This window comes from Rhipicephalus microplus, chromosome 10, assembly GCF_043290135.1.
Source record: "Rhipicephalus microplus isolate Deutch F79 chromosome 10, USDA_Rmic, whole genome shotgun sequence".
NCBI lineage: Eukaryota > Metazoa > Arthropoda > Arachnida > Ixodida > Ixodidae > Rhipicephalus > Rhipicephalus microplus.
In genome coordinates, this window is record NC_134709.1 from 8,094,125 (window position 1) to 8,380,897 (window position 286,773).

Genomic DNA, 286,773 nt, shown 5'->3' on the forward strand with positions numbered 1-286,773 from the left:
ATGTGCTCTTACCCTGGAAGTTTCCTTCCAGAAAAACCAGGGAGACACTCAATTGTCCTTTTCTATCACACTGCTCTTTCGGCGCAAGCAAAGCTAAACATAGCTTGCGAGTCATGGGGTTGCGAAAATTGACAAATGAACCTCGTGGCACACTTCTTTCGTAGACGACATACTTAGAGCATGTTGCAAAGCATAACTAGATAAACATTCCGCCACATAAGCAAAAGTAAAACACACAATCACAACTAAAAATGCCTTAAATCCCTTATTAATCAGCGCATGAAGTTAACAAGCACGGGCGAATTGTTCAAGATGCTTTGTTCAATCACAGCTACTCAATGTGTTTTTTCAACAAGCGGCCATGGTTCAACGCATGTACAGTAAACTCCCGTTAAGACAAACTCTTAAGACTAACACGGGAGTATTTGTTTGGTTTCTCATAGACTCCATGCAAAAAAAAAATCTGCTTCAGACAAAACCGCGTAACAGGCTTTTTGTAACAGACCAACAATGAAGGGGATTCTGCACAATGAATAATGTCTTGGTGGGGGCATTCAGGTGAACAAGAGAAAGCAAAAAAACTGCCTGGCGCAAGGACTCAGAGCAAATAGAAAGAAAATTACGACGTTGACAGAGAAAGCGAGATAAGCAGAAAAGAAAGGTCAGCGCCTAAAGCTGGTATCTCCCGCACCCCTAGCCTGTAGGTGGAGAAAGGGCCGGCTCTATCAGCAAAGAAAGCAACAAAAAGTGATCCTTTTGTATTCTCCTCGTGTTCTTCAGTTCCCCAACAGGAGTACAGTAGGGAATAGAAGAACACAAGAGCTTGGCTAGAGGGGAAAATGCAAGGGAAGGGGGACAAAAAAAAGCCAAATGAAAGTGAAAATTAGAACTGTAAAGAAGAAAATGCATCGTTGGCAAGCAACATCGCCACCGCTTCTGTACTGGGTGGTGGGCTTCTCTCGCTCGGCTCATGCTGATCATCGCCGGCATCTGCTTGACCGTTGCTCTTTCTCGATCGTGTTTTATCGTAGGACCACCGTCGCAACAATCGCCAATAAACAACTTTTCAATTGGTGGAGGGTGCTGACATTCCCCATCGCCTGAACCTGGGTGCTGCCATTCGCCGTCGCCTAAACCTGGAGCTGCGCAACCGAACCCTACCTCCCATCATGGCTACCAACAACGCGCACCCTGGCTCTTCCACTCCATCCCCCAGCAACCCCGGCGTTCTTCATTTGCGAGAGCCCAAGGTCTTTAGCGGAGCTGATGAGACCGACGTGGAAGACTGGTTCGCTAACTACAAACTGGTGAGCGCAAACAACAAGTGGGATGACGCGGACAAGTTGACTAACATCATCTTTTACCTCACTGACGTGGCCGAAATGTGGTATAACAACCACAAAAACAACATTACGACGTGGTCCATCTTCAAAACGTCGTTTGCTGACGTTTTCGGCCGACCCGCTGTCCGCAAGTCCAGAGCCGAACAACGCTTGCGGACTCGCGCACAGAAGCCATCTGAATCGTTCACCAGTTACATCGAAGACATTATTGGTCTTTGCAATCGTGTGAACACCGCCATGCCCGAGTCGGAGAAGATTCAACACATCCTCAAAAGGATAAATGACGGCGCATTTCAGATGCTCCTGGCACGCAATGCTGCCACAGTTGCTGAACTTGTGACTTTATGTCAAAGTTTCGGTCGAGGAAGCAGCGCGCCCCAACTCAGCCATTTTCCTCACACACTGACTCACTATCTAGTCTTTCTTCTGTTCCTGATTACTCAACAACTCTGCAAGAGATCGAAGACTTTGTGCGTGAAGAAGTAGATCGGCAGCTATCGTTGATTCCTTTCACGCAGCAGCCGCCGTCCTCTCGTCTGCCCTCCCCACTCCGCGACGTTATTGCCGAAGAGATAGCTCAGGCTGTTCCCGTCGCTGCCCACCAGCAGCCTGTGACCATGCCTGTTCCCCATGCGCCGGCTATGCAGCCCGTGGCCGGGCCTCTTACTTATGTCCAGGTGGTATGCAGCAGACTCCGCCAGTAGCATTTGTCCCCCATGTCTGCACCTCTTTCGACACCTTGAGCCGCACCACGAGTCAGCCATTCCTGGCGCACTGCTGACAATCAACCAATCTGATACGCCTGCGGTACTCCAGGACACGTGGCACGATATTGTCGTCGTCGCTTCCAATCGCAACACAACGCTACTTGGTCGTTACCGTATGACCCGCAGCCCACGCATTTACCTGCTCCCTACCCCTCACCGCAGTATGGCTACACTAACCTTGCCGTGTCTCAGTCACCCCAGCCCCCATCTCCGACTCACTCTCCCCGCTCGCCGTCTCCTTGCAGGCGATCTCTGTCCCCAATGAGTCCCCGACCCACTTCCCCTAACCGGGAAAACTGAACGCCGGAGTTCCAGAGGCAAGAACTGCGCCAACGTCGAAATGCCCAAGTCCTCGCACTTCACCTGCTAACGTCGTCGCCATATCTGTCGATGGTGTTTCTACCTTTGCCCTCATCGACACAGGTGCTGCCGTTTCTGTTATAGCCGCCCAGATCTGCCGCTCCCTATGCAAAGTGACCACGCCGCTCTCTGGACTATCGCTTCGTACGGCTAGCGCACAACCAGTTCGACCTCTCGGCACCTGTACAGCCCGCATATTCATCCAAGGCTCTATGTACATTGTCGAGTTCATCGTCCTTTCGGTGTGCTGGCATGACGTTTTCTTCGGGTGGGACTTCCTGTCGCATCATCATGCCGTCATCGACTGCGCACACGCTGAAGTTCAATTTTCGCACCTGCCTGACGAACCTTTGCATGAAACTTTTGAGCGGTCCCCGAAACTCGTCGTGCGTGAAGACACTGAAATTCCGCCAGCCTCTCTTGCCGTTGTCCCTGTTTGCTGCGATGACCATAACAATGCTACAGTAATGTTTACACCTTCCGACATCTTCATGAGCCGCAGAGCCGTTTCCTTGCTTTTCGCTACACTTGACGTCACTGCTGGCTGAAGCAATATTTTCGTCCACAACAACCTTTCTGCACCGCTTACGCTACTTTCCGGTGAATGTCTCGGTCGAGTGGAGTACCTCAATTCCTCTTTATTCCTTAACATGCCAGACGAATCGTGCAGTAGTGCCTCGACCAAACTTCATGCCCTTTCCCCACTGGAATGCTCGTTGAGTGACACCTTCTCGAGTTCTGTCGCCGACACCTTAAGTGCCCATGAACGCGCCGAGCTTCTTAATCTCCTTTAGCACTTCGCGAATTCATTCGACGTTTCTCAGCCACAATTGGGTCGAACTTCCATAGTGCACCACTACATTGACACCAGTTCACACCAGCCATTGCATCAAAGACCATACCGTGTCTCTGCTGCAGAACGTCACGTCATCAACGACCAGGTCGAAGAGATGCTACGCCGTCGCGTCATTCAACCATCGCACAGTCCTTGGGCATCTCCTGTCGTTCTAGTTCGAAAGAAGGATGGATCAATTCGATTTTGCGTCGACTACCGGCGATTAAACAAGGTGACGCGGAAAGACGTCTATTTATTACCGCGCATCGACGACGTCCTTGACAGCCTCCAAGGAGCCGAATTCTTCTCCTCCTTAGACTTACGATCAGGATACTAAAAGGTTCTTATGGCAGAAGCTGATCGCCAGAAAACTGCGTTCATTACACCAGATGGCCTGTGCGACTTTAACGTAATGCCATTTGGGCTTTGTAATGCTCCTGCCACGTTTGAACGACTCATGGACAACACACTGCGTGGACTGAAGTGGTCTGTGTGTCTATGCTACCTCGACGACATTGTCGTTTTCTCTCCCGATTTTCCTACACATCTGCTTCGGCTCCAACTGGTTCTGACGTGTTTAACCAACGCTGGGCTCCAACTGAACCTTAAAAAGTGTCGCTTCGCCGCGCGAGAGCTGTCCATCTTGGGACAAATTATGTCCAAGCATGGTGTTCTACCCGACCCTGCAAAACTGCGAGCAGTCGCTGAGTTCCCGAAACCTACTACACTGAAAGAATTACGCAGTTTTGTTGGACTATGCTCGTACTTCTGGCGCTTCGTGCGAAATTTTGCGTCGATCATGTCACCACCGACCAACCTCCTACGCGGTGACGCAGACCTTTCATCCTGGTCTCCTGACTGCGACGTTGCGTTTGCCACGCTCCGTAGTCTGCTAACATCTCCTCCAATTCTTCGGCATTTCGACCCAACAGCTGCAACGGAAGTTCACACAGGCGCTAGCGGGGTTGGTCTTGGTGCTGTCCTCGCCCAACGCAAGCCGGGCTACTCCGAATAGGTCGTCGCTTATGCGAGTCGCACGCTTACTAAAGCTGAGGCCAATTACAGCGTCACTGAAAAGGAGTGCTTTGCGCTAGTGTGGGCGCTTCGCAAGTTCCGCCCTTATTTGTACGGTCACCCATTCAACCTGGTAACTGACCACCATGCACTTTGTTGGCTCGCCACATTGAAGGATCTTTCTGGCCGCCTAGCTCGGTGGGCACTGCAAATCCAGGAGTACGACATTCACGTCATCTATCGCAGCGGACGCAAGCATTCTGACGCCGACGCCCTGTCGCGTTCGCCTTTACCTCCCGACTCGGCCTGCGGAACCACTGGTACCAACTCCGTCGCATCTCTCGACCTCGACTCCTTTGCCAGTGAACAACACAAGGACCCGTGGATCGCTTCCCTTTTTGACTGTCTCGCTGGTTCGTCAACCACTGCGGTACCACGATCTCTCCGACGTCAAGCTGCTCATTTCGCCATACGTGATCGGCTGCTACACCGATGCAACTACGCCCCTGAAGGTCGTAAGTGGCTTTTGGTTGTCCCGCGCAGCTTGCGATCACAAATCTGCGCCTTCTTTCACGACGATCCCCAATGTGGTCATGCCGGAGTTTTCAAAACTTACGAACGCATTCGCCATCGCTTTTACTGGCGCAGAATGTATAATTTTGTTACAAAATTTGTTATGGGCTGCCCTGACTACCAACGCCGCAAGTCCCCCGCCTTTTCACTCGTCCGGTGCGCTTCAACCACTTCCGTGCCCTGCCAAACCTTTCGATCGGATCGGAATTGATCTCTATGGCCCTCTACCGACAACATCAGATGAAAATCAGTGGATCATAGTCGCTGTGGACCATTTAACACGCTACGCTGAGACCGCCGCCCTTCTAAGTGCCATAGCGCGGGACGTAGCATCCTTCGTCCTTCATCGCTTCATACTATGACATGGTGCACCTCGAGAACTACTAAGTGACCGAGGTCGAGCTTTCCTATCAGAAGTCGTCACGTCTCTGCTTTCTGAATGCCATGTTGTTCATCGCAAGACCACGGCATACCACCCGCAGACTAACGGGCTCACGGATAGATTTAACCGCACCCTTGGAGATATGCTCGCGATGTATGTGACATCCGATCATACTAACTGGGATCGCATTCTTCCATTCATCACGTTCGCATACAACACCGCGGCACAGTCTACTACTGGATTTTCACCTTTCTTTCTTCTTTATGGACGCGAACCATCCCACACCATCGACACTCTCCTTCCATATCGTTCTGATGCATCCGAATGCCCATCTGTGTCCGAAGCTGCCCAAAATGCGGAAGAGTGCCGTGAACTCGCACGCACATTTACATCGCAAGAACAGCAGCGCCAGAAAGAAAACAACGCCGACTCTTCACAGAGCCACAGCTATTCCCCGGGATCACTTGTATGGCTGGCTGTTCCTTACCAAACCCCCGGCCTTTCCTCAAAACTCGTTCCAAAGTACGAGGGACTATACCGCGTTTTGGAGCAAACCTCGCCGGTGAATTTTCTTATTGAACCACTTTCCCCATCTGACGACATGCGCCGGCAAGGACGTGACATCGTCCACGTCGCCCGCCTTAAGCCATATTATAGCCCTCTGGCTCCAGACTCTTAGGTCCCCTGGATGGCTCTTTTTCGGCGGGGGCAAACTGTAAAGAAGAAAACACATCGTTGGCAAGCAACATCGCCACCGCTTGGGTACTGGGTGCTGGGCTTCTCTCGCTCGGCTCGTGCCGATCATCGCCGGCATCTGCTTGACCATTGCTCTTTCCCGATAGTGTTTCATCGTAGGACCACCGACGCAACAGTCGCCAATAAACCCCTTTACAAAACAAAGATTGTCTGTACATAATAATCACACGAAATAGAAGCCACATATGTGGCACTTTCACTACCATCAGAGGAGTCAGATGCACTGTCATCGCCGTCACACATTGGCACCTCAGCATATGCTGTGGTCAGTTTGCGTTGCTTTGTATAAAGCCTGTGCACGTTATATCTGTTTGCAGTGAAATGCAGCAAATTGTGATGTGTCATTTTCATTATGAAAGTGCACGACAGAGGAAGGTAATTTTGCACACTAAATATAGCTGCATTGTGTTTTTTTTTTTTTGTGCCTGATGCTTGTGATGGTGAGTAGCATAAACGGCATCTCCTGCTGCATGTCGTTCAGGAAAAGTTACTGTAGGCTGAAAATAAGAAGACATTCAAACCTCAAAGAAAAGCTTGCAGACCTTCATAAGCAACTTGGCATATATAGCTTTGTCAAGCAAGCGGTATGCAATGGAGGTATATTCAAAAGTCAATGGAGGTATATTCAATGGAGGTATATTCAATGGCCAAGAGCAAGAAGAAATAAAATTCTAATAGAGAGAGAAGGTGCCAGGAAAAGTTCTTTTGCCAAGTGGAGAACTTTTTCTCCTATGACTCGTTCTGCCTGCACAGCCAACCTCCACAGCTGATCAAAGCCCCAATAAATCTACTCAGTTTCGATAAAGTGTTCGAGCGCAGTGCTAGATGGCTGTCGCACCTTGCAGCTAAATCCACGTGCTGCGGCGCAGTATGGCGCTCTAAACGAGTTCTGTGCAACAGAGTTGCTTCGATGCAAAAAAACAAGTTTGGTACCCAATGGCAAAGCTAAGGTGCATTCATGCAGGCTAAGTAGTAGATGTGATGGAGTGGCTTTAGGCAAAGCTGTTTCACCCCTTTATCTATCTCGAATTGTCACTCAAGGACAAAGTTTACATTTTTTTTTTCCAGAACCAACAATGTCGACACTGAAACTTCTATGAAACAAGGTTTCTAACGTGCCCCGCCGCGGTGGTCTAGTGGCTAAGGTACTCGGCTGCTTACCAGCAAATCGCGGGTTCGATTCCTGGCTGCGGTGGCTGCATTTCCAATGGAGGCGGAAATGTTGTAGGCCCGTGTACTCAGATTTGGGTGCACGCTAAAGAACCCCAGGTGGTCAAAATTTCTGGAGCCCTCCACTACGGCGTCTCTCATAATCAAATGGTGGTTTTGGGACGTTAAACCCCACAAATCAATCATCAATCAATCAATCAAGGTTTCTAACGTGACTGCATTAAAATGCAGATGCAAACTGGGTTTATTAGGGTGTACGAACCAAGGTGGCAGGGTGGCGGTGCCACGAGATCTAGGAGCTCCCTGAAGGAAAAGGGGGAAGGTGAGCACAACTACGGCTTCCACCACTTCTCCATCCTAAAAGTATGATCTTTATATTTTACAACATTTATTGTTGTCTTTTAATGAAACATTTATGTGCAAGCACATACTACGGTGATTAAATGTGCCATGTAGTCTGCCAATGACTAGAATGTAAACAAGTTCAGAAATCTTTTTGAACGTGAACCTTCCAGATCACCTTAAAAAAATGAGAACATCACCACAAAAAAACCATTGCAGCCAGGAAAGTGCTGTACTACACCAAATAGTTCCTCTACTCTGCAGATACTGGCTAAACAATTCTCAAAATCTTACAATGCAAGCTATGCTTAAGAAAAAAACTGCATGCTTTACTTTTGCAAAATTCTGACACCAATTCTTCAGTTAATCTTTCCGAGCGGGTTTGCAGACATTCACTCGATAACAGCTGTACTAATTTGTTTTTGGCTGAAACCTTCAACTGAACAAACTTTCTCACTGAGCACAAAATAAATTCAGTAAGCAGTATGATCAGATGAGCTGGCTACATACATCAGAGCCATTGATAAACAGAGTAGATCACATCCAGCATGAACATCTCATTAGCATTTGAGCTAGTAAAACTAGAACACTTTTTGATCTCCATAAGGTAAGTCCACTATATGGCATCTAATCATGGTGTCTACAGATGACATAATTCTCCAAATTGCATATTAATGGGACATTGAGGAGAAATAATGGCTTGGTTCAGAATTATAAACTACACTCTGCGAACTCTAATGCCATAATTTTGACCGCCATAAGTTCATTAGGAGATTATTAGGCGAAAAAATCAAGGTTAAAATTTCACTGAATGTCACGGCAAAATATTCGCATGTGACATCACAAATTTCATAATGCGTTTTTTGTATTTTTGTGACATTAGCTCGATGAAATTTTCAGAGACTTTAAGTGCTAGTTCTACGGCTCTCACAGAAGACAATGCACATTTTTATTGAGTAGAAGCTATGAAGGACCCAATAGATTACCCCAAAGTTTACTATTTCATGGTGTTTCGTGCAGGAATCTCACAAAGCCTCCACCCACAATTTTTTTTTCGAGAGTTTGCTTGCATATTAAGAGTCATGTCGCAGTAAATGTGGTGTTTTTGGTGTTGTAAAATTGCACTTTACTAATGCGCAAAAAATCATTTAGCACTTTAGTGTCCCTTTAAGCATCGGGTTATAGGAGTTTCTGAAAACTAACTAGGAGTTTTCTTTGGATGTGGACTACCCTATGCATTCACACGAGATGATGCTACAAGTACCATAGAAAAACTGATTTGATTGATTTGTGGGGTTTAACGTCCCAAAACCACGATATGATTATGAGAGACGCCGTGGTGAAGGTCTCCGGAAATTTAGACCACCTGAAGTTCTTTAACGTGCACCCAAATCTGAGCACACGGGCCTACAACATTTCCGCCTCCATTGAAAATGCAGCCACCGCAGCCGGGACTCAATCCAGCGAAATGTGGGTCAGCAACCTTAGCCACTAGACCACCGCAGCGGGGCTACCATAAAAAAGCAGAAAATCAGAACCGACCAATAAAAGTCGAACCAAGAACTAGAGAATGCACCTTGCACAATATAATCAACTTTTACGCAAGTTAGTCAAATCTGAAGCTGAGCCAAAGTCAACTATTTAGAGATCATGCTTCATCCACGCAAGGTCATCTACACAAAGCAATAGAACGACCATAAGGTGCAAATAGGTAGCAAGGAATTAAAAAAAAAAAGTACATAACAGTACTTCATATTTATGTGCAACAGATAATAAACGCAGCTGCCATATTTAAAATCGGTTTATTCAGACTCTGCTTCCTGCATCAATGCAATATGTACATAACGTACTAAAGGCGTCTGACACAGTTAGGCACCGACTGAAATTTACAGTGCATTGTTCAAAGAAACAAACTTTCAGACTTTCATAAAACAATGTCAAATGCCTGTTTGCCATTAAGGACACGTCATTAAAAATATAATAATAATAATAATAATAATAATAATAATAATAATAAAATAACCCACAGATTTTGACAAACTACAAACAGCCATTTGACTACAACAATAACATGCTGCTAAATTTATTGTGCTGGTTATAGTAAAATAATAAAATAAAAACTAAACTTACAAGAACAATGTGTCCCTAAAGAATAAAGAAAAACTAAGAACATTAAAAATTACTTAACTTTACCCGCTGTCAAATGAACATGTTGTAAACGTAAAGTGTCATAAATGTAAAATATATGTCGTAAACATTAAGATAAGTCATAAACATCAAATATAAAAAGCAAGCAGTGCTTATATACAGCACGAAATACTACTACAACACAATAAAAGTTCAATACAAAAAAAGAGTGCAATGGGCACATGGAAAAAAATATACGCAAAACTCTCACAACATTGATATCTTGGCAACGGCCAGTTTTAATATACTGCCACGTGAATGCGCAATATAAAATGTGTTCTTCTGGCAAAGCGAACACAACAATAAGCTATAAAACAAGTAAAATTACAAGAAAAGCTTGTATAAACATTTTCTAAATGCTGCTAATACAACAGTTGCAATTCCATTATGTACAACACTGAACCACATTACTCAGTTGACTAGCTGAAACAAGAGGACGGAGGACACCGGACATTATTTACAAGGAGTCGTCGCCACTTGAAGACATCGCTTCATCATCTGCCTATAAAGAAAAAGCGTACGATAAAGCAAACAAAAACAAGTAAACAAAGAAATAACTAAGTGCAATGTTGAACATAACAGGCAGCACACGTCAAGATAGAGATCCTCAACCAAAGTTATAAATAGGCTAGAAAGATATTGCCTACTAATCCAGGAGCCTCCTTGTAAACTAATCAATTTTAAAGTATTTCCTAAAGAAAGAAAACACTGGGGTTGGAAGCTATAAAAACAAAAAGGCAGAAAAACCGGCTTAAGTTTCTATATAGTACTGTGAAACCTCATTAATACGTACCTGCCAGGAATGGTGGCATAACTATGCACTAAACGTGCTACGCATTAACCACCAGCTGCAAATTTGCATCTCCGGATGAGTACCATCGCCGCCAAAAAAGGAATAAATCTAGTACCGCAAAAAATATTGCCCAAAGTGCACCACAAAGCAATTTCTTCATTTCTGCCGAAGTGCAGAAAAGAGTGTCACTCCCGCCCAACCGTGCGATAGCACGTGGTGGGGACGCCAAAGACCATTTAGAGGCCACTGGGGGGTCCAGGATACGTAGCGTGGTACGGCAACAAGATGGACATATTTGGCTTCCCGTGATACTCGTTCCGTGATGTGCTTGCAAGCAAAAGCTTTTTTTTTTTCTCTCTTTTCAATGCATCACAGTCGCAGAGGGTCAAATCGTCTATTGGCTAATTGTGTGCAGTGCTTTTCCTAGTTGACGCACGCCAAGTCTATTGATCCACTTGCCGTAGAAAAAGCCCACTCTGCTTCAGACCGAGCACAGATGCGGCGAGAGCCTGTTGGGCTAACGCGGTCATGACGAGCTTTATGCAAGTGATGCGCACATCTCGATGCTTCAGCAAACCTGGCAGCGAACGCAGGCGCTTTCGGGCTGTCACTCATCGTAAGTGTGCAGTATGAATAAAATAGTGCTACGCTTGCTATACTGTGCGCATGTTAGCGCCAATACAGCATGGTTTCTTGGTGCCTGCCACCAGCAACGCGAAACTCCACAACAGCGAGCTGCTTGGGTTTCTGCAAAGCGTTGCGTGCTTGAACACGGTCCCCCATAACGAAGCAGCAGCGATTGGCAGCCCAGCGCGTTCACGTAGCCCCCTGTTGAAAGTGTGCAGTAGGCTTAATTAAATGGCGCTATGCCACACGCTTTCCCTAGCCGGCAATAAGTCATACCGGCACGTTTGTCAGTATGACATACTACTTTCATGAGATGAAAATGAGCAAGGTTTCTTGATGCGACTAGAAATCCCACTAAAGAAAATACGCCCTCCTTATATTTCATCTGTGCCAAGCTCCAAGAGTTTTATGATGTTTAGTTGCCCCCCATGTGAGCAAAGAGCTACAAATTTGTGCTGTCAAGCAAGACAACCCCCGCATTCCTTCGAGTTTAAAGGTGTGCTCATCAAGGAATTCGCAAAAAGTGGGACCAGAATGAATGACAATTATTGGCATAAAGTAAGACACTGATTTTCCAAAGGAATATACATTCTGCAATGCCTGGATTATATTGTAAATTAAAAAAAAACAGATGTCGGAGCGCTACTGCTCCAGATTAAACTGCAATTAAGAAAACAAAAATACAGCAATGCATAATACGCAATTGTTGTAACTACCACATGAAAATGTGGTACAGCACACTGCTAAGCACCTTCTTACACTAAAACTGTGTGCTAGGATAAACCACACCAGCCGAGACATTGTAAACCGAACATTTTCAAAGTGTACAATGCAACTTTTACACACTGGAAAAATTTGTGCACAGTAGTACTGCAGGCCACCCTAGGTGCAGTTATGTGCATTGTCGAGTTTCACGTGCTCAGCCAGGGTGGCTGGTTCAACTTAAGCAAAAGCCAGTGGTGCATACATCAAGAATTCTTGAAAAAGAATAGTGTGCGAGTCCAAGACGTACGAAACAATTCTAGGGCTACAAATAAATGCAGCAAACCTCATGTGCATGGCCAGAGGGAAGGGGTCGGGGATGTCATGATGCTAAATGGCTCAGCACCAGTACACCACAGATATCTAGTGAAGTACTTCGCAGCTGCTACTGAATGATTAAAACGTATAGTAAAATGCAAAAATGTTTCAGGCAGTACCAAACGCGACAGCCAGAGCAATCGTCAACAGTAGCTGTCCAGAAGGAAGAGTCATGCTGGGGGAAAAAAAAAAGAACACCTGGTTCTGTGCCTCTTGATGCAGGTGTTTTAAGGCAACGCACACTTGTGCACTGACACACTGAATACACTTCACACGACAACATACACTGCTTTCCCTGACATGGTGCAAAAATTCTTTTGGCATAGAAAAGCTGCTTTACGGATTTTGAAACATGTCCACTGGAAGAAAGTACATAATCTATACCTTCAAGAAAAGGCAAAACAGCAGGGCAGTGACAAAAGTGCTGTCAGTTATGCACCTGCTACAAACACCACACTACTTACTGGGAAAAGTTTCTTGACCGTTGCATCATTCGCACTGAGATTGAAAGGCACTGGCTTGATGGCAGAGTAAAGCCTGAAATGGACACAGTTCGCGAATGCCATGATTTTTCCAAGTATGGCAGATACAGATGCAAAAATTCGCGAACAAAAATCCTTTTTTTCAGTTTCATATGTGTTAGTGCCTACGAGTGCTTTTTAAGGAAAGCTAATGAGAAAAAGGGCAGACAACTTAGCCTGGAGGGCATCCAATTAACTATGTACCCTGCAGCATAGTTTATTGACAGACTAACTATACAGTGCACTAAGTGCATTTTGTGTCTCACTATGCCATTTTCGTGCGTAGCTGTCAAGAAGTCTCAAACCCTCACTTGTCAAAGCAGTGTTTTGATACCTAGTACAAACTCCAAATTCAGGCACGGAGAATGCATGGCAAATAGCCATGGTTAATGAAAGAGGTAAAGTAGGGCACTGGAAGGTCTACTTAAATCCAGAAGTCTATACTCTGTGCCATAAACCATGAAGTGTTTGAATGATCTGGAAAATGTAAAGTGTTCTGTCGCGAATACATTCCAGCATTGTCTCCCCATCAAAATACATAGTACTAAGAGCTAATGTGTGCCGATGTTGCATGCTTAGGTTTGTTCGATTAGAGAATTTCAGGCGCGAAGTGAATTTGAAGCGAATAGTTATCTTAGTCGAATAATTTTGAATCGAATTCGAATAGTGTATATCACACGTTATAAAGGAAAATGGGCATATTTGTCATGATGCAACTAGCCTGCACAATATATATATATTTCAAAATTGAAACAAGACCTGTGAAAATGCCATTTTTTCGGTTCAAAGAAACTCAATAATTGCAGGATTTGACTTTTAGTAAAATGCAAGTGATAACCTGAAAATATGTTATGCTTTAATATTTGCTATAATTAGAGAATATAAGCCGGTATAACAAGCTTCTGAACGTCAAAAATGGTGAATCAATGTGATGGTAAAATGTTAAATTTAACCTTAAAGTGGGGCTTTGCGGCAATGCACATTTCCAATACTATAATGTTTTTGCGGCTTAGCAGCTCTCCACTGCAATGAAACCACCTTCACAGGAGTTAGGAGCGGACTAATAGACACCTATTCGTTCATTTCGAATACTTCAAAATTTTCAATAACAAATTTGAATTGAAGCGAATTCGAATACTGTAATATTCATTCAAATATTCGCACAAGTCTGATGCTTAGCATTTTATAGAACATGAATGCACCTACAGACACACACACACTTCCTGCCAAACATGCATTTTACAAACAGTTATTGGCGTAGGACATGGCAAGCAGTGGACATGTACCACCAAAAGGAGTCTAGTGACAACAAAAGCAATTCTTGCTAAAAGCAAAACTTTTTGCAAGCAACCTATTTTAATTTGGACAATATTTTAAAAAAGCTCAAATTTATAAGCTTTATAGAAAATCTGAGAAAGCGGGCAAGTCTATATAGTGCGGCTGCATCTGAAAACTTGGCGAGTCACAGTCAATACGTGTGAATGGCCTTTGAAATGTTACTCTCCAACTTGGCCGGCACAAAGGATTGGCTTTGTTATGCTGAACCTGCGGCGGTAACCTAAACAATAGCTTCGAGTTCAGTCTCTGGAGGTTTTTTTTTTCCATTATTTAATACATGCAGCAGTCCGTAAACCAAGCAGGAGAGGCGAAGAAAGGGAACATGACCAGAGACACCCTTCTGCCCTATATACTGAGAAAAATGTGACATTATTTTTAGGTTTGCTTGTCCCTTGCTGCCAATGTCCCACAGAGTTGACATCCACCCAAGCACATTGAAATGCCACTGTGCTGACGGTGCACTTGTACCCATTTCAACTATTTTAATGGCAGATACCTGGCAGCCGCTGCAATGCTTCACCATTCCACCGGGCTGTAGTGGGACAAGGTGCGCCCAGAGACCTTTGAAGATCTTCAACTTTAGGGACGAGTACATAACCAAGCATATGGCTAGAACGCACCTCTACTTGTTGGGAAAAGGCTGGTGGTTAACGAAGATCCATGAGCAATAGAAGCGGGTGCTCTGAAAATTCACTACCTATGCCGTTTTACCCAACACTGTGAGGATATTTAAACGCCTGCAGGATTGAATTGCTCCTCTTCTTTAAATTGTAGTAGAAAACTATGCCAATGGGAGCATTTTGAGCTAACAACAACAACAAAAAAAATGCTAGGCCTGCGCGTAAGGCGCAGAACAGTCACAGCGAAAGCTAGAAGAGCAGCCTTGCAGAGCCTTTTCAAGCATTCATTGGGTAACTACTGCAAGCACACAAGCTTGATACCCACTACTGCATTATTATTACAAATTTTTTGGTAGTATGCCGGCATTTGCTATGCTATTTTTCGCCATTCTTCTGAGAATTGTGGTATCCACTAAACACTTGCAAGGAATTTTGTGCCAATTGTTCATGCAGCGGCTGACAACGATGAAGAATTATGGCTGAAGTGGGTATGCGCCACAGTTAATAGGGGAACAAGAACAAGCTTTTGTAATGGGTTGGAGCTTTGGATGACCCACTCGTTACGCTATTCGCATTGTGCGACGACTGGTTGCTCTTTCGCTGTTTTCAAACCTTTTGTAAGTCATATTAACGTGATTGCTTTCCCAACATCAAGCCTGCCTAGCGCAAGTTGTGACAAGTCACAAGCACCGGTGTAGCTCAGTGGTAAAATACTGAGCTGGCACCCAACGCACCCGGGTTTGAGCCCTACTATGTCATTGGTGCTAGGTTCTTCCTTTTCTAATTTCGCCATCGGTGGCGGCGGCGAACAACTTTACAGTGGGGCGTGATCCGAGCTGTGATCTCATAACCGCTTTCACTGTAAAATGAAGCTCACCAACCTTGCACGCCGAGACATGAATAAGGCTGTTGGTGTGCTGCGCAATCGGGGGTCACTCCTATGCCTAAGAGGCCTGGGTGTCGACCTGTTGGAGGAAGAATAATACATTGTAGTAGCCCATGCACATCTAGAAAAAAAAAATCAGGCAATTTTCTGCACCATTCTGCCTCTGAAGATATGCTTGGCTACCCACGATTTTTGAAGAAAAATAAACGTGCACAGCCTAGGACTGCGAGAGATGACGAGGAAGTTGGAAATAACAAGGGCAAGATGGCTCAGTGTCAGATTTCTAGCATTAACACAGTTTTCTTACAAGCTTCACCATCAAAATTCTATGTTGTAGAAATCGGGACAAGTACCTCTCCACCTTAACATGCATTCAGCTATCAGAGGTCTATAACAGCTAGTCCCCAATTTTCAGAACTTCACCCATGTCACTGCCATGCTCTACGGCATTTTGCATACCTTGATGAACAGTGACCTGCTCTACACACAGCATGGCCTATGAAACTCCATTTTTTACTTAAAGGGGCCGTGCAACACTTTTTCAGCACTGTCAAAAAAATGCTACTTATCTATAATATAGGCTCATGAAAGTATGCAAGCCAAATCTATCGCAGAACGCGACCTAGAATCTACAAATAATTCACAAAATGTGCTAGAAACTGTTCCCTCTTCTCTAGACATACGATAGCATAAACCACCACGGTGTAAAAAAATAATTTAGGTGAGCACACTCTGCCCCACAGCGTGTCAGATAATGTTCAGCGCTTTCAGCCCCTCTAGGCGCCCTCGTTACAGCGCCCCCAACACAACTGTGGCTGGCGTATGTACTATAAACGATGGGCTGCATGTGTAGAGTCTATAACGGCGTTGCGTATGCCAGAACACCGTGGGGACAACTCCAGCGTTCACCACATGTGGCGTTTTTCAGTCGCAAAAAACTCAGCATTTGTTTCTAGCTTTAATTGCTGGCACATGCGGCGAGATTTGAAGAATACAATAAAAAAGAAAAATGGAGTGCGAGTCTTCCACATAGTACACGGACCCTTTAGGCTCCCCTCGTTGCAGTGCTTTGCATTTGTGCCACTATATTGTGGCCGACGCATGTACCAAAGCAGAATTTTTATCTGGACCCGGTCTCCGTCGCAGGAGGCAGAGACTGCAAAAACTGTGCAAAAAAGAGACGAGAACACAGAAGGCACACGCACAAGCGTAGACTAGTAAATGAAATTTTATTGAAGGAAACACAAGTATAACTAGCAAAAAAGTGTATTAGATAATCTATCTCTATATGGTGCAATGCGATTGAAGATTTCGTGACACACGTGTCGCCATACTTGTGAATATAAAAGCCGCAGCAACTTCTTTCGCTGTCCTATCTCTGTGCCGGGACAATACCTTTGTTTTGCGAAGTAAAGGGTTGCACTTGCAATGTCTGAAATGTAGGCACAGATTCAACGAAGGCTGGGCCCTTAGCAATGCTCTGTGATCCATTACACGGTCATTCAAACACCTCCCGGTTTGCCCGATATAGCATTTACAACATTGATGCGATTGCAAGTGTCACCCTTTAGCTGCAGTTAGCATGGACACCTCCAGATGCTACCACATACCTATGCGTTGAAAGACACGTGGCAGCATCTTCTTGCTTCCTTCTCATCTGTGGCAACTACGTGACACATATTCTTGCTCCCTTGTCATCCCCCTTTTCCCTTCATAGCCTTCAGCACGCTCACTGGAGTAACAGGAGAGAAAATGCTTTGCGCATGCAATAAAGCCTTGCAGTACCTTTCGTACTTGACGATTTCAAAAGTTTTTTTGTGGCAGTCTATTAAAGAGGCAAGCTCTTTTAATGATGCCATAAGATGATTACTTGAAAACATGCAGCAGCGTCCCTTTAAGTAGACGATTAGGTAACCTTCATTTGCACCAGAAATTACACTACCACCTTCCCCTAGTCTTTCAGTTACCATACATTCCATATTCTGCCCATCCCCCATCCAAACCCTTTGTGTCATAAAGTGATCCTGTACATTAAAAATAAAGCTTCGGCACATTTCCTGCATCTTCAATATCGCCAGAAGTGTGCAGCCACAAAACAGATCAATGCTTTCCAAAATAATGAATATGGGATTATTGGCACCTGGACTGCCTATTTTGATTTATTGACATGTGGGGTTTAACGTCCCAAAACCAATACTATATGACTATGAGATATGCCGTAGTGGAGGACTCTGGAAATTTCAACCACCTAGGGTTCTTTAATGTGCACCCAAATCTGAGCACACGGGCCTACAGCATTTTTGCCTCCATCGAAAATGCAGCTGCCGCAGCCGGGACTCAGTCTTACGACCTGTGGGTCGGTAGTAGAGTACCTTAGCCACCAGACCACCGCGGCGGAGAGACTGCTTATTTTAAACACCTGAGGCGTTGTTCTACTGGTGAAACATAACCTTGACTTATTGGAATTTTGCAGCTTTCCATGGCAACTAGGACTGAGATTTCGAACAAACCTTTTAGGCGAGTACTCTCCTTGGCCCAAGTTGCTTTCGAATCCACTGAAGTGTAATTCCGAGATGTCTTGGTCTTCAAGTGCATATTCAAGTGCATAATTAAAAGAAGAGTCTGCACGTGTTTCATCTGACAGGGAGAAAAAAAATTGTCATACCTAAATTGATTTTGACAATGCATAAACAGTACCCATAATGACAACACACAATGCCTGCAACTATTAAACTGAAAAGTTTAAATCTGAGACTCTCTAATTCACTTATATAGATTCCTGAAACTTGGATTGATTTAGCTTCTTCATGCACAAAATATGCGCTGAACCATGAGTATTTTAAGAGTCATTAGAACTAAACTGAATGGCAACATGTTACAACTTGCATCCTAGAGTGCACGATGGTCAGATTAATCGTACGTAGTCACTGGGTGGTGCAGATTAATCTGAAGCCCTGTACTAGGGGGTCTCGCATAAGAGTGCCCTTTTTGAGATTCTGTTAACATGGACAGCACCAATGCTTGCTAGGGTTCATATTAGCCATGGTTAGATCCAATAAAATCAGTAACTTTGCAATTAGAATAGCTGTGCCAACAAAATTAGAGCATTTGGTAAGACAAAATAGTCCCAGTTTTAGCAAAGCATTTTAAGTTCTATACACAACCCAGAAATGCAGCTTCGGTAACAATAGAATGTTAAAATAACCTGAGACTGTTTAGAACTTGTCCAGGATAAACCCTTGAGCTTAAAATATTATTGGTGGGTAAATTTCCCCCGTTAATTTCCCTGAGGGGTTACGGCTTTTTGAATCGCTATAAGAGCTACACTGCCTAGCCGTAATTGAAAAGATATGATAAATGTAGCACTTTTCTGGCTAAGGTAACAAGGTCAGGACAAAGCAATTACTATCACCAAACCAGCCATGACGAGTAATTCGCGAAGCGGCGGTGCATCATGGGATAAATGCAACGCTGTAGCCAAGCAGACAAGCACTAAGCACTGACCATCTGAAAAGTGGCAGCCTTTGAGGACCGACGTCGAAGAGGAGGCACTAGAATGGGAGGATATGATGAAACTCTTGAGGCAAGATACTGGAACCTTCCAGGCAGATTGAAGGAATGACTGCATCCAGAATAAGGTCAGCAGCAGCAGGTCCTGGACACAGGCGATCTAAAGAGCAGGAAGTTGGACGAAAATGTTAGAACATGTCCACAGTCGAGAGCTTTGAGAATTGAAAGGCTCATATTTCTGAAAAGCAAATTAGTGCTCGAATGCAGGAATGAGCCGAGACTAATCACCTACCACAAAGATTTGAGCGAGCACTTGCCATCTTCGCATTTTCACGACATTCCAGGAGAGCCCTCCTCCCTCCTGCCCCCACACCATTCATGCACCACATCCAATCGGCTGGCTTGAATCCCATCCCACACCGTTCAGCAGCCAGATCTCTGCGCATTAAATTTGCTCTTGAATTTCGAATCGGCAGCGAATTTCATCTCAACCCTGTCAAGCCACGGCACTTTCCTTGAAGGGACACTTAAGTCAAATAACAATTTACGTCAGAGTGAAAGCTCAATGTATGACAACATCTGAAACGAAAATATTATCAACAACAGTGCCCTACTTACTGAGAAATTAAGGTGAATTCACAAGAACACATGCGCTGCAGTAGGAAATTCTCAAAATTATCCTGGTGATATCAGTTGTACCGCTCACAATTAATCACTAACTAGTAATCGAACCAGAGGCACTAAATGACCTTCAGTGCATCAAGAGGCACAAGAAAATTCTGCTTGATCGTTTCTGCTTGATTCATGAAAAAAAAACAACCGCTGGACATTACTATAGGGAATGGCGCGAGTGGTTCAAAAATTAAATTTTCGCGTAATTACAAGCGGGGCACAGTTGTGCCAAAAAACGTCTGCAATCTTGGAACCAATGGTGGGAAATTGATCAATGGCCGTTCTTACTGCTGCGGCTCCCACTGCTTTTGATCTGCTGCTAATAGCGCAGTAAAGCCGGGCAACGTTGTGTACGGCAACAGTGACGTCAGTCGGTCCGGTCGGTCCGCTTCTTGAGGCAGGTAATTTGCAGTGCGCTAACCCGATGCGGACCACTAAACGTAGTTTTATTTCAAAATAGGTCTTTCCTTGGCACAAAAGTAATACTACAAGGTTTCTGGGCCGCCGTTTCAACAATCAACGTCGACTTAATAGTTGCCTTTAGTGTCCCATTATTGACTAATACTGTTTGTATAAAGTAAATGTGACTGTTTTCTGACCCTCGAAAGTCAGTTTCATGATTTTCTTGATTAATGTGAAAAATTGGGAACATTGGTATACAACTGCAAAAGACTGCAGCAGAAAAAAAAAAAAAAGACAGCACTTGTCCTCCTTCATTCACGTGCGAGTGTTTTTATTTCAGCTGCGTGAATAGCAAAATTTTTGCTGTGAAGCGAATTCAAATATTACAGTGTGAGTGCCAACTGAATCCAACATTTTTGGAATATTACTAGAATATCTTTTAAATAAAAGTAATATTGCAGAAAAAGTTTGAGAGGGTTCATAAGCATTTTATGAGACAGCAACATGAAAGTTCTTTTTGTTAAGTTGATGAAACCCTGGTGGGATGGTGTTTCATAGTTGTTTATTAAAAGGCCACTCACCAGGCCCAATACCGAATTTTAGTTAGACAGAGGAAGTTGTTGGGTGTGCGATGAGGAACATTTTGCCAGAAAAATTTTTCGAATCGGTTGACGACAAGTGGAGAAAAGTTTTTTGAAGCGGTGCAAAACGAGGATGAGAGGAGGCGAGCTTGAAACTCTTGCCATTCTTCCGCGTAGCCTTGGCAAGCCAAATCTCTTCCCCACCCTCTCCAGCATCTAACCATGAGGTGACGTGCGCATGACGTGCCTAAACAAGTCCAACCCCCCAGCACACGAGCAGCGTTGCTGTGTTGACCAGCGTTATTTTGTGGTCTTCTGCCTGTTTCTGCGGGATGGTTTAAAACGCAGGCTCAGACGCGGTAGATGAGAAAAATAAGTGCGCGAACACGTAGGAGCGTTTTACGGCGGTCGTCTGCTCGATACGCTGACCGCGGGGACATGAACGCATGCGAAACGCTGGCACATTAGCCCCGCAACTCGTAGCATTTCATGAGAAAAAATAAAAGAAAAATGCGTGCAATTTTTTGTGTCTCATTATTTATTTCAAGTTTTATTAATATCTCAAAGCAACAAATACATAAACTGCGCATGTTGTCTTAAATAATTTTTGCTATGTCACGTGGTATGCTATTGACGTCAGGGCAGAGTTGTCTACTTAGAGGATCAACGTAACTGCATTGCCGTGTACGTAGGGCCATTGATACGCCACGTCATGTCCTCATTTTCTCGGCGTACGCTGGCAGAAGGAAGGGGGAGCAGCGTTCATCTTGAAATTTGACCCATTTCCGCAACGCGTATCGTTGCAAGTTTTGGCAGACGTGATCATGAACACCTCATCTATGCATTGTACTTGTCAGCTCATAATTGTCAAACCTGGTGAGTGGCCCTTTAAAGAAAGAGGCAATGCAGAGGCTGAATCATATTTATGTACATGATTTCGTGCAACATAAGTGTTGTCGGCAACACTTTACAAGTCAAAGAACAAGACGCTCTTTCCTCAGCCTCTTCTCCGCTTTCAACTTCTGCGGAAGCCCCACTGATGCGGTGAACAAGGTTATGCTCTCTTTGAGTACAGGGTTCCAAATCTATCTCGGATGTCAATATACAAGAATATCTGCAAATTATGATGCTAAAAATCTTTGGCGTCCCATTTTTCCACTTTCCTGTCTAAATTTAATGTCCGAAATAGCAATAATTGAGCACCCACTTCTGCCACATCTGTAATCTCCATGTTGGATTCTGCGTTACTTTTTTTTTTTTAAGTCAATACATTTGCCACCACTGCAGCGACTGAAAAAAAAAAAAAAAAAACTTTGCCGCAACACAAAAATGTAACGTGGTAAAGCATTTAAAAACCAGGAAGGGCTATTTTAGTATAATGTTGCCTTTATTTGTCTTTGGAAAATTCGGATAGTTCGAATAGCGATAATTCCATTAAAAATTGAATCAAATATCAAACGCTATTAGAAAATTATTCTAATTTCGAATAATCGCGCACCCTTAGTTTTTATTTTTTTTTCTACACTGCCATTTTTTCTTTTTTTTTTGCATTTGTTGGACTCATCAGAAAAGCCTCATCTCTCTGTTGGGCAGCCAAAGAAAGTGTTTATAGTAGCATGCCCTGTCACCATTATGTTACAAAAAAGACAGAGGCCTAGACCTGCTTTCATAGGGCGCACAGCTTTATATCAAAATTGATGGGGTTTTAAGTGCCAAAATTACAATACAATTATGAGGCATTTTGACCACTTCGGGTTCTTTTAACGTGCGCCTAAATCTAAGGACACTGGCCTCAAGCATTTCCGAGGCAGAGTTTCGATCAGGCCACCTTCTTTATGAGGTAGAAGAATGGAAACACGGAAAATGCTCACAGCTCTCCTTCGCGTCACATAGAGCCTTCGCCAAAAGTGCACCCTGCGGATTTCGGGAAGGGCCAGCAGCTGGTCTGCAGTGATCCGCCGTTTTGGGTCAGGCTGCATCATTTGTGGGATTACATTGCGCAGCTGGGGAGAGAGACCTGCAAAGGCATAAATTCACATTCTTCAACAAAAACAAGAGAAAGGTTAACAAGGAAGCAATGGGGGCTAGTTGGTACCCATTCATGCCTGTGATCAACCGCACAGTAAGGAAAAAAACTGTGTGGTCTCTGGTTCCTTTTTTTTTTCTTACCCTGCAGCGCACCACAAGCACGAAGAGAAAGGTTGAATTGAAAAAAGCACACACAGAGAAGTACATACGCTGAGCAATGTAGTGGGGCAGAGTTCCCGATCTCAGAGCATGCCAGTTTCCACCTCGACTGGGTAGCTCTAGGTCGCACGCCAGCTCAAGTGCTGTAATGCCAAGACTGAAAAAAGCAGACAAGAGTATTTGCCTGTATGAAGTGTACTGAAAAATCAGTAGGGGTGCACGAATATTCGAAAACCTTAAGTTTTCGCAATTCGATTTGATTTGCACTGGAATTTTACTATTCAAACTTCCCAAAAACAAATGCAGCCAACGTCCAATTAAAAGCGACCCCTTCAATCTTTATTATACTACACCTGAACACGATTTTGCTTTGCAGCAAAGCTGCCTTTCAAGCTCTTCTATCGTTGTAAGTTTATTGACTAGAATCAGAAAATGCTGGTTCCAACATGGAGATGATAGATGTGGCAGAAGTTGGGTTCACTCAATGCTGTCTTGGACCTGAAATTTTAGCAGTAAGACCGAAGAATCGGGCGCTAAAAATTTTTAGCATCTAAAATTTCAGATCCTGTTCTATGCTGACGACTAAGAGGCAAATTTGGAACTCTAACTTGAAGAGAGCAGACCCTTATCCCTCGCATCAGTTGAGTTTACACAGAAGTTCAAAAAGGGGGAGACACTGAGAAAATAGAATCTCCGCCTTTCAGATGTAGTGTAGTCAGCAACACCTTGGTTGCACCAAATCACGTGCTAATACCATTTGGCCTCTACATTGTCTCAATGTAGATAAGACAACTATGAAATAGCCCCCGCCAGTGCTTTATCAACCTAGCAAAAAGAAACACTTGCATGTAGCTATATCGCATAAGAATATGCTTAAGGGTCCTCTCCAACCCTCTCTCCCCTTCTCCCACCAATTTTGCTTTGAATTATTGTAAAATTTCTGGAAGTGTTTAAGAAATATTAAAAAAAAATTCAACTTGATTAACACTAATATTCTCATTTGCTTCACAACCAAAATTTTGCTAATCACATAGCTCAAACATTTTCTTTATGCAATTATACTGCTTTCTTATTTTAAGAGTCTACAGTCACCACAATTGTGAAATAAAAACATGCAAGTGAGTCAATGCTACCTGAAGATGTCTGCTGCCTTGGTAAAATCGCCCCCCATCAGCTCTGGAGCTAGGTAGCATGGGTCACCCTCAAGGGGATCGGAGGAGTCGTCCTGCAAGAACCGGCACGGGTTGAAAACAGGCTCACACTGTTTCCGAGAGTCCAGAGAAATTTCAAAACATCAACCAGATGACCAAATATAATGCCAAATTTGAGTCTACTCTTCAATTCAGTTAAATGTAGGCAGAAGAAATGCACGAGCCTTTGTAGCTGGTACAGTAAAGCGTCAAAAATTTGAATTAGATTATTTCAAAATTCTGCTTAATTTGAAATATTTCATCAGTCCAATATTTTGAAATGTAAAAATGAGCAGATAATTTGAAGCGGCAGTCAGCACCAGTCCATCTAATTCGAAAACTCTGGGTGCAGTGTGCCAATCGCCGATCACTATTTCGCCTTGAATCCGTGAAAACGACGGCCCTTAAGAGCCCCTAGGCAATGTATTGTAGTGATAATAATGAGCGGCAGCTGAAGCACCCCAGCCTAGATACTTCTAGTGGAAAAAAAAAAAAATTTTAAAAGGATTTCGTAAAATGTGCACCTGCGAAAAACAAGAGATGCTTCACTGCAATACAGTGATGACCCACGGGCAGCATGTCGCATGCTTCTCGCAACGTCAGCGCGTCATGATTTACCCATTCTTTTTGGAATAGTAAAGAACTTATTAAAATAGAGCTCGGCAGAATTCGAAATGCATACGAACCTTCAATCGCCAGTTTCCCAAGAAATTTGAGTCATTTCAATGCATGCAAAGTTCTTGCCTGCAACGCCTACTTTGAAAACTAAGTTCGGAGGTATCAATAATATATATATATTGTTGTAACTGAAGCGTAACCTTTATCAGTTTTTGGCTCAGTTATAGTCAAAGCATTTATCTATAGTTTCACTTACCTTGTTTCCCTTTCTCTCTTTACTTTGAGTCTTTATATTGCAACGTACACTGCAGATAAACGCCCACTCTACCAGCTTGTCAGCTTGTATCTACTTGGCTTGTGCCAACGCACAGGGATCGACGGACGACGTAACACATACACACAAACACACAAACACACACACACACACACACTATATATATATATATATATATATATATATATATATATATATATATATATATATTTTTTCCAGCCAAAACACATCACGAATTCCCTCTTACACTGGCGATTAATAAATTCCTTAATTCACCGGAAAAAAAAAGGCGAATGGTCGCATCATAATGCATTGACGCAGCGAGAAGCAGACAATATGCTGCCCGCGTGTCACTACTGTGTTGCAGTGAAGATGTCTTGTGTTCTCTGCAGGTGGTGCACATTTCATTTTCATGACAGCATTTTTTTTTTCTCGGTGGCAGCAACAAGGCCCATCGTTCACTCTTGTTTGTTGAAAAATTATGACCAGTTATTGCTAGAAAACATAACCCTTGGAGCTGCAAACTAGCAAACGACGAGGCCTGATTAATACTTTGAATAGTTCGAACTTCCTTGCATCCCACTTTTTGTATGTTCTGTTATTTCGAAAACACGCTTACTCGAAGCTTTCTCGCAGCCCTAGTGACTTCGAAATAATAAGATTTTACTGCATAAAGATTGCCATAGCATTCATTTTAGTTTCATACATAGCTGCAAAAGTATTTTTACCATCTCTGCTTATTTTTTAGTGTGCCAATTTAAGATATGGCAGATTATTATTTTTTTTCAAGAGTAATTATTTAGAAACTCAAAAAATATGTTCTTCCACAATATCTTTGGAAGAGGGCTAAGCATTTACTACAATATGATGGTGCAATAAATATTTAAATGGAGCAATAGCATGAATGATCTCAGTCCAGGGTGTTACATGATTGAATAAATGCACCAAAAGGAGTTGCATTGAATCCAAATTTTGAAGAACTCATAGTAAAACCAATCTCGAATCTCTAGATTGTGAGATTTTCTGTAATACTATTTGTTGATTTTAAGCCCACAGAAATCCAGTAGCCCAAGTTTCTGAGAAAAATGAAATGATTTTGATAGAATAGTTACGGGTAGAGATGTCGCTACTCTTAAACGGACATTGTGAAAGATGCTCCAAAAACATGAATTTTTTGTTAATTTCAAAAGCCTGCTTTTAGGCATAGTGATTGGTGGTGTCAAAAGAACACATCCAAATTCCCTTTCATATGTTGAAGGTGGCTAGCCAATGTTTAATTAAAACAGTGACTAGACGGCCCAATCGAGCAAACAGATTTTTTATGCTAAACTAAGAAAAAGAGCAAATAAACATGAAACACGGAGGCTGCAAAGCTAAGAGCAAAGAGACATGAAAGATGCCAGGGAAAATGTTTGGCTTCAAACAACAGTGTCTCGGCACTAGCTTGCACTCACAACGAACCTGCTTGAGGTCAAGGACTAGACCAAAGTCGCCGAGCTTGTAGTAGCCTTCTCTGGAGATGAAGATGTTTTCAGGCTTGATGTCCAGATGGACCAGGTGGTGGTCATGGAGGTGCTTCACACCCTACAACAATACAACATGCATGGCTTAACTTGCTGCTTCATCATCATACACGGCACACACCGAGCTGTAGGTCACCAAATACAACGGTGGTTCACTCTAGACTACATGGCTTCCTCGCAATAATGTGAATGCAGAGGATAAGAATATGCTAGACTATTTAGACAGCCCCACAGCATTGTTCTTGCATAATAATCTGTTTACTCAAGTCAATAAATGGTCACGATTGCACTATACAGATAAATGTCCTGTAGTTATAAGCTGTAATGAGACCTCCGGTGCATGATGAAACGAATCAAGACAAACAACAAAGGCAGCATGTATAACGCACAATAAAAGAAGTGACAAAAGAAACAATGACTGTAGACATTAAACAAGTACTATAGGGCTGCGAATTAATAGCAAAATCTAGAGAATGACATTTTACAACACCAATACAAAAACATGTGAAACAAGCAGAACTTAATGAAACTAAAAAAAATGAAAGGCTGAACACTATATAACGATAAAAATGTCTTTCAGGAGCCCGAAAAAATGGTCGAAGTTTTGTTTGAAACCAACAAGCTTTTTGATATTTTACCGTACACCAGAATGCCACCGGGAATTCAACCTCCAACCTGTGAGTAAAATAACATGCCAGCAAGTCGTTGCTGTGGGTAAAAACCCGGAATGCCCTTTCACATGTCATCGTAACAGGGAAGTGGTGCACAACTGTGGATAACAAAAGTATCGAACATAATGCCTATTACAAGAAAAAAAAATGAGCAGACAAGCAGAGGAAAAAAAAAGATATATAGGTTAGCTAGAAGAGGAAAAAGGGTAGCACAGACTAAAATCACTTTTATGGAAACCCACAAGGTGAAGAAAAGTTCATGAAAAGGGGGGAAAAAAACATTGACCAGTTTGTAGCACAAAGTCCCCCAAAAAAAGTTGCCAATAAATTCATTCTACACCTGAGAAGACCATCCTACCATCAAAGGATCACGAGGAAAGGGTGAATAAATTGACAGCGAAAAGTAAAGTGACGGATACTGAATAGAGCAATGCCTATGCACATCAACTGTACATTTGGGTGTAGGAAACTTTTTTAGGGCTTCAAACAGACCCATATGTCAGGAATATGAAAACAATAACTTCATGCAAAAGTGATGGCTGTTTACATGATCAGTAGTCATCGAAGTTCGACCTTCAGGCAAAATACATTGGCTTTCACACTATATTGCCACGTTCCATTTCCCGAGTTTTGTTATCGTCCCAAAACACTACACAATTCTCAGCGCAAACCGCGCCTGCAGTTTTCAAGAAGCTTCCAGACTGTAGTAAATCATTTTGATAGGATCACACCTACTCTGCGAACTGTACAGATTATTCTGGAACCTACGCCACCGCCAGCAATAATGCTAGAACATTCGACGGCAAGAGTATAAATGCCGACGCGCTTCTCCGCTAGTTGATCGACGGCCGACGCTCCGTTCACTGCTATCTGTGCAAAACTGCTACTGTAATCGAACTTTCCGTTTACCGGGCACAGGTTCGCCCAAATAAACAGTTAAATCCCAACATAAAGTCTCCTGTCTTCGGCCACGTCACGACCCCGTGACATCTGGTGGAGGTGCTGCTTCATTCATGTACCGGACGCCCCCGGTCAAGCCGTGAACCCAGCCCACGTCGCGGAGAAGACACCGACGCACACCAGGAGCAGCGAACAAGCCGCCGACAGCAAGGGCTACTACCGGAGTACGGGCTTCTACAAGACAAGGCGCGGAAGACCAAGGCCATGACCGCTACTGCAGCGACAATGACAGCCGCAGCGTCTCAACCCACGATGGTCATGCATCAACCCAGTGAACCACCAATTTTCCATAGGTCATCGTTCGAAGACCCGGAGTCCTGGCTAGAAACATACGATCGTGTGGTCGCCCTCAACCACCGGGACCATGATGAAAAGCTCCGTCGTGTGTTCTTCTATTTGGAAGACACCGCAAGGACCTGGCTCGAAAATCTGGAATCCACGCTTCGAACGCGGGATGTTTTCTGCGGCACATTCCTGCAAATGTTCACGAGCGTTGCTCGCAAAGATAGGGCCGCTGCTTTATTAGAGACCCGGGTTCAGCTACCAAAATAAAATGTCGCCATTTTCACAGAAGAAATGACCCGCCTATTCGGTCACGCTGACCCAGACATGCCTGAGGAGAAAAAAGTTTGTTTCCTCATGCGAGGGGTCGAACAGGAGCTCTTCGCGGGACTGATGAGAAATCCACCGAACACCATCCAAGAATTTGCAGCCGAAGCGACCACTATCGAAAAGACCCTAGACATGCGCACCAGACAGTATAATCGCCGCCTGACTCCAGAATGCACTGCTGCTCAAGCCAGTAACTCCGAAGACCTGCGTGAAACGATCCGAGCGATCGTGCGGGAATAGCTGCGCAAGCTGTTGCCTTCGGCGCAGCCTCAAGTGGATTCGATCGTCGACATTGTGCGAGAAGAAGATCGGCAATCGCCTCGAATTCCCCAAGCACCACTGCCCGAGCCAGAAGTTATGAGCTACGCCGCTGCAGTGTGCCACGACGCTCCTCCCCGTCAACGCCAAAACGCCACCCCATCGCACTTCCTTCGACAGACGCCACCGCCGCCACCACTCCCGTCATACCGTTCGCCAGCGGCCCAGCGCAGTGCGCCGAGGAACACTGACATCTGGTGCACCTCTGACCACCGCCCGCTCTGCTACCGCTGCGGTGAGGCCGGACACACATACTGCCGTTGCCAGTACCGACAGATGGGACTGCGTGGCTTCGCCGTCAATGCACCGCGTCCCCAGCCAGGAGAACGGCCACGTGACATTGCTGACTACCTGACAGGAACTCAGTGGACACCAAGAAGCCCTTCGCGTTCGCCGTCGCCCGGCCGCCGCGCGCCACTGCACCACCAGCAGTACTCTGGCCCAACACGGAGCCGGTCTCTTAGCCCGTATCCGGGAAACTAAGGGCAGCAACCGATGGAGGTGCGGTTGCTGTGCGACGAACTACCGGAGATCCTCCGACGACAACGCCGCCGCGACGGAGCTTTCCGAACACAACGCCAACCAGGCAAAGCCCTGACGGCGAAACCTCACTTACCGAAGCTGACCTGACGACGCAACATGGAAGCAGCGGAACAAGCTGACGCAGCCGTGACCCGACGCCACGCCCTAACTGTAATGCAAGACGGCGAACTAGCGACCTCGACGTTCTTATCGACGGCCACAGTGTGACCGCTCTCGTTGATACTGGTGCCGACTACTCCGTCATCAGTGGGTCGTTCGCCGCGAAGTTAACGAAAGTTAGGACAGCTTGGGAAGGCCCTGAAATCTGCAGCCAGAAGTCATCTCGTAACTCCTGCAGGAATCTGCACAGCGAGAGTCACCATTAACGGCCGTATTTATCCTACAGACTTTGTAGTCCTACAGCGTTGCTCGAGAGATGTCATCCTTGGCATGGACTTCTTATGCCTCCATGGTGCTGTCATCAACCTAACAACAAAGTCGATAACGTTACCCACAGAAGAAGCACTACCGCTGCGCACGCCGTCAGGAAACCATGCCTTGAATGTGCTGGAAGAACAAGTCACCATTCCGCCTCGCTCAAGCATCATTATTTCAGTCGATGCTCCTAAATCACCTGACTTGGAAGGCGTCGTTGAAGGCAGTCAGCATCTGTTGGTTACTCGAAATATTTGCGTCGCAAGAAGAATTGCAGAGCTGCGGGGAGACAAAGCAACGGTTATGCTCACGATTTTCAGCAATGAGTACAAACATGTGAACATAGGAACAATGGTCGCATACATCAAAGAAATTGTAGAAGCCACCAGTGCTTTCGCTCTCGTCGATTCTGCGGAACCTGCTCAGAGGAACCAAGCCGCTCCCATAGCTTTCGATGTCAATCCCAGACTTCCGAACCATAAGCAAAAACGGCTCAAGGCCCTGCTCCTGCAATACGAAGATTGCTTTTCGTCGTCATCGAAAATTCGGCAGACCCCAATCACGAAACATCGCATCATAACTGAAGAAAATGCCAGACCACTCCGTCAGAGTCCGTACAGGGTTTCGACGCGAGAATGTGACGCCATGAAGAGACAAGTTGATGAAATGCTGCGGGATGACATTATCTAGCCGTCCAAGAGTCCATGGGCATCCCCCGTGGTGTTAGTGAAGAAAAAAGATGGGACCCTACGTTTCTGCGCCGATTATCGCTGCCTGAACAAAATCACAAGAAAGGACGTGTATCCTCTCCCACGAATAGACGACGCACTTGATCGGCTCCATAACGCCAAGTACTTTTTGTCAATGGACCTCAAGACTGGCTATTGGCAAATTGAGGTCAACGAAAGAGACCGAGAGAAGACGGCGTTTATAACACCGGACGGCCTCTTCGAGTTTAAGGTGATGCCCTTCGGTCTTTGCTCAGTGCCTGCAACTTTTCAACGCGTTATGGATACAGTACTGGCAGGATTGAAGTGGCAGACTTGCCTTATGTACTTGGATGACGACGTCGTGTTTTCCTCGAGTTTCGACGAGCATCTTCGGCGCCTTGAAGCTGTACTTCAAGCCATCAAGACGTCCGGACTCACACTGAAGCCAGAAAAGTGCAGATTTGCGTACGAGGAGCTCTTGTTTCTGGGGCACGTTATTAGCAAGTCTGGAGTTTGTCCCGATCCACGGAAAACAGCCGCCATCGCCGACTTCCCGCCGCCCACTGACAAGAAGGCGGTGCGCCGATTTCTGAGCCTGTGCACCTATTATAGGCGCTTCGTGAAAAACTTCGCCCGCATCGCCGATCCTCTCACTAACCTTACCAAGGCCGACGTGGAATTCAAGTGGGAAATGCCGCAGGAACACGCTTTCCAGGAGCTTAAACAGCGCCTCCGTTACTTGCCCATTTCGACAAATCCGCCGAGACAGAAATACACACTGACGCAAGCAGCGTAGGTCTTGGCGCCGTTCTTGTGCAGAGGGCTGACGGACTTGAAAGGGTTATTAGTTATGCCAGCCAATCGCTATCCAAAGCAGAAGCCAATTATTCCACAACAAAAAAGGAGTGCCTCCCTATCATCTGGGCTACGTCGAAATTTCGCCCCTACCTCTATGGGAGGCCCTTCGAAATTGTGAGCGACCACCACGCCTTGTGTTGACTAGCCACCGTGAAGGACCCTTCAGGTTGCCTCGCACGATGGAGCCCGAGACTTCAAGAATATGACATTACTGTCATTTACAAGTCCGGCAAGAAACACTCCGATGCCGACTGTCTCTCTCGTGCGCCTGTCGACCAACCACCAACCGACGACCCGGATGACGACTACTTCTTGGGAACGATAACTACCGACGACTTCGCTGAACGACAGCGGGCCGACCCGGAACTTAAGGCCCTAATAGAATACCTCGAAGGCAGGACCGCCGAAGTCCCGAAGGTATTTAAGCGCGCACTTGCGTTGTTCTTCCTGTGAAACGGTCTTCTACAAAAAAAAAACTTTTCACCGCTTCGAGCTAAGTACCTCCTTGTGGTGCCTTCAGCTTTGCGACCAGAACTCCTGAAGGCCCTGCGCGACGATCCGACGGCAGGGCACCTTTGTGTTTCTCGCACGCTCGCAAGGATACAAGAAAGGTACTACTGGCCACGTCTTACCACCGACGTCACTCGTTATGTGAGGACATGCCGGGACTGTCAGCGACGCTAGGCACCGCCGACAAGGCCAGCGAGACTTCTGCAGCCAATTGAACCACCTTCCCGACCTTTCCAGCAGATTGGTATGGACCTACTGGGGCCGTTCCCGACGTCGACTTTCGGAAACAAGTGGATCGTGGTAGTTACCGACTACCTCACCCGCTACGCCGAGACAAAAGCCCTGCCAAAAGGCAGTGCATCCGAGGTAGCTAAGTTCTTTGTCGAAAATATCGTCCTACGTCACGGCGCCCCGGAGGTCCTTATCACCGACAGAGGAACGGCATTCACTGCCGACTTAACTCAAGCGATCTTGGCATACAGCCAAACAAACCACCGCCGGACGACAGCGTACCACCCACAGACCAACGGCCTCACCAAGCGGCTTAACAAGACGATCGCCGACATGCTGTCAATGTACGTCGATGTCGAACACAAGACGTGAGACGCCATTTTCCCGTATGTGACCTTCGCATACAACACAGAGGTGCAGGAGACGACGCAGATATCTCCATACGAATCTATGGAAGGAGCCCGGCAACGACGCTCGATGCCATGTTAGCCAACGTCACCGACGAAGAAAACCTCGATGTGAGTGAGTACCTTCAACGCGCCGAACAAGCCCGACAACTCGCACGTCTCCATATCAAGAATCAACAGACGACCGACAGCCTCCGTTACAATCTTCGTCGACGCTTCGTGGAATACCAGCCCGGTGAACGTGTTTGGGTGTAGACGCCGATACGCCGACGTGGACTAAGTAAAAAGCTTCTGCGACGGTACTTCGGACTGTACAGGATGGTTCGACGTCTCGGCCCACTTGATTACGAGGTTGTCCCCGACGGCATCACGAACTCTCAACGACCCCGATCGCGACCTGAAGTCGTCCATGTCGCACGCCTCAAGCCGTTTCATGCGCATTGACAAAATTAAACAGTGTTTTTTGTATTATTATTGTATCGTAATTTATTCATTGTACTTTCTTGCATTATTGTTGTACCTTCATCTTTAGTTAAAGCATCGGGACGATGCCTTTTTCAGAGGGGGGCAATGCCACGTTCCATTTCCCAAGTTTTGTTATCGTCCCAAAACACTACACAATTCTCAGCGCAAACCACACCTGAAGTTTTCGAGAAGCTTCCGGACTGTAGTAGATCACTTCGATAAGATCACGCCTACTCTGCGAAGTATACAGATTATTCTGGAACCTACTCCACCGCCAGCGATAACGCTAGAACATTCGGCGGCAAGAGTATAAATGCCGACGCGCTTCGCCGCTTGTCAGTAGTTGATCGACGGCCGACGCTCCGTTCACTGCTATCTGTGCAAGACTGCTACTGTAATCGAACTTTCCCTTTGACGGACACAGGTTCGCCCAAATAAACAGTTAAATCCCAACATAAAGTCTCCTGTCTTCGGCCACGTCACGACCCCGTGACAATATACAGGCAACTACACGTGAGCACCAACTGAAATGCTGGTGCTCATTTCATTTTTAGACTGCATACAATATTTTTTACTACACTCAAACCTCAATATTTCATTCCTCAGATATAACAAAATATTAGTTATAACAAAGTAAATGAAAAATAGTCTTGCAGTAAATATAGTGTTAGAAGTAAATTTTTATAACGAATTTATGGATATAACAAACTTATTTTGGTGTAAGATGCAACTTTGTTACAATGAGGTTTAAGTACTGGAAATTTATAACAATCGAAAACATTCCAGAGGGGTGGCATGCATCCAGGCATTGCTTGCACTCAGTCGGTGGTTCTCAAATGGGGGTCTGCGAAGCCATTTCTATGATCCGCAAAACCCTCACCTGCTTTTTTTTTTGTGTGACGCGTATTGATGAACTGTCCAAAATGAAGTGATGAGGCCCGTTTGTTTGATGTCTTTCGTAGCAATAAAAGGCACCTGTTTCACGCTTCAGTAGGGTTAATTCACTTTAGTATACATACGTACTCCCCCCTCCCTCCCCTCCGCTGCAAGGGATCCGCCATTACTTCCACCAGTCCACAAGGGGTCCCCGACACATCCATGGCTGAGAACCACTGCACTAAGTAGCAATAAGCACTGACAGCTTTGACCAATACAACCTAGCTGCAGGGGAAAAAATACATACTGAATCTCCTGTAAGAGTTGTATAAGTTATCAGTAAGCATATAGCTTTGTTGTAGGAAATTCTATGGTCTTCCCTGGAATGTTTATTCTGGACAGCATTGAATTGCCACTTATCTAGCATTCAGCAACAGCATGAACAGGCTAATATGATCATGATCAGTGAAACACGAGTTTGGCAATACATTTTTTACAGTGTCGAAATTGCCCTACAAGAACAGAAACACGTTTCGGCTTTATATGTTGCCATAAAGATAGCTTTGCTCTCGTCCTCCGAAAACTATTTCTACGTCTTCATGTAGAAATCTTCACCTTTTATTATTTGCTTTTTATTTTCTTTTAATGCAGCTACAATGCATTTATTTGGTTCAGCTAGTCAAATTCTGCAACTCCGTGAGTGTGGGCCAGCAGACAAGACACTTGCCTTTCAAGTGGGTGGCACTGCATTCGGAACCTGGCACCGCTAAATAAGTTGCTCTTTCTATAAATTTATTTCTTTGTTTAACGCGACAGAGAAGCAGACAGAACCCCCCTTGCCTTATTTACAAATGTTTACGCACCCAACGAAAAAAGCTTTGTAATATGTAGCGATGTAGTAACGTTAACGTTAAAGTAAAGGCGGTTCCTGGTGCACCTCTTCTGGGTCTTCTTTGATGATGATGTTGCATGACTCTACAACAAGATATCCACTAGCCTGTACTGAAACCCTCATTCACTTAGGAGAGAAACAAGATAAAGTATTGACGAATCTAGGACGTGAAAGCGTAGCGTACCAGCAGCAAGTCGACAAGCAACTCCAAAACAAACTGCTCCGACAGGTCGTGATGCTTCTCAGCATAGGCAGCCAGGCTGCACTCACACAGCTCTGTCAGAATGTACAGCCGATGGTCTTCCTCCCACGCCTTGACGAAGCGCACACAGTGTGGGTGAGGTGGCAGCAGCTCGTGCTTGGCAACCTCCTGCAACTTGAGCCGACGATCACGATGGCCCCGAAACTGGCGACTGGCCACCTTTACAGCATACCATCGGCCATCGTCCAAGGATCGCACTTTGTAAACCTGCAAACATGGAGCGACAGTTCATATCGAGCAAAAGCCTGGGCTTGTCTGAACATGCAAATTATGAGGTTAAAATAAAAAATAAGAGAGACTGCTACAATGACACCGACAAAAAAAGTGCCAACTTACAACAGGCATAATAAAAAGTGATCCCTCTGCTCTTTGGCACAACTGTTTGAATCATCATCATCATCAGCTTGACTACATCCACTGCAGGACAAATACCTCTCCCATGTTCCGCCAGTTAACTCGGTCCTGTGCTTGCTGCTGCCAATTTATACCCGCAAACTTCTTAATCTCATCTGCCCACCCATCTGTCTTCCCCTAACCCGCTTGCCTTGTCTGGCAATCCAGTTAGTTACCCTTAATCACCAGCGGTTATCCTGTCTACGCGCTACATGCCCGGCCCATGTCCATTTCCTCTTCTTGATTTCAGCTATGATATCCTTAACCCCCGTTTGTACCCTAATCCACTCTGCTCTCTTCTCGTCTCTTAAGGTTACACCTACCATTTTTCTTTCCGTTGCTCACTGCGTCGTCCTCAATTTAAGCTGAACCCTCTTTGTAAGTCTCCAGGTTTCTGCTCTGTGGCTAAGTACCGGCAAGATACAGCTGTTATATATCTTCCTCTTGAGGGATAATGGAAATCCACCTGTCATAATTTAAGAGTGCTTACCAAATGTGCTCCACCCCATTCTTATTCTTCTAGTTACTTCAATCTCGTGGTTTAACTCGTGGTTAGGGCAGTTATTACCTGCCCTAAGTAGACATTGTCTTTTATAACTTGAAGTGCGCTATTACCTATCTTCAAGCGCTGCTCCCTTTCGAGGTTGTTGTACAATACTTTCGTTTTTTGCAGATTTATTTTAAGACCCACCTTTCTGCTCTCCTTTGCCTAACTCCATAATCATGAGCTGCAATTCGTCCCCTGAGTTACTCAGCAATGCAAAGTCATCGGCGAAGCGTAGGTTACTAAGGTACTCTCCATTAACTCTTATCCCTAACTGTACCATTAAAAAGAGCGTAAGGCAGAGGGACACAATCTCCCCAATGCTATTTACCGCGTGCTTACAGGAGGTTTTCAGAGGCCTAGATTGGGAACTGTTTGAATGCCCAAGAACAAATATCAGTCGCCAAGCTTTTGATAGAGAAAACTTGAGTGGAACAGTGGCTGAAACAAAAAATAAAGGTAAATACACGACAGAATGGTCAACTTGAATTATGACTGTGTGGGGAGCTTCTTTTCAAACATGTTTAAAGGTCCGTGTTCACAAACCTTCCTCAACTCAAAAGTCGACCCCAAGGGATCATTCAGGACTGTTTCGCTTTGCAATTCCTGCAACGCCAAACATCTCAAGGATCCTTTGAGGTCACGTTCCGAGTCGAGGAGCATTTCTTTATGTGAGCCAAATAAATTTTTTTGGAACTTGGTAAAAGCATTCAGTTTTCTCTGAACATGCTTCTAAACAGCATGCAAACAAATGTGTCAGACCCAATTTCATCTTGTCCACCGTCTTAAAAACTTCTCATTGCCTCCTTTCCTTTGGCACAGTGAAGAACACCTGCGTCAGCAAACTACAGATGGCAGCTGCATCTAGGAAACTGCTAAAACTATGAAAACTGTGCGATACTGGGATAAGGGGGGGGGGGGATGTCAAACATCTCAAAGGAGGCACAAAAAGAGCCAATGGATTTCCCTGAATGAAGCGAGAGTTAAAATGAAGAAAAAAGCATTGACAGATTATCTGCAGAAAAATAAGAGACAGGAAAATTTTAAATAGAATCAAAGTGGCAAGAGAGAATTCTACAAAAGCAACCAAATGAAGGAAGGGTGCGGTACATTGCTAAAATAAAGCTAAAACACTTGGCACTGGTAATGATTTCTGGCCCCGTCTGAAAAAGCCGACAGGATGAGAAGAGTTCAGATCAGGAAGTAAATGGGTCAAAATTGAGCAAGTTTGAGAACATAAGAAAAACATTTCTATTCTTTAAGAGTGTATTATGAAGACTAGAAAAAAGTCACAGTTTCAGCACATGGCCGAAGCAATGAATGCAATAGCAACACATTGGGCTCTTATGCGAAGCGCAGCCAGGAAATTCAGGAACCATACGAAGTGTAGTGAATATGGTCGATTGTGCTTGAGACAGTAATACAGTAACTACAGTATCTGAACACATGCTGTAGTCAATAACTGACAACGCGACATCCGACAGGAGGCAAAGTCCAAGTCTGGCATCGAGAAACACGACAAGCCACTGGTTTTTACATCGAGGCACACTCAAACCTCGACATAACGAACCCAGATATAAAGAAATATTGGTTATAACAAAGTAAATAAAGAATAGTCTTGCAATTATACACTGTTAGGAATATACCTTTATAACAAATTTTCAAATATAACAAACTTACTTTTGTAATTGTTATAATGAGGTTTGAGTGCACATAAACGTTGAAATCTACAGAGACTATCACCAGCACATCCTGAAGGCACACCACACAGAAGTGGTTCAGCAAAAAGTTCATGATGTCAGTCCGCAAAGTTACTGGTGAGATGTACACTTTTGAAAGGACTAAGCCGTGCCATGTTTTAATGGCGCAAGTGTGGTCACAAGTTATCTGGGGCAGCGAGTAGAGTTTTTACATCTAAAGTGATAGTGGCGGTGCACATTTCGATGGTAACCGAACTCACAAGCACGACAGGATCAGCAACTTCCCAAATACTTCTGAACTTTATGTGAGCAACTTACCCTGTAGCTTCAGAGTGAAAGTGGAGCCAGACACATTTTGGAATGCCCCCTTCATCCAACTGTATGTGCTTCAGTGGCCCACCCCTCCACTGATCAAGCGATAAAACACTTACAATGCTTAGGAAAAGCATGTATATTTTGTCCAAACAAAGTACTACATACCTTGTCCACGAATGTTTCTTTCAAGTCCAGTGACAGTAAGCCAGTGGCAAATATGTATATACATAGCTCGCCATTAGCGAGATGGACAGTATGAGTGGCTTGGCCTAGTTGGTTAATGCAGTGCACTGAGGAGCGAGAGGTCGCTGGTTTGGATTATCGATGGGTGGCTTAGAATATTTGCTTCCAATTTATTTTTTTTCTTTGAGGCTTTTATATATATATATATACTACGCTTACACATATCGGCGACATGGCAGCAATGACGAAAAAATCAGCCAAGAGCGTCCATATAACTGCTATCACAATACATACAAGAATACACACCACTCCAAAAGAGCCTTCTCCCAATTTCTGGTCCACTTGGAAACACTGGTACAAGTAGGAGGTGGGAGAGTTCTTGTTATAGTGCCGGCTTCTGAAAGCTGTCCAACGACATGACAGTCAAGTATAACTGATGGCTTGCGAATAAGCAGAATGTCAAACAAAACAAGCATAGTTGTTTTTTTTTGTCACATACTAAACCTCAGCCTTCAAAGGCTGTACCAGGCTTGCCTAGTGAAGCCAACACCAGCGTTTTACATTGTCAGGCAATGAAATACAGACTGCGACAAGGGAAGTCTGCCATTGCTTGAAACAGTTGTTGAGGAGGCATATGTCCGCAAGCTCCAAAGGTCTGAGAAATATTTCAGTCTGAGCTCTATGTGCATAGCTTTTTTTTCCTCTTTAATTTTTTTAGACAGGGTGGGGGTAAAAGAGGTGCAAGTAAGGAATAAAAATTTATAATAAATTATAGAGAAAAAAAGAGCAGTTCTGCAATGGCCTTGATATGTGACTAAATAGGAAACAGTCTGGGCAAGTAGCCACCTAATCCACGAAATAACACCCATCTTGACCCTGGCTCACCAGCATTATTTTTAAAAACCAGAAAAACAAGTAGCAGACACTTGTACAATGTGTCTGTACATTTTTTAGCACTTAATAGACACTTTTAGTCCATAAGCTTAGAGTCATGTCTCAGATCCATGTCAAGGCACTTCCGATAGCTTTAGCCTGCAGTACCTTTTATGTTTGGCAAGCTGTCTACTGAGTGAACTGTTTTTCTACCAAGCTGGGTACTGTTGCTGAAGAGACACAAAAAGCTTCCAGAACACATAAATCACTGTGGATTTTCGGGTGAGTTGGTTAAATACACGAAAAGGCGTTGCAGTGCTAGCAGATGCTGATGAGGAAAACTAGTGGGGCCCGGTTCTCGTCCCGTTGAGTCTTGCTCGTCTGTGCCATATAGCCAGGACAAAACCACATCTGCAGCTCCATGCATAACAGTTCACAAACAAGGCTCAAAGGATACAGGATTCCGAACCACTAAAGCTGACCGACTGAGCGTGCCGAGGTAGGTCCAAAAAATAGCTTGTTCTGTTCACAGATGACACTGGCGGCGGTCGTAGCTGCTGTCTTCGTCGAGCTTGGCTCTCCTGTAGGGAGTTTCGACAAAAAAGAGAGCAGGTGAACTACTTTAAAATCTTAAGAAAGAGCTCCTTCTCTAGGAAGTGCCCCCTCCATTTTTTTGGGGAAAGGGGGGGGATTTGAAATGCACCCTCCTTCAATTTCCACCATTTCATTGTTTTTATTCATCAAATGAGGATTAATAAAAACAGTGAATACATGCTTTTTCAATGAATCACTTAATTAGAAGCATAGTTGTACATATTGTTACGGTGCGATGGATGCCTTTATTTACAGGAGATGATCAATGCGAGAGTCCAGGGATCTGGCCGATCACCGCTCGTGCCAACCTCGTTCTCCTCTTCTTCCACGCGCATCCTCAGTATCGTAGCAATTCCCCCTTTGCAGACGATGCCCACCGGGCGAGTTAGGCTTCGTTGCGATGATGATAGCGTTTTAAACGGGCAACATGAACGATGTTGGTCTTGCTTGAGCGGCGGCCAGTTGACAACAGCTGAGATATCACGTACGTGACATCACTTAGACGTTCCAAGACAACAAACGGACCGGTGTAGTTGGCCAGAAACTTTTGGCAGAGGCCGCGCTTGCGAAGCGGCGTCCAAAGCCACACCAAATCCCCTTTCTCAAACCATACGTGCCGGTGACTTCTGTCGTAACGGTTTTTGGAGCGTTTCTGTGAGACGAAAGTTCGAAGACAGGCGATGCGCCGGGCCTCTTCTGCGCGGCAAATGGTTTCGGCGAGAGTAGGTTGATCAGTCTCGGAAAAAGGAAGAATAGTGTCAAGAGCTGTGCGGGGTTGGCGTGCGTAGAGCAGATAAAATGGACTGTATCTCGTTGTTTCGTGCTGTGCAGTGTTGTAGGCGAAAGTTATAAATGGCAAAATCGCGTCCCATGTTTTGTGTCCAGAATCAACATACAAGGAAATCATGTTGACGAGAGTCCTATTTGTTCGTTCCGTCAAACCATTAGCCTGCGGGTGATACGGGGTAGTGTGACGAAAATGGCATGAAGCAAGACGAAGGAGGTCTTCAACTACATCGGCAACAAATTGCCGCCCGCGATCACTGATGATGACACGGGGGGATCCATGGCGTAATATAACGTGTGACAGCATGAACTGTGAAACTTGAGTGGCCGTTGCCGCAGGAATCGCCGCAGTTTCGGCGTAACGTGTGAGGTGGTCAACGCCCACAATAATCCATCGGTTTCCGTTCGTTGATCGCGGAAAAGGGCCGAGCAGGTCGACACCTACGACGTCAAATGGTGAACTCGGGGGTGCTATGGGATGAAGTAGTCCGGCTGGCGGAGTTGTAGGACGCTTGTGGCGTTGACATTGCTCACAGCTCGCAACGTATGCAGTCACACTTTTACGCATCTTCGGCCAGAAGAAGCGTTCTTGCGTGCGATAAAATGTCCTAGAAAAACCTATATGGCCAGATGTTGGGTCGTCGTGCATTGCTCGAAGTACGTGTTGTCGAAGACTTGTAGGCACAACTAGAAGTAGGCGAGGGCCTACGCCGGAATAATTCTTTTTGTAAAGAACGCCATCCTTTACGACGAAACCACATTGACCGTTCGTTCCGGAAATAAAGAAAGAAGCGAGACTGTTGTCATTGCGTTGCTCTGCTCGAAAAGTTGTTAGGTCGGGGAACGGAGTATCCACTACAGCCAAATATTCATCAAAGTTGTCAGCGTCACACTCGGTTGTCGGAAGGGGAAGTCGTGAAAGGCAATCAGCGTCGGCATGACGACGACCGCTCTTGTAGCAGACCTCAAAGTCGTGTTCTTGCAATCGTAATGCCCAACGAGCAAGACGACCAGATGGGTCCCGTAGTCCAGTGAGCCAACATAAAGAATGGTGGTCCGTGACCATCGAGAATCGGCGTCCATAGATATAAGGGCGAAACTTGTGCACGGCGAATATGACCGCGAGACATTCCTGCTCTGTCACAGTATAGTTTCGCTCCGGCTTACTTAAACAGCGACTGGCATAGGCAACGACGTGTTCAGCAGCTCCATGGCGTTGTACCAAGACGGCGCCAATACCTACACCACTGGCGTCGGTATGAACTTCTGTGGCAGCAGATGGGTCATAGTGGCGAAGTACGGGCCCTGACGTAAGAGCAAACTTGAGTTGCGAAAAAGACGACTCGCATTCCGCTGACCACCGAAAAGGTGCGTTTTTGTTGAGTAGGGACGTCAAAGGGTAAGCGAGGTCGGCGAACCTGGGCACGAAGCGACGGAAGTACGAGCATAGGCCCAAAAAGCTTCGCAACTCTCGTACCGACTGAGGTTGTTTGAAGCTGCTGACTGCTGCGACTTTCTGGGGATCGGGTCGAACGCCATGCTTGTCCACCAGGTGACCGAGAACGAGAGTCTCACGGCTGCCAAAGTGACACTTCTTAGAGTTCAGGGTGAGCTTAGCTCTCTCAAGGCAGGTGAGAACAATGTCTAGACGATGGTTGTGTTCATCGAATGTACGGCCAAATATTATAATGTCATCCAGGTAGCAAAGACAAACTTCCCACTTTAGTCCACGTAACACAGAGTCCAAGAAGCGCTCAAACGTGGCTGGAGCGTTGCATAGGCCAAACGGCATTACACTGAATTCAAATAGACCATCTGGGGTTATGAAGGCCGTTTTCTCTTTGTCATTCGGGTGCATGGGTATTTGCCAATAACCAGATCTCAAATCCACGGATGAGAAGTACGATGCCGAATGTAAACAATCGATGACATCATCAATCCTGGGAAGCGGGTAGACATCCTTTTTAGTAACAGAGTTGAGCCTTCTGTAATCCACGCAGAATCGCCATGTACCATCTTTTTTTCGGACAAGAATCACAGGGGCAGCCCAAGGACTACACGACTCTTGGATAACCCTTTTTTTTAACATCTCTTCTACCTGTTGAGTAATGACCTTGCGCTCCGCAGATGAGACACGGTATGGTTTCTGTCGGATAGGGTGAGCGGATCCTGTGTCAATCCCATGGCGAGTACGCCACTCGGGTACACTTATTTGCTCTTCTTTCTGCGCAAAGTCAAATATAGTAGCGTGCTTCGCAAGGACTTCGACCAAAGCTTGACGTTTTTCTGCTGATAGCGACTTGTTTACCATACTCAGAAAGTTGGCTTCTGTATGGTACGTTGCACAAATAGGATCTACTCTCTCGTCACTTAAAGATGCAATGAAACTGGTCGCATTTTGCTCGAAGCGGGCGAGTCGCATTCCGCCGGGTAGCATAACAGGTTCATTTGAATAGTTCGACACCCATAAGGCCGATCGCTTATCACTGATCGACAGAACACAATGTGGAATGAGCACATTTTTCTTGGCGCAATGAAGAGGAATGGGCTCCACAAGAACATCAAACTTTCCGGCGTCCGAGGCAGAGGCGTCAACGCGTACGGTCTTCATCGAGTTGGGCGGCAAGACAACATCCTCAATGACAGTGATAGATCCTTGACAGCACCTAGGATCGTCAGTAAATGCCGATAGCATAATCTCGCCAGCACCGCAATCTACAGGAGCCCCGCACTCGCGTAGAAAATCGATGCCCAAGATGATGTCATGGGTGGAGCTGGTCAGGACGGCGAATTCAGCCTCGAAGACTTTGTCACCCAAAGTGACACTAACAACACACACACCGATCGGACACAATGTCTCCCCGCTCACTGCACGAAATGATGCACAACTGTCCCAGCGAAACATCACTTTATGTCCTAGCCGCAATTTGAAGTTAAGACTCATCACTGAAACAGCTGCTCCAGTATCTATCAAAGCCATCGTAGGAAGTCCATCAATAAGCACGGGGACCCTATTTTGAGTCATAAAAACGGGTGGAGGCATAGGCGGATGTAGTGACAAATGTTCGGCGACCTCACCTCCATTGGCCGCACCACCTAGTTTCCCGGAGGCGGGGAGGTGACGCGTCGACCAGGAGATGGGGAACGGAACCGGCGTGTTGTGGGGGGGCGTCAAGCTTCGCACGGAGGAAGGCGAGTCGTTGCGTAAATTCTGGTGGAAATTGCGTCCTGCATGTGTATCACTGTGGGTGTTTGCTGGAAGCCGTCCCCAACGTACGCGTCCCGCATTGAACGCATACCACCGCGCCAGCGGTTTTGTCGAGAAGAAGGTGATGGTCCCTCGTAGTAGCGTTGCTGGGGGCGACGCCTTTGACCACAGAATCGAGCCACATGTCCACGGAAACCGCAGTTATAGCACACAGGGGCCTCACGCACGTCGCCAAACCTTCCACGAGGCGCCATGTGCCCATGATCGTCCCACGAAGACACCATTGTAGGTGGTTGGCGGGAGGCGTTCTGGAAACCACGGCGATGATGTAAGTTGTCGGTTGGGGGCGCTGGTGCTCTTGATTGGGGCACATCATATAGCGTGGCATCAACGGCAGCACACATTGCGTCGTATGGCGGGGAGGTGTTGATAGCAGGTGCTCTCGGCGGGTTGACAGCATCACGTCGTCCAAGTTCTTCGCGTACGATTTGCCTGATAATTGAGGCAAGATCACAGGGGGATGTTGGAGGGACGTCGACACTTGCAACGGTGGTGACGTTGGCAAGTCTACCAAATTTGGGAGTGATGCGCCTAGCCTTCAGTGTCTCAAACGTGCGGCAGTGTTGTATTACGTCCGCTACAGACGCCAAGGTGTCCTTGCCGATGAGGAAATTGTAGACATCCTCAGCAACCCCTTTGAGAAGATGCCCTACCTTGTCATCTTCTTTCATGCGTGGGTCTACAGACTTGCACAATTTCAGGATCTCTTCGATGTACGTTGTGCATGTTTCACCGGGGACTTGAGCACGCTGCATCAAAGTTTGCTCAGCGCGCTTCTTCTTCATCAATGGGTCCCCGAAGCAGCTCGCTATTTCTTTCTCAAACGCTTCCCAGGTCATTATTGTTTCTTCGTGGTTTTCAAACCACACCAACGCCGTCCCTTGAAGAAACAATCCGACGTTGGACAACCGGGAGGCCGCATCCCAACAGTTGTATTTACTCACACGGTTGAAGTGTTTCAGCCATTCGTCGACGTCTCCTCTGACCCTCCCTGAGAAGCTTCGTGGTACCATGTGCCGGGGCCACGCAGCGCCAGACGAAGAGTGCGTGGTGTCGCCGTCAGCAATCGGATCCATAGAGAGCGGTGGTAGACCAGCCAGTCGGCGGCTTCGGCGTAGTTCTTGAGGTAGCGCTTCCGTGATCGTTGGCCTTGGATCGCTCCGCTGTACCCAGCACCTCCACCAATCTTGTTACGGTGCGATGGATGCCTTTATTTACAGGAGATGATCAATGCGAGAGTCCAGGGATCTGGCCGATCACCGCTCGTGCCAACCTCGTTCTCCTCTTCTTCCACGCGCATCCTCAGTATCGTAGCAATATATTTGCATGTTGCAAAACATACTTTTTTGTATAGCCCCGCCACGGTGGTCTAGTGGCTAAGGTACTCGGCTGCTGACCCACAGGGCGCGGGTTCGAATCCCGGCTGCGGCGGCTGCATTTCCGATGGAGGCAGAAATGTTGTAGGCCCGTGTGCTCAGATTTGGGTGCACGTTAAAGAACCCCAGGTGGTCTAAATTTCCGGAGCCCTCCACTACGGCGTCTCTCATAATCATAGAGTGGTTTTGGGACGTTAAACCCCAGATATCAATCAATCAATATGCCATGTATTAGAAGAGATGTCTTCTAAGATCAAAGCTGCAAAGTGTTGGTAGATTGTTGGGGCACTCCTTTGCAGCACAAACTCGACGCAAGGAGAAAGGAATAAAGACACACACTACGCCTTGCCTTCATGCCTTTGTTCCTCTGTCCTTGTGTCGAGTTTGTGCTGCAAATGAGCGCGTTCTAAGAGATGCCTTTTAAGAGATGCTATCTATTCTCTGAAAAATAAAAAAAAATGTTAAGAAATAAAGTGTAGCAAGTCCTACCTACAAGACCTACAAGTGAAAGACAAAAGACAATCAAAGCAGCGCTATTTTTACTTCTCCAAGACTAACCTCTTAGAAAAAGAGAAAGAAGGAATGAAAAGTGGACTAATTATAACACCCTATTTTGGAGCACAGCAGTTGAGCAGTTCCATTGAAAATCGCGATTCCTTGTAATGGAATACACTAAAACAGAGCCCAGATATGGCTTCCTTTTCTGCAGAGTTGCCAGCAACATCTTGATTGAATTATTACACAGTGCTCTATTTTTTCAGATGCTTTTAGGAAAGTGGTGCACAATGACTAGTTTATAGGGCTGCCAACTTTAGCCTAAAAAAGAGGCACTACAAGGGTGGCGGTAATTACGAGACACTCAGGCAAGAACAGTAGATGCCATGTTGAGTCTCTGGCATGCAGTACCATAGAAAGTAATATAGCTTTCCTTGAGAGAAGTAAACTTGATGTACATGTTGATAAACAACACGAGATAACCTAGGCTGACTGTGGTATAAAAATACCCATGATTGGAGTGACACTTGTACTAAAGGTAAGCAGGCTTTTTGTTAATGTCCGAAATGTGCTGAACTGAAAAGGAACCACATACTCTGTTCATAGAAAGCTGTTATTTGAGTGAATACATAGGCCAGTAAATTGCCACAAAAATATTTGATATTAATATAAGCATGCACACACAATAATATGCTGTATTCTAACACACGCTACACTTGAAGAGAATCAAAAGGAGGCTGACTAATAGCACGACTGTTTTTTTGGCGGCTGAAGATAGATCAGCCTGACGACCCTCACTGCAGGACAAAGGCTTGACTACACCCACTTCAAGACAAAGGTGTCTCTCACATTCCACCAATCAACCCAGTCTTGTGCTTTCTGCTGCCCTGTTGCACCTGCAGACTTTTAAATATCATCTGCCCACCCAGCATTCCTTCTCCCCCTCATGCCTTTTCTAGGAATCCAGTCAGTTACCCTTAAGAAAAAATATGAGCCGAAAAAAAAATGCAAGTTTTTCCAGAATTACATATTATTCGTTTTTATTTGCTTTGACAAGTTTAGTTCCTCTACTTTTACAACAAAAAACTGAAGATCGTAATTAATCTCGAAGTATGTTAAAATGTATATATATATATATATATATATATATATATATATATATATATATATATATATATATATATAAGTACTTTGAGCACACCTACACATTGTACAGGATGTGGAAGTAGTTGGCAAGATCCGATGCAGCGAGACCATGCAGGTCTCAATTTCCCCTAGACATGAAGGAACGGCAGAAACTGATATGCGAGAAGCAAATTAATGAGCTGGCGCTGAGAAAGAAAGTACAGAAATTCAGAGTTTCAATTTAGAATACACACGGATTTACCCAAGGACCCCAATGTTAGCATTGAAGCAATGAATAATAATCTGACTAGAATCATTAACGAGTGTACAGCAAAAATTGGGGGTATGGTCATTCGACGCGACACTGGCAAGCTATCCCGAGAGACGAAAAACATCATTAAATGTCAAACCATGAACGCCTCAAATGCAACAGACAAAATAGAGCTGGCAGAGCTTTGAAAGTCAATAAGCTAAAAGTGGCCGACATAAAGAAGCAAAACACTGAGAAAATTTAGCGTGCTGTAAAGATCAGAAGATGCCTAAAAGCTGTGAAGACAAAACTGTGCATAGCCAAAAATTGGATGTGTGCATTAACCCCTAGCGGTCCAAAAATTTTACCCACTTTCCGGCTCTACTGGTCCGAAACTACTAGCCACTTTCTGGCGCCGCGAAGAAAAACACAAACTGTCGAAGAAAAAGTCACGAGATGTTTGTTTTTGTTACTGCATTCTGCAGGAAACTCTTTTACTGATGTTTGGGCAGCGTATGATACTCCTCAAAGCATTCTCCTGGGTGCACATCAGGGTTGTTACTGCGGATTTTGCAGAAAAACAGAGGTGTCTCCACCTCCCTCGTTGTCACATCTGCTGAACCACTGTCTGATAGAGGCAAGTACTCTCTTCCTCGCTAAAGTCATCCTCTCTTTCACTAAAAGCACCACTGTAAATTGCATGTAGTGAAAATGTGGCCACACTTTTCAGTGAATCGCGTGCAATTGCATACGCTCTAGGCTCTGTGCTAAATATAGTGCTGCACCATAGTGTAAAAAAAAAAGTAAACCCCAACAAATTAAGCTTGCTCATTCCTCAAGAGATGGCACGTCATGTTTTTAAAAATGCATACGACTTTCAGTGAGAAAATTACGAAATTTAAACCGCGAACACCCATGTCGGATAGTGCCCAACAGCCGACCGCTAAGGCCGTGTTGCAATGTCAGGCGCCCGACAACAGACCACAAAAGGTTAAGGGATGAGGAAGGCTAGCTAAGATAATTGAGGTAGTAGAGGAATTCTAAAGAGATCAGTACAGCAGCCAAGACAATCAAGATGATAATGTAAGAAGCAGTAATAACCCAGATGAATCAGACATGCCACCCGTAATGACTGGTGAATTAAAGGAAGCCCTAGAGGGAATGCAAAGAGGCAAAGCTGCTGGTGAAGATCAGGTAACAATAGACAGCAGAGAGATTGTGTTAAAAAAACTGGCCACCCTGTATATGAAGTGTCTCTTAATGGAAAGGGTACCAGAATCTTGGAAGGATGCAAACACCATCTTAATCCATAAAAAAGGGGACATTAAGGATTTGAAAAAATTAGAGGCCAATCAGCTTATTGTCTGTTCTCTACAAACTATTTACAAAAGCAATTGCTAATAGAATCATGGCGACATTGGAGTTCAATTTACCAAAAAACCAAGCAGGATTTTGTACAGGCTACTTAACAATTGATCATATTAATACTTTAAACGAGACAATAGAGAAATGTGCAGAGTACAATAATGACAAGGCTTTTGATACGCTGGAGAAATCAGCAGTCATGCAGGCACTGTGGAATCAGGGAATCGACGTAGCCTATATAAACATACTGGAAGAAATGAAAACTAGTTTTACGTGAACTGGCACTTATAAAATGACCATAACAGGCAACTAAAAATGCTTCCAAGCGACTGAAATTAAATTTAAAAACAAAATGTAAATATGGTCGTAGGTCGACAGAACTCATGGAGCTCACTCATGAAATATATTGTGCGTTTAGGACTCACTCGTACTCAGAGTCACGAAAATTTTCTTCAGCGGGACTTGCTCGGACTAAAAGTCACCAAAACATTTGTCTGAGTGAGTCGAGTCACGAGTCTGTCAGCCTGAAATTAGCTTTTTCGACCGTGGTGTCAATGCTTTTTAACACCAATATCTCACGCAATCTGTGCTCTTCTTGGCGTTGTTTGATATATTATCGTATACAACGAGTTCTGAGTGCTTCCAAACTAGTGCGGTAATTTTTCTTGTAGGAGATGACATCATAAAATAAAATAACCAAGAAATTGCCTGGAAGATTTGGTGGGAAGAGATTTAGACACTTCCCTACGTAACTCATGCCTCTGATTAATAAATATAGAAACGATGTACGAACGTCACTGCTTTGAATACCTGTAAGTAGACGTGAGTATAAACGTGAATCCATGTAAGGCTGATAGCAATGCTGAAGATAAGTAGATAGCACCTTAGGTCAGTAAAATAAAGTTACTCACTCAGACTCACTCAAGAAATATATTCGGACTCAGACTCACACTCACAGACGGCTCAATCCGAGTTTGAGTGAGCTCGCCGACCTATAAACATCGGGTTGTGTGCTCGAGCCATATTTTTTTACGGATTTTCTCGTTCCAAGCAGTTGTCCCACAGCGTCGGTTTCACCACCGGCAAGTAAAGACGGTCGCCGCCCCCCTGAAGATTTTTTTTTTGCTTGATCTTGTTGTGCATACATACTAAAAAAAAGTTGAAGCACAACACAATAAAGGAGAGTACAATGAAGTCAAAGAGGCGAAATGACGCTAGTTCACAGCTTAGACAAATATGATTGCACCAATGGCAAAGTTCGTTTCAGAAACCTGTCAAGCAGAAGTGCACACAGCAGGTCGGCGTTTCTTAGCGCATGAACCAACTACGTGTGACATCTTGTACTGCATTCGTCAGTGTTGCCGTGCTTAAAGCGACTAAGCTGAATTTACCGAAAAAAAAAAAAAATCGCCGTGCATGAGGGTCGACACAGATTCGACACTTGCACGAGCAATAGAAGTGCGGCTGCGAGACGTTGTAGGCCGACAATTAGATTATGCGCGTGAGATCGAAGGAGCTGAGAATACAAATAATGACACTGCATACCTTTTTCGTTAACAGCGGCCGCGAGTCATCGAAATGCACAGGATCCGGTGTCGGCAAATCACTCATTGCAACGCTCAGGCTGCCACGACGCTGAAACGCCGTACGACTACGCTATGCAGCAGAAATCGAAGAAGTGGAGCCTACAAGCTTCACTGCGCGTGTGGTCTCAGTTCGAACGTTCGTCCACATGCTCACACACTCGTTCATATAAGCAGACCTTGGAAACTACGGTTTACGGTCTACGAGCTCAGTGGCTGTGGCGCGATCATCAATAGGCTGCAATTGGATTGGTACAAGCATACTGGGTGAGAAAATGTCTGCCGCGATAAACGGAGGTCAGTGCCATAAACAGCATATATGACTTCACAAATTATTTGCGCAATTTTTTTCATTGTGTTTTTTAGGTACTATAAAATTTATGATGTTTTTTAGTTTGTCAATTGAGCCTCTAAAGAATGTTCATATCCAAATCGAGGCGCTTGGAAAGCTGTTGGTTGGTGGGCTTGGGCTGCCAGAAAGTTGCTGGTGACGTTCCTAAGCGCGGTGTTTGTAAACACCGTGTAAAAAGCAATGCTGCACTTTTGAATTGCGGAAAATGAATTCCAGCGTAGTCGTGCTCGCGCTTTTCTCTCGTTTCGTGATGTTTCTTCTTCAGGTAGGTTTCGCCTTGTCTTCGGATCGCAAAATCGACAATCGTGTTCTGAAAGAATGCGCGAGTGAGACCTCGCTAAACGCTTTTTAGTGGCGTTTTAGAGCCACGCGGGAGCTAGACGACCGACTTAAGACTGTGAATTGCAAAATAACCAGTTTACTTCGGTTCGGGCTTCTTTTTGAAGCAAAAGGTAGCATTCATGCTGTGTTGGCTGTTCCAAGTTTGCAGATGCACATGTACGTTTTCATTGATTGGACAATCGGCTTTATCATCAGAAATCAGCGCAGACATGGGGGAGGGCACGAAAGTAAACAGAGAGAAGAGGTGCCTCTCATCGCTGGTCTGATTGTTGAGGATGCGCCACCAGCTAGCCCAGTCACACACGAACTTCGCTTCTATCGTCGGCAGACATTTTTCGTTCAGGCATTTTCCGCCAAGTACCGAAGAAGGTTGTGTTTAACGAAGATAAAACGAGCCTTTACATTCCACTCGTTTCATTTGTTTTAACACAGGTTATACAAGCTCACCAAGATATTTCTTTGTGGCGTCCAGAGTACCATCTATTGCGACAGTTCGCGCGTGCGATTGACGTTTCGCTTTGGCTAGCGTTATAAATTTCGCGCCACAAAAACAAGCAAATTAAACGACGCGTCCTCTTCTTAATCTTACTAGATTGCCTTCAACTGGGCCGTGCCTGACCACAACGCGGACGCTTTCCGGTCGCCCTGGCCTCTGAGCCGGGACCTGGGGGACCGCCTCGTCTCGTGGCTCTTCGGCGGCCTGACGCGCTGGGACAGTCAGTACTTCTTGCATATCGCCGAGCACGGCTACACGTACGAGCAGACGCTGGCTTTTTTCCCGCTGTACCCGTGGCTCGTCCGCCAGACCGCCGACGGCCTAGTCGACCCTCTCACCAATGCCTGTCTGTCACGCCACAGCGTGCTCGTCCTCAGCGGCGCTCTCGTTAACGTCTCATTCTTTGCCGTCGCCGCCGTGGCGCTGCACCGCCTGACCCATCAGCTCTTCTCCAAGGAACACGCCGACGAGGCAGTCCTCTTGTTCTGTTTCAACCCAGCGTCCATCTTTTTCAGCGCCTGTTATAGCGAATCCGTGTTCGCAGCCATCAGCTTCTTGGGCATGCTGTTGCTCGAGCAGAACAGGCCGAATCTGGCGACGTTTTTCTTCTGCCTGGGCGGCCTTGTTCGGTCTAACGGGTTCCTGTCTGCCGGATTCCTGCTGTATTCTGGTTTAGTCTGTGGCTTGACACCAGTTAGATCCGTGTTCCGGGCATCATTCTGTATCCTGCCATTCCTTCTGTTCCAATGTTACGCATGGTCACTGTTTTGCATACCTGACTACTCTCAGCGATTCTCTCATGCAGTGCTGAATCAGGCAGCTGAGTCGGGGTTCCGGCTGGCCGGGCGTAATGCTTCCAAGTGGTGTTCGAATCTTCTCCCTTTCTCCTATGGATACATCCAGTCACACTACTGGGATGTCGGTTTTCTAATGTATTATCACCTGAAGCAGATGCCCAATTTCATTCTTGCATTGCCGGTCGTCATAGCCATCCTACATTCCTCGGTCTCTGCTCTAAAACGATGCAGTGACAGCCGACACATTCCATATCTTTTGCATGTTGTTGGTTTCCTTATGATCACAGTTCTCTTTGCAAATGTTCAAGTGGTGACACGGCTGATTGCTGCCTCAAGCCCAGTGTTGTATTGGACGACATTTCTCGGTTCCAACCAAGTTGAGAAAAAGTCTCGCTCTGTTGTCTGGGCAGACGTTGCAGTGAACTTGTGGCAGAGTGATATCCATTCTAAGCGCATTGTCACCTATTTTTTGGGTTATGCAGTATTGGGAACGGCCTTGCATGTCAATTTTTTACCATGGACGTAACTAAGTTAATTTGTATCACCCGCCAAGAATTGGGATAACTTTTATGTCAAGATATGTTTATATCCAAAATGCCAAAAATTGCATCTTCATGTGCTTTTGTGTGGCTAGTCCTATGTGACATTTCATTATTTAGGGCTCCGTCTTTTCATAGTTTATTATTCTTCAAGTTAGCAGTGTGTTTTTGTGAAGTTTGTATTGTGGCAGAAATTTGGTGTTTAGCAAAGCTTATTTCTCTTAAGTACCTAATTCTCCAAAATTTGGAGTGTAATTTTTCATTATTTTCAATACTCCACTATCCTAAATAGAATTATGTCTGAACATGAAAACATCAGAACTCAAGAAGTGTACTTTAGTTGTCTGAAAGGTTTGAATGTGCACACACACAAGCACAAATATGTGAATGAAGAACACCTATGCTTGTGTGTATTACAACCTTGAAGCTTGTTATCATAGAACGCATATTTGACGAGGTCTCTGTATTTGGTGTCACTATGTGCATTTCCATTGCCGTCTCTTGCTCCGTGTTAGATAAGCCCTTTGTTAAATGTGCGTGGGTGCGATCTGCAAGGTACGGTTTACGTGAGGTAAAGTTTATATCGGCCAAAACAATGACTGTATCGGTGACCGCTTAGAGCATGTTCTTTAAAGAACTGGACAAGGTCATATTGGCCAATAAATTCTGAACATTTTGCCTGTGAAAGTTAACCGGATCTTTACAGATTTATCTTAAAACACGGAGCCCTATGTATAATCAAGGTCAACTTTGCTGATAAGGCAAACACATCTAACTACGATGCTTGGCACTACAAGATGTACTCAGCATATCGAGTTCTGCGGGAATATGCAAGGTGTAATATGTTCAATGAATGGCAAGATATCCCTTTTACTTATAGGTTACTGACACTTGTAGTATCAAGATAGCATCGTTGGTTTGGCATAGCGCTGGATAAATAGATGAGGACAGAAAAGAGGCTTTACACATACGAGCTCTTCTCCATCCTGATCTCCTGCCCTGCGATGTAATTAATGTGTCAAATCAGTTTTGCAGAATCTTGAGGGGCAAAGTAAGCGATCTGTCACTCAAAGGAGGAGGTATGTAATCGGAGGGAGACACACAGTATTTGTGAAGGCTTGTCTGGAAGTCAAGATGCGAGAATAACTGCAGAATGGGCAGAGGCCCCATTGTTTCTATGGAACGAGTACAAAACAATCACCGGACGAGTTGGATTGGATTGAAACTTAAGCGCTTGAGACTGGAAATTTTAATTTGCGTCTGTCAAACGTCATTCCTGTGCCGATAATTTGGGAAAATTACCAATCATCACTGAACGCCTCTTCAAATTGCGACACCACCTAGTGTTTACTCAATACACGAGAATAAATTTATTGTGTCATCGCGCTATTCAGTTTCTCAAGTTTTGAAAAACAATGTCTGTCAATATAGATGTTCAGCTATAACATTTCTGTATTCCTTCATGCATGAAAGCATATCTGAATTTTCTCAGCTCGCCTTTTGGCTGTTGGCTCCCTGTCGTTTCGTCACTTCTCTGTTCTGTGATAGAAAGCTTGCAATATGCACCCTGCTAGGATGATTAAAGATTATGAAAAAGAAAGGCTGTTCACCTGAATGTTTGTCAAATGATTCTATTAAAGATTACTCTTTTAGATTGTCTTTCTGTGATGCCATCATTTGTGCCAATTCTAACTGAAGCTCATTGTTGACATATTAAGAGATGTCACCTGACAAGGTGTAGCGACTCGACGTCAGGAACTTGCACGTTGCTTGGTCGAGCAACAAACTTATTTCAATGGAATTTAATAGCTATTGATGTTCGCTGTTCTTCGTTTGATCAACAGCCTGCCACACATGGCATTTTTACCTCTCTGACCACATATTCTCTTGTGTGTGTATTACATTAAGACACATAGTTTATTATGCAGCCTGTATAAATGAGGTGCATTGTTCTTGCTTTGCAGCCATTTTTGGGAATTCAGCAAACTGTCCTTGATTTCAGTATATCTTGTTTGTATAACAGTACAGTGGTTTCCAGCTTGTCCGTTTTTATCGCAGCAGTATTTTCCAGGTCTTATTTTATGTGTTCTGTGTGTGTATATAAAGAAAGGGGGAATTATGATGAAATAATGATTACTTATACACAAGCGGACTGTAGTGAACATTGCATGTTCTTTATGCCAAAAGGCTCACTGGAGCTGAAGAACATTCTAGTCATCGCCTTTCGGTTGCTGGTATAGCCAGGACAAATCAGTGATGGCAATTGTCTCCATATGTAGTTGCAAATAAATTATTTCATAGGGTGTTGTGTGTTATGTTGTATGGGAAAGCCAACACACACACACATATATACACAAATAATAGATTGTGAACACACACACACATATATACACAAATAATAGATTGTGTTTATTCCTGAAGCAGTGTAGTAGCGGGTACGTGGCTTTAGAATAAAATTTCCCCATGACAATAGTAGCCCTGGACACACTAGCGGTATAGATATAGTACACCAACATGACAAAAGTTCTCGAGTTTGGGAGTATAAAAACTAAATTGAATGTGAGCTTCAATAACCATAGCTGATCCGACCTCACGCATTTGCCGTGCCTTCGATGACGTGCTTCGTGCAGGACCTGCGAGCTGCGCCGCGAATAAATTTGTGACAATCGACACAGTAAGCATGTTGTCACAATCTGGCTGGTCTGGGTAAGCTTTATAATAGCACTGATCGCAAGAATTTTTGGGCACTTTAAAAGCAACCAATAACAGCTCTTAATAGAAAATAATAATGCCGTTAACTTTTGTGGTTTAGCGTACCAAAACGACTTGATTTTCAGGCATACTGTAGTGTGCAGGAACTCTAGATTAACTTCTACCACCTGTGTTTTCTTTAATGTGCACTTAAATATGATGCAAGTACATATAGCATTCTGTCTCACGTGGGGCCATCGGGGCGAGGAGCAACACCCAAAGTTTTGCAGCAGGTCAGTCAACACAACTCGGTCTTTCTTTGGCTTCATACAGTTGGTTTGGCAAAAACCGACCCCTCCATCTATTATTCTTCCTTCTTACAAAATGCGTTCAGTGTACTCCACACTGATTTTCCTCAAGATATACGCAACCGTTACGTTGTGCCAATATAAAATATTTGGAGAAAACAGGTCACTAACCTGTTTTTCAACAATGCGTTTACCTGGCCAGACTGCCGAACTCTCGACTCGCTTTAAATTGCGACCAGTACAGATGATGGAGGAGGTTGCATCATACTCCTATTGTCATACTGTCATCCTGGGATAGGAGGTTCACAATGTTGAAACGAATATCTCAATTTTGATCTCATGCACAATTCGTTTTGCACTTCAACAAGGCAATGCAAGAGGTGATAATAGTATACATGTATGCAGGCATCAGCCTCCACCTGAAGTTTATAGGTAGAAAAAGGCAACATTGTTCAGAATAGAGCCTGTTGCCTTAGTGACATGATGGCACATATCACAGTGTCAGAACCACTATATGATTATTAAGCTTTGTCTCAGTGGAAGAGTCCAGAATAATTTTGCCCAGCTGGGATTCATCTAAATCTTTAAATACACAAACATTTTTACATTTTGCTTTCATTGAAATGCCCGCACTGTGATTGAGAATCGAACAAATATTCTCAAGCGCAGCAGTGCAAAATCTTAAACCTTTTGCTACTATTGACAAGAATAGCTGTCATGAGATTCGTACCAAAGTGACCAATCATGCATCATTAACGAAAATTGGTCTAACATAGAACCCAAGACTACATTCGTTATGCACTTGGAACGAACTCAGATATAATAAAATATCAGTTATAATGAAGTAAATGAAATATAGTCTTGCAATAGATATATTGTTAGGAATAAACCTTCAAAACAAATTTTTGGATATAACAAACTTATTTTCGTGTAAGAGGAAACTTTGTTATAATGAGGTTTGAGGGTACTTGCGTTTCTCGATGCTGGATGCCCACACTTGTCCATGTTTGGCCATTAGTGTCCCGGCTTTCATTTTATTGCCAACTTTCATTGTATCACCATGCGGTGAAGCTGACTTTGAGTCAATTTAATTTTTTAAATCATTGGCGAAACAGAAGAAACCCGATTTAATTGAAAGAACGATACTATTTTATAGATAAAAGTAAAATCTCCACAAATTATACAAAAAAATTTGGGGGGTTACTTAGGCGTGTTTTTCTTAATGAAAAGGTTAACTGCTAATTTACCCCAGTGGGTATAATGCCACGTTCATCTTTCATCCAGATGCAAATAAGCAAATGCACAGGACAGCAAAAAATGCTTTTATAAATTTCTATAATGCTCTAAACTGACACAACATAACGGCTACCTATGGCTATTCACACGCGGCTTGTGGAAGAACAGTGTGGAACAAGGTGAACACATTTCGTACAAAGGAAGGGGAATAGATTGAGAAGCCGGTTTTTTGGCGAACCAACTGTATGAAGCCAATAAGTTATGTGCACTTCTCAAGTTTAAATGTGCAATTCATGAGATAAAGAAAAAATTAAGTGTATAAAGAAATAACTCTGCTATGAAATGAGTGAATCTGTAAGTGCACCTGGCAAAAAAAGAATGTTACGGCCGCAAGTAGCACTGGCTGACATTTCCAGGGTTACACAACCAGGCGTAATTAAGAGAGTGGACAGGGGCACAGCTGCCACCATGACAGAATATTCAACATGCAGTGTGTAGGTCTGGTCCCCAGCAGCATTAAGTTGTTTTTTTCATCATGTACTTCAGTTCGTCCTTCTTCTCTCTCTTAATTACATAAATTAGGAACTATTGCAAATAATGCCCCTTATGCTTTATTAAGCTTAATTATTTGTTGGTGTTGTATGGTTGCACTGGATATGTCTTGATGGCATTTTACATTATCCACCAGAGGCAGACGCAATTTCACTGCCCAACAGTGTAATGTTGGGTCTCAGTTACGGTCTCAGACGGAGGCTAAAATCTGTCTTAGTAAATGGCAGCTGTAAGACTTCTTTTGCAGGTGGTAAACAATTTAGGAGAAGAACATTGATCTCGAATGATGCAAGAGCCCTTTAAATGTTCAAGGGTTTTTCTAGCACTAACTATAGATCGAAGGACACGGTACAGCAGACAGAAAAAAAAAAAAAAAAACCTTTGTGGCAGGAGCCATCAGCTCAGTCGAGGGGATGCTCATCACATGCCTCAGTTTTCATCGTAGGCAGTAACAAGAAAAACTGCACAAGAAATGTCTGCAAAAAAAAACTTTTATTACTTCTTTTCGTCATGACATGACACATCCATACCATAAAAATTAAAAAAATAATAATAAAAACAGCAAATCAACATTTCTTGCAGGCTTCCACGCACACATCTTTATACAGTTTTCTCCCCAGGCACACACCGCAGCAAGCATATCACACTTTCAATAAAATGAGAGGAAAAAAAACAGCATTTAAAGACTCATATTTTTTTTTTCCAGAAGAATATTGAGAAAGTTAAAAAGAAATATGCCGTACACGCGGGAGAGAGCCTGGGGCAGCACCGCGGCACGAGCTTTGACGATCCTGGCGTGTTTTAACAAGATACAGCACATACTGACCTGTGAAAAGTGACTTGGACGCACAAAAAATACACACCGAAGAACAGCTGTACAATGACGACGGCATACATACACACGAACCATCTGCTTACAATTTGTACAGGGTGGGAATGGAGGAAAAAAACTACAAAAACAAACAAAAATTACACCTTAAAAGCTGCAGTACACGGCGCTGAAAGCATAAATTATTTCCCTCTCACGCGACTCTGCTTTTCCTATTCGCACTGCGGCGGTTGTCGCCCCTCCGCGATTGAGGTAAAGTGCGCCCACTTCCTTCGTCTCGAAAACATCCCCGAAAATATTCCATCCCGCAGAAGACTTTTTATTGCTTTTCCAATGAAAGCAATCAATACAAACAGCGCGGTTAGCTGGGCACCCAGACCTCTTCAACTTCACTAGCAGGTGCATTAATGCTCTGCTTCCCCCCCCTCGGAAAATAAAAAAAAGAAAGAAAAACTGTGAATGCCACCTATCAATTGTGTACGTATGGTGTGGCAGATAACGTCACGTTAGTTAAAAGACGATGGGGAGACAAAGAAGTACTTGAAGAGGCGGAAAAAAAGCACCTTGGTGAGAAATCTAGATTTGGCACACGGCTGCTAAAGACACACTGCGAACAAAAGCGCGACGTCGCACGGCTCAACTCTATTGCTGGAGTAGTTGGACGACGCATCTCTCTCTCTTTTTTTTATTTGTTGTGCGGTGACGCTACCCTGTTGCTTGATGTAAAAAAACACAAAAGCAAAAGAAAGTATGTTAACTGGAGATCAAAGGGGCAGGCGGGAGGTAAGAATTAAGATGACGACGCGGAATTATTCCCATACTTTGCAAGAAGGGCCCATGCATGATGATTGGCTGGTAACAATGAAAAGAGGACATCATAGACTTTGACAGAAAGCTGCCGTATACAAAGCATGCTTCTCAATTTCATCTGTAAAAAGTGAAGGCTAATCTAACCAACAGAGTCAGGTGCCCCCCCATTTTTTTTTTCAGTAAAAAATAAAAATGTTAAATGAGCTATTTGTTGAGCTGCAACAGTACCAATGTTGCAAAAAGCAGGCCACCTTGCAAGAGCACCCAACATGGTGCCTGCTGTCAGACCCGCAATAACCGATCATTTGCCCACAGTCACTGGTGCATGCTGCAAGCAACATAAAGCACTGAAGCCTTGCAAAGCACAGCAACTGAATATCAGAGAAGGAGGCAAACATTGTGCACTTCCACAAATTATGCCATGGCATGAGGAACAGCACCCAACACTTCAAACTCTTTGAGTGCACGAATTTCTGAGTCTGAACGCTGCTTCTGTGCTGAATGTGCTACACAAAAAATGAGGAACATGAAGTAATGTCTTTGAATGTAGTACAATTGCCTAATGTTCAATAAGACGCTAACCAAGCTAGCCAAAAAAGCAACACTTGAATGTTCCTGACAGAGTACAGTAAAAAGAGCAACTAAAGATCTGTCCTGCCTAACTGCTGCGTACACAATTCAATGAAGACGAGATCAGCCCCCCCCCCCCCCATTTGTAAACTAGTTATGTTATAGGCAACAGGAGGGTTAACACTGTATTGCATTATAGTTGAGAGTTTCCCACGATATCACCTAGACAGAAATGCGATGAAACTGCCCATGAATTTTTTAGTGCAGCCCATGCACGGGTGCGAAGAGGCAAGGAAGTTTGGCGGAGCGTAACTTGGCCGAAACTTCTCCATTTGTTCCATAAAGGAAGCTCTCTTGGTGTAAGGCAACAAAAGCAACATTTGCTTTTTTAAAGTAGCACAATCTGCACTGCTTGCTCATACAGAACACTTTGATGAATTTAAATGAAAGCACTCAATCAAAGTTAGCTGGAAGCAAGTGCTTAACTTTTGATATTATTTACAAATTCTTTGACAAACAGGTGGTACTGTTTGATACTTGACAAGTGCCAAGCCATCGCTTTTCCTTCCAGGCAGGTGTTAAGGGCAACTCTATTGTGCTAGGACAGCAGGTACACAAAGACACAACAAAGATTTTTAAGAGATGTCGAGAACATTCGAAGAATGGGCAAGAACCACACTACCGGGCAAAGATGTGGTGTTGTAGGGATGGGATGAGCTCTCTCCCATTTTGAGCATTTTCTTTGCATGTGCGGGTCATTATTTAGGATGAGCCATGAAAACGGTGCCCGCTTCCGATCATTCATTCACAATCAGTTTGTCTTTTTCAACCTCCCACTTCTTTCCCTGCTACCCTACGAAAGGAAACTAAATGCGAGTTACAAAATCACGCATCGCATTGGGCAACAATGATGACAGGAAATGAGCCATGCACGGTGGGACATTGTGTGAATGCTGTTTAAAGAGAGAATGACGCAGCTGAAAGGAAGTGCAGCCTGTGTACCTAGTAGCTTATGAATTTTTGTCACAGCACACCAATTCACACCTACAAGGAGCGCAAATGTCAGATTCATCTGCCTATTTTCTGCTTATGCAACTAATCGTTACTGATGCGGAATTTGAGTGATACTTATTGCTTTCCAAGCAGGTATCTTGTATGAACACTCCCAGGGATACCTCGCATGATTTTATAGGACTAGCAGAACTTGCACTTACAACTTCAGATGGCAACTTGCCTGGCACTGAGCCAGGAACATCATCACTTGTACTCAACGTTGCATACGGTGAGTCGCACGAGACTTCCCACATGAGGAAATACCTTTCTTTTTACCATTAAATTTGTCAATGTGTGCCATACTAACCTGGACTGGAAAGGGCAGGCACCTGAGTTCTGCTTGCAGCATGTTCAGTAAGCCACAACATACGTTTCTTTGCTCACTGCAGTTTTTTTTTAGTTAAAGTGTGCGAACTTGATCATGGCAAAAAAGCGCAATACAACAAATATGAGGAAGACCAAACAGGACTTGCGCTGAAATACACCACCGCTAGTGCTGTTTGGTCTATCTCACCCTTTTTGTATCGCGGTCTTCCACTATGCATTTCTTTTTACATTTGATTCTAGTCCATTGTCCATTTTTACTTATTTCCACTTTCCGCATGTGAGAAGAAAACTGCATAAGGCAAAATTCGAAACCTTTCTTCAAACGTTAGGCATGAAAGATAAGCAGAAAAATAATCTAATGATCATAAAGCTAAAAATGCAATTGCAGAAACAAGTGAGAAGAAGGTTGCTCATTAAACGCCTCGACTATGATATGAGAATTTCACAGCGCGACTACCTATGAAAACTTTCAATGATTGCTGAAAGAGCAACTGTACTTGTGGTAATAAGCTAGTAACCTCTGAATGTACCCTCTACAATCCCTCTGCACAAGGTACTGCAAATAGGTGATGACTGTAATGTGTTATTTTAAAACGTATGTGTCAACATCTGTTATACTTGTTGAATTTGAATCTGGTGTCCCCTCATTCGAAAGCACAATGAAATTTGTATCCTTTGTTCCACTTCACCTGAGCAAATGTATGGATGGAGGGACCTTAGTCAAGCAGAGGTAATCTGCCTTTAGTCCCTTCAACCTAGACAATCATTGTTTTTGTCTGAATAAACAGTGAATGAATAAATGGTACAATGCATATGAAGGTTAATGAAACTTTATAATTTGTAACATTCAGACTACTGCACAAGTGAAATGCTTTTAATGACAGCCTTACCAGGTGCACAAGATCCAAGGCTGCACATCCTTCCAGTCACACTTTATGGGAAATACCGTGGGAATGATGGTGAGAGGAAAGATATACAGTGAAAGAGAGGGCGGCAAAGTGTGTTATCAACGCAGCTGCAGTCGTATACGGCGAGGCTTCTATGCCTCGTCAGGCCATGACAAAAGCTTTGTTACCCCTCCCCTTCCCCCTTTTCTTTCTTTACAAACTCCATGGACGGGATCTCACTTGTGAGGAACACAGAACAACTTCCTTTTCAAAAATAACCTAGCAAAAAAGTCAACACTCGTCAGTGACTTATAAGGTAGGGAAATGGTGTACTATTTATAAAAATAATAAAAAGGATAAAATAAAAATAACACAAAACACCACAGTGAAGACGACTTTTCTTTTTCATGATAAATAACTTAGCTTTATGGCTGACGCGATGAGTGACGTATCTTGTATTTTCGCCCTTTTTTTTTCTTCTTTTGTTCCTCATTCTCCTCTAAGTTGCACTATAAAATTGAGCAGAAAAATCACTCCCCTTCGAATTTTTCATGGACAAAGCAAAACCCAAATACAGTTAAACCTGCTTATAACGAACCTCTATATAATTAATTACTCTATATAACGAAGTTTTTCTATTTGCCGTTGCACTATAAAAGCACATGTATTTGTGACTTCTATGTAACAAAGTAACAGCGAGAGACATCCTTGACATAAAGAATTTCGTCCTTGGACAATCTAGAAATTTTCCCCCGGATTTTCTCATTTTAGTAGAAGCATCTTCCGTGGCTGCCCCTCCGCCGAAGAAGCGCGAAGCGGTGGTGGGCCGCTCGTGAACCCGGCAAGTCTCAGGGGGGCCTGTGCCCCACGAGCCGTCGTTCTTGTCACCGCGGGCACATGCGCGGATGTGCCTACCCTTCCTTTCTCCCCCCCCCCCCCCCAAAAGGCCACGCTTTTAGTTAGCTAGCGTCACATCTGTGAAGCCGCGTTGCATATACATAGGGTGCATTACCGAATTGTTTTCCGCAATATCCGTGTTGTGTGCTTTTTGTTTTCAGTGCCGTGCGCGCGTGCATAGTTTGCACCCATGGTGTGGCCTCCGACGACGTTCAGCTTTGCTTTTTTTTTTTTTTGTCACTAGCCAGGAGATATCAGATTTAGCAGTGATGGAAACTCTCCCGAGACCAGGCTAACAATGATGGATCTTCGGAGGTCAACTCATCACGCGCTTCAGTCTTGCGCCGCAACGCGAGTTCGCGGAATCGTAGCCTTTGAGATTAGCTCAGGTAACAAAATGTAATGTTATACGAAGTACAACTGGCAGCCAACTCTTCTAGATTTGATATTGCAGAACTCCAACTAAACGTTCGTGTAAGAAAAAATGGCTACTCCAAGAAGTGCTTTTTTCACACAGTCACTTCGCATTGAAAGTGCACTGACGCTTGCCGAGATAGCACAAGTGTCAGCAATTGTGACCATGCCCTTAAAATCAAAGTTTACCTTTGCTACACGAGCGACCCCCCCCCCCCCCCTTCCCGTGGGTTTTTTCATGCTCGTTCAAGACAACTGGTTTTCTTTCTCTTTGAGAATTCAACGGCAGTTCTAACAAGTAGGAAGATGTTATTTTATTCGCCCTACAGGTGATAGAGATGGCCTGGCTGATTTGATCACTGCTTCAACAGCTCTCGTGCGCTCTCACCCGCTTGTAATTGTTACAATGCGTGGGGGCATGTTATCAATTCGGACTTGTTACGGAACATGGCGGCGACGGCAAAAAGCAGCCGAGAGTGTCCATATAATTGCTATCACAATAACGCAGTTTCTTTACCGCTAAACAATTAATTTGGGTTGGCTTTCCCTTCAGTTCCGGCTTTGTAAAATTGTGCGTTTATTTTTCGAATTTTCAAATCGAACCTGCATTTAACGAAATCCTTTTTATAACGAATTTCTCAAGAAATTTGTAAATATCATTATATCCAGGTTTAACTGTAGTAAGGCGGCATGGAGCAGGGGCAGAATAAATGAAAAGAGCTTGTGCTTGTGTAAAAAAAGATAGTGACGCGGAGGTTCTTTGGGAACAACAATAATACAGTGGAAAAAAAAAAAGTTGTGCGTAGGAGACTTGAGCGCAGAAATAGTTCCCTTGCTCGTTCTAAACGTAACGCCTGGTTGGCACTGAAAGAAACAAGCAGCACACTTGTCTTCCATGTGGGACAGGCTTATGCTACCACAAACATGGCACACCATAAACACATTTGTTGAGTCAGCGGGTGAGGTATAGAAAAAAGAAAAAAATTTAAAAAGAACAAGCTGCCTTATGTGAAGCAACAGAAGCAGCCATCAAGAATGTCTGTGTCCCTCCGCAGTGGCCCATGGTATCTAGCTGCGATAGCACACAACCATAAAAGAAAGATAACCTCGCAAGTGCAACAGGGCCATCGGCTTGACCATTACGATTTCCCACTCTAGGCCAAGCTGCCAAAAGGCTAGCTATGTAAAAGAAGTTCAGCATCCCTTGTCAAAATTGCCTTCAATTTAAGCATCTTCCCCCCTCTTTATTTATATATATATATATATATATATATATATATATATATATATATATATATATATATATATATATTCTTTCCATCAGTCTTGCAAAACAAGAAAACAAAATCAGTGAGGAGCGTGGCACCAGGAACAACTGCCAACAAAACGAGAAAAAACAACAACCAGTGAGGGGCCCCATCAACACCAAAGCCACTGAGAAAAGGGGGGCTAAAACACTAATGATCTCGAAAAAAGATGGCACGGACATCTGAGTGCTGGTTGCTCCTCAGCACGACTGCTTCAAGAGCAGCACAATTCACCGAAATCACATCGGTCCTACCAAGATGAAGCCATGTGCCTCCTTGGCGGCGACACCAAAGAAACGTGATGTGAGGGCGGGGGGGCTCCGCTGGCTACATCGGGCCTTGTTGAGCAAAAGAAAGTCGGCTCTGGTCAGGCACACAGACAAGAGGCTATCAAAGTTGTCCTTTGGAGCCTGAGCACTCCCTGTCCCACAGTGTCCATAGCTCCCTCGTGGTGCCTCCATACTGTGCAACTCGCCCAACCTGTGTCACACATATGAGAAATGGAGTCACGCACCAATGACTCAAGCTTTGGAAACACACAACTGCTGAGAAAGATGGTGCACGAGAGAGAGGGGGGTCACAAATTTCCTTCCTTCCCCGAGAGGCGGAGCAGGGAAGCGGTAGAGTCACTTTGGGCCAAAGAACCCCGCGGCAGCCGCTGTCGCGCCCGACGGTCCAGACGTTGTTGCACCCTGGCTGCGGGTGTTAGTGGCGTAAAGCTGCTGCTGAAAGTTGTGAAACTGCACCGCATAGTTGGGGTCGGCTGTTGTGGGTCCATAGAAGGGGCCCTGCTTGTAACTGAATGCCTGCCCCACAGTCGGAGGCAGCGGCTGCGACACTACGTCACCACCAGCGCCACCTCCGGGAGATGCCGGCCGCAGTCCCTTGCCGCCCTGAAACATAGCATTGACAGGCATCCCTCCATGCTGAGGACCATTGGGGCCCCCGCCATATGCGTCCATTGGGGGTAACCCGCGTGCTCCTGCATAGGCCCCAGGTCCACTGGGCCCACCTCGCATCATCATGACGGGACCCGTCCTCTGGGGTGGTCCTGATGGTGGGAAGTACTGTAGGTTCTGCGTGGGCACCTTTGTGTCGAGGTTGGTTAGCGGCGTTGTGAAACGCTGGAGGAAATCCAAGCTCGGTGCTCGGTGCGGCGGTGCTGCCACTGGGTTCTGAGGTCGTGCGGGGAGGTACTGGATCGTGTTGGGGGCACCAAGTTTCACTTGCACATTGGCTCCACCTCCGAAGGAAGCAGACGCTGCTGCTGCAGCAGCAGCTGCAGCAGAGTTCGCAGAGCCACGACCCCGTGCACGAGGTCCAGGTGAGTTGCGGGCGGGGGCCATCGTAGGATACGGTGCTGCAGCAGCCGTGGCAGCTCCCCTTCCGTGAGACATCATGGGTCCACCGCCGCCCATAAACTGTGCCGAAGCTGGTTCGAGAGGCACCAAGCAGCCAGGACTTCCACGATGGGGTCCGTTAAGTGGGTCTGCTGGCACATCTCCTTTGCCGCTGCCATCAAAAGGGGGCGTCATCTTCTGCAGGCTCTGGATGTGGGGCGAGTGGGGAACATCACCGACATAGCCGCTGCCGGGCCTCGGGAAGCCCGCAGCGCCCATCATCGGCTCGCCAAAATCGCGTGCCCCCGTTGTTGGCCCCGCCTGGGAAGCCCCAGGAAATGCAGCCCCCTGATGCGGCGGCATGGCACCCGTAGCAAAGCCCTGGTGGTGTGCTGCAGGGTAGCGGCCCTGGTGCGACGGGTCCGTCGTGTCTGGCTCGGGCCCTACACCAACCCTGCACCGGGGGTCCATGTAGCCAAAGCCGGGTGCTTCGTGCGGTGCTCCTCCTGGGAATCGCGTGTCATAAGGGGGACTCGTTGCAAAGCGTGGACCCCCTGTACCATCCGACATGGCCGGGCCCATGCGAGGAGCGGCACCTTCCATGCCAGAGGAACACGAAGAGTGGTAAGATCCCTGGGAATTCTCAGAGGCCAGACTGGGGCCCATGTCCAGAGGCGGGATTCTGGAATGAATGCAAGCCCATGTCACACAAAGGTTCACTCGTGATATACAAATCTTGCTATTCTAAACTGCACTGAACCAAAACAATGCATGCAAACAAGCACTGGGTCTATATTAATTAACATAGATGGTTTTCCATACTGGAATAGAAACTTGCAATTTCGCCAGTGTGCAAACTAATACAAGTGTGCACGGCTGGATGCCAGGTCTGAGTAAAGTTTCCGTGCCCGTGACCCATTTGCACCTTGCATCGTGAGGTTGTATATGAAAAATCAGACTGTGATGCATCATATGTTTGACCATGCATAAAATCAAACCACATGTCACGTGTAGGCTTGTGCAAATAGTGAATTTTAGGTTTGGAGTGACTAGTGATCTTGGGCAAATAATGTTGAATTGAATTCGAATGGTATCTGTGATATATATATAAAAAAGGGAATATTTATCATGACCTAAAGAACCTGTGCAATAATTCTTAAAACTTAAAATAGGGCCTCTATGCAAATGCCATTTTTTCTTTTTTTCGTTCGAGGTTAGTCGAAACAGTTGTGAGTAGTAGCAGGATTAGACTTTTGGTGGGATAGAAGTCGTAGCCGGTAAAATACGTAAAACTTTAAAACTTATATACTTACAGCATAAAAGCCATCATAACAGGCTTTTAACGTTAATGAAGTGATGAACTGATTTGGGGGTAATATGTGTAAATCCATCTAAGGAATGGATTTACTAAAGAAGCTTATTGCCTCATGAATTCATCGCTGCAAAAATTTTTAGAATCTGTCCAGTACGAGCGTGGAAAATTTCTGTCGTACACTGCAGTTGCTACAAGTGCAGCCTCCCGCGGCAGTCCCAGTAATGACCCGAGCGCGCCATGCTCAAATCAACCAGTGGCTGATGCAATGGCTGTGACGAGTGACTTTTGTGCCGGCTTGTGGCATCATTTTCTGACAGAAGAAAGCAATTTTTAGCAGTCTTTGAGAATTTATTGTGAATGGCACGTTGAGCGATGTGCTCTAATATTTGCCTCGCTTGTTGCACCTTGACCACCGATCGGCAGCGTTTTCTGACCATGCTCAAAAAGTGTTGCAGGGCCCCTTTAAATTTGAAGAAAGGCTTCGCGGCAGGGCAGATTTCCCTTGGATAGGTACTCTTGCGGCTTAGCACTCCTACACTGCAGTGAAACCACCTTTACAAGCGATTACATGTGGACTGCGAATACAGTTAAACCTGAATATAACGAAATTGATAAATTCCCGCGAAAATTCTTTATAAAGAGGATGTTGTTATATGCAGGTTCGGCACGAAAATTTGGAAAATAAAAGCGCAAATTAAACAAATGGGGGGACTGAAGGCAGAGCTAACCAAACCACTCATTTCACAGTTAAAAACTGCATTAAAATCGCGATAGCCATTATATGGACACTCTCAGCGGGCTTTTGCCGTCGCCGCCATGTTCCGTAACAAGTGCAAATTGATAACATGCCCCCGCGCATACTAACTTTCAGGAGCAAGTAAAAGCGCGCGAGCGCTGCTGAAGCAGAGATAAAATGAGTCAGCCCATCCCTATCGCCTGGAAAGTGCATTATATCTCTCGTGTGTTACAACTGCCGTCGAATGCTCAAACAGAAAGTAAACCACCCGTCTTGAACGAGCCCAAAACAACGTGGGGAGGGCGAGGGGAAGAGAAATCGCACAAGCAGAAATAATGAATGATTTCAAGAGCGCTCAGGATCGCTGGCGTGCTTGCTATCTCGGCGAGTATCAGTGCAGTTTTAACGCGAAAAAACTGTGTGAAAAGAGCACTTCTTCTTGGAGCGGCCGTATTTGCTCACACTAGCGTTTCTTAGGAGTTCCGCGATATCGGATACAGAAGAGTTGGCTGCCAGCCTTACTTCTTATCACATTACAATTTTTCGCTATTACGTTCATTGCATTGCGTTCAACGCCCCGTCGTGTTGCCAGAGCTAATCGGCTAATCGCGAAAGCTACCAGCCTGCAAACTCGCGGCGCGGCTCATAGCGAAAGTGCGTGACGAGTCGACCTCCAAAGATCCGTCGTCACCGCGGTTTCGGAGAGTTTCCATCAGCACTTAATCTGACATTCCCTACGTGGTGAAGACACGGTTGTCCGAAATTTTAAAAAGTCAGAATTTCGCCGCAAGGGTGAAGAAACGCCGCATGGGTGAAGAAATGAATGCATTAACAGCAATTCTTGGAATGTAACACTGAGAGTGACAAGCAGATTGCAACATGCAGCGCGCTGTTCACGCACAAATGACATAGGAAAACAACGTACGCAGGACAAGATGAAACTAACAACGCTTACCACTCGACACTTAATGCGCTGTTCAAACAAAAACGAGGCAGGAAACGTAATAACAGGTACAGATATGAGTGCGAACTAACAAGTGCCCCAGTTGTTACTTCGGTGTGTTTGAAAAGCACACTCTTTTCACAAACGACGCCTGTCCAGCGAGCGAAGTGACCCTCGTGCGCCTGGCAACTGAACTCAATCGTTCCCCCGTCAAAGTCGGAAGCACGCGATTCTCCCCATCGAAGGATAAGCGCGCACACAAGCATGTACTGCCCCACCCACCTCCCTATTCGCAGGGGAAAGTACACGTGCGAGATAAGCGCACCTTGGGGCATCGTGACAAGCTTGGCGCCAAGCACGGGCAGCTTTTTCTTTTTAAAAACGATAGTCTTTCTTGGGGACTTTCCACGCAAAAACTTTGGTCTGTCTGCCTGTACATTTGTCTGTTTCTCCACCGTTACCGCGAACCGGGTACTCTAAACAGCACCAGCCGATACCCCAAACGGCCGACCCCATCCACAGTGCCCACCATTGTTGCTCAAGAATCATCGTTCATACGTGTGCGATTGTCAATTAAAAAGCAATTAATGTGCATATCTGAGGCACCATAACAACACATATATATTCTGCATGTTCGTCTTTTACTCGAAAAGGCATAAATAAGTAATTCTAAGGACCGTAGCGCTTACCACCCTGCGCTGACCATGTAACGCTTGCACGGAAAAGCGAGACGACACGGTGGTGGCACTTACCCATCGCCTTGCATTCTACACTTTATCACCTCTGAGATGGGTGTGCACGCCCATCTCAGGGCCATGCGCTTTGTTTTCCAAAAAGAACTGCCAGATGGCACTCATGTCTCACGTGTGATGTGACTTGATGCGCTCGTTCGCCTTCGCTGCACGCTCGAGGCACTCTAACAGGTACTCTAACAGCGCTTTGGGAATACCATTCACCGATTTTCTTGCGCAGAACATCAAATAAATGTTTTGTTCACTCTCTCCACACGCAAGACTATCGTCTTTCGACGACATTCGCAGATTACATGCAGATACGGGGCCAATTTTTTCCCCCCCTTTGTTGAGTTTTGATATATATAGATACGTGAATGGCGACGGCGGAGGCAGAAAGCCAGCCGAGCCTGTCCTACACATAATTGCTATCGCAATAAAATGAAAAAGCAAAACTGAACATCGTTGGGGGGGCCACATCATGCGCACGCAGTGAAACTATGCACGCGCGCACAGCGTTGGAAATGAAGAGCGAACGACACGAACACAGTCACGGATATTGCGGAAAATTAATCAGTAAAGCGCCCTCCATATGCAGCGCGGCCCTATAAATGTGACGCTAACTAAAAGTGCGTCACTGTCAATGTGCAAAAGTAGTTTTTTTTTATGTTGGTTTGGAGTGCAGGGGGCACACTTGAGCATGCGATGGCGAGAACAGCGGCAAAGCTGGATCGTGGTGCGCAGGGCCACCTGCCCTCCGGACGCGGCCCGCGTGCTCGCCGCCGACGCTTTGCACTTCATTGGTGGCAAGGCAGCCGCGGAAGTTGGAAGATGCATGCTTGAACCGAAATGCCAAAATACGGAGCGAAATTCCTCGATTTTCCTAGGGGGAAATTAGTTATATCAAGGTTGTCTCCCACTGTTACTTGGTTACATAGAGGTCTCAAATACATGTGCTTCTATGGAGCGACAGCGGGAAATAAAAAAACTTCGCTATATCGAGGAATTCGTTATATGGAGGTTCGTTATAAGCAGGTTTCACTGTACTTCGAAGTTTTCAGTATTTTAAACTTGAATCGAAGCAAACTTGATTACTCTACTATTCATTTGAATATTCGAAGCATTCGAATATACGAAATATTTAGTCACGTGTTTAAAGCTGCCCTTTACCGATTTAGCAGCGCACTCTTGCACAAACCATACAATTTGATGTAAACCCACTTTATGGCAAACTTGCTTATCCACTCACTCTGATGTGTGTCCGAGGCTTTGCAGCATGCCCTGTTGCTGGGACATCACCCCCTGTGTCGCTGCCGTTGGCCCCATGGGGTTCTGGCCCATGGGGTTCCCCCCATGAGGGGGTCCCCCCTGCGCGCTTAGGGAGCCGTCGGGCACCCCCAGGTTGGCCTGCTTCTGGATAGTAAGCTCCTGGCTCTCCAAGGAACCCAGGTACTGGATCTGCTGTGGCGAGGGAACTGGCATCAGGCCGGGCTCGCCTTTGATACCACCAGGATGACCTAGCGTAGCCCCACCTGCAAAGGAGAAGGCAAGCAGAAGTAATAACTTTGGCCATCAGTATTTGTATAATGTTTTTGAACAGCGTGGAAGCTACAAGCTCCTAACAATTTCAACTGTTTTAGTGCCTACTGCACACAATACAAGAAAATGTTTGTTATCTTGTACGTGCACCATACTTCTGCCTATCAGTTTCTACAATATTATAATTAAAACACTGGCTGCAGTGCACATGCTCCGAAAGAGCCTGTTTTTTTTCTTTCACACCCAATTAAGTGTACGCATGCATTCAAGAGTGTCCACAAGTTCAACAGCATCAAATACGAAAATACGAGAAACATGCGCACAGCGCACCAGTAATGAGCTATAAACTGAGCTTCGTTTGGAAGCTACAAGCTCCTAACACTTTCAATTGTTTCAGTGCCTACTGCACACAATACAAAAAAAAATGTTTGTTATCTTGTACGTGCACCATACTTCTGCCTATCAGTTTCTACAATATTATAATTAAAACACTGGCTGCAGTGCACATGCTCCGAAAGAGCCTGTTTTTTTTCTTTCACACCCAATTAAGTGTACGCATGCATTCAAGAGTGTCCACAAGTTCAACAGCATCAAATACGAAGATACGAGAAACATGCTTACAGCGCACCAGCAATGAGCTATAAACTGAGCTTCGTTTGATGCCTATCACTGACAAGGGGCCACTTACATGAACGTAGCAAACAAAGACAAAAGACATGACTCCTACCTTTTTAAATCAATGCGGCAATAAAGCCAAAACACAGACACACGTGGCACGTCACTGAATCATGTTGAAAGCACAAATCTTATCACTGTCCAAATAGGTTAATCGGCAAAATTGTCAGCATCCCCCGCCTTCATATTTCATGCTAGTTAACTTGCACATGTCACAACAACTTGCCTAAATCAAAGCATTTTTTAAGAAATTGTTTCTATCACTTCAAAGGAAACAACGTCGTGGGTATGCAATAGGAACACCACCCACACTGTTACTATTGCTGTTCTTTAGGGATGAGTGAATATTCGAGTGAATATTAAAGTGAATTTGAACAAATATTCCAGTATTCAAAATGAACACACTGACACACATATGAACACAAGTGACCCAAAATGATTAGGTGGTTTCATAGTATAGCAGCATCTTGCTGTAGTAAGGCTGCTCTCACACAGCATCCAACATCTTTAGAAGCAAGGAAAGTGTAACCTTTCTCGTTTTCTTCATTAGTCACAATACTAATATTAATGAGAACAGATAATAATACGAGGAAAGTATAGGGGATGCTATCAGAAGTAATTGTAACATAAATGTGAAGAAAGAAAAGTGGATGAAAAATGCGCCCTCCTTTCCCCCGGACCACCCTTCAAACCAAAAACAAAGAAAAAAGAAAACTACTTGGCAGTGCCACACTTTAAGTTAGTCTCATATATGTGGGGCCGCAATATGGAGGCGCTTTAGCGAATAAGTTTCCGCGGTATCCGTGTCGTTCGCTCCTTGTTTTCGACTCTGTGCAGGCGTGCATGGTGTGGCCCCTCTGATGACGTTCAGCTTTTGTTTCTTTCTTTCTTTTCTTTTTTTTTAATGCGCACAACTTTGTCCCCACTGCTCATGGGGTCGTCAGATTAGATGCTGATGAAAACCCTCCAAGACAACGGTGACGACAGATCTTCAGAAGTTGACTTGTCACGCGCTTCCTTCTTGTGCCACGCCATGAGTTTGCAGGCTCACAGCCTTTGTGATTAACCGATTAGCTCTGGCAACAACACGATGGCTCGTTGAACGCAATGCAATGAATGCAATAGCAAAAAAATTGTAAATTTAAATGAACTAAAACTGGCAGCCAACTCTTTTGGATCCGATATTGTGGAACTCCTACAAAACGCTAGTATGAGCAAATACGACCGCTTCAGGGAGAAGTGCTCTTTTCACTCAGTCTCTTCATGTTCAAAGCGCACTGACCTTTGCGAGATAACACACGCACCAGCGATCGGGACCACCTTAAAATCACGGGTTTCCCTTTTTTTTTTTCCTGTTCGAGCATTCGACGGCAGTTCTGACACGCAGGGGATGTTATCTTGTGCGCCTTCCAGGTGATCGAGACGGACCGACTCATTTGATCTCTGCTTCATCAGTGCTCGCACGCTTCTGCCTGCTCATGAAACTTACGATGCACAGGGGCATGTTATCAATTTAAACTTGTTACGGAAAATGGCAGCGAGGGCAAAAACCCACTGAGAATGTCATATAACTGCATTTCCGATGGAGGCGGAAATGTTATAGGCCCGTGTGCTCAGATTTGGGTGCGCCTTAAAGAACCCCAGGTGGTCGAAATTTCCGGAGCCCTCCACTTTGGTGTCTCATAATCATATGGTGGTTTTGGGACGTTAAACCCCACATATCAATGAATCAATGTCATATAATTGCTATTGCAATAATAACATTGTGTTTTACCGCTGAATAAGTGTTGTAAGTGAGCTTTGTCTTCAGTCCCTCTTTCGTTTAATTTGTGCATTTATTTTACGAATTTTCCTACCAAAGCAGCAATAACAAAATCTCCTTTATAGCAAATGTTTCTGGGAATTTATCGATTTGATTATATCCAGGGTGAACTGTATAACCAGGGTTCTTAATACAGTCTAGCCCACATATAACGGCCCCACTTAAAACGCACAATATCTATGTGACCGTGAAAATATACATTGGTTCAGTGGCACAAAATCGCACTTACAACGAACGTCTTTGAGCGTCACTGATCGGTTACAGCGAACAAAGTCAGCGGTCTGCCCACTTCCCGGGAAACCAATTTCGACCACCGATCAGGCAACGGCGAGGTGCCCATACATTCTTATTGTTAAACTCCAACCCTGCCTCCGCGCCCCTCTAGTTGCCGCTCTCCCCGACCGCTTTTCGTTACGCACCCCTCCGCCCTGTCCCCCTGCTACTCTGGGCACCCCGCATCGCCAGACGAGGCTCGTGTTTTCACACTGCCACTGACCTTTCGAAGACCAGACGGCCATTTACCCTGTTTTTGATCGCTGGTACTGTCGTAGGCGTCGCCAGCCTGGAGTGACCAGACCATTTGCCAACATTGTCGGCCATAGACTGTATCCGATAGTCTGCGTCTAGTGCACGTGTGTACGCTATTCCACCGACTCTGATAATTTGCTATTCGTTTCGTGTTTAGGCATTGTTCTCGCTCACTTTGCACTTAACACAGCATGCCTTCCGCGCGGGTGCGGAAGCGCGAAAACGGCTGTCCACTTGTGCGGAACGAATCGCGAAATATCAAAGTTCGTGAGGCTACGCAAACCTGCCGGCGCAACGAAAAGATTTTTTTGACCATGGCCGCCGATTCCACCGTCACGCTGGCTCGAGTTAGTTTCGTTTTCTGACTGGATACGAGCCCAGAGCTGTTCCACGCATTCTGGCATGTGTGTTGCGTGTGCGCGAATTGCTCGCTTTTGGTGTGCGTACGTATTCATGATGGTCGACGGGAGGACTAGCACACTTTTTCCTACCGCTCAACAAAATGTCGAAAGTGTGACCGCTTGGCTTGAGCGTAATCCGCACGTTAGGTGCCGTGTTGCGGAGTGCTTGCTCATAACTGTTGACTCGTTTTCTGACTGGATATGAGCCCAGAGCTGTTCCACGCATTCTGGCATGTGTGTCGCGTGTGCGCGAATTGCTCGCTTTTGGTGTACGTACGTATTCATGATGGCCGACGGGAGGACTAGCACGCTTTTTCCTACCGCTCAACAAAATGTCGAAAGTGTGACCGCTTGGCTTGAGCGTAATCCGCACGTTAGGTGCCGTGTTGCGGAGTGCTTGATCATAACTGTTGACCACCTGGCTTCAGGCCCGATGGCGAGCCTGAAGCTTCTGAACTGCGGCAGCGATTTGTGGCCGCGTGTCGTCGACTCTGACCTGAGGTGGGACATCTGTTGCGATAGTTTAATTACAGCCGATGATGATGCCGACACTGCGATACTGTGCACGGATTGGGGCATTTTGAATGAAGTACGTGGCGAGAGTGGTTTGGAGGAATCGGATTGCGAGAACGATGAAACTTTGGAGCCAGTGCCTCATGCAGCTTATGCCACAGGCCTCGGCAAACGAGCACCCTGCCGCTTTAAATGAACTCGAGACCGCCCTTATCGCTTCTGTTCTTCAAAATACATGCATCACGGACTTTTTGGGGTAAAAAAAGTTTGTGTTTTCACTTGCAACTTTTTTAAAAAGCTGTGTTTCATTTGCTACGAACTTCGGGATACAGCGAACGGATTCCGCGTCACGCTCAGGTTAGTTATAAGCGGGCTCGAATGTACATTATTTTTATAAATATTTTGTGAAGATCAAATCGATTCGTTGTAAAATGCGGGTATTGCAAAACTAGGGGACGTATAATTGAAGTTCCACTGTATCTACGTCAAAGAACTGACGCAGATGTGTATATTTGTCCACTACACAGTCTAATCTGCGAGTAAAAAGCTTTAGTTTGTTTCTAGACTTCCAAACATTTGTGGAACCATTGTTTTCTGCGGTCGCGCCGTATTGTTTACACAGCCCACATGGTGTTTGGCTAGCCTAGTGCGTGGTCGTGCGATCGTGTGAAGTGTGCTCTGCAACGCTAAGCCTAGGTGCTTCGACGCTCGTCAGCAAACTCCTTTGTTCACATCCTGAGGATTTCGCTTGCCTGCGATGGCCCCCACTCCGCCTTCGTCGTCCTCGCCCATGGCATCGAAGCGTGGAAAACAGTACGTCGGTTAACGATGGAGAAGAAAGCTGCCATTATTAAGTTAGTGAAGAGTGGCCGATCGCAGGCTGATGTGAGCAAGGAGTTACGGGAGCAAGTTAACGGCTCTTTTCAGAGCCACCCCACTGATGCTTTGGCAGAGTTCTGGAAGTCTAGTACTTCGACCTTGAGCCTCTTGATCTGAGAAATATCAATGAAATGGTGCGTTTTTTGCTTGCATTGAGAAATATTAGCAAAATGGTGCGTTTTTTTGCTTGCATTAAAAATTATCAGTAAAATAATGCGTTTTTTTTTTTGCTTGCACTCATTTTTTTGGACTGCCCGAATTTTCGGACGGTTTTTTGCTCCCTAGAGGGTTCGAAAAATCGGCAGTTGACTGTACTTTTTAACTACGGGCAGTACCAGCGCACAAACCCACGGGACGAAGAGAAGAGACACAAACAAGCGCTTTTTACTTTTTAGGTTGTACTTGTGGCTGATATTGTACATATGACAACTCGTTTCTATCAGTGCAATGCAACACTCAAATTGTGTTCGAATTTTCTTGTCACCACTCGCTTAACACCTTCATAACTACAAGATTTTCGGATTTGAAATATTGGTAAATTAACTTCGACCATCTGAAAGTCTTTCACTCTGTACCTGAGTATTGTGGGGGTGCTATCACCCCCTATAAAGTTGTTTGTGCCTTGTGGTGCACACGTGTCCCGTCGGTAAGTTGCATTTGGGTTTAACAACTATCGAGCGGTAGGTGGCGCTGTGCTCACACGTGATCTTCGCCATCATTATCATCATCATCATGATTTATTTATTTATTTGATCTATATTTACATATACTGCCATCGCATTGCGAGACATTGCAGGGGTGGGTACAAAATATGTTAGGAAATCAGGCATAACATAAAACAAATTATCATACAAAATGAATGCTAAACTGCATAAATTAACAAGTACATAAAAAAGAAAGTTATACAAATGCACGTATAACAAATCAACACTGCATGAATTAACACTTGTTTGATGGTAAAAAAAGGCACCAATATACAAAAAGCACAGCACTCATTTAGAACTCCAGAGGCACATGCTGATGAATGCTTTCTGCAAACTGTGCGGGAGGTAATTGATGAAGTGCGCTGTCTAGACCATTCCAGATTTCGACTGTAGATAGGAAAAATGAGTATCTAAAACTATTTACACATGGGCGAAATGAGACAAAACTAAGAGGGTGATAGCTACGAGTAGGGCACTTCATAAATGACACCGGTGCCGCGATTTCCAATGATTCATGTACAGTCTTACGTAGAGTGACAAGCGGTTCTAATGTGTATCGGTGTGCTAATGTTTCAAGCGATAAATTATGCGACGTGCGATGAATGAGAAAAGTGGGGATCGTATCTGCTGTACGGTCAACTGCCGATTTTTCGGACCTTCTAGGGAGCGAAAAACTATCCGAAAATTCGGGCAGTCCCAAAAAATGAATGCAAGCAACAAAAAAACACATTATTTTACTGGTAATTTTTAATGCAAGCAAAAAAACGCACCATTTTGCTAATATTTCTCAATGCAAGTAAAAAACGCACCATTTCATTGATATTTCTCAGATCAAGAGGGTCAAGGTCAATGTACTAGACTTCCAGAACTCTGCCAAAGCATCAGTGGGGTGGCTCTGAAAAGAGCCGTTAACTTGCTCCCGTAACTCCTTGCTCACGTCAGCCTGCGATCGGCCACTCTTCACTAACTTAATAATGGCGGCTTTCTTCTCAATCGTTAACCGACAGTACTGTTTTCCACGCTTCGATGCCATGGGCGAGGACGACGAAGGCGGAGTGGGGGCCATCGCAGACAAGCAAAATCCTCAGGATGTGAACAAAGGAGTTTGCTGACGAGCGTCGAAGCACCTAGGCTTAGCTTTACAGAACACACTTCACACATCCTCACAACCACGCACTAGGCTAGCCAAACACCATGTGGGCTGTGTAAACAAAACGGCGCGACCGCAGGCGACGGTGCCTCATGTACTCCGGAGGTGGCGCTGGCATACATTCAAGATAACCAGCGTGGCCAGACCAAATCGGTGTGTGACGGTTAGTTCTAGTTCGAAGTGGTGAAACGCTTCGTGAAAGCGCTGTGCGGGAAGCCAGAGTGGCACGCACGAGCACAAGCGTTAAAGCGAAAGGAACTTTATTGGCGCCAAAAAATTTGCGGGAGGATAGTTTCGATTGTCAGCGAAGCACCCTTACACGATAAACATGGCCAGTGTTAGGAATCTCGGAGGCCGTGTGTGTTTCTCCGCTAACGATCAACGAGTCCAAGCAACAGATGCCGCCACAGAAGACCGGTGCACTCATTTATTTGATCGTAATCACGTGTGACGCAGTTGTGGTGGTTTCCACTGGAGGTCAGTGGTGGTTTCCGTCCTTCCGTCAAGTCAAAAAGTCCGGAAGTTTGGACTCCTGGGGGTTCGAGCGTCCGAAATTTCAGACTTCCTTATACATTGATTCTATGGGGCTTGTGGCAATGATGCGAAGATGTCCAAATTATCGGGCATGTCCAAAAATTCGGGTGTCCGAAAAATCGGCAATTGGCTGTATATGAACCTTAGGCTTTCCTTTGCAAAGATTCTAACTTTGCTACGTCACAAGCGAAGTATAGTGATGAGACAACCAACGCGTACTCCAAAATTAGCCTGATTACGGTTTTATATGTAGCTAATTTATGGTTCCTAGTAGCATCCCTCAATGTACGATTTAAGTAAAATAATTTACAAAGGATTCGAGTGAATGCGGTCTATATGTTTCTGCCATTTCAAGTTATGTGTGAAAGTCATCCCAAGGTATTTAAACTCATCTATGTGTGTAATGTTAGTTCCACCATAACTGTAATGATAGTGTAACGGCTTAACCTTATTGGTGAAGGTCACAGAGACTGTCTTTGCCAGGTTAGCAGATAGTTGCCAGGAATCACTCCAAGTACAGAACCTAGAAAAAACCTCATTTAAAACAAACTGGTCAACACTTGTGAAAATTACAGAATATTGAATGCAGTCATCTGCATAGGCATGAAGTTTAACTGGGGTATTTTGAATTACCTTCAAGTCATTAATATAGATGACTAATAAAAGCGGTCTCAATACATAGCCTTGCGGGACGCCGGATTAGACTTCGATGGTGCTGGACTTGGCTTTGTTAAGGGGAGACGCGGGTCGAAAAGCTCGGCGTGCGAGAGGCAGCTGGAAAGCGCAAAGGACTTTCGGCATTCCTCGAACTGTGCTGTCAAAATTCTGATTGCCCTGAATCTGCACTTTCGTTCACGCACACGTCGAGACGTACTGCTTCGGCCGGGGACCAAGGAACAAGTGCTCGTTTTGACAGCGGCAGCTCGTGTGACAGCTTTGCTGTAAACGTGAAAGCAGTTCTGGCAGCACGCGCTATAGGTGCAGGCCACGACCAACTTTCACGATTTTGTGCGATTCTCGGTCTTCCGAGCCCGATGCATCACAAGACATTCAACGGCATTTGCAAGAAGCTCCATGGTGCGGCGATGACGGCAGTGAGCAAAAACTTGCACCAGGCACGAAACATCACGAAGGACGCAGTCGGCGGCAGAGATGTGCCAGTCATGTTTGATGGCACCTGGCAGAAAAGAGGTCATAAAAGCCACAATGGAGTGGGCACAGTCGTGTCCCTGGACACGGGGCTCTGCCTCGATTTTGAAGTTCTTTCGAACTACTGCCATGCTTGCAGTATACACAGGGACCTTGGGGAGGATGAAGAGATATGGCGAGCTTTTCATCTTCCAGTTTGCCAAAAAAACACTGACTGCTCATCCCATGCAATGGAACCTGCGGCAACTGTCAATATATGGCAGAGGACCTTGTCTTATGAAACTCCACTGCGATTCACCAGCTTCCTAAGTGATGGTGACAGCAAGGCCTACACTGCAGTCTGCGAGGCAAATGTATACTGTGACACCCCCATTGACAAAGAAGAGTGCACGAACCACGTTGCAAAGCGCTTGGGAACTGCCCTACGGAAATTGGCAACGCCACTGCCACGAGGCGAAAAACTGAAAGATGCGACAATAATAAAACTACAAACATATTACAAGATCGCCATCACGAGCAACAAGGACAGTGTCCGAAATATGTACACTGCCATATGGGCATCGTATTTTCATTGCTGCTCCAGTGATGGTGCCAGTAGCCACAACTTTTGCCCCGCGGGACCAAATTCGTGGTGCAAGCACAAGCGTGCCGAAGCACTGGGGGAGCCTGCACCACGCCACACCCCACTGTTGACGCAGGCTCAAGGATTGGCAATTATGCCTATCTACAAGCGCCTTACAGAGGAAAAACTCCTTATTCGGTGCCTTCATGGCAAGACACAGAATGCAGCCGAATCGCTGAACAGCAAGATATGGCTGCTATGTCCAAAAACAAAGTTCGCCTCCAGAACAACTGTGGAGACAGCCACCGCTCTTGCTGTACTCTGGTACAACAAAGGCCACAGGGGCTTTGAAGAAGTGCTCGAAGGCATTGGAATTCTCCCCTCACAAGATCTGGCCACACATGGTGACCACTGTGACGTCATGCGCATCAGGAAGATGAACCTGAAGCAAACTGCAGAAGCGAGGGCACACCGTCGCAACACAGCGAAGAGAGCTCGTGTTGAGGACACTGACCGCAAGAGCCGTGAAGGACCAAGCTATGGTGCAGGGGACTTCTAGACCCTTGCAGTGCATTCAAGGCAAGGTACTTTTCATTGTGCCCCAATTTGATGCAAAAAGAATGATTTCCTAATAAATGCCAACTTTGCGAACTTTCAAACTTGTTTTTCTCATTTTCATTTTTTCTGACAGTTTCACGTTTTCCGGGCAGCCTTTTAGAAACTTATATTCATTGTATAGTAACGAAACTTGGCACACATATTCTTCAACACATGCAGAATGCAAATATCTACTCTAAATTGCAATGCCTACCAGCATTAGTTGTGAAAATATTAGCTTATTGTTTCAAGGGAGTTTGAAAATAATAAGTCATTTAATACAATTTTTTTTTTCTTGGTTCCAATATTTCTGTGACATATCTATATAGATATTTGCACTTTTCAATCTACCAAGAGTCAAATAAGATCAGACACAGTGCTTTTACTGAAAGTTTAGTACATAAAAGAGTGCCCGCAAAAAATGTAACTTTTTGCTATTGTTTATGGCATAACTCAATAATTATAGCAGCTACACAAAAAATGATTGAATATTTGAAATCTGCATGAAAAACTATACTAATAACAAACTTTTCAAGTCTCTATTACTAGAAATAAAAAAAAAAACTTTTTCGAGGAGCGTCTCCCCTTAAAAGAAACATACTGATGTTTACGAAGCAGTTATTCCGTGATCTAGAAAATCAGTGCATCAATTTTTATTACCTCACAAAGCTTGAAAAGAAGTTTTCTGTGACAGACAGAGTCAAAAGCTTTGGCATAATCTATAAATATAGCATCCAGCTGACCTTGATTATGAAGTACCAAAGCAATGTCATTCGAAAACTGCCGTGACTGTCGAGTAGCTCGGTTGAAAACCATGCTGGCAGGACAAGATCACATCATGCTCAGTTAAGTACTTAGAAATGTGTTTGTGTACAATGTGATCCAGTAATTTACATGTGGTAGATAAAAATGGAATTGGCCTGTAGTTAGAAATTATTTGCTTGTTATTGGACTTAAAGACTGGGATGATATTAGTGGCCTTCCATATCCAAGGAATGGTAGACGCCTCAAGTAGCAAGCATTCCACTCAGAGTAACGTTTAAGAAAAATGTTAGGAATGTTGTCAGGACTACCGCTTTTGGTTGTGTTAACATTCAACAAAAAGTTATGTACACCTGTCAGGGAGTGCTGGGAGGGCGGGAGGGTTAAAAGGGTGGAGTGGAGTCATCGTCATCAACGAAAACAGATTGAACGCCTCAGAAATGCAGGAAGGCTCAGGGGTTCCATCCATGAAGATGACGAAGTACTAGAGTCTTTAGGATTGATTGTTTTGCAGAACCACGAGGGATTATATTTGAGAACAGATGATAGGGTGACGTTATAGTAGAAATGTCTCGCCTTATACATTTTGGCTTTTAGTGTGGTCTTTAGTGAGCTTAAAAGACTAACTAAGGAATGGTCTTTGTAACAGCATTTATGAACAAGCTTAACACGGCGCAGCAGGTGAATGATTTCCCCATTGCACTAAGGATGTCGTCCGTTGCACTTCACACATTTCATTTTTGGTTAGCGCGGTAGCACCAGCAGTGACACCAGGCGGCAAGGCTAGGTGGTGGCACAGGAGACATGAATGGCTCTCTCTGTCGCGTTGCGGCTGGCGTAATTACCAGTCTACTTTCGGGGTCCCGCGGGATACAGCGTCCGTGGGCCGTCTCCCCTGGGTCCCTAGCAGTGAGTAAAACATCGGCGACACCGCCTTCGTGTTACCTTGTATTTGTTCTAGTGTTGATCAAAAGTAGTTGAATAAATGTTGTTTGGTTTAGTTTGACTGTGTCTGCTGAGTCCATTCACTTCGAGAGCATGTCTCATTTCGAGACCCCACAGCATTTAGAAATTTCTGCTTTTAACCCCATGAGAAATGCAACACCCTAACCCCATCATGTCAACGCCACTCAGTCAAAATTAGAAGCAGAAACATTATACCATTGAAATCTTAAATACATAAGTAGGGCAGAAACTTGTTCATGGCATTCTGTCTCACACTAATTGTAAAGCATACATAATTTTTCTCACTCACCCGTTGATGCAGATGTATTGATGCCAGTGACAAACTCTGGCTGATCTTGCGTGAGTGGAGTGGCTGACCGCTTCCGTGAGCTTCCTGCCGACGACGGGCTGGGCACGGCACTGCCCCCACCGGGTGTGGTAGGTGTGTGAGGTCCCCCACGACAGGGCTTGGGCGAGCTCAATGGTGTCGTCTGCACACTGCCGGGGCTGGGGTTGGCCAACCGACCACCACCAACAGGATGTGAGAATTGTCGGGCACCAGGGTCGGTCGCTGGAGATGCTGTGCCAAGACGAGGGGACGGCGACGTCGGTGGGTGGGGACTGGGTGCCATGGGACCCCTCGCACCGTACGGTGGCGGTGGCCCCTGTTGGAGACGTGGACTTGCGCCAGATGCGGGACTCCTCGGTGGTGGCGGGACGGTGCCTGGACTCCCACTGCCGCCTGCCCCGCTTGCCCCGTAGTTTGGTGGGCTGGACCCCGAGGACCCGCGAACTGACGGCGAGAATGGCTGGAGGGCTGGACTGCCGCAGGGTGCGGATCCCGGAAACTGACTTCCGCCTGCGCCACACTGGGCAGGAGGCCGACCGCCGAAGGAGCTTGCAGCTGTCTGCTGCTGCTGGGCTACTGCACCGGGACTGAACACCATGCCGGGGCTGGCACCGGGCGCAGAAGGAAAACTAGATGATGGGCCAGCTGGACTGGCTCCCGGCGCACCAGGGAACCCCGAAGGCGTCGGTGGATTTGAGAAGGAACCAGGAGAATTAAAGCCGGCACATGAACTGGGCCTGTTGCCCGTAGAGCTGGCCACAGGACCCGTGGTACCATTATTGAAGTTTGGGTTGGGGCAGGATCCTGGCCGCGTAATGTAGCCACTGGGCGAGCCGGAGGCCGAGAACTCGCTGCCGCACGCTGGGAAGAGCCCCTGTGGTTGATTGGTGGCAGCAGCCCCCTTACGGCGTCGATCCTCGAGGTATGGCTTTTGGGCCGTCATGCCACCTTGCTGCTGCTGGGCTTGCCAGTCAGCCGGCGGATGGCCCATCATGGCTCCCTGGGGCCCTGCACAACAGCATGCCTGGTTTCCAGAGGCTGAAGACGTGATCCAGTCTTCACGCTTCACTGTCGCTGGCTTCTGGTGGATGTTTCTTTGTAGCAATCCGAGGTTCTGCCCGTCTGGTTGAGATGAAACATTTTCTCTTTTTTTTCTTTTTCTTTTTTGTTGGGAACAAGGCTCCTGCGTGGGAGCTGAAACACCATTTAAGCCTTTGTTTTGCTACCGAAGTTTTCTGTCAACCTTTCTATCAGCCACCCGCTTTGAGGCAGGCAGCTTTTAAAAGACATTATATATAACTTTCACTAACTCACAAACAAAACACTACAAAACTTCAAATTTTTCACACACTGTTGCCAGACCTTTCAGTTACACACTAAGCCTGAAAAGACTGTGCTGGTAAAGGCACGACTAAAATGCAAGCCATTTATTTCAGAATGAACAGAACCATGAATGTCTAGACATTACTCTTCTGGGCATAATCTGCAATGTCTCACAAGCTTTTGTTCAGACAGACGGGGCAGAGGGTTAGCGTCACTGGATTCCTTGAATAAATGAAGTAGTCATTCTCATTCAATTGAGTAAAATATGAGGAACGAATTCTCCATAGATTGTTCGGAACATAAACGAAATATTCATTAAATAAATTGTTATGGGATAAACAAAATGAACATTACACTCAAAATAAAGCCCAGTAAACCGTGCCAGTGCTTGTCTCATCCATTCTTTGTGGTCCATCCTGATTTCCACTGAAGTTCTCACCTTGAAAGCCCCAGTAGTTACACAAGCAGCTCAGCAGAGTTTAATGATCTCACACTCATCACAAAAACACTTTCATTACCATGCAATCAAACTCCATTATAATTGGTGCACATCGGTAGCTAGAAGCGGTTGCGCGACCATTTGCGACTGGCGACCAAAAAGCGACTGATGTTGACACTGGCAGAGGCTGAACGCGAGCGACCAGAAGTCGCAAAACCGGAGGGTCATTTCTGGATTTCATTATCAGCGAGAACTCTGGAGACCGGCACCGATCAACTGATCGCCACCAGCAGTGTGAGCGGAGCGAATCAAGCGCTCCGCATTTATTGTTTTCGTCCGTTCTCGCACAGCGTTCTGAGCAGCGTCAAGGAGTTCGACTAAAGGAAAGAACAAGAGACTGTGATGGCGCTGATGCACTTTGCCATGGTGTCAGCGCTGGCACAAAAGCCTCCAAATAAAAAAAGCCGGTGATGGGTGTGACCGACCCTTGGCTCGCGAGAGTTGGCCGGCCATGCAAGCCGCCTACCTCGTTAGCTGCGCTGAGACGACAAGGAGTATTTCCGAAAGTAGTGCATATTTAGAAGCGCTCCTTGAATACAACTTGACATGCCACAGCCTTCAATGCAGCACAAACGCATCTCGAATGCTAATTAGGCGATACCAAGGCATGAAGCACAAACGCGTTCCAAGCGCACTGCATTGAAGGTGGTGGCAAGTCAAGTTCAAGACAAAAAATGATTCTGAATACGGGGGAAGATAGTGCACAATCCATTTTCTCTTTATTTTGACAGTGTTTAGCTCCTTGCGAAGGCCGCCACGTAAATTAGACACTTTGCTCGAGCTGCTGCGCCCCGCCATCTCCAAGCCAAGTACTTTGCGGTGGCCATGGTGCCCCATACTCAGAGGAACCCAACCATTTGTACCTGGCGGCAAGAGGCCAGCGCAATAAAAAAAACAAAGAACAATGAGCCTCGATAGAAAGAAATGCTGGCATTACTTCTGGGCATCGCTGATTGGTTCCAGCAGCTTTGCGACTGCAGTCCCGCGACTGAAAAGCCGATCAGGAAGCGACTACCCAAAGCAGTCGCTTTGTGACCATTTGTGACTGTTCGCGACCAGTTGCTAATGGTCGCGCGACTGGTGCTAGTCGCCAGTGTGCACCGACCATTACAATGAAACTGCATTGACAACAGAAATACTAGATGTGTGCAAACACTGAATAGTATGTATTGAATTGGATATTAAATCTGGTCAAAAACGGCAAAATTTTGGTGCGAATTGAGTAGAATACTTTCAGAATATTTCTCGAATATTTTTGAAATACAGTCAACTCTTGTTAATTCAAACTCGAAGGAACCTCTGAATATTGTTTGAATTATCAGAAATTCTCAGATAGATGACTCTGGGTGAGGTGACACCACACATTATGATAAGGCATTGAATTTAACACATTAAAAAATTTTTAAATGTCTTTAAACCCTAACTACACGCAGTGAACGGAAAGCAGATCTGCAAAGTCCATAAGTTTATTGGCCATTTACTGCTGATCAGACCTTTTAAAGGAATCATGAATTTCTAACTGCTTCATTTCTATAGGTATGTGTCTTCAGCACAATGCTCTCCATATCAGTTGAGAAGCATCACAGTTTACCATGCGTGTACTTCGTTCTAAACATTTGTTTACTTGCAAAGCCTTTTTTTCTTGAAGACCTCAGGTACTTATTTTTTAGTTTTAGACTGTTAGGATAATATAAGCACACAAATTTTTAAATAGTAGTGGGAATACAAATGATATTTTCTGGTATGGACCTGCAAAAAGTATCAATTCACAGAATGATGGAGTTTGAATAAAAAAGGCTTTTAAATACATATGCCCAACCAAAAAATTTAATTTTGTTTGAATGACCCAAAAGTATCAATTATCTGTTTGAATTATCACAAGTCTGCTGTACTTCGAAGTGAAATTGCAACACATTAAAACAATTTTTAAATGTATTTAAACCCTAACTACGCGCAGTGAACAGAAAGCAGATCTGCAAAGTCCATAAGTTTATTGGCCATTTACTGCTGATCAGACCTTTTAAAGAAATCATGAATTTCTAACTGCTTCATTTCTATAGGTATGTGCCTTCAGCACAAAGCTCTCCATATCAGTTGAGAAGCATCACAGTTTACCATGCGTGTACTTCGTTCCAAACATTTGTTTACTTGCAAAGCCTTTTTTTCTTGAAGACCTCAGGTGCTTATTTTTTAGTTGTAGACTGTTAGGATTATATAAGCACACAAATTTTTAAATAGTGGTGGGAACACAAATGATATTTTCTGGTATAAACCTGCAAAAAGTATCAATTCACAGAATGATGGAGTTTGAATGAAAAGGCTTTTAAATACATATGGCCAACCAAAAAATTTAAGTTTGATTGAATGACCCAAAAATATCAATTATCAGTTTGAATTATCACAAGTCTACTGTACTTCGAAGTGAAATTGCAGGAAAAAAAGTTGAAGAGGGTTCCTAAGAATACTCCTTGAGATAGCAAGATTAAAATGCTTCTTTTGACTAGGTTGATGAAATGCTTGTGAGGCAGTGTTTGATAGTTGCTTCATTTATGTACTGTATTTATGTACATGATTTGGTGCAACCAAAATGTTACTAACAAAACTTTACTCAGGATAGGCAAAAATGCTATTTCCACACCGTATTCCCCCTTTTCAACTTCTGTAGAAGCCCAACTAATCTGGCGGACAAGGGTGCCTTCCCTTTTAGTCCGGAGTACCAAATCTGCCTCGTTGACTTCAATACAAAACAGCATCTATAATCCTCGTCCATTTTTTTCAGAAAATCTTTCTGCCGAAATTTCAAATCCAAAACGACAATAACTGAACCCCCTGCTGTGCACACATCTATCATCTCTACGTAGAAACCAGCGCTTTCTTGAGCCAATAAATTAATGACCGTAGCTGACACTGAAAGGCACCTGTGCCTAAATATGAGAATGTGATGGAGTGAAGCATAATTCAAAATCTGAAGGGGTCATTGCAAATCGAATTTTGAGTATACTTGTCTTTGGGAAGTTGAAATAGTTAGAATAGTAAAATCCCAAGGCAAATTGAATAGAATAGCAAACACTATTATAAAGATATTCTGAATTTGAAATATTTGCACACCTCTACCTGATATTAGAAAAAAAAATCACTTCACTACTTCAAAATTTTGTTCCAGAAACATCAGCCTTCATTTGCTTTGGAAACTACTCTCTCTATAAGTGACAAGCCAGTAAAATGGTTTCAAGAACTCAAAAATCAAGGGCTAGATGTGTAGTACAGTCTAGTCTTATCACAGTAACACCTCGATGCTACAGGGCGGGTGGAAAGCTGCGACCTATAAAAGGGGCCCTGTGAAACTTTTTTAGCCAGGTCAGGAGGCACTGTTGATTGGTAGGCAACACTCGTGGGAACATGCGAGCCAAACATAGCACAGCAGGCTAATTTAAAATTAATTCTCAAAGACAGAAAATTGTTCACTCTTCAATCTATAAATAATGCCGTATATACAAATACCTGCACTACATACCCGACCTTACTGCCAATGGCTGATTTGAGCATCATGCATAGTTGCCGCTATCGCTATGGGAGGCCGCCATGTGCTTGCGCGTGTACTCAGGGTCACAATGAGTGTAAGTGGCGTGTTCGAAGCATAACAAAAAAAAAAAAAATAGGAAAGTGCTCAAGGTCACGATGCATGCGTGACGGGGCTTTCCCTGGGCCATCGCTCTCTGCTTAACTTCCAGCATGCTCGTGAGGACGAGAGAAAAGAGAAAACAATTACAGCATGCTACTAATATCTGTAATAACCCTGTTGCAAGGTCACCACCAAACTTTTTAAAGGAACACTAAAGGCTATTATTGGGTCAACCCTGACTGTTGCAGTAGTGGTCGAGAAACCTCGTAATGCTACTTTTATGCCAAGAGGGTGCTTATTTTGAAATAAAGTTACCTTTTAGTGGTTCGCATCGGATTAAGGCACTTCATATCACCTGCCTGAAAGCAGTCTGTTTGACTTCACTATTGGCCTGCCCGACGTTCCCCACCTTTACTGCGTGGCCTAGTAGCACAAGCAGCAGCAGAGTGAAAGTAGCGGGAGCCACAGCAGCAACAACTAGTGAACGATTTTCCGCCTGCTTGGTTCAACCAGGCCCCACTAGATGACACCGCCTGTCCAGCCTCACCAGGCGAAAACAGAAATTTTGAACCAGTCGTGCCATTTCTCATAGTGCGTTCCGTTCCCAAATTGGAATTAGAATTATCTACAACCTAGGAAGTACCTAGCCAATCTTAATAAAACAAAAAGTATCTTGTTTCTTACAGTTAGAAAATCGTTATGCTTTGCTGAATTCAATGTAAGCAATACTATTATTCACCTTGTTTTGTTTTTTATTTCAAACATGAAAATTTTTATGCCGAGGTCCACCATGGCTCCGCTGACGTACTTCCGCCACAGAAGTGACGTTGCAAAGTATACACCAAGGAATTGAAAAGGAAAAAGCCAAAAGGCTAACATTCGTTGCATGGAATCGAACCATAAACCTCTCGATTCTGATTGCCCGACCGGCGCTACTCACTTCGCCAAGGAGCTTACGTTGCCAAGAGTGCTAACCGCAAGCCATTTATATACATCATACACTGTTTAGCAGTCGTCAGAACTTCTAAATTTTAGCATGTTTTCATTATCAGTGGCTTTCATTATTAGTATTGGGCGCGCTCTAAAGGTCGTCGCCTCCACAAAGCATGGTCTCTCCTGAGTGCGCGCGCTCATCAGACTCGTACTTCGGAAGAAGACAAAATTCACTTTGCACGCGGCCGCGTTTATGAACGGAGCACGCTGCTGATACATGACTAGGAAAGAAGTGCGGCAGTTGTTCGCGCTTGTCTTGTGTACAGTTGCAGACCGAAAAAAAGTCCGAAAAATTTGTTTTTGTCAAAATATATTGACTATTGTATCAGGCAGGCTTAAAAAAGTCCATGATTTCTGTTTTGCCTCATACTACGCTTGGAAGCAATTTGATTCGCCCGTATTTGTGCCAAGGTGACATAGTCACCATAAATGTTTGACAAAAGCATCACCGCGGTGGCAATCTCTGCCGCCATCATCTGAGCCGCTCTCAAGCTGCGGCACAACCTGGCTAAGAATTTCTTCGTCTGTGGGCTCCGCGCACGAAACAATGTCATCGACCACACGAGCAAAGTCCTTTAATGTCATCGCGGCAGGCACATCCACTCCACCACTGCGCAGGTTGCGCATTAGGTCATCCCCGCCATCGGTGCCGTCTGGGTCGCCTACGTCCAAGTCATCCGCCTCGGGCTCTTCACAAGCAACAAACCCGGCATACCTAAAGCAATGTACAATAGTGTCTGCTCTCACCGTCTTCCAAGCTTCGGCCAACATATGGACAGCGGCCAGAATGTCGACCTTGTAGACCTTCCCATTGTCAAGGCACAAGATGGTGCGGCTGAGCAAGGCGGGCACAGTAGTGTGCCTTGATATTTCGGATGATGCCTTGATCCATTGGCTGGAGCACGCTTGTGGTGTTGGGCGATAAAAATTCTAGCTGTATGACCTCGAAGTTCGGTACACTACCGTGTGCGCCACAGTTGACAACAAAAATATCCCTTTCCTGCCTTGCCGCACAAGCTTGCGGTCAAGTTTGCGTAGGTATTTTTTAAATAAACACTGCGTGATCCATGCCTTGGAGTTACTGTTGTAGTCCACAGGGAGGGTCTTCACCGCCTTGAAACACCTAGCATTTCTCGCCTTCCCGATTACAAAAAGAGTCAGTTTTTCTGTACCGATGGCGTAGGCACCTACCATTACTGTTAAGCGCTCCTTGCTAAGCTTCCCGCCGAAGCACGATTCTTCCGAAAATGCTAGCGTAAGGTCCGGGAGCATCTTAAAAAAAAGCCCTGTCTCATCGCAGTTGAAGATGTTCGAAGAAGCGTATTCTTTAAGCAAAAATCACAACTTCGCGACACAGTAATCGGACACAAGAGTCTGGTTGACCACTCCGTTTTCAGCGCTAACTTTCTTTAACAGAATTCCACACCTCTTTTTGAAGCCACGAAACCATCCGTCAGTGAATTTAAAATCCTCAATGCCCGTTTCGAGTGCGAACGAGTCGACTTTCTCCTTCAACAATCTCCCGACAGAGGCAGGTTCTTTGCCAACACTCTTTCTAACCACAACTGCAGAGTATCCTCAAGGGCCGGATGTAAGCCTTTGCTGTCGTTTTTCTGGCTTTTGTAGTATGAATTCTGAAACGCTGTCAAAATCTTCATTGAAATTTGGACATAGCCGAATACCGTTTGCTTCGATGAGTTCCCCAAGCACATCGAACCACCAAATTTGCCAGCAGGTTTTCAGCGTAAGAAAAAGGAATGTGGACGAAATGTAAAGTATCGTGACACTTGACCAATCTCAGCTTGCATATGAATGTGGCCAGTTGTTTGACAATGGTGCAGGGAATAATATACAAATTCGAGGGCTTATGTGATTAGAGTTCTTTTACGGCCTATCAGATGTGCGTCCAAAAGTTGATCTGCGATAGCTGCATTCGTTTCGGAAAAGTGCATTTCATCCTTCTTATTCGTGACGCCAAAATGAATCTTGGCGAAAGAAGAACCGGAAACAGGGAGTGCACTGCTCACCAAGCTCCAACCAACCAGCGATGGCTGAAGTAGACAGTCCCGAAGATGAACTCATCAAAAATAGCTCCTGAGGAATAGCATGACTGCTTTTCAGTTTTGCTTGTAACTAAACAGTCATCTTTGATTACAGATTAAAAAGGCACGAGTCCTCAGCTGTACATTCGAACATTCGTGGAGTCAGAACTCCTGAAGTGCAAAATCTAATGTGAACGAGTTTTGTTAACTCATTCAATTAAACCATAATCATGATCATTATCGTCAGGCAGACTATGCCCACTGCAGGGCAAAGGCATCTCCTACATTTAACCAATCAACCCAGTTTAGCGCTTGCTGTGGCCCCATTATACAGAGAACCTCATTGATTCAAACTCAATTATTTCAAGATCTCACTTAATTCAAACTATTTCCACGGTCCCGTATTTTGCAATATAAGTTTGAGCAATAATTTGAAGCGGAAGTCAGCACCAGTTCATTTAATCAGAAAGCTCCAGTTTAGTTTGCCAATCACAGATTCCGATTTCGCCGCATATCCACGGAAACAACAGTCCTTAAGAGCCACTAGGCAATGTATTGTAGTGATACCAATGAGTGGCAGCTGGAGCACCCCAGCCTCACTATTTCCAGCAAAAAAAAAATAACATTATCAAAAAAAAAAACACAGGGGGGGGGGGGGGGGGGGTCGTGATCAACTGAAATGTGCACCTGCGAAAAATAAGATATGCTTCACTGCATCATGGTAGTGACGCGCAGGCAGCATGTAGCATGCTTTATGCAACGTCAATGCATCATGATTTACCACTTCTTTCTGGGAATATAACGAAAGTAATAAAGAACAGTGCGGCAGAATTTGCAATGTGTGCAAAATTCGAAGTACCAGTTACTCCAGCAACTTGTACACTTGCACTGCTGGCGGAGTTCTGGCCTGCAACACCAACTTCGAAAACTTGGTTCGAAAGCTTCAGTGATCATGTTTTCCAGCCGAAACACATAGAGAATTTCGTCACGCTGTCCATTGTTAAATTCTTTATTCTACCAGAAAGAATAGGCAAATGGTCGCATAATGAAGTGCTGACGCAGTGAGGACATGCTGCGTGTGTGTCATTACTGTGTTGCAGTGAAGATGTCTTGTTTTTTGCAGGTACGCATTGCAGTTGATCTTATGTCCCCCTCTTCTGGTGACAGCAGAGAGTCCCAGCTTCCCCCCTGTTTGTCGCAAAATTGTAACCAGGTATTGCTGGAAAACATAACCCTTGGTGCCACAAACTAGCCGGCACAGCAAACGGCCAGCCCCTATAAATGCGAATAATTTCAAGTTCCTTGCATCCCACTTTCTGTATGTTTGGCTGATTCGAAAAACCTGCTCCATTTAAAAATTTTTTCATGGTCCCAGTGACTTTGAATTAATGAGGTTTTCAGCAAACATCTTGATCTCATCTGGCCACCCCACTTCCTGCTTCTCCCTCAGAGAGGTGCCTTCTCCCTCACACACAGTGCTGATATGGAGGCAGGGTATCGCAAAGCAGTGACTTTTGCATTATTCGATGCCATTCTTATCACCCATCACTCGCAGCTAGCTGATTTTGTTGATAATGCAGACGAACAGCCGCTCTGATTAGTTACCACACTGGCCAAGCGCAAACATAATGATAAGCATCGGTATCAGAAAAGGCATCATTCCGCGGTTGCACCCAGAAGCTACGAGAAGGAAACCACGAACTATGAACCGAGCGACTGAGCTTTAGCTTCGGACAGTCTGCGGCTAAAAAAAAAGCCAGCAGGGCAGTCTCATTGCCATCGCTACCGAGCAATGCGGGCGCCCATGCTTGCTGAACAGCGGTGGTTTCTGGTGGTGCCAACTGGTTTTAGACTTCGTTGACGCATTTTCAGGCTCTGAAAATGCATCGAAATGTAAAAGATTGGGTTTACTGCATGCATAGCAATAAGTATCTGAGCCTGGAATTGGGTCGTAAAATTTTGTTGAAGCGGGGCGACCGAAGAAAAAGTGTTTGTTGTGGAGACAATATTTATGCATTGACTCCTATGAGCTGCTGACGGGGAATCACGAATTTTCGTTCGTTGGAGCGGAGTTCGACTGTATCAGTTTCCCCGGGTGATGACAAATGAAGGACATTATCCATAAGTGCCCGTCGCTGTAAACATAATCTCATCTTTCATGCGACAAGAGGACATGAGCCATGCAATGTAACTTTCTGCTAAGCCTTACCTGGACCGAAGTGTTGCTGCTGCTGCGGCTGTGACTGCTGCTGCATTTGCGGAGGCATGCCAGCACCTTCATGCTGGTGGTCCCCACAGTGCCCAAACTGGTCGGGGCCCCTAGGGCGGGGGGGCACCCCACCCCCCTGTGGCTGCTGGGGAGCCCCAGTCTGCTGCTGCTGCTGCTGGCCAGGGGGGCCTGTAGCGTTGCCCATGACTTGCTGGTCTGGGAAGAGCAGCTTCTGCATCTTACGGATCATCGCTAGCTGCTCTTCACGATGCTGCCTCTGCTGGGGTGTCAAGTTTTCGTCCGGCACTTTGACTCCTGTGAGACAAATCCGGCTTAACACTGTTAGTCCAGTGGCCAAGATGTCATAGGCATAGTCAGACTTTTTGATAAGGCATAGTCAGACTTTTTCTCAATGTGTGCTGGCGCCAGCCTTAGATGTAACAAGAGACCCTAAAAACATATTATATAGATAGTGTAAGGAATGTAGCCCCCTCCTTCCTTTATTTCTTTCTTTTCATAATATTCAAATTGTATCTCTGAATCAGGGCGAATTTTTCAGCAACAAAAAAGCCTCTTTTCTGGAAAATCCATCTAGACTTGGTGCTACAAATGTGTGGTTATTCATTTCCGTACAACCTTTCTGCCACTAAGCAGGATCTTGTATAACTTATTGCAGCATAAGGAGCAGCCCTTGCACAGTACCAAACTTATCGGTCTGCTCTCTTTTTCCAACTCAAGAGTGCAAAATACTTCATTATCCTTCATGCGTGCCCAACAAAAGAAAAAAAATAATAGTAGTTCTATTCGTACTCACGAATATAGCACACTTAGCAATTCTAGTTCGTTCTCAACAAGACCAAAATGGCGCCGATCGAGCGCGTAGTTCCCGCGTATCGTAGAGCCGAAACCTGCGCTATTCGCCCTCAATTTAAAGGGCAGGATGCCCGTTTTCGGTTTTTTAAAGTTGAATAACGATAAAAGTTGATGGTATTCGGCTATGAAATTTTGTAAATAGGTGCGCAATGATGTCGGGAACGCGAAAAGAAGGTCCACGAAAACTCGATTTTTTGGCTGATTTTCGGTCCCGAAGTGCCGCGTTCCCCTTTAAGCACACCTTCAGGGTTCATCCATGACACTCGAAAACTCGTTTTATTCTAACACTTGTCACAATCACTCCTGATAACACTGTGCACAAAACGACACATTAAGCATCCACAAACATGCAAGCAACAAACATATGAATTTCCTCCAAATTCGCACAGTGGGCATGATTTTATTGGCAGATAATTTTTTTTTTCAATTTTGGGCTGTCAACCAGAGAGGTTGACCTTACATGGGCTCAGCCATTGCACGAGTTTGTGTGAATTGCATGTACGTATTAGATGAATTGCAGTTTTGCTAGATGTCAAAAAGAAAGGAGGCTAAAAACACAAGTAATGCCAGCTTGCTCAAGTTCAAGCTGTTTCCTTAAGCTTTTTTATAACTATAACAAATTTTTTTCTGTATTTCTTTCTGGTATGGCTCACTTTAGTTATTGGGAAAAAAGCGTCGCACTAACTAAAATACAGAAGTCGCCTTTAACGTTACTGCCAAATAATTGTATTTTCTGGGAGCATATCGAGTTGCTTTCATTTTCGCAATTGCAAGCGTAGGAGCTGAGAAATCATACTATGGGGGAATGTATCAATGAGGTTCTACTGCCATTTTCCTTTTTTCAAGCTCAAGTTACCCAATGATGACACAAATTGTCTGCAGTGTAATGCGACAGCGTGTTGAAAAGGCGAATGGAAAAAAGAAACAGGCAAACCAACCAACGTTTACCGAAGCAGGGATGTCTCAGGCCAGAGTTAGCAATTGGACAAGGGAACTTGTTTTCTTTGAGGAAGGCTGGTGTTGGCAAAAACAAGCTGAAGCATCTCCTTTCTGCTCGCTGTCTGTTGTGGCAGCTGACAGTGGGCAGCAAGGGTCACCAATTAAGTGGAGCACATTCGGGCTCACTCAAGCTCAGACTCACCAAAATCTTCCAACCCAGACTCACTCGAACTCTGAGTCACTTGAATTTTTTTTTCTCAACTGGGCTCACTTATTCAGACGTGTATGAGAATGAGTGCGCTGACTGATCAGTGATATTGCCAACGTCTGGTAGGTACTGCTGCTCACCCGCATTCATCTGAGCCGGATTGCCACCACAACCGGGTCCTCCCATGCCAGGGTAGGCCCCTCCGCTTGCGGGAAAGCAGCCACCGTTGGGTGGTCCGCAGCCCTGAGGATGATGGCCCTGCTGGGGCCCTCGGTTGCTGGCCGGCGACGGGCCCCGCTGCGGCGCTATGCCTGCGGGGCCGTAGGGGCCGGCCCCCCAAGATTCCTGAGGCTGCCAGGCAGCTCCTCCGGGATGGGTAGGTCCACACGCGTGAGGAGGGCCGCAGAACCCGGGGCCGAATGTCTGGGGGACCTTCATGGCCCCACCACCGGGAGTCGGTCCCATGGGGCCCCCCGGCATACCCTGGGCGCCTCGCTGCTTCATTTGGGCTAGAGTGTTGAGCCAGGCAGCCGGGTTCTGTTTGCTGAACTGCTGGATCTTGAGGGGGTGTTTCTGTAGAGCACGCAACGATATACTTGTTTAGGATGCTGCGGAGAGCAAAAGTAATCAAAAAGTCTCGTGGCCACAACAACTGCTGACTTGGCGTGCTGGTAAGGTAAAAACAAAACCAGCACACTACTCGGAGTGTTTGAGGTACACAACAGAGGAGGAGGAAATGTAAATAATTGACACCTTGTCCTTCTGCCTGTTTGTCTTTCTGCTGTGCACTTCATTTACTTTGATTAGCATGTGCCAACGATACAATGCACAACTAGTAAAGCAGGCTCCATCAAATTTAAAAGTATGTAGAGCTGTGCAAATAGCAGACTTTTGAGTGAATTCAGATAATTTTACAATACTTCACAAATATTTTTAAAATACTTCAAGGTGAAATTAGAGAAGAAACATTTCAGTGTTTTATAATATAATTTAGAATATGCTCAGGGATCATAAGCATATTCTAAATCACAATATAAAATAATTATAGCTGCACCATGGTGCAGCTGGGCACCACCACATTGGGCTCTTTAGAAAGAGCATTTCTCCATCTTCAAATTTCCCACTTCAGTTGAAGGAGAAAAGTTTTTTCAGAAACAACTTCTCAAATAATTTTTCCTTCAGAAATATTCCAGTACAAAAAAGCAAATTTCTTAAGTTCGCTTTGAGGCCTTCGAATGGTCACGACCACCTGGTTGCTTCAGCATGCCTTGCATTCGGTTCAACTCTAACTCCAGGAGTGTTGTCTGTTATTTGCGCTTTGCGAGGTCCCGGCTGTTTACAGTACTTAGTGACGCATTCACACTGGTTCTGTGTAGATAGGTCGGCAATCATTTGGAGTATAATTACACTTTAGTTTGGCACTTGAAAGCGGAACTTCAATAATCAAGTTAAAATAGCAAGCCATGCTTGTCATGAACGTCGCACAGGTGCATCTTTTACTCATGCGATTCGTAGTTAGAGATTTTGGTTATCGGCCCTTTGAACCTTCCGAATTAAGACCGTCTGAGAAAACGCTTTTTACTTGCGATCGAGCAGGACATACTTTGAAATGTCGGGCACCGCAGCCATGCACACTGCAACCCAGCTTACTACTGAGTGTCGTGGCTAGGCCTAACTCCACTCACAGCACTGGTGCACGAGACGAATCCGAACTTTAGATACAAGAACATCAAGCTAGCGGGCTGCATACGAAAACAAAAAAGCCGCAACGTGCTTCGTTGCAAGCAACACATTGCATTCCCTGTTGACTCCTCGTAACCGCAGATGAACATTTTAGGCGTCGGCAATGGACCCACTGGCCAAGCTCAGAGCACCGGTGGAAGCAACTAGCAGTTTTGCATGTTGACTCTGGAGAGGCTAACATCCCCTGTGAGGTTGTTTGCGCCTCAAGGCGCACGTGTCTCGCGCAAAAGCTGCATTTAGGGGCCACAATTATTGAGCGGTAGGTGGCGTTGTGCTTGTGAGCGTTTATCGCCACCACCATCATCATGGTTAGAAAACGTCAGCGCAAGGGGCGAGGCCTGGCGGCAAGCCTTGGTGGCGGCGAGCGAGAAATAAGCTGGTCTTTTTCTCTGGTGGCGTTTGGCCCGAACGGTTGTCTCTCGCAGTGGGACCCCAGTGTACGGCACCACGGGCCAATCGTTGGGGGGCCCTTGTGGTGAGTCAGGCATTAGCGACACTGTTTTGTTTGTCATGTCGTTGAAAGCTGTGTATTATTGTGTAAGGTAGTTCAGCGTGTGAACCACAATTGATGTTATAATAATTCGCTGAATCGTCGTTCTAAAAGTAGTTAAATAAATGTGTGTTATTTGCGTCGTCCCTGTAGTATCGTAAGGGCGAAGGATAAGACGATGCATGGCCAGAACAAGAAGGAACAATCTTTATTCACGAGGCTGCTGTCTTGGTTTTAATACCCTGGCCCGAGGCCGGAGTATGCGCCGTGGCGAGGGGTGGAGGCACGTGTTATCAGTATGTTCTTCGGCGCGTGCACCTGATAATCTACGATATATCACTTCCTCCCCTCTGAGCTAGAACCTATCCGGCGGCTTGCGGGCACGGGTGGAGCGTCGGAGTGGGAGTGGTTCTGCCGTGGACCTTGGACTTGCTGGTCGGAGTGGGAGTGGTTCTGCCGTGGACCTTGGACTTGCTGGCTCGATGCCACCGCCAGACGCTTCCTCACCAGGCTCGGACAGACCGGCCTGGAGGGCTTCGCTGCTAGTTGACTGGATGCCGCTGGGTGAGAGTGGCAATTGCTCCATGGCAATTGGCGTTTCGCACGGTTCTTCCTTAACCGGTGTCGACGAGTCGCGTGGTCGTACTTGATCGACGTGTCTACGTTGCACCCCCCTTGGCGTGTTAACGGTTAACAATCGCTTGCCTTCGACTTTTGTCACGGTTCCGGGTAGCCACCTTTGACCTAGCTGACTGTACTGTCGACTCCACACCTCCCTTCCTGGTGCAAACTCTTTCTTTCCAGAGTTCGGAACTCCGTTGACGGTAGCCTCCCTCTTCGCCCCGTCTTCCTCTGCCAGGTAGGTGCTCAGGCGGGTCCGTGGTTGGAATCCAAAAAGCCTTTCCGCGGGCGACTGCTCCTCTCGGGTCGGTGTGGTCCTGTAACGCAACAAAAATTTGGCAAGCCGACTTTGCAGCGTTCCCACCCGATTTTTCTTCAGGCCCTCCTTGATGGTGCGTACTGCCCGTTCCGCCAAACCGTTGGATTGCGGGTAGTATGGGGCCGTCGTTACGTGGCGCACCCCATTTTCCCGGAAGAACCGCGCTGTCTCTGCACTGGTGAATTGCGGACCATTATCCGACACGACAGTCCGTGGTATGCCAAATCGCGCGAAAATGCACCTAAGTGTGTCTACCGTAGTCGCTGCTGTCGCCGTCTTCAAGGGCACTGCTTCGATCCACTTAGTATCGGCGTCGACGAGAACGAAGATCATATGCCCTTCCACGGGACCAGCAAAATCCACGTGTAGGCGGTACCACCGTCTGTTGTTCTTTGGCCAGTTTGCCGGGACCTGCGCTGGGGGCATGGGCAAACACTGCACGCATTGGGGACACCGTTTTGCAAGCATTTCAATTTCACCGTCTAGCCCTGGGTACCAGAAAATTGAGCGCGCGAGGTTCTTCATTGCCGTCATGCCTGGGTGCGTATCGTGCAACTCTTTCAAAACAAATTGCCGGGCAGCTTTAGGCAGAACCACACGGTGGCCCCAGTAGAGTATCCCGTTACTCACGGCCAATTCATGCCTCCGTGAAAAATACGGTTGGTACTGCTGTTCCTCTGAACCGAGACGCCTTGGCCAGCCTTGCAAGATCCAAGTCTTCACTTGCTGAAGTACGTCATCTTTGCTGGTGTGGTCTGAAATACTCTGCGCAGACAAAACAAAATCATCCATAGCCTACGCATACAGGACATATTCGGCTAGTTCATTTTCCCAGCCCTTATCGCGAACTGGTAATGGCAACCGGCTTAGAGCGTCGGCATTTGCATTTAGCTCTCCTTTTCTGTATTCCAAGTCGTATTGATAAGCTGCTAAGAGCAGCGCCCAACGTTGAATGCGGGCCGCTGCCATTTGCGGAATGGGTTTATCTGGACTTAGCAAACCAGTCAGAGGCTTGTGATCGGTGACCAGAGTGAACTTGTTGCCAAACAAATAATCTCGAAATTTTACAACGCCGAAGACAAGCGCTAGTGCCTCCTTTTCCAATTGTGAATAATTACGTTCCGCCGACGTTAGAGTTCTCGAGCGGAACGCTATGGGATGATCCACTCCTTGTATGCGGTGCGACAAAACTGCGCCTATACCCTCGGCCGACGCATCACACTCAAGCCGCAAGGGTCTTTGGGGGTCGTAATGCACAAGAAAGTTCGCCCTTCTCATGGCGCGCTTGGTTTCTTGGAATGCTGTTCTCTGTGCGGGCCCCCAACACCACAGTGCTCCTTTAGACAAGAGTCGGTGTAACGGGGCCAAAGTGGACGACAAGTTTGGTAGAAATTTGGAATAGTATGTGACCAGTCCTAAGAATGATTTAAGCTGGCTTACCGAAGTCGGTGGTGGTGCCGCTAGCACTGCTTCCAAATTGTCCTGCAGTGGGTGGAGGCCTTTTGCATCGATTCGGTGCCCTAGAAATACCACTTCTTTGTCCCGGAAGTGGCACTTCTCCTTGTTCAGTGTTAGGCCGTTCGCCCGAAGTCGTTCGAACACTTGCCGCAGTATCGTTGTGTCATACTCTTTTTCTGCTACAATAATGTCGTCCAGGTACACTTTCACCCCTGGTATACCCTGCAGCACGGCTTCTATGCGCCGCTGAAACAGCGCAGGCGCTGAGGCAATGCCAAAAGCCAAGCGGTTGTAGCAGAAGAGGCCTTTGTGTGTATTCAACACAGTTATCTTCTTAGCATCATCATCCAGGGGAAGCTGGTTGAATGCGTTTCGTAAGTCGAGTGTGCTGAACACTTCGCCTCCTGATAGCGCCGCAAAGATGTCGTCAATTTTCGGAAGCGGGTACTGCTCTGTTCTTGTCGCTGGATTAACTGTTAGATTATCAGGCGCGTGCACCTGATAATCTACGATATATCACTTCCTCCCCTCTGAGCTAGAACCTATCCGGAGCATGCGCCGTGGCGAGGGGTGGAGGCACGTGTTATCGGTATGTTCTTCGGCGCGTGCACCTGATAATCTACGATATATCAGTCCCGACCGCGTCTTCCGTGTCTGTTCACTCCGAAGAGCATGGTGTTCTCTCACAACGAGACCCCACAGCTCATAAAACGCATGACCAAGCATGCTGCATGTTAATTTTCCGCTAGTATAAACTGTTACATCTCCCCCCTGAAGTTTGAATAGTTCAAACAGTAAAACATTGGTATGAACAGAGTCACTTAGCAAAAGGTATTAGAAAAATATTTGAAAATTGGAATATTCGCACAACCATAAAAACATCCTAAATCCATTCAGAACAGCATATTCACCTCAAGGATACGCTTAGTTCCTGGCTGTGCACAGTGGAATGCAATGATGCTGGGGCATTGTCCAGTCAGCACAGCCTCGGCCGCCTGATTTGCCAGGCCTGTCGTGAAAACAAAGATCTGGCTCTGCTGCTGCATGTACTGTGCTTCCAAACCGCCACCACCAACACCTGCACCACCCTGCGGAGGCATGGGGCAGCCTGCCCCACCAGGGGGCATTGATGACCCCGATGGCGGCCTGTGGAGCCCTGAAGTGCCCATGTTGCCACCATGGGGTAACACCTGCGTAGTACAAGAACCAATGACTTATTGAAAATATTCAAAAAATGAGCCTGTCCCCCATTTACTTGATTGTATCGAAGCATTTCTTTTTCAAATTTTTGCCACCACTTGAAGCTGAGCCTCAACAATCAAATACTTGTAAGAAAAATGTCACAACACATACAATTTTAACCGAGACCTTCTGTTTCAGAATGCTTGTTGGCAACTAGCGCACATGCATCCTAGTTAAATATATCGCAAGCCGAAACGTTTTTCTTTGTTCGGGCATACTTCCAGTGTGTGCCAATCGTTTCACTGGTGACTTCTATGGGTGAATAAGTCTTCATATCAATGAATCTATAGTTCCTGAGGAACAAGGGAAAGTGGAACCAAAGATGATGTCATATAGTGGTGATAAAAAGTTCTGCCTTTCTTTCAACCCTTAATGAAGCAAATGTTGCTGTTCAAGAAATGTGCTTTTGCAGCTGTATGAACATGCAAACAGACTTGGATATACAGTCGAACCCGTTTATAACGAACTCGAAAGTGCCACGATAAATGGTCATTATATCAGCAGTTCATTGTATATAAAGCCGCCCATAAAAACGGCCACATAGTGGCCAAAACGTTTTTTTTGTGCATATTTTTTATTAACAAGTGCGAACAAACCCTCCGCTGACAAGCTAAGCCTTTTCGCGTGTTAAACGACGCCCGTTTGCAATGCACTCACGCCGTTTGACTGAATCGCGATCTCCTGACGTTCAACCAGTCACCCCTGGCTAGTTGCGTGTAGAATGTCCCTTACCCTAGCTACTCTCGCCGTCACATGCCAGTTCGCTTGCAGTCCAATGTATGCGCGTGTTTGTGCGTTCTTCGCGCATGTTTCACTCGGGATTGTGCTAGGTCGCGGCGGGTATCATGTTCGATTTTCGCGAGCAACGTGCGCAAGCGGCCTCGTATGACGCGGCGGCGGCGAACTTGCGAACGACACCATGAGAGGCTTGTACCACCAGCGCTCCGCCGAGCAGTTATCTGCAGATGATTGTGATAAGCTCACCGGCAGTGAGTCAAAATGGCACGTTCATTGCCACCGGCCACCTCGCTATCGCTCTTTTTTATGCTTATTCGTTAAGGCATCACCACGACCGCGGGTAAGTTGTTATCATTAATCGACCGGTCTTTACTGTTACACAGGCTTTAGAATGGTGAAAAATGACCAAAAGGTCAATTTTTCGAATTTGTATACGCTAGGCTTGTGCAAATTTAAAGAACAGTTGAGTATTCGAATTCTCTTCGATTCGAATTCAAATTATCGAAAGTATTCGCAATGAACGAATAGATGTATATTAGTCGGCATGTTACCATCTGTAAAGATGGTTTCACTGCACTGTAGGGGTGCTAAGCCATGAAAGCACCTATTCAAGAAAATTCGCTTTGCCACAAAGCCCTCCTTTAAATTTAAAGGGGCCCTGCAACACTTACTGAACATGGTCAGAAAACGCTGTCAATCGGTAGTCGAGGCTACCGAGAACACGCAAGGCAAATATTCTAGGGCAGCACGAGGCCTGTAATAAATTTTCATAATAAATTTACAAAGCTAAAGATTGCTTTCTTCCCCCGGCAGATAACACTACAAACTCAAAAATCACTTGTCACAGTCAAGAAGGAATATACGGCTCTGGTCACAACCATTGGCTGATTTGAGCACGGCGCGCTCCTCGTTACCAGGGCCGCCACTTGTCCACGAGTATGTGCGCAATCGCATTGAAAAGCTGTGTATTCAAAGAAAAAAAAAAGGTGCTCAAGGTCACGAGGTGCATGTGACGTATTTTCTTTCGCCATGCCATTCTTCCCTGCTTAGCCTTCAGCTATTTCGTCGAGACTAGAAGAGAGAATGCAAGCGGGCAACAAATTTTTGGATCTCCGCTCGTACTGAACTGATTCTAGAAACTTTGCGGCAGTAAATTTGTGAGGCAACAAGCATGTTTACTGGCTTTACGACTACTTGAAAAAGTGTTGCAAGGCCCTTTTAAAGGAACATGTTGACCTCAAATCGATTCTTCATTTTATTAAGCTTGTTATGATGGCTTATATGATCCAAGTATAATAAATTTTAAAATGTTAAATATCTTACAGGTTATCACTGGCATATAAATTTTAAAATGTTAAATATCTTACAGGTTATCACTGGCATCCTACCGAAACTACTACTCATGGTTGTTTCAATTTCCTTTGAACGAAAAAAAAAAGGCATTTGCATAGAGCTTATAATTCAATTCAAATGAAGTATTGTGCAGGTTAGTTAGGTCATGATAAATATTCCCTTAATTTTTTATCTCATACATATAATTTGAATTCGATTCGAAATGATTCAGTCAAACTCGCAATTCGCTTTGAACCTAAAACTCACTATTCGCACAAGCCTACTATACGCACGTGTTCTGAAATTGTGGACGCTAAATTCGATCAATAATTGGGTTCAAATTTGTTATAAAGTCGCTATGGGAGTAGCGAAATACCCCGCGGAAGGTAAAATTTGTTCGAACTTCCTGTGCACGCCGCTGGCAAATCAGTCGGCCGATCGCCGCCATCTTAAGCTCGTTTTGAAGCTGATTTCTTTGCGCACATTTTGCCGCCCTTCAAAATAGTGTCACATGAAAAGAACGGCTGCTCTCGCCCCTTTTCTGAAGCCCCCTTCCTGATCACTCATTGGCCAGAGTGCGTGCGCGCCAGGCGAGCCCCCCGTCTCTCTTCCCATTGGCTTATGCGACCAACGGGGCTGCGATTTTTTGTTTTTTTTCCTGGTTGTTGTTTGTCGGCCGCTGACTGCCGTCTCCCGCGTGTGTCCGTACGCTTCCCGCTCGTGCTACGCGATCGATGCAACAACTTCAAGTCTTTTTGCCGGCATGACTGGTGGCGCTCGTCTAAAAAGGAAGATGTGCCAAGCACATGGCAAAAAACGAAGGCGTCCGTAAAATGCGCCGTAGAAGAAAGCAGACAATGTGGTGGTGTCTCATGGTGGTGTCGAAGATTTAAGCCTCGCAAGAAACTTTCACGCAACAAAAGTGATTGCTTCTCACATTTATGGCTTCTTGCATTCGAAGGAATTGTTAGTTTATCGTCCGCGGTCGTAGATGTTGAAAACAGCGTCGGAAAAGTTTGCCGTGCGAAAGCTGACCGGCCATTTTCTATGCTGCCTCCTAAATATTTTTTAAAATTTTTATCCCCCTCTCTTCCGGTCTGCCTGTAAAGAAACGTCTGAAAAGTGGACCACCTCACTCGCTAACGTCCAAAATCTGCGTGCGATGCTCGCAGCATTCTGTGATATCTTCCGTCCCAAGCAAACTGCAGCAATGCACATGCGAGCGCGCCTATCGATGCTTCAGAATGCCTTTTTTACACTTTTTTCCCCCGCTTCGTATGCGCTATACTTTTACCGCGACGGAGTCGGAAATGTTCGTCGTATAAATAGGAGGCGCTGAAAAAGTTCACAGTATCTGGCCTCAGTTTCAAAGGGTAGCATAGGAAAATCGTAAGTGCCCCGAAATATGGTCGTTATAACCGATAGATTGTTATTTCTGAGATCGTTATAAGTGGGTTGCACTGTAACAGACCACATTTCAACGTGAGCTTGATATTTCTATCATTTATAGTACTAATGCAACTAAGTTAGTTTTTAATGGACTGCGATGTAACTGAATATCAACTACAGTGAATAAAATTTTAGAGAATTTTTTTTTTGAATTGGGTGTGAGAAACATACTTTTTTTTTAAGTCATCGCAGCCTAAGAACAGTTGAACACATGGGTGCCTTCGCTGGGAGCAGCCTTTGAGAGTTGAAAAATTACTACAGACTTGCTTTTTCGAATTAATACTGTGATGTTACCTGTGAAATCGCCCTAGCGAGATTGATGTTACCAGTAAAGTTACGGTAAAGTATTGCCCTTCAGCCTCAACAGTTCTTGCCACATTCATGACATTGTGTATGCAGTGGACGGAGTCCTCTGTGCTTTAACCTCCAAAAAAAAAATGTTGCCCACACTGACCTGAGGTCCACCCATGCCCGGTCCCCCCATGGGGCTCGGTCCTCCAACGGCCATGTTTCCCCCTGCCATGTGTGCAGAACCCGCGAGTGGGTTGCACTGCCCGACTCCAGGATGTGGCTGCGGATGCTGCTGATGAGGTGGTATCAGATGCGAGGGCATGCCACCATGAGGGTGCTGTGGTGCCCCGCTTCCCATGGTGAGGGTGCCGCCTGCATGGTGGTGTGGGTGTTGTGGTAATTGGTGCTGTGGCACCCCCATGGGCTGTTGCTGTTGTTGCTGCTGGTGTTGGTGCTGCTGTTGCTGATGCTGCTGCTGATGTTGCTGCTGCGTTGACATCGATGACAGCATGGGGCCAGCCGCTGCTGCTGCAGCATCGGAGGCTGTGGAATACAAGAGATAATGTGGTGATGTTGGCAACTGCAACCTCATGCCCTAGTTAAACGGACATGCTAACCACAGATACGACAGACCTCAGTTAAACCCATTAAGCTAAACTTAGCACCAACTGCAGTTGGCACATAGTGCACGGGAAAAGTTGACCTTAGGCTGTGACGCAGGTCATGTCACACACAGTATTGCAAACAAAAATCTATAAGGTTAGCTGGTTTTTACTGGCATATACAAAGAATTTAACTCAAAGTATATTTTCCCTCCTTGCATTTACAGTTTCTGAACGTATTCCATCAAATGTTTTACATATAAATGAATTAAGTAAATGCTGGTCTTGCGACTACAGTCAAACCCACTCATAATAAACCCAGAAGTGTTGCGAAAAGCAGTCGTTATATCAGTATTTCTTAGTATATGGACCACTCCAGCACAGAAATGCTTCTGTGACCTAAACTTCAACTTCTTATATGATTAGATCACAGCCATTAGGCTCCATTACAAGACGTTTACAACAACATCATTACAGACTAAGCTCTTGCAAAAATACACGTGAAAGACTCACAGGTTGGCACGGCCATAGCTCCGGGATTATCCTTATTGCCTGCGACCATGCCATCACCCGGGTTATCACCCAGCATGGACATTGGCGTTCCACCTGCAATCGGCATAGCAGACACTGTACGACACAGCTGAAAAAAGAGTGAACATGGTGCAAGCAGAAATTCGGCACTTGTGTTGCACTGTGTGAAAACACGAAGACGGAAAAAAAAAACACAAAGTACACAACACAAGCACAAACGGTAGTTTATTTGATGAAACTATGACAAATATATACAGGGTGAAAGAAACGAAAACAGCGGTAGCATGCGCAAAGCACACCACATGGGAATTGCCATCTGCGTTAAGCCATCAATGCAGTCCACGTCTTGTATCTGAATTTCTATGTAAAAATTACACTTCAAGCGTACAGATGGTGCTCTAACACACAAATCTTCCTAAACGTTGCACATCATGAAGGCTTCAATGATCTCTCTTTCCCTTGTATCTCTAGATTGCAATTTAACAGTTGCGCTGCTCAGATCTGGCTAACATAGGAACCTGCTGCAATGGGTAGCTCAGCTACAAGAGCGACCAATGTGCTTATTGTCATAAGCACATTTGGAAACACGAATGCTTATATAGTACCAATTCAAATAACAAATGTGCTTGTGGAGAACTTGCTTTTGGCCTAGTTGTATGACGCCGGCAGTCAGACATTATGAGAAGCGTATAACTTTTCCAGGGGGATTATTTAGCACTTCGTTCAGTCAGGGGAGAAGTTGCACCAGTATTTTACAGATTTCGTTGAGTGAAGAGCTACAAGAATGATAAAAAAAGAAGATGTAAAAGTGGGTGCGAGCTGCGCGCAAGAGGACGGCAGAACAATCCGACTATGCACGTCGCAGGGATGCTTTCGCATGGTAGCACTACGGTACGCCCAATACATGTTGAAGAGACCCAGGTTCTCGACAGAAACTAACTGCCTATAGGACAGAATTTTATCAGGGCTGTGTGCATTCCTGTTAGAGTGGGGGAACGCATTGACCTGCAGAGCTCAGAGTAACCTCTCCTGCACTCTAAGTAGTGATCGGTGTGAGAGATGATACATTCCCAAGCCAATCACTGACATGATATCGCAGAGGGGTGCAGGGACACTTACTGTCAGCCAAGGATGGGCCAGTCACAGGTGGAAGGCTTGCACCCCCGTTGACAAGAACTCCGCCAGATGCGGCAACGTCTGCGGCAGAAACTGGCGTGCCAGGAGGGCGACCAATGTTTCCAGCGCCGGCGGCTTCGGCCGGACAAGTAGGCGCTGCTTCCTTCGCCGGTGCCGCCTTGGGCCCGCACTCGTCGGCCGCTGCTGCGGGCTGAGGCTCAGTGGCGGCCTTATCCACTGAGGGGGCCCCGTTGCACTTCATGTCGGAACCAGGCCGAGGAAGGAGAATCTCGCGCTGCTCCCGCTCGAGAAGCCAACGGTTCTCTGTTTCCAGGTCACGCTCTTCACACTTCAATGCCTGCAATATGTAAAAGCACACAACGACATTTGGAAAATTGCCACAGGGAAGAAGACATGGGATAGTCGCTGAAATAGCCCAAAGAAAGGAGCTTGTTGAGTTGAGACTAACTGAAGTAAAGTGGTGTCAGTGGTAGAACAGGGTACATAGGTTTGGGAGCAGGCAAAAGTGTGCTTAGTAGCAGGCTTGGAACATCCAGAAGGACGTTTTGAAGCAGGCTTGGAGCAGCCAGAAAGGCTTTTTCAAGCAAGTCTCGAGCAGTCAGAAAGCCCTTTCAGAAAATAAGTGGCAACGTTGCACAGCACTTGTTAAACGGAGTCCAACGCTGCAGTCAGCAAACACTAATAAGCTGAACTGTGCCACAGCCCTATATATGTATTGCTATCAACAACACAACTCTCAAGATCTAAGAAATTGCCAGAATGACTGCTGATAGCTATCACTATCAATGTGAATAACATTAATGGCAATTCAATGACACAAAACATTATGAAAACATGCCCAGCGCCTCAGTGCTTGAACTAAATAAATCTTGAGGAAACCATTCTTGCTGAGAAAGAACATCCAAGTCAGAACTGAAACATTCTGAACAAGAATGGTGGTACCTTTCTCTTTTGTTCTTAGCTAGTGGCTACTGACTTGTTAATAGTGGCAACGGAACTCATTTGTCCCAGCGCGAGATAAAGTTGAATTAGATGTGCTCTTTTGTTACGACCGGAGGCAGCCTCGATTTCAAAGAACACTTGGGGGCCCGGTGACGTAGTTGGCCTCCTCGTTAACAAATAACATAATGTGACTGCAAGAGCCAGTGATGTCACTGGCCAAGCTTGTGCTATGTCAGCTGTGTTGTCAGTACCGCTGTTTCATCTGCCATGTTAGGTGCTACGACTGCTTGTTTCCTCAATCATCAATCTACGTTGCTTATCTAGTGCGGTAATGAACTAAGGACATGGAAAAAGCATAAAAATCAGTCCAAAAAGCTCGATTCACTTCAAGAATCTCGCCAGTGGCTGCAATTTTGTTCTTGTTCTTTAACTAAGGCAATGTTTTTTGCGACGCTTGTGGCAGCCACAGCATTGGGCAAGCTGAAACATTCTCGCTCCAATAACTTGTGAAGTAGCAGGTTGATACAAAGGAAGCACTGAAATCACCAAATCGGCACTCTACAGCAGTGTGTATGTGTAACATGTAAGTGATCTGATGTACACTTTATTGACTTTTATTTAGATCAGGTGAGTAATGCAAACACGGCATTGCTTTTGTACAAAGTTTTCTCTTTTTTTTTCTGCCTTTCGCCGCTTTCTAGAACTAGAAACAATTCGCTCCTTACCTTATCTCCTTCTTTTCACGTTATTAGGCTAACCGTTCATGTAATCACTGATACGTATAGCTGACTCCCGTCTGAGGGCCACTGTTTTTTTCTATGTCTATTTAGAGTGTTTTTTTTTATTTACTACCCTAAAACGTCGGCAAAGCAGAATACAGCCTTAAAGGCAGCGCCTGTCTATTTTTTAGCAGCAAAAACTTTTTGCGTTTAATTTTCATGTACTCCAACCGCCAACGACGTATATGCTCAATGTAAGAGTCACATGGAAGTAGCCGATTAGTCGGAAATCAGGAGCGCGCAACTACCGTGTTTACTCGAATGTAATGCCACCACGATTGCAATGCGAGGAGTGACTTTTCAGTGCCGAAAAAAAAAACAAAGAACACAAATGTAACGCGAGTAAAGTGGGGGGAAAAGTACCTTTATTTGCTACACATGGTAGTGGCAGACCTCCCAGTTTCTAAATATGAAGTGAGTTTTGTTCATTCGTCGCTTTCATTGCCGGTGGTCGAGCCCTCTTTGTCACTTTCTTCCTTCCAAATGAAGTCATCCTCCGTGCCATCCATATAGTTCGATGTGCAGCACTTTTTAAACGCGCTAACTATCATATCGTGTGGCAGGTCGTACCAAGCTGCGGACACACAATCGGCCGTTTTTGCGGCACTAGGTCGCTTTATCCTATCTGTAGGTGTCAAAGCCCGATCTTCTCGCATTCATTCTCTGTACGGCTGCCGCATTCTATTAAATGGTTTGTTCAGGCAGACGTCTAATGGCTGCAGCACAGATGTCATACCTTCGAGAATAATGGCAAGCTGCGTCTGAGTTTCCCGCACCAGCTTCTTCACTTTGGGTGTCAGGTGACCACGAAATGAGACGAGAACTAGGATGAAGGCGGGGTGGAAGAGTGCACCTCGCCGTCGGCACCACACAGTTTTGACCCAGTCAAGCATAAGCGGAGTGTCCATCCAACCTTTTTCTTGGCAGCGGATAATCACACCCCAAGGGAACAGCTCCTTCGGGATGGTATTGCGCGAGAAAATGATGTATGGCAGCAACTTGCGCCCATGCGCCAAGCAGGCTAGCATCACGGTTAGCCGCGTCTTCTCGTTGCCTGTTATCCTTACGCGAACTTGGGGGGCACCTGTTTGACCGACAGTCCTTGACGTAGGCGTGACCAAGAAAACAGGAGTCTGGTCCGCATCGCCAATGTGCCCTAATGATACATTGTCCTAATGACAAATGCCCTAATGGCATTTGCGACGAGCGGCGCAGGTCAAGCACATAGCGCTGAGACTCCACTAGCTTTGCTTCGCAGTCTGCTGGTAGCTTCTGCTTTATCGGCATTGTTTGTCGGAGAGAAAATCATTTCTTCCCATGAGCTCTTGTGCCGATCCACAAGAAGCCTTCAAGTTCTCCCGCGGGATTCCCGTCTCTCGAACTACATCTTGGGCTTTCCACTAAATCAGCTCAATGTTGACTCCAACAGGCAATTTCGCTGCTCAATCACAAACTTCACCACTTTTTTTTAGTTCTGTGTGACGGCCACGAGATCCACGGAAGCCTTTTCAGCCGGGCTCACTCTTGAAGAGTGCTTCACACTGGAGCCTCCACCTACAGATAGTAGATTCTGCCACATCTAGCCGTCGAGCCGCGGCTGAGTTCCCGATTTCCTCAGCCATCAGTATTGCACTTCTCTCAAAGCGGGCTTCGTACTGAACTTGTCGCGCTGCCATTTGCTCGAGCCGAAATCGCGGAAGCACAAAGGAAATGAACCGCCCGCAAAACACGTTGCCATATGCACGTCACAAACAATAGGATTCTATTGAATTCGATTCGATTTTGCCAGCGTGTATATGTTGCCAGCACAAGGTTGAAAGATCACTAGGTTTGTCGTAGCCATTTTAAGGAACCAATGGGGCGGCACCACCAAGGCACGATTTGAGGTGCTTCAATTATAACACGGACCCCCAAGTAACTTAAGACAAATTTTGCAAAAAAGAACTCGAATTACATTTGAGTAAATACGGTAGTAGGTTCACAGGAAAACGTCGAAGTATGAGTGCGACCACTCAAAATCAGCAAAACTCCGACATTGCAGACACTCTGAAACTAACACTGTCAATATCGAGCGATACAGGAAAAAGTTACAAGAGATCAAACGCGTGGAAAGAAGGGTCATTCAAGGCACTAATCCGGCATAAGCTCGCAAGGTCACAAGTTCGAAACCACACAGGATGTTTTTTTTTAATAGAAAAACTAGATTTTCAGACAATTAGTAAAAGAAGGTGAGGCGAGCTACGAGCCAGGTGAAGTTTGGAGCTTATGGGAGGTCAGGTGGTTTTCTACATTGCTAATAATGTGCAACAGACCATCTACTTAGAGATAGCGCAGCAGCCAAAGCATGCCATGACAAAATTTGGTTCGAATAGAGATGTCGAACCATTCCCAATTGTATAGCTACTTAAAATACCTGAGGAAGGAAGCGTAAGGTAGCCGACACCAGGAGGTATAACATGGAAAGAATTGAGCAGACTGTAAAAAGCAGCAGAAGCCTAAAAGCTGCACACGCAGACTTGGCTTAGGCAAAAATTGGATGTATGCATTGAGAAACAACGAAGGCAATGTCATAAACTCACAACTAATATGAATAGAATGGTCGAGATGGCAGAGGAGTTCTACAGAGAGCTGTACAGAAGTCAAAAGAACCAGGATGATATTGTGAGAAACTATAGTAGTCCAGGAAAATTCGACATCCTACCAGTAATGACAGGGAAAGTAAGGAAAGCTCTAGAAGAAATGCACAGAGGCAAAGCCGCTGGTGAGGATAAAGTAACAATGGGCCTCCAGAAAGATGGTGAAGAAATTGTGTTAGAAAAATTAGCCATTTTATATACAAAGTGTCTCTTGACGGAAAGGGTACCAGAATCATGGAAGAACGCCGACATCATCTTAATCCATAAAAAAGGAGAAGTCAGGGACTTGAAAAATTACAGGCCGATCAGCTAACTCTCCGTTCTCTACAAACTATTTTAAAAAATAATTGCTAATAAAATTAAGACGATATTAGAGTTCAATCATCTAAACGACCAAGAAGGAGTTTGTACCAACTACTCCACAATAGACCAGATTCATACTATCAATCAGGTAATAGAGAAATGCGCTGAATACAACCAACCCCTATATAAAGCTTTCATAAATTACGAGAAGGCGTTCGATTCAGTCGAGACATCAGCAGTAATGCAGGCACCACAGAATCAGGGCATCGAAGATCTCTGCATAAACATACTGGAAGAAATCTACGGAGGATCCACAGCCACCATAGTGCTCCATATAGAAAGTGACAGCATCCCAATAAAGAAGGGTGTAAGGCAGTGAGACACCATCTCTCCAATGCTATTCACCGTGTGTTTACAGGAGATATTCAGGACCCTAGACTGGGAAGAGTTAGGGATAAGAATTAACGGAGAGTACCTTAGTAACCTGCGATTCGTTGACGACATTGCCTCGATGAGTAACTCGGGGGACGAATTACAGTTCATGATTACTGAACTGGACACAGAAAGCAAGAAAAGTAGGTCTGCAAATTAATATGCACAAAACTAAAGTAATGGACAACAATCTCGGCAAAAAACCGCACTTCATGATACGTGGAGAGACGCTGGAAGTTGTGAAGGAATATGTCTACTTAGGACAGGTACGTAGTAACCGCAGAGCCGAACCATGAAAGTGAAATAACTAGGAGAATAAGGATGGGGTGGATCGCATTCGACAAGCATTCTCATATCATGAATAGTAATCTGCCACTAACCCTCAAGAGGAAGGTATATACCAGCTGCATCCTGCCAGTACTTACCTACGGAGCAGAAACCTAGAGGCTTACAAAGAGGGTTCAGCATATATTGATGACGCAGCAAGCGATGGAAATGAAAATGGTAGGTGTAAACATAAGAGACAAGAAGAGAGCAGAGTGGGTCAGGGAACAAACCGGTGTTAAGGATATCATAGTTGAAATCAAGAAAAAGAAATGGCCATGGGCCGGACACGTAGCACGTGGGCCTTCTCCAGATTCTCAGAGAAGACAAACGCATGAAGGGGACACAGAAAGTTAGGTGGGCCGATGAGATTAAAAAGTTTGCGGGTATAACGTGGCAACGGAAAGGACAACACCGGGTTAATTGGCGGATCATGGGAGAGGCCTTTGCCCTGCAATGGGCGTAGTCAGGCTGATGATGATGATGATGATTTAGATCAGGCAACGCTGCGTTCAAAAAGCATACCAATCTCCCGTATGAATGTCGGAGTACCGAAGCAGCTACCTATCTGTCTACTACGCAGTGCGACGACCCCAGCAGTAGTTCAGTTTGTCTGTAGACCTGTTAATATAAACCAGAGCTGTTCACGGCAACAGCAGCTGCGGAACCGGTAGCGACATCTTGTGGTGTTTTGCTCGACTACAATTTTTTTCTCCATTTTTTTCATCATACCGCTATTCCTATAGAAAAAAAAAAGACATCAAAGTACTATAAGTCGATAATTATCTCACAGTCAACACTTTACAGGGAGTCAGTAAACGAGTGAGTTGGTGCAATGTTATTTTTGTGAATCTCTGGTTAAGCTCTGTGTCATCTGGTGTTGTTACAAGCATAGTCCATCTCTGACATACCTCCAGTAATTCAACCAGAACTCATGTTGTACCTTGCTTAAAAGAATGCCCCGCTCGACAACCTCTTCATTTTTCCAGCTTTTTCTGATTTGGCATTTTCACATACTTTAAAAATGAGCTGATACACTTTTTAGACTTTAATTGTGGCTGATAGAGTACAGATGCAACCTCTATGTTGCCATCAGCGCAATGCAACAGTGAAATTGTGTCCGAACTTTTATGTCGCTCTTACATTAACATCTTTGTGAATATATGTTGTGGTATGGCATGGTATGGAAAACCTTAACCTAGGTCCGTCGGGGAGTGAACTAGCACATAGCGGGCCACTCCCACGTCAGGACAGATAGGCCTAACCTGTCCGCAACATCGTGGGGTAACAAAAAAAAATACTAGTCCCATCAAACAGCAGGTGTACCTGTGCCTGTGCCTGGACAACGGGGAAGAGGTGCGATGAGAGGAAGGTGTGCAACTGTTTCTCCCGCGGGTTGGAGGACTTGCGGAACTGCTTGAGGAAGCCCTGCCAGTCCGACACTGTCAGGCAGACACAGTCCCACTCCCGGCTGCGTTGGGGCTTCTTGGGGCACAGTTCACGATAAAGGCGCAGGTCTGCAAGGGCGAAAGTGTGTCACGGAAGAGCTCTATGCAGTTATTTCAAATGCCCACGCAAATGGGTCACAAAGACAGCCAGTTCTTTATAAAATACAGTAAAGTCCACGAAACATTTCTCACCAAAAATAGGATTACTAAGAAGGGTACCAGTTGGAATAAAATAGAGCTGCAGTAGTTAAGTATTCGCTCTAAAAGGCTGGCAGTGCAAACATGGACGCACGAAAGAAGCCAAGACCACTACCTTTTGTACTCCTGAACTGCCCAGATAGCGCGGTTCTTACGGGAGCGCGTATTTCCACTCTCATTCAGCCACTCACCATTGGTGGCGCTACCTATAACCTGTTCGTCTGCTACTCTGCGGCCATCTGGATAGCGATGGAATAATAACGTCTGCATTCTGCGACGAACTACTGGCATATATGACTTTTTCTGCAAACCTAACAGCAGTGAATAGCTTAGTTGACCCTCTGCCCAAGTATTGGTCGACTAATGCGAGAAGGTGTAGACTTGCATAGAGAAGGATGGCCTATAGGGCAGCCTATGTGGTGTCATGTCCTTTTAAATTCAAATAATTTCTGAATCACTTTTAGCATATTTACTTCTGAAGAATATTACATTTATGCATAATAATTACACAATATGAGTCCTCTGTCGGCCAAAACATTACCACAAACGCTGAAGCTGACAGTTCGAAATGTTGTAGGCCCTTGTGCTCAGATTTGGGTGCACGTTAACGGAACCCCAGGTGGTCGAAACTTTCGGAGCCCTCCACTACGGCGTCTCTCATAATCATATGGTGGTTTTGGGACGTTAAACCCCACATATCAATCAATCATCAAGCTGACAGTTCGCTGACTAGTGCCACGCCGCTCATAGGTTACGTCCCTAGCAGCAGAAGATAAGAACCAGAACATGAGTGCTGGAGAGGGGACATCTGGGCAGGGCAGGAGTACAGTAGGTCATACTCAAGACACCACGAAAACTTTTTTTTGGTGTCTTGACTTTTCTTGAGTCCGTGTTTGCACGCGCAGTCTTTTAGAACGAAGGGCACTGGTTTGGGGGAGTTGGCAACAATTCACAACAAAGGGTATTCACAATAAAGGGGTCTTGAAGCACATCTTGGGCTCCACACTAAAAGTCATGATAGTGACTTTGAAAGTCAGCACAATTTTCTACTCTGTCTTATTTTTCCATTGTTCTCACGCAGTGAAACTTGCTATCATGAGCCAAGAACAACTAGCCCAAGCTTCTACACTTGTATACTAAAAGTCTGTTGGAATGTGTTTGACACCTCCCAAATGTACAGACTCAATTGAGCCTGTAAATCTGCGTGAAGTGAAGCACTGGTGAGACTACACTGCTGAAAGTGTTTCTGTATGTCTCAAGCTAGAACTGAAGCCCACTGTGACTGCAATTTCTGAGAGTACAAAGCACATTGTGCTAATGTTTTACACCTAGACAGATATTAATTCAAGTGACTGCAGACTGTATTCAAACAAATTTTACACCAGAAATACCAAACTTCATATGAACTTCATTATTGTTAGGCAATGGTTATTCTTTCACTGATATCACAGCACATCTAAAATGATTATTTAAGATGGGTAAGAGCGCCCTGAATACAAATACACAAAGAAAGGACACACACACACACACATAGCGCTACTTTCAACAGTTTATTTCTGTGATCACAACACTATTTATAAGGCACAACGATGAGCACAACTCCTGTGCAGAAGTAACCGCAACATTACTACGCATCATAACGGACACCAAAAAAATCAAATTCCTTCATTATCAGCGCGATAGAAGGCACACTAACACACCTGTCACCCAATTTTTCAATCTCTCCTGCCTGTATTATCTCACATGTAAGCTGATTTCTATTTCTTGACAAAACCCCGCACGTGTCGAACAGGGGCATACAACCATGCTTCTTACAATGTATTGCTAAGAACCCACCTGCCCCGTTTTTTACATTGTAATGATGCTCACGCAGCTGGTCATTCAAGCAACGATTGGTTGGTCCGATGTAGCAGCGACCACATGACAGCAGCAGGCAATACACGACACACTCAGCGCTATCAACAAACTTAATTTTGTGATTAGTTTTGTACCCCCGATTTTCATTTGCATTTCTCCTCCTAATCTTGCACAGCCTTTCCAACTTGTTTGGCGCTGAAAAGAGCACGCGCACTTTGGCCCCCTGGCCAATCTTTTTCAGATTATGTGAAATCGCGTGCACGTAAGATAACACCCTTGTGCGATTCCCTTGCTCAAATAACCTCGTCGCATTTCGGTTTTTGTTTTTGTTGTCCCCCAAGATACATTCAACTACGGAGACAAGCAAAGCAAAGCCTGGGGGAACCCGGCATCCAGCAACCTCTTCCTTTGCTCATCGAAACCGAATTGGACCACATGGTGACACGACTTCGTTAGGGCATTCTTGAAGCAAAGCTTTGTAATTGCCCTCTTAACTAATTTGGAATGTGCTGAGTGGTAGGGAAGAAGGGGTTTACTTGCGCGAGGTTCATGATGCCAACAGGTATGATGGCAGTCGAACGACAGGCGAAGGTCCAGATACCTCGTGGTGCCATTCTGCGGAAGCTCATGCGTCACATCTAAGGGCTCAAGACAATCCTTGATTACTGGTAAAAGGCTATTGAACTCAGCAACTAGCCGCTCGGTTGGACAATTGACAAAAAACAAGTAATCATCTACATATCTAAATGTTCTAACTACCTTAGTACCTTTCAACCTTTCCGACAGCTTCACACAAAGCTCAGCTAAAAACAAGTCATTCAATTGGGGAGCCAGGCAAGAACCAATGCAGATGCCTCTTTTCTGCAGCTGTGCATACACACGCACTTTATCCTGGAGTCATCTAAAATGACTCCAGGATAAAGAGCGTGTGTACGTGATGCAAAAATATGAAAAGTACAAACTCCTGTTACTGTATTCTTGAAGGGCCAGTAAACTATTGCGCAGTCTAAAACGTGCAATGAAACAATAACTGCACAATAGTATAATGTGAACATGCTGCCACAAGCAATTTGCAAGTGTAGTAATAAGGAAGTTACAGGGTATAGAACAAATCACTATGGCTGGTTCCGGTTTCTACCTGGGCCTTTCCACCCTCCTCGGCAGCCAAGAGGGGCAGGCGCAGCCCAATTTCATGACTACATCAACTTAGGCAATGTAACACAATGTCAGTGTTTGCATCATGGGCATACAGCCAATGACCGCGCAAAGCTTCTCCATATATCACTCCTGTCAGAGTGGCGCTATGATGAGGTGTGGTAAATGTGCGGCTAAAGACAGTACTGCAGGGACAAGGCACTATTTTGTAGGGCAGAGGACCAATTGATAAAGCCAGTGATAGGTATAGATGGCCATGCTCAAGATTACATCACTGCACGAACGAGGAGGATTGGACAACCGCTGTAGAAGGGCGCCAAAATCGCGCATTTGCGGGGCACGCAGTTTTGTGATTGCTCCGGCCTTCGACATTAATTAACAAGCTTAGTATGCTTTTTGGTGGCTGTTTATTGACCCTTCAAATCGTTACAAAACAATTGTAATAAAAAAGGCATGAGCAATCCTGTATTAAAAAACTGCACTTATGTACTATATGAAAAAATAAACAACAACATTCCCTCTCTGCATTTTCTTTTTTTTTTTTCAGAAAAAGAAAATGACGAATCACGCACTCACCTTCGAGATACCAGTAAACATTGTCAAGAGCGTCTTGGCCTACACGAATGCCACGCTGGAGAAAAGAAAACAGAAAGACGGAGCCACAAGATACTTTAATGCATGTACCACAAAGTGAGTTTCAGAATATAATTTGTAAAACTGGTTGAAGAGACGCTACATATTTAGGTGGCAGCATGCAGTACTGGTGGGTTAGTTGGCAAAACATATTTTTAGGCTTAGAATGTGGGAATCAAAAGTGCCCTCCCCTTTGGCGCCTTGTTTTCCAGCTAGTGCGCGTGCTGGCCTCGCGTGGCTCAAGCACACTAGAACATGCCACTGTTCACACCTGTACTCATTGGCTGCCAGTGACAGCCTCTGGCACTAACTGTATGTTGTCAAGATTCAAGCTACACACAAGTTCTCACTGAAGATATGCAGAAATAAAATTCCTTTCAGCTATCTTTGTAATGTAGTCCTGAATAGCATATATTCGCACATTAGATGTGCCCGCACATCTATGACAATCTAGAGTCTTTATTGCGCTGATAGTACTTTATATGGATTACAACCTCGTAGACAAAAGTTTCCTATTGCACTAAAAAAAAACGGCTCCATAATGTAGGGAAGCAGTCCTGCATATCTAAGTTGCACAGTACTGACTGAAAATTCTGCCAAAGAAAAAGACAGCTCACCAAATCCTCAGCGTCGAAGTGGTCGTCCAAGAATTCAGACAGCTCTTCCCCCTGAGACTCGTACGCATAGTCCAGCAACCACTTGACGGTCAGGAGCTGAGAGGAAACAAGCAAGAAGACTCAAGCATATGCTGCGAAGAGCAGGTGTGCGAAGCACCAGACCTGCAAAACGGCACACACACACACACACACCCCAAGAAAAGGGGTGTAGTTCGCATTTGTGGAGGCGAATCCTTGTAAGAGGAAAAGTGTGACATGTCTTTTGGGTGATTCAGATACCTTTGCGCTTGGCAACAAGTAACAAACATATCCTGAAAGAACACATACAAGGCTCATACAGAAGCTCATGAGCATATTACGCTGCATGTTTTACTTTTCCATGCAAACCACTGTTGTCACCAGTGGTGAGAAATCTTTGATCAGGAAATGCTGCTGGTGCCCATGTTTCGCCAAGTGGACTTTTCCTTATCCAGGCAGCAACTTGTCAAAAAGACTAGTCAAAACATAGGCTCCCGTGAAGGTCTCTGCCCAATGATGTCTCAACGCTTCAAGAGTCTACTTTCCCTCGAAGTTTCGTCCACAGATAGCCCCACCCACGAAAATCTTGTTGTCCAAAGCTATAGCATAGTGTGACTTGGCCTTCCAGGTAATGAAACACTGCAATACAAACCACAGGTTTTGTGTGGGTCGCAAATGGGAGGTAAACCTTCAGCGGTGAAGGCAAACCTTCACTGTTGACCACACTGACTAGTAATGTCTAACATATTTGTTGTATAGCAGCAAAAATACTATTTAAAACCTGTTCTGAGGTTTTCTTTTTCTTTCTTAATACTAAGTTACAACAGACAAGACAGATATGATACGAGACAAACGCCAATGGTATAGATACAATATGCTGGCTATGGGCTTGCTTCACTATGACAGGCAACTTCTATGTGTATTAAAGAATACCAGACTGTCAAGAAGTTACAAAAAAGATCAAGCTCATCATCCAGCCTGCGCACCAAATTTTCTGTTTACTGTCTACAACTAACATGATTAATCAGACAAAAGGTTCACTCCCTGAAGTGTACGCAACCACATTAAGCCTTTTGACACATATATAATGAAGACCACAGCACATCAGTTTATTGAGAACGAGGCACCTATATTGGGCACTGAAACACCACTTCTCTTGTTTTCTGTTTTTTTTTTTTTTGGTTGGCGAGTATACAACCCCCCCTCCGTCCAACCATGATTTTTTCTTTTTTTTTTTCACGCCGCACGAGTTTTTGTAAAACCCTAGGCTTCAACAAATCAAGTGTGCCGAAAAATTATTTGTTGGTAATGTGTTTATAGACGGCAAAGCTAAACATAATAGGGCATATAGTACGACATTACAACCAACGCTCGAACATTAAGAAGCCTCGTGCACTTATAGCATCCATCATGACGATTGAGTCATTTTGCCACCACATATAAAACTGATTCCACTCCGTGCACAACGATGCCATCATTACTTATCAACTTCACTACTCAAACTCAAGCTAGTCTTCGATTGCCACGAGTAGCTAGTTACGAAACTATCATGTGCAGTTTTAGTCGAACGCAAGCAAGATGTGCCATGGTTAATCACAGTGAACTGCTTTAGGGGCATTTCATGAATCGCATCTAAGAACAGCAAGGGCTTAATTTATTCTGTAGCTTTTCTACTTGCAGAAAACAATGCTTGAATAGTGGATGCACAAAATATGAACACACCTTGTCTCCTGGAGACAGGTCCCTCCAGGGTGCCTTGGTGAATTGCACTTCCTTTTCTTGCAAGAGTTCAGCAAGGCTTTCTTCAAAATTAGAGATCCTAAGAGCCAAGCAGGAAAATGGAGCGATAATGTGAACTTTTCAATATTAAAGGGGTACTGATACAAAAATTTTCAGTTGTTGTTGTTTTCTAGCGTAGATGAGTTCAAGCTTTCAAGAGCCTAGAAAATGTATTGTTAACCATGAGAGAACCTTTAAAGAGTAATTACAGTATGTCATTAAAAGCTTATTTCGGTTCCCCCTACACCCTTACATAACAAAATGGTATGAACTTCTCATCACGTGGTTGCACAAGACATTGTAATGTTACATCAGCGATGTACCAGCAGCTATTTTGAATGTTTTGGCGACGTGGCAAGCAGCCCTTTTGGAAGTTCTGATAGCTGGCTTCATCACAACTAGCCAGACTATTGTGTGAGTCACTTAAAAGCAACCACGTTAGCTATTGTGTGAGGTCACTAGAATTAATTCTATAGCCTGACGTCAAATTACTGTCGAGGTCGCGAAGTGCACCATGAGAAATTTGACTTTAATATCGAAATAATATATTGTATTAGGATTTACTAAGCTTCAAAATTGCTCAGAGCTACAATTAACTAAAGTACTATAAATCTTTATGCATTTTTAATGTGCATTCTTCAAGGTGAGCATTCTGGTTGAATTGGGCAACACGATTCCGAATATTTCTACAATTAATTCGCAAGTTTCATTGCGTGTCAACACCAAATCTATTTTTGAGTCCTTTCATTGGCCATGTCAAATTGAATGCACCAGCCAACATTTCTCTGGGCAGACAATGACTATGACCATGAATTTGTAATTCTTATGCATACTTCTGTACCAATACAAGGAATACTTTCCCACAGCTCCAGCAAGAACATCCTCCCTACCAACGTAAGGTGTAAAATTTGTGTACACAAGGCACCACTGCAACTGACATTGATTTGTTCATTTGTTTATTGAAGGGGTATATTCCATCACAAATCAACTGCCGCAAAAATTTTTGAGAATCCGTCAAGCACGAGAGTAGTTACAGAGATTCGTAGCACGTTGCAATTGCTTTCTTTCTTTTCTTGTCTCAACGAGTGCGCTCGAAACTAAGCAGGCAGGGACAGCAATGGGGAAAGAAGTTACATAAAGCGTTCGTCTTGACCTTAAGCACCTTTTTCCTTTCTTTGGATGCGCAACTTATGTACAGTGTGATCATACGCAGGCACGTGGTGCCTCCCGCAGTGAACCCGGTAACGATGCCGCTCGCAATGTTCCCATTGGCCAATGGTCCTGAATTTTGGTATGCGGCACCATTTGTGAAAAGAAAACGATTTCAAGTTGACATTTAAAATTAATTGTAAATTACAGGCCGTGTACTGCACTATAACGTTTGGCTCATGTGTTCTCGGACACCTCAACCACCAGTTTCCGAAATTTCAGGCGTTGCTTAAAAAATAGTGTTGCGAAGCCTTTATAAAACACATACCTACACAAGCATATCTTGAATATATAAGTTACCAGAAGTTCTAGTAAAAATATGCGCACTATTAAAGTACATATTAAACACAGCTTGATGAGCAGGAATTGTCACACAAGATTTTAAATAAAGACTGCAAAAATTTTTCATCCATACATGGCTACAACACTTGCTGAATTATTCAAGTGCCAATTCACAGACAAAAACAAAATAAAAAGCATTCACATGAAACCACCACCACGACAAAGAAAAAATAAATAAAGAGAAAAAGCAAGCAAGCAGCAATAACAAAGAAACTGCAGTCACACCCGTAAGCAGCATGCATACTTGACAAGCAAATATCAGTTTTAGAAATAATTATGTTATCATCTGCATTATATTTTCACACCTTCTTGGCTTAACAGATTTCTCTGACAGGAAGACTAAATTATTTGCATCTCCAGAACATAATACAGCATGATATAGTTTTTAGAATCATCAAGATAAAGTAAGGGAAATACCATCATGTCTGTCTTACTTTTGTGTGTATCAGTTGGTGCAATAACAACTATGCCACAACCAGCAGAAAATATATATATATATATATATATATATATATATATATATATATATATATATATATATATATATATATATATAGAGTCCCTAGTGCCGTAAATATTACTTCGGCCCAGTATCCTGCCTTGAAAGCCCCAAAATGTAGTAAAAATACTCGCAGAACCATTCTTTACATTCTACACAACTGCACTAGTATGAATACTATTATATACACTTAGACCAATGTGCATTACGACAAAAGTCTAAGCAAACTGGCCACCTCAAACTTGTGATAACCCCCTTTTATTACAAATAAAAGAACACGTTTTTATCTTCTTACCCCATTTTGAAACCTGGCAGCACTAAAGAACTATAAAAAGGCCCGAGAAATGTAACTAACTAAAAAAAAACATTATAACTGCAGCTGCTAACATACACATAGTCTACAGTCACATTATCTATGCTTTGCCTGACCATGTTCCTTGCTGCATCAACATTTAATGATAAAACAGGCACTGAAAGCTAGAATATTAAATTCTGGCAGGTATTTACAAAGACCTGCAAGGATGATAGTTGAAAGGGTGTTTCTTTGAGACAGTATTTCTAAAACAAACACGAGAAAGGTTTTAGGTTTCCTGAGCAGCAGTCACATCACATTTTTCCCCCTTTATATTTTTGCAGGGTGAAACAGCAGCATGCGCGACTGGCACATGCGTTCTGCCTCTCCTAACAACTGCGGTTAACCATGCGTAAAAACGGGCCAGAAAAGGAACGTGGAGCCCCTCTATGAATACATAAATGGCAAAGGCATTCAGCCGTGTTAGGCAAAACAGCTGCAGTGGGGGTCTCAATCGCAGAATGCCCCTTACACGATGTGTGCTGCTGCTGCTGCCCAGGCAGGTGGCTGTCACAAGTGTCGCGTCGAGGCCCTCTCCCACAAACAGGCAGCTTTTTTTTTTTTTATCTGATCCTTCCTTGCTCACAAGAGGTGTGAAAACGAGCAAGGCTTGCCACTACTGTTTCTTATTTCCGCACGGCTCTTTAGGCCTTAATGTAACTTGCCTTTGGTAATACATGCTGGCATTACAAGTGACTGTCAGCAAACATTCCTGCTGCTTGTGGGTAAATAGAATAATGTGAAAAAAAAAAAACAATTCGTGACGAGACTAAGAAAGCTACAGAACAAGTGCCTTCTAACAACTGACCTTTAATAAGAAAAGAAGATTTGTTCACGATGTTCATCGTGAACAAATCTAAAAAACTCAGATGTGTGCATCCAGGCACCTTATCTCTGCCTCGTTAAACGCTTTAATGCAAGAGACAGCTTAGACGCACAGTTATCACCAGCTTTTAAAATTAAGAAAGCTTGAACGAGCTCCTGTGCTGTATGGTCCCTGTGTGATGTGAGCACTTTGGCATCAGACAGGAGAGGAGTACGTTTACACCCACGGCAGTTGAAAGGCCAATTTAACGAAGGTTGACATTTTTTCGCCTTGTCCAACGTTTTTTTTTTTTTCGCGATTCTTTCATTCCGACTTACTAGCTTGCCGGACAGTCTATCTTTATATAGAGCATGAAGAAACGCAATCAAATGCATAATTGACAAAACAAAGCAACATTTTTCTTGCTCACTAAGCTCTGTGCCAACTATGCACCTATGGTGTAGAACACGTCACAATTATAAAAATGCAGAGTCCTTTCCTATAGAAGCTTCTGATGGCTTGTGTGTATGATGCGAACAATCACCTATGTAAACATCCTTTCTGCAGTTTTACCAGAGCCACCAGTATTCATTTCGCACCCATAGTGAGCTTTCTCACCACTAAACAATAGAGCCAAATATGTGGCGCCGTATTTAAAAATTGCTACATGCCAGCACAATGTGACATCAGAAATAATTTTTATATGTATGGAAAGAAACAGTTTATTACGAGCCATTGATATCTCTGTGCCTGTAGTAATGTGGCTTGACTTCAAAAGATTCACATTAAAGCTATGGTATAGGAATTATTAATGTCCCCTTAGACTCAAATCCACAACAGTATTAAACACATATTTTGCTAAGGATTTACGTAACACACAAGATAATCCCGAATGCCGTACAGACTCATGTAAGGTCAACACCAGTGCAGGGGCCACAGCACCAACAAGGCAGTCCAACATCTGGAAAATCGAATAATTAGAGCCAATGGATATATACGAAAAAAATCTTAATGGCACATTCGTACTGACACACTTAAATTCATTTTCGTGAGTTTTAATATGGCAGGAGTCCCTAATTTCAGTGAATTGCACCAATAGTAACATAATCACAAATGCATTACCTAACTGAGCGCAGGAAACAGCGGCATTAATGTGATGATGATAACGTGTTGCTGATACTAAGGCACACATGAATTATTTGGCAGCGTGGCAAGCTCGCAATCGAAAAAATTTGGCCAAGCAACCTGGTCTCGTGCGAGAGCTGCACATCATGAAAGACAAGAAAAAAAGTGCTTCCCTCACATGTGTCTATACGGTATGTAATTTTTTTTAGTTAATGTGGTTTAGTTCAGTGTTTCACTGCATTAAAACTTTTTTTTTTCCAGTTTATACAAAATGGTGCCAAGAAAGTGGGTAAGTACTTCTTGCTTTGAAGTGCGAATGCTTCTGTTCACTCGGTCGTCAACCCGTGCACCTGGGCGTTAGTGAGCAAGCCATGTTGTAGAGAACAAGCAGGCAGCAGGGAGAACTAGTGGGGAAAGGGGGAAGACCACTAGGAATCACACCTGGAAGTTAGGGAGAAATTATATAAGGATGACAACTAGAGGGAAAAATGAGTGGGTGGCAGAGCAAAATCGGATGGTGCAACAAAATAAATGTTTAAAGAAAACAAGCACAGACGTTTCAGTAGCACAGTGGCATTTTTATGATATTAAGAAAACATTCTGTGGCTATGCCCTGAATGCTAAGGGGTTGAACCTACGCGCGTGTACAGTACCTTCCATCCACTGTTAAAGGGAACACTTGAATGGGTGCCTTTTGTATGCTGGCTGTTTAATTGTAAGTGGATGTTAATGTATTGGTTGTACATTACACTAGTCTGTCGGAAGAAGTCAGAACTCCCAAGCACCAGTAGTCTGATAGAAATGCAAGCAACTGTGTCTTCGCAATAGAGCAAAACTCGGACATCCCCTGTGTGCAAGTGTTCTCTTTAACACTGAACCCGTCTGTACATTTACAGAAGGTGTCCGGATAGCTCGACATCACTTTCAGTTCTGGGGGTGTAAGTGCTGGGCTTCTACCAATACACCATACTTGTATAAAGTGCCCGATATCTGTAAACCCATCGCACTTCCCACTCGTGTGCCCTTTGCTAAAAACTTTCAGAACATCCTGAAAATGTGCACGTTGCTGATTTCCTGATAACTAGCCATTGCAAGTCATAGCTGCAATATGCCCTAAACACTGATTCTGAAGAGCTTGCGACAATATTATGGCAACATGTGTGAATATTTGTGCGTGTTCTTGCATTTCTGTCAAGGTGCCAATATAAACTTGAGCCATGCCAAAAGGTGCTATGACACGTACACTTTGACTGAGCAGCTTAAGTTGCAAAGCCACAGAAAGCTGACCCTGTGTATAGCCAGTGTCCAATTCTGAATGTTGACCCTGATTCAAGCTCTAAGCCTTAGTATGTTGTACGTAATCTAAACAAGCCCAACCACTTAACACAACCACTTCAAGACAAGGCTATATGTATTTTACATATTACACTTTATGTGAAATTAAATAGAATAAAAAGTTTGTATGACTATTGTTGCTTAATACAGCTATGCTGTCATAGCTACAATAGGTAGGTATTATACAATCACAGTTTTATTGTAGCAGGAGAATGATAGTAACATGTAGCAAAGTGAACCACCACCAATTAGTATGCTGAAAAAGCAAGGGCCATACACAAACCTTCATGCTTGGCTGCTGAACTATCGTCAATTCATTTAACACAAAGCAGACAAAACATGCTGAATCCAAGAAAAAAAAGCAAAACATAATCTTTAACAACAGAAAAGAATAATAAAATAATTATATTATAAGTAGAATTAAATGGTCAATGCAATGTCATGCCACATGTGACACATTATATGAGTTCTGAAAAAATGTTACACATGTGTGTGTGTGTGTGTGTGTGCATATATATATATATATATATATATATATATATATATATATATATATAGTTACTAGGATAGGTTATATCAATGTTGCCACACGTGAATCTAATAGCAATTCATGTATATGCTAGCAACTCACAGCTGTGCCTTCTAGGCAAGCCACAGAGTTGTTCTAAAGGAAAGCTTTGGTGAAAGCGGAGCACCTTTTATATTTTAAAAAAGAACATGGCCACCTTTTTCATGTTTCAATATAAGCTACTGCATTTACCACATAAATTGCCATGATGAGATTTCATGCAAAATAAGCACATAACCCTATTTTCTAATGATGATAAAAATGAAACTCAAGTTGATTAGCTAATATATTAGCCTCGTAACCAAAAAAGGGTGAAGAAACAAAAATGAATAAATTATTTTCTTTTTTAAATACAGCAGCTAAAATGCCTGCTCCTGGGGTTGCTTCAGAACAAAACTGCCAAGTTGACAGTGAATTAGTCTAAAGATAATACAATACACAAATTTTAAATGAAATTCTGGGGTTTTATTTATCAAAGATGCAATGGTAATCATTCTTCTTGCCACAATGTGAGACTTCACATAAAGTTTGGTTCACTGGTTGGTGTTCTTGAACATACACTTGAGAACATTTTTTATTTACACCCCTTACAAAAATGCAAACATTGTGACTGAGATTACATCCATGACCTTTAGAGCTCGGCAATGCAGCATCATAGACACTATGCTAGCGCTACGGGTAATATGTACACTGCAGCTCAGACAAATTGGTACAACAGGCACTATAAACTAAAACGGCCATAATGGTGCACATGCTAGAAGATCCGTGAAATAAGTAAATTAAGGAGAGGAGCCTACTCCATAGTGCAGGAACAAAGACCACGAATTCCGGGGCTTAACTCACAAAATGGAGGACTGCCGGGTGATGAACCTGAGCAGCCGAGCGCAGATATCAGGAACAACCAGGCTCTTGGGATTGAGAAGAGAGTCTTCCAATTCCTGCACAGAAACATCCTCAAGTGACGTTTGCTGTGTATACAATGCGCTTGTACATGCTGGCAACTGAATTGCAGCAATAAGTTTTACCAAGAAAAATGCATAAAATTCACAATTATAGACTTGCTAAAGACATTAGGTTTGCTTGCAGACAACCTTCTAAAAGCAATAATGTTTTTTTGGATACAAAGAACCAACAAAGAAATAAGTTTTCATAAATGTCCTGATGCTTTAATTCTTTGTAAGAGTACACGAACTTCACACTATACAAAAATGTCATGAGAAACTATGAATTCCACAGCTGATTTGCGAAGCAATTGCTGAATTTATATATTCATCAAGAAGATACATATGTATTGATATAATATTAATTTTTCGTTTGCTTGATACATTCAGTAGTTCATTTGCTCAGTTCATTCAGCCTTATCCGTCCCCTTTAAATTCCAATCGGCGAGCTTTTACTTTCTCTCTAGGTGTGTGTGAGTGGGTTCATGCATGCATATGTGTGCGTGTCATACACGGTGAATAAAAGCATGCTAGATACAGTAAACCTTCACCAACATGTCCAATTTGCAGTTATCCTAGATATAGTGAGATGTGTTATGGTATAAATGATGAAAAAGTAACCGTAGTAGTTCAAGTCTGTCTACATGGCCCTTGATCCCAGTAGTCTGTGGATATATGGGCCTTTCTGAATGAAAGTGCCACAGCAGCAGCCCCTCTTGAGATGCTGCTCTGTGGGTTGGTTGCACTGACGTTCAACATATTACTTGCTTCGAAATAGATTAAAGTAGACCTCGTGTTGAATAAGAGTTCTGAAACAAGAAGTTCTTCCGGGCTCTAGTCTTACTTGTCTGTACTAAGGAATACTTTGCCTACATGCTAAGTGAAGACATTGTTTTATTCCTTGGGCTTGTAAATGGCAACATTCCAGTAATATGTGGGAGGGGCACAGTTAGTGCTCCCCTTCCTCCTCAAGTGCACCAAAGATAGGCAGAAGATTACTGGTCAGTAGGTGAGAGTGTGTTTCTTCACACTGGGATCATTGCAGATAAAAATGCAAGCAGTACCTCTAAACAGAAGCTTATACAGAAATAATGAAACTATGTACTTGCCTTTTTACACAAAGTGAAGAAAGAGAGAGAGAACTACAGGTTGTGATGAATGTGCGAGACTTACAGAACACAAATCATTTGGCATTAGTCACTGTTTCGTAGCTTCGTTGAATGAGAAATATTAGTGATCATTAGACACACACAAAGAAATAGCAAAGTGACAAGTGCTCGTCAAATCGACAGTGGCACTTTACCATTTTTTCTCCATTATTGTTTGACTATACTGGTAGCGATATTGCCTCTATTTACAAAACAAACTTTCTCAGTCAAACCAACAAAAATGCAGTGCAAAGACGGTGTTTTTTTTCTATCTTTACTGTATCCAGTGCCGAAGCATCAGACAGGGAGGGAAGGCGTGATCCTGCGCCCTAAGGCCACATACATCACCTGCCCTTATCTGTGGTTGCCTGTTGTTCTACAAATGTAGCATAGTTTTGGAAGTAATGCACAAACAGATTTAGATGACAAGGGATGTGAGCAGGTGTGCGTAAGCCACTCCGAATGCAGTTTGTTCACCAAGACCACTTCAATGCTGGCCGTGTGATGTGAAACCACTGCCTATAAACCAGTGCGGCTTAACCAACACCCCTTCCTGAGGAATCAACCTCTTGACGGCTCCTTCCCCATCCCAATTATCTCGCTATTCCATACATGCTGCAGTAATTAGCGAATACACGCGACGTTTCATCAACCCCATATCTGTTGTCATCAAACCAATCTGTTGAAGTTAGCGCTCGTATTCGTCACTGTTACTGCGTCTTTTTGTCTTGTGTAAGCCCTAGCCCCTGTAAACAATCACCAATATGCCCATACCTACGTGATTACAAACACGCATGTATTACACACCAGCATATCCCTCCAAGCGGTCCCCGAAAACAGAATCCTGTATAGCGCAAGAACACTCATGTTTACCTTGGGCTCGTAGCTACAATATGAGAAGTAGCGCAACATACCGCGAGTTTATGAAGAAAATCAAGGCAGTTGTTATAAACCCGAAAACAAACAAGGTACCACGGCGACCTCCCCTCATTGTCCACGTGCACGGAACAGAAACGCGCTTTTAGGCGTAAAATGCTTCTTTAATTGTTGGGACTCAATGTCCCAGAGCCGCCTTATGATTATAAGAGACGCTACAGCGCAAGGCTATAGTACACGGAAATTTCGACCTCCCGGGGTTGTTTAACGTACACCTGAATCTATGCACACGGGCCTCGGGCATTTTCGCCGCCACTGAAAATGCGCCCGCCGCGGCCGGGATTCTATCCCGCAACCTGCAGGTCAGCAGTTGAAGGCCATAACCACTAGCCCACCGTGGCGAGTTGGACGTGAAATGAGAAATCAACAGTAACTCTAAAAAAAATCACCCACCCCCCTCTCCCCTCCTGCTTCGGTCAGCGGCCGACCGATGACATCCATGAAGGGCCGCCGCGAAAGAGCGGCCCTTATCTCTGCGGGAGTCTTATCCCTTGTTCTGTGATGGCGTCGGCAAACACGTCGCAAAGGCGCCACACACAACACACCCATACACACAACGGAGCGTAATCGCGGCGTGTCTCGTGATCGCCGATAAACAGCGATAATGCGTCGGTCGGCCACATAGGCTCCGTTACGCGCTACGCCACGCTCGGGCGGACTCGCAAGCTTCGTTTAAATAGAACAATGCTACGCGAAGGTGCGGTCAACCGTAAAATTTTACGGACCGCGTGCGTGCCCGTGGCCAAGAGCCTGTTTGCGACATTTCGGCTACGTCACGGGCGATTGTCAGTAGCGCTGCGCCCAAGACGCATCTCTCCATTTATCGATGACCTGGCTATTTTCCTACTGCGCTCGATTATTTCTCACCGTCAACTTTCCAATACTGCGCGCTCTTCGAGAGCCGTAGGAAAGCTCTTCTGAATCGAGAGCAGTTTATCAGCATAACTGTTAATCAGTCCCAGTCTTCCTCGCAAACTGATACCTACCCACATGGCGATCGAAGCACGCCGCGATAACTTCGATTCCCCCATCGAAGTGTAACGCTCATACCGCAGATGGACGCATTTGCGTGAAAACAAACAAGGTGCTTTGTGGCAGTAGTAGGAAATTTATATACCAGTGAACAGTTACCGTCAGGTGGTCGACGGTAGAAGACGCACACGCTCGCGTGGTGCGTAAACTTTTGCGGTCGACTGAACAGTGGCAGGTCACAATTCTGGAACAGCAGGACTGATACTCGCGGAGATCGGGTGCGCGAAACGCTGGTGGCGCCGCCATCTGGAAATTCCCGAACTATGCCCACGTGATCTGACAAGTTTCGCCATTCCGTGTTGAAGAGGAAGGAGGAGAGGTTATCTACCCGAGTAGCACACAATAAGGAAAGCGATACACGACATCAATCGCTACGTCACGGCTAGTAAGGAGCGACGGGGAAAAAATTGAGGCAGCTTCGCGCTAGTGATGCCAAGCATGCCCAATGGTTTCTCTTCGGTTTTTCCCTCCCTCTCTTTCATTCTTGTACTCTTTCACGGTTTTTTTTGTTGTTGTTTCTTTCAATGTAATTCTACTTTTCTCTCTATTTCTCTTTTTTCGCTCGCTTCCTCTTTCGCGGTTCTTTCAAAAGCTGGGAAGATCAACATCCGGGTCCTGCAAAGCATTCAAGGCCAAATTCTTCGCACATGCTTGGGGTTACCTATGTGTGCTAACACGTCTCCCTGTTTGTAAACAGTGTGACGTCACTGCGGGCACGCCGCCCACCATACCCTCTCTCGGAGCAGGTGCTGGTCGGCAAGAAAGTTTCGCCGGGGGCATTTTTCTGCTTAGCAGAGCTGCGTGTCTGCATTCCTTCGACAGAAGTTTCTACATTGCTATGTTCTAAAGTCACAGCTTTTGCAAGAAGGGGGTCGCGGAAGGGTCACTCCTCATAGTGTGGAAATTCGCTCGTCGTGGATGGATGGATGGAGAAACTTTATTTAGAGTACTGAGAGACGCGACTAGCACGCAGTGGGCTTCACCAACGTAGATGGCAGCCATAAAAAAATACTGATCTTTTTCGAAAGCGAACGTTTTCAATGTCCACGGTGACTGGAACTTTGAGAACTATTTGCATAGCATGGATGTAATCTTATTTCATTTCCACTGTTGCATGTGCAATACAGCTTTAAACGAGGTACAGCATTGGCGGCAGCATGGTTTTGAGCTGCTATGCGCGACGTCACGAATAAGGTTCTTACTCATTGCGCAAAAGGCCAATCAGAGTTGATTGAGAAAAAAAAAAACGCTTCTTGCCGTGCGTTATGCTGAGTTTAACATATCCTAGTGAAAATTGAAGTGCAATTCTGCCCCTGCATTTCTCAATTACCTAGTGAAAAATCATGTGATGTAAAACCAAACAACTTAATAATATATATTATTATCTGGCACAGTTACCTCGCTGCATTTGACACCTATAACGTGTTTTCGTACCTAAATTGCTCCTTTATGCTTGATACACAAACTTAGTATTATTACTAGGCGTACAAAGACGATGAGTGTGCAATTAGAAACGTGAAGATCGATACGATATCTTTTTTATATTTCTAGTTGGTTCTGGCTCACAAAACATAGTGGAACAACTACGTCTTTAAGTCACGAGGATGGTGGACAAGGGGCTGGCAGGGCTATGGGGAAGGATGCTAAAATTGATTCAGCCTCAATTCCCTGTTTCTTTTTTTAGTTCGCACGCATCAGCAATAGAGAAAGGTGATGCAAAAACAAAAGAAAAAGACGAAGACTGAAATACAGTGGGGTGTATATAGCCGCGTGACCCCGACGCGAGCAGAGCAGCCTCCGGGCGACCTATCGCCATTTCCTAGGTGGCGCTGCGGGCGCTTAGGTGACAAAGGAGAGTGCCAGAACGAGGAGGGGGAGCCAGCCAACGGTGGCGGAAAGTGAGGGGCACGAAAAAATCGATGCCGTCCGCCCGCGACGCGAGTACGCTGCCATAAATGCCACGTCTCGAGTTGTGTGCAGCGTTGGAGAGGCCACTGCAGAGACACACTGATGCAGGCGAAATCCGCAGCCCAGGTGTAAGGCATATAACGTGAAACTGTTGCGGTGATCACAAGACCACCGCGACGGGTGAAAGGCACGTATTTCTCTCGTGTAACGGTTGGGTCAAAGCTACGCCATAAACGCGTAAAAATAAATAAATAATAAACCCACCCACTTCGGTCCATTGTAAAACTGCGCATGGCAACGTCATCGAGTTTCCTGTCACGTACTAAACGCGGATATAACGCGTACTAACACGGAGATAGATGCAACGCTTTACAGAAACTTCGAAAGTGGCAGTTTTAGTTTTTCAAGTGTTCCTTGACAGGTCCAAGGGAGACCGCAACCCACCGAGGTAGTTTGGCAGCTTGGCTACTGCGGTGCCAAGCTTGAGGTCCCCGGTTCGATTCCGCCGCGGCAGCCCCATTTCTACGGCGCCGAAAGTCAAGGACATTCACGGACCTAAGTTTAGGTATACACTAAAGAAACACAGGTAGTCAAAATGAATCCCGTGTACCCAGATACTGTATGCCTTATAATCACAATTAGTTTTCGACGCGTAAAACCATAAACACTGTCAAAGGGAGCCACGGGCCGTAATCCGGACGTACGATGCAATATTGTGGCATCCGAGGTGAGTGATAACGAAAATGCCGCGTCCAGCTAGGTCTAGATCACTCGCGTTTGTTTGTTCACGACACCACCTGTAATTACAGAAGCAAACCGCACACATCCTCCAGCACTGTAAACGGCTACGCAATAAACATCGCCTAGAAAAACCATGCACATCACAACTTAGAGAAGAAAAAGACGACTGCCGATCAGTTCACGCGGTTACACAGAAACGGTTAAAATTGAGGAGCACTCTTGAAACTGGACAATTCTAGTTCTTCAAGGTAGTGAAAGTCTGCAACATGCAACCTACAGCCTTCATAAGCATATTTTTACTCGACACGTCATACAGATGAATTTGTGTTTTCAGTGAATCAGTTCAATTGACGCCATCCCGCCCGATCGTTTCCTCCTGTGGTCATTTCTTTCTTCATTTATTTTTTTATTTTTTGCGTTTTCTTTGATGACGCACGCTTAGAAACTCGCCCAACTGTTGGAGCGATTGTATACATTTGGAGTGATACTGCACACATAAGTTTCCCGCCCGATTATCGTAAGGCTCGAATACTGATTTCCTTAGTTTACGAGTGCAGCTCTGCAAGTAAGTCATCGAGACTCAAACTGGAGCGCAACATTAAACACGTCGCAAACATAACGTTCTTCGAGAACGATTGACAGTGATCAGCCGCGACGTGTATCGCGCGTTCATCTACGCCATCTCAAATAAATCACCGGGCAATGGTATTGGAAAACTATCGGCAAATTGACTATCGATAGTGTAAAGAAAATATCGATACGCTATAGATAGTATTACCGATAGCTTACCAGAAAATAACCAAGATAGTTTACCAGATTATATCTAGAAAAGAAAGCAAGGACAAAGCACGATTCTTCCATGGACTCAGCTGTTCCACTGCATAACGGTAGCGAGGAATATAGTTCTCGCGAAAACTCGGCACTACATTCTGACGCGCAGTACCGCCACGACCGCCTGATCAACGCCGCTGCGTTTCCACGCGCTGCAAAGATTTAGCTATAGAGCGGAGAAGTATGGAGTTTCGCTCGGAGTCTAGAATCACCCTCCCTCTCTCACTCTCCCTAGACTCTCTACCGTCACCTCTCCGGCTCTGCCTCCATTTTTTTTTTCTTTGTGACGACACGCTTTCCACACTGCAGCTCGGGCTATCTCTACCTGATTCCTCTCGGTATCTGTCTATGTTCTTGATTTCATACTAGTTGCATTCACCTCCTCTCGCCTGAGCGCTGCCGCGCTCTCCAATCAGACTCCACGAAGGCCCGCGAACCGCAGTCAAACAAACATTTAAGATATTCCGGGAGACAGGGCGATACAGCATGCTCAACATGCGAAGCAAACACGCGTCGAAAAATTGATTAGGAAGCGTCTCGCCGGCCTACACAGTCGACCCCGCGTTGATTATCCAGCTTGGTTATATGTAACTGCTTTCGCCGCAATGCACTTGAAAAAAAAAAAAACTGTGACTGCGAATTAATCGTCCAAATTTTTCGCTGAAGTTTAACGTACGATTTTTTAAAAAATGCAAGTCCACAGTTTATATATAACACACACACTGCCTTTCGACTTCAAACAAAGTGAAGCGGATGCAGAAGGGACCTTTCGGGTTTGTTCATTCGTTCGTTAGGTATAACTGGCTATTCAGAGCTAGTTAGTAGCTAACTACCCTTGAAGGCATGGCAAGCCGTGCCAGCCGTTAAAAAAAGTCGCAAGAACCCAGGAATAATGCCTTTTGGTGTGCATAAGCTCGGTCAATGCAGGGGAACTCTGGCGCAATTTTTATTTGTCTAGGCAGCTATCGCGCTATATTTACATAAAATACATTATCACCATCGTCACGAACGCGTCAAGTAATTATTAAAACATTCGTAGATGTAAGTAGCAAAGGAGAAAAGTGAGCACGCGTAAATAGGTGCATAATGCGTGGCTGGGCTAAAAAAAAAAAACACGGACAGAGAAGAGACAAACACAGGACGGGCAGGAATAGGTGTGATAAAAATGGGTGTAAAAAAGTACATGGGCAAATAGTAAAAAAAAAAAAATATAGAGTGTAAATAGGTGACTAGGCGCTGCGTCAGAGACTGCGCTTCGCGTGGGATATAGCACGGCACTGCCAAAAACACTTCGAAGTTTCGTAGGTAAGATGCTCTCGTGTAGTAAAAAAAAAACAACAAGTAACTTTTTCTTGGAGTCGCCAGGTGTCCGTTGAAGTAACCTTGCACATAAAGACCCAAATGTTTTGTCGGGTGCACCACTGAAATTAAAGAATAAGGGAAAACCTGAAGTCGATACGGTTACTATGCAAAAGAAGGGGAAAGGAGACCTGCGCTGATATGCATGTTCCAAATTCTGGCGAATTATGACTTGCGTTTTACTGGATAGTAACCAATGCCGGACGCAACGCATAAAACTATTCGTTCGCTTGTAATCAATTACATTTTCTTAAAATATTGAAGTATGCTTCGATTACTTCTTACAAACTGTAACGTTCTGCGCGATTCCACGACATATTCCTATAATTGATTACCGGTAAACAACTTCTTTGATCATCTCCCCCCTCCCCCGTAACCTAGTTGAATGCACTCTTTTCGGCATTAGTCGTTCAAAAAAATATATATATTCGACTGCTCTGTACGGACCCACTGTCTGACAGGACAAGGGGTCCCTACAGGAGTTTTTTTTTTTTTTTCGTGGCCTTAACTGCAACGCCTTACCCGAGCGCCACGAAGCACCGAGCATTGAAGCACCACGACCTGATGTGCAAGTTGCTCGTTACGATACTAGCCTTACCCCCAGCAAACGCATCCACACAGTGTTCAGCGTAGCAGCTGGCCTCTTAACGAGGAAACGTGTAATAATCAGCGATGGCTACATTGAAAAACGACTGTTGAACGTCAACGAATGAAGCCACAGTGAGCCTCCCAACATTCACGCAAGCCTCCACCCTTCATAAACTATAGGCAAGCCACAGCAGTTCATTGTCGTTTGAATAAACATGTGCCACTACGTTACAGCAATAAAATTCCGCACGAAAGCCACGCAAGTTTCTGTAGCTGCTCAGTCACTTTTCTGAGGCTGAACGGACCACGACAATCAATTAAATTTTAAATGAAATAATTGTTATTTTCATCTATTACTTATTTACTGTAACGTGTGCAAGTTTGGTAGTGACGCTACAGATCGCAATGGTGCGACGTTTTGTGATGACATGCATACTGCAGCAGTGCGATTGCAAATGGCGCAAAATACAAGCACTTCGTACATTCACCTGCATATATTTAACTCCCCCTTTCCCCTTTCACCCCACTCTATTGTCCCCCATAGGTTTTCCTTGTGCGTTTTTCATCGTCTTCCGAGGCACGATGCGTCGCCATGACGACATGCTCCGACATTACCGCGTCACGGCTAGCCCGAATCAGACACACACGAACAGGATCGATCGATAGTTTGGGTAAAGTTAGGATGCTACCGTGAAGTCAGCGGCGCTAACGAAGTCCCGCAAAAGCACTGCCGTATTAACCATGATACGCACACTCGGAGTTCTATGCTCCCTGGTCGCGCATAAGCCCACGGTGGAAAGTTTGAAAACCAAGTTATTAGTCGCGTCTCGACGCGACGTCCCCACTCAAGTGGCAAGAACTTGCAAAGCGAAGCCGCGTTACCATTAGGGCACACGTCAACGTTCTCAACAAAATGCACGACTTCCCAAACCCAACGATCGACCGTTTTCGGCTTCATGCAGGCAACCGCTTAAAGAAAAAAACAAAAAAAAACATGAAGACAGATTTGAAAAGCGGGCAACAACTTGATCCACCGCATCCACGCGTGCGAGGATTCCGGACCCCGGTGTCGGAGAAAAAACGAGGGGACAGTTCGAAAAGGATGCTGGAAGATTACCGGCAACAACGGCGTCTAGACCACGGCAAAATAGGATCATCCAACTCGTACCTCTTTTTCTCTCTATCCCCTTATCAAGTGAAATCCTCTTACTAGACTACGGAAAATGTTGACACGGCGTGCGCGGGCAAACGCCACTAGTCTTTTGACATTCGCCGACCATGCCTGCCGAAGCAGCCCGCTTACGCGTGCATATCTAATAGCACCACCTGTCTCTCTCTACACCCATGCGCAGACGCGCGATGAGTGCGGAAGCAAGTTTCTATACGAGTCCTGCAAGAAGCACGGTATAAAGCCTATAAACGTCGAGCACACGGAACACGCTGGTATACAGTTCCATCTCGTCAGCGTAAACTGGCTCAGCAGGTGTTGCACATTCTTTAGTAGAGAATAAGAAAGATTGAAACAGCTGCGTAATTAGTTGAGCAAAACGGGTTTTCGCGTATTAGTAAAGTACAATTTCACAATCCCGCAAATACCGCTCTTACCGCGACACGACGCTTTGTAAGCGAGAAAACGTACGAAATGAAAAAGTGCCAGGAGGGACGCCACCTCGAGATTCCCCGCACCAAACATTCTGACGTCATCAATTTTTGAAGGCATCTGCTGGGTGCTACGCAGCTTCTAATCAATAAAAATTAAATACATTGTCGTCTGTAGGTGTTATAGACCGAGCAGACGAGATTCAAAAAAAAAAAACGTTTGGTCAAGTCAATGTCACAAAAATAAATTTGAAAGCGTTGACGCCACGCACAGAGATTTCGGCGCGAAATTTAAAAGTGATACTTCAACCGACATGCTAATAATGAACTCATCGTAGTGATACATATGACATTATCGTTCTCAGAGTGCATTTCGTCCATCCAAGCCAAGCCACTGCTGCTCTTCAGTGTCCCTTTAGCAGTTCGATTCATTGTTAATATGATACAAAGGCAGCCTCAGCCACAAACCACATTACGTGTTAACTGCGCGGTACGCACGGTTGTTTACACTTAAATGGGCTTCGTAATGATTTTTAAACATTGTCAGAAAACGCTGCCGATTGGTGGTGAAAGCTCGCGAGAGCAGGCGATCCAAACATTCGAGCGGATCACGCAGCCTGGAATTTACCAGTAATTCTGAATCAGCTAGAAATGCCTCCCTCTTATTTCAACAAATGATGCCATATACACTAAAAATAACCGCACTAAGTATCCGCGGCCACTTATAGATTTGGACAATCGTGAGCTGCATAGTTACCAAAGCCGCCGCGGGAGGCCGGCACATGCTTGCGTGCGCTTTCGCGACCAGACTGAAAGCCGGACGTGCGAAGAAAAAAAAACAGCAGCGGCTCAGCCCGGCTATACAAAGATAAGCGTAGCGAGAGTTACGGACGGACAGACGGACGGACGTACAGCGTACTCACGCGAGTCGAGTGCCATCCCACTAGTGTGGCGTCACTGCAGAAGTTTCCAGGATTTCTCCGACGCGCCGTGTGACGTCACAGCTTCACGGCTCTCGAAAAGCCACGCGAAACTGCTCAACCTTATCCGGTGTAGCTTACGCTACAAAAAAAAAGTGCTCAACGTCATGAGGCGTGCGAAAAGCAACTTCGTTGCGCTGTGCCATCCCTCCCTGCTTAGCTTCCAGCGCGCTCATCGAGACGAGAGGAGAGAGAGAAAGCAATTACAGCGCGCGAAATATCTCCGTAACTCCGCTCGTACTTGGAGAATTTTAAAAATTACAGCGAAAGCTGTTGTGAGATCACAACACGGTTCACGCGCAGTTGTCCGGCACCGGTGTCCGTAACCAAAGTGCACTTGTAGTGCAACTCTCAGTGCTTTTTCTGAATAAATGTTTTGCAGCGAAAGCTGTTATGAGATCACTTTTCGGGTCGCGCGCAGTTGTCCGCCGCCACCGCCGCCGGTGTCCGTAACCACATCGCGCGAAATTGTAGAAAAACCTTGCATCAATGACACAGTGGGGCTTCAACCCTGCTCCACTGCGTGCCAGCCCAATATTCTACCACTGAATCACGCCAGTGCTTATAACTTGTTGTTACACGTGACTTAGGCAGGCATGACCTAGCATCAATGGCACAGTGGGGCTCGAACCCGGGTCCGCTGGGCGTCAGCCCAGCATTCTACCATTGAGCTTCACCGGTGCTCGTGACTTGTTGTCAAACTTGCCTTAGGCTGGCTTGATTTCGGGAAAGCAATCGCGTTAATACGACTTATAAAGCGTTTTACAACAGCGAAAGAACAACCCGTCGTCACACAATGCAAATAGCGTAACGAGTGGGCCGTCCAATGCTCCAAACCATCACAAAAGTTTGTTCTTGTCCCCTATTAACTGTGGCACATACCCACTCAGCCATAATTACTCATCGTCGTCAGCCACTGCATGGACAATTGGCACAAAATTCCTTGCAAGTGTTTAGCGGATACTACCACCCTCCTCAGAATAATTGCAAAATATAGCATAGCGAGTGCCAGCCTACTACCCAAAAGTTTATTATTAATGCCCTATTGGGTACCAAGCAAGTCTTCTTGCAGTAGTTACTCAATGAGTGTTTTGAAAAGACTCCGAAAGGCCACTCTTGTGGCTTTAGCTGTGACTGTGCTGCACCTACCACGCAGGCCTGGCGTTTTTCCACCACTATCGCACGAAATAAGAAAAATTCACTAAATAAAAACCGTAACGACAAAATGGAATTCGAACTCAGGCCCACTGCGCGCCAGCCCAGTATTCTACCACTATGCCACACCGGTGCTTGGAACTTGTTTCCAAACTGGCCTAGGCAGGCTTGATGTCGGGAAAGGAATCGCGCTAATATGAGTAATAAAGTGGTTTAGAACATCAAAGGAACAACCAGGCGTCCCATATTGCGAATCACGTAACGAGTCCAATGCTCCAATCCATTACAAATGCTTGTCCCTGTAGCTACTGTGGCGCATACCCACTTCAGGCATAATAAATGTGTAGCGGTTACCACGCTTCTGCCGAGAAAGGATAGCAGTGAATGCTGACCAACTACACGAAAAATTATGACGTAGTAGGTACCCAGCCAGTGTACTTCTAGCAGCTTCCCAAAGAGTGACAAAGGCTGCGAAAGGCCGCTCTAGCAGCTTTCGCTGTGAATGTGCTGCGCCTTCCGCGCAGGCCTGCCCTTTCTTTCTTTCTTTCTCTTTTTGCAAAGGTCCCTTCTAGAAGCAATAAACTTCTTTGATGAGGAGATTCAATGGTTGCTAGAAATAGTATTGCAGGGCCTTTTCAACTACGGCGGAGGTTCTGGATGAACTCTTCTGAGGACTCGCACTTTCGTGACCACAGCTTGCGCCCACGCTTATTATCCTTGAAGTCACGCAAGTATAGGCATAATGTTATTCCATACCAGCATCAAGCGCACGTATAAGACAAGGCCCGACTGACAGCCGCATAGAGGCGCCCTCAAAATCTGTGACATCACGGCGAGTTGAGCTTTGAGACACCCTGCCCTTCCTTTCCGCGCGTTCTCCTTCGCGCTTGTCGCGACAAGAGTGGTGCTTTAAGAATTTAAAAGGGGTGATTTACTAACACGAGATTTTTTTTTTCTCTCGTTCTTCCGTGTCTCAAAGCCTCCCCCCCCCCCGTTTAATACAACGACGGGAAGGTGAGGTCGTCGGGAACTTACCCAAATGGGAAACTAACAACCATAAAATATTAACAACAACAACAACAACAACAACAACAACAACAACAACAACAACAATAATAATAATAATAATAATAATAATAATAATAATAATAATAATTCTATCAATGGCGGAGGATACTGCGGATGAAAGTCGCAGCCACCTCTACAATGCACGCATCGATAACACACACGTTCAGTAAAAAAAATGAAAATAAAAGCAAACCATAGAAAATACATACTCAGAATACTAATACCTAAAGATTTTGTTCAACTTCAAAAAAAAAAAAAGACAGTCCCATCAGCAGCAAACAAGAAAGCAAGATATTGGTCTTATTCCCTGTTGATCACGGATTGATGAAAGTGTTCGCGGTCTGAAAATGATGGCTTTCGTCTCTTTTGTCTCAATCTGAAGAACGTTTCTTGCACGCGGCGAGCGCGCTGCCGACAAGGCGACCTCCGGCGAAGGCTCAGCCGCCGACTCGTCCCGTGCCCATTCAACGGTGCAGAAGCTACATGGCCGCTGGTTGCCCAGTCTTGCCGGCTCGCTGTCGTTCGCGCTATATTTAGCGGGTGGGGAAGAGTCGTACACGCGCATATCGCGACCGAGCAGCATATTTCCAGAATGAACGCCGTCGCGCGGCAACAGCCCAGCACAACGGGAGCAAGCGATGCGGAGGCGCTGGCGCCCACCGATTCTCTGCGGAGGCCGCTTCCGAAACACGTGGGCGAAACAAAAGAAGGGCGCGGTAGTTACGCAACGCAGTCTAACAGAACTTGTTCCAAAGACGCCCGATGCGGTAGAGCGACGCCGCTTAGATAACGGACGGCCCGCCGCGCGCCCTAACTGTGACGTCACCTTCGGAAGAGGCCCACGCTCCCAGTAACGCTTCGAAGAATGTCCTTTGTTACCAGCTTTGACGATGGCAATCATATTGACCACCACGCTAGGCGCCAAGCATGACGAAGAGGAGGTCGCAATAATTCTCACATGAAGTTTTTATGAAAATGCCCGGCTCTCTTCTTAACTCCACAGATAAGCCTCGTTTACATGAATGCAACAATATTGAATGTCGGGCTATAGTTGGTAAGCTAGCATTTTTGGGTACAGCGCTCGTGTGTGTCCCTTGTGTACTCTTCCGTCTTCGTCGGTCTCGCGCTGTGCCCAAAAATGAATGCGACAGCAGCGCATTGCGAAGTGCATTTGGGAAAAACGACGTGACGAAGTTCACATATAGCGCATTAACTCCTCCGAGACTGCGGCGCCACGTTGTGTCGCATAGGGAAAAGCGGTTGCACCAGGCTCAAGATCCTGTGCGACCAGTTTTCGGCAGCAGACCGGCTGTACCGAAAAGTTCTGCCTGTAGTGCCGACCGAAATTGACGGAGGCAGGGGCGGCTCTTAGCGAGCGCAGCTCCACCACAGCCAAATCCTTTCCGCCATTATAATGCGACACGCAAAACGACTACGCGTATCGCATCAGTCGACTGGGACTCGTAAATGCCTAACTAATTGATGCGACGCGCCTTTAAATAATAATGTCAGGGGTTTAACGTCCCAAAATCACGATATGATCATGAGAGACACCGTAGTGGAGGGCTCCGGAAATTTCGACCACCTGGATTTCTTTCACGTGCACCTAAATCTAAGCAGCACACGGTCCTCGATGCAACCGCCACGGCCGGGATTCGATTCCGCGACCTTTGGGTTAGCAGTCGAGAGGGGATGGGGAGTTTCGAGGCAGCTCGTTTCAGGTGAAGGCGGGATCTCCCGTTATCGCTGCTGATTGAGGGCCGACAAAACACAATTAGGCTCTCTGTCCAGTTGGCTGACGTAACTACGAGATTCGACCAAAAGCATTCATGCTTCCAGTGTGCTTGATGATCAGATCGAGCAAGACATTTGATAGACAATCGAACGCGCGACCTCTGCAGCGCCACCACGCCACAGCCGCGGCGGAGAGACTCGAACACCGAGGAAACAGACTGAGCTATTCTTCCTTTACTATTATTATTTTAAACTTTCTTTCTTTACGTTTTTCACTCCAAAGGCAGCCAGCGAACGCGAGCTCTCAAGCTGCCGGCGCCGTGGGGCCAACCCTCTCGAAATAAAACGCCGGGGTCTGCCGGAACACCGAACCGGCAACACACAACGAGGTTGGAGGGAGAAGGGCGCCCCACAACAGAGGAGAGGCGAGCTACGTTAGCTAAATGAGTGCAGCGTTGCGCAGGCTAGAACCTCGCGGCATAGCAACCGCACACAGAGAACGGGCGGATGCACGGCATAGGTGTTCCTGTGCGGCACGTGGAACGCACTTAATCGCGCGTTGTCACACGTGCACTTCAGGGCAGAAGCACGGGACGACGCGCAAAACGTCCGATTCGCGCTTTTCTGGCGACTGCTCGCCGGGCGCCGGCAAGATTTACGACCGTAGTGGTCTCGAAGACAAAGGACCCCGGATAGGCTTCGGTGCGTCATAACTCGGCTTTTTCATTACGGTGCGTACAGAAATAGCTCGAGGAGAATGGTGAATTGGCCTAGTTGGCAGTGATTAGTTGCAACCACTGAGCATTAAAAACACGCTGTGAATAAAGCGAACAAGAAACGTGAACGCGAAACCACAGCACCGTGCGGTGGCTATCATGTGATACACGGTTCACCTAGGCAATAGTGCTGTATCATGAGAAAATACAGAAGAGAAGACACGACAGCTGGTAGAATTTACGCTATACTAGACAGCACGTGCAAGCGAAAGCCCACACGTAGGCCTGCAACAAGTATTACTTTACATAAGCCTATAAGTTAGCACGTGTCTCTGTCTTTTCGTGTCTACTGTTCGCATAGGTATAAACACGATGAGGGGGAGGGAGGGGACAAGCACACCTTGTAGGATAAGAAGGAGAAATGGTGGAAGCGAAACAAAGTCTGCCCCATACATTCATTGACGTTGACTTAAAGGGGTACTGACACCTTTTTTTTTTTTCGGAGGCGAGTTTACTTTGCCACACAAATCTCCTGTATACAGAGACGACTCTGAGCAAGTGTGACGCTCAACAAATGAAGATATCTAATTATGACATTAAAGCCGAATTTTCCGCAGCGCGCCTACCAACATCGACAGTACCTTGACGTCAGGTTGAAGTACTAATACTGGTGACTTCACGCAGCAGTCTGGCTATTTGTGATGATGTCAAGCACTAAAAAAAAAAAAATGGCAGCTAGCGCGTCGCCTTCTCGAATGTCTGCTCGCGCCGTGCAGTCATTCAGCGTATGCCTGTGAAGCGAGCTAGCGGAGTCTGGAATAGTGTATGTGCACGCGAATACAAGACGCTTATCAGAGTGCAAATGAATCGTTTGATTTCAAACTTGCAGTCATGGCGTCAATATTTTGCCCTGTGAAGGCTTGCACCAGTGAAGCAGGGCACAACAGGTACAAGTTTCATCGATTCTTGTCTGATCCGGCGCTGAGACAAGCGTAGGTCGACTTCGTGCGCCGTGGCCGAAGCGAAGACTGAACGCCAACCAAGCGGAGTTTACTCTGTTCGCTGCACTTCACTCCTTACGCGTACACGCGCAACACGCAGTTGCTGACCGACTTCGAATTGTCAACGAAGAACCTGCACCTTAAATGTGACGCCACACCAACGTCGCGCCTCCCTGCCGCGACAGTTGCCACACGTGCGTCGCAGTGCAGGCGATCGAAAAAGCTAAGCGAGGACGACTATACGTCACGAAAACTTGCGCGTGCACACGCTAAGGCCTGTTGGCGCTGATCATACCTACATGTCGTGACATCAGCGTACAGTAGGAACCGGAACTAGCATTTATTGATTAATATGTGGGGTTTAACGTCCCAAAACCACCAAACGATTATGAGAGACGCCGTAGTGGAGGACTCCGGAAATTTCGACCACCTGGGGTTCTTTAACGTGCGCCCAAGTCTGAGCACACGGGCCTACAGCATTTTCGCCTCCGTCGGAAATGCAGCCGCCGCAGCCGGGATTCGATCCCGCGACCTGTAGGTCAGCAGCCGAGTACCTTAAGCACTAGACCACCACGGCGGGGCCAAAATGACACAATAGGGAGCTTCAGAATAACGTTGCGTGCATAACGGGCACCATGCGAGTTTTAGAATAACGTTTGCCCCTCCTAGGGAACAATCGAAGGAATTTATCTACCCCGCAAACTCAAATGCACGGAAGGTACGCATAGCCTCGACACCAGCGTACGCGGGCCGCATGCTGACCGCACACGCCACTCGCTATTTCGGATTTTTTTTTCTGCGAGCGCGCAGCGAACGGCGGCTCGCGTACGACGGATTCGCTGTGGCAGCGACCACACCACAATGGCTAGCGGTGCGCTATCATAAACCTCCCTAACATAACATTCTACAACACTTGCCTGCCTTGTCCCTAGCTTCAAATCAAGAACGTGGCCCCACCGCAACGAATTTCTGCCGCCACTGGTCATCAGCCAACGGGTTCTGCTTATAATCGTTGCAGTCTGACGCGTCAGAGGGTAATTCATCGTTACACTAATAATGAGTTAGGTTTATGCCCAAAACCATGATTTGATATTAAGAGAGGCCGCAGTGGAGGGCTCCGGAAACTTACGCCATCTGTTGTTCTTTAATTGACGTCGCACAGTACACGGGCTTCTATGCCATTCCGCCTTCATCGAAAAGCGACTGCCGCGGCCAAGACCGCGACGTTCGAGTCAACAGCCATGCACCATAAACCACTGCTCTACCACGTCAAAGACCATTAGGTGGTATTCAAATTGCTGACCCAAGCGGCAGGTCTCCCGGGCTGGCAGACCCCGGTCTTGAAGGGGGCGCGCTTTCGTGTACCATGCACAACAAAGTTCGGCATGTTTTCTGACACTAGGTTTGGAAATACCACCAAGTCGACTGAAGCCAAAGTACGAAATTTCGACATGTCTATGGATGGAGACAAATGATTTGAAATTACTGGTTGGGACGTTGAACTCGAGAAATTATTATTATCATTCCAATTGGTGATACGGAAGTGCGTATTCACACATGACACATACGAACGAAACGCAAGTGTAGCCTTAATCTGCGCCAAACAGCTAGGCGATCCACTCTCCCGCGTGATACACAAGGTCGTCTACATCTGTGGTAACCACATCATTACTTCATAAAAGATAATGTTAAATACATAATTTGGAAATTTGCTGTATTTACTGACACCATGACTTATCTTCATATAACGCACATTTCCTCATGAAATAGAATAAACCTTATGGTTTAATAGCTTGAGTCTTAATGGTCTACCATGAACACACATAAATTCCACATTTCAGTTTTTTGTTGTTTTTTTGTGGGAAACAGGCAGTGCACTTGAGTCGAATCGGTGACCAATGTTAAAACTAGGGAAATCGCGTGATTTAACTGAATGAACTGAACAAAACTCTGGTTAATCTAGGACAAAACTCGGAGTGTGCGCCACCGGGGGTAAAACAAACACGGCGTTTTTTTCTAAGGCACGCACATCGCCTCGAAAACTGCACGGAATTAAGCGCGGCGCACGGATAAGCGGTGGGGAGGGGCGAGGATGGTGACGTCTGCGGCGCACGAAGCAGCAAGCGCCCGCAAATAGATGGAGGGGAGCCGAACGACGCCGCTCTTGGCACCGGAGTCCGAATTCCACGTCGCTTTTGGTTCTTTCTCGTTCGTTGTTTTTTTCGTTTCAACCACCTCCATCCAATGCTGCAACAGCGCGACGCAGAGAGGTGACGGAAGAGGATGTTAAAGACAGAAAGTGAGGCTCGTTTGCAGCGCTGCTCCCGCCCCACAACGTCTCGCTAAATCGCTGCACCGTCGAGGAAAGGATGAGTTCGCACGCGCCAATCACGAGATCAGGTGGACTTCAGCGACGTATAGACGCGTTCGCAGCTGCTACACTGTCGTCTATTCTAAAAAAAACGTAAAACGAAACAGAACTAGAGCATGTGACAATCGCGGAGTTTATATGCCCAATGCCAACAACGCAAATGGCCGATTCGACCTCCACCAGACCTCTGCCCCCTATGATCATCATCATCATCACCAGCCTGACTACAACCACTGCAGGACAAAGGCCCCTCCCATGTTCCGCCAGTCAACTTGGTCCTATGCTTGCTGCTGCCGCTGTCTACCCGCAAACTCCCTAATGTAAACTGCCCACCTAACTTTCTGTCTCCCCCACACCCGCTTGCCTTCTCTAGTAATCCAGTCTGATCCTTAATGGCCAGCGGTTATCTTCCCTTCGCGCTACGTGTCTTGCCCATGACCATTTATTCGTCTTGATTTCGACTACCATATCCTTAACCCCGGTTTGTTCCCTAATTCACTCTGCTCTCTTCTTGCCCCGTGGGGTTACACTTATTTTTTTTCTTCCCAATGCTCGCTGCGTCGTCCTCAACTTAAGTTGAACCCTTTTTGTAAGTCTCCAGGTTCCGCCCCCTATACTTGCACCTAAATATAAGCATACAGACCTCTGGCATTTCGCCCCCATCGAAATGCGACCGCCCCGGCTGGGATTGAACCCGCGACCTTTGAGTGTAAGCAGACTAGCACTCCAACCACTGCTCCACCACGGCGGACTAGCACCTAGAAGTCATTTAACTGATAGGTTATTGTGGATTTCAAGCTAGAGCCCATCCCCGCACGCATCTGACAAAACTTCAGGAGCCGGCTTGATGTTGAAACTCTGCAATGGCGGGCATTCGGAAGCATTGCGCCTCACTCCACGAACTCGAAGGAAGTCTGACAGGCACCCTGCTGGAGAATCATCAGGGTGTGCACCAGCACTATTTGCAACGAATTCAACTAACCAATCTATAACACCATTAGTTCGCACTAGCAGCCATAAGTGGACACCGCTAATTACAGAGCGTGTAAATTCGGGTATAGGCCACACCATGAACCGCTTTTCAGAACTGTCGCTACTTGGAAGGCGCGCTTTCGTACATGGGTACATAAATTAATTGCTGCGGTAACTGTACTGTTCCGCTTCCTCATTGCGCCAGAACTGAAAGGAGAGGGGAGGGTGTTTCAGCGAAGGCAGGAAGGGAGGGAGGGCAAGTCCGCCATTTTATTGCGCCGCACCTGCGCTCGACTCGGTGCATGGGTGAACTAACAGCGATCGCAATTGACCACGTTTCGCGAACAAGTCTTCTCTGTCCAGATAAATTTAGCTTTGCCCTGTTTTGTGATCGGAAGCAGTGGGAAGTACGACAGTAGAAATTGCAGCCTGAACGGCAAAACTAAAAACGTCACTTAGAAAACTCGACACAGATTTCTTCTCGTGCTTGCGGGATGAATAAGAGTCAATAATATCGCCAAACTAAACACGCGTTTCTTGGCAATGCTGCACGAGAGCGGAAGCTTTCGCGCAGGGGCCGCCAAACCACGTCGCTCGTCGGACGAACATTCCGTTAGAGAAACGCTCGCCAGAATCGCCGACGCCGTTATCGCGAGTGTATGCAGATGACGTTGCGCAATCTCGCATAAATTAGAACGCGCGCTACAAAACCCCTGGGAAAGAATCGTTGCGCGAGGCGGGGGGGGGGGGGGGGTGCGTTGAGCTGCCGAGAAAAGGAGGTCCCCACCTCCCTCCCCGATTCGACAAAGCGGCGGTGGCCCGCGTTTCACATCTCCGGCCGCCGCGTCGAAATGCGGTCACCTAATCGGTCGCGAACCGGAACGGCGACCTCGCAGTGGTGGTACGGGGCATGCAACGAATCAGCAACGCCGAGAGAACAACCCCGCGCACAACGGTGCACCTCCAAGGCCGAGACTCTGCGACCACGACGCGCCAAGGAAAGCGCCCGCTCCATTTCCGAAATACCCGCGTTTTATGACGCAATTTCCTTCCTGCACCTCGAAGGCGAGGTCGCTGTCGTCATCACCCCCCCCCCCCCGGTCGCGTAGAGTACACGCCAAGAGGGTCCATGTCTCGCTGAGGGTTCATTCAGACGAGTGGGTGATACGGGGTACGTACCTATATTGGAGTGGCGCATGTGCTACGACGGGAGATGTCATCAATGAGTCAGTCAACGAATACGAGCTCTGGGTGGCAAGGAATCGGAGTGAAGTGTGTGCCTGCGTGACACCTGTCGCCGGGCTAGTATTTTCATACTGTTCATGCGGATCATACAATTGCAATCACTTGGCGCGAACGAGGTAGAAGGGGACAACATGGAAAGGAGCTAAACGGACGTGCCCGCGGATGCCTGGAGACTGCGCACGACGTATAATATTGTGTAGCGGCGAATTCTTGTGTCGGTTCAGCAGCTCTAAAATGCTGACGCAGGAAGGTCGGTCCACATAAGGTATACCTATGCGACGTCACACCTTAACCTTTTTCGAAACGCTATTTCCATAATCAACGTCAACTTTTCCTTTTAGCGCCACTTTGAGGAACTTTAAACATGGCCGTTTAGCGTAAAGTAGCTTGGAGTACGCTAACGGTCGGGATATAGGAAAACGCAAATAGGGCGCTCTGCGTACGCAACGGTCCGTTGACTTACGCCAAGTTGCTGTGTTTAAAATAGCGGCGAATCACACGAGAAGCCTTCACAACTTCAGTGACCCTCCCACCGTTGTCAGTTGGCGCTTCTTTGGTTCTGCCACGGTGGTCTAGAGGTTATAGTGCTTAGCAGCTGAACCAACGGTCGCGGGATCGCATCCCGACCACGACGGGCGCATTTCGGTGGAGGCGAAATGTTTGAGGCCCGTGTACTGTGCGATGCCAGTGCAGTTTAACGAACACCTTATGGTCTAAATTCCCTGAGCCCTTCACACTGAGGCGTCCTATAATCATGTCGTGGCTTTGGGACGATACGACCACAAGAATAATTATTAGTGCTTGCCCGGCCTTGAGACGCGTTAGAAGCGACAAACGGAAATTCGATCATCACTGCCACAGCTAAGTGCTACTAAGTACGCGATCGCAGCGCCACTGTTCCCTCTGGCGATGTTTACGGGAATACGTGCCCGTCACACGTATCGGCACAACACACGAGCAGTCTCTCCGATCGTTTCGAAGAAGCAAAAGAGATAAGACGACACAGGCATCCGTCCTCCACGGTGCGGCGAGGGGAGCAAAAAACACGAGCCCCGCGAAAGCTGTCGGCGGGGTCGAAGGACGGCGGGCGTTTTGTGGAAGGCGGGTTTCCCGCCGCGAACCGGCGGGGCAGGACAGAAGAGCGGCGCTCTGCCTTTTGCCGCCACTTCAACCCGCACCGCACCTACTCGCGAGAAGAAATCGCCTTTTCCGCGAAAAAAAAAAAAAAAAAACTCCGAATGGCGGCGCGAAACCGCTCCGCTCTGGCGAGTCCCTCGTCTCATCATCGCCCCAGGGATGCGCGTGCTTAAGTTTAACTCCGTTCGAGGCGTTTCCGTTGCCAGCGCGGGAAAGTGTAATGCCACCGTGTTCAAGTTGTATTGACAGTAGTCGCGGAGTGACAAAGGGAGAATTCAGGGCTAAATGACCCGCGTACATTCGCTCCCACCGTCGTAGATCAGAGCCGACGTCATCTTCACAGACCAGATTCGTCGAGACATGACGTGTTCATCTCGAGTAATTCCGTAGAGCAGTTGTGTACTGAAAAACTTGTTGTTTCGTTCGAATCCGTGAGCAGTGTGTCTCCTACCTCGACAACTATGCTTGCTCAATTTCAACGACAGAGAGGGTGAGCGATGCAACGCTGGCGCACAAAAGAAAATGAAAGCAAATTTCCGAAGACACCGGTACATTGCAACGCAAGAGCGAGTTTATTAGAAGGCTTTAAATGATGCGCTATGGCCTGCTACCCCACACAGGGGATAAGTGAAAATGGAACAAGGGCTGTTCTAGACCTTCTCAAAAGCTATAGGGTAATTTGTCAAAACGGTTGATTGGGCGAGTTGGCGATTCACGATGTTTTGAAATATATACGAGCGCGATACGTAGACAGGGACGGGAAAGAAGCGCTTGTCCGTGTATTTCCTGCCCCTGCCTACGTATCGCGCTTTTATTTCAAACCATCACGTGCGGCAATCGCTGTGCTAAACGGCTACGATATATTGCGCACCACCTCTTCCTGTACCCATCATCACCTTTTCTAACGCGAAACGTGAGCGCGGCTGTGCGCGCCTTTTGTGGCGATATGTATAAGAATTCTCGGGTTTTCACGTCCGAGAATCACAACATTTGTCACGCGGTCGCGACGGCGATGAAAGCGAACGAAGCCGGTAAGCATGAAACTATTGGGCGAACCTGTACCCAGAAAGAGAATCGCACCCTCGTCGCACAGACAAGCTAACCGCGGTTAGCGCAGACAACAGTTCACCAGCGTTACACAGCACAAAAGCATCCTCGGTTAAGGCGGCTAGCCCGTCCTCTATATACGCCGCTACTTCCTCGGTTGACTACAACCGCGATTTTGCGTACCGCGTAACATAAGCGAACCTCGGTTACACGTAACCACGCTCATGTTAACCGCGGTTTAGGATGCCTGTGTCAAACAAGAGTATTACACACACAGTTATAAGTCGACGGTCATCGGCAGAAAGCGTCGTCTTACGTGATCGAAACTTCCAGTGTTATGACCAGTGCTCGCGGCGCCTCTCGGATGACAAACTTCACTGATCGCGTCCAGTGCTATATCTTAACGGAGCGATCCGAAACAATCACGAAACATGACTGTGCGGTGCCAACAGCTTTTGTGGCTGAAGCACGATCACATCCGAATGAAGAAGCAAGGGCGCGCGACAATATGATACGAGAGACGCCGTATTGTGGAGGGCTCTTGAAATGCAGACCACCTGGAGTTCTTGCGCACCTAATCACATCTAATCGCACACCTAATCGAAGTACACGGGCCTCAAGCACTTTCACCTCCATCGAAATGCAGCCATCGCGGTAGGGATTCGATCCCGCGACCTCCGGGATAGCAGTGGCCCAAGGTCACTGCTGTTCAACCATAGCGCAAGCTGCTGTCCAAGCATAGCGCAACTTCTGCACCACAGCGGAAGGCATGCGGCGACATACCGAGGACAAGAATCATGCATCGGCGTGCTGTTAAATATCTCGAAACCTGAAATCGTTTAAGTACGCTTGCTAGTTCAGTATCTATACCATCCCATACATGACATCGCGACTGCAACTAAACCATCGCTTCTGCCGGTATTTTATAATTGACTATCACGTTACTCGCTCATCAAGTTTCACGGTTGCTTCGAGTAAACGAAATGATTACTGGACCCAAAAGGACCATAATAAGCTTGTTCGTTCATGCATGCATCGGACTTGAGGAATATCCGAGAAAAAGCGGTGATTTCACGCGCCATGGAATGCGCGCATTCCTGCTCGGCAAGGGTTGGATGACCGCGTCGCTCGGCTGCTCATTCGTAAACGTGTTCGTGGCCATGATTCGAACGACAGCGGTCACCGTGCGGCTCCAGCCATCCGCCAACGCGCGCGCACGTGAACCGATGGTTAGTGCACGGTCGTGGCTGTATACCCAGAGTTGTCGGACGGTATACAGAGCTGTAAATCGAATAATGATAGCAAAATAATGACTGTCGGGTTTTAATGTTCCGAAATCACCATACGATTATGAGAGACATCGTAGTGGAGGGATCCAGAAATTTGGACCATCTGGGGTTCTTTACGTGACTCAAATCTGAGCACACGGGCCTACAGCATTTACGCCTCCATCGAAAACGCGGCCGGGATTTAATCCCGCGACCAGCGGGTCAGCAGCCGAGTGCCTTAGCCACTAGACTACCACGGCGGGTGATGATCACAAAAGAAGCCCCCACAAGCGTCCATGCTTTAACGAGCCAGGTCAGAAGAAGCGGAAGGTTAACACATTTTCACATTCTTGAAAAATACTTTCCATCACAACGACAATAAAAAAACTACAATGCGAAAAGGAGTTGAAAAATCACTTCAGATTATCTTGCACAGCTAAAATATGCGCAACTATCAATCAACAAAAGCATATTTTAACACTGTCTCAACGGTATAGATTCCATTCGGTTGAATGCACGTTTGCCAGCGCATGATTAAAGTTACTTGTTGAATCTGCGAGTACTTAATAGGCAGCATCGGCAATGGTGAAACATGAGCTCATGCGCTGTTGTACCTTTCACTATTATTATTGGTATTATTTTTCTGGCACACGGCTGCGACAACACTGGCATGTACGCATGCACTCATATTGTGGTCGGGTTAAATTCATTCTTACTTTTAGTGGAACACGGAATCATGAAATTTGGTCGACAAACGGTCACTCCGACTGGTCCTCTTAGAACACGCGCAAAAGTTTTCGAAATTTAAAAGAAGAAAAAGCAACGGTAGGAAGAAAAAGATGGAACCTAGCAGTGAAAAATCCGTAAACAGGGCTTGTGTCGAGCCGACGTTTCGACAGGCGGACTTGCCTCCCTCAAGGCTAGAACAGTTCTGTTCTAGCCTTGATGTCTTCCTCAAGGCTAGAACAGTTCTGCTCTAGCCTTGAGGAAGACAAGTCCTCTGATCGAAACACCGGCTCGACAAAACCCCTGCTTACGAAAGTTTCTGAAAGCTATATGCAGCGTTAATAGAGAGTTTTAGTACTGCGTACGCTGCGTACGTGGCGGCGTTGCGTACGTAAGGACGCCACGTTCTGCGTAGTGCGTATGCGCAACCCGCAACGCGCACGTATCGCGTTACGTACGTAGCCGCTACGTACGCGCGCATGAGATGCGCGCGTGCGTACGTATGAGGTGATCGCGCCACTCTCGAACAAGTTCGCGAAAGTGCGAGACTTCGTTTTGCAAAATGGCGGCATCGAAGGCAAGCACCCATCGGCTCTGTGGCTTATGATATGGCCATAATCTGGCTATAACACTTGGATTGGCTCACATATTGGCTGTCAACAATACGTACTTCTATTTTGATCTACCAGATGACGCAACACACTTCACGCTCGTTACGTACGCGGGTACTACGGCGTACTAAAAGCCGATTAGTGGCAAATGACGCCACGTAACGCAGGGCGCTTGCGTGATGCGTACGTAGCACCATTCCGCTGTACTAAAGCTCTCTAATAATCGCACAGTATGCGACCGCTGCACGCTTTCGCAGACGATGCCGCCGTTCCTCACACAGGCCGATACGCGAGTTCATTTCCTCGAGTTTAGCAGCCAGTCAGCGTGGCTAATTTATCATCACGCATTTCACCACAGATCTATACATTATCGCTGACATATACCGTAACTAATCTTGCTCGCGATACGATGATTGTAGAGGCAGCTGCTGCGGCTGTTAGTCGAACCCACGCCCACGTGTTTTGCAGCGCATCAACGTAGCCGCTTGACGTCCCTGGAACATTTACGTTGGACCCGAACGCGAACATCGCGATGTCACGTTAGTGCTACCAGTGCATCACACGCTGTTTCCTATATTAGTCACGTACAGAGGCCCAATAGTGTTTCAGCGACGACCTTATCACACTGAAGAAGGTTAATGGCGGCGTGATTATGGCGCCTTGCAACATCTAAGTAGCCACGTCGTGCTTCCATGACGTCACGAGCAATCTATCAGTACGGCGGAATTTCCGGTCACCATCACATGCAGGAAGCCATGTGAACTGAAGAGAAACGTCAAATATTAATGCATAGGTCGACTTCAGATACCGAAAATTAGGAGGAAGGGGGGGGGGGCGGACTCGCGTTACATTCGAGTAAATGCGTAGTCAAACAGATGCGACATGCTTTTTAAAGCCCGCGAAAATGAACGATTCGACATCTGGGTTACGATACAGCAACGGTTTTTTCCTCATTGCGGGTCACCGCCACGTCGTCAGCGCGTTCACACCTGCGGGGAACTTCGTCGCTGTCCATCACAATGCGAGAGGCGCCAGCTGACCGTTTTACACCCATGCCCGCTACCAGCACCGGCGGGCTGTTCTCCTTTCGAGCCGTTCCCGATTTCCTCGCTATGCAGAGCGGCGGCCCCGCGGACGGCCTATGTGGCACACCGGCCAGCGTTGGAGGAAAGAAGAAGAAAATAACACGATAAAGTAAGCAGGACGCGAGGTTGGGTGGCGTCCGCTCACGATCCATCGCACCCTCAGTGTGCCGGTTTCAATCGTACGCTTGATAATGTGCATTTTTTTAACCTTTTCTTTGTTTGATGAAATCGCGCGGGGACCAGACGTAGAGGAGATATACGACAAAAGAATTCCAGAAAAATGCCACAGTGTCTCAAACGACTGCTGCAACCACACGCACGAGGGTTTCGAACGCTTGGGGCAGTCGAGTCAGAACTTCCCGCGGGTTCACTGACTATATCACGAGGATAATATATACTGAAATTACCTAATAGATAAATGTTTTTGTATTATAATACGTGCACCTATATCATCTCATTTCAAGGAAACATTTCGGCGCGAACTTAACACGGACAGCTAGAAGAACAATCTGAACAGGACGCTCATGAGTACTTCCTTAAATAGGCCCGAAAACTTTTGAAATATGAATCTTCGCCAACTAACTCAAACTAAGGCACGACATAGTGCTTTATTGCCGACCCGAAAAAAGTCTCAGTACTGAGCCCCAATCGCGGCGAGTGCATTTCGATGTAGGCTAGGTGGTCGAAATTCCCGGAGCCCTTCATTACGGCGTCTTTAATAGTCATATAGTGTCAATAGCCTGCGAAACCCGAACAATATCACTGAATTTATATATTAAGTACACGAGCATTTCTCATCTCCAAGTACTCTACTCTTCCCTCCTCCCACACAGGCATGTGGCTTTAACTGACAGCAATATCGGTTATATTCACGTGCGTAGCGTATAGTTCGCAAAGCCAACCTGGAAGCTAGAGAATAAATTAAAATTATAATTACAAAATAGGCCCTGTATCTGCATGTTTCACAGCAAATGCCGCCGAAATACGATAGTCTTGCGTTAGAAGGGAGTGAATAAAAAGTTTATTTGCTGTTCTGTGCGAGAAAATCGGTGAATGAGATTCTGGAGGCGCTGCGTGAGGCATAAGCGTCATCTGGCGCAGTAATTTTGGAAAACGAAAGGGTGGCCTCCGATACACCGACCACGCGACGTGTGCGCGCAATCTCGGAGGCCATAGTTTGTAGATTGCAAGGCGACGGGTAGGTGCCACCACTGTATCGCCTTAGCAAAGCGCAGGAAACATCCGCCTTTTCGTGCATAGCGTTGCATTTTCAGGGCCGCTGAGCGTAATAAACACTAAGGTTTCTTAGAACTATTATGTATGTTTTTTATGGTATACAGAAACACGCGCTGATACGCTTCAACGCGTACGTGTGGTCAAGCAAACGCAAACGCATAAGAAACCGCGCGAGTTTTTACCAAAGCAAATACAAGAGGAAACAAGAGAAAACAAAATCATATACAAAAGAAAACAAAGAGAGTCACCGCTTTGCCATGTCTTATACTTACCCAACCACGAACCAACTGCTCCTGCAGTCTATTCCCTCATCGGGAAGGGCCATATAGGTGAAGCTGTCGGCTAACCTACTACTGGAGTGCTGACACAATTTTCAAATAATTTCGAATTTTTGCTTTTGGCCGCCGCGGTGGCATAGTAGTTGCGGTGATGCGCTACTGACCCTAAGGTCAAAGGTTCAACTCTGGCCACGGTTGCAGCGTTGGTAGAGGCCCATGTACTGTGCGATGTCAGTATACGTAACAGAACAGCAGATGATAAAAAATATCTGAAACCCTCCACGATGGCGTGCCACATAAGTTTGTCGTCGTATTCGGGCGTGAAAACCCATGTATTATCATCATCAGATTGTTGCCATTATTTTAATACGTTTGAAATCTTCAAGAGTTTCGATATCGAGGGGGGGGGGCGGTTTCTCCGTGAAGAGTCATGTCAGTGCGACGTCACGGGGAGACAGCACTGGGCGACGTACTACAGTAGTAGATCTGCCATCTGCTCGTGGTGCACGCAAGTGAAAACGAGGGATGAGATTGCGTCCCGCGATTCCGCGGTATCTGTGACTCAGGCTGCATGCAGGACGCGACGTTCAGTGGGACTGGATGTTGACTAGTCGAGATTATGTCCATCGCGGTGGGGCAGGCTTGCAGATGCTCAGCGACGAGAACTTCAAGGTTAAAGTAAAAATATGTTATCGACTACGGTGTGTGGTGGGCGTCAACGCTGCACACCAAGAAAGCGAAAGACGCCTCTTATGCGACGTCTCAAAATGGTGTCAGTACTCCCAGCCGGTGCACGGGGCCCAGATTTCCCTACCGGTGGTGTCGTTGTAAGGCGCCGTTCCAACATGGCCTGGTGGCGGCGAAGGCGATCTCGGTCGCCGCTGCCCCCGCATTGAAATGCGCAAGGACAGAAAGGGGGGCGAGAATAAAAATGAAACGCGGGGGGGCGCCAAAACGAGAGACGACGCTCCGGGGCCGACCGTATCGCGTCCTATTCTCTGACGGCCATGGCGACACGACGGACGCCGCTTTTTATCCGCGAGGTTTTCTGCGGCGTCGCGTAAGCTTCGGCCATGGTCATCGGCAGCAGCAACAGTAACGAGCTTGTTTGCCGCCGTCGGCCCAGTTAGCGACTGCCAACTTTCCTCCTCCATCGCGACGGACGAATATTGGGCGAAAATTTAAGAAAGTAAGCTATTCACGCTTTACGTCCCGAAACCACGATATGATTATGAAAGACGCCATATAGTGAAGAGCTCCGGAAATTTCGACCATCAGGGGTTCTCTCTTACGTGCGCCGACATCGAACAATTCTACGGGCCTCTATAGCATTTCGCCTCCATCGAAATGCGGCCGGGAGCGAACCCGAGACCTTCGGGTCAGCAGCTACGCACCGTAACAGCCACAGTGCGGTTAACAAGCACTGCGTTAACCGAATGCGCGCGCTTGGGCTTGGTCACTCGATCTCAACAAAATGCGAAGAAAGAACGTGTACTCTTTCTCGGCAGCTCACAAAATTCAAGCTACATACTTCTTCTTCATCTTTCCGTTAAATAAATGAACAGCCACAAAAATCAGCTAAAGCGAGCAGCTTGACGAAGTGGCTGCCTCAACGAAATGACACCAATATCTCCGTAGTATTTACAACTAATAAAAATAATAATAATAATAATAATAATAATAATAATAATAATAATAATAATAATAATAATAATAATAATAATAAGTGATCACGTTTTGCAAGCCAAAACCACGATATGATTATGACGCCATACTTGGTGGGAGGCTCCGTATTCATTCATTTGCTTGCTATAGCAAGCGCCTATATATATATAGAGATGTCCTCTCTCTCTCTTTCCGTTTTTTTTTGTTGTTTTTGTCGTTCTTTCTAGTATTTTGCGTTTCATCTCCATGAAAATGGGGATGAAACGACCATGGCCACCGTGGCTTGGAATGGAATCCATGCCCTCGATCCTAAAGGGATGCTCAAGTGAAACAATTAATAGGTTCACATTGACAAACGTACCCTTAGAGACCTAATGTCGTTAATTTCACCATAGCGTGTTTATTAATAGATAAAAACATCAAGGCCTCGTTGTTAATACTATAATTAGGCGAGTTGAACATAAGACTGAGCTGCGATAAGCATATTTTCGAAGTGTAGTGTCCTCACCAGCGCCACTTCACGCATCACAGCTATGTTGCTGAGCACGACGCAAAATAAGTGAGCTCGTACAGGTTCGGTTCCCAAAACCACCGGGCACACATTTCAAGGGGGAACCAAGGTACCCCAACTTGGCGCATCCGTTAGCATTCAGCGAACGAGTTTCCGGTTGAAAAATATTCTTGCAGGAATAAAAAGTTACAACATTTTTTTACCAAGGTATTCCTCCGGGTAAGAATCCTTCCACAGTGACGGCATAGGTCATGAAACGAAGTCAAGCGAGACATGTTGTGGCGATATGGTACCTACGGTAAACTGTGATTACTGTTCGTGGCTATTACTTTAACAGTTACGATACTATGAAAGAAAAAAAAACAAGAGACAGAAGCGAGTGGCAATCATCTAGTTGAGGATAAGGGACAAAATTAGCTTGGCAACTATGGTACCAGACCGACGACGTGCATTCAAGCTTCCAGCGCGTTGCAGTGTCTCATAAAGGAATACTTTTAAGCACGAAACTTCAAAAGAAAACAAAACGAATAGAATATGACTGCATATTATGTTAGCGCTATTAATCACGACATCCATCGTCGACAGAGCGAGTTAAATTAATTTAAACAGTGGTTACAAGCTGATAGTCCAGAATACACGTGAAGAGATAGTAGGGAAAGAAAAGTGGACAACTTGCCGCCTGCATTAGCCGAGTCCACGTCTGCCGCATTTTTGGCTGCGGCGCTATGGCGATCATTCACTGACTTCCCGAGAGATACAAGACTGGGAGTGCTCGCCAGCGCCGCCGACGGTGATAGGGGTAAGTGCACAAAATCCTTACACCCGTGGCATCAACAAGCGAGACGTCATCAGGGAAGTCTTACCGCTGCTTCCCGCGAAAACATGCGTGCGTTACGTCATATTCCATCAACATAGTCTGGTTACTTCTTAAAGCGCGCGCGCACGCTGCAGACGTAACCGACACATCTTAGTAAGACGACTCGCTTCGCTGTACTTAGCATCCTGTAAAGGTGTCATTGACACTTCTCCCGGTACACTACGCACTTTTTCGTTCATATTCTTTTTTTTTTTTGCTCTTTCGTACATATACTTCACGTTAGTCGACGGGACCTGACAGTCGAACAGAGAAAGGTGGCAGCACATTGAGATCAGTTCATGTAGCTCCCCCCCCCCCCCCAAAGCGCAATATTTTAAAATTCCCAACACTGGTCGCATGTACAAATTAAGAAAGCATATACACAGCATCAACCCAGATATTATCTTTAACGCGCGTCATAACAGGACGACTTCACGAGAGCTTCGGCACGTCTTCACCCCTTTTGTGGCGATGACAGCAAAAACTGGTTGCCATAGCAATGAGCAAGAATGAAGGCAATGTTGGTGTTACAACACCGGATGGATGGATGAAAATGACCTTATTTATACGTGTTGCCACCTGCCTGGCTAATCCAACGTCGGAATTGGGAGCTCAAGCCTCCTATAGTCCTGTCATGGGCGTACTGGACAGCCAGGACGTGAGGGATGTGGTCGTGAGAGTTTATCATCCCTATAAACCGTTATCATTCAGTCAGAAGCAGCCAATGTTGAAGTTGCCTTGCAACACTTTTTAAGCATGAACCGAAAACGCTGCAGATCCATAGTCGGGGCTCATCATAACACGCAAGTCGTGCATTATGGAGCAGCAGGCGACTTGCAATTTACAATTCTCAGTCGCTAGAAATCGCTCCCTCTGTTTTCCACAAATGATGACATACTAGTATGCCCAAATTCACGGCCATTGGCTCATTTGAGCATCGTTAACCGCATAGTTACAGCTGCCGGCGCGGGAGGCCGCCACGTGCTCGAGTTCACGCGAGCGACCACACCGAAAGGCAGCGTTCGGAGAAAAAAAAGAAATAAAAAAGTGCTCGAAGTCATGGCACGCGCGTGAATGGCCGTGCTATTTTTCCCGCCTTTTCCCACGCGCTTGTTGGGATGAGAGAACAGATAAAGCAACTACAGCGTGCGCTGACTCCGCTCGTACTTGTCAGAATGTGATAATTTTTGCGGCGGCCGATTCGGGAGGCAACAAACTCTTTTAATGTAGCCGTAAGAAAAAATGCCAGGCCTGCGGGGAAACGCGAGGCTGTCACAGCGTAACCTTGATTAGTAGGTTTCGTAGAGGACCCACTACACAAGTGCGCCGTAGTTTTCCGCCGCCGCCGGTGTCCGTGACCACTACAGCGCAAAGCGAGAAGAACAACTAAGTAATTAAGAAACATTAATGACACAATGGGATTCGAACCCGGGTCCCCTGCGTGCCAGCCCAGTTATTCTACCACTGAGCTACGCCGGCGCTTGCGATTCCGTGGCAAGCTGACCCTAGGCAAGCTTCATGCCGGGAAATAAATCGCATTATTGTGTGTAATAAAGCGTCTAGGACAGCAAAGGAACAGCCAGGAGTCACACAATACGAATAGTGTAACGCGTGGGCCGTCGACTAGTAGAACCCATTAGAATAGTGCTAAGCATCGTCGTCATCGAATAGTGCCATTCAGTGTCGTCAGCCACAGCATGAAAAAATTGCCCAAAATTATTTGCAAGTGTGTAGCGGGTATCACGCCTCACCGAAGAATGACGAAGGATGGCATAGTGAATGGCTGCACAAACAAAAATAATGATTTACGACATAGTGGGCACCCTGCAAGTGTGCTTCTAGCAGTTACCCAAATAGTCTTCAAAACAGCTCTAAACGACCGCTCTTCAGCTTTCGCTGTGATGTGCTGAAACCGAAGGCCTGGCGGTTTTTCTCATCAGAATTCTGCAGCGCTAGAGTCTGTGTGCGTAGCGGTGAATATTGAGATGAGCGCAACAAGGATCATCGATGTTGGGGCACGATAACGAAAGTTATTAGTCTACAAACTTCGAAATCCCAGCAGATGATGAGAAAAAAAAATCCCTTTCGCATTTCACTCTCCCACTGATGTCAAAGACCCGTTCCAATCTCCGCGCGCCTCTTACAGAGACATAGCAGAAGACTCACCTCGTGGTGGCTAAACGCAGCGCACCCGGCCTCGCTTTAGAGCTGTTTTTGAAGACTTCATATTTGACAACATTTTTTTTTGTGTATCTTAGGAAGTATCATCATCATCATCAGCCTGACTACGTCCACTGCAGGACAAAGGCCTCTCCCATATTCCGCCAGCTAACCCGGTCCTGTGCTTGCTGCTGCCAATTTATACCCGCAATTTTCTTAATCTCATCTGCCCACCTAACCTTCTGTCTCCCCCTAACCCGCTTCCCTTCTCTGGGAATCCAGTCAGTTACCCTTAATGACCAGCGGTTATCCTGTCTACGCGCTACATGCCCTGTCCATGTCCATTTCTTCTTCTTGATTTCAGCTATGATATCCTTAACCCCCGTTTGTTCCCTAATCCACTCTGCTCTCTTCTTGTCTCTTAAGGTTACACCTACCATTTTTCTTTCCATTGCTCGCTGCGCCGTCCTCAATTTAAGCTGAACCCTCTTTGTAAGTCTCCAGGTTTCTGCTCCGTAGCTAAGTACCGGCAAGATACAGCTGTTATATACCTTCCTCTTGAGGGATAGTGGCAATCTACCTGTCATAATTTGAGAGTGCTTGCCGAATGTGCTCCACCCCATTCTTATTCTTCTAGTTACTTCAATCTCGTGGTTCGGCTCTGCGGTTATTACCTGCCCTAAGTAGACATAGTCTTTTACAACTTCAAGTGCACTATTACCTATCTCGAAGCGCTGCTCCTTGCCGAGGTTGTTGTACATTACTTTCGTTTTCTGCAGATTAATTGTAAGACCCACCTTTCTGCTTTCCTTGTCTAACTCCGTAATCATGAGTTGCAATTCGTCCCCCGAGTTACTCAGCAATGCAATGTCATCGGCGAAGCGCAGGTTACTAAGGTATTCTCCATTGACTCTTATCCCTAACTGTTCCCATTCTAGGCTTCTGAAAACCTCCTGTAAGCACGCGGTAAATAGCATTTGGGAAATTGTGTCCCCCTGCCTTACACCCTTCTTGATTGGTATTCTGTTGCTTTCTTTATGAAGCACTATGGTAGCAGTTGATCCCCTATAGATTTCTTCCAGAATGTTTATATATACTTCATCTACGCCCTGATTCCGCAGTGTTTGCATGACGGCTGATATTTCTACTGAATCAAATGCCTTCTCGTAATCTATGAAGGCTATGTATAGTGGTTGGTTATACTCTGAGCATTTCTCTATTACCTGATTGATAGTATGAATGTGGTCAATTGTTGAGTAGCCTGTTCGAAATCCTGCTTGTTCCTTTGGTTGATTGAATTCTAATGTTTTCTTTACTCTGTTAGCAAATACCTTTGTAAATAGCTTGTATACTACAGAGAGCAAGCTGATCGGCCTGTAATTCTTCAAGTCCTTGTCATCTCCTTTCTTATGTATTAAGATGATGTTAGCGTTTTTCCAAGACTCTGGCACTCTTCCCGTCAGGAGACACCTCGTAAACAGGGTGGCTAGTTTTTCTAACACAATCTGTCCTCCATCTTTCAGCAGATCTGATGTTACCTGATCCTCACCAGCAGCTTTGCCCCTTTGCATGCTCTCCAAAGCTTTTCTGACTTCTTCTATCATTACTGGTGGGGTGTAATCTGGGTTACTGCTAGTTCTTATAGTATTAAGGTCGTGGTTGTCTCGGCTACTGTACAGATCTCTGTAAAACTCCTCCACTATTTTAACTATCCTGTTCATATTGGTAGTTATTTTGCCTTCTTTGTCCCTTAGTGCATACATCCGACTTTTGCCTATCCCAAGTTTCCTCTTCAATGCTTTGACACTTCCTCCGTTTTTCAGAGCGTGTTCAATTCTCTCCATGTTATACCTTCTTACATCGCATACCTTACGTCTATTAATCAACTTCGAAAGCTCTGCCAGTTCTATTTTGTCTGTTGTACTTGACACTTTCATGATTTGACGCTTCTTAATTAGGTTCTTCGTTTCCTGGGAAAGCTTGCCAGTGTCCTGTCTAACTACCCTGCCTCCAACTTCCACTGCACACTCCGTAATGATACTCGTCAGATTATCATTCATTGTATCTACGCTAAGGTTGGTTTCCTCACTAAGAGCCGAGTACCTGTTCTGCAGCGACACTCTGAATTCCTGTACTTTCCCTCTCAGTGCTAGCTAATTGATTGGCTTCTTGCGTATCAGTTTCTGTCGTTCCTTCTTCAAGTCTAGGCGAATTCGAGACCGTACCATTCTATGGTCACTGCATCGTACCTTGCCAATCACTTCCACATCCTGCACGATTCCTGGGTGTGCACTCATTATAAAGTCTATTTCGTTCTTATTTTCGCCATTAGGGCTCCTCCATGTCCACTTGCGGTTTTCTAGTTTTCGGTAGAAGGTATTCAAAATCCGTAAATTATTGAGTTCTGCGAATTCTACTAGCAGCTCTCCTCTGGCGTTTCTAGTACCGATGCCATAATCTCCTACTGCCTGGTCTCCGGCCTGCTTCTTCCCTACCTTTGCATTAAAGTCGCCCATCACTATAGTATACTGTGTTTTTACCTTACTCATTGCCGATTCCACGTCTTCATAGAAGCTTTCAACTGAAGCGTCATCATGGCTGGATGTGGGTGCGTAAGCCTGTACTACCTTCATTTTGTATCTTTTATTCAGTTTAATTACGATACCTACCACCCTTTCACTAATGCTATAGTATTCCTCTATGTTGCCAGCTATGTTTCTGTGAATTAGGAACCCTACTCCCAGTTCTCTTCTGTCTGCCAAGCCCCTGTAGCAAAGGACGTGCCCATTCTGTAGCACCGTATAGGCCTCATCTGTCCTCCTAACCTCACTGAGCCCTATTATATCCCATTTAACACCCTCTAGCTCCTCGAATAGTACAGCTAGACTTCCCTCACTAGATAAGGTTCTAGCGTTAAACGTTGCCAAGTTCAGGTTCCAATGGCGGCCTGTCCGGATCCAGAGATTCTTAGCACCCTCTGCTGCGTTGCAGATGTGACCACCGCCGTGGTCAGTTGCTCCGCAGCTGCTGGGGACTGAGGGCCATGAGTTATTTGACGTAAACATGTGGGAGGTAGTGGCCAGATACTGCACCAGGGTGGCCAATCCTTCTCTGGTGAGGGAGTGCGTTCTCGGCGGTGTTTGACGGTGAGGCCGCACCCCAGGCCTCTTATTGCAGTTCCATCAACACGCGGATTTTTTTTTTTTTAAATCCGGTTGGGAACTGCGCGGTACCGGGATTTGAAGCACGGACCTCTTGCATGCGAGGCGGATGCTCTAACCGCCTCGCAGGTGTATAAGGAAATATAAGGAGAGCTTTTTATCATTTTTAGAGTACAATAGTGTGGTCTAGCTGGGACCGTATGAGTACTGCATGCGGCTTGTCACGTCAAACGAATAAAAACGCCCAGCCAAGGCTGTCACTCCCACGTGATGAAGCATCACTTCCTGTCACAAAAATAACTCCAGTGTATCGCTGTATTCCATCACCAATGTAGCTTTTCTGTTGAAAACAGCTTTGTTTTCACCGATGCCGCTCGATCAATGATATCGGTGCGTCATTCCAGAGTTCCAGAAGCGATGAAAATGACACGCTTAATTTGTGTCACAGGGCCCTTGGAAAAATCAAATCGGAGAGAAAAGACTGGTCCTATGCGGCTTAGTGCATGCGTTTCCCTTGACGAGATGAAAGAAACACAATGAGTGGCCAATAAGAGATGACAAGAACTTGAAGAATTACAGGCCGATCAGCTTGCTCTCCGCAGTATACAAGCTATTTACAAAGGTGATTGCTAACAGAATTAGGACAACATTAGAATTCAATGAACCAAACGAACAAGCAGAATTTCGAACAGGCCACTCAACAATCGACCACATTCATAATATCAATCAGGTAACAGAGAAATGCTCGGAATATAGCCAACCACTATACATAGCCTTCATAGATTACGAGAAGGCGTTTGATTCCGTAGAAATATCAGCCGTCATGCAGACACTGTGGAATCAGGGCATCGATGAAGCATATATAAACATCCCAGCAAAAATCTACAGGGGATCAACTGCTATCATAGTGCTTCATAAAGAAAGCAACGGAATACCAATTAACAAGGGTGTAAGGCAAGGGGATACCATCTCCCCAATGCTATTTACCACGAGCTTAAAGGTTTTCAGAGGCCTAGAATGGGAACAGTTAGGCATAAGAGTTAATAGAGAGTACATTAGTAATCTGCGCTTCGCCGATGACATTGCATTGCTGAGTATCTCAGAGGACGAATTGCATATCATGATTACGGAGTTAGACAAGGAGAGCAGAAAAGTAGGTCCTAAAATTAATCTGCAGAAAACGAAAGTAATGTACAACAACCTCGGAAGAGAACATCGCTTCGAGATAGGTAATAGTGCACTTGAAGTTGTAAAAGACTATGTCTACTTAGGGCAGGTAATAACCGCAGAGCCGAACCACGAGATTGAAGTAACTAGAAGAATAAGAATGGGGTGGAGCACATTCGGCAAGCACTCTCAAATTATGACAGGTAGATTGCCACTATCCCTCAAGAGGAAGGTATATAACAGCTGCATCTTGCCGGTACTTAGCTACGGAGCAGAAACCTGGAGACTTACAAAAAGGGTTCAGCTCAAATTGAGGACGACGCAGCGAGCAATGAACAGGAAAATGGTAGGTGTAACCTTAAGAGACAAGAAGATAGCAGAGCGGATTAGAGAACAAACCGGGGTTAAGGCTATCATAGTTGAAATCAAGAAGAGGAAATGGACATGGGCTGGGCATGTAACACGTAGACAGGACAACCGCTGGTCATTAAGGGTAACCAACTGGATTCTTAGAGAAGGCAAACGGGTTAGGGGGAGACAGAAGGTTAGGTGGGCAGATGAGGTTAAGAAGTTTGCGGGTATAAATTGGCAGCAGCAAGCACATGACCGAGTTGACTGGCGGAACATGGGAGAGACCTTTGTCCTGCAGAGGACGAAGTCAGGCTGATGATGATGATAATGATGAAATCGCAAAGTACATGGACCTCTAGCATTTCTCCTTAAACGAAATGCGAACGCTGCAGCCGGGATCGAACCTACAACCTTCGGGTCAGCAGCCGGGCACCGCGTAACCACTGTACCACCGAGGCGGAGCACTCGAAGAAATCGGATTCGACGTCGCAACTCGAGCGAGTGCACGCGGACAACGCCACTGTGGTTCCGTCAAGGAAAACAATTCGTAAAATACATATTCCGTTTCTGGGGAAGTTAACTGCATTTTGGGAGAATGACAGCCTGTGACCAGTCAAAAAAAATGAATTTGATCTCAAATGGCGACTTTAAGGGTCCACTACAACACCTTAGTACAAGGGCAATTTAGCATACATATGCAACTACCACAGCCGGAAATCACATTCGCAGCTTAACAGCATAGTAGCTTAGTAGCAGTTTACCTTAGCAGCATGCACACACATGTACATCCGTTCATTCACCACAGCGAATGTCGCACTATACTGGGGACAACTTTCTGTGGCAATGAAGGGAAGGCTGCGGAGCCGAAATGGGCGTGTGCCACCGCTGAAGAATATAGTGCCACAAACGCGCCCGTGTTTTCCGCGGGAAATAATAATAAATACCAACATTATTATCTACTGGATGCTGTTTATTACGATACGCTGCACGCGCTGGGGAGACATTCATATCTGTTGTCGCTTTCTGAAGAGTTGCTTCGCGTTTTTGCGCGTCTGAAAACGTCGCACGTTTTACGTGCATCTCACAGTCAATATGGCGTCTTCGTCTAAGCGCGCGTCACCCTCCAGCTATTCCGACGACTCGTCGAAGGAGCCCGTGTCGAATTTTACTCAGAAATAGCTGTGCAAGCAGACGTATCAAATTGTGTGCAGTGGGATTGCCTGAACACGGCCGTCATTTGAAACGCGAGCAGAACCGGACTACTTCGCGGAGGAGTATAGGAGCAGTAGCTCCACCACGATAGCTTTCCCTTCGTTGCCACAGAAAGCTGTCCCCGAGTATAGCACGATACCACGGCCCTGTTGCTTTTCCTTACGTTTGCTGCAAGTAATTAGATTTAGATACACGTTAAAAACCCCAAGCGGCAGAAACTTGCGGTGCCCTCCACTACGGCGTCCCCAGGGTTGCCGTAGAATGGAATTGAACAGCCGCCAGAACTCATGCCAAATGTAGCCAAAGTGGCCATATCAATAATGATTGCCACCAAATTTGTAGTCGAAACGAACAGGAGTGGTATTATGAACAGAGAGCATTTACTCTTGATGAACAAATAAAGCCAGGACAGTCGCAAAATAAAACGTCGACAGTCAGCACTGTACACGCGTTTCTTAGCTGCGAGCGTCCGTTCAAATTTAGCTGTAACCACTCGACGTGCAAGATCACCAACTAGCCCAGATGCAAATCATACCAAACAAAACTCTTTTTAATAAGCCAAAACCAGATATTTAAATGTAGCCAGCAAATAGCCATGACGCCAACTGGAAATTTTCGTCGCATAACGGGTCGAAAAGTAGCCAACTCGGCGCAAAGTAGCCACCAACAGCAAGTCCGGACATCGCTAATAATAATATCGCGGTTTTCAGATGCGAAACTCCAACAATTATAATCTTGCAATATGGAATTGAATAGTCTCGTTCAGGGCGTGGTACCTCAGAAACCTACACAGCAGCAACGATTTCGAAGGTCTCTGAAAAAAAATTAACGCATTTAAATAAAGGCAGCAGCTGGAGTAGATGCACTCTCCGGAAGATCGCGCGCCTGCCTGAGCGCATCGAACGAAAGCGATGCGCCGGCGAGAGCGCGCGGCGAAATGAAAACATTTGAGAAGAAAAGAAAAAAGAGAGTGAGAGAGATGCCATGGCGAGGGAGCGAGTCCGCGGGCGGCCGAATTCGACCGGAAACCTGAAAATCGTGTTTGGCCGCCGACCTGACCGCGTCGTCGCATGGCAGGAAGGCGGCATGGGCGCGCGCGGCTGCTGAGCAGAGCCGCATGCCGATGTTAGCTATGCGCTTCAATTAGGCCATGTTCATTGCTCCCTACAGACTCGAAACTTGGCGGCAGTCCTCGCGCAGGCGCCAGGTTCTGCGGCGTAGACTAGAAACCCGGACTTATCTATCCTCTGCCTTAAAACCACAAAATTTACTACGGAATGTACCATCATTCGGACTGAAAGTCTTGTTCTTTGAGGAGTGCGGAGTTCAAACACATCATGTGGCAGCGCCAAAATCACTCCCCTGCCCCCAGCCTACGTAAACAAATTAAGTAGTCAGGAGCTGTGCAAGGCTGCCAAGCGCAGCTTAAGCCCGTACTTCAGGAGGCTATCCTGAGGGAGTATATCCTCGCCTTCTCGCAGCCCCTTTCCTTTAAGATAGACGATGGAGCAAAAACAAAATCAAAGAGAATACCACGCTAAAGTTGAAGGCCAGTAGTCCGAAGAAACGTAATAAAGCTTTCAAAGCTTTCTGGACTGAAGCAACTCGGCCAATGGCCCAATATCCTTTGTTCCGATAAAGGGCGACATTCTAGTCTATCTAGAGCTTCGATGAGATCTCGTCTTGGCGCGTTGGAATGGGTACACTCGCACAGAGGAAGGATTTCTAATTCTAGTATGCATAGAGACCCTGCGAGTGTTTTTTTTTTCTTTAGTGTTGCCGACCGAACGGCTCGGTTTAACATGAAAAAAAAAGCAATACTTTGTTCGGGTTTTCCATCCGAAAACAACGACATGATTATGAAACACACGTAGTGGAGTGTTCCGGAAATTTCGCCCACTAGGTGATATTTTAACGTGCACTTAAATCTAAGTACACGGGCCTTAAGCATTTCCACCTCCACCGAAAACGCGGCCGCCACGGCAGGTATTCGATCCCGCGACCTGCGGGTTAGCAGTCGAGCAGCATAACCACTATACCACCGTAGCGGGTTTACGAATCACGCTCGAAAGTTAAGCCGAAAAACTATGGACCATCTCTCCGAAGGGAACCCTAATGGGATGCCAAGCAGCCACGGTGCGCACGGCGTTGACCCGGTTGAAACGGGCGTCGACGCGGGTGCTGGAAGAACGATTTGAAGAGAAACTCTGCGTGGCGTTTGCTCGAGTAAACATTTGTTTGAAACGCAGACACGGGGGGCGGGACGCGTTGAAGACGCTTGCGCTCGGCTTCCTTGGCTCGCGTCTCGTCGGTGTTACTCGCGCGCCGTCTGTATTCTCAAACGCGATCGGTGTTCCTGACTCGCACCTCGTCAGTGTCGCTGGTCTTCCACCGCCAACGCTTGCGTTCGGCTTCCCTGGCAGGCTCCTTGTCGGTGTTGACGTCGCCATTCGCGGGTGAGATGATGCTCAGGTGAGGAGTGGGCTCGAGCGTTAGGAGCGGTGGAGAGGGTGAATCGAGAGAGAGAGAGAGAGTTGCCAGGCGGCGAGCGCGCAGCAAGCGAGGGAGAAAGACGCCAGCGCGCACTGCTAGGAGTGTGCGAGCTACTCGGCATCGCTCCAACACCTGCGGCGAGGGGAGCTGTGCGGACAGAGGGACAGCGTTACACAGGTTATTCCAAGAGCTGCTTTGCATTTAAAAGGCAAGGGGAAAACAGCGCGCTCTCACGACGAGACCGTGGTTATAGGGAAGTGCGCTCGCGCATTCAGCGGCAGAGAGAGAGGGAGGAGTGGAGGCGCGACCCGGCGCTATACGACACACGCTCCGGCTGGCACCGCTACAGGCGCCGTCGGCGACGCCACGGACACACATGCCGCCGACTACTGTGCAGCCGCGGATATATCGACTCGCAGTGGCGGCGGCATCGCAGCGCTAGAACGCCCCCTCATGCCTCGGCTGCTGGAGCACGGCGCAGAATGGCAATGAAAAAAATAATAATAAAATGGGGGGGGGGGGGATTTGCGCCCACGAGACCAATCAATACGGCCACCGCCGCGCACTCGGGAACTGAAGCAGCGAAAGGGCAGCCAGAAGAGGTATCGTGTAATTCCGAATACAGCCGTCATTAAAACGGCAAGCCCACGGCCAATTTCACTATGCATTCGCATTTGTCGACTGCAGAAGCGTTACAGATCAGCCGACTATAATGAAATTTGTTGTCGGCACACAATATCCACTAACGGTCTCAATTTTTGACGCACACAAAAAGGGGGGATCTTTTTTTTTATTCAAACACGAAAATTAGCTTATGCCACAGAGCTTAGAAGCATAGTAGCTGGGCCGCTTCGATCCGCAACGTAGAGCATCAAATTAAAGGGGGCACTGAAGCAAAAATTTTGGCTCAATCTTTTATTTTTTTGCTGTAATATGTTGTTGGCGCTATATTTGTCATAACACAGCCCATCGCTTTTGCAATTCACTGCAGTCTGTTCATTACCGACTACTCTGAGTTTCAGTTCGGCAAAGCTCCGAGAATGACAGGCCACCGGATGCAACTAGCGCCATCTAGCTCAAGAAACCGCACACAGAACGGTCGTGCACTTCCGCTTTGCCTGCGTCGTCTGCTGACGTTCTTCCACCTGCCGCACGTGCTGCGTCGTCATCGTCGTCGCCTGGTGCAACCACGTCCAAACTTTTCCGCACGTTCGCCGCGGGCGCGGACTGACGAGCAGCCGTCAAATACTAGCCCGCTGGCAAAAAAATGGCGACTATGACGTCATCCAACTGGCTAGCTTCAGTACACGCTACACCCACAAAACTCTAGCCCCTCTTCGCAGCTAATGCCCGACAACGTTTAGTTCCCGAAAGACTGCAGTATTAACATGTTCGTTTCGGCAATTAGACGTCGTGGAAATGAGCAAAGGAAAATGGCGGGCAAATCCACTCCCTCTCAAGGTGAACGACGCTGCATCACTGAATTATTATAGCTGTTACCCCCAATAACAATTTACAAACTGGTCCCCCCCAAATCATCATTGTGGTCCTGCGTACATATCCACACACCGGACAAGAGAGCAACGCGCCATACTTGAATTTCTCGGTTCTCAGTTTCGTGAAATCTGACAGGCTGCTGCACATAGAGACACACGGACGGAACGGCAAAGACGAGCGCGATGATATCAGCGCTCGTCCTCTTCTTTTCTCGCCCGTTTTTTTTTTTTCTCAGCATTATGTACAACCAAGCTCAACTTGCCATTCATCCCATCTACCGAATGGTAACCGAAGCATTTTCTTCTTCTTTCATTCTCGAAAAAAAAAGGGGGGGGGGGTAACTATCAAAACCATAATATGATTATCATAGACGCCGTAGTGGATGACTACGAAAATTTCGACGACCGGGTCCTAGTTGACGTGCACATAAATCACAGTACATGGGCCTCTGACATTCGTGCGTCCATCGAAAATGCGGCCGCCGCGGCCAGGATTCGACCCGCTACCTGCGGGTCACGAGTCGAGCGCCATAGCCACCAGAACACTACGACAAGTCTTTCTTTTTCTTTCTTTCTTTCTTTCCTTCTTTATTTTTGTCTGACCAGTTAGGTTACACCTTCTGTAAATCATTCTGGTCACAATTTGCGCGAAGAACCTTTCATCAGTGAAGTCACAACAGATTAAATGTTACCTCCTGCCTAGCCATGCTTTTCATCACCAAATTTCGATAATAATAATAATAATAATAATAATAATAATAATAATAATAATAATAATAATAATAATAATAATAATAATAATACGTTTATTTCATCATCATTGTGTACATGATGACAGGGGCCCGCAGTAAAAGCTGCAAAATCCGAGGATCGTTCCAATGAAAACTCCAACCAAAAAAAAAACAGCTTGACTGAGCTGCTGACCCCTAACTTGGCGAACAGCAAGGATTCAAGAATAAAAAAAAAACCACAACCATTTGTGCATAATGTAACAGAAAAAGAAAAATGAAATACACAATACAAGGAAGTACACTTTTAAGGCACAGAAATCGCGAGCAAACAGATAACAGGAATTATGAAAGAAAAAATGATAATAACTCTTTATTTGTCAGTGTTTCAAGGGGTGCGTTTTTAGATGCGAAGCTATTGAGCAGTCGCGGAAGCTGGTTTTCCAAGGTTTGCGTGCCGTAAGTTGAACAGAGAACGTCGTTATACCCAACGTTTCGACATGAGAATATGACTTCGCTATAGCAGTAAATTTCAATAAATTATAATAAATGAATACAGTGAACTTTAAACGCCGACTACGACGTCTTCAGATTCTGGAAACGCTGCTTAAACGCGATAGAAGGCGGAATACATGCGAACCCTTCGCTCGAACGACGTGATACAGACAGACAGGGTCTATCGTCGTCGCAGTCGCGCACGCACACTATCGAAATTGCCACCGCCGACGTTTCTCGCGGAACTTGGAGGCACTCCAGAATCAATTCCGGTTCGTTCACATCCAGGGCGACAACGAACCGAGCCCGGAGAGGATCGGGACTCCAACAACGACCAAGTTCGCCGAGGACATATTAACAGCATCACTCAAAACACGAACAAGAAATCACTCGTACGAACTTCCGTTACGCGCAGCTAAATAGAAGCACGTCGTGTAATCGCTCATATTGCGGGACAATGTAGAATTCATTGACAAATCGAAGCACGCGTGGACGTCGAAAACTAAACAGAGTACTTGTGCATGATTCCGGAATTCTCGAATAATGTAGGTAATTGAACACGTAATGAGGTGCTGGTGTTCATTCCACCTCGCACCGATATCGACTCCGATAAGAAAAAGAAGCCTTACATGTCTGCATACGCATATTATTGACACGACGCGAAGGCGAAAACGGTGCCCCCTTTTTTTTATTTTTTTTTCCACAGTCGATGTATTGATCCTCCCCAGCCTCCGGAATCTGAGGCGTAGCAAGGTTTCTGTAGCTCTCATGGTTTCACATTGCCTCCGAGATCGGCGCACCTTTGATCAAGCGATGATGTCCTGTGAGGACTTCATGGCGTTACGTCGCGTTATGTGACGTCATAATGATGCCATAAAAACGTCACATTTCTTCTAAAGCGATTTATTTTTTCATCCCTCGCGGGACGCCGGCTGCTAATTTTCGTGTCTGATGAGGCATCTAAGGGGTTTTCGCCTCAAGAAAAAAAAACAAAAAATAACGACAGCAACCACTTGGAAATTGACTCGTAGGGCGCTCGCGAATGGACGCTGCTTTCGTCCAGTTGGCGCCGTATACATACCCGTCTAATCTGCGGGTACTGAAACGTACGTGCAACGGACTATCATGCGTCGGCGATGCCCGGCGATACACCCACACCAATAAACATTACCCATAACGGTGAAACGAGGCATGCGCCGTCAGTGAAGGAGAGGGTGAGAGACGACGACGCTCCCTGACCGAGACCTTGGCAGCGCCGGGGTGTGCTGGGAAAGCCCGCGCGGATGACTGGACTGAGAGCGCGCGCCTGAGTCATCGGAGGGTCTCCACCAATGGGTCTCTCTCTCGCCACGCGCACAGCTCAGCGCTGCCCTCACAAACGAACATCGACACCGGAAGACCCGAGGAGCTGGTGAACGGCGAACGAGAGATACCACAGAGTGCTTCCAGCGAAACGTCGGAACGCAAAGCGACCGCGAGTCCGTTGGAGCCTCAAGTCGTGCAACATTTTTGTCTTGCCGCGCGTCTGCTTCCCCCACATGCACACAACAGTGGTGCACGCACTGCCGTTTTTTTTTTTTTTTGGACGCTTATTTCAGAAGTATACCTCTGTGAGACTTGCTGGACAGGAAATCACCCGACCTTTTCCGTGACTGACGAGTAACACGTCAAGGGTGAAAGTGATCATTATTTCCTTATTAATTCATTTATTTCCATCAACGAAAGAGGAAACTGCGAGTAAAAGTAGCTTAAATCATTGATGGATTGAGAGCGAAAAAACAATTAATAAAAATAAATTAATTGAGTAACGTTCCCGAAACCGCGATATGATTATGACGGACGCCGTAGCGGAGGGTTCCGGAAATTTCGTAAACGTGTACCTCCCGCGAAGGTCACGGGTTCGATGCCTGCCGCCGCGGTCGTATTTTGACGGAGGCAAAATGCTAGAGGCCCGTGTACTTGGTACACCAGATGGTCGAAATTTCCGGAGCCCTACGCTACGGTGTCTCTCATAATGAGATCCTGTTTTCTAGACGTGAAAGCTCAGATACTATTATCAATAACATGCTTCTGGATATAAGTACACGGGCGCGGAGCCTTTTCGCCTCCATCGAAAATAATGCCGCCACGGTCAGGACCATACCAGAACCAGACCAGCCCCGTGAGCACTAGAAAACATGAGTATGAACGAGTAGTGTGAGTGGGTCAGTATTAATGATTGAATGTGAGTGAGTGAGTGAATCGTCACTAACAGATGACACCTCACTCGCACCGAAGTCTCCGCCACAGCTGGCTCTCGCATCAGCTCGCGGGCGAGTCACGTGCGGAAAGTTTCACCGCTTTTCAAAAACGCCTCCCTTTGCGCACGATCGCGTGGTGTGCGCGGTGCACATGCTGGGACGAGGCAGCCCCGGCGACAAACAACTGGCTGGGCGGGGCTGTGTATGCACTAGGTCGAAACGGGCAAGGGAAAACAAAACGGGTTAACCGAGGCAAGAGCGCGGGCACGTCCGTACGTTTGCGTTTTTGTATCGACAGCGAGTCAGAGAGATCCGACTATAAGCACCGACAGACGGTTAATAAAAAATTGGAAATTGTCCTCTCAGAAAAGTCACACTCTTCCGATACGGAAAACACCACGCTTGCCGTGAGAAGGCGCTTGGTAAGCGAGAAAACGCGCGAAAAATGAGACCATTTTGGAAGATACCACACCAACTGCTACGACGTCGCAGCTTTTGGCGCCGTCTCTTAGGCGCCATTATTTGATAACCGGTAAAGATACATTACACTGTGCTCTGAGAGGGTCATAAACATAACATGCCAAACTTCAGGACATTTCGTTGCGCCAATATCGCCAAAATATGAAAGATGCATTATGAAATCTGTGACGTCTCCATATACATCTCGGCGCGAAATTTAAAAATGAGATTTCGACCTCGATATCGTTGTTTCACCTTACTTTGCTTCTTAAGGTGGGCTGCATCATTTTTTTTTAGCATATTGCGAAAACGGTGCACCCACGAATGTGCGAAGCCAAATATCACTGCACTGCGTGCAGCCGGTAATTCACACTCATGTCAAAACACTAGTTCACGCTGTCTCCTTTGCAGTGTCGACTCAGCAATGGATCAAACATTCGCGCACCGGCAGGGCATCTCGGAAGCCACACGCAGAGCGACAAAAAAAATAAAACCCCAAAACAACTCAAGAAATGCGCTGTCACTAGGATTTGATTGACTGATATGTGAGGTTTAACGTCCCAAAACCACCATATGATTATGAGAGACACGGGGAACTCCGGAAATTTCGACCACCTGGGGTTATTTAACGTGCACGCAACTAAGACCCATCGGTGCAACAGAGATAAGAATGATTTTCTCGTGTTATGAAACCTTCCATAACTACACAAATTAGGGCACGAAAATTTCAAATAACAAATAGTCCGAAGCAGAAAAAAACAGTAAGAACAGGAAAAAGTTGGCTTCTCCTCACATAGCCTGTTATTGCGGAAAAGCCAGCTTCAACGAATAATTTTTTTAATTTCTTTTACGTTGCACACGCTCGCAGGGATGATCATCGATTTGCACCTCAAAAATACTACATACAGATAATAAGCTGTAATATGTTTGCGGATAAATTGTAAGTTTAGCAGGCGCTAGACGAACGAGACACGACGGAGTCAGAAATCAATCCGATCCAAACCAACACAATCACGTTTTGATGGATCCTTCCAAGAGTTCTGATACTAGTTGACAGACCTGTCGCACGCGGTTTCATCGGAATCGCACTGACGCTTGCACGACTCGCTAGCGCAGACATGAACGCGATGACTCGCTCCCGTCTCAATACGTCGACCCAACGCGAATTCATCGAGTTCACGGTTCATGACAGGACCAGAAATCGAAAGACAGGTCTCTTAAAACATAGCACCAAACTTTAACACAGTCGTGTCAATATGACGTAACGAAGGCCTTTCCGGTAAAAAACCGCGAAATACCGAGCAAGCACTCCCCCACCCCTTGTTCTCTCCCGTCATTTTTACTGTTCTTGTTCTCCCATCGAGGGCGCATTGGAACATTTACAATCAAGCATTTGGTTAGAAGCACCGGTATACATTATTTGTTGTTAGCTTGCACCACGACCGCCTCGAATTTGGATCTGTGACCGAGCAAGCCCCGGATTATCTCTCACAGAAGTGGGGAGGCTGGGGGGAGGGGGGGGGGGCGCTTGTCCATAATTTTAGTGTAGTCATTTCTGTAGCATCAAGCCTTATTGGAACTTGTGAGCCCGAGTTCCCCTCCCCACCGTAAATATTTTTCGGGGAGAGAGTAGGGGAGGAGCGCAGATCTCTTTCCTCTCTCTCTCTCTGTGCGTGTGTGTTCGTACGTGCGCTTGTATGTGCGTTATGTGCACACGCAAAATGTAAAATTTCGGAGGTTTGGTGCTTGTTGAGCACCCCACCCCTACCGTCCCCCCGGATACACGAAGCTTAGCCTTGACCACTCGGCTTCAGAGGAAAAGCACGACTCGGAAGGAGAATAACCCTTCATCGACCGTAGCGTCTTCGATCCAAAGTGCCTTGCCTGAATTGTGGTGCGAATGATGCACTTCGGTTGGACCCTATCGCAAATCAAGAATTCTGTAGCTAAAGATGTATTCCCCGGACGGACGCGATCGCGGACGAATCATCTACAGTCATGTGACATGTGACGTGATTCGGGAAATCTCCGCAACCAGCATTCACACGACAGGAGAGAACTCACGCCACGCGCGATGATTTCGGCACTGTTCCCCGAGGATCCCAATTCTGATTTGGACCTCCGTCGTTTCACTGCGCGTGGACCGAAGCGGGAACGGCTGACGTATGGCGAGGTAGTACGCAATCCGCGGGTTCGAATCGCGATTTCGTCCATGTGAACACAACATCAAGAACCGTTTCAGAAACTATTCAACTGAACGTTGCTGCCTAGTGCACCTTCGATATTCGCGGTACCTTGATGTCCATCGCTACTTCCGCAGGTATTAACCAAGCCGCAGAGGAGGCAACATTCTAGTAAGATGAGTAGGTGCTACAACGAAGTACTCTCTCGAGTTCGCCCCGGTATGAGGCCAGCTAAGCAAGAGTTGAACGCAAAAGACGGCGCCAGACAAGAACAAAATTCGAGCAAAGGAGAACCGGGATTAAAGTATAACGTACGACACAGCAGCAGAGAAACCAGAGCCGTGCGCGCACCAATGTGCTGGAATAGTGACTGTATCGATTCGCTGAGGACGAGGAGAAGGGGGCTGTTCTCGAATGCGCGAGCGGGCGACAGCCCAGCGAGCCGAAAACGAAAAGGGACCGCCTAACGTCGAGACTGCTCGAGGAATCCGTGCGTGCGAACGAAAAAAAAAATTAACTGCGGAAAACTTGGGTTCCTAGCACCGAGCGAAAAAAAAATAATGATGAGCATTACAAAAACGAAAGTAGAAACGAAGTAAAACCGCCAACCAAAGCGGTGGGGAAAAAAAGGGGGCACGCCTTCGAACGGGGGAGCCGCAACGCCGTTACAGCGAACAGTTGACGATGCGCACGGCGTCGATGTCGATGCTCGGCAAAGCTGCCATAAAAGCGTGCAGCGCTCAAGGCGGCCAATGGATCAGTTCAGCTTGCACATACACAACCGCAGAGCATGCTGTGCTTTCACTATCGAACTCCCAAAATTTTTATCCAGGTTTTTATCAGGCTATTTCTTTATTAAGGCGAAATTCCTAGACACCTCGCCGAACGAGAAATTATACCGTCGGTGTCAACACGAGTAATGCAAGAAATCACTATCACGTGATGACGACATGTCATACTGTGAAGTCAGCACGGCGTAACAGGACAGCATTACCCACAGGGCGGGGGTGTCAAAACTAAACGTAACCTAACGCTACCATCTGAAATACCGTACTTACCATATCTCGTACATAATTCATTTCTTTTAAAAAATGGCGTCAGGATTCCATCTGCTCGAGGTACACGTGAACAACGCGTTGTGTCCAGTGATCTCTGTGATTTAGCCTGCATGCAGGACGCAGAGTTCACAAACTGAGTGGATGTGTGCTGACTCGTCGGGATAATGTACACTGCTGTGGGGCTGGCCTGGTCATGCTCAGCGACGAAAACTTTATAATCAAAGAAAATATTTTATACGCGTTGTCCGACTCCAGCGTGTGGAGAGTGTCAACACTGCGTACGAAAGAAACAAAAATATTCCTTTTGCGACGTCTCGAAATCGTGTCAGTATACACCTTTAAGACCCCTGGCAGGCATCGTCGTATAGGAGTTCCCGCAACGGTATCGCCGAGCAACCACAGCCACTCGATCGAAACGCCTAGCTCTGCTCTCGCCGTAATCGTCACGACGCAGAGCACAGCGGAGAGAGAGAGAGATTGTGGAGACACAGCATGGGAAAGAAGAGAAACGGGGGCCGATCGCGTACGCTCCAGTTGCGTCCTTTCTTCGAACGGCGGCAGCAAAGGGAGTCTAAAGGAGGACACTTTCCCATCTCCTACCAAGGTCGAGTGGGGAGGAAGCCTGAAGAAAGGCTGTGATTTTCATAACACTCTTTCCCGCGTCACATACAACGCTGCCCGATCCGTGCAAGGATAGAGTGTCGGTGGGAGAGCCAAGGAAAACGCGGCGAACATGCACGTGCCGCGACATAAAAGTCACAGGCAGCATCGCCAGGAAGAAACGGTAAACAGCACGACCCCCCGAGTGAGACCGAGTGAATACAGTGTTGGCGTTACAAAAGCTGACAGCCAGCATTAGCCGGTGCAAGCCAAAATGTTTAGACAACAGTGCAAGGCCACAGTAGAGGAGTGGTTGCTGTACCTGTTGCTACACGGTATGAAAATAGACGAGCCCAGCCACGAAAGACGCGAACACAAGACACAATAGTATTACTGAGGACTATTCGACAATGATGCCAAAGAAAGTTTAGGGGACCTTATTAGTAGTAATTGTAACGTAAATGCGAAGAAAGAAAAAATTACCTGCCGCTGGCAGGGATATTGTTCTTGTTGACCTAACATCCCCGCAAGCTCTCTCTTCGTCTCCTTTTCTTCGCACTAACATTACATCTCGCATACTTTCCTTGGCCTCATTATCGGTTCAATCTCATTAATACTGCATCTAACAAAGAAAACGAAGATTTACACCTTTTCCTTGTCAGACATAGCGAGTATGTTCACCAAAATTTATCTCTTCGTGTACGCGTCTTTCAAGGCTGGGTTCATAGATTTTCCAAAGTAGCCGGTGCTTACGAATGCAATTAGTGTGCAACTGAACGCGGCATCGTGCCACTTAGCAGGCCTTATCTTGGAATCCGTTCCCTTCGGCATCTCCCATGGCCCGAATCGGCCACCATCAAACTCTGTTAGAGAATGAGGGCGAAAGGCGCCGAATAAGCCTTCCCGTCTTTCAAGCAACGATGGTGCTCCACGTGTATCCGCTTTCAAGAAGAGTTCTATAATGAGGGCCAAAGTTGGGGGACAACGGAGTTGTTGAGGGATGCGAAAGTACGGAAAAGGTGCTTCGGGGAAATGACGCGTCACGGATCTCCAGTGCTCTGTCCCATAAATTTCGCAAACATATATGCGCACGGACATCTCGTACAAAGCGCACCTCGGTTGTCGCGCTCCAGGACCGGTCGTGAAACAACTCGCCAAAGCACTCCGAGCTTAGTTGTTGCTTCCGAGCATGCGCATAACCACCGATGCTTATGCTAGATGTCTTCTATGAAACTGCGCGGTAAGAACGAAGCTGGAACCTTTCCTGTCGGGCACTTTCGTAGAAGACACATCCGCACCGACTTGCCCACGTTACAACGAAATTCGCGTAAACATGTGTATTGCGTGCCCCATGCAGATGAGAACCAATACGCGTAATATGGCGCGAGTTGAAAGTCGTGGGTTCAACGTCATGAGGGACGCCAGCATTCGGCTACGGCGTCCCTCATAGCCTAAATTGCAGCCGCGGAAGCCTAAACACACACACGTATTCCTTCATTATTATTCGTGTTGCAAACAACAATCTTTGTGGGGCGATCAGCGTGCAACACTTGCATATCGCGTGCGCTGGAACACCTTAACACGTGTCCTCAGGTGCACGAACCTCTCAGAATTTCACAAAGGCTTCGCTACGGCCTCGTGTGCCATCGATCTTTATTTGCATGTTTATCAACGTCATGCACAGCAGACTGTGTGCTCCCCAAGTCATCACTACGCAGATTCGTTCCATAAGCCGCAAAGCAGCGGATGATCAACTCGAACGGGCTTCTCCGCACTGAAAGAGTCATTGCAAAGAAGCCAGCTTTAACGAACGTTCTTTCTTTTTTTTTTTTCCTGCATGCAACGCATTCCGGCTCGGACAGTTTCAAGAAGAAAGCCTCATATGCATCATCAAACACGAAAGTTGACCGACGTTTCACAAAAAGTCATCATCACGTGGTCACGTTACCACATGGCGTCACAGTGACGCCAGAAGCCAAATTTTCTGACGTCACGTGACACGGGGTCACGTGATGGCATCATCACATGACATTATAGCTTGGTCAACGGCGGGCCGATAACGGAGGCAATGAAGACCACATTGAGCGAAGAAAGCTTTCAGAGGGTCCCGGTGGGCAGCGTAAAGTGTCTTAAATTTAACTAGAGGGGACTCTGGCGCAGTTCAGCGACCATGGGATTGATAAGTAGTACACGTATTTACCTAGTCTTCGTACTTGCGGGCCTCGAATCGCACTTGTGGCTTCGTTTACTACTGTATTTCGGTTTTGTTTTGAAGGAAAGAAGGAACCCCTCGGAACTTGATTGATTGATATGTGGGGTTTAACGTCCCAAAACCACCATATGATTATGAGAGACGCCGTAGTGGAGGGCTCCGGAAATTTCGACCACCTGGGGTTCTTTAACGTGCACCCAAATCTGAGCACACGGGCCTACAACATTTCCGCCTCCATCGGAAATGCAGCTGCCGCAGTCGGGATTTGAACCCGCGCCCTGAACCCCTTGGAACTTAGTGACCTGATTTGAAATGGTCAGCCTATACAATATCAAGGTGTTGAAGCGCAACTGCTGTACACTTGCCGGTTTCGTGACAAAACAGCTTCAAGCCACGCGAACCTAGACGGAGCCAGAACTGCGAAGATTAGACGAATCCGTGTACTATCCATCACTCCCATGCTTGCTGCAGCGCCGTGCGTTGCAGCGCCCATTGACACTAGCGCCAGAGTTTCCTAGTCTAGTGTACTTATAGGAAACTATGGTGGGTAGGACCTATGCAATCGAGTGAGAAGGAAAAGCAAATGGCGTTCGCCTTCCGGTTGCCTGAGGCGATTGCATTACGGACATTATTGTGCCACGAGATAGGGTGGATACGTGCAAGAGGTGATCGAGCGGCAATCGGTCAGCACCTTCGTCGCCGGACACCTTTAGCCGGTTCCCGTTGCCCGTGGGTCACCAGATATAAAAGCTGGTACACAACTGAATCACCGTACTGAGACGGAACGGAGCCATGTTGCACGTTTAGGTACAGCGCAGCAAAATGTTGTTCTATTAATAGGACAGAGCCATCGTTTATTTATTTATTTATTTTATTTAAGGAATACTGCAGACAGTTTTCACCATCCTAGCAGGAGAGGGTTACATAAGGTTTCTAACACAGAGGTCAAAACTAGAAGAAGTCGGAGCGTGCACGCAGTCGGAAGGCAGTGAATTCCAGTCTTCAATGGTTCTTACAAAAAAGGAGTACTTGAATGTGTTATTTTTAGGAGCATATGGTCTTACCGTTTTTGAATGATTTAACCTTGCTGAGCGCTGAGGAGGTGGCAGAATGTACAATTCTTTATTTAAACCAGATTCATTGTTGTATAGTTTATAAAAGAAGACTAACCTTGCAATTCTTCGCCTACATTCCAGTGGTTCCAGCTCACATTTATTTAACATTTCTGAAACGGAGGAGAGGCGCCTAAAGTCTGAAAAAATGAACCGTGCGCTTAGCCGCTGAATCCTTTCCACTTTATCTATGTCTTTCTTTAAATATGGGTCCCACGCAATGGATGCGTATTCTAGCACTGGTCGAACTAGGGTTTTATAGGCTGCAAGTTTAACTTTCCAATCACATGACCTCAGCTTCCTTCTTAAGAAGCATAGCTTCTTGTAGGCCTTGGCGCAAACGTTGTCGATGTGAGCTTCCCAACTAAGTTTCGTATTAATGGTCAATCCCAAATATTTTACGGAATTAACAAATTCAATACTTTGGTTACGGACATGGTATCTATGTTTAAGAGGAGTTTTCTTGTGTGTTACTGTAAGAGCGCAAGTTTTTGAGTAGTTAACAACCATCTGCCACCTCTCACACCAGTCAGCAATTTTGCACAAGTTGTCGTTAAGCAATGATTGATGCAAGGGGCTACTGACAGTTGTATAAATAACACAGTCGTCTGCAAACATTTTCACAGTCACTCCTGCGTCAATATCATCACAAATATCATTCACATAGATCAAGAACAAGAGTGGTCCCAAGACCGACCCCTGGGGCACTCCTGATAATACATCAAGGTTTTGTGATCGGTAGCCGCTAATTTCTACAAACTGCGTTCTGTTTTTCAGATACGCAGAAATCCAGTCCACGAGGCGGGGAGCAATCCCTACACGCTGCATTTTTTGTATCAGTAAAGAGTGCGGTACCCTATCAAAGGCTTTTGATAGGTCCAGAAATATTGCATCTATTTGTTTTCTGTCATTGATAGCATCAGCGAAGTCGTGTATGACTGATACGAGCTGGGTCGTCGTTGATAACTTTTTTCTAAACCCGTGCTGGAAGCTGCCTAATATGTTTTTTGATTCCAAGAACGAAGTTATCTGGCTGGAGAGGATGTGCTCAAGTATTTTACAGCAACTACTGATTAATGATATTGGCCTGTAGTTCGAAGCGAGCAGTTTGCTTCCATCCTTGTGTACTGGGACAATTTTTCCACACAACCAATCAAAAGGTAGGCATCCGGCATCCAACGATTTGTTGAACAAAATATATAAATAATGTGAAATAATGTCCGCATAACGCTTCAAAAAGGCATTAGGGATACCGTCAGGGCCAGAAGACTTCTTGGTATCAAGTTTTAGAAGAAGAAGGCGAATACCATTTACATTTAAATCTATATCTGGCATTACGTTGGGCGAGAGAGGAGATGGTTCCGTCGGATTATTGGTTAAACTCTGTTGACTGAACACACTGTGGAATGTTCTGTTTAGCTCATTAGCAATTGCGTAAGGATCAGTTACTGTGCAGCCGTCAACGCGAAGCTGTTCAACAGATTTTTTGTTTCCGGACAAGTATCCCCAAAACTTTTGCGGAGCGTTTTGCATGAAGTTAACAAGTGTCGTTCCAAAAAAATAATCTCGAGCGGTCCGTATTTTGTGCTTCAGTGTTACTGAGAGGGAAGATATGGCCTGGTTATCTTTACGCGCTGCTTTACGTTTTCTTGATATTGTTCTTTTCAATTGTATTATATCACGTGTTATCCAGGGGTTGCACCGTTTCTTTTTCTGAAATTTCGGTACGAATTTATCAAGACACGATGCAGTAACGTTTTTAAACGTATTCCACAGACTTAATACGTCTCCTCCTGCCTCAAAGTCACCGAAGCACAAACCAAGTTTATCTATAATAGCGTCGTCATTTGCAGCAGAAAAATTAAAGACAATCTTGCTCGCAGAATTCTTTTTGTCAGGGCAGAAATTCGCCAGCTGAGATTAGTCACGCCAGCTGAGATTAGCCGTAGTTTAGCAAACAAGTCTGCGTTGATGAGCGCTGGCCGTATGCAAGTGAACACGACTTACTGAGTGGTGCTTTTAGACTACACCATAAATGATATATATGGTCGATACTATTCATCGCAGTTCGTTCGTCTTCGAACACAGACAATTCAAATGGAAGAGCGTCGAAAATACATTCCTTTGTAGTCTTAAAACTAATTATGATAACTGATGGTGTTTCAAGTCCCGAAACAAACATACCATTATAAGAGACGCAGTAGCGGAAGCCTCCGGAAATTTCAAACACAGCCGCCACAGCCGGGATTCGATCCCGCGTCGTTCCGTCACCGTAAATTGACCACTGGTTATCTATACCGCCGTCTTCTCAGCTGCATTTATTTTGTTAACGTTAACTAGAATATCTCAGCTAACTCGCTCCCGGATCAACTCTGTCGTCTTCCAATTTTATGCGCGGGGATCAAGATATTGATTACTACGATAAAGGTGACCCGCATAACAAGTTACGCCGACAGCTGCAGAATGCCGATGCGTGCGCGGACAATACAGATAATGCGCAGTCGGACGCTGACACGTCGACGACCGAAGAAAAGGTGCATCGTGGGTCTATAGCACCGCGTTTAGGCAGCGGCGACAGGCCGGCGTACGTGTGGTGGGTTCGAGGAGAGGGGTGACAGCGACGCCCCCTCTTTCGATAGGGACGAGGCAGCAGCGGGGCATTCCTACTAAATTGAGCGGTCCGCAGTTTGCCCAGCAGAGGTCGGAGCGGTCGCCACAGAACGTGCATACGGCGGATACTCTCGCCTCCTCTTTTCCACCTCGCACTACTACCACTACTACTAGATAGATGCGCGAGGGGAGGGACAAGAGCTGCCTGTCTCTCTCCCCCCTGCCTCCTTCTCCACCACATCGTGGACACCCGTCCACGCCGAGCTGACCGGCTGCAATGCAAGACGGGAAGCGCGCCCATGGAACAATAAAAAGGAGACAAAAAAGTGGAGCTAAAATGGTTAAAAAGAAACAAATGGACGAGGAGAGAGAGAGAAAACGCCCGAAGCTGGAGCAACATCGGAGACGGAGAAACAGAGCATCGAGATCGGCGTCCGACGCCGTGGCGGCATCGGACGGCGGCAACATGGAGGGGGGGGGTGCTACGAAAGAGAAACCGGTTTCCATGCCTTCACAAACACACGCGCACCGGTCAACGCGTTGCGGCCGGTAGGAGAACCAGAGGCAAGAAAGAAGAACAAGGAGAATAAACAGAAAAGAAACCAGAGGGGGCATGTATGCTCCTTCTGGTCGCCGACCGCCGGCCAGCAGCACCGAGCGACCGTCTCCCATTCTTCCCTCGGTCGTCGTCGAGCAGTTCTGCGCCAACGGCGAAGAGAGGGAGGAGCCGTGCGGGGGGAGGGCCGTCCGGCCGGTCGCAGGGGTCGAGTTCGCAGGCGATGATCGGACGCTGATAGCCCTTCTTTTGCGCCCCGATCGCGACGCCTTCTTCGTCTTTTTGCTCCTCTTCGGGCCATCGCTCGCTCGATCGCTGACGACGACGACCACGACAGGCGGACGACCAAAGGAGCGCACGTGCGGTCGAGCTTTAATTTAGAAAAGGGCCACCTGCTATCACCACAACATGTCCTTGCCACAATCGTGGGGCGAGGGAGTGAATAAACTTCATTTCCCCCTTTATGAGAAAGGGGGCAGGTCCATAGGGGAGAGAGGATGATCGGCGATCCGGTCCCTCCGGAGTCCGTCACCACTTCGTGTGGCATAACGTCAGGCATCGTCCACACAGCGCCGTCTCCACGGTGTAGCTTCTCCGCAACGGCCATTAACGTGACATGACGATAGTTAAGCGCGAGAACAGAACGACGACAAAGAGACAAGAAGGACACTTGTCTCTGTGTCGTCGTTCTGTTCTCGCGCTATAACTACATCATGTCATACCAACCAGCCCAAGCTGCCACACTTCTAAATCAACGTGACGTCGTGGCAGCGAGAATTGCTTGGAAGTATATTTCTTCCATGTGGCCCTCCTTTACTCAGTGCCTCAAGGGGCATTGCAGGCACGTTCGAGTAAACGGCCTCCCAGTTGCACTTGTACGATTAGTTAGCCGACTGTGCACCATGTCACAAAGAAACGCCCACAATGCTACGTCAGCCGCAACGGCGTGTACGAGGCTTCGATTGACGATGACACGCATTTTGATGAAAGCGGACCACACAAAAGTTTCACTGTACAGATTATGCAAATTAAAGAATCACAGATGGTGAAAATTAATTCCGAGTGTCCCACTTCTGCGAGCCTCCTAATATTTTGGTTTGGACAAGCAGAACTTCAAAAATTATTTCAACTGCATCTTCTCAGGACGTCATTGAAGTTCTTTATTTTTCTGTTTACGTACTTGTGTTATAATAAAAGACACAGTCTGGAAAATACGCTTATATGTGTTCATGCTTATACACTCAAACCTCGTTTATACGACCACCCAGTAAAAGAGTTTACTTTTTTTTTTCTATTCTCGGCCGATGCCCCATAGGGGCAACGCACTTTCATGCGGCTAATACAATCGTATTTCCACGTGGGCTTGGATAACACGTGGCGAAAACATCAATACTTCACGTGGTTTTAAATTTCCACGCCAAGAGGCACTGCGCCCGTGCGGCGCAAGGCCCACCGAGGCACCCCACAGCTTGCAGTAGCTCAATGACAACGAAGAGACGGGAGGTCGCACAGACGGTTGTCCGGCAGCTGTGTAATTAATGAATTCAAATCATTTAACACGTTCCCTAGCATTGTCGCAGCTGAGGAATTCAGTGACGAAAGTGCTAATCGTTCCCAGTAGCTCCATAAAAACTTCTTGCGAGACACTGAAAAACAAAACATTCAGCGCAAAGGGACGGCGTTTTTCGCAATTTTTATAAAACCAAGTACTGAGTCAAGTATGTACTGTTTGTGATCTTTTGGGTCATGGTTTCGATAATGCGATTTTCGTATTAATATGTTTTTTTATTTTAAATGCTTGTCAGAATCGTGTCAACGAGACCTGACTGTACCGTGTAATGTGAGCGCCCTTCACGGGGATAACGGCACGAAGCGGATTAAGTTTGGCCACCTGAAGTAGTCTTTTCGGGAACACATAACTAATGAAAGAGTGTTTTGTACACGACACTACAATTTAAAGGACCAGTAAACAACAGCGATGTCCAAAATTTGTTACAAAGAGAAATATGTGCACTTTTGCTTTGTGAACATGCTGCCGCAAGAATTTCGCGAATGCATGCTATATCAAGCAAGTTACAGGGGTTCAAACATCGGTTTCAGGTGGTATCAAGTTCTCGCGCGGCCTCGCCACCCTTCTCTGTCACAGGGAGGGAGGGGAAGGCGTAGCCTGTGGTCGGGACTGGTTTCGACGAATCGACCAGCTGCGTGCTACGTCAATCGCCTGTGGGCCAACTTTGCGTCACTGCGCGTGAAAGGAGGATTGATCAGGCGTAAGAAAAAAAGCGCGGGAATTGTTTTTCGAAATAAAAGCTCGGTGCGGCGCGCAGCGCTGTAATATTTGGAAAATGTGATCGCCGCGGTCTACTGTACGAATTGCAGAGTTTCTTTGGGGGGGGGGGGGGGTGTAAGAAAAAAACAACGTCGAAGCCTGTAGACTGGGCTTTTATATGAGGACGGCAACCGACCTCGGCATTCTGTGCTAAACATTAGCACAACGGCTGAAGCAGATATCAAACGAGCCGGCCAATCCCCGTCGCTCGGGGAAGTCTCACGCGATGACATCACGCCGACGGGAAGCCCGGCCGTCGCAACGAAGATGGGGGTGGGGTGTCACTCGAGCAACAACTGTACCTTTGATTCTAAGAGCGCTGACGACGGGATGCTCTTTTCGCAGAGTCTCTTCGCGTTGAGGGTGCGGGACATGGAAGAGTTCACGAGCCATTCACGCTGATGCCTGCCGAAACAGCGCGCGCGCCAGCGATCACGAATAAAAATTCACAGCTGTTGCTCGAGCGATCGCAGCCTCGATAACACCAAAAACACGGCGTGTTTCAGCCTCGTTTCCTAGCACGGGGCCTGATGGCTCCGTGATGATGAACTAGCTTGGCGCAACGGGGCCGATTCGGCGCAGGATGGCGCACGTAAACAAGTTTGGCGCAGCTGCTCCACCCCAAGTTTTATAATGTCCCTTTTATACGTGAAAAGAGATTCCCCTACTTCCTTCCCCTATGCTTTAAGATGCAGTTTTGCCTGCAGCACAGCTTCCTCTCGGCCGAGGTCCTGATTATTAAAATATGAGCTTTAACATCCGAAAACCACGACCCGATTATGAGGGGCGCCGTGGAAGACTCCGGAGATTTCGACCATCTGGTAATCTTTAACGTGCCACGACACCGCACAGTACACAGGCATCTGGCACATCACCAAAATGAGAACGCCACAGCCGGGCCCCGTAAACACTGCAACACCGCGACTGGCCAGAGCGATCTCGCAGAAACTGGAAATGATCCGACTTGTGAACCGCGCGTCGGCGGCGGCGATCTCATTCGCACGCATCCCACCGATGAAGAAGCGAGATGCGTGGGGGGGGGGGGGGGGTCACAAGAAGGGTCATCCAACAGGTTCGCCGTGCAGTAATAGTCAAGCGCGAACTGCCTAACCTGACGGAATGTCCACAAAGAAAAGGGGGGGGGGCGTGTATTTTGAACGTTTTTTTTTTCTTCGAGTAAATCACATCTTGTGTTTCGCATCAGCTTCAGGAATGCTAAATCAAAAAACAATTCAGCCTCGCTTAAGCAAATTAACCTTTCACGATATCGAAAATCACCATTGCACAAACGAAAATGAGCAAGCCGCGCAACACCACCTCCGAGTTCCCACGCCAATACACCGTGACGCCAGAGATTTTTTATGGCTCCTGAATTTTTGTGTACATTACTTCTCATTGACAAAAATGTGAAAACTATGTACAACGTGCGCTAAGGGAGCCGAGGACTTGAAAAATAGAAAGATGAATGAACTATTACTAGGCCATTGTAGCCAAAGAACCACAAAAAAAAATGAAATGCGCGTAACGTTAATCAGGTACTGTAGTTTCCGGCGTGAAACAAAAAAAACTAAAAATTAAACTTCGACCTTTATTTCCTTTAATAATGAGCTGCAATAGCGAAATCGGCGGCAACAGAGTTTCTTCAGAGAACTTCTCACTCTAAACTATCCATGTTTCACTTTACCGTCTGGAAAAAGAAGAGCACTATAGTGTGAGTGCTGGCCTTCACGACAGCAAATGACCGAGCGGCTCGACATGCCACGTTGAGTGATGCTATTAAAGTGCATTACACGGTGCACAGCTAGGCGTTACTTCTCTTGGGCCGAATAAACGAATAAATGGATGACACACAGAGGTCATGAACGTGCAATATGTCGTAAGACGTTAAATCCTCAATACCCGCAAATTAAACTAACGAAAACGCGGTTAGATGAGCATTAAGATGCTGTACGTAGGTCACGCGCATCTAGCTTTGAGAAATTGGCAGGCTACTGTCCCACCCGGTTTCCTCTTCTTATTATATTGAACTAATGGCATTTTTTAAAGCCAAACACAGGCGTGCTACCAGGAAGCCCCGCTGAACGCCGCCGCGGTGGTGTAGCGGTAGCCAATCCGAAAGCCGCCGGTTCAATCCAAGCGGCGGCGGTCGATTTTCAGTGGAAACGAAATGGTAGGAGCTCGTGTACTGTGCGATATCAGTGCCGGTTGAAGTAGCCCAGCTGGCTGAAATTTCCAGAGCTCTCCACTACGGCGTCTTTCATGATCATAGCACGATTTTGGGACGTTAAAGTCCCGATTCTATTAATGAAAACGCGACGAAAACAACACACACACACAAAATAGTTCGGCGACAGCGGTAATAGACTTCCTTGACAGGGGCGCGGAAGCTTATGAATGGCGGGGGGGTACGGCATCGGTGAGGTCACGTGCGAACCATTACTCCAGCGTCGCTATCACCACGGCTTTTGCGCGTTCGCGGCAGAAAAGCGCCGCTCGCCATTGAGCTGGCACGTCGACAGAGAGAACCTATCAACAGGGCACCGCGACACTTTCAGGGCGTCGAAACCAACGAGAGAGGCACGAAAACGAGGCGCAAGGAAGATCGCGACTCATTAGGCATTCCGGCACGTCTAAACAAGAAGAGCCGGAGACGCATCCTTCCTCCTTTCCCACTTGTTTTTTTTTTCCTTCCTCGAACCACATTCTACTTCTTCCTTCGTTGAGGACAGGAAGAAGGAGCCCGGGGTAGGCACAATCAGACCAAGGAAGGCAGCAACTAATCGGCTACAGAAAACTCCGCGCAAGGGGGACTCTATCCGCGCCGAAAAGGCAAAAATAAGCAAAAGATAAAGACCAACCATCGCTACCCTCACAACACGGTGCTCCCCCTCGGTCTCTCAAGACTCTCAGCGGCCCATTCCTGCCTGTCACGGCGGGGGTGCTTCAGAGAAACCCAGAGGGCAATGAGAGCAAGCGGTGGCGCTGCTGCCGTGCGCGGCCCAATGCGCGGCCCAAGTACGAGCAGCAGGCGGAACGTCGCTAGCGACGCCAGCGCTACCAAAAGAAAGTGAGCGCCGTGGTTGAGAGGTTAAAAAAAAAAAACACTGGGAAGAAGAAGAGCAGTACGCGAAGAAGATACGGCCGCGAAGAGGGCGCGCGACAGGTATCGGCGGTCGGTTCTTCCCGGAGGCGGCGGAGGAGCCGATCATCGGCAGATACAACCACCAGTACTACTGACGAGACTAGATAAATGATACGCGAACCAGATGAGAGAGATCCGCTCAGACTCCTTTTCGTGGAGGGAAAGCTCTTCCTCTCGTGTCAGGTGTACTCGTGAGAACGAAAATGCGCGGCAAAACGGCGTCCATGCGTACGACCACCACGAGCTCCTGTTTTTTTCTTTTTTTTTTTCGTGCGCGGGTGTGTCATTGGCTTTCATTGGTGCTGTCACTCTCCCAGAGTTTCACACACACGCACACGCCTCTCCCAAATCCTTTTCTTAGTTCAACGCGAAATCTCGCACCACTACATGACGAACATAAAACGCTTATTAGATAAAGAAATAGACGTCCGACTTCTACATAACTACCAGTCACCCCACAACGCCCATTGTGCAACAGTTGTGTGGTTGAATGCTTCCAACCCACTGCAAGATGCTCTGCCATAATTCTTCATCGTCATCAGCCACATGAAGCAACAAAAAAGTGCCCATAATACCTTCCAGATAAGTAGCGGCTGCTTCGCTTATCCACATTAAGACTAATAGTGGCGCAGTGGGAACTGCACTACTTTCCGAAAATTGTGATTTATGGTGTAGTGCATACCTTGCGGAAAGCCAAAACTTCCGACAGAGTTGACCTTGACCCTACGCGAAGCTGCGTTGAGAATTTACATTGAGCAGTATCGTGTTCGTGAGTCAATTTTTTAACACGAAAGTGTTTTATGCCGGGGTCTACCACGGCTCCGCTGACGTACTTCCGTCACGGAAGTCATGTTGAAAAATGTATATTAAGAAATTGCAAAGAAAAATGAGAAGGCAAACATCTGTCTCGCGGAGTCGAACCAGCAACTTCACGATACTCAGCGCGCGGCGCTAAACGCTATACACCACGAAGCGTACGCTTTCTGTAGTGCTAACGACAAGCCATTTATATACACAATATACCGTTTGGCAGTCCTGGGTTCGAAACTTTAGCGCGTTCTCGTTATCAGTGGCGCGACGGTCTCGCGTTCGACGTGCTCTCAAGGTCGCCGCCCCCACGGAGCGTGGTCTCGCCTACGCGCTTAAGTTAAACTCGTTATTCGGGAGAGGACAAAGTCGATTTCGCAAGCGGCCACGGCCGCGTTTACGTAAGAAGCGCGCAGCTGACACGCGACGCAGGAAGAATTGTGACAGTTGTTAGTCCGCGCTCGTCCTGTGTATGCAATTCCGTGCGTGCTTTCTTCACGAGGTGTGCGCTGCAAGTTTCGCGCTTCTAGCGTAACGTGAATTCGCAACTTGTTGCTGTCGCTGAAACAATACACAATAAACGCTCGACTACCTCTGTAAAAACACGCTTCACTTTCGTGTTATACCGATTCCGATATAGGGGGATCAGCCACGCTTTTAAAGACGGTAGTCTTTCTTGGGGACCTTCGACGCAAAGATTTTGGTCTGTCTGTCTGTATATTTGTCTGTCCACTCTTAATGGCATCGGGTACTTGAAACGCCCGACCCCATCCGCAGCGACCACCAATGTTGCTCAAGGTTGACCGTTCATGCTTGTGCGATTGTCAATTAAAAAGCAATTATTGCGCATGTCCGGGGCACCACAACAACACGCATATATTCCACAAGTGCGTCTCTTACTAGAAAAGGCATACATAATTAATTTTAAGGACCGTAGCGCTTATCGCGCTGCGCTTACCATGCAACGCTTGAACGGAACGGGGAGTGTTTCCAACGCTTTGCTAAGACGAGACGGTGGTGGCACCTACCGGTCGCCTCGCGTTCTACACCTTATCACCTCTGAGATGGGCGCGCACACCCGTCTAAGAGCCACGCGCCTTCTTTTCTAAGAAAACTGCCCGATGGCACTCATGTCTCACGTGTGACCTGACTTGATGCGCTCTTCGCCTCCGCTGCACGCTCGAGGCACTCTAACGCAGCGCTTCCAGAATACCACTCACCGATTTTCTTGCGCAGAACATCAAATAGGTGTGTTGTTCACTCTCTCCACACGCAACAATATCGTCTCTTTCGACGACATTTGCAGAAACATGCAGATACGGGGCAAATTTTTTAATCACTCGCTAATCGGCGTTTATATTGTGGGTCAATAATTTTATCGCTTCTTACCTCCCCTATACTCACTTTTTTTTTACTTTCGCTTATTTCTCCCCTGGTTAGAGCCGAATAAGTGCGAATAAATAAAAAAACAAGGGAAATCCGTACGAAGCGCGCGAACACAGGGGCGACTACGGCGGACCGCGCCACAAACGTCAGCCGCATTTGCGCGAGGACGAAATGCGGCGCGTACTTTCAGATTTGTCAGAAAACATGAGCGAGCATGCTCACGCGCCTGCAAACAAACGGAAAAGACAAATACGGCGGGGAGTGTCGTGTATCCAGCAAGTGGAGTACGGCGACACGACGCCAATCGACCGCGCCATTAGTCCAGCACCTGTGCCGAGGTATAATAATATTAATAATAATAATAATAATAATAATAAAACACATTAGAGAGAATAGTTTTTAACAGCAGTGAATCAGGATTTCACAGTACCGATAAGTAAAATGTAGGTGGCGACGCTACTTTCAAATTTCCGAATCAAACACCATGAAGTAATATATTTAGACGGCGTTTACTAAGTCACACGCTGCAGTACCCAATCGGCAAAGATGTAGCAGGCTGTCCTCCGAGAGGTCCATAGACTTAAGCAGGTTTCGGAAAATTTTGTGGAACAAATGTCACCAAATTACGAAAAATACCCTTCGAAATACGTCACGTCATGTGCGAAAATTTCGGCGCGAAACTGAAACAAAAATCAGCTATTGACCTCAGGTATTCCCGTCCAGTCTCTACCACAATTTAACTAAAATAATGTTCCCCTCACCCACTCACTGTCCTCCATAGTAAGTGAAATCAACCCATAGTGGTGAAATTAACGTCGTCACGCTTCTCAAAGTCCAGTTTATCAATCTAATTTGATGTATTGCTTCACTTTAGTGCCCCGTTAAAGAACACACAGAAATAACTTTTGTAGTTTCGCAAACAAAAAAAATCGAAGTAAACAAATAATTTATCCGTTGAACGTTATTCCTGGCGATCCACAAGGCTTAATTAATCACTGCGGATAAGGTGGTTCGTTGTCGCGAGATGGCGGCACTTGTTACACCAAATCGGGGACGGCGCCAAGCGGTCTGCGGCGGCGGCGTTCAGCAGAGCGGAAAAGGTCGGAGAATGCGGTGGCCGAAAGTGAGCGAATCTTATCGGGCAACGGGATCGAATACCGAAAATCACTCGAGCGGCTCATACGAACAAGCGCCCCACACAGCTGAGAATGTACTGCCGCGCACGGTCGCCCTCCAGTTATGCGAAATTACGCTTGCACAGAAAAGAGTGTCACGTGACTCCTTCCGTATACATAGTGTTCATGTTATGTCCCTTCTGCCGTTGTCGCCCTCGCCCTCTCCTGCCATTCCCGGGTACCTCCCTGGGTACCCTACAGCAATTCGCGTGCTGCAGCGCTGTTTGTTGAGGGCTCGTCATCTGTTGCTGTGCGCGATGTTGAAAGATAAGCAGTGCTGCTTTTTAGATGCGAAGCAGCTATTTCACCAGCCTGTGTAACGCTGTCCCTCTGTACGGAAGCAGCACAGGCGTTGGCGCGGTGCCAAGTAGGTCACACCACTGCTGCGCGGTGACGTTACACTCCCTTCGCCGTGGGCACTGACGTCACTCTCTCCCTCGCTCACCGCGGCGCCCGCAGCTGCCGCCTCGTCCGTTCGCCCGCAACACATGCGCTGACCACCGCTCACTACACCGCGGACTCATCGGTTCACGCGCAATAAACCTGACGCGCGCCTAAGTACGCGTTTAAACATGTCTGTACGTGTCATCTGCAAGACGTACGCCAGCCATCGCTTCAAACGAATCTTCCAGCGCTCACTGCAACACCCGCGTTAGCGCCGTTCAACCCGTGACGTCATCTGAGCGCAGCGCTGCTGCTTCGCATCCCCCCAGGGTTCTCTTCGGGGATATGGCAAAGCTATTTTCTCAGTTTAAGTAACAGTGGAGTTTTCCCATTTAGAAGGAAAAAAACGCCACATTTGCACTTGATACATCATGTTTATTTTTAACAGCACATCTGTTTGATCTCATTAATCTCCCGGTTCTCGTTTGCAATAACTGTCATCATCATGCCGGCACTCGCTTTCTTCATATTATAGTTCGCTACCTAAGTACGAGTACCAGGTGTATGCTTTCGCACTGCGCCGAGTTGTAAGGCGTGGTATGCAATGACTGAGATGCGTGGAGATAGGTTTGCAAAAGGTTTACCCTACAAATCTACCGAGAAGGGACGCGGCGCTCTCCCCTGCCGTGGCGCACAAAGACGCTATACGGCCGGGTTCGTCGACTCCCCGACACTGCGCAGAGATGGCCCTCGAGGCAGGTCGTCAACAAACACGGAATTTCGCTGTCGCATTTCAACGAGCTCGTCGCATCAAGAGAAGGCCTCGCTCGTTCACGCGATACAAGACCAGAAAATCAAGATGTGTGACGCGTCGACCGGGTTTCCATCAACAGCGATGCCACCACTCACTCCTGCTGTCCGCCTGCGAGGAGCGTTATCTCGCTTTTCACTGCAAATTTGCGCGGCCCAAGAGCAAGTGAAAGCCCAGTTTCTCGAGCCGCAATTTTAAGAGTGGATGAGCGAAGCGAAGCATCTCCCATCAAAAACGAGCCATCGTGGAGAGATAGGCAAGTTTGCAAGAGATATAATATTAAAAAAAATAATTTTTAATATATTGTTGTTTCCCACGCACCAAAGCAGGTCATGCTGCGCGGCTCCCCAAGTGTTTTAAAACGTACTGATGTTGAGGCTCCTTGATCGAAATTTGTGGAAACAGCCGAGGGGAAAAAATGCGACGTATTGAGACTTCGCGGGGGAAATGCCTGTATTTTTATATTTTTCGCGTATGTTTTGACACTTTTTTACCTTGCCCTTTACTTTTGTTGTTCTGCGCTAATGTACAGTAAAGTCCCTTAAAATGATAGAGACTGTTTTAGAGAATCAATCGACGAATGTTTAAATAGGACCTGACTCCCCAACTTCAACCGATCACAATGTTAACCAACTGGGGACTTATGTGCGCTATGCTTCAAACAGTGAAAGAAAGAAGAATATTTGCATATGTTTTCAGAGTTCATTTCAATGCAATACCCGAATTCCCGCAATCATCATCCCGATCTCAACCACCTCACTGACACGCTGATTGTGCACGCAGTGGTCGCAGACAAGTTTGTACGTAGAGTAATCGCGGTAAGCTATCTCTGTTGGCAGGTACGTGCTTGGATACAGCACTTACCCGTAACTAAATTACATCTGAAGACGCGAATATCATCGAGGTTCTACAAGTAGTTTTTGTTCTCTGCGCCAGCCAAACACGCCAGTGCTTTTCGGGAAAATCGCAATGTGCGTTCTCAATTTTACGTAATAACTTTCGGCAAAGAGAACATCCCGACGCCCTGCTCCCTCTTCGTGGACTGCTAAACCAGCTTGACCCATCAGCAGCTGATAATTGCTCAAACTTGCGTCATGGGGCGAAATTGAACAGGCGCAAGCACGAGAAAACGACACGGCAGCGGTCGGCGACGAAGTTGCTAGGTACCCGGGCATGTCGGTGGCGCATTCCGGAAGTAACGAAGGGGTGCTACGTGACGCAGTGCTACGTGACACTACGGGTTGCCGACGCACGAACAACGACACCCCGTCACGATACGCAGTCGCAGGAGGACGCACTGCTGTGACGGCGGTGTGACGTCATTATTTTACTCTTAAAAGGTCCCTAAACCACACAAAGGTGAGACAGTAGTTTCGTTCTCGCCGTCTCTACCCTTTCTAGAAGCGCTAGCTCTTCGCCACTTATTTCTTCATCAAGCACGTGGAATGTATGGGGTTTCGATATGGAGAGAGCGCCATTGATTAATTAATTAATTGATTGATTGATTGATATGCGAGATTTAACGTCCCCAAATCACCATATGGTTATGAGAGACACCGTAGTGGAGGGCTCCGGAAATTTTTACCACATGGGGTTCTTTAACGTGCACCTAAATTTGAGCACACAGGCCTACAGCATATCCACCTCTATCGGAAATGCAGCGCCGCAGCCGGGATTCGATCCCGCGACCTGAGGGTCAGCAGCCTAGTACCTTAGCCACTAGACCACCACGGCGGGGCGGAGAGAGCGCCACGCTCTTGGAGTGAACGGACACAGTATGCACGATCGAAACAAACTAAAAGAACTCACACATTTATTTAACTGTCTTTCGAACGACGATATCGTCAGCCGAATTGTTATACGTATTGTGATCAACACGCTAAAACAGCCCTATACAAAATTATACAACACTCAAAAACATAACAAACACAAGAACACGGCTTCGCCAACGCTTGACTCACGACGTGGGCCCACCGCAGACGACCGGCGGTGCCGCTCACGGGAGACCCACCACTGGAGACAACCGTTCGTGCGACCCGCCAAAAGAGGCCCGCTTCTCTCCCGTGTCCACCAGCCAGGCTTTCCGCCAGGCGTCACCGCCGGCGCTACCGTTCAACAACCATGATGACGGTGTAGATAAACGCTCGCGAGCACAACGCCACCTACAGCTCAATAGTTGTGACCCCCCTAAATGCGGCCCATGGGCGAGACGATGCGCCACGCGGCGCGAACTACTTTACAGGGGGTGTCAGCAACCCCCGCAAATGTCAGCACTAAGCTTTTAGCCAGCCAGGATTTGGCAATTTTCTACCACGCGCTGCTATCTCTCCTTGCGCAGTCGCAATTGACGCCGAACAGAAAGTGAAAATCAGTTCGTCACGTACAATGGTCATGCGAGACGACGCTGGACGGGTGTGCATGGCGAAACAAGGTAGGTGATAATTCACAGCCGATATCTCTCGTATACGGACGAACGGGGAGATTATGCTATCCTAACGTCACGTGAGCAAACTATGGCGTCACGAATTCGGCCACAAAGACGAACACACACCGAGAGAGAAGAACGCGCTCGATCTTCGTATTTTCGGAGGCTGTAGGGGCCCTTTAGAGGGCCGCTACAACACTTTTTGAGCACGGTTAGAAAACGTTGCCAATCGCTATACTCAAGGCTCCTGAGAACACGCGAGCCATAACATTACAGCGCATCACGCTGCTGGGAAACTAATTGGATTGAAGGCAGCTAGGGATCGCTCGCTCTACTTTCTACAAATGATGTCATGCACGCCCAAACCAGCTGCGTCATATGCCCCAAAGACACGGCTATAGGCTGATGTCGACATCGCGGGTTGCATATCTACCGCTTCCACCAGGGTGTGCGGCTACGTGCCGCGGCACGTTCGAAGAAACGAAAAGAAAGTGCTCCCTTTATTTCCCCCCCCCCCACTACGTCTGTCGCTTATGAGGGACGCCGTAATGGAAGGTTCCAGAAATTACGACCACCTGCATTCTTTAACGTACAACTAAATCGAACTTCCTAAAGATACACTGGAGCCCCGCCGCGGTGGTCTAGTGGCTAAGGTACTCGGCTGCTGACCCGCAGGTCGCGGGTTCGATTCCCGGCTGCGGCGGCTGCATTTCCGATGGAGGCGGAAATGTTGTAGGCCCGTGTGCTCAGATTTGGGCGCACGTTAAAGAACCCCAGGTGGTCGAAATTTCCGGAGCCCTCCACTACGGCGTCTCTCATAATCATATGGTGGTTTTGGGACGTTAAACCCCACAAATCAATCAAATCAAAGATACACTGGAGGGAAATCCGGCGCTAGTGTCCACGGGAGCCGCAACGCATGGCGCTGCAGCCCGCATGGGAAAGATGGGTGCCACACGGCCTCGTCCAATAGTCGTTCTTTCGGCTACGTTTGGGTCCATGTGAGCTGCGGCGCCGTCTTGTCACAAGACGAACTTGGCAAACGTTCCGCAGTTGCACTTCACCACCTAAACCTTTTAGGATCACTAATTCACATCGGGTCGCGAAGTCCACAAAAATCTACAAAGCCACTAGTGCGTACGAAGCCACAAGCACGGAAATTAGGCAAATCCGTGTGCTACCCATGATTTCCTTGGCAGACCCATGGCGGTTGTGTGGTGTATATCGTAGGAAACTCTACGATACCGCGAACTGGTAGCTTTGTACACTTTAAAGGGCCATGACTTCCTCTTTTCGATCATAATCTGTGTTATGTGGATCAATCCTGGTGTTTTCACAAGGAAGCTCGCTAAACTTTAACGCATTTGGACATGCGCTTTATTTACAACTGAACATTTGTTTTAACACGCTAGCAGCCTTACCCCCGTATTCTAGAACGTCTCTTCACTCACCACTTCAGCTTCACTTGAGAAAGCCGATGGGAGCGCCGTCTCTAGGCACGGCAAGTCACAGCATATCAGCGATAATCTGCTGCGATTCTTGACTAGCGCAGCGTCAATTTCAGCCGAGCATGATTGATTTGTGGGGTTTAACGTCCCAAAACCACCATATGATTATGAGAGACGCCGTAGTGTAGAGCTCCGGAAATTTCGATCGCTTGGGGTTCTTTAACGTGCACCCAAATCTGAGCACACGGGCCTACAACATTTCCGCCTCCATCGGAAATGCAGCCGCCGCAGCCGGGATATTTCAGCCGAGCAGTGGCGGAGTGCTCTACTGTGTCAAGTGAAGGGTGAAAGTCAAGTCGAGGCGCGTTTGTGAATACGGGGGTGAGATTCGGGCAGCATGGGGCACTCAAGACTGACCTACCAAGGAGCTCAAGGGCGTAGCCGCGGAGGGTGGTGGCAGGTTCAAAGACCCCCCCCCCTACCCCCGAAATTTTTCAATTTTGCTTGCGTATATATACACGCACAGCATACATACAAACGCACGCATGAACATACATAAAGTATGTTTGAACCCCCCCCCCCCCCCCGAAACAAAATTCTGGCTACGCCCCAGAAGGAGCTATAGCTGTTAACTGCGCGCGAAATCAAGATACTTTAGCTTTCTTCGGCTTGGCACTGAAATCCGACGATTTGCACTGACCGAAATACTGGTAGAAGGCGACGAATCCGCTACATTCTGCACATGACGTCACACGCGCCATGAATATGGCGATCACCGGATGTGGGCGTGGTTTACGGCCGGCGACTTCAGGGTCTTGCTTTACACCAAAACACGATTTTACGGCCCACTTTTCATGTAAGCGTAGGCACAGTAGCCTCTCTACTCATAGTTTTCGCTAAAAACCTCAAATTGTTGGGTGACCGTGTCCTGGCCCCTAGAACGCACGAGCCGAAGTTTACCGAAGCAGGCCCGCCCCGCCGCGGTGATCTAGTGGCTAAGGTACTCGGCTGCTGGCCCGCAGGTCGCGGGATCGAATCCCGGCTGCGTTTCCGATGGAGGCAAAAATGTCATAGGCCCGTGTGCTCAGATTTGGGTGCACGTTAAAGAACCCCAGGTGGTCGAAATTTCCGGAGCCCTCCACTACGGCGTCTCTCATAATCATACGGTGGTTTTGGTACGTTAAACCCACATATCAATCAAAACCGAAACAAACCGCAGCATTCGATGCAGTGCACGCATCTGTTGCGACGTGGCACACAATCGGCAGCTGTTCGCGACGCCGAAAGGAGTGGCTGTTTACAGCTTTCGCTGTCAGTGAATGTGTTGCGGGCGAGATTTATCGCTTCCCCCCGACACCTAATAAAAAGCCCACGGGCGCAAGGCTTAGCTCGCGGCGTCACTTATCTGCTCCCTATCCTCGCTGCTCTCGACGAGATCAGCCGTGGCGAAACGGCGCTTCTAAAATACAAAAAAATTTATTCACCAGACGGAGTCACGAAAGAGCAATGCACGAACGACGAGAGGGTGAGAAGCGTGGCGAGGGCAGAAACAAAGAGGCAACAATGAAGGATGGTGAAAAAAATGATAATAAATAAAGGAAGACGGCGTGAATAACACGAAAAAAAAAAAAACGGGCAGAGAGATATAAACGTTGAGAGAGCCCATGAGCGTTTGAATCATGTGCGACGCATGTAGGACGGCGTTTCGCTGGCCGTCGAGTCACGTGGATAACGCGTGGGGTCGCCGATTTTGGTCATTGAGAAATTCCACGCATGGCGGAGTCGAACCTTTTCGTGAGGATCGACATAATTCGATTTTTTGAGGTTCGACGCCGCGAAGCTGTGACATAATTAACGGTGACGCCAGGAGTGGAGACTATCAGGAGGAACCATTTCCAAAGATCAAACCGTCCGAGTCGAGCGATAGACGAAGGCTGGTTCCAGCAGCGGAACAGAGTGTAATATAATAGCTACTGGGTTTTCACGACGCAAAACCACTATACCACTATGAGGGACGCCGTATGTGGGGGGCTCCAGAAGTTTCGACCATCTGGTGTCGAATTTAACGTACAGCGGCATTGCACAGGACACGGGCCTCAGCCACGGCTTTGATGGGTCAGCAGCGGAGCGCCGTATAACCGTTACACCACCGCGACGGACGATTCCTCTGCGCGAAGCAAATGATGTGACGTAAGCGTGGTGTCAGTAGTGGGCAGCTCGGGCTTCCGTAACGCGGGCTTCCCTGCCCTCCTCTAGGCGGCGTTCGGGTTGCGGAGCAATTATTTGGCAGCAGGACGAGTCGCGCGTGTGTCTGCTACAGCGGGATTCCGCAAGCGAGTCGAGTCGGCCGACACACCGCAATGGAATGTCGAGAAGCTCCAACAGCGAACTCCGCGGGAAATGCGGACGCGCAGTGAGTCAAAGCGGCGGACGTGTTAACCGGTCGTCGAGTCGAGACCAGCAAAATTGACTACGCGTTCAACGTCAAAATTCATTTTTCGGAACGGAGGGCCTGAAAAACAGGCAGTTTGTCTGTTGTGTTCCGTATTTTTTTCTAATAAACTGAAAATTTAAAGTCGAGATCGTAGTCACTTTCAAGGACAGGTTGAGAATCAGAATCCTTACGAGCACAAGTAATTGCAGAATTTAGATGCGTAGGTATTCATGAGAGGAAAGAAAAGAGACCAAAGAGTGATCAATGTGATAAGGACGATAGATATAACAAAACCTGATCAGCCCAAACAGGATAGGCACGACCCTGTCTGGAAAGTTGAAAGATGAGTCCAAGGCATTGAGAATGGGCTACATCTGCGGCCATAGAAGGCAGTACGGCTCGGGGTCTTAATAATTACCAGCACTATTAAATTGCCCCAGTAGCACTTGGTCCCAGCGTACGAGCGGAGCGTTCTGACGTCCACGCATTCGGTATCAGCCGTGTAACAGTGGGTCGCATTCCTCCTCCAAAGACGCGTCAAACGGCGAGCATGCCAAAACGGGGAAGGTAATCGCGGGGGAAAATAATACAGAGGGAAATAGTGGATTGCGAAGAGCGCCAATCGGCCAATGGAAATAGGCGAAAGCGGACAACCTCCGTGTGTTTCTACTTTCTATTCACTTTGTCAAATCTCCATAGCATTACTACCGGGCTATTGTTGCGCACTCACTTCCAACAACAGCCCCTCCCCCCCCACAAACAATGCTGAACGGCCCACCTATCGTACCACCTTACAGACAGGCGATCACCCCCCCCCCCCTCAGACACATGCGAATTCTAAATAGACCACTGACACAAGCGGCCAAAACAAGAGGCGGACATAAAGAAGCGCCGGGCACAAGTGGACAGTGTCCAACTCCTCATCACGCTAAAGCGCGCACACCACGCCGCTTCACGTCGACACGCCGGAACGGTTCTGCCCCGCCGATGACGTAACGCGGCGAGCGTAGAAAAGGGCAGCGTAGCGCGCACACACGCAGCTCGTTCACGCGATCGTAGCTGGCGCGTATCATCGTCCGCCAAGAAGGGAACGGCGCGCGCGCGATTCTCGAGGAGCAGCAGCAATGCGCGCGTCTCTTCCCTCGAATAATAATAATATAATGATAAAAAAAGCGCAAAGCGCCTCACACACTGAAACCTTCCCCTGCAACGCCCCTCACCAGGCGCCAGGCTGGTTACGTCCGACCGGCCAAGCGGGGCGCCCAAAAAGCGCTCTTCTTCCTCGGCACTTTTCTGCTGCTCTCCGTGGGAGGAGCGAGTCGGCCCTCTCTCTCACGCACCCTCGCTCGAGGTCGCCAAACTCGCGCTGGTTCGCGTGCGACTTTTTCGGGTCGGGTGGGAAATCGGTGGACGCCGGATGAACCGACCGCGAAGGATTGCGCGCGCCGACAGACACTGCGAAGCCTGCCTCGATCTCTAATTAATCAATTTATTATGCCACCAAATGAAATCGACAACGTATTGCTCGTCTACATCTTTACCCTAGTTCATTTACCCGCCATCATTTTTACCCTTGCTTAGTCAAACACCAGAGCCTTTGGGCAACCGATGAACGATCTGATTCGAAATCAATGAGTGGCAGGCAGTGATTGATTAATCGATTCATTAGCTGATTGGCTGACTCGTCAAAATACCTCGCTCATTTGACTTCTCTTCCTGCTCATCTGTCAAGAGGAAATAGCTGCAGGATTAGTGAACAATAGGGACAATGAAATGACATGTGGGAGAAAAAAATTCACAATGGCTGACAACAGCAACGAGCCTGCGGGTAGATGTGACCATGATTGAGAATCAGAGCAACTGACATTACAGTGAGAATGCGAAAGATGATTGACACAAACTAAAAGGGGAACCGGTGAGTGCAAGCAGACGGTAATGTTGTGTGAGAACAGCAAACCAGAATGTTTGACAGGACTGTGAGCAGCGATGAGCAACTACAAAGTGCCAATAACAAAGGCACAAACTGGAACTTGTTGGCAAGCTTCCTAACAGGAAACGGGACAAGAAAGGTAGACAGGACATGGTACTGGCTTACATTTGTTAATTTTGTAGATAGAAATATATGTCTCTTTGGAGAGGGAAACAACAAAAAGGTGGGGAAGGGGCGAGCCCTACTCATGTATCCTGGCTAGTTCATTAATATGCAATGTTCAAATGTGGAAATAATTAATCTCCCAATCGGTTAGTATGGTTGACAGTGCCCTTACACATGATGGACCAATGGAATGAATTATGAATGCTTTGCAGATTGCCCGACCATGACAATCACGATACCTGTGTGTGCAAGATGCGCGTCTCTTAAAAATTAGGAGTGCGGGCATACTCGGCACAGTGAATGACCTATTCCCACTAGGTTTAACCTCAGACAACTGCCACTAGTGTCCACAAACTTGATTAGCCTGAACCCTTAACAAAATGTCGCATGGCACCATCCAAGTGAACAACAGTAATCTTTGACCATACGACACTGCACTATCGAAGTCAACAACAGCAAAGTTTGATCAAGCAATACACTATGGACTTTGGTAGATTAGTAACATTCTGCTTAGGAACTGGAGCGCTTCACAAAGAAAGTAACCACAATACCTCATCACACACATGAACACCTAAATGTGCATGCAATGAAAAGAGAAACACAGGTCAGAGCTGTGACTCTAGGTCGGCGCTATGACTCAAGGGTTGACATGATAGAGAGGGGGGAGGGCACTGCGATAAACCTTTGTCTGCCCTGAAGGCGAAACCTGAGAACACTTACACTCACTACAGATCCGCTGTGACGTCACTACAACTTTCGTCCACCTTCCTACAAAGCTAGATCAATGTTTGGATGCAGTTGCAATGGGCTTCCGTCGCAACTGCGGAATGAGAATTTAGGTACACTTTGGAAGTGAATTCAACTATATTCTTAACAATTGCTGTGCCTGACCATGTATGTGGAGTGTCCTTGCATACAGAGGAAACCCACAAGAGACTTGTTATAGCCTCAAAATTTGATGGCGCCGCCCATTTGAATAAGTAGCATCGCTTTTTTTTTATCTACCTTCCCCTGGTAAGAAAAACTAGCCACAAAAGTGTGCGTTACCCTGACAGGAATTCCCGCTATATATCAGCACGGCTATATACATTTCGACGATAATACATATAGTGCACGAAAGAAACAAGACGTATTTGCAGAGCACACATGCAATAATAAGCTCACGAACGGTTCATTTGACTGACCTACGGCACAAATACAATGTTTATCTGGAGTAGACAAGTATGACACCTCTTGGCAGGTGTTGCCATTCAGCTAGAAAAGCAATTGTCGTCAGGAAGAGAAATGGATATGGCTGTCTCATGTGACGCAGGAAAACCTGCTGAGTTGTGGATACCGCACTGGACACGCGGCTAGACAGGTGCACAATTTAAAACTGTTCCATGTTCCTCAGTGGTAACATAAATTAGTGCTGATAAAAAGCAAAACAAAGCAGCCACACACAAAAAAAAGAAGTATCCCCGCATAGCTTTAACTCCTTGGCATTGCTCAACAAAGCAATGTTGTAGAAAACTGAAATAGTAGGTTTGTATTCGCGGTGTGGTTTAAGCAGAATTCGCAAAAAACATGTAGGGAAAACATGCAGATACAGGCACTGACCCTCAACAGAATTTTATGAAAGCAAACATGAAAGAAACCTTGCTGTTCATAAATTTCCCTGTGGACAAATATATACATGTTATAACAAAAGGTGTGTGTGAATGTGAGATTGAGCGAGCGTAACCGATCTTTGGTTGACGCCAAGTCATTTGGCAATTCACTGCCAAGTACAACACAAGTGTGGAGTACCACATGAATGATGATATGTACAGCACATTTTAATGACATCATCTCATAAAAGCACAGACTATGTATGTGGTACCCATGGCAGCTAATCAAAGCCTTTCACATCGGAATACCAGGGGACAGTTACGTCATTAAACTGTCAATCTGGATATGGAACTAAGACTACAAGTTTTCAACGGCTACTCCACTAGTCCACGGTATGACCTGAAGACTGGTCTGTTTTGCATGCGGAGATCTGTACGCCAAATAATAACACCAACAACATAAAGCTAGGCACATATTTTGCATTTTTTTCCATACCCAAATGTGTCCATGGTACACGGGAATAGAACAGAAAGCCCCATGCCTAGCAGCATAATGCCACATTCACTCAACCAGATGCAACTGGCAAATACGTAAAAACGAAAATAATAATAATAATAATAATAATAATAATAATAATAATAATAATAATAATAATAATAATAATAATAATGTTACAATACTTCCACCCCAATCCCAATTCAAAGGGATGCATAGGATATCCATTGATCCAGACAAAAAAAATAAAAGTGCAGATGACTGCGTTCACCGTTCTTCCTTGTCTTTTATCAGCTTGCGCTGCTTCCGTTTTCAGCAAAATGCACAAAATGCCGTTGAAGCCGAATGCAAATATGGTGTTCAACAGGAAGTGCAACTTATCAGCTGTGATAAGAAACAGTCCTGTGAACCAGGAAGCATCACCGCTATACTGCGTGCAGTTACAAAAAAAAAGAAGTGACAAATATATACGGGAGGCCCAACCTTCTGTGCAAGTGATCAAAAGCCCTCGTTTAGCAGAACATAAGAGCTAACGTGAATATCCACCAGCCGAAACTCATGTAAACAAGAGAGGCAGAATATAAACGTCACGGCCCACATTTCTGAAAACCCGGTACCATATGTCTGCACGCAAGCCTCCTACGCCAGCTGTTAAAACACGATATCAGCACTCATAATATAGAAACTTGCCAAGCCATAGCCTACAGCTGTTGTTGTACCTTTCCACAAAGGCCTCAATCCTAGCTGCCACCCCAATGCTATGCTCATGTAGGACAGGAAATGGTCATGTTAGGCATTTAAAAAAAATAAAACATCAGCAAACATTATATCCCCCCCCTTACCCGCCCCACCAAAATACCACCAATAATAACACGCACAGCGACAACGAATTATGTAGCAGTCGTAAAAATTGAGGTGTGAAAAAAAGTGTTTATCTGTGACAGCGCACAATGGGTTCCAAGCAAGATAAGAATGGTGCTCAAGTTTTATCGCGTGGAAGGATTTCCCCACCATGACAAACTATTCCCATGTGACCTGATTTATAAGACAACACAAGATACACTAGCAGAAGATACAACTACAAGGCACGATAATAGCCAAGGCAATGGGGAGAACCCTTAACTGCATTAGCGGTGCCACGAAGTCCTAAAATAAACAAAGCTACAATTGAAATAGCAGTAACGAGCTCATCACAACCAGATTGTAATTTCTGTTGCTAAAAAGATTTCAAATAATTACTTGCTGCACGAACCAAAGGAGCGCAAGGAGCAGCGTAGAATAATCGGCCCACAACCATAATACAATGGTCTAAAAACAAGTGGTTTCGGGACTTAGTAAATGCAGTCTGTGGAATCGTTGTTATCCACTGACATTTGTTGAGGTATACGAGTTCACCCTAAGCACAGCAAGAGCTATCGATTTCAACTCATTAGCTGTAACTTCTGTATACTGGCAATGCCCACAATATACTCAACAAATGAATGCAAGACACAAGTGATGCTCAACTTCCTTATCCATCTCTCCACAGAAAGTGTCTCGTATATCTTTATCTCATAACACTCTCCATAATCCACACCTGAAGAATGAATTTATTAGTTAGTCATCATATTGTCTGGTCGTACAAATGCTCATCACAAAGTGTAAGTTCCTTGTACTAACTTATTTTGCAATTCTTACAGGCTGAAGACAGCCAAAAAATGGGACCATCTGCCCACATCCACCGTCGCCTTTCCAAGTGTTTATGCACTTGAATCTACAGTTGAAGATTATTGTTTGCATTAGCTGTTAACAGATACACATTGTTCTAACTATCACTCCCTTCTGTACAACATCTGGCACTAAAGGTATCGAAACAAATAAATAAATAAACAAACAAATAACTCTGCAACGGCAACAATGTGTATCAGATTTGTCTATCAAAAGGTACATTGGAATGTGATTCGATTGTCAAATCTAAAACATTAATAGCTTCATCCATCCTGCCTACTGAGTAACAATGTGTATCAGATTTGTCTATCAAAAGGTACATTGGAATGTGATTCGATTGTCAAATCTAAAACATTAATAACTTCATCCATCCTGCCTACTGAGTCAGTACTTGGACAGGGATCTGATGTAAGAGCATGGACATGCTGTGGCCAATGGCCAAGCTGAAAGAGGTGTTCTAGCGCAGACTGAATGATCGAAGAAGCAAGACAAAGCATCACTGACTTAAGAGAACATTCCCGGCTATAACGTAGAGAATGGTGATGTCTTGCATATGGTACCTTCCTGTACCGGAGATTTTACTGGAAGTGCGTAGTGGCTATATCCTTGCTTTTTAGCTGCTGCTTCAATTGGGCACTTTAGGGCAGCAACTTCTAGCTTGATAATGCCTGGTTAGTGTTTTCTCATTAGACCAAAAATTAAGTTCTGCCAAATCATTCGCTTCCTCATTTTCATTTGCTGGCATGTCGTGGCTACCATCTGCAGACCTGAAAAGAATCGAGCACGCAAGAAAATGCAAAGGTTTGCAGGCTTACCTGAGTTGTTAGGCTCTGAAATCCAAATTTGCGCTGAAAGAGGCGCACAAACTGTGACACGTATGCTCCCTCCCAGAGGCCCCGGATGGCTTCAGACGGATTCCCATCTGGACAGAGACAAAGTAGAGACGTGAGTGTAACCTGATCTTGAATGTAGCCATATTGATATGACATGTTCACAAATTTGTCTCTATAAATTTTTGGTGTTGTTCAGAAAGTTCACAATTTAAAGGTACACTAAGGAAAAAGAACTGTTTTCTTGCAAATTATCCTTTCATGCCATGCCACAAATTTTCCAGCATCTACAAAGGCCTTAGTAATTCTGTACTATTAATTACCTTTTGCTCCATGGGAGAATGAAACAAAGCACAGCAAGTTACAGAAAATTTCAGAGAGCCAATCCAACAAGATTACCGTAGAAGACTTTAAAATCTATGATGTAACACTTACATCGTTTTGGGCTGAAATTCACATGGTGAATTTCAGCCCAAAACAAGAATGAAACTCAGACCTTCAATTCTCTTGGTAATGAGACTATGACGGCAAAATAAGTTACAAGAGAGCTGTCAAAGAATAATTCAACAGTCCAAACCTATTTAGTGCTCCACTTCTGAGGCCTTTTAAACCAGTTCCAATATTTCCTTAACATTTCAATTAAACATGCGTGTCATGTTCACAATGCCGTCATGACCAATGCCAATTGCAGCCACATTACGCATCTCTCAACAGAATCCAGAGACTGAATACCATTTCTGCTGTCTTGCACAAGATATGCTCTTGTCACTGTTTTCAATTATGCTCATGGTACAACCCATAAACAGAGAATAACAATGTGCATGGGTAGAACTATTATTCATAATCAAGTACTACAGGTAACCACAGAGGCATGCACTGAAATATTACATGCTGACCTAAGGAGAGTTGCTCATATTCACCAAAAAAATATTGCGTACTCTCTCAGCGAAGTGGAGGAAATTGACAAGCTCAACCATGTGAAACAGAGAGGTGGTAGTAGTGGCAAGCAGCACAGCCCTACAGAGCGCAGACACCTCGCAGTCATCCCCCATTTCACGATTTCAAAAGGCGAACACGAAAGCATGACCCCTTAACTTAGCAGCAAATAGGTTGCTTTCTAGAAATATTAGATATCCTGTGTCTGTTTGCTTTTTTGTGATGCATATCACTGTAGTAGCGTTCAACTTGGAACTTTCCACCACAATACCAGTAATGTAAAACCATGCATGGGGGACAACTTTTGTAGCAGGAATGGTTATGGACGGGTGTGGGCGAAATTCCCCAGGTCGCAGTGCCACAGGATTACACGCGATGGCATCCTGGGAACTTTTTGCCACCCTTGTATATACAAGCAGCTTTTCAACGATGTGCCTCAACATGTCACCTGATTGTAAACATGGCAAAGAACACCCAGTGCCCTCAAAGCTATAGAACTAAGTGCGACTTAAATTCTTTTGAATGCACAGAATTACACAGCTGGACTGTTCATGGTACTGAAACACTATGCAAAATAAAACTAACAACATTCTTTGATATCAGTTATTGAAGATGGTAGCTCAAGGCCAACCAGCAAGTTAAAGCTAAGGCTGATTGGCCTCCGAGAGTCGTGCAACCCAACCAAGACATTTCATGCCGTGCAGCAGATCCCGGAGGTAGTAAAAGAAGCACCGTCCCCATTTCTACTCTTACCACTGAACATACAGTCGAACACTGGCAAAGTGGACACGATCATGACAAATCAGAATATACACCAAAAATAACTATATTTTCCTGCCTCTGTTAGCACATAGTAGATACATGCACAAAATGAGTTCTGATTTTACTAACAGTATGTTTGTATTCCATGTGACTTCACAAAATAACAAGGTTTGAACTGAAGACCAGCAATTGGAGGTGGCACTGCTTACAGCACTTGACTGCAGTAGACGAAGGAACGCCCAAAAAATTGGTTTAGGTTTGTTTGCTCCTCAAGTGTTCTGCTGAAAAAATCCCCCCAAAAAAACGCATGACAGATTCATGCTCGTGTTTTAGCTCAGCCTGACGAGAAATAGAAAATTGACTATTCAAATCTATGAACTACTTCAACTACTCAAACGAAGAATTACATTTCATTTTCGAGAGTATATTCAACTGCACAGCTAGAAATTCCATTTGCAATACATATGTCTTTCAACAAATTTTCACAGACTAGGCGCTCCATCCCAGTTGCATCGCATGCAAGATGTTGTAATCTCCACGAATGGCTAGCTTTTTGACAATGCAGCTCAGAGGCATACTGAATCAAGAAATCATCAAGTCCTTCAAGGTTAACAGTTTTAATAAATGTCCACATGAGCACTGTCTCAATCTTGTATTTCAGTTGAGTTTTGTTCACATAAGACGTGAATGTGGCATAGCTTATATTCTGCATACGGCCAGAACTATGCAGCCACAAGTTACCTTCAAGATTTTAAACCCAATTTTTATGCAGTGCTATATGTCCTAAAGTAGGGAAGACAGGAAAACGCTCTTAAAACTCACTTGGTCAAGTATTCAGTTCTTCTAGAACATAAAGAAATCATTACTTATTAGCTATCAACCAGTCACAAGCAAATACTGCACAGTTGTCATGACATCACACTGAGATGGTGAGCAAACATTAAGCCCATCTCAACTTTAAGTCCCTTTCTGGCATATATATGTGGTATTTTAGCATCCCTATAACATAGACCAAAGTGTACGAGTGTTTTTGAGGTACAACATTGTTCGAGACTGAAATGTATCTTTGTTTCATACCAGCAGGAACTGATACCGTGCGCTTTATCTCTGTGAAGCAAGACAGTGCATTTGACAAATTTTGCTTTTTGCGACAGCCCCACAGAAATACTCAATACCCAAATTTAAAAGGGCACTAAAGCGAAGCAACAAATTATATCACTGATCAATTGTACTCGAGATCCCCATCACACGTTTATTAATGGAGAATAAAATCTATGTCAAACTTTCCTTTTTAAAATTCACACAAACTCTTCACAAGTGACGTCATGAATTTCGAAGAGCATTTATCGTACTTCAACAACATTGGCTGAGCGAAATTTCTTGAAACTTGACACGTTACGCCTACAACCCCCTCAAAGGAAAGTGTACTTCATATTTACTGATTAAGAAATACGTTGAACCTAGGAGACGCCACCAAAATCTACGACGCCCCGGTAGTTTGTACAAGATCATCAATGTGGTGTATTCACCCGCATTTTCTCTTTGTGAGTTGTCTTGCTTACCAAGCATTGTGATTTTTTAATTGAGCAAGAGCAATTTACCAATGTTAATAAACCATTTTTCTTTTTACTGTCCCTTCAATCTTAACTGCTGCAGGTGTTGTCCATTGTGAGTTGTGTGAAATACTGTTCTCACTTTGTCCCGTTTCCAAGTTTTGGGCATCCAACACCTTCAATTTCATATTTGCCACCTTTAAGTAGTGACAATTATGAAAAGAGTACCATCTGGGAAGAGACAAGCTCAGCTCCCATAGATAAAACACTATAAATTTGCCTTACAGCTACTTAAAGTGTAGAAGGCACTGGGTTCGGGCTACTTGGTGCTGATCGATGACTTAAGTAAACGCTAAAGGCACGTCCGTAAGACGAGCGAAGAACACAGGACAAGTGCTTGTCCTGTATCCCATCTGGTTACGTACGTGCATAAAGCCATAAGTTATGTACCTAAAGTCTTTGAATAGTAGCCCAGAGAAATAAAACCTTCAGATGTGACCTTGACATCTGTAATAACATCATTGAATACAAAAGTAGTTTTTGTAAATGACAGTTAATAAATGTTGAGCAGCCTTTGCATACATTGTATTTCCTACACCTTCAAGCAGATATGGTACGTTTTTAGGCACTCTGAATATTTGTCATAAACACATCAGGATTTATGTGATGCCATCAGCATGTGCAGAAACCAGATAGAGATAACATAAAAAAGCAGATTCAATGTAAATGACCTAATGCTGTGAGGTACATGAACTGTCAAAGGCCCATGTATGGCAACATTACAAAAGTACTGAAAAAGTCTACATGCATCAGTCCTTTTTTTTTTCCTTTTCTATAATACACATTTTATCTGAAAGCAAACATGCCTGAACAACCCTTACATTGAACTCATGTACTTTGTGGCTTCCTGTTTTGAAGTTTGCAATGTGCTTTTCGAAAAGACGATGCACCTTATAAACATTGCAAGACTCCAAAAATGTTGTTGAAGGAATCCAAACTACTTCAGTAACATGAACTACCTAACTTGAGATCCAGAGCAAGCGCCTCCTTCCCTTCCTCGCAAGATTTCAAATATGCGGCCTTTTCTGCCCAACCACTATTTCCACAATTCCCATTTACGAGAAAATGCGAGTGCATTCCATAAAGCACTTGATTAAAAACATTTCATTAAAAGCAATTCTTTATTATTAGCACCCCTGTGCCGCCATCTTGAATTTGGATCCCTGAACCAACGACCCCCTCCGCCAAATCGTGTCGATTTATATTTCACAGTGGGGGGGGGGGGGGGCTGCTTGGTATATTACTTATACGGCAAGTATACAAAATATTGAATGATAATGATAAGTTTCCTTCTTATGAACACACCTCCGAATTTACATGAATGTGTAATACGTCATGATATCTAATAATCACTGATACTCAACAATCATAAAAATGTCATTATTTCTGGGATTTCATGTGCACGCTGTAGTGAGAGGAGTTGGGATTATATATTCATGACAGTTCATGGCATTTCTACTATACAACGATGCAGCTTCTTGGTTATAAATGGCACTGTTTCTGCCTGTGTCAGCAGAAGCAATAGATAAGAGGATGCAGAGTAAAAAAAAAATTGACATTTCTGGTAGTACTGCTATTTGACACAGAATAGTGCCCATGCCCTGCACTAGTCGTATATAGAGATGAAAACCGCATCGGCTAATATCGAACTGCTCGCTCATGCTGAAACAAAAATATTTTTTTTAGAGAAATCTTTGCTCGCAGACTTTTGCCGACTTTAGCCATGGCCCTGTCTTTACACTTTGTTCTATGGTGGCATGCTAAAGTGACATGAAACAGAAGCACGTATATCTGGAAAGGTTGAGTAGGCATGCTGCAACAATGGTAGGCCAATGGTATTCTTTCTTGCACTTCATCAGTGGTTCACAGCGATGCTTAGACCACATTCCCAATGGATTTAGCTGGTTTGGGAATGGTGGATAAGAAAGGCATACGATGCGAACCCAAACATGGCCGGAATTTTTTTTTTAATTTCTCTGCATCTGAACTTCCTCAGGTCTTCAAATAACCTTCAGGTGACACCTACTTGCAGCAAATGCCAAGCAAAAATCTAGGAGGGGCAGATAAACTTCCCACGTTGTGTTTGCAAGATGGCTTTTTTACATCTCTGAAGTTGAAAAGGTAACCTTAAAAATCTAAAAACTTCTCTATAGTGCCATCATCCAGCACTTTCGCAAACTAGGGTGCTCCTATACGTACTCAAGTTCACTTGGAATATTAAATCAGACTTTTCTGCCGCTCACTGAAGCAGAAACGCAAGATACTGCTAAAGCATTCACTGCCCTTGACATGCGGCGTCATTTTTGGTCACGTGATTGGGTAGGCTATGCGCTTCGTCAGTGCGCGGCATGGTCAGAGCTGAAAAAAGTCACTCTAATGCGTCGCGACGAAACCTGTGAGAGGTCCGACTCCGGTGCTACCACTGTTCATACGCTCCACGACCTCCTCGTGATACGCGCAGACATATCACGTCGTACACATTAACAAAAGCAGCTGACACGTGAGCGGTACGCAAACGGCTGCAAGTACGACCGTACTTGCCGACGCAGTACAAAAGTTAACGCTCACGCCTTTAACGTTCGGGTTTCATACAGACAACGCGCGCGAATCGCACGGGGCCTTGTGAGACGTATTTTTGGGGGTTTGGTACGTCCATTGCAGAAAAGCAAAGAAAATTATCGTGAAGAAGGCGCATCAGTAGTGTGGGCACAGTGCATGCGTATGCTCGTGCACTTTCGGGGTTTCGCCCGGAGCCGCAGTGAGCACGAAAGCCTGCTGTAAACAAAACGCGAGAGGTGCCTGGCCCGTGAGTGGGGGTGAGGGGTGCTCGAAAACACGGCGGCATTTCGCTTCGCGGCCGGAGGGGGCCACGACGAACCCGTGAACCTGAAGAGCCCGGCGGCCGCCACTATTGTCCGATCGAGATCAATTTCGCCCGCTCTCCCCTGCCACCCCACTTGTGGTACCATGCGCGAAAGCGTGCGGTTTTAAAAGAGACACGGGAGAGTGCTGACCTTGTGTTTTGAACTTCCTTGGCATCTTCTCCGAAAGTCACCTAAGCGCGGTGCACAGTTCCTCTGAATCACTGATCGGGACATCCATGCTTGATCAGTCATGTTGTTGCCATGTGATTTTGGGCAGCGCTTTCGGGAGATCGGCGATTGTGAGTCCAGCAGAGAAGACGAGACACTCACGAAGCAGAAGCGGTGGTTTGTGGTGGGATGCAGCAAAATAAACAAACAAAAAACAACAGCCGAACGAAACACTGGCTATTTCTCCCAGCCACAAATGGCGCGAACGAGCGCGTTGACTCGAGTTTACATCACACGTTCAACGCACGGGCCTCTCGGGCACACAGGCTCGTGCGGAAGGAAGGGCGCGCGATTTCGCGGCGGTTCACGGGCGCCCGAGCACAGCCGAAGCACACGCTAGCAGCACGGAACCACACACAGAAGCGGCCGATCCGCGACAGGCATCCAACCCATGGCGGCCCCGTCGGTTTGCTGTCGAACGTCGCGACGGCTTGTCGATGATCGACGCGGCTTCATCGCCGCTTGCGGTCACGGCGGCCCGTCACCTTGTCGTCTCCCGGTTGAAGACGGTGCACGCGATCTCGTCGGCGGTCATTGCGAAGCATCCCACGAGGAACGATTATTTCGGGATCGCAGCGTTTTAGGCCTACCGCGATAGCTCTCCCTTACCTGGCCGAAAAGTAGGCAAGAAAGGCACTTTCTGGCGTCTCACAGCCGCGCATACTGGTGGCGCCATCTGACGCCGTCTTTTCAAAACATCAACTTTTTTTTTTTTTGCTCAGGCCTTCTTTTTTTATTTTTTCCGACCTCGTTCATTTCTTCTCTTTTGTAGACGCATTTTTATTTTGGCAGCGACAGCAGCACTACTGCGCTGCAGCGCGGTGCACAAGCCGTCCCCGTTGTACCGCACGGAAGTGGCGTCATGCATTTTTTTTTTTTGGTTAGGCGCGTCTTTTGAATCGTTTGATTGGAATATGGCACGGTTTCACCTAATCAGCACGCGTCCATGTGCCTCTTTGTTAACACTAGAGTGACACGACACCAATTTTGGTCTGCCGACTGTATCTTGAGGGCGTTTTTTGTCTTGTCATTGTCCTATTTTTACTGCAACGACACAAACAGTCCACCGTTGGCCCCTGGATGACTCTATCCGCGCCTTGTCGTGCTCAAATCCTTGTGCTCAAGTCCTTTCCTCGCTCAATGCTCTGCTCACATTGAAAGCAGACGCAACGACAGCGACTGAACTAGCACGAAGAACATGAAAGAGGGCCCCACCTGTTCCTAGGGAGGAGCAGGTGGGGTTGTCCTCCCTAAGTCGCCATTGTCCCTCTTAGGCTACGCGGTGCAGCCCCCGCCGTGTCCCTCGGCGTCGAGGAACAGGTGTGGGGACAGACAATGACGAAGCGAAAAAAAGTGACTTCTGTGAGGTGCGCGAAATGACCATTAAGTCCCCTGCGGGGCTTCCTTATCTCCCCACAAGATATCCCCTTTCGTCGTTAGAAGCGACTACACTAGCCACTGACCGCCGATCACTCTACCACCGATCTCCCAACGACCTGCTGACGACAAGTGTCCCGATCCTTTTTTGTGGTGTTTTCGGTCCATCATACAGCACTACGACAACATGCTGTCTTTCGAGGCGTCGTCGTTGTTGTCGGCCTAGTACGACCAGACGGTCCAGCGAAATTGTCGGCAGGTGACTCGTCGGCCGATCGTTTGCGTCGAGGTCGTGTCAGTGTCGTGTCGCTCTAGCAGCAGCAGCCTTACTGCTGCTGCCGCGCTGCTGGTGGTCCTGTCTTCAGCCCCCTTCTACTTCCTCGGCAAGACTCAGGACGATAGGCAAAAATTCAGATGCAGCTGGCTGCATCGGTTTATCAAGGTTCGCTCTGTTGACAAGAAGGCACACTGCAATAGACGTTATCTTTGAGCTGAGTCAATGAGCTCCTCGATTTCGTGAACGTCTCGTAGTTATGTACTATCACAATGAAAAGAAGCCTGAACAGCGAAAAGCGTTGCTTTCGGTACAGTCGAGCTTCAACATGGCTTGACTATCACTGGGTGGGTGTGTGTTTTCGGCTGACGTCATAGAATTTTTTTGTTTCGGCTGGCGCTATCACCTTGCGTGTGTTCTGGGTGCAGCGCTCGACTGGCAGGTGATAACCTTAAGAAGTAATTGTGGACAAGTTTTCGGCCACCATTATTATAGCAGCTAGCAGCCACTGTTTCTTTTCGCCTCTTGTAGCCGCGCCGAATATATAATATACTGATAAACACATAACGCATACAGCCTCACACGTAGACTACACTATTTACAATACTTCATTCAAGCTTGTGGCCCGCAAGCCTTTGCTTAGTGGAGGAAGGTTTAACTATAGTTATGTCTCAGCACGCATTCAGTGCGTCGTCTACGAAGGTAGTGCGCCACATGGTGCGTTTGTCGATTCCTACAACTTCGTGACTGGCAAGCTATGAATGTTTAGCTTTGCACGCTCTGAAAGAGCTGTGCGATAGAAAAAGACAACCAAATGCCTCTGTTTTTTTCTCTCCGTTTTTTTTACTAGTAGAAAAATGTAGGCTAAGAGCGAATTTCTCCAAGTATTGTACTCTCTAACAAGGCTTTGGGACGTTAAATCCCACATATGAATCATTACTCTCTAACAAGAATGCCGCCATTGGGAGCCGAACTGTATAAAACAGAACTGAAAGACACTAAAATACGAACATATGCATAGAGCTGGGTAAGACTATATTGCACAATTTAGCTTATTAGTGTTCGATGAATGCAGCATTAGACAAATCTTGCTGTTACATAGGTGCTGTAAAACGTTGCTATTTCTGCTCTGGACAGTCTGTCTGATGGCTCCGGACTTCCTCGGAAAAGTCTTTCTCGCTTTTCCAAGCCTGCTACAACACGTCTTTCCGGATACTTCAAACAACACGCACAATCTGCTGCTCCTAGGACCATAAGTCGCCAAAACTCGTTGAGCTCACTCAGATTCACTCATAAAGTATATTTCGGCTTTGGACTCACTCGGACTTACACTTGCGAAAACTTTCTTCAAACTCACTCACTCAAACTTACCAAAGCATTTGAGTCGAGCACGTGAATCGACTTTTGAGCCCGTTAGACTAGGATTAGATGGCGTTAATGCTCTTTAACAGCAATACTTCACATAATCGAAAGTATTCTTGCAGCTGTTTGACATAGTACGTTCTAATATGAGTTGTGAGTGATTTCAAACCAGTAATATCTTTTTTTTTCTTGAAAGAGATGACAACATATTGCATATTTATCAAGAACGTCCCTGCAAGAGTTGGTGGGAGGAGGGGAAGTCAAGGCAATGTTACCAGAATCTAGTAACGTTGGCTCAAGGTACATCCTACGTAATTCGAGCCTGTGGTTAATAAATATTGAAACGGTTGTATGAATGACACTACTGTCAAATACCTGTGAGTAGGCTTGAAAGTAAACGTGAATCCAGGTAAGGTCAATAATTATGGTCGTGATCAGTAGATAAGACCACTGGTCGGCAAAAGAAAGTGGAACTCATTCAGACTCAGTCAAGAAGTATATATTCAGACTCAGCAAAATTATCCTGAGCCGACCTCACTCGGACTCGCACTAAGAAAATTTCGTTCAACCGGACTCACTCAGATTCAGTTTCACCGAAACACTGCCCACCCGGACACGCTGAAACTCGGACTCATGGCTCGATCTGAGTCCGAGTGGTTCGACTCACGGGTGTGTTTGCCGACTTATGCCAATTCAAATCGGGTCACGAAGTTCAAAAGGGTTCGTTCTTTCCTTCGAAACAAAACCGAAACTATCAATAAACGAAATGCGATTTGCTGCCCGCAAGTACGAAGACCAGGCAAATTCATGTACTACCCATAATTCCCATGGTCGCTGAACGATCGCTGTGCCAGATTCATAGTTAATTTTAGAAAACTCCATGTTCTGTTCTACATTGTGTCGATGCAAATAAAGAAAATCCCAGGGCTTCAGCATGGCCCTCAGTTGTACCACAGAGCCACACTCTTGAAAGCTGCACTGTGTGAGTATTATACATGCAGTGCGAAGAGTGTGCTTAGCGCACGTAATATCGCGTAGGAGAAGCAGTAGGCGTCAAAACGTGAATTGCACAGCAGGGAGAGTGGTGTCAAGCACCCATTACAAAGCGCTCTAACATACTTAATCATCCTCGGCGAACGTATCAACAAAGCAGATACGCATGTTGCCGCCTTACTCACGCGTAATGGGCACTTCGCAAAATCGCTAAGGGAAAATAATCATGACGCAGTGGGCTCTTCGCAACTGCAGTAGCGTTAAGCATTCTCGGGTTGTTATCAACGGCCAAAGTAACTCTCCCAGGCGCTCATTTCCTTGCGGCTCGGTTTAAAGGCCTGACCAGACGTGCGCGTTGCAGCGTGTCAGCGCGTGGCTTACTGACGCGGAGCCGCGCCCTCTCTCTTGGGGAGAGAGGGCGCGTGGCTACGCGACGTGCTCTCTTTTTCGACTAGGGCGCGACGCCGCGTAAAAACCTTCTCACGTTACGTGTGGGCAGGCCGTGAGTGGCCGCCGAGGAGCGAAGCCATGCTAGTGATTGAGAGCGCGCTTCGGACAGGGACAGATTGTGCTGAGTAGAAGCTCAAGCCGCCCTTCAAATGTTTGTTCTGGACGTCACTGGCGTGATCATTGCACGATGTATACACAGACCACAGCAATTGCAAGCTTAATCAGTTCATCCTTAAGGGCGTCCGGAGTACTTGTCGCCGTCAAAGCTTTGCCAGAGCTCGTCCATCCCGACAGCATAGATGCAGATTATGATCGCAAATCATTGCAACCGACATGAGGGAACAGAAGAAAGGTCACTGAGCGCTGAACTTCCCGCAGTTTTTTTTTATGTCTTCAGTATTCATATAGTTACGCGCTGTTACAACAGCCATGCACGGAACGCAATGAGGTTACAGTAATTTATCACATGGACAAACCTCAATACATCTTTTCTTCATGAGAGTGATAGAGGGGGTATTTATACAATCGTCATTTAAAGAAAAAAATATTGCCTCTTTCGATGATTTCACGTGTGATGCGATCTCTGCATTTTGCGACAATGTTAGAATCTGCCTTTTGCTACGATGTTAGAGCCACGATGCTATAATCTAGTTGCGCTGATTTTCACTCATAATTATGTTTTACTAACACGCTCATTCCTGCAGAACTGATTTTACGCGATGCAGAACTGGTTTACCCCCCCCCCCCTCCCACAAACACATTCTATACCAACACTCGTGCCCCCACCCCCTCCATAAAAGGTAGACCGACGCCTCTGATACATTCCGTATATTTTATTGAATACTTTCTGATGTTTATTTACAGTGAATAATAGTGCACACACACTGTCTGTGTAGTGTGTGTGTGGGGGGGGGGGGGGGTAGTTTATGTTTCACCTGCATGTAAGAAATGCCCGTCTCAATTCCCTTGAAACAAGTTATAAACAGCTGTCTGTAAATGGTATGTCCTACCTGCTATGTCAGCAGCGAATAAAAAAAACTAAATTGTATAAAAGTTGAATAAAAATGCAACCTATTGAATAAAATTCAATAAGTTACCCATAGGTCACTTATAATTTCTCTTCGAGATAACCATTTACCTGCGTGGTCTGAACGGGCGAGTATAAATAATTACTGTCTCTCCTTTAGATGGTTGCATTTCCTTTCTATTTAAGCATTAGTTAATGTGCCTAAGAGTTCCTTAGGAAGAATGTCTGGTCAATCCCCTAGTGTGGGCACGAGCCATATGAGAATGAAACCATCGTTGTCGTTACCAAAAGCTATTCATAAACAAATAAACGGAAACGACTGTGTTTATGTCTTTCTGAATTTGCAGCAATTAAAGTCTTGTATCTGGAAGCTATATTCCCATCACTTGATTCGCGTTTCAAAACGTTAGCGGTACGATCATTTTTAAAGTTTTACGAATACCCAGTAAGGCGTTCCGAAACAGTTTTCATCTCCGAGCCCGAGTTGTTCTGTGGAGCACACTGGCCGATATTTCACACGCCTCAAATTCTTCATATACAGAGCTTTCTTGACAACTTAAGTGTCCATATTAGTGACGTATCACCAATATAGCAACAGCTCTATCAACAGCTCTATTTTGATCTATCAACAGCTCTATTTTGATAGCAACAGCTCCATCAAAATAGAGTTTGACAAAATTTATCCAAAACAAGCAAAACTAATGTCGCACCACCTTTTAGAATCTATATTCTGAGTGATTATCTGGTTCAATCACCAAAAAGACAGACATCGCGCAAAATTATATTAGATTCTACCTTCCATATCGTAAGATTGAACAACACTCCAAATGTACTTTATTTTTTTTTGGGGGGGGGGGGGGCTTTGTTCCTAGGATTCAGTGACGGGAAAGTTGTCGATGCCTTGCAGGAACATCGAAATCTTCAGAGAGATTCAGACTGTAGAACATATTATTACTCCTAAATTACTTGTTTACAAATTGCTTTATATATAAATTTGTTTGTTGCTGTTGCTAAAATTATCTGCTTCATTTTCTATGTCCGTTATCTCTCATTTTCAATTTATTATATTTATTATTTTTCCATTGATCCATCTCACTAGTCTAAAAGACGTGAGCTAATCAATTAACAGTATTTCGTTAGAACTACCCGGTTCTTGGCGAATGCCCCAGTGTGGGTGCGTGCCACAGAATACAGGCTCTTCCTCTTTCTCGGCGGAAGCCATTATTAGGTTAGGCTTCAAGTTGTTAAGCGAGCCCTCGACATGCCTCCTAAACTCGAGGTAAGTGGGTGGTTTACTGCACGCATGCGAATGGGCGGAAAGCGTGTGAGAATTCAGCGGCTGAACTAGCAACTCCTAACGGCGTTCATCGCTCGGACTGAATCGAAAATAACCACTACCCGCCATGTGAGTCTACCAGTCACGGTTCTCGAATCTCGACTGCTGATCAGACAGTCGCTGGGCCGTATCCCGGTCATGGCAGCCGCATGTGAAATGCAAGCGACCCGTGTACGTAGACATAGGTTCATATGGCGAAATGTTCCGAACCCCTCCGCCACCGCATCCCTCGCCGCCATATCATGGTTTCGGGATGTGAAACCCCCAACAATTATTATTGTGAAAATAAACACCGCACATTACTCCAACCTTCATCAGCTCCTCCGTCTCTCGCATATTTGGAATTCCATCGCGTGTCATGTGTGACTGGGCAACTTGCATGAGTGCTCGAGTTCATCTTTTCCTTTGTGACTAATCCTATATGTACGACATTGCAGAAAAGAAAACGAAAGACACGTAAGGTAAGTTCACTTGCGCTCATTATTTTTCGAACTGTCACTGGTTTCCCCTTGGAGCGCGACGTGTGTCGTAGCGCTGCAAACCGAGTTTGCTATTCTGTATTGCATTTTGTTAATAGTAAACAGCTCTAGCTGAAAGCCCCCATACAGAAAAGAAAAAAAAAACATGAAAAGTTCGAACTATCGTTTTACGCGAACTGCTGGTGCACCCTGACTGCGCTTTGAGGTTCGACGTGGAGTGGCCAGAAAGCTTTGCCCGAAGCTACTGGCTAGTTGTGCTATCGTTCCTGTTACGGTGGATAACAAGGAACTTTGGCAAGGCAACATCGTCATGTGGTTGCAGAGCTTCGCGTGATTATAAGCGTATGAATACACAGCAGCTACGGAGGGCCGGTAGTCATGAGAATACCGCTATTGATTTCTCACGCATCAAAACCTCGTTTCTGTATGTTGCATACCACGAGGTCTCAAACTCTTGAAATGCGGCTATAACATTTGTATTTTTAAAGTATTTCTAGTGGTCCTGACGATTTCGTTAAAACGGAAGCTGAAGGCAAGGGAGCACAGGGGATCGTCTCTGCCCGATATGGCTGTTTATTATTCAAACAACAGGGTAACAACTCGACGAGCTTATATAATTTCAAATAAATATTTATCACCAACTTTCGTGTAGTGATGTTTTCAGGAGTCAATGTTTAACAACTGCGTGATACACGATTAGATCTCGATTGTCTAAGTGTCCCCTTATCAGAAAACAATGCGGCGCTTATTCGGGCATGTCGACGCCAATATTGCGGCTCGGAAACATTCTTGCGCCAGTAGCGTAAGCAAGGGATTCGTGAATTGCAGACGACGAGATTAGTATATTAAGGCGAAAGCATTAAATGCCTCATAAAGAGGGGAAAACTGACCCGTGTCGGCGTCTCACGTCGGAAGCGTCAGCATTAGTGGTGCAGAAAGTCATCTTGTGAGGATGTCAACATATGACGTCATCGATACGTCACAGATCTCCAAAATTTGTGACGTAACGGAACGTGACGTCGGCTGGCTTTACAGATTGAATAGCTAAGTCTGCATTAGTTCTTCCTAAGCTTGGGAACGCGGGTTCGACTCCTGATCGGGGCGGCCCCGTTTTGATAAAAGCGTAATGTTAAAACATCCGTGTACTTAGCTTTAGGTGCACGTTAAAGAAACCCAGAAGGTGTGTGTTAATACGGATCCCCCCCCCCCCCCCCGTTGTGTTTTTCATATAATAATAAGTGGGTTTTGGCGTGTAAAATCTCAGAAACTACTTCGGCTAACCGGTTCCTTTAAACATAAAATACAGGCGAGGGCGAAGCGTAGAGGGAAGGGTGTTTCGACTTTACTAACGTGAGTCATGGGGAGAAGTGAAGCATGCTGTGTTTCGAAAGATACTTTCTTTCGTGAGGCACTCGTGGTGCCAAGCCTGAAACTGGGCTTGTAGCAGTGGACGTAACCAGAAGGGGGTACACCGGGTCCGTGTCCATGTCCCGATTTTTTTTCCTTTTATACAAAGCACAAATTGATACTTGACCCCGTCTGCCTGCCCCCCCACCCCTCCCTTCAGATCAAGATTTTAAAGACTATCTTTCATATGTTCAGTTTATTTAGAATACCTCGAATACCATCAAAGGAAAAGGTTTTACCTGAGAGGCGAGCCTATCTACAAAAGCAGCTCTTCTATAAGATGTGTTTGAAGATGCCCAGGTCGTACACAAGCACTGCCTTGATAGAAAGGTCACTTTAGTCCCTTGATATGTGTGATTGAAGAACAAGATCGGCTTGTGGGAACATGTGAAATAACTTGTGAAAGAAAGAAGTACATATAGCACATCCGAAACAGACTTAATGTGTCATATACACCTATCTCGAGTGTAACGATAGTTCATGAATTTGACTTTTGTAAAACTATCGTAAACTTCTTGAGAGTCTTATTTTAGTTTATCATACGTGAGAGGTTGAGCTGTTGTAGCGGACGTGGTTAACAAAACTGCCTTCCGTCAACTGTCACAAGAAAAAAAAAATCGAGGTCTTTAAATTTTGCTTCTAACCACTCACACAATGCAAGTTTCTTTATTTACCCAGTCAAATCGATCTAGGTGCCACCTCATACAAGCATGACTCTGTATGGCGTAGAGGTGGAAACTAAGATACAGTGTCGGTTTTCGAATAAGCTTTATTGGAAAACAGAATGCTTATAAGTAATGTGCTGTCTCGACTCATCCAAACGAAGCATTGCATTCAAAACTGAAATGTAATGGACAAAAAGACAACCTTGAGGTTTAGGCATGTTTCTCGCAGGTTCGTTGGTTGTACATTATCTTGAGAACACCTGCGCGAAGTTTAAGAGAACATGCATGGACAAACAAACTATAAGATACGCACCACACGCGCACTGAGATACTCTCAAGTGGTTCCTAAGTTTATCTTTGCTTGTCTGTCCATGTTTTCTTAAAGTTTGCTCTGGTTCTCAAGAACACCCTTAATGAGGACAACGTAACACGATGATAAATCTTGTGCCATTTAATAAATTTACGTCAAGACAAAACACCATATAAGCGTAAGCACCCCATCTGTTGCTTTACCACAGTTAGAACGTGATAACATGGCTAGGCTTTGAGGCAATCGAGGACCCGTCGCACGTGTTTCGATACTGACGCACTGATTCAGGTTGTCTTTTATCTTTCTGTTCTGTATCGTCCTTTTCAACGCGTATACTTTGCCACTCTGCGAAATAAAGTTAGTTGGTAGTCAGCGCTCTTTCTGTCTATACGCTGTCCTCTTCTTCCTATGTTCGCGTGCTGAAAAAAAAAAAAAAAAACTTGCAAATAGGATCATACCCTCGCCAAGTTCTTGTTGCCATCTGAATTAACTGAACAATCGCACAAGCTCAAAGACAATCTCAAGACACAGGACAATAGGATATGCACATGGTTCTTTTCTTCAACAAATTTCGTTCACCACTGCTGTCTGATTGTTTCCACTCAAGTTCGCGTAGTACATTAATGAATCATCACAGCCATGAGTGAATTTGTTGTGCGTTGCGCAAACATCACAGGGTGACATTCCCCCTGTTTTGGACCTGGATGAGGTCAAACATCCGTTTTCGGGGACGGCGTCATCGGCGACGTCGTTGGTGTCCAATTCGAGTGTCAGCGATCGCCACCATGCGAGCCATCTGAGGAGACGGTCGTCACTGCGAGGCATCGAATCGGTTGCATCTCCTCAGGTAAATGGCGAGCATGGCGCATATCCAGTGGTGTTTTGAACCACTCATAAAATTTGTACGTTTTCTACATATAAGTACACGCATGCATATGCAGGCGCGTATATGAAACTTTTTTTTTCGCGGGGGGAGGGGCACCTCTTTGTTTGGGGGGGGGGGGGGGCACCCTTATGAGATGATAATTTTTCACTCTGTGTGCTACGCCTACAAAAAAATGAGGGAGGAGGGCACAGGCCTGGTGTGCCACCCCCTGGCTACGCCAGTGCACATATAGGCGCATGGATGAACGTACATAAAATTGTCAGACCCCCCCCCCCCCCACCCCTCTTCTTAAGTACAGGGTAAATAATCGGCGTCCAGTGAAGAGAACAGACCAGCCCAGCTTTCTGATGGAGCTTTTCTTAATGAAGCTTGCTGTGTTGCTTCCCTAGACCTCTCCCTCAGACCTCCCGATGTTCTGTTGTGTCAGCTGTCTCCATTATGTGCCGGAAAACGTTTTGATGTGATGCCACTATAACTTCTGCCTTTGACTGCTCTTTTTCTAACTCCCAATGCCCATTTTCTTGGCAGTCACCTTCTCTGTGCATTGCATGACCAGTCTTATACTCATATCTCTCATTGCCATGTCTCTTTTCGATTAGCTGGTAATTGATTAATCGTGAAGAACATAATTGAGAAAAAAACATTTATAGACATATTTGATCGAACCGAAACGCAACTTGTTACACTATTGATCCGTTTTTTTGTGACGCTGAGAAACAGTACGTACACAAACTGTGCGGAAAACATGACGAAAACTTTAGGTGAAAATTCTCTCGATTACCCAGATGTCTTCGAGTGCTGGGAAACTCAATGAGGAGGCTGCGACGACCACTGTTCCGGAAGACGCGAGCTCGGCTACATCGAAAAGCTTTGGAAGCCAGCCTTCAGTAGAGTACTGTTCACCAACGGCGGCAGCCAAATCACCGCCAAATCTGCGAATGTCTTCCGCAGAAACACTGCAAAGAACAATGGCGAGACCAATGAGTAGTTCACCTCCAATGAAAACCGAGCAAAGTTCGGCCCTCGAGAGGTCCTCCAAGCACATTCCTACCACGCCGTCGCCTTCGAAAGCGCTTGGACAGTTCGAAAGAACTCTTTTGTCATCGTCGTCTTCAAGAAAACGAAAACTTAAAAAGGGTAACCATGACAGAGCACGTTCATTGATTAGGAATCGTGCTTCGCGCGAAGAATCCGCTTCGCAACTTTTGTCTGACCATTCGCCGAGCAGAACTACCTCCTTGAGCGTCTTGTCGACGCCCAAGGAGGCCCTCACTGACCAACAATCACCGGCGGTTCCATCGGCGAAGACGGTGCCAAGCACATCGGATATTTCTTACGCTCGCTTGACGCCTCGAGGAGAGCGAAGCGACGGAGTACACAAGACGCCGCTTTCTCGAAGGGAGAGCCTGCGAGAGGGCACCCTCATGTCCTTACACGAAGAGCGCCGGCCTATCATCGTCGGCTGCTCCATGGTCGTCGTGGCTGGATTTCTCGTCGTCGTTGTCGTCGTCCTCGTGCTCACGTCGCCGGAAAAGAGAGGCCCGATCACCTGCGAATCCAGCGCCTGCGTCGAACTCAACGGTCTGCTCAAAGCCAGCATTGACGCGAGAGTGCCTCCTTGTGTGAACTTTTACAGGCATGTCTGCGGTTCGTCGTTCGCGAACGGCCATTCATCAGTGTACCGTCAGCTCGTGCAAACATTTGGTCGTGCCCTCATTTCCTTCAGCAACGACGACGTCACAGCATCCGCCATGGGCCAGACTCCCGTCCAGAAGGCAGCTCTGTTTCTCCGCACTTGCCTGCTGACCGTCACTTACGACAAACAGAGTGAGGTGGCAGAGTTCAGGCGTAAGCTAAAACAGATTGGCATGGTGTGGCCCAGCTTTTCACAAGCGCCCAATGTTATAGGCACGGCGACCAAGGTGTACGCGACGTTCCAAGTAGTTCCTTTGCTTAAGATCAAGAGAAGCCGCGTCGGTGACGAAGGCGGTCCGTACGTGATCGTTGAGCCTGACACCGCGATACCCGCTTGGAAAGAAAAGAGAGATGGGATGCGGCTCTCCGGAATTTACGAATTGTTCTACGCAGACACCATCGCTATGTACACAGGACAGAAGAGCGTGCCGAGTAGCTCGGAGTTCAAGAAGTTTGAGGGCCTAGAGAGCGCAGTGCTGGAGAAGCTTGTCCGCTCACAAAATGGCCGCCCAGACTACGTGTATCGCACTGTGCACGAGCTCGAGCTCTTGACGCCCAATGTGAAACCCGGAGTGTGGCAGACCGTGGTCACCGGTGACCTCGGACTTTCAACGACGGCAGAGGTCAGAATTCGCGATCCAGAGTACCTGAAGCGCTTCGACGACGTTTTAGGAGAAGTGGAAGAGCGAAACCTGCAATTCTACCTCGACTGGTACGTACTGCAATCCATGGGTCGGTTTATGAGCGCGTCTGTGTCGAAGCTGTGGTACGCCGAGTCTTGGGCCACGCGGGACACACCGGTGAGCGGAGAGCCATCTTCCAGTACGCCCAGTGTGTCCGACTGTCTGCAACTGACGGAGTCCTTTCTCGGCTGGTCGCTGTTCCAGCACTTTGCGACGGTAAAAGTAGACGCGACAGTTTTGCATAAGGTGAACGCCATGGCGGACACGATCAACACAGAACTCGCCAAGAGACTAGAAGACGCGCCCTGGGTCGCCCAAAAGAACTTTTCGCGTCTTGTCGAGGCATTTGCGATGAGGACCGCCTCAGAAGAGGTGCTCTATCACAGCGCACTGTTTTCAAAACAGGGAACTCTGGCCGCGGCGATGGCGAATGTGAGCGACATGCACCCTTCGTCGTTCTTCATCAACTGGGTGAACGCGGCCGCTACGAGTGCCCGGCTTCCAAAAAGCACTTGGGACCAGGTAGGTGCTGGAAATAATAGAGAGCTGATCTGTAGTTGGTAGGCATATCCATTCTAAAGGGCATGCAAACACAATATAAAAATCAAGACGCCACAGAGGCAGACTAACAACTGCAAACGCGCACAAAGGCGCAAAAGAAAGTCATAAAAGTTCATGCAATAGGCGCAACTATCAATCCTGTACTCGTGCATGCAGGTCAACGTGGCAGATATCTGTTAAGGCATTTGATTTCTTTCTAATGAAAGTTAATCGATGGTTGACTAAAGCATTTGCCTTCGCTATTATTAATTTCTCATGCCTAAATCATTAAACGTGTTTCTTCATTCCTGTGCCTGAAAAAAAAACAGTGCAATACTCGAAGTTGGGCATTTTCGCTAATGTAAAGAAAGATTAGAAGGTGAGCCTCCTGTTAGCGATTTCTTATATTCTAACAATATCTGGCTAACAACGGCTCGTCTGTCCTACTTATAAGTGGCCGAAGCTTAAAGGAACCATATACACCACACCTGTATAGAGCAATCAGTGAATTTGATCAGTTTGTTTTGCTTGACGCAAAACAAACGTCGGCCCTCTTTTTGTATATTACTTTCTCATTCTTTTTTCTGGAGAGCAGCGCAAATATTAGCTAGCTTATTCACACTCGTAAAAACAACATTAACGCCATATTTACTTGGCACTTTCTTTATCCTGTGAGATATACACCATGAAGGTAAGAAATACCTATCTCATGTTTTTTTTTTAGTTCTTACTATCGCTTGCTGTGATCATGCTGACACGATAAGGAACGCCGAAGCGAGGAGCATGCCCCTCGCGCTGTATCTTTCTTTACAACTTTAGTTCGTCCGTCTCCAGAATTCTGACGATCCCAATATTCACTGCAACAGTACATGCAAGGGAAGGGAAGAGAGCGCGTATCGGGCAACTGCAGTTAGAGCAACATGCTGAGCAATATTCATCTTGCCGTTTCTTCTAGGACTGCAGACAGTTTTTTTTTTTCTGCAGACTGCAGTCTTTTCTTTCTGTTCTACTCCTTCCCTGTCCTGTATTTTTTCTGGTGTTGCGCTGTAAGAAAGTTCACGATGGATCCGTCTTACTGCGGACAGCAACTGGGGCGAATGTGCCAGTTTTGAACAACACACTAAACACACACACACCGCTCATGGAAAAAGGAGACGCGTCAGTAATCGCGGTTGAAAAATGAAGCGTTCGGCCCCGGTGTTTAGTATCGGGTTCAACCCGACGCTACGCTGAAGCCTTTCATAGTGTGTTACATGTTCGTGCGTGAGGTTAGACACGTTTGGCTTGGGTTTACCAGTGTTTCTTTCACATACCGCTCATTGCGACTTGCATGATCAAGGTCATGGAAGATTGTATTGAGCGGTTAAATGCGTCTCGCAATGCGTTAATCACAGTGGTTGTTTTCTAACCACAGGTGGTCAGAGACGTCGCAGCCGAAGCCAAAGCGCCGTTAGAGAAACTCCCGCTGAAAGAGGGCGCATTGCTCCCGTGAACGCACTCCCGGCCAGCATCACATATGGAGCCTAAGGTCCCATCTAGGGACCTTAATGGAGCATTCATGTGCGCGCCACCTCCGGGAAAAAAAACAACCCGGAGGCAGCGGGCACATAAAGGCTCCCTATTTAGATTAATTTATCAGCCTAAAAAAAGCGGAACTTTTTGAAAAAGACACACACAGCGCTCATGAACCAACTCGCCCAAGCAACAGTTTTAGCGAAGACTCCCTAATCACATTGACGCCGCAATGCCACATTGTTGCAAACGTTTGACTTCGCGAGCTAACTCGCAACGCAGACAATGGCGCGCGAGCACGACGCTGCGAACGACGTCACTGAATGGAGACGGTCCATGACACCGCTGCCGGACGATTTTTCGTTTCTTCTATAGCCATATGCAGATTTCGCTGTAGAAACAAAAAGCAGATTCTGTCGTAATGCGAAAGGAACGGCATGTGAGGGTGCAAAACATGCCCACCATCCAGTTTCGAAGAGGATATACCAAAAGTGGTAATCGTCAACTACCGCTATTACGCAAATGTCACTGCTACACTTATATAAAACATCGGACATGCTAAAACTCTGGCAAGTCTTTTTTTTTTTACAAGCTCGTTCCCGCAGGTGTCGACTAGTCACATCGCGGCCATCAGGAACAACGACCACTTCGTCGCCTTTGACTCGGCCAGCCAGTCTGTACGAGTCCCTCCTCACTTGGCCATGATTCCCGTGTTCCACCCGGACCTCACTGACAGCGCCAACTACGGGGCCCTGGGCACGCTCCTGGGGACCGCGTCCGTTCAGCTGCTCATCTCCATGCTATCGCGCAAGGAATCTCCCCTGCTCGCCGAAGTTGCCAAAAGAATGGACTGCTACGCCGAACCAACGGCTCTAGAAAACACTACACTGTCCCGCGAGCGGCTCTACCTCGCCGCCTCGTTACCGCTTGTCTGGGAGGCGTACCAGAATCGCAGGCTACTCGGAGTTGGCGATCACCGAAAGCTGAAAGACTTCTCGAATGAGAAGTCCTTCTTCGCGACGACCTGCTATTTGCTGTGCGACGGCCGAGACGCGCCGGAAGCTGCAGAGTTCGCCTGCAACGCAGCCGTAAAGAACGTCAAGGCATTCGCTGTGGCATACGGCTGCGAAAAGCAATCTCCTATGCACCCTAGGCAGAGATGCCAGCTGTTCAAATAGGCAGCTAGGAGCGGCGAGGAACTTATCCGACCTGGAATAATTGCTCTATCGGGGAAACAATATTCAAGTTGCGGGCGTCCTTGTTTCGTGTGTGATGTCTCCTTCAGCGGCATGTTAAGTCGGAAGGTTAAATTATATAGAATCAAGAACATGCGTTGACGCATTACAATAAATATGTAATATAACGATTTATCTTCCCTCGCCAAGGCATGTGGATGTTCGCAACCGGCTAATAAATAGATATATATTAACGCGATAACGTTAAAGAGCTCATTTCGTAGAAATTCCGGCGTCGGCGTCGTTGGTTGTGAATGCAAAATCATCTTTGCATGACCGAAAAATTGAGAAATATAATAAATTCTGGACCTGAGTCCAAGAGCTGCTTCGCATATAACGCTCCCGCATTAGATTACACTTAAAGTAAGCGAGCGTTCACAAAAAAATGGCCCCGTATCTGCATGTTAATCTGCTAATGTCGTCGAAAGACCATAGTCTTGCGTGTGGAGATAGTGAACAAAACATTATTTGATGTTCTGCGCAAGAAACACGGTGAATGGTATTCCGGAGGCGCTGCGTGAGTGCCTCGAGCGTGCAGCGGAGACGAACGTCAAGTCAAGTCACACTTGAGACATGAGCGCCATCTGGCAGTTTTCTTGGAAAACGAAGTACGTGGCTCTGAGACGGGTGTGCGCGCCCGTCTCAGAGGTGATAAGGTGTAGAACGCAAGGCGACGGGTAGGTGCCACCACTGTGCCGTCTTAGGAAAGCGTTAAAAACACTTGCCTTTTCGTGCAAGCGTTGCGTGGTCAGCGCAGCGTGATAAGTGCTATGGGCCTTAAAATTACTTATGTATGCCTTTTCTAGTAAAAGACGCACATGCAGAATATATACGTGTTGTTATGGTGCCCAAGACAGGCGCAATGATTGCTTTTTAATTTACAATTGCACAAGTATGAATGCCGAACCTTGCGCAACATTGGTGGGCGCTGCGGATGGGGTTGACCGTTTCAAGTACCCGATGCCGTTAAGAGTAGACAAACAGACAAATGCACAGACAGACAGACCAAATTTTTTGCGTCGATTGTCTTTAAAAAAGGGCTCAAGGTTATGACGCACGCTGATGGAGGGACCTGGGGTTCTTTCCTCCCAGTCAACCTCCTACGAACGCAGCTTTCAGAACGCTCTCTGGTTCGAAAGTAGTAGTAGTAGTAGTAGTAGTAGTAGTAGTAGTAGTAGTAGTAGTAGTAGTAGTAGTAGTAGTAGTAGTAGTAGTAGTAGTAGTAGTAGTAGTAGTAGTAGTAGTAGTAGTAGTAGTAGTAGTAGTAGTAGTAGTAGTAGTAGTAGTAGTAGTAGTAGTAGTAGTAGTAGTAGTAGTAGTAGTAGTAGTAGTAGTAGTAGTAGTAGTAGTAGTAGTAGTAGTAGTAGTAGTAGTAGTAGTAGTAGTAGTAGTAGTAGTAGTAGTAGTAGTAGTAGTAGTAGTAGTAGTAGTAGTAGTAGTAGTAGTAGTAGTAGTAGTAGTAGTAGTAGTAGTAGTAGTAGTAGTAGTAGTAGTAGTAGTAGTAGTAGTAGTAGTAGTAGTAGTAGTAGTAGTAGTAGTAGTAGTAGTAGTAGTAGTAGTAGTAGTAGTAGTAGTAGTAGTAGTAGTAGTAGTAGTAGTAGTAGTAGTAGTAGTAGTAGTAGTAGTAGTAGTAGTAGTAGTAGTAGTAGTAGTAGTAGTAGTAGTAGTAGTAGTAGTAGTAGTAGTAGTAGTAGTAGTAGTAGTAGTAGTAGTAGTAGTAGTAGTAGTAGTAGTAGTAGTAGTAGTAGTAGTAGTAGTAGTAGTAGTAGTAGTAGTAGTAGTAGTAGTAGTAGTAGTAGTAGTAGTAGTAGTAGTAGTAGTAGTAGTAGTAAACTTCTTTGTACGTAAACCAGACAGGCTAGAACTCCAGTGCCCTGAGGAAATTACAGGGTGAAGAGCGTAGTCTGTCCGGCAGAGTGATGCTCCTATTCCAGGGCACCACTGGCATGAGCCATCCGTTCAGATCTGTGGATCAGTCGCAGCTGATCCACCAGGGCTGGGCTAGACCACAGCGCCTCCCATTCGTCCCACGTGCCATTGGTGTCTTCTTCATCGTGCTCTGCACACTCCCCCGTGATGTGAAAGAATGTTGGGTTGGCTCCACACCACGGGTATATGCCTCTATAAACACCGTGGGGTAAATTAGGTGGAGAGTGTACATACTTATGTAAGTGTGTGTGTGTGATCTTCTTAGCGCTGTCGCTTCCGCAGCGCTCAGATGGCTATGTGGGCGTGGATAGAGGTGCCTATTTTCCTTGTAGTACTTAGGAAACGTCAGGAAACAAGGATTAGCTTGTTCAGAGATTAGCTACAATCAGAGAATCTGAATCAGAGATTAGCTACAAGGTAGCCGCATACGTGTTCGTATGGCATCTTTCTCCAGAATGATATTTGCTTCGAGCCTTCTAGCTTTAGGCTCGGGCCGATCCTCGGCGCTTTTCTCTTCGTGAAGCGAATGAGCTCCGACTTTTAAGCTGAGAATGGAAGACCCCGTATACTTGCGTACTCTTGATGATGATGATGATGACGACGCTCCTCGGATTATTGGCACTATGGCGCTAGCTGCCGGTTCTAACCTATCTTCTTTCTCAGAATGCGCTTGAAGCATGCGACTCCGCTCAGTCAGTCAGTCAAGAACTTTAATATATGGTCCTGAGGAGTTTAAGCCACCAGGGTGCCCACGTGGGACATCCTAGCAGCCGCTACCGTAGGCGACGCCCAAGTCGGGGCGGGAACGTGGTGGCGTTCCGCCAGTTCTTGGGCCCTCTGGACTGCCTTAAGTTGGTTTCGGAGATTGGGGCTCCTGAGTGCCTCCTCCCAGTCGGACTCACTGGTGAGAGGTCCCTGAGGTAACGCGGGACATTGCCAGAGCATGTGCGCGAGTGAACAGTACACTTCTGTGCAATCTGGGCACTGTGAATTTATGTCTGAGTTGTAATGGCTGAGTCGGCCCCGTGATGGGTACGATCTCGTTTGTAACATTCTAAAGGCTACTTCTTGCGCGCGTTCGAGTTTTGAATGGGGTAAAGGGTAACGGCTTCTGTTGTGTCGGTAGTGGGAGGTAATTTCATGGAAGGTGAGTAGTGGGTCATTAAACTGCACGTCTGGGCCCAGCTCTTCGGTGGCTGATTGATCGTCACGGCGGGTCAGTTCTCGTGCTCGATCATGAGCCATTTCGTTTAGGTTGGGTTGTTGTGGGTGAACGTCTTTGCCCATGTGGGCAGGGAACCAAGAGAGGTAGTGCGAGCCCGTATATTTCCGTGTTTGTAAAATGCGGGCTGCTTCTGGAGCGATGTTGCCGGTTTCGTAAGCCCGAATGGCGGCGCGAGAGTCTGTGAAGACATTAGTGAGTGAGGGGTCGGTCATCGCTAAAGCTATAGCAACTTGTTCGGCTATGGCGCTTGTTGATAGCCTAACCGAGGCGGCTGAGCGTAGGGCTCCGTCGCCATCTACTACCGCGAGTGCGAAAGAGGAGGAGTTACCGTATTGCGCCGCGTCGACGAATGCGGTAGAGTTGCGATTCGCGGCGGTACGGTTGAGGATCGCGCGAGCGCGGGCCAGCCGTCTGCCTTCGTTGTGTTGTGGGTGGACATTTCGTGGAAATGGGGTTACCATGTAAGTAGCGCGGACAACTCTGGGGAGGGTTACTGCGCGTTCAAGGCAGGGGTGTGGGGACATGCCGGCCTCGCTTAGAAGTCGGCGGCCTGCCTTGGAGGAGGAGAGGCGGATCACTTGGGCCGTGGTCTGGGCCTCGATCACTTCATCGATGCCGTTGTGCATGCCTAGTTGGTCGAGACGGGAAGTGCTCGTGTTTTGTGGCAAACCAAGGACTTGTTTAATGCTTTTGCGCATGAGTGTGTTTAGTTTCGTCTTTTCTACCTTCGTCCAGTTGTGGGCAGAGGCGACGTAATTGATGTGACTCATTAGGAACGCGTGGTATATGCGCAGAAGGTTGGCCTCTCCAAGGCCTCGTCTACGACCCGAGACTCGCTGAATGAGTCGGAGCATGTTCTCGGTTTTAGCTGTGATATGTTTAATTGTTCTTGCATGACAGCCAGTGGCCTCGACGAGGAGGCCGAGAATGCGTATGGAGTCCACGCGGGGTATTCTCTGCTCATCTTTGGCGTGTAGCGCTATGGGTAGATCACATAAGGGTGTTAAGTTACGAACGCCTTGGCGAGATTGCCGGTACAGTAGCAACTCTGATTTTGTGGGCGACAAACGAAGTCCAGTGTTTTTTAAGTAGGCTTCTGTGGTATCGAGAGCAGTTTGAAGGGCTTGCTCCAACTCCGCCAATGAGCCTCCCGGGCACCAGATGGTGATGTCATCTGCGTATATAGCATGGTTTATGTTTGGGATGTCGCGGAGTTTGTCAGATAGTCCCTTCATTACTATGTTAAAAAGGAGTGGAGAAATGACTGCCCCTTGTGGTGTCCCGTTGGAACCTAATGTGTAAGTATCGGATGTAAGTTGCGATAAATGCAGCTGAGCTTTTCGATTTTGCAGAAAAGAACGAATGTACGCCTGGAATCTTTTACCGAGACCAAGGCTGGCAATGGATTCCAGTATAAAGCGGTGTGAGACGCTGTCGAATGCTTTAGTGAGGTCTAGGGCGAGAATGCCACGAACATCTCTCGTTTTTGAGTCGAAGATCTGTTTCTTTAGTAATAGCATGACGTCTTGTGTTGAAAGGTGCGGACGGAACACGACCATGTTGAACGGAAAGAGTTCGTGATCCTCTATGTAGCGCGATACACGATTTAGGATGACATGTTCAGCTGCTTTTCCTATGCATGAGGTTAGGGAAATCGGGCGTAGATTGTCGAAGTTGAGTGGTTTACCTGGCTTTGAGAGAAGGATTACCGTGGCCGTGCGCCATTGTTCAGGTACCTGGCCAGTTTCCCACATGTAATTAATGTCTTTTGTGAGTAGTGTGATGGCTTGGTCGTCTAAATTTCGCAACAGGCGGTTGGTTACCTTGTCAGGACCGGGGGCTGATCTGCTGTTGAGGTTGTGTAATGCCTCCCGAATTTCTGACTCCGTGAAGGGTTCGTCGAGTTCGGGTATCGTTTCGCATTCTATTTCTGGGTAGTCGGTGGGTTGTGCTGTGTTTAAGGGGAGGTGACGTTTGGAGATTTCTTCAAGAAAGGATGAGTTTGTTCCTCCCATCTTTTTGTGCGAGTGTAGGAGCCGGTCTATGGCATGGCTCTGGTTGTTTTTTGTTTCGCAGTCGTCCAGCATGTATTTTAGGAGGTTCCATTTACCCCCAGTTCGCATGCGGCCGTCGACCGCCGAGCAGAGTTCATGCCATTGGAGTCGTGTGAGCTCCGTGCAATATTTGGCGATGTCTTGGTTCAGTATTGAGAGACGTTTTCGTAAGCGTCTGTTTAGTCGTTGTGTTTTCCAGCGCGCGAGTATTGACGCTTTTGCCTCGAGCAAATGTGCGAGGTGTGGGTCCATTCTCGGGACCTCGAGTTCTGTTTGTATTGTTTTCGTTGTTTTGGCTATGTCTTCCTGAAGTGAGGTGAGTAGTTCGGTGAATGTGTTGTATTCCTTTGTGTTGTTTTTGCGGAGGGTGCGGAAGGCATCCCAGTCCGTTAGCGTGAATGTACGGGGGGGGGGGCTGATGCGTTGGGTAGTTCGGTTCGTATGATGAAGTGATCGCTGCCCAGGTTTTCCTGCGTATTGGTCCAGGTGTGGCCTGTGACGTTACGGGTAAATACCAAGTCCGGCGTAGTGTCGCGTTGTACCGATGTTCCAAGTCTCGTAGGGAATCGGTGATCTGTGATGAGTGTGAGGGACAAGTCGTCAATTGCTCGCGTGAGGTTAGTGCCTTTAGCCGTTGCCTGGGGGTAACCCCATGACGGGTGGGGGGCATTGAAGTCGCCTGCTATAACAAGCGGAGAGTTTCGCGCGAGCGTTGTGGCTTTAGTTAAGAGCGCATGGAAGGACTGTCTGTAGTCTGACGGGGAGCTGTAAACGTTAAGGATAAAAACGCTTTGTTTTAAAAAACGGTTTGGTACGAGTTCGACGAGTATCGCTTCCAGGCGGCTGCGGGTGGGTAATACCTCATGTACTATGTGAGCAAATTTCTTGCTAATCAGCGTGGCTATACCTCTCTTGGTATCCCCTCGTTGTGAGATGGGGTGGTAACCCGATAATGTGAGAGTATCACAAAGGGTCTCCTGCAGTAATATTACGTGAGGCTTCTTGGGTTGCGCTTTAATGTACTGCAGCAGTGGGGTTTTACGGTTCGCGAAGCTAGCGCAATTCCACTGCCAAATTTCTAACGTGTTTTGGGTTGTGGAAGCCATGATGATTACATTGAATTTGGTGGCCCAGGCAGGTTTGCCGTAGGATCCACAGAAACTACTGTTCTGGCTTTGGTTTTAGCTTTTATGGTGGCTTTTTGCTCTAGTGCTTCCACCCGGCGTGACAGCGTGTCGATGTTATCGTGGTTTTCTCGCGTGAGACGTAAGATTTCGTTTAGAGTGTCTTCTGGTGAGTCGCTGTCATTCGTGTCCGCTTCGCTGAGTGGTGGGGCTCTGCGTTTAGGTTTGCTAACATCTACAGTGGATGAGGGGGGATCTTTAGGAGCTGTGAGATTTTGTATTTGTTGCCTCGCCTCATTTAGTTGTGTGGTGAGCTGTTGTATGGTTGCCCGAAGACCTGCTAGTTCTGCTCGTAGAGTTGTAACTACCTCGCTTTCATGCTCTGGCAATGAGGGCCGCGTTACCTTTGTGACTGGCGGCGTGCTCCGTAGCGGTGGTTTCTTCCCTTGGAGTCGGTCCGCCCATGTCAGCTCGGCCTGGCGAGATGGGGAGTGTCTCCTGGAGCGGGAGTGGCTGCGCTGGGCACTGCGACGTCTCGCTGTCGGTGTGAGGGAGCGGCTTCGCCTGGATGTCGCATAGGTGCTCGAGGTGGCGCTGGAATCGCGGGAGCTGGCTCCACTCGATCCTCGGGAGCGGCTACGACCGCGTCGACGGCGTCGGCGTCGTCGTTGGCGTACGATGTACGGAACTTGAAATTTACGTTTGCAGTCCTTATCGGCAGTGGGGTGTGGTCCACCGCAGAGGGTGCAGTGGGGCTTACATTGGTGGTTCTCGGGTGGGGTTTTGAGTCCGCACTTTCGGCACCACGTTGTGTTAGGATTAGGGCAAACGTCTGCACGGTGGCCGAGGCTGCCGCAGCTGTAACAAACTTCCGTGTGTCTGCGGAAAAGCGTGCATCGAACTATGCTCGCCCCGCAGTATACATAATTGGGAACTTGCATTCCTTGGAACAGGATGGTGACGGCTGTGGTGTTCTTGATGCGTTTCACCTCCAGGGCACTCGGGTTGCGCTTTGTGACGATCAGTTCTCGGATCTGGGTATCGGTGAGGTCAATGTCAATGCCTCGGATGACGCCTTTGCACGTGTTATCGGGTGGAGCCGGATATACAGCAACTCGGTACAGAGTGTCTCGCAGCCGTAGTTGCTGTACCATGGTATAAGCTCGTGCGTTTCGTTCGATAGGGGTACACACTACAAAAATGTTCTGGGTGACATTTGGGCATATAGAGTCTTCCATGAGGTCTTGAGGAGCCAGGGCGGCGGCCATCGCCAGGGCTTGCTCAAACTGCACCGGCGTGATTTTAGCCACGTTGAGGCCATCTCGGGGCCTTACGATTATGCGATATGTGTCCCTCGGTAGTTGAGGGAGTCTTGAGGTAGCGACGAGGCGTTGGTACGCGCTTCTCGGTCCGGCGGTGCGGCCGCCGTCCCTACGTCTCCCTCGCGTAATTGTTGGTCTTGCGTCTTGGGATTGGTTAGCTTTGCTCTTGCTTGGCTTACGGTTGTACGCCGTAATCCAGCCTGGGCCATTCGCTTCTTCAGGCGATATTGCTTCGCCTTCGACGATTTCCATGATGAACGGGGTAAACTTGCGGGATAGGCCCAAGCCTACCCACCTTGGCTCACCGGAGCAAGGCTTAGCCCGTTAGGGGTAGCGAGGCAGCGGCGGCGTAAGCACTTCAGAAGGCCAAATGTAGAGAAAGAGTCCACCCACCGAAATAAATACGGTGTCCACGGAATTCTCGTAACTTGGTGCGTACGTTGGTGTGCAAATCACGGTGATTGTAGGCGGCAAACCGCACACAATCATTGAAGATAGCGGAAGCCGATGTTCTAACGCCCGCACTGGTCGGCTTCTTCTTCTTCCTCCCTCCGCTCGTAGTTTTTTTTTATTTATAAAATACTGCAGACCAGCATTCGGCCCGTGCAGGAAGGGCACTCATATCATGAAAGGAAGATACAGTACCAAAATATGATACAATTCGAACAAAGAATGCGGGAACTTTTCCTCACAACTCAGGAAGGCACACATACGACGTACATAGAAATAAATACAGGGTTGTAACTTCAACAATATTGGTCAAAATTTTATACAAACTTAAAGCACAACACTGAATGCTGGTAGCATAGTAATTTAAGAAAGTTCGTTCACTACATGCCTAGAATTCCACTCCGACATCGTTTTCGAAAAAAAAATGAATATTTGTAAATGTTTGTTCCGGCGAAATGAGGGGTTACTTCATATATGTGATCATGACGTGTACGCCTTGTGAACAGACGTGGTACATATAACACAGGGTCTATGGATAATTCACAATAATTCAATTAACGGAATTTAAAAGTTTTTGCGGCAAGTGATTCCTGAAGCACCATGTGCTAATAGAGACCTTATTCCATTGTTAGTCAGAAAGGTGTTTCAAGGCACCTTCAGCAGTTCCGCTGTTCAAATCTGCGCCCGATGTGCCCGCAATGCAATTGCAGCCCTTAAAATTTATTTCACAGGGTACAACTTAATTTGACTGCATTCATGATACTAATTATGATGACCACTTGACTGTGGGAGTGTGAATAAACTTTTATTTGGTCCGGAAAAACGCGACAAAACGCGCACCTAGTTCTGTTCCACGACGGAACCGACACCACTTGACTGGTATACGATATCCCGTACTCATGGCGATCACGATGATAATCATCATTATCACTATTACCAACACTACCTATCGATGTCATCACCGCTTACCAAACAGTGTATACAGGGTTTTGGTTTTTTTCATGTGATTCAATACTGCTGTTGAATATTTTCGAGTAAATGCGTTATTCGCTGATCCAGCCCTATAATGAAACATGCGCGTATCGTTTGATACGTCTAGGTAGTGACGCCACTTGTCGAAGGCACGTGAAATCGCACGAGCTAAGACGAAGAAGAAAGCCTCTGCCAGCCTCCATACGCAAGAGACCACAATGGCAAGTTTAGTTGCTCAAATTTCTTTGATGACGTAATTATGGCTATCATATATCGTGATTCCACATGGTCCTGGCCTTCTCGCCAGGACTGATCGCTTTGTTAGAGTTGCAGTGTGGCTGGTGTTTTTGTGGAAGGTTAACAGCGTGCATTGCTCTTTCCGTTTGCCCTCTAAGACATCTTGTATCCTGAAATTTTTAGCCTTAAAAAATAAACAGTCGGATCAAGGGTAGGAATGATTATATGCGGCCTCAGAACATCCAAAATTACTCTCGCACCGTTAGCAGCCACGGAAAAGATTTTGATACGAAATCACCGGGTCTTCTATAGCACAAGTGGCTTTTAAGCGAATGTAATTTTAGGTGGAGCGCAAGGCTGGCAAGCGGACCGGCTCCGAGGACAATGAAGACGGTGGAAGCCTTCTGCGCATGTCCGAGAACTCGCTCAACCTGTGCCTGCTGGGCGCGGCGGCCGGCGGCATGACGCTCGGATGGCACATCCGCAACCACGGCGTGTCGGCCCGGCTGCTGCAGCTGATGGACTTCCCGGGCGAGCTGTATATGCGCATGCTCGAGTGCCTCGTCATGCCCGTGGTCGCGTCCAGCATCGTGGCCGGTCTCGGCAGCGTCGACATCATGCTGGCCGGACAGATCGGGCTGCTCGCCATGATTTACTTCGTACTGGCCACCGGTCAGTCATTTACGCTTGATATCTTCAGCTCTTCGCACGTATAAGGCATGAACGTACCTTGGATTTCTAACCGCACACCTGAGTACGCAGAGCTTAATACGGCCTCGCCGAAAGTCAGCTTAGGAAGATGGTGTGTCGCGTGGCTCAGCTGCTACACTACAGCTATGTATACCAAGGAAGGGCATGGTGATGGGCTAGCTTTTTCACACTTGTCAGGTTAGCATTAATTTACTAAGCGCAAAAAAAGGAAGAACAGACAGCGGCTTTAAGTCCATAAACGACGCGGCGACGTTGTTCGGAGTGACAAAGTGTAAAAGAAGTGGGCTGGAAACAGAGGCCACCATCTCGACAACCGAGCTTCAGGCGAACCAGTGGGTGCCTTTTACGGGACCGGCAAAAAAAAAATGGGAAGGGGGGGTGCAAATTCGGCCCCATACCACGATAGCTGGATCAAAAAGCGGCCGTGCCCATACATTCACTTTATCAAAAATGGGGGCACTGTGACTCGGGAAGGGGTGCAAGATGAGTCCCCTACATTAAAATAATAGGTAGGGGGAGACGCTACGGCATCAGACGAGAGCCATCAAGCCTGAAATCCTACGAGCGCCTCGCCGCTGGATACGCCGGTGCACTGAGTCCGAGATAAGCGTATATAATACATATTAAAAAAGTTCGTTAGGCTGCCATTAGCGGTTACCGAAGCCCTCAGTTCTAATGTAGCAGTTGTATACTATATAGTATAGTAGCCTCACGAAGATGTCCACAAATCAACGTCTTTAAATTCCTTGTTTTGGAGCTTGGCGGCTCTCGGATACACTGTCTGGCGTGCTCTGCGTGGGCAGAACTAATACAGATGGCGCCGGCTGTAGAGGCTGCAGGAGCCGAAAAGACCAAACAGCTTGCTGAATATTCAAGTGTTGGACTACAGAATCGACGGACACCAGTTTTCATGGATTAATTTTTCTTTGCGTGATTATCGTCAGCGACAGCAAACACCGGTAAAGCACGCGGGAGTAGTGATTAGTCTTTTGGCCCGCCTTCGCAAATGTTTAAACACAGCGCGAATATGCACCGTTTGTTAAAACACCTAAATAAAGTACTCGGGGGCTTTACCGTCTGCGCGGGCCACTTACGTCATGCGCTGGTTTTACAGGATTGGCGTCGGCAATCGGCATTGGCGTAGCGCTCGTGCTGGGCCCACAGAACGAGCCCTGCTGGCAGCGTCAGTACATCCAGGTTGACGGCTTCCTAGACTTGCTCAGGTATACACTCGCCAGACCTTTTGGGATAAACCGGTCTGTGACAAACAAGTCAGTCGAGCATGCACTAAAAGATGGGCACTCTGAAATGATTAAAAAAATACTCAATATATAAAGTGTTAAACATCAGTGAGCTCGTGTTTGCATCACTCAACACGTAATTGCTTTCGTACGAAGTTCCTTGCCTTTCACCGCTCTCTAGAAATAGAAACAATTTTCTCCACACCTTTTCATCCAGTATTCTACGTTATTAGGCTAGCCGTAGATGCAATTACTAGTACGTATATCTGACTCCTGACTGAGGACCACTGTCTATTATAATATCTTTTAACCAGAGTTATAAGTACTACACAAAACGCCAGCGAAACACGATACAGCCTTAAAAGCAGCGCCAGTCGATTATTTAGCCAGTTATAGAAGCTTTTCGCGTTTACTCTTCATATACTCCAACCACCCGAGACGTATACATTCAACGTAACAATCACATACAAGTAGCCGACTAGTTCGCAAAATGGAGCACGCAACTCGTTAGTTGTCGGGAAACGTGGAAGTATATAGGAGTTTGTCTCATATGCGCCATGGATAAGCCTAGATTATGTATACATGTGAAAGAAGTGCCATATCTTTTGCTGCATGATTGCATGTTTACATAAACATAGGTTATTCAGTAATGTGCCATCAGATCGAGCGTGCCATTGCGCGAGATCACCAGGCAAAGTGCGTGGCTATAAATGTTTTCATAATTCTGTTACCTAACTTTTTGAAATGTGTCATTCCTTCCAAGGAACCTGTTCCCCGACAACTATATTGAGGCTTGCATCCGGTACACGGTGAGTGTTTCCAATGAACGGGCGAACAATGTCAGATCAAGCCGTTATAAAAACTGGCACGAAAAGAGTAAAGTGCAATTGAACAGCGCTTTCCGAAATAATGAAGTTTCGCCAATACGTAAAGATTTTTTTTTTCCTGCATGCGAAATCACCTCGGAGGTGTGTCGAATCTGTATGCAGTTTTGTGCCATGGTTAATATTGTAGTCGTGATGTCGAAGAAGGCCGCAACAAGACTGAGAAGTATGCAACTCTTTATTTGGGCCAACTTGAGCCCGGGAAAGCAAAAGTCGGGTACAAGCAATTCACTCTATATACGCTGATAGACGGAGTGTCGGCCGTCGAGTAATGTATAACAAGCGGTAGAACACAACGGCCTTTACACATGTGCCATCGAATATTCCAGTGTTACCGCTGGCGGCCGCGTAAGCTCCCGAATAAGCTGGACTATTCGTGTCCTATAGCTGCGCGCAATCTTAACAAAATCATCGCAAACAATCTCGAATCTTCGCAAACATTGCGGTACGGCCTGATCCGACCGTTGCTAACAGCCTTTGCGGGTGAAATCTAAATATAACACGCGTAATAATACAATTCGCATTCGGCATCGGTTATATCTACCTTTAGTTTCGTCAAGGCGTAATAACCTCAATTTTGCACGTCTCTTTTACTGCCATGACGCATATGATTGCCGTCCTCCCTGTGAATGAACAATTTCGCACATTGACTCGTCCATAATATCTATACTGCGGGCGAACTTCCAAATGCAATTTCACAGCCTTATATTTTTCGCATGTGACCTTACGCTTTCTCTACGTACTGATCTAGTCGGATCATGTACGTGCACTGGAATTTCTGTGTGGAATTGTTACACAATGACATACGTTGCGGCTTAGCTCCTTCCCTACACACAGAACGTTTCTGGCGCTACGGGTATACAAACAAACAAACTTATTGTCAATAAAGGTCGTGTAAGCGTTCAATATGGTCATGAAATAGAGAAGAAAAAATAGTTTTGAAAAAACAATAACTTACAAATAATGATTAACTCACAATTGACTACTACTTGCGATGCTTCGTCGATAGTTGCACTTTAGCTCTTTCGCAGTATAAGTTCATTTTACTTTTTTATTCATTTTTTCAGTACACCAAAATGCCTCCACAAAATGAGACTGGTAAGCTGTTTGCATTCGCATTTTATGAGTCAGTAACTATACTTACCCGTAAAGTGTTTTTGCATACTGATCCAGTGAGCTCGTTAAAGTACGACGACGACAACAACAACAACAACAAAAACACTGCTTTCCTTTCAACATCGCGGACAGCAACAAATGACAAGCGCGCTCCCGCACGCGATGTGCTGCAGGTACCCAGGGGGGGGTACCCGGGCATGGCAGGAGAGAGCGACAACGGCGGAAGTGACATCCCATGAACACTATGCATATAAGCTGAATTATGCTCTCACTCACTTTTGAGTGACTTTCGATCAGCATAAAGGTCGCGTTATCTTCGCTTCACTTTCTCACGCCACGTTCGCATGAAGCAAGACGGATTTGTGCATGCAAAGAGGGCTTCCAGGCAAACCTCTCAAGCTCTTAGCATTATTAAAAAAAATCTATATCCTATTGAAGTCGTGCCGGCATGTAAGGGTTTCGGCCCGCGTCAGAGGATTTCTCGCATCCTTTTCCGAGGTATGGTGGACGATGAAGTCATCCACGTTGTCATGGATTCGCGGGCCAACATCCTGGGCCTGCTGTCCATGTCGGTGATGCTGGGAGCCGTGCTGTCGGTGACGGCGAGCGAGTCCGACTCGCTGCTCAACCTGTTCGTGGGCCTGAGCAACGCCACGGTAACGGTGTCCCAGCTGACGGCCTGGGTGTCGCCCGTCGGCGTCTTCTTCCTCGTGGCCACGCGGCTATCGCAGACCAGCGAACTGGACCACTCGTTCGGTGCCATGGGAACACTCCTGCTGGTCAGCGTGGCCGCACTGGCCGCCTACGGCCTCGGCCTCCTGCCCGTATTGTACGTGCTCGTCACGAGAAAGGTATTTGCCTCGAGGCACTTCCGTGTACATAATCTGAGCCAACGCCTCCTAGACAAACTATGCCTGCAACGTGGCTCTCCAATTGAGAGCTTGCTGCCAGCACAAAATCTTGGAGGCCATGCCTCCTACCGCGTGTTGCGACCGTCCGCCGCGTGGGACCGCTCGCCTCCGTACCACACTGTCACATGACATTACCGTACCGCTTTGTCACGTGACATCACAGCTGCTCGGAGGCAACTGTGAGAGCATTGCTGTGTTCGCAGGGGCCGACCGCCACAGGCGTTCACTTCCGTACCGGAGGGGGAGGGTAAAATCCGAGGGTAGGGCGGCGCGTTCGCGGCTCACGTTCCAGGCATAACATTTCTAGGAGGCATTGTCTGTGCAGGCTTGTACGTCGTTACTGTAAGGATAGAAAGGTGGGTTGGTTGGTACAGATTCATTATGAAAACTTCACAGTTCAAACAGACAGAACACAGAAAGAACAGAACACAAAGGAGCACTGACTGAAACTTGGATTTATCCACGGAATATGCATGTCAAAGATAACTTAACCCGGAGCCGCGTACATGCGTGCTTCGCTGCAAATGCCGTAAAGACGAGTCTTCTTTCGTGCGTAGCGTCACACTATCATCGCATCCTAAGAAAGTCTTTAGAATTCTGTACATATGTGTTTCCTAGTAAAGGTAATACTTACGTAGTGATGTTGCGCCTCAGATATGCCTGCTTTTTTGATCGCTTTGTTCACAGATATGAAAGCAGCCACCAGTTCGAAATGGCTGGGCGTTCAGCAAGTGCTTAAGCTTGGCTGGCCGGGTCGCTCGATTGTGACAGGCAGGCCAAGTTTTCTGCATTTAAAAACTAACAGGGCCAGTCAACAGGCTCCGAAACGCGCAGTAAAAGCTCACGCATCTTTCGAACGCCTGACCAACCTCCTTCCACGCACAGTGACGTCAACGCGGCGATCGGCGACGTTGACTTCATTAATGTTTGTTGAGATCTGGTTTAGACCAATCGAAGAGCTGCGCGCTGCGTCACGTCACCGATTGCCAAGTTGACGTCACTGCGCGTTGTGGGTACTCGAAATGGCGAGCGAGCGCCACGCCACGCTCTTGGAGTGAAAGTACACAGTAGACACGGTCGGAACAAACCAAACGATACACACACACTTATTTAACTAATTTAGAACGACGATATTGTCAGCCGAATAATTATAACACCAATCGTGATCAACACGTGAAGACATCCTTACACAATATTAAACAATATGACAAACAAGGTGGTGTCGCTAACGCCTGACCCACCACGTGGGCCCACCGCAGACGGCGCCCGGTGCCGTCCACGTCAGACCCACCGCGATAGTACAGTGGCTTGGAATTCCAGCCACTGTAGCGAGAGACAGCCGTCCGCGCCAAAAGAGGCTCTCTCAACTCCACCAAGGTACAGTGCACTGTAACCAAGGCTTGCCTTCCTCATGGGGTCACCGCCGGCACCATTGCTCTACCAACCATGATGATGATAGTGGTGATCACCGCTCGCGAACACAACGCCACATATCGCTCAATAGTTGTCAACCCCGAAATACAACGTTTGTGCAAAACACGTGCGCCATGCGGCGCAAACAACTTTACAGAGGGTAGAGGTTGGTCACGCGCAGAAAAAATGCGCCATCTTTTCAAGCCCGTTTCGGAGCCTGTTGACTGCTGCCCTCTCTGGTGTTGTTTGTTCCTCGATCGTCCCTTTGCTATGCACTAACTCGCCGATCGTAATGCACGGCTTGCAATTACAATCGTAATTATAATCTAGCGTTCGTAATTGCACGCAGGACGCTCGCCGCTTCCTGCGCATCACGTGCGTGCCGGCGATGAAGGCGTTCCGCTCGGCGTCGCGCACCGAGAGCGTGCCGGGCACCATCGAGGCCCTGGAGGACCTGGCGGGACTCGATCCTCGCGTCGTGCGCTTCGTCGTTCCGGTGGGCGCCAACGTGAGCATGTCCGGCACGGCCGTGGTCGCCGCCGCCACGGCGGTCGTCATCGCCCGCCTCGACGGCGTGCAGCTGGGAGCCGTCGAAGCCTGTATTATCGGGTACCTCCTTTGAATGCTTGCGCGCGAGAGGACGTGCCCAGGAGGGGCGCAAAGTATCCTCCTTTTAGGGGCGAAGCTCCTTATGGCGTGGCTTGTGCGTCCCTCGTAGTACGTAACCACCAGTCGCACATACCCGAAATAGGTATAACATTTGACCTCCAAGGTGATGCTGGTGAGAGATTTCTTCTGTGCGTTGTTTAACAATAAAAAATTGTGCTCAATGTACATGCCAATGGCTGCTAATGGGGAATGAGAAACAGGAGCATTCGGCTTTTTGTCAACGCGCACGCTGCGATCCCCATTAGCAGCCACTGGCATGTACATTGAGCACTATCGGACAAGAAAGGGTTGCTACATTATACTCGCTCGGTGTAACCTCCTTAGTTTTAGAAAGGTTTAGCGAGCGTTGAACCGCAGGGCCATGAATACAATGAACTAGTATATACCATGAATGAACTCGAGGTGGTTAAAAATGGGAAGTAGATACGAAGCGCAAGCCGTAAGAAATTAAAAGCTGAATCCTCCTGTCTCTCATTTCACATTAGCAGCCACTGGCATGTACATTGAGCACTATCTGACAGGAAAAGGTTGCTACATTATACTCGCTGGGCGTAACCTCCTTGGTTTTCAAAAGGTTTAGCGAGCATTGGGCCGCAGTGCCATGAATACAGTGAACTAGTATATACCATTAACTCAAGGTGGTTGAAGGTGGGAAGTAGACCCGAAGCGCAAGCCGTAAGAAAGTGTGCATGTGCCACCTCTCGTTTAGTCCTTGGAATGTCCACTGAATGGCGGTGCTTCTATATGGGGAATATATGATGAAAAGATGCGAGATGGTGGTACTTGGAGTGTTGAATAGATGAACTAACGGACACACAAACAGATGCATGGATGGACGCATGAACGGACGCAGGGGCGGATGCATGAACGAACGCAGGGACGGGCGCACGAACAGACGCATGGACGGTCACACAGACGGACGCATGGACGGTCACACAGACGGACGCATGGACGGGCGAATGCTTCGCCCCACTCTCCATCATTCACTCCGTAGATATGCTGCCATTTTTATTGTTTCCTATCCGGTCTGAACCTGCTATAAATCGAGTAGACCAGGTGTCACTTTCCCAGCGAAGCGTCAGCTCACCTTCTTCCCTTTTGAACCTCGTAGCTCGCGGCTGCATCGGAAAGCCGTGTTGCGAAAGCACGCGGGAGGAATCGCGTTGGGATGTTCCGTATGGCCTACATAGATACGTAAATAAGCTTGAACCCGTGTCCTGCCCGTCTGTGCTCTCGTCGCGCCAGCCAGTGTTTATTTCCCCACGCTGGGAGTTTTTTCTCCTGTGCTGTCCTATGCCGTATTGGTAGGGTCTTCGTAGGGGCGGTAGAACGGCCCCTACGAAGACCCTACCCATACGGTATGTATATATATATATATATATAGGCAGGCATGGTGGCGAAAATGGCCGTAGCGTTGCAATAGGTCAAGTAGATCCTCCAAGAGAACGGTAACAACGGAAGTGTTTAATTCGACAGTTTCGGCCAGAGTCTGGCCTTCATCAGGAGTCATGGTACATTCTGTTTGCGCTCACATTTATAGTATTTTGGGTAAAAAATGAGAGGGAAAGAACGAAAAAAACGAAAAAAACAGAAAGAAAGAAAGAGTTTGAAAAACGAGAGAGGAAAGGATATCCAGAAAGTTCCAGGTTCCACTGTGCTTCGCGAGTGGCGTCGTCAGTGTGTATTTTCTACACACTGACGACGCCACTCGCGAAGCACAGTGGAACCTGGAACTTTCTGGATATCCTTTCCTCTCTCGTTTTTCAAACTCTTTCTTTCTTTCTGTTTTTTTCGTTTTTTTCGTTCTTTCCCTCTCATTTTTTACCCAAAATACTATAAATGTGAGCGCAAACAGAATGTACCATGACTCCTGATGAAGGCCAGACTCTGGCCGAAACTGTCGAATTAAACACTTCCGTTGTTACCGTTCTCTTGGAGGATCTACTTATATATATATATATATATATATATTGTTACGAGGTTGGTTGCTTCTGAGCAAGATGTATTTGCAGAGTAAAAACTACAGGCAAGAGACACAATGGCTGATTGGCCCAGTCGCGCGCCTGTCAGTCGCACCTCTTCCTTTTCTTCCTCTCCGTAGCAGGACCCCCGGGCGTTGGAGCGCCGTCTCGGCGAGAGTCCGGAGAAGTGCGACAGAAGTAGGGTTTCATGCGCGAAACATGGACAATGTCAACTAGTGACGAACTTGGTGACGTACTGGAGTGCAATGGCGCTATCTCGTAGGTTACGTCGCTAACTTGACGTAAGACTAGGTAGGGTCCGGCGTATCGGGACAAAAGTTTTTCGGAGAGACCTACACGGCGACACGGTGACCAGAGGAGCACGTGGTCACCTGGGGCAAACGTTATATTTCGATGCCGGTGGTCGTAGCGGGCTTTTTGCATATCCTGTGACCTGGTGAGGCGAGACTGGGCAACTTGACGAGCCATGTGAGCCCGATCAATGGCTTCGCGCGCGTACTCGGAAGCAGATGGCACGAGAGGCAAGGTGGTTTCAAATGGCAATATGGGGTCGCGACCATATAAAAGATAAAAAGGCGAGAATCCCGCAGTGTCATGTCGAGAGGAGTTATATGCGAAGGTCACATAGGCCAACGTGGTATCCCAGTCTCGATGATCATCGGAGACGTACATCGAAAGCATCTCTGTGAGCGTGCGGTTGAGACGTTCAGTTAGGCCATTAGTTTGTGGGTGGTAGGCGGTAGATAGCTTATGCGCTGTAGCACACGAGCGAAGGAGGTCATCGACAACTTTGGACAGGAAAGAGCGGCCGCGGTCCGTAAGCAGCTGTCGGGGTGCACCATGGTGTAAGATGACGTCATGAAGAAGAAAATCCGCGACGTCAGTGGCGCAACTGGTTGGCATGGCCTTTGTTATCGCGTAACGGGTCGCATAATCTGTGGCGACGGCAATCCATTTATTTCCGAGTGTCGTCGTCGGAAAAGGGCCAAGAAGGTCGAGTCCCACGCGATGAAATGGTTCAGAGGGGACTTCAATTGGGTGAAGATATCCAGCTGGCAGCAAAGAAGGTCTTTTCCGGCGCTGGCAGAGGTCGCAAGTGGCGACATATCGACGTACGCTGCGGTACAATCCAGGCCAGAAAAATCGACGTCGCACGCGGTCGTATGTGCGGGAAACGCCGAGGTGTCCCGCTGTTGGTGCGTCGTGAAGTTGTTGAAGTATGGCAGGCCGTAGATGACGAGGGATGACAAGCAGAAGCTCAGGGCCTTCAGTGGTGACGTTGCGGCGGTAGAGGATGCCGTCATGCAGCACGAACATACGGGATTCAGCGTCATGGCTGTCAGACTGGATGGCGTCGATGATAGTGCGCAATGACTCATCCCGTCGTTGTTCGATGCGCATATCGCTGACGTCTGTGAACGCCATTACTCTGCTCTCCAGGTCAGGCGCAACGGGATCAGGAGGATCTACCGGATATCGAGAAAGACAGTCTGCGTCCTTGTGCAAACGGCCAGACTTGTAGCTGACGCTAAACGAAAATTCCTGAAGCCTCAGAGCCCAGCGAGCCAGACGTCCAGTCGGGTCCTTCAGAGAAGTCAGCCAACAGAGGGCGTGGTGGTCCGTAACGACAGTGAAAATGCGACCATATAAATATGGCCGAAACTTGGCGACGGCCCAAACTAAAGCTAGACACTCTCTCTCGGTGATGGAATAATTCATCTCCTGGGGAGAAAGCAGGCGACTGGCGTAAGCTATCACGCACTGTCTACCGTGGTGCCGCTGAGCGAGAACTGCGCCGATACCGTGGCCACTGGCGTCGGTGCGAACCTCTGTTGCAGCAGAAGGATTAAAGTGGGCAAGTATGGGGGGCGTAGTTAGGTAGCCGATGAGAGCGGCGAACGCTTGAGCCTGCTCAGGGCCCCATGAGAATGTGGTATCCTTCTTCAGCAAATCTGTCAGTGGCCGGGCAACGTCGGCGAAGTTTTTCACAAAACGGCGAAAGTAGGAACATAAGCCGACGAAGCTACGGACATCGGATGTAGAACGGGGCACTGGAAAGCTACGGACGACGCGGATCTTTTCGGGATCTGGTTGGACACCATCGGCGTTTACAATATGGCCCAGAATGGCAATCTGACGGTGACCAAATTGACACTTCTTGGAATTGAGTTGTAGCCCAGCTGTTCTGAAGACTGCGAGAATTGCAGCGAGACGGGTCAGGTGGCTATCGAAAGTAGATGAAAAGACTATCACATCGTCTAGGTAACAAAGACAAGTAGACCACTTGTAACCACGCAGGAGAGAGTCCATCATTCGTTCGAATGTGGCAGGGGCGTTACATAGTCCAAAAGGCATGACCTTAAACTGGTATAAACCATCTGGTGTAATGAAGGCCGTCTTCTCGCGGTCCATTTCATCGACAGAAATCTGCCAGTAGCCGGACCGAAGATCTATAGACGAGAAGTATGTAGCCCCGTGTAGGCAGTCCAACGCGTCATCGATGCGTGGTAGCGGGTACACGTCTTTTCGTGTGATCTTGTTTAGGTGGCGATAGTCAACGCAGAAGCGCCAGGTACCATCTTTTTTCTTCACAAGGACGACAGGGGAGGCCCAAGGACTACTTGATGGTTCTATGACACCTTTGTTGAGCATTTTGTCCACTTCTGCTTGGATAACTCTACGCTCAGTGGGGGAGACACGATAGGGGCGTCGGCGAATAGGACTGGCGTCACCAGTATTTATACGGTGCTGAACAGTGGATGTTTGCCCTAGAGGTCTGTCGTCGAAAGAAAAAATGTCGGTATATGACGCGAGAAGGCGATGGATGTCATTGGCTTGCGCAGGATTGAGGTCGGGTGCAATCATCTTCGAGAAACGATCTGGCCGAGAACAGGTGCTGTTCGCTACAGGAGACTGAAGTAAATCAATCTCGGTGGTGAGCGCTGCTATTTCGAATTCGTCAGCATTAGATACGCTGGCCAAGAACATGCCACGAGGAAGCACTTGAGGGCACAAGCTGAAATTGAGAAGTGGAAGCGAGGTACAATTGTCAGTAACAGTCACAAGCGTATGGGGAATGGCAATGTTGCGGCTCAAGAGGACGTCGGCGAGAGGAAGGAGGACATATTGACCATCGGGAACTTGGGGTTGTGCGGTCAAAACGACGAAGGTGGCTGCCTGAGCTGACAGCCGCACATCCTGAAGAGAGCACAGGCGCGGCGGGGCAGTGTGGGGTTCAGCGACTATCTGAGGCAACTCTAGCTGAAGAACGCCTGTAGCACAATCGATCAGAGCAGAATGATTCGACAAGAAGTCCAGGCCTAGGATAATGTCATAAGGGCAGTGGTCAATCACGGCTAAAATGACAGAAGTAGTGTGGTCCTTTATACGTAAGCGGGCAGTGCACAGACCGAGAACCATCGGCGTGCCGCCATCGGCCACACGGAGCATTTGTGCAGCCGCTGGTGTCAGAACTTTCTTTAAACGTGTGCGTAGGCTTGAACTCATGACCGAAATGCTTGCGCCGGTGTCGACAAGTGCTTGTACAGGTTCGCCGTCTACTTTAACGTCTATTACACTTCGTCTGGTGGGAACGGAAAGAGGATTTGCTGCGGAAGTCGTCAATGCAGCACCACCTCCGGGGGCTGCATTTCTCAGTTTTCCGAGACAACGCGGCCGGAAGCCACGGGGGACGAGAAGCGCCGTGGCTGCGGCGAACGGGACGATGGACGACGTGTTTGCGGCGATCGAGACTGGTGCCCACGTGGTGAAGGCGAGCGGCTGTACCAAGTGTTCCGAGAATGGTCAATGGCATTGGGCTCTTCGGCAGGTGGAAAGGTGCGGGCGGTATCGTCGAAACGGGTCATATTGGTCGTTGCGCGATGTGCCGAGGACCATGTGTTGCGGCAGTAACGGGCAATATGTCCAACGCGGTGGCAGTTGAAACATATAGGGCGGTCATCTGCAGTTCGCCACTCAGCCGGGTTGCGAGTACGTGGAGAAGACCGTCGGTCGGAGAAGGGCATCACGAAAGGGCGTTCGCTGACTCTAGGCGCGGTGACATGGCACACGGAATGCACTCCGATGTTTTCAAGCTCCTGGCGCACGATGGCTTGAACAAGAGGAACAGTAACAGGAGTGGCATCGGTACTGCGCGAATAGAACGCCGAGGGCGCCATAGCTTCCAATTCACGACGAACAATGCGTGTAAGGTCTCCCGGCGGCGATGCACGTTGTGGTGTTGACTGGTCCTCGCAAGTAGATGTTGCAGCGGTGTTTGGGAGTCGAGCGAATGTTTGTAGAATGCGGCGACTTTTCACTTGCTCGAACTGACGACACTCTTTGATGATCGCGTCTACGGTGGAACAGCCCTTGCACATCAGGAGATTGAACGCGTCGTCGGCAATCCCTTTCAGAACATGTCCCACCTTGTCACCTTCTGTCATGTCGCTTTCGGCCTTTCGGCAGAGGGCCAGCACGTCTTGAATGTAAGCGAGGTATGACTCCGTAGGGGATTGGGCACGGCAGGCCAATTCCTTTTTGGCGGCGATCTTCCGACTGGCGGTTTTGCCAAACACCTCTCGCATCTTTGCTTTGCATTGGTCCCAGCTTGTGAGTTCTTCTTCATTGTTCTCATACCACACCTTGGCCGTGCCTCTCAAATAGAACAGCACATTAGCCAACTGAAGTGTGGGATCCCATCTGTTCGGCACACTCACTCGTTCAAACATGGCCAGCCAATCATCAACGTCGACGCCATCGGTTCCGCAGAATGTACCGGGATCCTTGAGAGGCGTGAAAACGTACGGTTGCGACGCCATGTTCGTCGGAGACGCTGACGTTGACGCGGAGGGCTGAGCATTGGCCATGGCTGGAAGGGCGATGCGACGTCCGCTGCGGAGCTCCGTTGCCTGATGGTTACCCAGCACCTCTCACCAATATGTTACGAGGTTGGTTGCTTCTGAGCAAGATGTATTTGCAGAGTAAAAACTACAGGCAAGAGACACAATGGCTGATTGGCCCAGTCGCGCGCCTGTCAGTCGCACCTCTTCCTTTTCTTCCTCTCCGTAGCAATATATATATATATATATATATATATATATATATATATATATATATATATATATATATATATATATATATATATATATATATATATATATATATATATATATATATATATATATATATATATATATATCAGTACCTCAGCCACTGTGGTCCAGTGGCTGAGGTACTCGGCTACTGATCCGCGGGTGTCGCGGGAACGAATCCCGGCTGCAGCGGCTGCATTTCCGATAGAAGCGAAAATGCTGTAAGCCCGTGTGCCCAGATTTGGGTGCATGTTAAAAAAAAAAACAGGTGGTCGAAATTTCCGGCGTCTTCCACTATGTGTCCCTCATAATCGAGGTGTTTCGGGACGTCAAACCCCAATAAGTATTACTATATCAACGCAACAGCGTTGAAGCGTGTGCTCGAACAAAAACTTGTCTCAAAATCGGAAACAAATCAGTGCTTCTTTTACTCATTTATTTTAGCAATAACTTCGTTAAATCGAATTTGTGCCAAGTTTTGTTAATTCATGTCTGACTCTATGGGCGCCATCAGGAAATGGAAAATTGCGTTTTACCTGTAGCAACATGGACTCATAGTCAAAAAATGTGTCACGCTAAAGATCTTCGTTATAGAATATTAAGCCAGATGCGAGACTTGGAAAAACGCCAGCCCTGAGCGTAGGGCGCAGCACATGTCACAGCGAAAGCCTTTCATATAGCCTTGAAAACACTCATTGGGTAACCAATGCAAGCACACTTGCTTGATACCCACTACGACATTAATAATAAAAAAAATGGTAGAAGACCGGCATTCGCTGTGCCATTTTTAGTCATTCTTCTGAAAAGATGTGGTATCAGCTAAACACTTGCCAGGAATTTCGTGCCAATGGTTCATGCAGCTGACCGCGACGAGGAATTCATGCTTGAAGGGGGTATGCGCCACAGTTGATAGGCGAACAAGAACAAGCTTTCATAATAGGTTGGGGCATTTAACGACCCACTCGTTTACGCTATTCGCACTGTGGGACGACAGGTTGTTCTTTCGCTGTTTTAAAACGCTTTAAAAGTCGTATTGAACGCGATTCCTTTCCCGACATAAAGCATGCCCGAGGAAAGTTTGCCAGTATGTCCCAAGCAATGGCGTATAGCTGTATGGTAAAATGCTGGGCTCGCGCCCAGTGGACCCTGGTTTGAGCCCCACTGTATCATTGGCGCCGTTTTTTTTTCTAATTTCGTGCGATGTGGTTACGGAACCCGGCGGTGATGGCGGCAGCGGCGGCGGCGCACAGATACAGTGCCGCGGGACCCGAGTTGTGATCTCGTAACAGCTTTCGCCGTAAAAATCTTCATTAAAGAATATTCAGCCAGATGCGGGGCTTGGGAAAACGCTCTTACCAAAGAGCAGCCTCATGAATTCGGTCCCAGGTTAAGCAGTTTCGCCGCCCCCTTTGAGAGGGAATGCCAATAACCATGAGGAGTCATCAGTAAATCGCGACAGCCACATCTCGCGAAAACGCTGAAGATGTTATTGGCCTGCCTCGCAGCACGACTGTGGTGCTGGCCAGCCTGGGTGCGGCGAGTATCCCGAACAGCAGTGTGCTCACGGTGCTCATGATCCTCATGGCGCTTCGAGTGTCCAGCCGCAACATCAGCCTCGTCTTCGTCATCGACTGGGCTGTGTACGTCTCCGTTTGGTGTTACTCTTGAGCCAAAGTGGCTAGAGAGCCTTCATGTGCGCGCCGCCAGGTGGCACGCACATGAAGACTTTTCAAAAGTGCTAATAAGGTGGTAATGAAGGCTATAGTTAGTACGTTCCTCAGAGTGGCTACATTAAAACCCCGTCTGGTGACGAAAACTTTAGGTTGGCTCCTACTTTCTGGCTACTTTTGTACTTCTGTTTTGAAGCATTATGTCGGCATCTTCCCCGGTATTTGCCGATAAAGTGCCTTGTTTCCGACTTCATATATATATAGTTGTCTGTGACTTGAAGACCAAGCAAGAGGGAGAAGTTCGTGATCTTGTTTCCATAACCTTGCTGATTCAAAATGGTATTATTGCCTAAAAATAAAAACTTTTCTAATTATAACGCCCCTGTTTTATCTGCATACAAGTGTGACGATGAAATTAAACGACATGGGCCTTTCGCTACTTTTGGCTTATATCCTGGTTTCTTCTCAAGACCACCCAACGCAACCATCAATCAATCAATTATTCAATCAGTCAGTCAGTTTTTATTATTATCACATACCTAGTTCTACATCTCGGGTCAATATGTGGAGCTGTATGGTTACTATGCCACTTTTCGGCTGGTGTCACGCGTACTCTCAACGCGCATTCACTGGACAACCAGGCTAATAGTTATTCATTGGAGCATCTGCTGCGTTCAGTGAACAGCTGCACTGCTAGTACAGTTGCACTTTCGCGGCCATTATTGCATCTCCCACTATAGTGCTGGCAAGTTCGGTTACCGCCTTACAAGTAATTCTATCATCTGTCCAACCTGCGGCTACTTTTCGGACTGTGTGCAGTTCGTATCATATTTTTGAAACACGTGTGCCGTAAAGCTAATCTACTCAGTCATATGCGCATGATTGTCGATCATTTGCAACGTAGTGGATACTTCCGATGGTGTGCATGCGCCTCACACACATTTGCCACCGTGCACTTTTCGACAAATGGATAATCTGTGAAATGGAGGAGCTGCGCACGGAACAACCTGACTCTTCGCAGTGACCGCTTCCGCACTACGGTGAACGTCTACAGCGACTCCGTGGGTTCGGCCATCGTGCAGCAGTTCAGCCCACTCGAAACCTTCGAGGACAGCGGCGAGGAGACTTCCGTCGTCCAGACGCAAGTCGCACCGAAGCCGGCTGCACTGCCGCCGCAATCGAAGCCGGAACCAGGTCTGATTATCCAGGACGCTCGGCCCAAGGACGAGCTGAACCGAGAGATCATGGAGGAGCCAGAGGTGCCGAGTTCATGGTTTAAGCGGAGGCTGTCGATGCTTTCAGACTTCTCTGCTGGTCAGGGGTCTGCCGATGGCGCGAGGCGCAAATCTTCCCTGAGCAGCGCTTCTTCTCACGGAGGTGAGCGTGGTATGTGTGTGTGTGTGGGTGTGTGTGTGCGTGTGTGCGCGCATATGTGTGTATGTGTGCGCGTTTGTGCGTGCGTGTGCGTGCGTGTCTGTATGTGTGTGTGCTTGCGTGCGTGTGTGTGTATGTGTGTGCATTTGTGTGCGTGCGTGTGTGTGTGTGTGTGCGCGTGTGTATATGTGCATGTGCGTGCATGTGTGTGCGTGTGTGTATATGTGTGTGTGTGTGCGTGTGCGTGCGTGCGCGAGTGTGTGTGTTGCAGGATCAAATCTCCCTAAGCCCGCACCCCATCGTCAATGCTCGCTGCGCCGAACAAGTGCGCCGAGCGAAACAAGTGCGTGCTCCCGGGGCAGCGGGAGTGCAGCGAGAGCGCAGGTGCGGCGGCAGATGGCTCGCGCGGCGCCCCATCACGCGCCGTACACTCACTCGCTGAGCCGTTCCCACCACCGAGCGCAGCATACTCTACTCGCTTCCAACCCTACCGCCTTCTTGAAAGCCAGCAGCGAGATAAGACGTCTGATAGGCGCACAACCATAGTCACGACAATTTATGTCCGTGTAGCCTTGAACCGTGTTGTACACCTAACACCATACCAATCTGTACAACACGGTTCAATGCCACTTAGGCATCCATTGCCACGACTGTGGTTGTGCGATCTTTTTTTTTTTTTTGGAAAAAGCGAGGTACCAGCTAGTCATAATTTACGGTTGACACGTGAATTCCTTGAGGCAGATTTCATCAGAAAGTTCAGTAACAGATACATTAGTTTTTCTTCGGTAACACTTTCTGATTCATTTCTTGAAATATCATATCTAAACAGTCCATGAATGGCACGTCTTTTTATATAAGACCTGTATGTAAGACGTGCGTATGTAACGTTCAAAAAAGAATAAAATAAGGAAATAAAAAGCATTCGACATATTTCCCATTCGTGGCGCATGTCAGCGGAATATGTGTAAAGGTTCATCGTTCCCTTCATTCGAATTAGGTGTTGTAAATCAGCACTGTGTGTACGTCTTCCTTGTACCCGTCTTCTTCTGCACTTTATTCCCCTCCGACGTCTAACCAAGACGGCCAAGCTTTGATGCTATGCGTCGTATATTTTGAATTAGTCGAAGAGGAGGGGCACTGTGGTAGACATTCGCCCCTCCCCCCGGGGAGGGGGAACCCTGCGCTTCACTATGGATATGATCTCCAACTTTTCTCGTTGCAGCGCTTCCGATGGGCCCCGGTTCGAGCGACGTCGATGTGGCTCCCTCACCGGGTTCCGAACACTACGTCGAGACGTCGCACGTGAACGACTCGGGAGCATTCAGCCCACTTCCTGAAGGCATCACGGTTTTCGGAGGCTCGCCGACTGCCTCCATTTGCCCGCGCATGGGAACTGGAGCAACGCCGTCGTCTGCTGCCCGATCGCAGGACGAGCACAAGGATCTGCCAATGGAGACGCCACGAATGATGAACACTGCAGCACCAGATGGAACAGGCGCTGTCGGAGACGTCAGCTCCGGAAAAGGTCGACGTCACCGACGCCCCAGGAGGGTCAAGGATACGAAAGACTCTGTTGAAAAGGCACCCAGAAAGAGTGTTAAGGTCGACTCGAACTATCCGCATCCACGTCATTCCGGGAAGAGTCGGGCCAAGAAATCTTCACACGTCTTGCCGAAAGCCGTGACTGTGCATGTTCCAGACCAGGTCCCACTGCTATTGGGGCATGCGGCACGAGTCACCCAGAGCGATCTCGGAAGCGAGGCCGCACAGGCACAATATTTTGTCGGGACAGTTGGTGCCGTTGCAAGACCTGCCACCTGAGCCATGTCGGCGCACATTGCTTTACACCGCAGCAGATGACAACCTACTGCGTTCATGCGTGTCGTTTGTTCTTAATGTATACATATGAATTGAGGCGAACTGCTTGTGTATATCTGAACTCCTTTGGTCTTTGGCTATAGACACTTTTCAAGTGGTTTGCAAATTTTACATGAGATGTTCAAAAACAAACAACAACAAAAAACCCGATTTGGAGCGCAATCGGCTCATGCACAATCTTTCAAGCGATCCCCCCAGCATGAGAATATTTGAATGGGCCTTCTCCGTGTCCGAATAGCACCTTCGGTGGAGATGGCCGAAATCGGAACTGGTGACCCATGGCCCCCGAATTTGTCCTCCACGCGGCGGTTGGCAATCTTGGTGAGGGGGGCGGGTGAATTAGCGATTTTCTTTGAAAGATACATTTGAAGGAAATATTTGTCGCGTTTTGGCCACCAAAAATCGCGGGCACGTCTCACCAACGCCGGCACGCTTGTGCAGAGTTATTAGGAAAAAACCCATTTTATATTTAACGCCGCAAAAAGAAAAGTACCTTGTTTACAGGCAACCCTGATTGTAAATTGTTGCCAAACAAATATTATATATATATATATATATATATATATATATATATATATATATATATATATATAGTCCTGTGCGCACCCCAGCTGCCGAGAGAGCGGTCAGGCCGCGGTTTGGCGGGCGACGTGTGAATTCGATCTGCAGGTTGCTATCGGATTTCCAAGGCAGTTGTTGACGCCCGCGGTGAGCAGCTCGACTGCGTTCTGCGTGTCTTGGCTTTCTCTCTTGATCACGGTGGGGCAGTCAGCAACCATGGATCCAATGTGGCCAGAACATTTAGGGTCGCTCTGGCATTCTGCCAGGAATAGGAAGACAGGAGCTCTTTTGAAAGTCTTGCAAACCTACTTTGACAAAGCACAAAATTGCTTTGAATGCGCATTTTTATTAATGCGTGCAACGTCAGACTTCTATGAGAATCGGCCCAACAGTCTGGCCGTCACTATAATGAATGTGTTCCAGGAATGGCTGAGTGAGCACAAAGAGGTGTACGCTGCCTTCCTTACTGATGACATAAAGCGCTTGGCTCTGCTGGCAGTGTTAAAGCAGAGAAACCCCTTTCTGATTGCCCTTGTGTGTGATGTCTACAAGCTTGAAGAAGACGGTGTGAAGTACATGGACATTGTGCAGGATCTGCTGCTCAGGAAGCGTTTTAGTGAGGCAAGCACTGTTGTCGCTAGCCTGAAACTGCACGGATACTTTACCCTTGAAGACATACCAATTCCCCTTTTTCTCATGGACAAAATGGCCTTGCTTGAGAGCTACCTGGAAGGCCAACCTGAGCTTCAGAAGGAATTATTGATATTCCTGGACAATTTATACCATGATGGGAATCTGGCTGATGGTGTAATAAGCAAGCTGAATGGGAAGATGATCAGCAGGGATAAGAACAATCTTAAGACATTGGAAAAAACATATCAAGGCTGCTCAAGCAGTATGGTCTGCCTGGTGAAACTTGTCCTTATGTTCATTACAAGAGAAGAACGAAGGCAGAATAAGAACAGCTAAGAACAGAATAAGTCAGGATCGGGTGTTGTCTCTTGTTCTCTGTCTAGTACATCACAATATATATATATATATATATATATATATATATATATATATATATATATATATATATATATATATATATATATATATATATGAGACCTTCATAATTTTGTCCACGTAGTTTAAAAATAGCCTATAGTAAATAAGAAATATAGACGAGTTTCGCACATTATAAACAGTACAGTTTTGTAAATAATAAAATATTTGGGGCCTGCATCAGCACATTTTTTTTTTCAGAAAATATTTGCAAGTTTGCGGCACTTGGTGTGGCTTGGTGCGCACCTGTTGTCGCGTTTCAGCCACCAAAAATCACGACCACGTGTCTCGTCTAAGCCGGCGCGCATGCGCCGACTTAATAAAAAAAATGCCTACTCTATATACATTTAATGCTGTAAAAAATTATGCCTGTTCAATGACACAACTGATGACAAAGAGTTTGAAAAACAATTTTTTTGGTAAATAAAAACGCCATGGCCGTTTCGCTGAAAAGCAGCGTATCGCGTAATATTGTCCGCGTAATCCGAATATTCTGTCTTTCGTAAATTGACACAATTTTGAGCAAACGAGAAAAAGTTAGCCTAGTAAATAACAAGGAGAAATAACGTAAATTATAAACAGCGCAGTCCGTAAATAATAAAATTAGGTCCCGTGAAACGTAAGTTAATTGTAAATTCCGTCAATTTAAGGGGCACTAAAGTGCCGCAGTCTGTTTATGCTGACTATATATCATAATGAAATGAAAGCGCTACAACACATGGACAGAAAAAGAAGGCACACGAAATATTACGCTGATGTTTTATAGTCAACCTCACTCGCGCTTGATTGAAATGAAAGCGTCTTTTTCAAGAACGCCCCCTTTAACTGTTGCGCTTGAAATTGTCTCACCTTAGGTATAAAGAATAAACATTTATAGCGCCCACAACGAGAAGCCATACACACGTTCTGGTCTCACAATGTAAAGTGGTCAAGGGCCGGTACAGAGCACTCTGCTGTGACTTCGAATTAGGCGCACGCGCGTTTATAAGTTTTGGGATCGTGCGCATGCTGCTCTGACTTTCAGATTTGTCATTACACGTGGCACGGAAGAAAACAGTACGACGTATGACGTATGAGGTAATCACTGTATTTCATGTATTATCATGCAGGGTATGCCGATCGCTCCGTTGTCCAACGTACGTTGGTGAAGTAAAGTTTCGAAGTTTAGTTCATAAATGTTCTTTAGCATGCTTCTAGTGATCATATCATTCGGGTTAAACAATCAAGTGGAAATGCTGGTACATGAAGGTATAGCTTTTCTTCAGACCCAACCAACATTGTATAGCCAATTTAGGAATAGCTTAGGGCTGTATTGAACCATGCTATATTAAACAGTCAACAAGTTCAAATGTGATAATCGAAAGCTAAATCTCTAGTATGGCTGCGGGGTGTCCTCCACAGCCCGACCACAACGTTTACGCCTCTGGCTATGCTTTCTGGCCTTGAGCTACAAGTCACGTGAGCTGTCTCAACAAGACATGACATGACAAGATTTTCAATGCAGTCCTGAAAAACTGATATTTAGGGGAGCCGGAGGCCCGGCCAGATCAAATCGGTGGCTTAACCCACAATGGGACCAGACGTCGGACAGCCATACAGATCTATGTTTCAAACATTTGTTACCCTTTGCACGAACACTTTCGTTCACTTCTTGATATACAGATTATTCCAAGAAATGTGTCCTAAATTCTCAAAAATCAGGGTATTGCGACATTTGTTCGATGCCATCGTAGTTACTTCTTTCGTAGCCGAGGGCAAATGTCTGAATGCATCATTTGAGACAGAAATTAAAAAAAATAATTAGCTTTTTAATTAGTAGAGTAAGGTAGTGGTGTCAAATGAGAGAACTGATGTCCTTTATGCCAAGAGCCCAATGCAACTTTGAGATTAAATGCGAAGAAGCGAAACACAACCAAACATTCACTGCTGAAGCCGTAACCGAAACGTGAAAGAGCGCAGCTACCACAGAATGTATACGACTCTACTGAGCGCCACGTTCTGAAGTTCCGGCAAGTCTCGTTGCTTGTGTGATCTTGGTGCAAAAGGTCACGTGTTGGGCCGAACACAAAGTTTTCTCTGCTGGTACGGTGAGGCTATATTCTAGGCACTATACTAGAACGGTCCTCTGGTACACTTACTGCTAGCTTCAAAACGGGTTGGCTTGCAAATTGTTAGCTTGCTTGATCCTTTCTTGTGGCTCTTACCAGCGCGAGGCGCTGCTCTTACCCACTAAGGGACATTGGTTAAAAAGCCGGCGGCTAGTGTGAGTGAACAATTTAGGATTATGTAGGGTAGAGAAACATGATTACCTAGTTTTAACAAGACGGGGTTATTTTAGCACAATGTGAAAAAATGGAAAGAAAAGAATAGGATTTATCAAATAACGGGTGCAAAATCATGCTGGTGGTGTAACGTAATGCGCCCACCTTTCTTTTTCTTCCTCCACGCAAAGAAGGCCCAATGGAACCAAAAGAAAAAAATATAAGACTCTGGCAGAACAATTCTATCACTGCGTCTTCCTGCATATGTCACTCCTCCGTGCCCAAATACACTTTTTATTGCCATTGATATCAAAAGAAAGTTCCATATTTATGAGGAGTGGTATCCCATGTTTGACTGCTTTTTGTTGCACCCCCCCCCCCCCACCCCCGAGGTCTGTGTCAACCCCGCCTTACTTCAGTTCTTGTAGTCCACCTAGCTCCTTTCACCTTTTAGGACAAATGAGTGAAACCACTGTGAGCATGCATTGCCACTATTAATGGTATGAATGGGTTTTCTGATAGTAAAAACAAGATGTAGAGACCACGTCCCCTCTCAAATATTACTTTAGGCGACCGGCCCTCTTCCCCCCCCCCCTCCTCCCCAAATGAGTGGCTATGTCCGCCCTTGGTACAGGTATACAGTACAGTCTGTTTACTGTCGCGCAACCAACGTTTTTAGATCGGTTTGTACAACCCAACGTTGGTACAGCTCAAAAGCTCAAGGATTTGCGGTACAGCGACAGTAACATGCCGCTCAGCATACGGAACCATGCTCTACTTCATATTGCATAAAGCTCTATGCTCTGCTCAAACAACGCTGTCGAAAAAAAAAAAACACAGTTCTTTATTTACATTAATTACAGAGGCTGGAGAAGGTCTTCTCTGAAAGGAGAAAAACGAGCGCCTTCTCGTTGAGAAAACCGGTTCGTTTCGTAAGTGACGCCGCTTTTTTTTCTTCTCACTCTTCTGACGTTGTTGTTTGTGAAGAGGACGCTCAAGTAGTGCTCCAAGTGGCTCCAGTGCCAAGCCAAGCCGCTGGCAACTCGGGAGCAGTCGCCGCCGGCACAGCTGGATGGTTCGAAGCTGAGCGCCAATTTACCGTAGTTCGACAACTTTCACGAGACTGCTGCGCCGCTGATCTACGTCTGATCACCTTCGCCAAAAAAAATGGCTCGGCCTGCAGCGCAGAGCAGTGCTTCGAAGCCCAGGCGCGGGCCCGGGGAAGCCGGAAAGCTGTACTTGGCTGCGTACAATTTTCTCCAATGTGCCGGGTGAGTTTCCCCAGTTACTTCCTTCTAAAACTTGTGATCGGAACTTTCCCGCAATGGATTTTGAAAGTGTGTGCTTGATTTGCGGTCGACAACATTCGCCCGATAAATGCCATGCTTTAGTTGCTTTAGTTTTTCCCCTTTCAGAATCCTGTACACTCAAAAACCGCCGTGGTGTTGCGGCCGTATTTTATCTTGGGCGATATGCAAAGACACACATGTACTTAGATTGAGGTGTACGTTAAAGAAAAACGAAAACGTCAGCCTGGAGTCGTCTTGGTGCGTAAAGATCGCCGAGTACACGCCAACAAGACGAGCAGGAACACTCGATTTGTTCGTTGCCGATTCGCTCATATCTTTGTATCTCCGAGGCTTCATTTCAGTTTCGTGTAGGCAGCCCAGACGTCTATCCTTTAGTGTGAACGATTTCGACCGCAGAATTTTTGCAGTGCATATCGAGCAGCATTTCCGTTTGCTGCTGATTTGAAAACTTAGTCCGAAAACAGTGCCGGCTGCAGCGACCTTGCACGCTGCAGAATTATCACACGGGCTCACGTTTGCACTTTACGCCTTTAGTTTTGTTGAGGAGGAGGAAAACGCACGCACTACGTGATTACTTCCTCTAAAACCTTGGAAGCCGTCGCCGCATGCGGTGGGATTGTGGAGTTCGCGCTGCGTTTCGTATTTTCCTGTAGGTCGACTAAAGTGTGTGGCCTCCCCTGTGCTTACAGCTACTTTCAGATTGGCCTCAAACTGGCGTTGCCTTGGTGATAACGTCGCTTCGAAAGAGCGCTCGCTCGTCCGATCGCGTTGATAAAATGCGACATTCGTAGCGCACCTATAGCCGACGTGGCAAAGAACAAAATGAGCCATGATTAGTGTGTTTGCGGTCACTCCAAGGGTTGACACAAGTTGATAGTCAATGTGGCTGGTGGCTTTGAATTAGCGTGGCCTAGCAATATTATTCTGGACTTGCCGTAGAGTTACCATTGAATTGCTTGGAAATAACTATGAATACTTTATGGAGTGACAATTTAAAGTACAAGTTTTTGTATTTTTTGCTAAAACTGCTGTTAAACTGCAGCACATTCTGTTAGCTCTTGATAATGTTTACAATATAAGGCTGTGAAAGTCGCGAAAGGCATTTTAGACACCTTAAGATGAATCGTCATATAGTGATCGGGATAACTGCATGGAAGAGATGAGAGCTATACTGTGCCAAAACTATAAATCATGATACTAATTTTTTACTGTGACAGTTATTAGCTTGTAAGAAACAGTCATGAGAAACAGGTAAGCAGCTTGTGTATATGAATATGATGTCACGTTATCTCTGGCTCGCGACCTACTGCACTTCTCACCTGCACAGCAAGCGGAGAGCCAGCAGGCCCATTCTAGTAGCCTTCCGCTATGAGCCCTGGGTGCTGCAACTTATCCCATCCGCACTGGTTGGTGGCAGCCTCAACATGTGCCCGCACATTTTTTTTTGTCGTCTTCTCGAGTCATCCACCAAAGAAACCTATATTTGCATGTTGGTACGCCTACTGATAACGATGGTTGTTGGGGTTTATGCCCCAAAACCACAACATTATCACAAGGGAAGTCGTACGGGTCTGGAAATTTTCACCATGTGGTATTCGCCTAAATTTGAGAGGTATGCACACTGGCTTCTCTTGCTCCTCGTACAGCGAGGAGGCCTACTCGGCCAGCAAGAGAAACGATTTAGTGAACTGAGCATGGCGAAGCAATTGAAGAATTAAATGAGCAATAACCTCTCTTGTATCATCAAACGCATGTAGCTCCGTCATTAAGTCACCATTTCGGAAAGTTTGCATGGCCATGAATTAATTCGTTGTAGGCTCTTGCACGTGCAACACCGCAATGAAATTTCGACCTCTGGGTATGATTTAGGGTACGAAACTGTTAAACGGTCAGGAATGCAATCAGCTGTCAAGGAATTCTAGTAGATGTAATTTTGTTTTTGCAAAGGTCCGTAAAGCTGTACGCTCCCTTTTGGTGATTATTCTAGGGACGGTATCTGGCATTGCAATACATCTCCAGTTCTGTTTCTGCAAGATAAGCTAGCTGTTTTAAGAATGAATACCCAATCCTTACTCAGAAATACTGTGCAGGTTGAGTATTTGGCAGCATAAAATTCCAAGTGAGTCAGCCTTTTCAACGGACATAAAGGATCTTTTGTATTCAATTAAACCACAGCATGTGCTATTAATAACTCTTAAATAAGTGATTGTAAGTGCTGTTTCGTTTCAAAATATTTGCAGAGTGCCTTTAATTGATTTTTTATGTACTTGCAATCTATATTTCCCAGTTTAGACAAAGGTATTTGTCTGCGAAATACTTCATTTGTAGTGGGTTGTTTTTTATGCGCGCTAGATGACGTCAGGGCTATTGTCAAATGTCGCAGTCCTTGCCCAGACAGTTACTGTAGGCCACTTTACAATGTACGCCAATGGTAACAAGTCTGCCGTTGTATACACACATACTTGGTATCCAGTGACGCATACAGAGAGGGGGCGGTAGGGGTGATTGCTCTTTCCCCTAAAGCCTTCTCTCTTTAGTGCTTGCCATCCGCCTGCTGTCAATAATCAGGACAAATTAATGGGACCACTTTGACCACACATTAACAGTATTTATTCTATGACAGAGTTTTTGTGGTGTAAAAACAAAAAAGTAATCACCACGCTACCCTATCTGGTTTAACCACGCGTCCCTATCCGGTTTAACGTTAACTTTAAAATGAGTGGCTGGCTTCCGCCCCTGCTGGTATCACAAGTTGAATAGAAATTTGGCGTTCAGTACCTTTTACAACCCATCTCTGTCATTATCCTTTTTAGTTTTGCACGCTGATACGTGTGTTTGTATCTAATTTGTGGTTCTATTTGAAAAATAATGCACTGAAATATCAACTAAAATAAAAAAAATTGTCAAAGTCACATTAAATAAAACGATTCAAGATACAGGCCACATTTAAACGTGATGAAACTCTTCCCTTACCAGCGACAACCAATCCATTGCCGTGCATTCACCGGCTCTCAGCTGGGGTAACTCGAACGTCCCCTTAGCGGCGAAGTTCGGAACAAGAGTGGGCACAGGCAGCTCTATAGAACACTGCCAGCTAGGCAGGTCAGCAGTACAGTAGGTCGTGCTCTGGCTATAACAGGAGCCATATTATTTTAATGCTGCTTTGTTCTGGGAAGCATTCATGTTTGATTGGCTGAAAGACCTGCCGACAAATCTACCGGTTTCTTTGACTCAGATTGTACATTCTTCAGCCATGTGCTCTTTGCCATAATTTAGCTGTTCAAATATCGATGCCTGTTAGATTGATCCATTATATGATTTAGCTAGCCAAACCCCGCAAGGTAATCTATTCAAGTGACTTTCTTACTGTGTTTTTATGGGGCTTCACACCTACACCTAAAGTTACTGTAACAGTTGTTCCCAATTTTGTGAATGGCTGCTTGGGATAGCAGACATATATGCTGGGAGTAATAACAAGAGTCTCCACAAAGCTGGTAGCTACAAACTTCTACATGTCAATAGGTGAGGTCTGTCCCATTTCTTCCGTGCCAGCAAAATGCTAAGGTCACTAAATCAATTTGAAAACATCTTTTATAAAACCTAATCTGTGTTTAGAGTGACAGGAAGTTTTGTTATTTAATAGGGATTTATGTTCGAAAAGGATGTTTAGACGTAGAGGTGGTCACAAATGAAAGCAAAAAGTGTTTGTGTTGTCTGAATTCAGCCACTGAATCTGTGTCTTCCATATTACTTTGTTCAGATTTGAGCTTCTGCTTTAAAATGCAGACCTCTTTAGTAACAACAGGGCCTCCTTGCTATTTTAATTGACTGAATCAACTATCTTGAACTTGCTAGTTAACTGGAAATGGCTCATTCGTGATGATGTGTGCATTAAATGATCACAGGAGGGTATCAATTTGAATCTTCATATTTAGCATACAATGCAGGCCCAGTGTTATTGTATAATAAAGCTGGCATTATTTCATTTTGCACTTGGACAGGGCCTCGAGTGCAGCTTTTGTATTGGAGACATGATACTGAATATTTTGCTGGCATGGTCACCTGATGCCCATTTTTTCTTCTTGTTTTCTGCCAGATGGGGCTACATTCTGTTCTGCACGCTACAGTACCTGATGCACAAGCGCACCTTCAAGGGCCTGTGGCCAGTGGTTGCCTGTCCCACCGAAATCTTCCAGACGCTGGCACTTCTTGAGGTGAACTGCTTTTACAGTTGAAGAACTTGGGAAGGGATTTTTGCTGTTTGAGATCAGAGGGATACTGAGCAAAAATGGAGGAAATTGACAAAAACATGAAAATTTTATTAGGAAGACATTGTTGTGTAGGTGGAGGGTTGTAAAGCAGCTGCTAACTTGGTAGTGTAGGACACTTGTGTAATTGTACACATTGAGGTGTAAAAAAGGGCCTTTGCAAAGCTGATAAAAGTCGCACGCGCCTTAGTGAGGTGCTGATAAAATCGTGAACCTGCTACATCGAATCTACTCGCTCGCTGCTCCATGCATACAACTGCCCAATATGCGACATGCTTGACACACTGGCACACCTAATACACTAGTGCCCATTGTTCTGGAAAATTAAAAGTGTACTTTATTCATTCATGCAAACACAAAGCCACTTGAACATCAGTTCATGCCTCAGCGATTGTCGCTGGTTGGCTGAATTTACAACTCAAGATTTTAACTGTCCACTATTAAGCGACAGTCTATGAGGTCAGCTTAATAGTATGAATACGGCGTCCCAGCCCCCCTTGGCCACAAACATGTTACTGTAAAAATTTTTTGCATTGTGATTCCAAAAAACATGAATCAACCGAAAGTGGAAAATTAGCTGAAGGTTTCATAGCCATGTTAAAAAAAAATACTTGAGTAGTCAAAGTTTGAGTTTGTTTGAATTGATGTAAGTTTCTAATTGTCCCAGTTTTAACCTTGGCATGCCATCTCTGAACTGATGTAAAAAAAATGCTCTTTTAAAATGATGCCAAATGAAAGAGAAAGGAACTAGCCTTAGCACATTTACTCATAACGGTACAAGGAAATGCAGTGAAGACTTCTCTTTCTATTGTGCATTGTCTCTCATTTTCCGACAGGTGGTCCATTGTCTTGTCGGTCTGGTGTCCAGCAATGCCTTCCTGACGCTCATCCAGATTCTCTCGCGACTCATGGTCGTCTGGGGCATTCTCGTGCCTGTTCCTGAGGTGCGTGTCCACAGTCATTTATGTCATTCCATCAAGAATACCAGTCAAGAAGGGTGTAAGGCAGTGGGACACAATCTCCCCAATGCTATTTACCGCATGCTTACAGGAGGTTTTCAAAAGCCTAGAATGGGAACAGTTAGCGATAAGAGTTAATGGAGAGTACCTTAGTAACCTGCGCTTCGCCGATGACATTGCATTGCTGAGTAACTCAGGGGACGAATTGCAACTCATGATTACGGAGTTAGACAAGGAGAGCAGAAAGGTGGTTCTTAGAATGAATCTGCAGAAAACGAAAGTAATGTACAACAACCTCGGAAAAGAGCAGCGCTTCGAGATAGGTAATAGTGCACTTGAAGTTGTAAAAGACCATGTCTACTTAGGGCAGGTAATAACCGCAGAGCCGAACCACGAGATTGAAGTAACTAGAAGAATAAGAATGGGGTGGAGCACATTCGGCAAGCACTCTCAAATTATGACAGGTAGATTGCCACTATCCCTCAAGAGGAAGGTATATAACGGCTGTATCTTGCCGGTACTTAGCTACGGAGCAGAAACCTGGAGACTTACAAAGAGGGTTCAGCTGAAATTGAGGACGACGCAGCGAGCAATGGAAAGAAAAATGGTAGGTGTAACCTTAAGAGACAAGAAGAGAGCAGAGTGGATTCGGGAACAAGCGGGGGTTAAGGATATCGTAGCTGAAATCAAGAAGAAGAAATGGACATGGGCAGGGCATGTAGCGCGTAGACAGGATAGCCGCTGGTCATTAAGGGTAACTGACTGGATTCCCAGAGAAGGGAAGCGGGTTAGGGGGAGACAGAAGGTTAGGTGGGCAGATGAGATTAAGAAGTTTGCGGGTATAAATTGGCAGCAGCAAGCACAGGACCGGGTTAACTGGCGGAACATGGGAGAGGCCTTTGTCCTGCAGTGGACGTAGTCAGGCTGATGATGATGATCGGGAGAAATCACTACATACAAATTTCTCACTGCACAGTCTGTTACACTGATATTTGAATGTGAAAAACTATTATATATTTGATCATGATCCTAGTCATGGCAGTTGAATTTAGATGGCAGCATAATGCTAGAGGCCCGTGTGCTGTGCGATGTCTGCACATATTAAGGAAACCCACATGGTCAAAATTATCTGGATCCCTCTGCTGCAGCATCTTCTGTAACCTGAATTACTTTGGAATGTTGAAACAACCAAAATCAACCAATCAAAATCACCCTACAAACCTTGATATTTTCTTGAGTTATCCGGGTCCTGCGATTTGCCATCGTTTTGCATTTTTTAAAATGAGTTGCAAATTTGCAGTCGCAGCACTGAGTGCCTCTGCTCAGTATTTTTAACGTCGAGCTTTAACTGTTACAAAGTTCATGTTGCTAAGCTGATTGAGCTACGGTAACATTACCCCCTCCATATGTTGTCTCTGCCATTCCTGTAAATGTGTCGAGCTTTTTATTAGCTTAGCCAGCATCACTCATGGCAGTGGTCATGGATGGGGAAGTTCATTTTAACAGCTGGCACTGTGTTTGCACTGCATCGCACTGAAGCTGCTATTATAGAGTCTGTTGCTGTGCAGTGCTGTGGGCAAGAATTGAAGGACTTAATTTGTGCCTGTTACCACCATATAAATGTAACAGAAAGTGAAGGCTGGGAAAACAAAGAGACAAGTGTACAACAGGCATGGTTGTGCAGCTTCATGTGTTTTTGCAAATGCACGAGTTGGTCATTGTGCTTCTCTTTGCTTACAGCATTATGAGGCAATTTCCTGCTTATATTCTTCACTAATTTTGTTTGTATCCTTACTGATACACGAAGCAGCTTGTGCATCCTCCAACAGTGAAATGCGAAAGTAGCTACTAATATATTCCATTTGCCCATTGCCCATGCTGCACTCTGGACACCGAAATGCAAACAAGACTGTTGGTGATGTGAGAACCTGTTATGTGCAGTGCCAAGACCAGTTCGGCATTGTGATGCTGTTGGTCGCTTGGTGTCTGGCAGAGATCACACGATACGCATTCTACGGCACCACGCTGTACAACTCTTGCCCATACCTGCTGTCCTGGTGCAGGTGAGGACCATTTCACAAATGTTGTGACGTTCGTGCATGTGTGTTGCTTTGTAGGTGCCTGTGCTGATAACAAATGCTGGCAGAGTGCACTCCGATCCTTGTGATAACTGCCACATACAGCACGACGAAATCTGTGTTACTTGCACAGGTCAGCAAACTTGCTCACAAGTCGACTTGGTCAGACTAATGCTTGAGTCTGAGTAAGACTAAACGAGTAAAATTTTGTCCTGTTAAATTGAACCAGGTTTTGTTGAGGTCAAGTGAACCTGGCTGAGCTGAATTTCAGTTAGTTCGACTAAACGCGAGCCCTAAGTGAAAAAATTATTTATCTAACGTCTGAGTGAGCGTCATTTATTGGGCTGACCTACAGTTGTGTTGCATTCATTGTCAGAGTATGTTAATTTCATGAACGGAACATGTTATATTTACTCTTTTATGTGATGTCGAACAAATTGTTATAGCCATGTTCAATTTATCGAATACCAATTAAAGGTTGCTTTTTACTGTAAATTTTGGCCCGATATAATATATACATTTCTTACTGTGCATCTTACAAATGCAACAATTTCATTATAAAATAGCTAACTAATAGAGCTTGTATTCGTTGTGCTGGCACTGATAACTGCAATATTTTATGTGCATCTAAGGCAGAACTGGTCTTTCAGAAATATGTGTATTACTACCTTAGACTCTCATAAAACAGAAATCTCTTAAACAAAACAAGGAAATCTACATGGTTATTTTGGAAATCTTCTTCATTGGTGAAGAATTTCCTCTCGTTTGGGATTTCAACCTGGGACCAATAGCTTTCTGATAAGGCCACTCTGCCATCCAGACGTAACCAGGAGTGTGCGAGGTGGAAAAAGGTTTATAAAGCAGAAAGTTCCCATTCATGGTCTTCCTTAATACAGAATGCACCCTAATTTTCATACATTGAGAAAAAGTTAAATGGGACAATATTTATGTTGCCTCGGCAGATTTTAATCGTGAAAAAAAGAGCTATAGTATGTTCAGATTCGGAGGTGAGAGTAGGTTGGGCCCCACCTGGAGTGTGTGATTTCTCTTGGCTTGACGAAGAGCACCAAGCTGGGCTAGATGGTTGACATCACTTTGTCAAGGGCAACCACATGAATAGAAATAAAACGTGCTTAGACCCACAACTGATTTGAAAGTCTGCACACGTGCTGTCTATTCTTCTTGTTGTGTTGTTCTCATTATAGTGTATAAAAAAAACATCACAAGATGTACTTGAATTTGTTGTACTTGTAGCACTTGTTCTGTCTCGCCTCATGCAATTGTTGTTTATATGCTGTTTTTAATCGTCGCCAACAGCCAAACAGTCCAAATTACCAAGCGCCCTTGTACTTGAGGCAACCTTTACGAAAATAATATATAAAAAATCTGTTTGTCACAATCGGTGAGATATGGCTCTTAGATGTTATGATTTGTTTGAAAATATTTAACTGCAGTAAAGGAATTCTACTGTATATGAGTTCAATGGCAAGCGAAATTCTTAAAATCTTGTTTTAAAGTTGTGAGTCTCAAATGTCAGTCTGTGCATTTTCCATTACTGTAAACATATTTTCTTCTAAAAGTTTTTTTCATATGACCCACCTCTTTGCATGCTATTTGTATCGGTCATGTGTTCCTGCTTTGCGCCGTGCAGGTATTCCTTCTTTCTGGTGCTGTATCCAACTGGTGTGTCGGTAAGCATCCCAATTGTTGCAAGCCCATATTGCTGTTAGCATCGCCAAAAAAGATTGCAAAACTGTCAACACTTGAACTGAAATTGTAATTCTGGCTCCATTAAGAGAAGAGGCGCCCTAGAATATAATGAAACAAATCCGAATTCTTTACACGTACCAGTTACCAAGAAACTGGGCCTTAATAAAAATACATGTGAGGTGCCCTTAAGACGCGTAGGTCTTCAGCCGCCGCTATCACATTATAAACTAATTTGTGAATGACTAAAGTTCCTGCTTTTTTTTAATTCATTGAATTGAGTTTATTTTGCAACAAGGTTGCAAGAACACCAGGCAAAAATGCCTGCATTGAGTAGCTTGAGAGGAACCTGGCTACCTCATACACTGAGCAGTTACAGTGGTTGAACAGAAGTGTGCCGTATACATAATGCATGAACAAAACAGTAAATAACCATGGTAAAAATTAATGAACGAAGTTATTGTGAGAACATTTGAAAAACAAAGAAAAATAAAGCTGGTAGTGACTGCTCTTGTGAGAATTACTGAACTTGTGTATTCATCGAGAAAATGAAAATGCGTGGACATTGGCCTCTCTTTATTCTTTTTTGACACTTTGGATAATTTGGCATTTCGTCAGTTGGGACATTTTTTTCTGGCCCTTTGAAACCCAAATTAACAACCTTTTATTGTATACACAATCAACAAATTAGAATATATGCTTTAAACCAAAAGTTGGTGTTTGCTTTAGGACCACTGTCTAGCCATCTTTTTCGTTATCAGTTGCACAGGCCTCTAACAATATTAGCTTTTACTTTTGTTTTTTGCTGTAGTGCTTATATCTTGTGATAATTTCTCTTAGCGTCAATCACTGCTTCAGAATATATTCACCTCCTATGTAATGCCGCCTAGTGATGGTCTTTTGGGTTGTTAGCACTCTAACTTTGTTATGACAAAGTTGCATTTTGCAAGAGAATAAGTTTGTTATATCCGAAAGCTCATTGTAATGGTTTATTTCTCTAGCACTGTATCTATTGCAAGACTATTTTTCATTGACTTCATTATAAGCAATATTTTGTTATATCTTATGTTCGTTACATCGAGGTTTAAGTATAATACTTTTTGTTGAACACCCATCTAGCATTTTGCTTCGTTTACTGGTCTGCTTACAAGCACACTTTCAAGCGCTACTCTTCTACCCAGGGCGAGATTGTGACGATGGTGGCGGCCTTGCCATACATCCGCAAACGAGGCCTCTTCACGTACCCTCTGCCGAACCATCTCAACTTCTCCTTCGATTATTACATATTCGTCATCCTTGTCATTGGCTCCTACTTGCCCTGTAAGTCGCTGCTGTTCTGGAAAATTTTCAAACAAACGCGGCCTTTCAGAAACAAAATTCAGTCTGTAGCGTGACTTTTGCTTGTGTGCACATTCTTGTAGGCAAATCAATAGAATCCGTACAAAAAAAACCTCAGGAGGTCAAAATAAAAGACTGTTTCGAGACTCATCTAGCAGTTCTGTTAAGTAGGGAGATATATAGCCATTTTACTTCTCAGACATCTTCGCTGCAGTGGTAGATTTTTGTCGAGTCTCAGTTGGCAAATCATGTCTCATGTTAGTGAACATTAACAATTATGGAAGTAAATTACGGTATGTATAACGTACACTGCATTGTGAATATTTTTATGCTTTTTATTAATAAATGAACAGATGTTACAGTGCACGGTGATACTATACTACTAAGCTATTACTAGAAATTGCTGCTTAAGCCAATTCCGATGAAAATTTTATTAGTGTAAAAAAATTAGTTTTTTAGTTATAGGTAGCGTGGATGCAGAGTAACGTCCATGCAAAATTGTGTCTACTATGTTTGAGGAGTAAACACATGTACAAAAGCTTCATAATTAAAACAAAAGCCAGGCAATACGCAGAGCCTGGAAAGTTGAAAAACCAATTTCCTTTGCACACGTTATGTAGTGCCCATGGCGTGCTAAACATCTCGTCCACGGGTTTTAGGTGGGAGCCGACGGATGGAAACAATGTAGTAGGATAATCAGGGTGAATAGTGGAAGTGCCTCAAACTGGCTGGCTGACGCTTCGATAGGAGGACCCATCTTTTTTACAGGCGCCGTGTCGTCCTTGCCGTGTTAGTGGCGACGTCATCTCCTGGTGATGGCACGTGTCCCTGTTAATAATCGCTGTCCGAAAAGCAAAAAAAGCTATAGACTAGTGCAGTCCTCACTTCACTTCAAGTCAACTCTGCTTTATAGTTTTTTTTGCTTTGAGCACTTTTGTCGGGAAGAGAGAAGAGCATGCAACGAATCTTAGTAACTACACTTGTACTGGATGGATATTAAAAATTTTCGCCGCTGCAAATTCGTCAGGTAATAAGCTCTTTTACTGAATGCATTGCAGGGCTAATTGGAAAAGTGTTGCAGGGCCCTTAGTAGCTGTGGCATTCTGCTGCTGATCACAATGTTGCGGGTTCGATTCCCGAACATGGGAGGATAAGTGCAGGAACGTTCTAGAGTTTGTATATTTAGGTGCAAATGCTGTAAGCAGATATGGAACCACCCACAATCGCATTGTAACCTACTGTTTGTACGTTTGATGTCATTAATTCAATATTGCAGTGCATGGGATTTGTGGATGGAGCAACTACTTTCTGTGGGCACAAATGATCTTTTATAGCAGGACTGAAAGAGCATGCTGCACTATTTAAAAAAGTACCGACACCAATAAAAAAAAATATTGTTGCTCTTAATAATAAAAGTACTGGTGTTTACAAATTTTATTACCACTATCGCTAAAACATGTTTGGTTTTGACATCGAGGAGGTGGCATCTCTGTGTTCTCATAACAGTGTGACATCATGGGAAGACAGCAACTGGCGCATACTAACAGCAAATCCGTCATTATCTCATGGAGCACATAGACAGCAATGAGCAAATTGTCATCCAGTGATTATGACATAAATTTCTGTGATTTAAGGTGCATGTGAAACGCAGAGCTCGCAAACTGCTTTGACTCAGGAAAATGTCCATTGCAGATGAGCTGCCTTGCAAATGTTTAGCGACAAAAAGCTTTGAAATCGGAATATATTATACGTGTTGTCTGACTCCGGTGTGTAGGGAGCATTGATGCTGCATACTGATGAAACAAAATTATCTTCCTTTTGCAGTGTATTCAAATCCTCTCAATGCTCCTTTAAGGCGCGCATGTACATTGCCTTTTGCTTTATTCATTAGCCATACAAAGTGCTTTACACAAGGCCCTCTTTGCTGGGTCTAAGGAAAGACCCAATTTCAATTTCTTGTCATGCAAGCATGTGAGCAATGTCTGAATTGTAAATTTTATGCGCTGCAAGTTACATGCCTGTAACATCGCCCCGCCTCTCCCCATTTCAGTCTTTCCCCAGCTGTTTGGCCACCTGCTGAAGCAAAGGAAACGCTTCCTGTCTCCTTCCGATGACTCCAAGAGAAAATGAAGACAGCGATTCCTCTGCATGTGCACAGCTGCACATGTGCTTCCTGCAAAGAAGGTGATTTCAAGGAGCAATCGAACACAGAACATTTCAAGCAAACACGTTGTGGTCTTGTCTGCACACAAACTGTTTCAGGCATGCTGTCTTGATGCAGGTGAAAGGACCATGTGGTGGTTTTGGATCATTTCATTGGGAACTGCTGTTTGCTCTGGGTGTGAGTGTTTTTTTTTTTTTTTCACACTGCTTTTAATATAAAGATTGACAGGGAGTGACGCTTTGGAACAACTTTTTATTATTCTGCATTTAGTGATTCTGGAGGTCGCATCACACCTGGGAGAACAAGGTACATAGCACAATGGCTCTCCCAGTGGCACCAACATATCAGAAGTTGTGTTCTGGCCGATCAGCATTTCTTGGATGTGAGGATGTGACTAAAAGTCAGTGCCCAATCACTAGAGAGGACTTGGACAGTGGCCCCGTCCTGATGGCAGCATTTGCACTGGTGGAAGTATTGATTACAGGAAGAATCTTCTCCTGCTGGTCTCCATTTCATGTCTCTGTGAAAGCCAAAAGCAAAAGCTTGAGTTAGTAAACCAGCATCTGTATCGACAGAAGCGTAGCAGCAATGTTATTGAAAGTAGTTCACAAAACGGTTCTTTCTCACATCCTCGAAAACGTACTTTGTAGGCCGTTCATAAGTCAACAGCCAAAGAGCGCAATCGCAAGTGTTTGATGTCCAGCAACAAATCATTAAAGCAGTTGAAAAAAATGTCGGTAGGTGCAAAATCATGTCGGCAAACATACAAAGTAGTACCAGTTCCCTGGCACATTTCAACAGTGTGCCAGGCTTTCCACCAACAAAGAACTTGAGAATTCTTGTAAATTTTTATAACACGAAAACTGGTTGACATCTCAAAACAAAAATTTTAATTTAACATTTAATATGTGTTGTAGTGTTTTTGTTTCTTGGCCAAGAAACAAAAATGTTCTCAACAATGACCTTGTCCCCTTAGGATATCGGGTAGAAGCAAGCCAGAAGTTTAGGCACCATCAAGTTGGCTATCAAGCTACACTTTGACTACTCTTGCATCCAGATAGTATAATGGCCCTTTCACAATGTGAAAATTCTACCAAATTTGGTCCTGTGTGTGCTGAACTAGTGCATGGGGAGAGTGACCAACTGACTGGTGTTTGGTTCAGCACTGGTTCCATTACCGCATAGGTTTTTTTTCTTGCAGTGAGACTGGGTGGAGATGCCACGAAGCGATCTTGTAATCCTTTTTATTATTAACCTTTCTTCCCTTTTTGTGTCTGCGTATTTTCCTGCTGACTATAATTCTAAAAACAAACAAACAAAAACTCTTAGTCCTGTAACTATTATCATATCAGCATGACCATACACAACCACAAACGCAGCTGCTGTCATCTGCAAACAGATGAGCAGTAGCTGCGGGAGAGAGTCGGCGAGTGTTTGTTAGGTTCTGTGGAAAGCTTTGCGGTCCAAAACTCTTTCCTACTTCCATCTGCTCCGATTCGAAACGCAAAGCTTAAGTAAAAAATATTTACTTTTTTACAGATGACAGATCATGTGGTGAACAAATGTGCATGCAAATAAACAAAAAAATTTGTCCAGCAGTGCCCGACCATGGACTGCTGTGCTAGGTTGCAATGTCAGGCACTGGCAGACAAAGAACTGCAAAGGGTTAAGCTGTTCAAAAATATATTTAGAAGTATCAGCGTGATGAAAGTACGCAGTAACATTTCTCTGTAAATGAACCATTGGCCCCCTTACCTTTAGCACCCACTCATACTCTCCAAACTTGGAGTCGAAGGTCCCCTTCTGTAGGCTTTTCAGCCGCAGCGTGAAACGGGGTCCTATTTCCTGGATGCTCACTTTCTCTGCATTCCTGAACTCGTACCTGCGTCCGCAAATGCGTACGACAAATTCAAACCAGGCACATTAAGGTGACCAGGCTGAATGCTTCCCTTTTTTTTTATTTGAAACAAAACCCGCAGCGCCACTTAGGCATTATTGCGGGGGGCACAGAGCCTCATAAAATGAATCCGCAGTCTTGCGGCCAACTACATCGGCTGGTAACGTGTTCCATTCAACAATGGATTGCGGAAAAAAAGAATGCTTAAAAAGATCCGTTCTGGGGTTGTATGGCCGTACTTTAAATTTGTGATCATGACGGGAGGATTGATAATACGCTTTTTTTAAATAATCTGAAGCATTAATGCCCGTTTTATTGTTATATATCGAATAAATAGGCTGAATGCTTCCCTTGACTGCTACAGGAGACCAACCTGTGGTGCCGGAAGAAGATGTAGTCTCGCTGGTTGTGGAAGGTTACGACCCGGCGCCCTTGGAACTGGGGGTCATAGTGGAACAGCGATGCAAGCATGCGTGCGACGGAGTGGCCCAGCCTTGTGTTGAAGTTGTTCAGAATCACTTCTGGACGGTGCGCACTGTAGGCAGCACGACCCTGCGTGAACAAGACCACATGAGCCGATCGCTCGAAAAGGGCTGTGATTTGCTGCGACAAATGGTTTCAGTAAAGCCCCGTTGTAGCTCAGAATCTGAGAATGTAGTCAACGTGAAGGGATTGTCGGTACTGTTTTCATGCCAGAAGTTCAGCTTATTGGTAGGAGGCCCCAAAAGTTAAGTGACAGCATGCCAGGTGTGTACAAGTAACAGTACATAAAATAAACTTACAAAGAAAAGGCAATTACAAAAGCAGCATTAATTTGGCTCTGCATGACCAAGAAATGGCAGGATCAAGCATTTTTGCTAGACTCTATCCCAATCTACATGCTTGTTTGCTGATGCTGCACAACCTTATCTGGTGCCACAAACGGCATATTTGGGCTCATCTGCAAAAGGCAACTTTTGATCTGTCATGGTTCCAGCACATGCGACTACAACACTATCTCCTGTCAGGGCTGAAGCTGGCTGTCCTGTGGCAGCTAGAATTCTCCACATTCAATGCCTCCAAAATAGTGTTCACAGCCATGCAGTGTTTTCTTTAAGCTTGTTAGAAAGTTAGACCACTAACCTTGATGTCCTTGCAAAACTTCACGTTGCTTATCCTGAAGTATGCAGTAGGCCCATCAGGTAAGTGTGTCAGAAGTAGTCCATCTAGAAGGGTGGAAAATTTTTAAGTTTTAAGCTAAATATAAAAAACTTACAAAAATGTCACAATGACACTGCAAAGCCAAGTTCTTCTTAAGGCAAAACTATTATATCTGTTCAAAGACCTTTGAAATCAATATCGTCTATTGCATACCTAAAGCTTACATGATTTCATTGTTGTTCTTGAAAAAGTTATAAAGGAATACTTTAGACATACTAAGATGAACTTTTAATAATGCCTCTGCAAGAACCAGCTTAGTCTTAATGGCTCAGACATGGTGATGCAGAAGGGGGAAATCGGTTGTAGCCAAAGAAGGGCACATAGGGGAGGGGATACCTTTTTACTATTTTGGAAACAATTATATTGCTACGGGAGAGAAGAGACGCCAGGCCGACGAGGCTGAGGATAAGATATATTTCAAATTAGCAGTAGCGGCGTCACCGGTTGACCAGCGACCAAGCGGAGACAGCACTCCGTCCTCTTCGTCAAGCACACAAGTGCGTCGTCCCAGACAATGTCAACATGCTTGTAGCAATATGTACGAGCCTTGAAAAAGTTGACTGAGTGTAAAACTGTGCTAGATACCAGTTTAAGTAATTATTAGTTGTTACAAGTAAGCTTTTTTTTATCAAGGGCAGCAAGGGTGAAGTGGAGGCACTATTGGGCTATGGCTTCCTTTCATTGAGGATTGCATGTTCCTGTGGTGGTGGCAGACACAGTCTTCAAACTTCCGAATCTTTTCAGACAGATTCTGTGCTGTTGGAGTCTAGACACTGTGTACCCATGGTCTGTTATCTAATAGTTAATCAATAAAACTGTGTGGAATTGGAAAGGTTACAAGACGTGGTATAGATTACACAGCACGAATAACGTAATCGCCAAAAGTACCACCATTGTTGCCGAGTGCGAGGCAGTGCTCTGAGCTTTGCATTTAATGAGCTTTAATTGATTTCACTGAAGGTTTCAACAACCTTCAAATGCTATTGTTTTTTATCAGAAGTACATAATTCATTGAAAACCCAGAGGTGCAGGAAAAACAACAGTAAGAATTTTATATTTTTCGTAAACTGGTAAAAATACTGTTTTCAGATGCTATCATATCAGGCACTTAGTTTACTTGGACTTGTTCAGAGACAACCATGCGCTTGTATAAATTGTACTACCACTAGTGGTCATGTAAAGAAAATGATGAAAGCAAGGAAAAGAGAAATGATGCCAAAACAGCCTTGCAGAAGTGGCAGCGCTTTTATGCACATAATTCATTGAAAACCCAGAGGTGCAGGAAAAACAACAGTAAGAATTTTATATTTTTCGTAAACTGGTAAAAATACTGTTTTCAGATGCTATCATATCAGGCACTTAGTTTACTTGGACTTGTTCAGAGACAACCATGCGCTTGTATAAATTGTACTACCACTAGTGGTCATGTAAAGAAAATGATGAAAGCAAGGAAAAGAGAAATGATGCCAAAACAGCCTTGCAGAAGTGGCAGCGCTTTTATGCACAAAATATGCGCATGCTATATTGAAGTGAAACTCACTGGGATGCCTGCGGTCCTCATTGATCACCGCAATGTCCGAGTATCCACGTGCAATGGCATGCTCGACAGTCTTCTTGATCCGCGAACGATTGCGCCACCGGAAATCGGTGTTGGGTATGCTCTGCTTGAGTTCACGGCAGAACTTGATGGTCCGCTGCAACGGGCACCACAGAAACACAAGACAAGGATATTGTAGATAACACAATACTACAAGATGATGTATATGCACTAAAATTGAGGGTCTGAGGCACCTGCTAACATATTATTTTTGAAAGGCAACAAACACAAAAACACTACGCATGAAGCAGCAGAATACAGTGCTGGGGCCTGCTGTTACTTATGTCGCCTGCCCCTGCATCCTATCAAGCCTGCTGCTGTGATTCTGGAGTGCCAGCTCAACTGTGGCAGCTCCTAATGTATGCACAATGCCTATAGTCCCTGCAAACAGCTTATGGTCCAGTTGCAACATGTGAAAAGTCTGATTGATTGATATGTGGGGTTTAACATCCCAAAACCAACATGTGAAAAGTCTGAACTCACAGCAAGTGACAAAGAGCCATCGAACTTTGAACACTAAACAGCTTTAAATTTTTACACGTTTTAGTTTTGGAACTTTAGCAGTGCCATGTACTACGCTGCACAATTTAACTTATACAGCACAATGAAACAAGTACAAGAGGGAATTTGGATTTGAGCAAATAAGAGATGATGAAAGCTGCTGTGTACACTGAAGCAACAAAACATGTTGAAACCCAAAGGCACTTCTAAATTCAATCATTAATGCAAATATTGACATCTCCAGAAAACTTACCGAGTGCGGGTTGTCGCTTGTGGTAAGCAGCACCTTGGGGACATACTCCTTTCGGAAGTACGCAGCCATTTCGTCCATTGCCTCATCCAGTTGAACCTGCACATGGTGAACAGTAGTGACTCGATGTCTTCTACAAATGAAGGGGGTTAATGCAGAAGCAAAAACGGTGCTCTACAGATACGCACCTCTTCGTCATCTGCCTGTACCATGGTGTCATCCGGTTCCCTGGTGTTTTCAATGGTACGCGGTTCTTGCTTTGGAGGTGCCTGAAAAAATAGGTACACGAATGGAGTGTATCGATTTATGGATGGGTTCTGGCAGCTTAAATGTAAATGAAAACGAGAAAAAAAAACTTACATTTTCACCAAGGGCTTCGGCTTCCTTTCGACGCTTTTTCTGTGCTTGCCGTTTGAGCTGTCAGAGTTAGAAAAATCGGTTATGATTTTACTTCATCACCAAAGCTCAGCTGGTTGACAGATATACATAATGCGCGTTCGAACCAAGATGACAAATTCAGTTGAAATGCGCAAAGCATGTTGCTGAAGAAAGATAAATGAAAGTTTCTTTGTCGCTATTTAGCCCTTCAGTAACTGCTATACTATGAGAATTTCAACATGAACTTGCACAGACTAGTCGCCATTCGAAAAACCTGTCATAATATTCCCGCTTCAGTTGGAAGTACAAGCTTAACCTAATGCATATGGCATTAGGTTAAGCAAAAGTGCAATCCGAGCAAAAGGTTGCTTGATTGGCGAGTCATCTTCAAATTAGTAACATTAAGCGCAGAACTGAGAAGAAAACTCCAGATGTGGCATTTGTCCCCCATTACTTACTTTCGCATTGACCGCAAGAGGTCGGAAATTATCACAGTAACAGGTACAAGCCGCAACTGCCAATGCCGCACACGGGTAATCTACCATGCTAGGTAAGAATACACTTCTGCAAGGGAACACTAACCGAAGCAGAACCGATCTTCTAAATGTGTTTCATTCAATCGGCGACCCACCAGCCACGTGGGTTATACTATCGCGATAGTGCGGCCAGCAAAAGCTGACACGATCAAAATGTGCGACTGGTGCTTGCCTTTTGCTTGGCTCGCTTAAGCTTCAGGTACTCTTCGAGCCTCCGTTTCTTGTTTTTGATCTGAGAAATGTTTCGTTTGTGCACATGAGCGTCGTCAACGTTTTCAACCTCCATGTTGTTATTTCTACCCAACGTTGCCAAGTGAGCAGTTCTGAAAGCCGCTCAGTGCAATTCTTAACGTTAACTTCACCCATTAAAAATAAACGCGTGCAGAATATTTTGACCCATTTATGAGCATTAAATTACTGTTTTTATTATAATATTGTCATTATTAGATCTAAAACACAGTTTAAATGCAGTATTCTTTGGTATCACGTGGTGTCATTAAAGCGGGAACGCAGACAGAAGTAACAGAAGCGGGAACTACAACGAGAGTGCTACAACCAGCAACTTCTAGCTCCGGCAGGCGTTGCAGTGTCTTCGAAGAAAATGTCACTAACAAGCACCGACGTGAGTCAAGAATTGTACTTAGATTTCCGGACGTCGTCGAGCAGGTAGCTACACAACGCTGAAGTGCATTCTTTTCGTTGTGGAGTCTGTCGGTGTTCTGCAACTTTCCCCTTTCCGAAACCACGATTGTTGCAAAACTCAGCATTGAAACTTGACTCATAAAAAGGACGTTAGGCGAAACTGCGCGACAGTTTTTGCGAACGTTAATAGGCGGTGGAGCATACAGCTGCGTGCTGAAATGTTTTTTTTTTTCTCTCAAGTTCGCAGCCGTGCGTACCTTATATATATTTGCCGAAGAGAAAAAAAGACCGAGGGGGAGGGCTGTGGAAGCTTTGCGAAATATGTATTATGTACGGGGGGAACACAAATAAGTGAGACATAGTCGCGATATAAATGTAGCTATGACTCGATCTTGAGCAACCTGTTTAAAACAAAATGCCGCTCGTATAGAGTTCCGTCGGGCTTAATGCACCCTGACTGCAAGCTGTGGTAGAATATTTTTCCTATTCAATATATCTCTTTGTTTTTTACGGTAAATATATCTTTGCAAATACATTTACTGCATATTGACAGTCTATGCAATCTGAAGACGCGGATAGAGAAGAGAGGGGACACACATAAAATGTAAACCCACATGAAAATTAGATGTGAACTCCCAGCTGAAAAACGGGCTTCCAGTCTGGTTTTCAGGTGCAAATGGCTCTTCCGACTGGGAGTTTTCAATTGTCTTTCTAAGCGTATTTATATAGTCTGCATGCAAAACCAACTGAGGCGGCTGACATTGTGCTAAATATGTAAATTCCAGCTGCGAAATTGTTAGTCTGAAACAATGTTTTTCCAGATAATTCGATTTGAAAAAAAAAAAAAAAAAAACTGGTGTCGGGCTTGCTTAATGTTCTGCAGAAAGCACCAGTTCGCTGGGCTTTTCGTGTATATAATTGCTTTCTGCTCAGAGTTACCTACATTTGCCTTTTTTTGGGGCTCTCACCTCCTTGCTTCTCCTTGGTGGGCAGGTGTGCAATTTAAATATTATTCGCTTTGTCTAGTACATGTGCTGGTGAAACTGCAGCAATATTTTTTTTTTTCTTTAAGTGCAAGCTGTTTGACTATGAAGCACCACACTAAAAATCACCTAGCAGCTACTGAAAGAAATTCACTTATTTAAATGTAAGATGCATAGTTTTCCAGCAAGTTAGGACATGCATACAGAATGCAAGACAGCAAGGCCAGCCCAGGGTAACTGTTGAACTAACCTGTCACTGTTTTCTTCATCGAATGCATTCTAAAAGACAGGACGTGCAAAAACGGACACAAGAAACTCAAGGCAACACAAACGCCAACCAATAACTGAAAAAGCGCACATCAGCGAAAAGGAAGGAAAACACGAAGACTTATCTGTGCATTTTTGAGCAATAAGCAGATCTATCACTGCAGCACTTAATTGTGGGGTCTACGTGAAAGATAATTTTTCAGGCACTTGATTTCTTCTTTATGCAAGACATCTTACGACAGGGGGTCTCAAGCACGCAAGCCGAACCTGTTGCTTGTAGCCTGCGGCATGCACATAGCTATGTTCATTTTACATATATACACATATAAATATATTGTTTTCATAATAAGTACGTTTGAGCTGCACAGACATGACCAAGCATTGTTTTCATGACACACCCCATCAAGTCATCATGTGTTGAAGCATAATAATGAAAGAAAATCGGTATTTCTAAATGGCCTTCAGATTTTATAATTTTGGAGATCAGCATTGACATGTTGTTGGATGGAATCCTGGCCCCGAATCTACTCCAACAGTGACCCACATATAATATATGGGAAAGTTTTTTTTTATTGATAGTGTTTTGAGACAATGTGTTCGAACTAAACCCCACCCCCCACTCTTACATTCTCCCCAGACCCGGCCCTTGCGGCACTAAATTCTGTGACTGAGGCCTGCTGCCTGAGAAAAGTTTGAGACCCCTGCCTCAAGTGCTATCTTTGACGTAGACGCTCATGCATGCCGGATTGATAGAGATCTGCTTATTGCTTGAGCATGTGCTGATAAGCATTTGTGCCATCTTTATTTTCCGTCATTGTTAGTTAGTGTATGTGGTGTCTTGACTTCTTTCTTGTGTCCCTTTTTGCATGCATAGTCTTTCAAAATGAATACTTACCAACTAGCTTAGCTCTCTATTATTTTCAGCTTTATTCATAAAATGTAATAGAAGCTATTCAGTGGACCAACACGTTTTTATTTGTTATTACAGGTTTCATATACTTGTAACCAGTTGGTGTTCTTCGCAGTTTGATTACGAAAGCATGTCAACTCATTCGGAGTGAACTGGAATGGGCTGATTTCGATGGTGACATTGCCAATAAGTAAAAAACACAATAC

General features: G+C 46.1%; 8 protein-coding genes across 15 annotated transcripts; 5 read left to right on the forward strand and 3 right to left on the reverse strand.

Annotated features, from left to right (window-relative positions):
- Window positions 1–9,325: 9,325 nt before the first annotated feature.
- LOC119180610 (membrane-associated tyrosine- and threonine-specific cdc2-inhibitory kinase) lies at window positions 9,326–50,329 on the reverse strand. Of its 2 annotated transcripts, none has more exons than XM_037431723.2 (13): window positions 50,093–50,327; window positions 39,746–39,869; window positions 38,722–38,819; window positions 35,203–35,487; window positions 26,490–26,612; window positions 24,080–24,171; window positions 22,997–23,103; window positions 22,631–22,776; window positions 19,099–19,264; window positions 18,105–18,231; window positions 15,590–15,673; window positions 12,694–12,766; window positions 9,326–10,231 (listed from the first exon to the last, which is right to left on the reverse strand). In XM_037431723.2, the coding sequence occupies exons 1-13, from the start codon at window positions 50,156–50,158 to the stop codon at window positions 10,187–10,189; spliced, it is 1,536 nt and encodes a 511-aa protein (XP_037287620.2). In that variant the 5' UTR covers window positions 50,159–50,327; the 3' UTR covers window positions 9,326–10,186. The 2 variants fall into 2 exon arrangements, with proteins under 2 accessions (XP_037287620.2, XP_075731095.1); XM_075874980.1 differs by lacking the exon at window positions 9,326–10,231 and adding an exon at window positions 12,195–12,404 and having other exon boundaries at window positions 50,093–50,329.
- Window positions 50,330–50,589: 260 nt separating this feature from the next.
- On the forward strand, window positions 50,590–52,777 carry PIG-V (phosphatidylinositol glycan anchor biosynthesis class V). The gene is made up of 2 exons (XM_037431754.2): window positions 50,590–50,747; window positions 51,417–52,777. The coding sequence occupies exons 1-2, from the start codon at window positions 50,688–50,690 to the stop codon at window positions 52,641–52,643; spliced, it is 1,287 nt and encodes a 428-aa protein (XP_037287651.2). The 5' UTR covers window positions 50,590–50,687; the 3' UTR covers window positions 52,644–52,777.
- An 11,744-nt stretch (window positions 52,778–64,521) lies between these two features.
- Window positions 64,522–215,908, reverse strand: LOC119180618 (uncharacterized). 3 transcript variants are annotated; one of them, XM_075874982.1, is made up of 16 exons: window positions 215,150–215,908; window positions 208,810–208,916; window positions 127,572–127,666; window positions 120,437–120,533; window positions 118,697–118,792; window positions 118,023–118,077; window positions 114,115–114,305; window positions 107,355–107,709; window positions 106,218–106,310; window positions 105,266–105,645; window positions 100,962–101,240; window positions 95,560–95,992; window positions 93,400–93,714; window positions 82,673–83,719; window positions 70,852–71,134; window positions 64,522–66,559 (listed from the first exon to the last, which is right to left on the reverse strand). In XM_075874982.1, exons 1-16 carry the CDS (start codon window positions 215,172–215,174, stop codon window positions 65,164–65,166), a joined length of 5,247 nt encoding a protein of 1,748 aa, XP_075731097.1. In that variant the 5' UTR covers window positions 215,175–215,908; the 3' UTR covers window positions 64,522–65,163. The 3 variants fall into 3 exon arrangements, with proteins under 3 accessions (XP_075731097.1, XP_075731096.1, XP_037287626.2); XM_075874981.1 differs by having other exon boundaries at window positions 82,673–83,833; window positions 215,150–215,907; XM_037431729.2 differs by having other exon boundaries at window positions 82,673–83,905; window positions 215,150–215,906.
- An 11,309-nt stretch (window positions 215,909–227,217) lies between these two features.
- Window positions 227,218–231,401, forward strand: LOC119181898 (endothelin-converting enzyme 2). The gene is made up of 2 exons (XM_037433138.2): window positions 227,218–228,693; window positions 230,829–231,401. The coding sequence occupies exons 1-2, from the start codon at window positions 227,218–227,220 to the stop codon at window positions 231,399–231,401; spliced, it is 2,049 nt and encodes a 682-aa protein (XP_037289035.2).
- A 7,964-nt stretch (window positions 231,402–239,365) lies between these two features.
- Window positions 239,366–244,962, forward strand: LOC142774860 (excitatory amino acid transporter 1-like). The gene is made up of 5 exons (XM_075876000.1): window positions 239,366–239,374; window positions 241,116–241,443; window positions 242,597–242,705; window positions 243,487–243,532; window positions 244,897–244,962. Exons 1-5 carry the CDS (start codon window positions 239,366–239,368, stop codon window positions 244,960–244,962), a joined length of 558 nt encoding a protein of 185 aa, XP_075732115.1.
- Window positions 244,963–245,175: 213 nt separating this feature from the next.
- On the forward strand, window positions 245,176–259,656 carry LOC142774861 (neutral amino acid transporter A-like). The gene is made up of 5 exons (XM_075876001.1): window positions 245,176–245,574; window positions 247,397–247,656; window positions 256,297–256,431; window positions 257,483–257,838; window positions 259,058–259,656. Exons 1-5 carry the CDS (start codon window positions 245,224–245,226, stop codon window positions 259,654–259,656), a joined length of 1,701 nt encoding a protein of 566 aa, XP_075732116.1. The 5' UTR covers window positions 245,176–245,223.
- A 4,950-nt stretch (window positions 259,657–264,606) lies between these two features.
- On the forward strand, window positions 264,607–277,916 carry Hacd1 (3-hydroxyacyl-CoA dehydratase 1). 4 transcript variants are annotated; one of them, XR_012886442.1, is made up of 9 exons: window positions 264,607–264,853; window positions 268,989–269,106; window positions 269,997–270,104; window positions 272,061–272,182; window positions 273,849–273,888; window positions 275,086–275,224; window positions 277,293–277,426; window positions 277,505–277,583; window positions 277,677–277,916. XR_012886442.1 is itself a non-coding variant. In XM_075874987.1 (7 exons), the coding sequence occupies exons 1-7, from the start codon at window positions 264,750–264,752 to the stop codon at window positions 277,370–277,372; spliced, it is 711 nt and encodes a 236-aa protein (XP_075731102.1). In that variant the 5' UTR covers window positions 264,608–264,749; the 3' UTR covers window positions 277,373–277,641. The 4 variants fall into 4 exon arrangements, 1 of the variants encoding a protein (XP_075731102.1); XR_012886443.1 differs by having other exon boundaries at window positions 277,524–277,583; XR_012886441.1 differs by lacking the exon at window positions 277,677–277,916 and having other exon boundaries at window positions 277,505–277,641.
- LOC119181375 (ribosome production factor 1) lies at window positions 277,639–284,094 on the reverse strand. 2 transcript variants are annotated; one of them, XM_075874985.1, is made up of 9 exons: window positions 283,938–284,094; window positions 283,212–283,268; window positions 283,040–283,120; window positions 282,855–282,950; window positions 282,044–282,197; window positions 280,426–280,508; window positions 279,677–279,855; window positions 279,162–279,288; window positions 277,639–277,926 (listed from the first exon to the last, which is right to left on the reverse strand). In XM_075874985.1, the coding sequence occupies exons 1-9, from the start codon at window positions 284,049–284,051 to the stop codon at window positions 277,885–277,887; spliced, it is 933 nt and encodes a 310-aa protein (XP_075731100.1). In that variant the 5' UTR covers window positions 284,052–284,094; the 3' UTR covers window positions 277,639–277,884. The 2 variants fall into 2 exon arrangements, with proteins under 2 accessions (XP_075731100.1, XP_075731101.1); XM_075874986.1 differs by lacking the exon at window positions 283,938–284,094 and adding an exon at window positions 283,688–283,789.
- Between the last annotated feature and the right edge of the window lie 2,679 nt (window positions 284,095–286,773).

What these genes read in the sequence shown, in the direction of transcription:
- LOC142774861 (XM_075876001.1), top strand. Translation starts at nt 245,224, where the DNA reads ATGGTGGACGATGAAGTCATCCACGTTGTCATGGATTCGCGGGCCAAC. An exon ending in ACGTGCTCGTCACGAGAAAG is followed by an intron (nt 245,575 to 247,396) that starts GTATTTGCCTCG and finishes AATTGCACGCAG; the next exon opens with GACGCTCGCCGCTTCCTGCG. An exon ending in GTCGAAGCCTGTATTATCGG is followed by an intron (nt 247,657 to 256,296) that starts GTACCTCCTTTG and finishes CCTGCCTCGCAG; the next exon opens with CACGACTGTGGTGCTGGCCA.
- PIG-V (XM_037431754.2), top strand. Translation starts at nt 50,688, where the DNA reads ATGAATTCCAGCGTAGTCGTGCTCGCGCTTTTCTCTCGTTTCGTGATG. An exon ending in TCGTGATGTTTCTTCTTCAG is followed by an intron (nt 50,748 to 51,416) that starts GTAGGTTTCGCC and finishes TAATCTTACTAG; the next exon opens with ATTGCCTTCAACTGGGCCGT.
- LOC142774860 (XM_075876000.1), top strand. An exon ending in GGCTTCCTAGACTTGCTCAG is followed by an intron (nt 242,706 to 243,486) that starts GTATACACTCGC and finishes ATTCCTTCCAAG; the next exon opens with GAACCTGTTCCCCGACAACT. An exon ending in AGGCTTGCATCCGGTACACG is followed by an intron (nt 243,533 to 244,896) that starts GTGAGTGTTTCC and finishes GATGTGCTGCAG; the next exon opens with GTACCCAGGGGGGGGTACCC.
- LOC119181898 (XM_037433138.2), top strand. Translation starts at nt 227,218, where the DNA reads ATGTCCTTACACGAAGAGCGCCGGCCTATCATCGTCGGCTGCTCCATG. An exon ending in CAAAAAGCACTTGGGACCAG is followed by an intron (nt 228,694 to 230,828) that starts GTAGGTGCTGGA and finishes TCGTTCCCGCAG; the next exon opens with GTGTCGACTAGTCACATCGC.
- LOC119180618 (XM_037431729.2), bottom strand. Translation starts at nt 215,174, where the DNA reads ATGCCAAGGAAGTTCAAAACACAAG. An exon ending in TTCAGAGCCTAACAACTCAG is followed by an intron (nt 127,667 to 208,809) that starts GTAAGCCTGCAA and finishes GTTTCTGTGCAG; the next exon opens with GAATTGGAAGACTCTCTTCT. An exon ending in AGCTATGGCCGTGCCAACCT is followed by an intron (nt 105,646 to 106,217) that starts GTGAGTCTTTCA and finishes TGTATTCCACAG; the next exon opens with CCTCCGATGCTGCAGCAGCA.
- Hacd1 (XM_075874987.1), top strand. Translation starts at nt 264,750, where the DNA reads ATGGCTCGGCCTGCAGCGCAGAGCAGTGCTTCGAAGCCCAGGCGCGGG. An exon ending in AATTTTCTCCAATGTGCCGG is followed by an intron (nt 264,854 to 268,988) that starts GTGAGTTTCCCC and finishes GTTTTCTGCCAG; the next exon opens with ATGGGGCTACATTCTGTTCT. An exon ending in AGACGCTGGCACTTCTTGAG is followed by an intron (nt 269,107 to 269,996) that starts GTGAACTGCTTT and finishes ATTTTCCGACAG; the next exon opens with GTGGTCCATTGTCTTGTCGG.
- LOC119181375 (XM_075874985.1), bottom strand. Translation starts at nt 284,051, where the DNA reads ATGGAGGTTGAAAACGTTGACGACGCTCATGTGCACAAACGAAACATT. An exon ending in TACAGGCAGATGACGAAGAG is followed by an intron (nt 282,951 to 283,039) that starts GTGCGTATCTGT and finishes CACCATGTGCAG; the next exon opens with GTTCAACTGGATGAGGCAAT. An exon ending in ATCTTCTTCCGGCACCACAG is followed by an intron (nt 279,289 to 279,676) that starts GTTGGTCTCCTG and finishes TTGCGGACGCAG; the next exon opens with GTACGAGTTCAGGAATGCAG.
- LOC119180610 (XM_075874980.1), bottom strand. Translation starts at nt 50,158, where the DNA reads ATGAGTGATTTGCCGACACCGGATCCTGTGCATTTCGATGACTCGCGG. An exon ending in TGCTTGTCGACTTGCTGCTG is followed by an intron (nt 26,613 to 35,202) that starts GTACGCTACGCT and finishes GTATTGTTGTAG; the next exon opens with GGTGTGAAGCACCTCCATGA. An exon ending in GGAGAGTACTCGCCTAAAAG is followed by an intron (nt 15,674 to 18,104) that starts GTTTGTTCGAAA and finishes TTCCTCCAACAG; the next exon opens with GTCGACACCCAGGCCTCTTA.